The sequence below is a fragment of the Rhineura floridana genome, chromosome 1 (genome assembly GCF_030035675.1).
Source record: "Rhineura floridana isolate rRhiFlo1 chromosome 1, rRhiFlo1.hap2, whole genome shotgun sequence".
Taxonomy (NCBI): Eukaryota; Metazoa; Chordata; class Lepidosauria; order Squamata; family Rhineuridae; genus Rhineura; species Rhineura floridana.
The window spans coordinates 319,024,718-319,242,487 of NC_084480.1; the positions used below are offsets into that span (position 1 = coordinate 319,024,718).

The window sequence follows — 217,770 nt, forward strand, 5'->3', positions numbered from 1 at the left end:
AATTCCAGAGAGAGGTCTGAAGCACAGATCCAAGTGCAAAGAGGCAGGTCCCTGCAGTGTAGTGAACAGGAAATTAGATTTGCTTGAGGAAGCAGGAGTTCTGTGCAGGCATCAATGCTACCAAACCCCTAGAGCAGGAGCAGGGAACCCTTTTCGGCCCAAGAGCCAAACTCCTCTTTTGGCATCCTTCCGTGCACCACATACCACTAGTGGGCGGGGCCAGAGGAAAACGCAGCAGAGCAATTAATGTATGCTTTTACCTTTGTACGGCAGGCTAGTTTCTACGCACACTCAGCCACCACTCTCTGTCCACCATCCAGGCAAGGAAAACTCATTATCAGGACACATTCAAGCCAGGCAAAAACAGATGAGGTGTGAAGCAAGGCCAGCGAGGGATATGGCCTAGAGAGAGGAGGAGTGGCCTGGGGGGAGTTCTGAGAGTCAGACAGAGGAGCGTGGAGGGATGGAGGCCACATTCACACCATCCATTTATTCCACTATTGTTCCACTTTAAACAGTCATGGCTTCCCCCAAAGAATCCTAGGAAGTGTAGTTTGTGAAGGATGCTGAGAGTTGTGAGGAGGCCCTTATTCTCCTCACAGAGCTATAATTTTTACAGAGGTTTAATGGTCAGTCCCTCTTCCCAGAGAACTCTGAGAATTGTAGCTCTGGGAGGGGAATAGGGGTCTCCTAACAACTCCCAGCACCCTTCACAAACTACACTTCCCATGATTCTTTGGGAGAAGCCATGACTGTTTAAAGTGGAATAATAGTTGAATAAATTTATTTATTTATTTATTTGTTATGGATGGTGTGGTTGTGGCCTTTATCAACACAGTAAGCTAGACACTGAATACTCGTGTGTGTGGCCACACTCACAACAGACATTTAATTCCACTTTAAACAGTCATGGCTTCCCCCAAAGAATTATGGGAAGTGTAGTTTGTGAAGAGACCTCTATTCTCACAGAGTTAAAGGTCCTCCTCCATGCCTGAGGACTGGAAAGTGGCAAATGTAACGCCAATCTTCAAAAAGGGATCCAGGGGGGATCCCGGAAATTACAGGCCAGTTAGCTTAACTTCTGTCCCTGGAAAACTGGTAGAAAGTATTATTAAAGCTACATTAACTAAGCACATAGAAGAACAAGCCTTGCTGAAGCAGAGCCAGCATGGCTTCTGCAAGGGAAAGTCCTGTCTCAGTAACCTATTAGAATTCTTTGAGAGTGTCAACAAGCATATAGATAGAGGTGATCCAGTGGACATAGTGTACTTAGACTTTCAAAAAGCGTTTGACAAGGTACCTCACCAAAGACTTCTGAGGAAGCTTAGCAGTCATGGAATAAGAGGAGAGGTCCTCTTGTGGATAAGAAATTGGTTAAGAAGCAGAAAGCAGAGAGTAGGAATAAACGGACAGTTCTCCCAATGGAGGGCTGTAGAAAGTGGAGTCCCTCAAGGATCGGTATTGGGACCTGTACTTTTCAACTTGTTCATTAATGACCTAGAATTAGGAGTGAGCAGTGAAGTGGCCAAGTTTGCTGATGACACTAAATTGTTCAGGGTTGTTAAAACAAAAAGGGATTGCGAAGAGCTCCAAAAAGACCTCTCCAAACTGAGTGAATGGGCGGAAAAATGGCAAATGCAATTCAATATAAACAAGTGTAAAATTATGCATATTGGAGCAAAAAAGCTGAATTTCACATATACGCTCATGGGGTCTGAACTGGCAGTGACCGACCAGGAGAGAGACCTCGGGGTTGTAGTGGACAGCACGATGAAAATGTCGACCCAGTGTGCGGCAGCTGTGAAAAAGGCAAATTCCATGCTAGCAATAATTAGGAAAGGTATTGAAAATAAAACAGCCGATATCATAATGCCGTTGTATAAATCTATGGTGCGGCCGCATTTGGAATACTGTGTACAGTTCTGGTCGCCTCATCTCAAAAAGAATATTATAGAGTTGGAAAAGGTTCAGAAGAGGGCAACCAGAATGATCAAGGGGATGGAGCGACTCCCTTACGAGGAAAGGTTGCAGCATTTGGGGCTTTTTAGTTTAGAGAAAAGGCGGGTCAGAGGAGACATGATAGAAGTGTATAAAATTATGCATGGCATTGAGAAAGTGGATAGAGAAAAGTTCTTCTCCCTCTCTCATAATACTAGAACTCGTGGACATTCAAAGAAGCTGAATGTTGCAAGATTCAGGACAGACAAAAGGAAGTACTTCTTTACTCAGCGCATAGTTAAACTATGGAATTTGCTCCCACAAGATGCAGTAATGGCCACCAGCTTGGATGGCTTTAAAAGATTAGACAAATTCATGGAGGACAGGGCTATCAATGGCTACTAGCCATGATGGCTGTGCTCTGCCACCCTAGTCAGAGGCAGCATGCTTCTGAAAACCAGTTGCCGGAAGCCTCAGGAGGGAAGAGTGTTCTTGCACTCGGGTCCTGCTTGCGGGCTTCCCCCAGGCACCTGGTTGGCCACTGTGAGAACAGGATGCTGGACTAGATGGGCCACTGGCCTGATCCAGCAGGCTCTTCTTATGTTCTTATCTTTATGTTCTTAGTTTCAGTTATCCAGAGTGGTTTAACAGTCATTTCCTCTTCCCAGAAAACTGAGAATTGTAGCTCTGTGAGTGAAGCATGAGTCTTCCAGCAGCTTTCAGTATCCTTCACAAACTACACTGCCCAGGATTCTTTGAGGGAAGCCATGATGGTTTAAAGTGGAATAATAGTGGAATAAATGTCTGGTGTGAATGTGGCCGGATTTAACCCTTGGATCTGAGGTTCCCCACCCAGTTCTTTTTTAATACCTCTAGAAACAAGGAGGTGTCTAGATGACTAGGACTTCTACACAGAGGAGGGCCAGGATCTCTTCTCGATCGTCCCAGAGTGCAGGACATGGAATAATGGACTCAAGATGCAGGAAGCCAGATTTCAGCTGAACATCAAGAAAAACTTCCTAACTGTTAGAGCCATACGACAATGGAACCAAAGAACGAGGGAGAAGGTGGGCTCTCCAACACTGGAGGCATTCGAGAGGCAGCTGGACAGCCACCTGCTGGGGATGCTCTAATTTGGATTCCTGCATTGAGCAGGGGGTTGGACTCGATGCCTTAGAGGCCCCTTCTAACTCTATGATTCTATGACCCCTGCACTAGACACTTGCTGAAGGGGAGAGGCATCTAACTCTAGTTATCTATGGTGCTAGTAGGTATGAGAAATACAGCCCTAGTAATCTAGACCTTGTTTCTGGAGGTATTAAAAAGGCTCTAACAAATCAGTCCATGACTAATGTCTTGGCTAGCAACTCTCTGGATCGTGATGGCTGCAGTTCTATACTCTCCAACATTTCAGAGGTGAATATAGGCATACTTTTTAATTTACAAATAAAAGCATTCAGACAACGTCATTGCTAGCATGACATATTCAAATGTTTTCTGTGTTGTTTTCCAGTCTTTATTTCCTCCTTCTCCTTCCCCCTTAAATTAAATTGCAGCATTTAATTAGAAGCTTCTTGTGAAAGGAATAGCTTCATCTGCCCATGGTTGCCTGTGAGAATGATGGTGCCAAAAAGTCTAGGCCCAGATAGAAGAGAGATGACACAGTATGCATCTACAGACCCAGAGTCATCCTGTGACTTCAGAGTAAGGGGTCTCCCTGAGAGCAAGCAAGAAACACCTTAATTACCAGCAGGGATGGATGAATCTGTCAACTGAAGTTTCTCTCATCTTTTCATTTTTCCAATCTTAAATTCAGTTCTCACATCAGTTTGCAATTTTTTTAAAAAATCAAGCATTTTAGTGCCAATTTCTCCTAATATACACCGTTTGTATTGCAATTTCGCCTAATGTACATATTTTTGCAATTTCCCCATATGTAATGCATTTTTGTACTTTATTGTCACTAATGTGTACATTTTTATGCACACTTTACCCTACTATAGTACAATGAATCAAATTTATCCCCCTGCCTAATCACCAGCAGCTGTCATCAGGGCGTGCCCTAGAAGGCCATAATCTATAAGGCCTTATTGAGCCTACCCGTTGATGCAAACAAGACAGGTCTCTGGCTCATTTCCTTTGTTTCTTTTCCTTGATGCACCGTGTGTTAGTTTCTCCACCCTTTCCTGATTCAATCTAGAACTCTAAAGACCCATCCATACAGATAGGTCTAGAATCATAGAATAGTAGAGTTGGAAGGGGCCTATAAGGCCATCAAGTCCAACCCCCTGCTCAGTGCAGGAATCCAAATCAAAGCATTCCCGACAGATGGCTGTCCAGCTGCCTCTTGAATGCCTCCAGTGTCGGAGAGCCCACTACCTCCCTAGGTCATTGGTTCCATTGCCATATGGCTCTAACAGTTAGGAAGTTTTTCCTGATGTTCAGCCGAAATCTGGCTTCCTGCAACTTGAGCCCGTTATTCCATGTCCTGCACTCTGGGACGATCAAAAAGAGATCCCGGCCCTCCCCTATGTGACATCCTTTCATGTACTTGAAGAGTGCTATCATATCTCCCCTCAGTCTTCTCTTCTGTCAGTGCTTCCCAAAGGTGCTCAGGTTTGGACTTAAAAACTTCGGTTGGAGAGAATTCCATAAAGGGGTGGAGGAAAGCAGCCTTTGAGAAATCCCTCTCTGTTCCCTCACTATCTAACCCTGACTAATGGATGACAGCAGTACGAGGGTGTCCTCTGCTGACTGTAATGGGGCACGTGGGAAGAAACACTATTGATTTAAAAGGCATGTTGATCCTTATCAATTTATAGGCTACATTTTCACAATTCAGTGCACAAAGTGCTAAGCAAGGCAATAAAATAAAAATAAAGTAAAAATATCAAGCAAATATAAAAGCACTTATAAACGACAAAACAATCATAAAGCAGTCATGAAGGAACATATCATAACATCAGTGTCAGAAAAATAAATCAAAGCTGTGTTCAAGTCCAAGTTTATTTATTTGTTATTAGATTTATATCCTTCCCTTCCTCCCAATAGGAGCCCAGGGTGGCAAACAAAAGCGCTAAAACAAAAGTACTAAAAACACTTTAAAACATCATAAAAACTTTAAAACATATTAAAACAACTTTAAAAACATTCATTTTTTAAAAAAAGTTTTAAAACATCTTTTTAAAAAAAAAAGTTTAAAAACATATTAAAAAGCAGTTCCAGCACAGACACAAACTGGGATAAGGTCTCAACTTAAAAGGCTTGTTGAAAGAGGAAGGTCTTCAGCAGGCACCGAAAAGATAATAGAGATGGCGCCTGTCTAATATTTAAGGGGAGGGAATTCCAAAGGGTTGGTGCCACAACACTAAAGGTCCACTTTCTATGTCCTGCGGAAGTTCCCCAAACTACTGACAATACAGCAAGGACTTCACTAACTACTTACATGTAATGAAGTGGCCTGGATACTTTTTATCAGGGGGAAAAAATTCATACCAAAGACAAACACCACAATGAAAGGGGCCAGTCATGGAGCAAAACCTCCTGAGAAGATTGTAATAACTGGGAAAGGAGAGGGCCAGTCCTATCATTAGGCACTTTGAAGCACCTGCATTCAATGGCAGATGCTGGTGGGGGTGGATGGAGTTCCCCCTGAGTCCCCTAAACTTAGCCTGCCCTGCCCCTCCTAAGCTAGGCTGCTGCCCTCAAGAATGGTGGATGTCCCAAGACCAGTGCTGAAAACAAATTAAACTGCCACTGCAGTTGTATTCTGTACATGGAACAGGGCAGTGTCTCCTTGTCGTTTGTCTCAGCAAAATGGGTTGTCCCTGGGAGGGAGTAGGTATGGGGGGACAGGATTCAGTTCTGTCTGCATTTTAATGAGAAACAACCTAATAAGCACTTCTCAAACCGAAATACAATGACATCCTCTGAAATTTGCACTTCTTCAAATTTCGCAATACAATTCTCCAATCAAGTAGTGTGTACAAAAGTGCATATATTAGGAGACCGCGTGCAAAAAAAGGATACGTATGTGGAAATAACATACAAAATGCATTAAGTCAGGGAAAACTGCTTGCAAAAATGTGTGGATTCCTCAAAACTGCATACAAAATAATGTGTGTATCAGGAAATTTTTGCACCAAAACTCCAGCAAATTTCCAGGAGGATTTTTTTTAATTCTCAAAGTGCTGTAGAAATGTAGAGAATGGAGTTTAAGATTAAAAAAGAGAGAGAGAGAGAGAGAAAGTGACATTGATACATTCGTCCTTCCCTAAGAGGGTGGAGGCGTTCCTAGAGATGCTACTCTCAACACAGCAGGCTACGAAAGGCACCTGATCCCGCTTGTCAAAAAGCCTTCCTTGGAAATCTGAACTCCAGCCCTTCGTCAAGGTGTTCTGTTGTCATTCCCCATCCCTCCTTGTAACAAATGTTCCACATCCCTGGGGAATGGAGACCAAAGGCTTCTATTTCCCTTACCTACTTGCCTGACAGTTCCCTGCCAGAGCGTGCGTGCGTGCGTGCGTGCGTGCGTGCGTGCGAGAGAGAGAGAGAGAGAGAGAGAGAGAGAGAGGGTGGTGATTGCTTTATATTGCACATAAGCAAGGAGGACTCCTCTACTTAACAGCATGCAGCTGCTTGGAGGAGATCAGATCTGGTGCTTTGTCTGAGGCTCCAAGAAGGATGAGAAGACTTCAAATATGTTCTAAGTGTTATGGCAGGAAAGGGGGGCATGATCCATTCATAGGGTGGCCAGATGACAAAGTGGACAGATCTCCAGCATTTCAAATACTTACACAGATGCAAGGAAGCTGCCTTATACTGAGATGGGATTTTGGTTCATGTAGCTCAGTAGTGATTGGCACTGGCTCTTCAGGGTCCCAGGCAGGCAGCTGTTCTCAGTCCTATCTGCAGATGCCAGGGATTGAACCTGGTGGTGCAACTGCCTTGTGCCATCTTTGTGCCGGAAATGCCAATTGAGCACTTCTGTTACTTGGGAGAAGCACTAACTTTGCTGGGGGAAAGCAGCCACCTGGAAGCACCCTAATCTTTTTAACCCTAATGGCCATGATTACATGCTGCTGGTTAAGTCTCTGGGGCACATGGCCATTACCAGTGGTAGAGAAAGCCCATGGATGTATACACATGGTTTCAACTCTGTGTTTCTTTAGCTGGGGCAGCATCAGCCAAGAAAGATGTCCAGTTAATTGGTACTTCTGTCTACAACAACAAAAACAACGTCTTGCAAACCAGAAGCATCTCACCACTTCCTTTTTCTTCTCCCAGCTGTCAGTCAATCTTTGCTTGTCTGGAGCATCAAGGCAGCTTTTCAAGATTATTTAATACAAATCTGCAATGCATCCAAATTACTTTAGAAAAAAAAGAAAGCCAAGGCAGGTTTGGAGGGCAAGAGAGAACAGGAAGACTGCTCAACCCTGCTGCCTCCGTCAAGTGAGACAGCCGTAGGCTGCGTACACACCATACATTCGTTATTTCCCCCAAATAATCCTGGTAAAGACACACACACCTATTTATGTAAATTGATCAGCGCAGCTGCCTGAAGTTTTGGGCTCTCCTTGAGATGCGAGTATGTGAGCTGTCATGATGAGGTCCTTTGCATCAAAATTTATCACCAGTACACCACTGGCCATAGCTAAGTGGTTGAATTAATGCTTTCCATGCATAGATATGACCACGGACTCACTACCTGCAACTCCAGCTAAAGGTAACAGTCTGTGTCTGGGTTGGAATTACTTTTTTAGATTTTTTAAAGCTTTTTTAAAAGATATTTTTAAAGATGCTTTGTTTTAATGTGTTTTTAAAGATGCTTTGTTTTAATGTGTTTTAAAGTATTTTGTTTTTAAGATGCTTTAGAGTGGTTTCTAGTGTTTTTGTTTGTTGCCCTGAGCTCCTTCTGGGAGGAAGGGTGGGATATAAATTTAATAAACATACAAACAGCATTGCAAGGAAAAAAAACTGTCTTTTCCAGAGACGTTTGGACGGTGGTCACTGCTAATCAGAGAGGACAATATTACTGACACAGAAGGACCAACAGCTCTACTCCGTTCAAGACAGCTTCATGTGTGCTATTACTTAGAAGTGCAAACCAAACTTGAAAGTAAGGAGGGGGAAACAGCCTAATTAGGACTGAAAATGCTTAGCAACCATGAAATGTTGAGCATCAGTAGGAAAAGAATGGGAAAGTGTATGGAACAAAGTATCTGGAAGTCAGCATGTGTGGCTGGCTGTAACTCTGGACAGGAGCACTCCTGTTAGGATGCACTGCAACATTTTGTTGCAGGTGCCACTTCTAGATCCTTCTTTGTGTCCCTTCATTAGTCACATCCACACCATACAGTATATTTAAAGTGCATTTAAAGGACGTCGCTTCCCCCAAGAATCCTGGGAACCGTAGTTTTCCCCCTCAGAGAGCTATAATTCCCAGCACCCTTAGAAAACTGCAGTTCCCAGGATTCTTGGGGGGAAGCCATGTGCTTTAAACGTTGGTGTGGATGTGACTGGGGCTCTCTCATCTGACCAATGCAAACTCTGCACGGCCTCAGAAGCTCTTCCTTGTGCATCTCCCAACACCTTCCTTTTTTTGCTCCCAACTTAAAGGTGCTCTCCTGTTGTTGGGCTTGCCTCTTTGGAGAGCTCTCTCTCTCTACCACCACCACCCCTGCGAGGCTGAATCAGGCCCTCATGCTCCGGCCTGGTTTTCAATGGCTCTTCATGACAGAGGGGCTGAGGAATGCGGGTGAGCCCTGGAACAGGAGGAGGCTAGCGTCTGAAGCCACCTCCTCACTCCCCTCCTGCACACCAGCCGTCTTTGTCGTGGCAAGAATGGCTTCTTTGACTGCCGGCCGGTCCCTCTCCCTAGGCTCCATTGTATCACAGTAATAAGATGCAGTTCCCAGCTTCTTGGCCTGCCCAGAGAGCTGCCTTGGCCAACATGCTGCCCCGTTGGCTCGGCCAACAAGCTGACCTTTCCAGCTTGAATAATGTTCTTCTTGAAGGACAGAAAGGCCTTTTCTCCTGGCTGCCCGGCAAAGGTCAAGACCCTTTAGAAAGCCAGCTGGGCTTAGGGGTCTCCTTTGAAGGGACTCCTTCCACCAACTCCCCCCAAAAGCACAGGTGTTTCTGACAGAGTTTAGCACAGTGAGAGGAAAAGAAGGCTACTTCTACCTGCCAAACTGGGACCGTAACTGGACACATCATGCCAGCATTCAAAAAGCCAATGCTCAATAGGAAGAGCGTAATATCGTTCAGCACTCTCCACTTTACCAAGCATAGAGAAGTTCCAGGGGTAGACTGTGTAGTTCAGTGGTTAGAGAAGCCTTTCTCTGCTTGGTGCCTTCCAGGTGTTTTGTGCTGGAGTTGTAGTTCAAAACAGCTGGAGGGCACCAGGTTGGGAAAGGCTGAGCTAGAGAGTGTGTCCAGCTAGGACTGGGAGAAACCTGTTTTCAAATCCCTGGTCAGCTATGAACTCCACTGTGCCAGCTACTCTGTATGTGTCTCTCTCTCTCTCTTTCTCTGCCTAACTTCTTTGCAGGGTTGTTGTGAAGCTAGAACAGGGCGAGGGAAAACAACTTGTATGCCTTACCCACTGTAAGGTGGGGGTACGACTACACTTCTTGAATATTGCAAAATGGGAGTGTAAACTAAAACGACGACAGCAAAGTCTTTCTGAACTGTAATGACTGACACATGCATTATGGCACTCACTTTTGTGGGCAACAGTCCACTTCATCAGAAGCAAGGAAGGTTACTGGGTGTTAGAACAAATCAAACCAGAACTATAATTAGAAGCTAAAATGATGAAACTGAGATTATCATATTTTGGAGATGATTCACTAGAAAAGACAATGATGCTGGGGAAAACAGAAGGGAGTAGAAAAAGAGGCCAAACAAGAGATGGATTGATTCCGTAAAGGAAGCCACAGACCTGAACTTACAAGATCTGAACAGGGTGGTTCACAACAGATGCTGTTGGAGGTCCCTGATTCATAGGGTCGCCAAAAGTCATAGTAGACTTGAAGGCACATAACAACAATATTCATGGGTGGGTGAGGGTGTTTGTAAACAGTAGGTCAGAAGGGAGTGTAAATTTAAATGCCGGCTTCTGCTACCACCAGCCAGCCTTTCTCTAGATTACTTACCCACCCCACAGGCAATTTCAGCAGCTCAGCCTGCTCAGTGTTTGGCCAAGAAGGAGTTAATATCTCAGTGCCACAGAGACTCTTTGGCTAGTGACCCTTCCCTGAGCAGGAGTCCTGGCCAGCATGAGCTGTGTGATGAATGGATTCAAGGTCCTCCCTGCAGAGTAATTACCTGCAACGAGAGTCCATCAATACCATTTGCTGCTGCCTGTCAGCTTTATATGCTCAGCCGGTGGGTGAAGTGTTCCCCGTCCCCCACCCTTTGCAGGGCCAAGAGTGCATCACAGCAAATGAAAGTGCATGGATGTTGGACTGGGAATGGCGGGGAATCGGGGAGTAATCAGCGCTCACTGGAATGATAGGACTGGGAAGAGGAGAAAGAAAAGCCACTGGATAGAATTGAGAGGAAAGACAGAACATATAATCGAGCGACAATCCCTCTTTTTATTGTTGACAGTAGCTCTTATGGAACTCATGTCCACAAGGTGCACTAATTGCCCGTGCCTTAGATGGTTTTCTAAAAATTCATGGAGGATAAATGGAAGCTCCATGTTCAGGGCAGTAGTACAGGGGAAAGTGTCTGACTGGTGGAAACAGAGAGCTGAAGTAGGTGGATTTTTTAGCAGAGCTTGGAAAAGTTATTTTTTTGAACTACAACTCCCATCAGCCCTAGGCAACATGGCCACTGGATTAGGCTGATGGGAGCTGTAGTTCAAAAAAGTAACTTTTCCAAGCTCTGTTTTTTAGTCTGATATAGCAAAGCAATTCTTAAGTTAATTATCTGAGTGCATGAAGCTGCCTTATACTGAATCAAACACTTTGTCTAACTAGTCCAGTGTTGTCTGCTCTGACTGGGAGTGGCTCTCCAGGGATAGGCAGACAAATTTAAATAAATAAAAAAAATGTATCTGGTGTAAAGTTCTAGCCTAGTTAATTTTATACTTGGCAGGGAATTCTTTTTATGGTGGACCATCAAGTCATGTAACCCCACCTGAAGGGGTGAGAGGTGGAACCAATAGGGTCAGGGGCCTTAATGACAGCAGTTTGGGTAGGGGGCTTTCAAACAGAGGGCTGTGGTTTCTAGGGTTAAACCCCTAGACCTTTCCTTTCACAAGCTAACCACGGGATGCCTCTGTGCAGAGGAAGAGGGTTTTTGAAAGAATGACTTTTCTCAGCTGACCTCCCACTTTGCTATTGATGATAAATCATTTCCCCTTTTTTCAGTTTTCCGCCAAGAGTAAGGGGTGAAAATCTGAAAATGCCATTTCTGCCCACAACAATGGTGACTCCATTTCTTATCTAGAGATGGGGAGGAGCAAAGAAGAGTCCACCCTAATCTTCCGCCTTTTAAAATATTAGTTTTGGAAGATTTCATAGTGCTTGCTTTTCTTTGCAAAATTCCCACTACAGAAAAAGCCTTGAAACATCTCAAACCCCGCCCCCTGATAATTCCCCTATCACACTTTAATCTCAGATTCAGTGTATGAAAGATGGCTAAATGTAGCCACAATAGAATCTATTCTAATGAGCTCAGATAAGCCCCAACATTGTTGCAGATGAGGGGCTTTTGGTGGGCAAGTCATAGGACAGGCATTCCCTCTCTCTCTCTCATCTTTCCCAGAAGCTTTCGTAAAGGATTATGGCGAAGATATTGTCATGTTGCAAAACAACAAAACAACCCTCTGTCATCTTCTCATGCATGAGGTGCTGTGCCACTCCACCAGCACCTTCTATATGCATTGCATGTTCTCAGAAGTTCAGAACAGAGGTATCAGTTCCAGATTAGAAACTGGGCACAAGGACAGATATCTTGGGAGCTTTAGTTTTAATTTGGGGAGGGGAAAAACGACGAGCTCTCACCATGACTATGAAATCATATTGGCTGGATGTGCTGAAGACTCAGAAGGCCCTAGGAGGGCAGGATATACATTTAATAAATAAAATAAAATAAAACATAAGAGAACTTCCAGGGGTTCCAACAGGTGAGATTTCTATACTTTCCAAGCTCTTGAGCCTATTGATTCAAACATGCAGAAAGAGCATCTACCCATGAATTTTCAAAGAATTCAAACATTAAATTAGCTGATCTTCTAACAAAAATATGCAAGGTGTCCCTCAGATCTGCCTACATACCTGAGGACTGGTACGTGGCCAATGTCACACCAACTTTTAAAAAGAGATCTGGGGGGATCCTGGAAATTATAGGCTGGCTAGTTTAGCTTTATGTCTGTTCTGGGAAAACTGGTGGAAAGTACCGCAAACAATGACATAACCAAGGATATAGTAGAACAAGCCTTGCTGAAGAAAAAGAACCAGCAGAACCAGCATGGCTTCTGCAAGGGTAAGTCCTGACTCACTAACCTGTTGGATCTCCTAAAGTATAGTGATGGCAAAGAAGAGGCAAAGAACGGCACCGGGAAGTCAGAGCTCTTTTTATTGATCCTCCCCCTGCAGCAGCTTTCAGAAAGGATTATGATAAAAGACATCATGTTGAAAGGAATTGCACCAGGGAGATGAACACACATGAATCATACCAGCATAGCAGACACAGCAGCAGGAAGTTCCACTGGTATATCAAAGCAGTTGCAATCGGATGTCATTTGAATTGGTGGTGTATATCACATTCTTCTGGTGTAGATGGACTTTCATCCAACCCTATAGTCCAGCCTTCCCCAATGTGATGCCCTCCAGATAGTTTGGACTACGACATCAGTACCAGCCAGCATGGCCAATAGTCCAAGATGACAATGATGATGTATTTAATTTATTGGTTGCCTAACGCAGAGCACTCTCTAGGCAACTTACAATCAAGTTTAAAAACATACAAAATTGTTTAACAAATTACCATCAAATTGTAACATCAAATCAATACATAAAACACCATCAGCCACTACAGAAAACAAACTAAAAAAATTTCAGAAACCTGAAGAGCCAGGTTTGGCCAGCACATCTTAAGTTCAGGATTGAGCTCTAAAACCTCCTTCCCACCATGCCCCACATTGCAGGGATCTCGTTTGTTTGTTTATTATAGCTAATGCAAAAATAGCCAAGATGAAGGTACTAATGAAGACGGGCCAAAGGATTTGGTGTGGACATAGAAGCTGCTCCTGCTATTCACATTAAGAACACGTGTGTGTGTGTATGTGTCCAGTACTCATATATAGACAGAACTAAGAGAGTTTTTAATGAATGGGGGTATTGATTTCCTCATCTGCCTCCACTGGGATGTGCCCTTCCCCTCTTTCTGTGTGACTTTAATCTTTCTGTATAATTAGAAATAATAATAATCTTGTGTTGGAACCCTCTGGGGTGTCCTGAGCCCTGCCAGACTTTGTTGTCATGTCAAGTGTGGATGTTAAATCTGCATGTGTCACTAGGCTCTCGATGAAACCCCCAGCTGATGGAGATGGCATAACTCAAGGACACATTCCAGCCATGCAAAAGAAGCAGAAAAAGCTGTGGAACAGGGGCGTGGCCTGGAGGAAGGTGTGGCCTTTGGAGAGTCCCAAGGGCCAGGTAGAAAGGCCTCGAGGGCCACATTTGGCCCCAGGTCCTGAAGTCCCCCATGATCACTTTACATCTCTGCAGGTGGAGAAGGTGTGTGCAGACCCAGAACAGAAAGCATTGACCTGTCTCTCAGATTCCAGCTGTCCTGGCTCCCAACCAGAGAAGCAAACTTAGAAATCGGGGACTGGCCTTTTCTGCATAAAGCTTTATTCCAGAAATCAGAACAAGGGATCTGCATCTCATGCTAGGCCTAAACTGGGATTCAAACTGGAACAGGCATCACTAGACGTTGGAAGCCACAGTAGATGAGTTGTTGCAATAGCAAATACAAGCAGTGCTACTACTTATACAGTAGGGCCCCACTCATATGGCGGGTTACGTTCCAGACCCCCGCTGTAAAGCAAAAACTGCTGTAAAGCGGAACCCATTGAATAGAATGGTGTGTGATGCCCGAAAACCGACGTAAAAGTGGAACAAGCGCCATATGAATGGGGTTTTAGTCTAATTGTGTCTAATTGAGACTGCTGTATTAGCGAATCGCTGTAAAGCGAATCACTGTAAAGCAGAACCCTACTGTATACAAAAATAGGGTGGGCACTTGACACAATTAATTCAGGCTCTTTTCAGCATGAGTTGCAAGGCGGGAGCTACAATGGGGGTTGACAAAACAGGGCTACTTGTAACCGTCTCTTCTCTATCCTCTGCAACCTTGGAGACATGCCAGTTTCTGACTCTACTGAGTCGCTTTCATTTTCCTCTGCCCAAGAAGTTCCAATGTTTTTGTTAGCACTTATCTCTTCTACTGTTATGCTTGGCCTTGGCGCCTGCAGAGTCCTCACCAGCTGGCTGAGACAAGGAAAGGCTGTCCAAGCCTTCCTCAGTAACTCCAGCAACCGGCTTTGAGGCTTCTGGAGCATATCCTCTGTAACCCCCTAATTTCCTTCATCAGTGCTGGCAATGCCCCCCCCCCAATGTCAGTAACCACATGTCCATTCTCCCAACTTTGCCAGAGATTCTCCTGGGGACTGATGATACCAGCAAGCACATGACTGGCTGCTTCTTTGAAGCTTCATAGAGAGGAAGGGTAATCTAAGAGCATCAGTGCAGAGCAGATGGAGGCTTCTGTGCCTGTGAGCAGAGGGCAAGAAATGATGCTCAGGGAGGAATGGCTGCTGAGCTCAGGAGTTGGTAGCAAGGGCATCATTTCACTATTTCCCTTTGCTTACCAAAATACTGAAGAGACACACAATTGCTCTTTGTTGTTCAATATGGAGGTTTCGCTTCTGTTTTTTAAAAAAGTGTATGATGTACACGAGCTATGTATAATTGACAAAGCAAAGTTATTATTTGCATCTCTGTAACCTGCTTTCACTCAAATTCAAAGCATCTCTCTGCAAACAAACAATGTGACCCTTCACTTTATGCAAATTAAATCAAAACCTAGCAGCGGCAAAAGCCTAATGAAACTGGATTTTAAAAAAAACCAAACATCCTGTACAGCTGTTTGAAGAGTCCTTTTGATGGGCTTATGCACTGCTATTCCACAAAGGTGAGTCTCCAGTGAGCGAACCCCCTGAAACCGTGCCCCTCTGGTCTTACCTGTAATGACGAAGGAACTTCCAGCTCTCTCCTCCACCCTCCAGTGTTCCTTGTGAGAGGTACTGTCCAGCTGTTCCTGGTATTGTACTGCCCCCTAAAGCTCTGAGAGCCAGTGTGGTGTAGTGGTTAAAGTGTTGGACTACGACCCGGGAGACCAGGGTTCAAATCCCCACACAGCCATGAAGGTCACTGGGTGACCTTGGGCCAGTCACTGCCTCTCAGCTTCAGAGGAAGGCAATGGTGAACCACCTCTGGATACCGCTTACCATGTAAACCCTATTCATAGGGCCACTGTAAGTCGGGATCGACTTGAAAGCAGCCCATTTCCATTTTCAATAATGATTGCACGGGAGTAAATCCCACTGAACTCAATAAGCATGCAAATGATCAAAGCTGCCCTCCCTTCCTCCTCCCTCCCATCACCTCCCTATTGCCCCTTCCCTCCCCCTTCCTTCACCCCTCCCCGTCCCCTTCCAATCCCCTCCTTCCCCCTCCCACTCCTTCTCCCCCTCCCCCTTCTTCCTTCTCCCTACTCTCACCTTCCCCTCCTCCTCCCCCATGGTCAGTTTTACCTATCCTAGGACTACGACCTGGGAGACCAGGGTTCGAATCTCCACACAGCCGTGAAGCTCACTGGGTGACCTTGGGCCAGTCACTGCCTCTCAGCCTCAGAGGAAGTCAATGGTAAATCCCCTCTGAATACCGCTTACCATGAAAACCCTGTTCAGAGGGTTGCCATGAGTCGGGATTGACTTGAAGGCAGCCCATTTTCATTTTTTACTTGTTTAGAATAATGTTATTTAGCTAGGGGTTTGCATGGTACTAGAGAGCCAGCATGGTGTAGTGGTTTGAGTGTTGGACTCCCACAAGACGCAGTAATGGCCACCAGTTTGGATGGCTTTGAAAGATTAGACAGATTCATGGAGGACAGGGCTATCAATGGCTACTAGCCATGATGGCTGTGCTCTGCCACCCTAGTCAGAGACAGCATGCTTCTGAAAACCAGTTGCCGGAAGCCTCAGGAGGGGAGAGTGTTCTTGCACTCGGGTCCTGCTTGCGGGCTTCCCCCAGGCACCTGGTTGGCCACTGTGAGAACAGGATGCTGGACTAGATGGGCCACTGGCCTGATCCAGCAGGCTCTTCTTATGTTCTTATGTTCTTAAGGGAATTCCAAAGCTTAGGGGCAGCCACCGAGAAGGCCCTCTCACACGTCCGCACTAGTCGTACTTGAGAAGATGTGGGTATTGAGAGAAGGGCCTCTCCTGAGGATCTCAGGGCCCGGGCAGGCTCATACAGGGAGATACGGTCTGATAAATAGCCTGGACCAAAGCCGTATAGGGCTTTATAGGTCAACACCAGCACTTTGAATTGTGTCCGGAAACAGACTGGCAACCAGTGGAGCTTTTTTAACAGGGGGGTAGTACGGTCCCTGTAACCAGCCCCAGTTAACATTCTGGCTGCAGCACATTGCACCAACTGAAGTTTCCGAACAGTCTTCAGAGGCAGCCTCACGTAGAGCGTGTTACAGTAATCTAAACAGGATGTAACTAAGGCATGTGTCACCGTGGCCAGATCAGACAGCTCAAGGAACGGGCGCAGTTGGCACACTAATCTTAATTGTGCAAAAGCACTCCTGGCCACTGCAGAAACCTGGGCCTCCAAATTTAATGCTGAGTCCAGGAGCACACCCAAACTGCGAACCTGTGTCTTCAGGGGGAGTGTGACCCCATCCAGCACAGGCTGTATCCCTATTCCCTGATTCACCTTATGACTGACCAGGAGCACCTCTGTCTTGTCTGGATTAAGCTTCAATTTGTTCACCCTCATCCAGTCCACCACTGACGCCAGACACTGGTTTAAAACCGAGACAGCTTCCTTGGAATTAGGTGGAAAGGAGACATAGAGTTGGGTGTCATCAGCATACTGATGGCACCAAACCCCAACCCCCCGGACAACCTCTCCCAGCGGTTTCATGTAGATGTTAAATAGCATAGGGGATAAAACTGAGCCCTGAGGGACCCCACAGGTCAATGGCCAAGGGGTCAAACAGGAATCCCCCAGCACCACTTTCTGGGTTCGTCCCTCCAGGAAGGAATGGAGCCACTGCAAAACAGTGCCCCCAAGTCCCATCCCAGCAAGGCGGCCCAGAAGAATACCATGGTCGATGGTATCAAAAGCCGCTGAGAGGTCCAGCAGAACGAACAGGGATACACTCCCCCTGTCCAGTTCTCTGCGTAGGTCGTCCACCAAGGCGACCAAAGCCATCTCCGTCCCATAACCAGGCCTGAAACCAGATTGAAATGGATCCAGATAATCTGTTTCATCCAAGAATCCCTGGAGCTGGGAGGCCACCACACGCTCTATTACCTTACCCAAAAATGGAATATTGGACACTGGCCGGTAATTATCCATTATGGAGGGGTCCAGGGAGGGCTTTTTTAACAAAGGCCTTACAACTGCCTCCTTTAGGCAACCTGAAACTCTGCCTTGGTGTAAGGAGGCATTAACCACTCCCCCCACCCACTCAGCCAGTCCCTCTCTGGCACTTTTTATAAGCCAGGAAGGGCAAGGGTCAAGCAGACATGTGGTGGCTCTCACCTCTCCAAGGATCTTGTCCACATCCTCGGGCTGTACAAATTGAAAAGAATCCATCATTATTGGACAGACGGGAGCCAAAGTTACATCTCCTGAGACTGTATCAATTATAGGTGTCCCCGCACTTATAGAGCGAGTCGTTTCCGACTCTTAGGGTGACGTCTTGCAATGTTTACTAGGCAGACCGTATATATGGGGTGGGATAGCCAGTTCCTTCCCCGGCCTTTCTTTACCCCCCAGCATATGCCAGGTACTCATTTTACCGACCATGGATGGATGGAAGGCTGAGTGGACCTCGACCCCTTTTACCGGAGATTTGACTTCCTCCTTCCGTTGGAATCGAACTCCGGCCGTGAGCAGAGCTTCGGCTGCGTTACCGCCGCTTACCACTCCACGCCATGGAAGGTCTTCAATTACAACAATTAGGAACATTAAAAACAAGTATACAAATTTAAACCATTCCAAATTAGAACCCATAAAAACCGATAGGCAAGTTAAAACACATGCTGTTCAAAATGCTGTTAAAATGCCTGGGAGAAGAGGAAAGTTTTGACCTGGCGCCGAAAAGATAACAGGCGCCAGGCACACCTCATCAGAGAGATCATTCCATAATTTGGGGGCCGCCACTGATAAGGCCCTCTCCCTTGTTGCCATCCTCCGAGCTTCCCTCAGAGTAGGCACCCGGAGGAGGACCTTAGATGTTGAGCATAGTGAATGGGTGTGTTCATTCCTTAAGGACTATCTGATCCTTTATGCTCCACTTTGATCGCTGAGATCCTCTCAGGGAGTACTGCTGGTGGTTCCCTGTGTCCCTGAGGTTCAGTCGGCCTAGGGACCGAGGCTTTAGTGTGACAAGCCTTGCCCTGTGGAACTCCTAGCCAGTAAAAGCTCAGCAGGAATCACCCCTGCCTACTTTCAGACATCTATCAACAGCTAGGTTGTTCAGACAGGCCTTTGAGAGGTGATTTTATTTTCCTAAACGGAACATATTTACTGATGCCTGATCTTATGGCGATGTTGTCTTCTTATACACACCACCTTAAGAACACAGGAAACTGCCTTATTTTGAATCAGACTATTGGTCCATCTAGCTCAGTATTGTCTACACTGACTGGCAGCATCTCTTCAGGGTTTCAAGCAGGAGTCTCTCCCAGTCCTAACTGGAAATGCCAGAGATTGAAACCGGGGCCTTCTGCATGCAAAGCAGGTGCTCTACCACGGAGCTACGGCCCTTCCCTCTTGCTGTATTTTTAATAAAGTGTAGTCTCTCTATTGAAATAAACAAACAGAACTTACCATTTCCCCCCTAAAATTTAGCCAAAATCTGCTTTTGCTCTCACCATTTCCACCCATTGGCTTCGAGCCCTTTGGAACAAGTCTGATTGAGTGGCTGTATACTATAGCCAGCGGGGATTTTTCACATCCTGCAATGTTAAATTGAAAATACCCCCCATGCCATTCTGATGCTTCCCATAAGCTCATTTCAAAACAAAACCTTACATAACTTATAGTCCTGAACTCAGAAACGCTTGCTTAACAACCCTGTCAATTTTCATGGCGATACACAAAACAGTCAGAGAGAATCGAGAGTTCAAAGTCTGAAAAGAGAGAGAAAAACCTCAGAGCCCTTTTGGACTTTTTTCTCTGTTCTCATAATCTGTTGAAATTCATTAAAAATCAGCCATGTTCACAGAGTACCTGTAATCCTAATACTGACGTTGCCCCATACTCTGACCTTCATCTGCTGCAGTTTAAAAGTTTAAAAAATGCCTCGCTGATTTTTAATTAATTTAAGAAATTTTGGCTGGGACCCAATGATAGCGCAGAGCATGCTCAGTAAGAACCAACTGTCAAGAGTTCTAAAAGCCTCACAACTGCTGGGCTTGGCTAATCAGAGGGCCACACCCACACCAGACTTGATTTCATGTGAGACAGTCATGGCTTCCCTCAAAGAATCCTGGGAAGTGTAGTTTGTGAAGGGTGCTAAGAGACTCCTATTCCCCTGAGAGAATGGTTTAACAGTCAGCCACTCTGATTGAAGGTCTGTGAGAGGAACAGGGCGTCTCCTAGCAACTCTCAGCACCCTTCACTAACTACACTTCCCAGGATTCTTTGAGAGAAGCCATGACTGTCCAAAGTGAAATAAAGGCCTGGTGTGGATGTGGCCAGGGAAAGCTTTGGTTTAAATTTGGGTGGGAGGCTACATCTGTCTGCTGTAGAATAAAAAGGTGGGGGAAAGCCTGAAAAAGAATGATTCTGTTTACAATTTTTTCCTTTTGGAAAGGAAAGGGGCTTCCATTCTGCCCAGTGCCTACCCACCCAATCTCCTCCCCTCCTCCTCCCTGCCCCTTCCCTGGGTCAGTGTTGGACTACGACCTGGGAGACCAGGGTTCGAATCCCCACACAGCCATGAAGCTGACTGGGTGACCTTGGGCCAGTCACTGCCTCTCAGCCTCAGAGGAAGGCAATGATGAAATCACCTCTGAATACCGCTTACCATGAAAACCCTATTCAAAGGGTCGCAATAGGTGGGGATTGACTTGAAGGCAATCCATTTTCATTTTCAAACATGATTGCATAGAAATAAATCCCACTGAACTCAAAAAATATGCACATGATCAAACCCACCCTCTTAAACATGATTGCACGGAAGTAAATACCATTGAACTCTATAAGCATGCAAATGATCAAACCTGCTCTCCCCTCCACCTTCCTTTGCCCCCCTCCAATACGCTCCTTCCCACTCCCCCTCCTCCTCCCCCATGGTCAGTGTTTCCTATCCTAACCAAGATTGCATAGGAGTAAATCCCATTGAAAATAAGCATGCAAATGATCAGACCTGCTTTTCCCCTCTCCTCTCCTCTCCCTTCCTCCTCCCCTGCCCACTACAGCCCTCCCTCCCTCCCTCCCTCTTGATCAGTTTTACCTATCCTAAGCATGATTGCACGGGAGTAAATCCCATTGAACTCAATAAGCATGCAAATGATCCATCCATTCTCAGCAAACTTGGACAGGATCCCATTTCTTACCTCCCGGATTAAAAAGCAGGGAAATTCACTAACAGGCAAAAAACCTTGCAGTTTAAGAACATACCTATAGCCCACAGCTATTCTATCAAACTTTAAAAAGCAGGGAAATTGGGCAGCTATAGTGAATGCACCACGGCAGCAGGAGACCTGAACTCCTCTCTGAGATATTGTACCGCCCTACAAATTGGTCAAAATGCAAACACCATTTGGTTTGGTCTTTCACAGTCCAATCCACTTCCTGTGTAGCTTGGAAGAATTTGGTAACATGTGCCTCTGAGCATATGGTGAGTGGTGGCAACACCTGCAATCAGCCCAAATAATAGAAAGAAGACATGTGCTGTGCTGATCTTGTTTTAGGAGGGAGGAAGCAACATTATTAAGACAGCTGATATAGTTCAGATGGTCACTTTGAATATGTCTGATTTCCTTTGCAATTTTAGTGACGTTTCCTATAGGAAATCATTTTCTTTTGTTTCTATTTCTGTGAATATGTGAAGTACAGCAACTCTGCAAAATTTATACTAAGAAAACTCCAAACATAATTGTGGAATAATGGCACTGACTTCTGCAGAATAGTCTCCAGTGGACCTCAGGAGTGTCTCAATTTGCACAAGATAAAACAGTGGGAGGTGAAATATATTCTAGCAAAATGCTAGGTGTGCTCTATGCTTTTAATTGCCTGTGCCCACCTTGCCTTAAATGAAGTGGTTTAAACATAGCAGGCTGAAAATATGCATCCTCGTTTTTCCAACAGCTAGAGTCATTGCTGAAGTAGCAACATATTGGAATCAGTCTGATTTTTCATCAAACTGCAGGTCCAAATTCCACTGTTAATGCACCCAAAATAGAAATAGAACATAACCTCCAATTTGAAACACAAAAGGCTGTCTTCACCATCATATGACACTGACCAATAAAAAGGCTTTGAAATTAATAAAAATAAATTTGACACAGATTTCTGGGATGAATAATGAGGGAAATAAAATTTTCTAGTGTAGATTCTCTGTAGAAACATTAATAACACAGGAAAGAATCAAAGTAAGAAGAACACCAGCAAACATACAAAAATATAATTCTCTATCTTTGGAGATGGCAAGTGTTGCCACCACTCACCATATGCTCAGAGGCACATGTTACCAATTCTTCCAAGCTACACAGGAAGTGGATTGGACTGTGAAAGACCAACCCAAATGGTGTTTGCATTTTGACCAATTTGTAGGGCAGTCCAATATCTCAGAGAGGAGTTCAGGTCTCCTGCTCCCCTGGTGCATTCACTATAGCTGTCCAGTTTCCGTGCTTTTTAAAGTTTGATAGAATAGCTGTTGACTATAGGTATGTTCTTAAACCGCAAGGTTTTTTTGCATATTAGTGAATATATATATATAATCACTACTTAGCTTCTGCAAATGAAACCCCTCTGAGCATTCCATCCTCAAAGCTCTATAACTGCCACCTTGGTAACAGCATTTGTATGTTAGCAGCTGATGAAGGCGGAAGCTGAAACGTTTTGTTAATACAATAAAAACCTCTGTTTGGTTAATCACAATTACGTTCATATATATATATAATATATATATATAACATCCATGCTGCTGTGTGCAACATCAGTACACAGCGATCCATAGCCCAGGAATAGTGTGGTGATGCTACAAGTGAAAGAACCAATGACCTCATGACACTGACAACGTGGAACCCTGTGCATGTATACTTGAGAGTTTTGTTAAGCTCCCAGCATCCCCTTATAGGGGCTGACAAAGAACTTCAAATAAAATCTGTGGGATTCCAGAACCTTCACAAAAGGCCAGCAGGTTGCAAGTAAGCTGTCTCTATGCTGCCATCTCATGGCACTGTCCTGTTACTGCCACATAACCTGCTCTGTGATAGAGAGTGCATTAAAGTCTTCTCCAGACTGATTATTTTGTTGAAGGAATTCAACCACATACTGGAAATGTAGGTTTATGCAATTGAAGTGGATTAAAATGCAACAAAACCACTTAAAGAAAACTAAGGTAGTATGTCTCTGAATATACTGGTTGCAGGAAACTGCATGGGGGGAGAGCGCTTTTGTGCTCATATCCTGCTTGTGGGCTTTCTAGAAGAGGCATCTGTTTGGCCACTGTGAGACCAGGATGCTGGACTAGATGGGCCACGGGCTTGATCCAACAGCCAGGCTCTTCTTATGTTCTTTTGACTTTTGGCAATTACGGGCCCCTCCAGGCTGGTGTTTGATTGTGGGTGTATTCTGCAACAAGATGCCTTTTAGCTACCAGGCTAAGTTCAAGGTTCTGGTTTTGGTGTATAAAGCCCTACACAGCACGGGACCAGGATACCTGAAAGACCGCCTTATCCCTTATATACCCAGTTGATCACAGCGCTCTGCAGGTGAGGGCTTCCTGCAGATACCATCTTATTAGGAGGTCCGTTCTGCACAACATGGGAAACGGACCCAGGGGTGTCACTACCGGGGTCCGGGGGGTGCGGATCGCACCCGGGTGACACCATGAGGGGGGTGACACCCAGAGCCGCCCTGCCCCACGCTGTTGCCCGGCAAAAGAGCCGAGAAGCGCTCCGGGTCCTCCTCGGAGGCACACAGGAGGGCGGGCGAGACCGGGAGCAGCGTTGGCGGGGCAAGGGAGGCGCGCCGGCATTCCCATGTCTGCTTCTCCGGCGCGCCCTCCCAGGGGCATGGATGGGGGTGGCTGGCCTCGCTCACATGTGCGTGCTCAACACAAGATTTGGGGGCTCACCAAGGGCCCCTGGCACCCGGTCCGATGCATGCCGAAAGCAGGCACCCGCTCGCTGGCGGTGAAGCCTGGACATGCCCTCCACCATTAGCCTGGCGCGCACGCGCGAGACCAGCCACCCCTGTCCATGCCCCTGGGAGGGCGCGCGCCGGAGGTCCTCAACCCCACGCACTCCCACTAGTGATGCCACTGAACGGACCTTTAGTGTGGCAGCACCTAAGCTGTGGAATTCCCTCCCCTTAAATATTAGACAGGCACCATCTCTGTTGTCTTTTCCGTGCCTACTGCAGACCTTCCTCTTTCAACAAACCTTTTAAGTAGAGACCTTATCCCAGTCTGCGTCTGTGCTGGAATGGCTTTTTAAGATGTTTTTAAAGCTTTTTAAAAAATATGTTTTTAAAGATGTTTTGTTTTAATGTATTTTAGTGTCTGTTTTTATTATATTTTAGAGTGTATTTAGTGTTTTTGTTTGCCACCCTGGGCTCCTACTGGATAGATATATTTATTTATTATTTGATTTATACCCCGCCCTTCCTTCCAGCAGGAGCCCAGGGCGGCAAACAGAAACACTACAAACACTTTAAAACATCATAAAAAGACCTTAAAATACATTAAAACAAAACAACATTAAAAACATTAAAAAAACTTTAAAAACGTTAAAAAGGGTTAAAATATTAAAAGACATATTAAAAGCAATTCTAACACAGGTGCAGACTGGGATAGGTCTCAACTTAAAAGGCTTGTTGGAAGAGGAAAGTCTTCAAAAGGCACCAAAAAGATAGCAGAGATGGCGCCTGCCTAATATTCAAGGGGAGGGAATTCCACAGGGTAGGTGCTGCCACACTAAAGGTCCGTTTCCTATGTTGTACAGAACAAACCTCCTGATAAGATGGTATCTGCAGGCGGCCCTCATCTGCAGAGCGCAGTGATTGACTGGGTATATAAACTGTAAGACTGTCTTTCAGGTATCCTGGTCCCGAGCTGTATAGGGCTTTGTACGCCAAAACTAGAACCTTGAACTTGGCCCGGTAGCAAATGGGCAGCCAGTGCAGTTCTTTCAGCAGCGGGGTGACATGTTGGCGATACCCTGCCCCAGTGAGCAGTCTTGCCGCCATATTTTGCACCAGCTGCAGCTTCTGGACCAACCTCAAGGGCAGCCCCACATAGAGCGCATTACAGTAATCCAGCCTAGAGGTTACCAGTGTGTGGACAACAGTGGTCAGGCTATCCCGGTCCAGAAACGACTGCAGCTGTCTCACCAGCTGAAGCTGGTAAAAGGCACTCCTAGCCACTGAGGTCACCTGGGCCTCTGGTGACAAAGATGGATCCAGGAGCACCCCCAGACTATGCTCCTGCGCTTTCAGAGGTAGTACAACCCCATCTAAAGCAGGCAACTGATGAATTATCCAAACTCGGGAACTACTAACCCACAGCGCCTCCGTCTTGCTAGGATTCAGACTCAGCTTATTGGCCCTCATCCAGCCCACCACCGAGTCCAGGCAGCTGTCCAGGGCTTGCACGGCCTCTCCTGATTCAGACTTTTTTCTTCCGGCAGGCCTTTGGAACTGAAGGCTTTAAGGGTAGTGACTGAAGAGGATGCTGTATGTTATTGTTTTACTTGCATGCCCCTAAACTGGGTTGCAGTATTTTAAGAGTAATTGGTTTTAACATCTTAATAGTTTAATCCTGCTTTAATGCTGATTTTATCTGTTTATATGTTTTAAGAACATAAGAACATAAGAAGAGCCTGCTAGGCCAGTGGCCCATCTGGTCCAGCATCCTGTTCTCACCGTGGCCAACCAGGTGCCTGGGGGAAGCCCGCAAGCAGGACCCGAGTGCAAGAACACTCTCCCCTCCTGAGGCTTCCGGCAACTGGTTTTCAGAAGCATGCTGCCTCTGACTAGGGTGGCACAGCACAGCCATCACGGCTAGTAGCCACTGATAGCCCTGTCCTCCATGAATTGGTCTAATCTTCTTTTAAGAACATAAGAACATAAGAACATAAGAAGAGCCTGCTGGATCAGGCCAGTGGCCCATCTAGTCCAGCATCCTGTTCTCACAGTGGCCAACCAGGTGCCTGGGAGAAGCCCGCAAGCAGGACCCGAGTGCAAGAACACTCTCCCCTCCTGAGGCTTCCGGCAACTGGTTTTCAGAAGCATGCTGCCTCTGACTAGGGTGGCAGAGCACAGCCATCATGGCTAGTAGCCATTGATAGCCCTGTCCTCCATGAATTGGTCTAATCTTCTTTTAAGAACATAAGAACATAAGAACATAAGAAGAGCCTGCTGGATCAGGCCAGTGGCCCATCTAGTCCAGCATCCTGTTCTCACAGTGGCCAACCAGGTGCCTGGGGGAAGCCCGCAAGCAGGACCCGAGTGCAAGAACACTCTCCCCTCCTGAGGCTTATATTTTTATAGGTTCTTAATGATATGTACTTATTTTTATCTGGAAGCCGCCTTGAGTTCCAGTTTGGAAAAAGGGCGGAGTATAAATAAAGATAATAAAGATGATAATAATAATAATAATAATAATAATAATAATAATAATAATAATAATAATGTTACGGAGAAATAGAGCTGGGTATCATCAGCGTACAGCTGACACCTCACCCCAAATCTCCTGATGACCGCTCCCAAGGGCTTCATATAGATGTTAAACAGCATGGGGGACAAGATGGTACCCTGCGGCACCCCACAGCACAACTGCCAGGGGGGCAAAATACAATTGCCCAATGCTATTCTTTGAAAATGACCCTGGAGATAGGATCAGAACCACTGTAAAACAATGCCTCCAATACCCATCTTACCAAGTTGACCCAGAAGGATACCATGGTCAATGATATCAAAAGCTGCTGAGAGATCAGGTAAGATAACAGGGTGGCACTCCCCTATCCTCCTTCTGATAAAGGTCATCCATCAGGGTGACCAAGGCTGATTCAGTCCCATAACCAGTCCTGAACCCAGACTGGAATGGGTCAAGATAATCTGTTTCATTCAAGAGTACCTGCAATTACTGCTCCACAACCCTCTCAATCACCTTCCCTAAGAAGAGGGTATTTGTGAGTGGCCATATGTATCAAATCAGGGCTGGTGCCAGGCATACTGGGGCATTTGGGCACCAGCCTGCCCTGGGCCTCGGCGCATGCACACTCCACCTACCTACCTTTCCCTTGGTGAATGCTGCCCGCGTTGTGTGCGCATGCCTGCCATCAACCAAGATGGCGGCTGAGGCTTCCCTAAGGGGCTGATGCCTCCATCGCCATCTTTGTTGATGGCATACATGCAAGTTACACGTGCGCATCCCTGCCATCAACCAAGATGGCAGTAGGGGCATCAGCCCCTTAGGGAAACCTCAGCTGACATCTTAGTTGATGGCAGGCTTGCACCCACAGTGCAACCAGCATTTACATCAAGGGAGAGAGGTAGGTGGGGCATGCAGGTGGGCGTTGCAGACCTGCACAGCAGTATGGGGGGTGCCTGGGAGCTCCTTCTAGTGATCCGTGGCAAGGTCGGGAGCCAACGCTGCTGCAGATCGTGAAAGGGAGCGCTACCCACCCACGCACCCTAAGGAGAGGCCCTTCAGGAGCCCTCACCCAGGGCCCGACCTGGCCGCCCTCTGGTGCTGGCCCTGCATCAAATGTAAAAAGGAAGTCTGGAAGGGCCTAGGAAGTGATGGAGAAATATACTTAAAAGGGTGGGCTAAATGACTGATTAATGGGAAGAGGTATAGCAAGCAAATCAGGCTGAATGCTCATTGTTATATAACATACCTGCAAACATTAGAACAAAGGGTCAATAAAGACCAAATATTGTCTCACCTCTTTACCCTGCCTTAGTGAAGGACAGGTAAGAAATTATTTTTATAGGTTAACAAATCTAGGATAAAAAGGGTTATCCTAGATTTTTAAAAATCTCCATTTAAAAAGCTGTTGAATGAGGAAAGCTTGAACAGATGCCAAAAAAACAACAGAAATGGTGCTTGTCTAATATGCAACTGTTGAATGGTCTGGGATGATGAAAATTTTAGTCCTCCACACCTGAGAGCACCACATTGGCTACCCCAGAGGCAATGAAAACAGAAGGATGAAGGGGACTTCCAGACAGCTGCTGTTTTCACCTAAGATTCAGTCACATGGCGCCAAATTCAGGGTGTGAAATTGAAGTGAATTGGACGCTCTTGCACAAAAAACTTGTTCCCCCCTCCCCTGCTGAAAACCCAAACTTTTTGCGATAAGGAAAGTGACAGGAAAACGCCCCGGGAAGAGTGGCTTAGCCCTTGCTTCACACAACATCGTGTGACCTCCCTGCAAATGAATCAGAATGAATGCTCAATAAATAGCTGGTGTTATCTAACCTCCCTGAAGATTTTATGCAAATAAATCAGCACAAATAATCAATAAACAGGTCATCTGGAAGTGACCTAAGACACTTGAGAGTGGCCTTATTATACAGTCATGAGAGCCAGCATGGATTTTTTGCATTCCGCAATGTTACATTGAAAATACCCCCATGCCATTCTGATGCTTCCCATAAGCTCATTTCAAAACAAAACCTTACAAAACTGATAGTCCTGAACTCAGAAACACTTGCTTAACAACCCTCTAAATTTTCATGGTGATACCCAAAAAAGTCAGAGAGAATTGAGAGTTCAAAATGTAAAAAAGGGGGGGGAGAAACCAGACCCGTTGGACTTTTTTCTGCTAATGTTCTCCCAATTTGTTGAAATTAATTAAAAATCAGCCATGTTCACAGAGTACCTGTAAACCTGTTACTGACCCTACCCCATACTCTGACCTTCATCTGCTGCAGTTTTAAAGTTAAAAAAATGCCTCGCTGATTTTTAATTAAAGAAACTTAGCACTGGAGTCAATGATACGCCCGGACATGCTCAGTAAGAACCAACTGTCAGTGTTCTAAAAGCCAGACTCACAGCTGTTTGGCTAATCAGAGGGCCACACCCACACCAGACCTTTATTTCAATTTATACAGTAATGGCTTCACCCCAAAAAATCCTGGGAAGTGTATGTGAAGGGTGCTGAGAGGAGACTCTTATTCCCCTGAGAAAGCTCCAGTGGCCAGTGGTTTAACAGTCAGCCGCTCTGACTGAAGCTCTGTGAGGGGAACAGGGCATCTCCTAGCAACTCTCAGCACCCTTCCCTAGCTACACTTCCCAGGATTCTGTGAGAGAAGCCATGACTGTCCAAAGTGAAATAAATGCCTGGTGTGGATGTGGCCAGGGACAGCTTTGGTTTAAATTTGGGTGAGAGGCTACATGTGCCTGCTGTAGGCTAAAAAGGTGGGGGGAACCCTGAAAAGCAATAATACTGTTCACAATGTTTTCCTTTTGGAAAGGAAAGGGGCTTTCCCTCTGCCCAGTGCCCATCCACTCAAACTCCTCCCCTCCCCTCCCCCTCCTCCTCCCTCTTGATCAGTTTCACCTATCCTAAACATGATTACAGGGGAGTAAATCCCACTGAACTCAATAAGCATGCAAATGATCAATCCACTCTCAGCAAACTTGCACAGGATCCCATTTCTTACCTCACAGATTAAAAAGCAGAGGAATTAATTAATAGGCAAAAAAACTCTTGTGATTTAAGAACGTACCTATAGCCAACAGATATGTCTATCAAACTTTAAAAAGCAGGGAAATTGGGCAGCTACATTGAATGCACTGGGGGGGAGGGAAGGAGGCCTGACCTCCCTTTCTGAGATATTGTACTGCCCTACACATTTGTCAAAATGCAAACACAATTTGGGTCGGTCTTTCACAGTTGAAATCACTTGCTGTGTAACTTGGAAGAATTTGGTAACGTGCCTCTGAGCATATGGTGAGTGGTGGCAACACCTGCAATCAGCCCAAATAACAGAAACAAGACATGTGCTGTGCTGATCTTGTTTTAGCAGGGAGGAAGCAACAATATTGACAGTTTATATAGTTCAGATAGAAACTTTAAATATATATCATTTACTTTGCAATTTTACTGAAATTTCCTATAGCAAATCATTTTATTTTGCTTCTCTTTCTGTGAATATGTGAAGTACAGCAACACTTTGCAACACTAGAAAAAAGCTCCAAAAACAATTGTGGAATAATGGCACTGACTATTCTGCTAGTTTCCAATGTGCATGAGGAGTGTCTCAGTTTGCAGAAGATAAAACAGTGGAAGGTGGAGTATATTCTAGCAAATTTCTAGGTGTACTCTATGTTTTTAATTGACCATGCCCACCTTTCCTTAAGTGGGGTGGTTTAAGCACATGCATCTTGGGCAGGCAAAGTTTATTTTTTCCAACAGCTAGATTCATTGCTTAAGTAGCAACACATTGTAATCAGTCTGATTTTACATCAAACTGCAGTTTCAGATTCAATTCTGCAGAATAGTCTCCAGTGGACCTCAGGAGTGTCTCAATTTGCACAAGATAAAACAGTGGGAGGTGAAATATATTCTAGCAAAATGCTAGGTGTGCTCTATGCTTTTAATTGCCTGTGCCCACCTTGCCTTAAATGAAGTGGTTTAAACATAGCAGGCTGAAAATATGCATCCTCGTTTTTCCAACAGCTAGAGTCATTGCTGAAGTAGCAACATATTGGAATCAGTCTGATTTTTCATCAAACTGCAGGTCCAAATTCCACTGTTAATGCACCCAAAATAGAAATAGAACATAACTTCCAATTTGAAACACAAAAGGCTGTCTTCACCATCATATGACACTGACCAATAAAAAGGCTTTGGAATTAATAAAAATAAATTTGACACAGATTTCTGGGATGAATAATGAGGGAAATAAAATTTTCTAGTGTAGATTCTCTGTAGAAACTGTAGTAACGCAGGAAAGAAGCAAAGTCAGAACACCAACAAACACACAAAAATGTAATTCTCCATCTTTGGAGATGGCAGGTGTTGCCACCACTCACCATATGCTCAGAGGCAGAGCTTGGAAAAGTTACTTTTTTGAACTACAACTCCCATCAGCCCAATCCAGTGGCCATGGTGGCTGGGGCTGATGGGAGTTGTAGTTCAAAAAAGTAACTTTTCCAAGCTCTGCTCAGAGGCACATGTTACCAAATTCTTCCAAGCTACACAGGAAGTGGATTGGACTGTGAAAGACCAAACCAAATTGTGTTTGCATTTTGACAGATTTGTAAGGCAGTATGAGCTCAGAGAGGAGGTCAGGTCTCCTGCTCCCCTGGTACATTCACTATAGCAGCCCAATTTCCCTGCTTTTTAAAGTTTGATAGAAATATCTGTTGGCTATAGGCACGTTCTTAAACCGCAAGGGTTTTTTTGCCTATTCGTGAATTGTACTGCATGTAAACTGCTCTGAGGACTGGTTGCTGAAAAGAACTATATATACAGCCCTAAGCTGTGTAACCTCAAGGGCTTTTTTAATGGAAGAGGTCCTGGATGCGACTACCCCGACCAGGTTTTTCTGGATGTTTAGAAGGATGGATGTCAAACCTCCTGGACAGGAGGATTTCTTGTCGGATTCTCTGGCATTTTAGCAGGTGGAGGGCTGCCTTGTCAGAACTGCTGCTTTCATGGCTGTCTTTTGTTTTTAACCATGTGTTGTATTTTGTGTTTCATCTGGTTTCATTTTCTTTTAAGGGCTTTAAAATCTAAGATGCTTTGAGGGAAGAGGCTGTAAAGAGGAAGACAAACACAAATAAATAAATAAACGAAACATCCATGAAATGGAAAAGTGCTGCTGGGAGGCGGGGTGGGGATGGCCTTAATTGAGGTGTGCTGCTACATGAGTATCCCTTGAAAAAGCTGGTATGGTGCAGTGCAGCCAGCCTGGTGCCCTCCATGTCTTTTGGACTGCAGCTCCCATCAGCCCCAAGGCTGTTTATTGGTTGTTGCAATTCTGAGTGACATGCGTTTGTGTTTTATTTTCAGTGTTGTGTTTTAAAATGGGTCATGTGCTGGGATTGTTTCTAACAATGAAGAGAGGTGGAACAAATGTTTAAAATAAACAAATCTTGAAAGAGGAGAAGAGGGGTTGGAGAGCCACCCTGGTGGCAGGCCACCGTGCTTTCCCTATTACACAGCCACAAGAGTGGCCGTACACTATCGCCAGCATGGATTTTTCTCATTCTGCAATGTTAAATTGAAAATACCCCCCATGCCATTCTGATGCTTCCCATAAGCTCATTTCAACACAAAACCTTACAAAATGTATAGTCCTGAACTCAGAAATGCTTGCTTAACAACCCTCTATATTTTCATGGCAATACACAAAACAGTCAGAGAGAATCAAGAGTTCAAAGTGTAAAAAGAGAGACAGAAAAAACCCTTTTGGATTTTTTTGGTCAGAATTCTCATAATTTGTTGAAATAAATTAAAAGGTGTTCACAGCGTACCTGTAATCCTATTACTGACCTTGCCCCATGCCCTGATCTTCATCTTCTGCAAGTTAAAAGTTAAAAATATGCCTGGCTGATTTTTAATTAATTTAAGAAATTTTACATTGAACTCAATGATATCAGGCATGCTCAGTAAGAATCGACTGTCAGCGTTCTAAAAGCCAGTCTCCCAGCTGCTGGGCTTGCCTAATGCTCAGAGGCACATGTTACCAAATTTTTCTAAGCTACACAGGAAGTGGATTGGACTGTGAAAGACCAACCCAAATTGTGTTTGCATTTTGACAACTTTGTAGGGCAGTGCAATATCTCAGAGAGTGCCAGTGTAGTGTAGTGGTTACGGTGCTGGACTGCGACCTGCGACCTAACCTTCCACGGGTTAATTTCAGTATCTGTATTTTAACATACTTCCAAAAAAACCCCAAACAAACCTAGTTTTATCATTGGGAAGCAAACGCAACATTTGCAGCGCAGTTAAGCGAAAGGAAAGCAGGTAGGCAGGAAGGAGAGCCGTCCCATCCCGGCGGTAGGCTCCGGCTCCCGGACTCCATTTCCCAGGGAGCCGCCGTGCCGGGGAGGGAGTGCCCAGCCTGGGCAGGGCTGCCGCGTCTGCAGGAAGCGCCGCGCAGGAGTTGGCGGCGGCATTGGTGGCGGCGGCGAGACGCTGGGGCCGTGCCGGATCTGCCTTGCAAAGGTACCTCAACCTCCCCGGGAAGGGAAGGGGGCGCGGGGCGCGCAAGGGAGGCATGGGCGGCCCGGAGGGAGGGCCCTGTGCGGCCCCCTCTTCTCCAGAGAGGTCGCTTTTCTCCTTGGCCGCGCGTGGATCGACGTGTCCTCGCTACCTCCGTCCGCGCGGGCGCCCCAGGTGCGGTGGGTAGGGTAAGGGGTCTTCCTTCCTTGCAACCAAGCCGAAGTGTGGCTCGTCGAAATGAACGCGTCATAATTCCCCTTGGCCCCCGTTTCCGCTGTCCACGTTTAATTGCGCCCTCCTCGGGGCTAGAGACCCAGGCAGCCTAGACACCCGCAGATAAAGCGCATTCTCACCCCCCCCCCCAAATTCCTGCGAACGGCAGCTTACCCTCCCTCTCCCCAGAGCTACAGTTGCCAACCTGCAGTGTCCAGGATTTTGGAGCAGGGAGGAAGATGTGCTTTAAATGTATGGGGTGCCCACCAGTAGCATAGCGGCAAATGCAGAAGTGCAGAGTCCCTTCATGTTAGTCGCAGCCATGCCCCCTCCCCCCCTTTTTTGCTACAGGGTTGAGAATGAGATCTTTAAGAACATAAGAAGAGCCTGCTGGATCAGGCCAGTGGCCCATCTAGTCCAGCATCCTGTTCTCACAGTGGCCAACCAGGTGCCTGGGGGAAGCCCGCAAGCAGGACCCGAGTGCAAGAACACTCTCCCCTCCTGAGGCTTCCGGCAACTGGTTTTCAGAAGCATGCTGCCTCTGACTAGGGTGGCAGAGCACAGCCATCATGGCTAGTAGCCATTGATAGCCCTGTCCTCCATGAATCTGTCTAATCTTCTTTTAAAGCCGTCCAAGCTGGTGGCCATTACTGCATCTGGTGGGAGCAAATTCCATAGTTTAACTATGCACTGAGTAAAGAAGTACTTCCTTTTGTCTGTCCTGAATCTTCCAACATTCAGCTTCTTTGAATGTCCCCGAGTTCTAGTATGATGAGAGAGGGAGAAGAACTTTTCTCTATCCACTTTCTCAATGCCATGCATAATTTTATACACTTCTATCATGTCTCCTCTGACCCGCCTTTTCTCTAAACTAAAAAGCCCCAAATGCTGCATCCTTTCCTCGTAAGGGAGTCGCTCCATCCCCTTGATCATTCTGGTTGCCCTCTTCTGAACCTTTTCCAACTCTATCATATCCTTTTTGAGATGAGGCGACCAGAACTGTACACAGTATTCCAAATGTGGCCGCACCATAGATTTATACAACGGCATTATGATATCGGCTGTTTTATTTTCAATACCTTTCCTAATTATTGCTAGCATGGAATTTGCCTTTTTCACAGCTGCCGCACACTGGGTCGACATTTTCATCGTGCTGTCCACTACAACTCCGAGGTCTCTCTCCTGGTCGGTCACCGCCAGTTCAGACCCCATGTGCGTATATGTGAAATTCAGCTTTTTTGCTCCAATATGCATAATTTTACACTTGTTTATATTGAATTGCATTTGCCATTTTTCCGCCCATTCACTCAGTTTGGAGAGGTCTTTTTGGAGCTCTTCGCAATCCCTTTTTGTTTTAACAACCCTGAACAATTTAGTGTGGTCAGCAAACTTGGCCACTTCACTGCTCACTCCTAATTCTAGGTCATTAATGAACAAGTTGAAAAGTACAGGTCCCAATACCGATCCTTGAGGGACTCCACTTTCTACAGCCCTCCATTGGGAGAACTGTCCGTTTATTCCTACTCTCTGCTTTCTGCTTCTTAACCAATTCCTTATCCACAAGAGGACCTCTCCTCTTATTCCATGACTGCTAAGCTTCCTCAGAAGCCTTTGGTGAGGTACCTTGTCAAACGCTTTTTGAAAGTCTAAGTACACTATGTCCACTGGATCACCTCTATCTATATGCTTGTTGACACTCTCAAAGAATTCTAATAGGTTACTGAGACAGGACTTTCCCTTGCAGAAGCCATGCTGGCTCTGCTTCAGCAAGGCTTGTTCTTCTATGTGCTTAGTTAATGTAGCTTTAATAATACTTTCTACCAGTTTTCCAGGGACAGAAGTTAAGCTAACTGGCCTGTCATTTCCGGGATCCCCTCTGGATCCCTTTTTCAAGATTGGCGTTACATTTGCCACTTTCCAGTCCTCAGGCACGGAGGAGGACCCAAGGGACAAGTTACATATTTTAGTTAGCAGATCAGCAATTTCACCTTTGAGTTCTTTGAGAACTCTCGGGTGGATGCCATCCGGGCCCGGTGATTTGTCAGTTTTTATATTGTCCATTAAGCTTAGAACTTCCTCTCTCGTTACCACTATTTGTCTCAGTTCCTCAGAATCCCTTCCTGCAAATGTTAGTTCAGGTTCAGGGATCTGCCCTATATCTTCCACTTTGTCAATGCCTTCTCCCACAACATCCCTAGGAGCCGATAAGCAGGAAAGATGAGTGTGTTAGCCACTGAGAAGAGTCTTCCCAGCGGTTGACTTACCTCCTTTCACTCCAACTGTCTCCAATCAGCAGGAAAGGGCAAGGAAGCATGTTAGAAGACTCTTCTCAGCGGGTAACACACTCCACTTTCATACTGATTAGCTTGTAGGATGCTGGAGAAATAGGCCACATTCACTCTGTACATTTATTCCACTATTATTCCGCTTTAAACAATCATGGTTCCCCCCAAAGAATCCTGGGAAGTGTAGTTTGTGAAGGGTGCTGAGAGTTGCTGGAGACCCCTATTCTCCTCACAACAGCTACAATTCCCCAAGTAGTTTAACAGTCGGTCCTTATCCCCAGAGAACTCTGGGAATTGCCAGCCTGTGAGGGGACTATGGCTTTCCTAACAACTCTCAGTATCCTTCACAAAGCACACTTCCCAGAATTCTTTGGGGGAAACCATGACGGTTTAAAATGGAATAATAGTGGAATAAATGTACAGTGTGAATGTGGCCCTAGGGACTCTGCTCCTAAAAAAGTAAAGGGTCTAAGACCCCCTGAGCCTCCGGACGACTACATCCCTGGTGACCACAGTCCTAGCCTCTTGAACTCTCTCAAGCACAGCCTTCGCCAACTTGATGCCCTTCTGCTGTTTTGAACTACAGCTCCCATCAGCCCTGGCCTCCGCAGGGATGATGGGAGTTGTAGTTCAAAACAGCTGGAGGGCACCAGGGTGGCGAAGGCTCCTCAAACACCATGCACGTTGAAGGGGGGCGTAGGGGGAAAGTGTATTGGACTAGGAGGACCAGGTGCAAATCCCCTGTTCAGCCATGCAGATCCCTGGGTGACTTTGGGTCAGCCAGTAGCTTTACCTCAAAGGGTTGTTGTGAGAATAAAATGGGGGAAGGGAGGGGAACTGCCTTGGAGGTCGTCCGGGATAAGAATGCAATAAAATATCCTGGTTACCTTTCAAGTTGGACTCTAGAACAACACTGGTCCTCTTGGGCAGAAAAGTTGGTGGGAAGAGTGACCCAAATTCTCTTGCATTCAGGAAGGGAAAGTTGCCTTTGAAAAGGGCACTCTGGCCTACTCTTTCTGCCCAGGAGGACTCATATAATGCGAGAACCAGCAGAGGGGTAACTAGGGTGCTAAAAACTAGAGATGGGTCTTCCTAACAGCCACCTAAAGTACCTGAACTGTCTAGTGGTGAGGCGTGTCCAGGGATGGTCTCAGTGGCACAACAGTAGCAAACCTCTTAGTGTTAACACCCCCAAAAGAGTCTTCTTTGGGGACAGTGATCCCCTTGAATCCCAGTTGAAAATAGCAATGTTCACGGACCACCCAAATTACTTTGGCTCCCTTTTTTCCAATCGGGAATGATAACACAGGCCTACCTTGCAGGACTGTTGTAGGAGTTGTTGAGACAAGGGATGTGAAGTGCTTTTTTAAACACCTGGAAATGTACTATATAAATTTCACATCAAAGGCGAGGAGCCTCTTTCAGCCCAAGGCTCACATTCCTTTCTGGCCAACTCTTTGAGAACCACAAGCCACTGGTGGGTGGGGCCAGAGACAGAAGTGGGTGGAGCAACAAATGCACATTTTGCTGTTGTACATTAGGCTGGTTTCATCATGCACCTCTCTCTATACAGACAAGCAAGAATTGTTATTGAAATTTCAGGAACACATTCCAGCCAGGTACAAACACTCAGGGTGAAGCAGAGACAGGCATAGCCTAGGGAGCATTCTAAGGGCCAGATAGGCAGGCCTGGAGGACCACATTCCACCATCCCGCTGACCTGAGGTTCCCGCCCCCTGTGCTATGTGTTAAGGAAATCTGATTAATGCTTTAACCCACTGTTATTCAACTTAAGTCCCCAGATGTAATTGGACTACAACTCCCATCCAGCCAGCTTAGACAATGACTAAGGATGATGGGAGTTGAAGTCAACAGCATCTTATAAACATAGAGTAGTAGAGGTGGAAGGGGCCTGTAAGGTCATCGAGTCCAGCCCCTTGGTCAGTGCAGGAATCCATCCTAAAGCATCCCTGACAGGTGGCTGTGCAGCTGCCTCTTGAAGGCCTCCAGTGATGGAGAACCCACCACCTCCCTAGGTAATCTGGGGACCCATGGCTGAAGAACAGTGCTTAACCCCCCTTTTCCACATTCTACCCTACAGAACTTGTCGGCATGGCTGAGCCAAGGGGACAAAAGTGCATCTTGGTGACTGGCGGCTCAGGGCTAGTTGGGAAGGCCATTGAGAAGGTGGTAGACGATGGGGAGCGGCGGCCGGATGAGGAGTGGATCTTCGCGTCCTCCAAAGATGCCGACTTAACGTGAGTGAGATCTCCTGCTGGGGCTTAAGTAAACTCTGGTAGCGTTCATGAAAAATGGCCACACACAGGAGAGTCCAGCCAAGTGGACAAGTGCAGAGTTACCCAGTTCAGTCAGTCATTCAGTTTATTAATCCAGTCAAAAGGCCTCATGATAAAATATAAAAATAGAATGTGGAATTATCAAAAATAACCATTAACAGACAGAGCAAACTTCGCCGACCTGGACTCCAAATTCTCATCAGCCCTACCCAGCCCTCCTAACAGTCCCCCCCCCTCCATCTGTGGTAGTGTAGAGAAAGTTGCTGGACAGACATTTGAAGTCTTGAGTGTGCCTTTTTGTCTCTCAATATTTTCTTAAGGCTTACTTCGAAGCTGCCCTGAGGCTGAGCGATTAGGGAGGCCAGGTGCATCTACACAAGGCTTGCTGGACCGCCTGGAGTGGTGTGGTTTGCCTGTGGGAATGATTTGTCCTTCTCCAACTTCAGCTTCTCTCTTTCCTTTTAGGGATGCTGCAGCAACGAGGGCCCTCTTTGAGAAACACCGGCCTACCCATGTCATTCACTTGGCAGCCATGGTGGGTGGCCTCTTCAGGAACATCAAGTATAACTTGGATTTCTGGGTAAGGCTGCTGGAAGATGATGATGATTGTTTATTAGATTAGTTGCTTGATACATGAAGGTCCCCAAGCAACTTACACAACGTTAAAATAAAAACAAATAAAACACACTCTAAAAGAATAACAAAAAGCAACCACAAAACAATAGCAATAGCACCCCCGTGCAGCCACAGGAAGATTTGGCAGCATATTAAAACAAAACATCTCAGTCTATCACATGCCTGGGAGAAAAGGTACATCTTTACCTGGTGCTGAAAAGATGTCAATGAAGGTGCCAGGCAGACCTCACTGGGGAGCATATTCCACGGATGGGGAGCCACAACTGAAAAGGCCCTCTTGCATTGTGTTCTTCCTTGGTAGGTAAAGCAGGGTGGCACATTGTCCTGAGGGAACCAGGTTTCTTCCCCTCAGCCCCAAAATCAGGTCATAGTCATATAACACCTTGTCTTCAGGATTTGCACTGATGTCCAGTCTGCTACTAGACCAAGTTCAATGTTTGGGTGCTAACATATAAAGCCCTACACAGCTGAGAGACTTGAGACCCAGCCTTTTCCTTTATATGCACAGTAGCGTCAATGAGTTCCCCTGGAGAGTTTCTCCTCCAAGTCTCCAAAATATCAGAAGTCCGCTTCAGAGCAACTCAGAGCAGGGCTTTTAGTTGGGAGCCCCTGGTCTGTGGAGCAGCATCCCCGTTGAGATGCGACAGGAGCCCACAATCTGCACTTTCTGGAAACAGCTGAAGACATTTTTGTTTTGACGGGCTTTTCCAACTGGATGAAAAGGTCTCTCCTGCTTTAGGAGGTTCATTTTATATTGTTTTAAAACTTACCTTCGGTTGTTTTTTGTGCTGTTTTAAAAACTATTTTTAGCTGTTTTTATGACATTTTTGTAAATTACATTGCCATATGTTAAAGGCAGTTCATAAATGTATAAATAGTACTAATAATATGCTGTCCTATACAAATCAATACCAAATAATGCAGATTTCAGCTATTCATCTCTTCTGAAACCCACAAAAGTTAGAGGTTTGAGAGTATGTAAGTAAAAATATTTAATGAAGACTCTGTGCAAGGTGGGCCTGTGATACAGGCATGCAGTACAATTCAGACCGTCTGCATGTCTCCCTCTCCTGTATTTATGGGGTTGAATAGGGTCTGCATTATATCCCATATGCTTTTCCCCTAATTTAAATGCTACACCAAGAAAACTGAAATTCTGCATGGAATAAACTGAACAAATCAAGACAGTATGTACAATTCTGCATATTTAGTACGAACATTCTCAAACTGTGTGTTTTAATGTGTCCATAATATTAATTATTATAGAATTTGAATTTTTTAAGATAGAAAAATTGAACTTAAAGAGAGTTCAATTTGAGATCAAAGAGGGGGGTGCTAGAAAAGAAGTCTGGGTAAGTGACCAGGGATGGTATAATATTAGAGCAAAACTGGCTGGCTTACTTTCAAAGGTATCTGCTCTGAGCTGTAATTATTATTATCAATTATTTTAACAATTATTAATAATAAACCTATACCAGTTGCCAGGCTTTGACCATTTCCATGTGCAGTTCTCCTTGTGTGGGTTCATGGTAAATCGTTTGGAAGTTCGTATAGTCTAGAATCGAGACTGTCCCAAGTTAATAGAACAGATTGCCAAAGCACAGCTCCCGTGGCCTGTCAAGAAGTGATGTGAGGCTCTTATTTATTTATTTATATTTGTTAGTCCCTTTTCCTCAAAAAATGACCCAAAGCGACTTACATTGAAACGAGTGAAAACAAAAACAGCCAGCAAGAACAAAAAAATACATCAGTACAGATAAAAGTGAGTCTTACAGATCTCGCCCCACTAAAAGAGGCCACAGATGCCTGAAAACCTGCATGTTAAGGGCCAAAAGCCTGAGTAAAGTGGAAAGTCTTTGCCCTGGGCTTAAAAATAAAGATTTATTTATTTATTTATTTATTATTTCAATTTATATACTGACCTTAGCAGAATAGCTCTCAGGGCGGTGAACAAACAAGATAAAATACAATATATCATAGTAAAAAATCACAAAAACATGTACAAACAAACAACAGAAAGCACAACAAAAACGAAATACAACACAAATTAAGAAGGATACATGTTAAAAGTAGAAAGATTAAGAAAATTAAAAGATTAAAATGCCTGGGAGCATAAAAAGGTCTTTACCTGGCGCCGGAAAGATAGAAGTGTAGGCGCCAGGCGTACCTCTTCGGGGAGGCTGTTCCACAACTCAGGGGCCACCACAGAAAAGGCCCTAGATCTAGTAACCACCCTCCGGGCTTCCCGATGAGCTGGTACCCGGAGGAGGGCCTTAGATTCTGAACGAAGTGAACGGGTAGGTTCATAGCGAGAGAGGCATTCCACAAGGTATTGAGGTCCCACGCCGTGTAAGGCTTTATAGGTCAAAACCAGCATCTTGAATCTCACCCGGAAGCAAATAGGGAGCCAGTGCAGACGTGCCAGAATAGGTGTTATATGCGAAGACCGACTGGTCCTCGTCAATAGTCTGGCAGCCGCGTTCTGCACCAGCTGAAGCTTCCGAACTGTCTTCAAGGGCAGCCCTACGTAGAGCGCATTACAGTAATCCAATCTTGAAGTTACCAGAGCATGAACAACGGAGGCGAGGTCATCCCTGTCCAGATAGGGGCGTAGTTGGGCTACCAGACGAAGATGGTAAAATGCATTCCGTGCCACCAAGGCCACTTGGGCCTCGAGAGACAAGGAAGAATTGAAAAGAACCCCCAAACTACATACCTGTTCTTTCAGGGGGAGTGTAACCCCATCCAGAACAGGGTGAACATCCACCATCTGAGCAGGGAAGGCGTTCACCAGCAGTGTCTCGGTCTTGTCTGGATTGAGTCTCAGTTTATTAGCTCTCATCCAGTCCATTATCGCGGTCAGGCAACGGTTCAGCACATCAACAGACTCACCTGAAGAAGATGAAAAGGAGAAATAGAGCTCCGTGTCATCAGCATATTGATGGCAACGCACTCCAAAACTCCTGATGACCGCACCCAGCGGCTGCATGTAGATGTTGAAAAGCATGGGGGACAAGACCGACCCCTGAGGGACTCCACAATGGAGAGTCCATGGTGTCGAGTGATGTTCCCCAAGCACTACCTTCTGGTGACGGTCCGCGAAGTAGGAGCGGAACCACTGCCAAGCAGTGCCCCCGACACCCAACTCCGCGAGTCTCCCCAGAAGGATACCATGGTCGATGGTATCAAACGCCGCTGAGAGATCAAGGAGAATCAACAGAGTCACACTCCCCCTGTCCCTCTCCCGACAAAGGTCATCATACAGGGCGACCAAGGCTGTTTCGGTGCCGAAACCGGGCCTAAAACCGGATTGAAACGGATCTAGATAATCGGTTTCATCCAAGAGCGCCTGGAGCTGGCCGGCAACCACCCGTTCCAAAACCTTGCCCAAAAAAGGGACATTCGCCACCGGTCTATAGTTGTTCAAGTTATCTGGGTCCAAGGAGGGTTTCTTTAAAAGAGGTCTCACTACTGCCTCCTTGAGGCTACCAGGGACTACTCCCTCCCTCAAGGAGGCATTAACCACTTTCTTGGCCCAACCGGTGGTCCCAGCCCTGCTAGCTTTCACTAGCCAAGATGGGCAAGGATCCAGAACAGACGTGGTTGCCCGAACCATTCCAAGCACCTTGTCCAGTTCCTCGAGCTGCACCAACTGAAACTCATCCAATAATGAAGGACAAGGCCGTGCTCCGGACACTTCAATGGATTCATCTGTTGCAACATCGGAGTCAAGATCCCTGCGGATACATGCGATCTTATCTTGAAAGTGTCCAGCAATTTCGTTGCAGCGGGCTTCCGATGTTTCCGTAGTATCGTGGGGGCCAGAGTGTAAGAGCCCACGCACGACTTTAAAAAGCTCCGCTGGGCGGCATAGGGATGATCTAATAGAGGCAGCAAAATAAAGCTTCTTTGCTGTCCTTACCGCTTTTGTATACAACTTATTGGTGGCACTTACCAAGGCATGACTGTATCCACTGGGAGTTTTCCTCCATCTGCACTCCAGCCTCCTCCTCTCATGTTTCATCGCTCTCAGCTCTGGGGTATACCACGGAGCTGTATGAGCTCTACAGCGGAGTGGGCGCGCGGGAGCGATCGTGTCAATAGCCCGGGTCATTTCCATATTCCACAGTGTGACCAGGGCCTCGACAGGAGCAAGATAGTGCCGGGCACACCTCCTTGCACAGTCTAACTGTGCCATTTGCAACCTCAGATGGGGAAATGTAAACCAGATTTCTGACCACTGAATTGGCTGGAAGTAGAAACAGTGCGGTGTAGTGGTTAAAGTGTTGGGCTGGGATCTGAGAGGCCAGGGTTCAAATCCCCACTTGGCCATGAAGCTCATTGGGTGGCAATGGGTTGCTGTCTCTTAGCCTAACCTATCTCACAGGGTTGTAATGATAAAATGGGGATGGAGAGGACCAAGTCTGCTCTGCTCCCTCCCTGATGGTTTTCCGGAGACTTCTGAAAGCAGTCTTGTTCCGGAGAGCCTTTGAGAGGGATTGAAGGTAGAGTCTGACACTGATTTTATGCCTTCTATGTTAAATTTTACCTTTGTAGTCCCTTTAGAGTATGTGTGTGTGTATGTGTGTGTGTTGTATTTTAGGTATTTTAATTGTATTTTATGTATTTTAAATTTATTGCAGTGTTTTTGTGATTTTACTGTTTACAATTTTATTGTACGTGTTTGATTTTATTTTTGTAAGCCACCCTGACTGCCCTATTATAGGGTAGAAGGGTGGGAGAGAAATATTTTAAATAAATAAATGTGTGCCACCTTGAGTTGTTTGGAGGAAAAGTGGGATATAAGTATAACAGTGAATTAATACATAATACTATTATATATTTATTTATTATTTGATTTATATCCGGCCCTTCCTCCCAGCAGGAGCCCAGTGTGGCAAACAAAAGCACCAAAAACACGTTAAAACGTCATAAAAACAGGCTTTAAAATACATTAAAACAAAACAACTTTAAAAACATACTTTTTTAAAAAAAGCTTTGAAGACATCTTTAAAAAAAAAAGGTTAAAAAACATTTTTTAAAAAAGGTTTAAAAACATATAAAAAAGCAATTCCAACACAGACGCAGACTGGGATAACGTCTCAAATTAAAAGGCTTGTTCAAAGAGGAAGGTCTTCAGTAGGCGCCGAAAAGATAACAGAGATGACCAAGGGGAGGGAATTCCACAGGGTAGGTGCTGCCACACTAAAGGTCCATTTCCTATGTTGAGCAAAATGGACCTCCTGATAAGATGGTATCTGCAGGCGGCCCTCACCTGCAGAGCGCAGTGATCGGCTGGGTATATAAGGGGTAAGACGGTCTTTCAGGTATCCTGGTCTCAAGCTTTGTACACCAAAACTAGAACCCTGAACTTGGCCCGGTAGCAAATGGGCAGCCAGTGCAATTCTTTCAGCAGCGAGGTGACATGTTAGCAATACAATGCAAAAAAAAACAATTGTCAGACCGAGCTGATGCCTTCAGTCAACTGTCTGCTCATGGGTAGATGGCAGGGGGAAGCCAACACAGCGTTAGGAAGTGTTAGGAAACCAGAGATGGAAAATATAACAACAGTTGTCATAAAGCACTGTCTGAAGGTTGTGATGCACTCACTTTTAGGCTGTTGTATGCAATTGTGATTTGAAAAGGTTTTTGTGTTTGCTGTGACATTTATTGTTTTATTACTGTGGTTGTATTATTTTATTATGAAATTGTTTTTATAACTGTTCTTTGCTTTTGTTGTAAGCCATTTCGAGCACACTTTTTTTTTGTAAGTCGCTTTGAGTTCCATTTTGGGGAAAAAGCAACTAATATTAATAATACCATTATGACAAGTATACAGCAAGGCTCGTGAAGCCCCAGAAAAGAGCAGCTAAAATGATGCAGATGGGGACAGCCATTGCACCATCTTTTGGCAATGAGTTTCACATGTCTGTGTGTTGTGTGAATTCCCTTTGGTTTCTCTTTAAACTTGGGGACTTAGCAACTTTAGGGGACAACCATGATGTGTTGCATTTTGAAAATGGGTAGCTAGCAAGTAGAGTCAATGGCAAATCTCTACGGCAGCCTTTGCCAAGCACGTCCCCTCCAGATTTTTGGAGGGCACCAGCTTGGGGAAGGCTGCTTTTAACGAAAGCATGCTCCTTCGCGCCATAAAAGTTCCCCTCTCTTTTCCCCCTCTAGCCACCTTCTTGGCGCAACCCTTAAGCGTTTTTAAAATTATTACTGCTGCGGGAGATTCATTCCTTATTCCTGATGAGGGGTGGCGCCCCATCTGCTTCCTACAGATGCCTCTCCCCCCCCCCCTCTCTCTCTCTCTCAGATACAAAAAAGATTCAGTAGTAGAGAAAGAACACATCATATTTGCTCTTGGAGGAAAGTTTATTTGCAGTGTGTCAAGACAGTGTAAATCTGTGGCCACGTCATTCTTAATCCCAAAGGTCAGCTGCACACAGCAGAGGAAACTACAAATCCCAGCATGCCATGCTCCTCCTCAGGTGACTCCTCAGTATTGTTCAGGGACCTCTCCTTTTTCCTGGCGGTGCTAGTAACAAACCTGCTGCTGGGCATTTGTAAGGCGAGAAGTTGGCAGGCCAGGGTGCAAGATCTTTGTGGCTTGCTGTGCATTGGGAATACAGGAAGCTACCTTATATGGCCCATCTAGCTCAGTTTTATTTTATTTATTATTATTATTATTTATGAAATTTATATCCCACCCTTCCTCCCAGAAAGAGCCCAGGGCAGCAAACAAAAAATATAAAAATGCTCTAAAACGTCATAAAAACAGACTTTGAAATATATTAAAACATCTTTTAAAAACATCTTATTAAAATAAAAAAGCTTTACAAACATCTTAAAAGCAATTCCAACACAGACTGGGATAAGGTCTCTACTAAAAAAGCTTGTTGGAAGAAGAAGGTCTTCAGTAGGCGCCAGTGACCTCCAGTGTTTCAGGCAGAAGCCTCTCCCAACCCTACCTGGAGATGCCTTTGGGGACTGAACCTGGGACCTTCGGCAATCAAAGGAAGGGGATGCTCTTCCCATGTGCTATGGCCTTCTGCCATAACCTTTTAGCAGGCTGCACAGCTTATTTTCTCTCGCCCTTCCCTTCCAGTCCGTCTTTTGTGCAAATTGAGAGTAGCTTTGGCATACTGGTTTTATATAGGTCCGGACAGGCGTTTTGGGAGAAACCCATGCACTATCCCAGACTCAGAGTTGAGTAGGGATCCATTTCATATTGGAAACAGCACAATCCTTTTTACAATAATTTTATTCAAATTTTCATAAAACATACAAAACAAAATCATAAAACATTCAAAGACAAAAAACAAAACAAAACAAAAATAATTAAACAAAATAAAATAAAATATTGACTTCCCATTTGTCACAGATCAAATCAGTTATAGGTCTACAATATATATCAATCCTGTCTCTTAAATCATATTATAAAATCACTTTAAAACAGCACAATCCTGTACATGCCTACTCAGAAGTAAATCCCATAGTTTAGTGGGGCTTTGTTATGTGCCTTCAAGTCGACTACGACTTATGGCGACCCTGTGAATCAGCGACCTCCAAGAGCATCTGTCATGAACCGCCCTGTTCAGATCCTGTAAGTTCAGGTCTGTGGCTTCCTTTAAGGGAATGGATACAGGATTGCAGCTATACATATCTGGCAATAACAAAACATACAGCAAAGAACTTGTTTGGAGGGTGACATATTAATCAGGACTCCCCCCCCCATTTCTGACTTTGTGGGATCACCATCAGGCTCCAGGTGAGTAATTTCCTTTTTTTGAAGCTGTTGTTGTGGACAGCTGTGGGGTGTGTTTGACCGTGACACAGAGCAGTTTTGCAGTGCTTTTGAGTGTACAGAGTGCCTCATGGCTATTGGTGATCCTGTAAGGTAGATCCGCATCATTAAGGGACTTGTGCTGATTAAGGAATACGGTATGTCCTTTTTGATCCACAAGCAATTTTGCAGTAGAATTCTTGCTGTAGAATTCTTGATCATAGAATAGTTCTGTGATCAGAAGAAGCTTAATAATAATTCTTCTTGAAGCAAATTCCATACAGCTCTGAAATGGAAGCCACCCCTCCATTGACAGCTTCTCTCACAATCAGGGGATGATATATTAAGGAATAGGATTTTGCTTCCAAGAACAAAAAAATAGCAACTTGACTAAAAGTGATATCCAATCCTGGGCATAAAGGTGGCTTGTTAGAGAATTTGCTTCGTTTCTGAACAAAGAGTCGTTCCTGCAGAATGGAAATGTAGAAAGCCACCTTGATTTTCCTCAATTTCCTGCTCTTTATTAGTTTTGAATATATGAAGCTCTTTTCCGCTTTCCTTGCTAATGCCACTTTTGGATGTGTAGCTCCGTCTGTTGTCTTGTAATCTCCGTGGCACCTTCTTTTTTATCTTCCTGTATTTTAGTTCCATCGATGTTATTCTAAAGCTCCTTTTGTTTGTTGTTCCTGTTTGTTCAAGAAAGGGACATTGTCCTTGAAATGCAAAATTGTGCCGTTAAAACCCATAAATTCCTTTTTTGGAAAAAGGATAAATAGCTGCAGTGTACTTCGAACAGATCAATGTCGTGTTTGGTGTGTGGTTTCAAACTCGCTATACACTACAGTACCTTTGGCCAAAATGTTTTGTGTACTCTGGGGTCCCCAATGTGGTGCCCGAGGGCACCAGATGGCCCACAAAGACCCCCTACCCATTCCATCTTTTTAAAAAGTACAGGATAGGGTTTTGTTGTTATTTGGGGTAGTTTGCGTGTTTTTGGGGAGGGTTCCTCCTTTTTTGATCATTGTTTTGTGGGGCGTGTAGCCACTTTGCCTGTTTGGTGAGGGGTTTTACACATTAACAGTTTTTCTGTTGTGAAATGGGTATTTTGTTACACCCAAAATATTACTTGTTTGTTTGTTTATTAGATGTATATCCTGCCCTTCCTCCCAGTAGGAGCCCATAGTTATTTAGATTTCCATATGTGCCCCCAGGCCCCAAAATGATGGAGACCCTTAAAACTTCCATCCTTTTCTCTCTGCCCAGCGAAGGAACATGCATATCAACGACAACGTCCTGCACTCGGCGTATGACTCCGGCGTTCAAAAAGTGGTGTCCTGCCTCTCCACTTGCATATTCCCTGACAAGACCACCTACCCTATCGATGAGACCATGGTAGGGGGCTGCTGCTGCCACCTGCACCTTTTGCCATGCTTGAGGTGGGCTCATGCGATTAGGGCAAGCGTCACTGGCCACTTTGTATTGCAGTTTGCTGCACCATTGTAAACTGTTCACAACGTGATTCTCTGCAGGGAAAGTGGCTGAGAACAATCTGGGACCCGTGTTGATCGCTTGCACATCCCATTTGACACGAGGGAACGGCAGCCATAACTTGAGATGGTGGTGGGGAACAGCAAGAGCATTTGGTGATCGTGTGTGCACTAAAAATAAGCGTTAACTTTTATTTAATAGAGCTCATTTGGTGTAGTGGTTAGAATGCTGGGCTGGGCCCTAGGAGATCTGGGTTCAAATCCCTATTAACTATGGAGCAAACAGGGTGGCTTTAAGCTGATCAGTCTCTTAGCCTAGCCTACCTTACAGGGTTGTTGTGAGAATAAAATGGGGACGGAGGAACGCTTCTATGTCACTGTGATGATAAGTAACGATTTTTTAAAAAATTGCTGTGCCACACAAAAAATTCAAAACAAACCTGGATTCTGTGATTTGCAGAAATTAAGGAGATTTTAGCCCTTGTTAAGATGTGACTTTGGGGTGGAACAAATGTGTGTGAAGCAAGGGGGTGTGGCATTGTGGCAGCAGACTCCACCCCTGATCTGTGATTGGGGCGGAGCCTGCTGCTGTGATGCCACTCCCCCTTCCATCACTCACATTCCATCTACCCAATTACAAATCCTTAGAGGGCCTTTGACTTAGCTTGCTAAAGGTCCCTTTTCTCAGCCTTGGAATGCTTTGCATTCCGTTCTCTTTATCTGCACCATCCTTGGTGTTCACTTCTCGCTCCACTTCTTCCCTTGTGAATTTGGTGGGGTGTGTGTAGGGGTCTTTCTGTCCTCCCACCCTAAGTCCTGGGCCTCAGGAATTCCCACAGATGGGCTGGAAGTCAGTAATAGAGCACCTGCTTTGCATGCAGGCCCAATCCTTGGCAACCCTGTCTGAAAACCAAGAGAGCTGCTGCCAGTCAGTGTAGGCAGTACTGAGCTAGATGGACCAATGGTCTGTCTCAGGATAAGGCAGCTTCCTGGGTTCCTTTGGGGAGGGGATGTTGTGTGAGGAGGGGCTTTTTCAGTCCTGATTTTGATTCCGCCATGTTTCCAACTCCCTGATCCAAACTGATGTGTGGCATTCTCTTCCAGATTCACAGTGGTCCACCTCACAACTCCAACTTTGGGTATTCTTATGCAAAGAGGATGATAGATGTCCAGAACAGGTACGTCACCTCTCCTCTTCCCATTGCCCTGCCCTGTATCTTTCCCTGCAAAGCAGTGCCACGCTCTCACCTGCAAAATATTTCCTACTTCAGGCTGTTAACTAACTTCTAAAGAACTTTATTAGTGGGTGAGTTGGTGTTTCTGCGGGATTAGTAGCTTTTCTTCATAGAGTCATAGAACAGCAGAGTAGGAAGGGGCCTGTAAGGCCATCAAGTCCAACCCTCTGCACAATGCAGGAATTGAAGTGAAAGCATCCCTGGCAGGTGCCTGTCCAGCTGCCTCTTGAATGCCTCCAGTGTTGGAGAGCCCACCACCTCCCTAGGTCATTGGTTCCATTGCTGTACCGCTCTAACAGTGAGGAAGTTTTTGTACTTCAAAGATCATTAATTTGCAGGTACAACATGATGTTGTTGTTGTTTATGTGCCTTCAAGTCGATTACAACTTATGGCAACTCTATGAATCAGAGACCTCCAATAGCACCAGTTCTAAACCACCCTGTTCAGATCTTGTAAGATCAGGTCTATGGCTTCCTTTATGGAATCAATCCATCTCTTGTTTGGCCTTCCTCTTTTTCTACTCCCTTCTGTTTTCCCCAGCATTATTGTCTCTTCTAGTGAATCATGTCTTCTCATTATGCGTTCAAAGTATGATAACCTCAGTTTCATCATTTTAGCTCACCTGAATAACAAGAGGGAAATAATCAGCATGCTTAGGGGAAACCTAAGGTTTCAAGATGTATAAAACTATTTTAAAAAAAGAATAGATGCCACCACCATTATCCCGCTTAAAAAGCCAATGAGGATTGAGCGTGCTCCGTAGCTAAAGAATGTGGAGAGTGAGTTGCAAAAGAAAAAGTGGCATATGAGGGGGAGGGCCTGCTTGAGCTGCTTAGAGCAGCCTTCACCAAGGTGGTGCCCTCCAGATGTTGTTGGACTGCTACTCCCATCAGCCCCATCCAGCACTGATCCAACCTGGAGAAGGACGTGGCTGAATGAAACTGTGAAACTGAAGGACTTCTGTCAGCAGGTGAGGATTCACTGCAACATTTTGTTGCAGATCCACCTGCATATGTAATCAGCAAGTCAATGCACCTGGCAGTCAGTGTGCTTGTTCCTTAGACCAGCCTGGCTTGAAAGGAAACTGGCGCTGCTTTGTGCAATGGACATATGAAGCTGTCATCTCCCAGGCCAGGCTATTTTTCCGTCGATCCCAGAACTGCCTCCTCAGACCGGCAGCATCTCCTTAGAATCTCAAGCGCAAAAGGGTATTTTCTAATCGCTGGCTAAGGCCGTAGTCCGGTGGCAGAGCCCCTGCCGTGTGTGCAGAAGGTCCCCAGGTTCAGCCCCCAGCATCTCCAGGGACGGCTGGGAATTGTCCCCTGCCTGAAACCCTGGAAAGCCCCTGCCAGTCAGTGTAGGCAATACTGAGCTAGATGGACCAATGGTCTGACAGTATAGGGCTGCTCCCTGCCTGATTAGCCAGCAGCGCCAGGTATTGAACTCGGGACCTTTTGCATGCAAATCGTGGGCTCATCCAATGAATTAATGGCCCTTTCTCAACGTGGCTAGCAGATAACGCCTCCTTCCCCGCGCTCCTTTCTTTCCTCAGGGGATACTTTGAACAGCACGGGTGCCGCTTCACCGCCGTCATTCCCACCAACGTCTTTGGGCCTCACGACAACTACAGCATCGAGGATGGGCACGTTCTGCCAGGCCTCATCCACAAAGTGTACTTGGCCAAGAGTGAGTGAGTGGGGCCAAGAGGAGCCCGTCATTTGAGCTGGGGCCTGACGTGGGAGAGAGCAGGGCCCAGATTGCAGAGGAAAGAGTGGGCCTGCCTCTCCCCCCACATTTTATTTGCTATTGCATTTATATCCCCACCTTTCCTCCAAGCAGCTCAAGGTGACATGTGGGCCACTCCCCCTCCCTGTTACATTATATCACAACAACCCTAGCAGGTAGGTGGTGGTAAGAGAGAGTTTTGGGTTAGGCTATGAGCTTCAGGGCCAAGTGGCCATTCGAACCCTGGCTTCCCAGATCCTAGTCTGACACACTAACCAATGCACCACACTGCCTCCCCTGCGACAGCACCCTTAGCTACTGCTTTTAGAAAACTGATTTGGCTAAAAGAGGGGCAGTCACTGTGCGGCATCTAGATATCATTGAGGTCTTTCTGACATTTCTGACATTTTGCTCCTTAATTCAAGCGACACACACAGAGAGAATGCTGGGAACTGTAGTTCTGGGAACTGTAGTTTTATGGACAGGCTACAAGTGACACTGATTAATTTCTAACGAAGGCCCAGCTCTTCAGGCCCCAGTCTGGAGAGTTGCTCTTTCTGGTCCAGAATCCCTGCTGTGTCATTCCACATGGGAAGGGGGGGCTCTTGTTATATCGCGATGGGGAACCCCTGGCTGTCCAGATGTTCTGGAGCTCCATCATCTCCAGTCAGCGTGGCCAGTGGTCGGGGACAGTGACGGTATAGACCAGCAACACCTAGAGGCTACAGGCCCCTGCTCTGAACATCCAGAGGCACGTTCTTTTTGAAAACAATTACATGCACGTCGTCCAGGGCTGAGCCCTATCAATCCAAACAGGCTCTTCTGGGGAGCCAAGTTAAGATTTGCCTGAGGATCACTAAACATCAGCCCACAGCACGCTCTTAAAAGTTCATCCTCCCCAGCAACACGGAAGCCACCAGTGGTTAAACCAGTTTCCATTTCTTGTATACCATGTGCAGTCCAGAGCAGGGATGGCAAACCTTTCCACCCCAAGGGCCACATTCCCTCCTGGGCAAGCTTCCGGGGGCCGCATGCTGGTCATGAGTGTGGCTAGAGGCAAAAAGTAGGCAGGGCCAGAAGGAACAAAATGGGTGGAGCCTTTGTACAGTAGGGGCAACATTCTACTGTCCAAAAACACATCCCATCCAAGCAGGAGTACTTGAGGAGGGCATGGAATCACAGAATAGTAGAGTTGGAAGGGGCCTACAAGGCCATCAAGTCCAATCCCCTGCTCAAGGCAGGAATCCAGATCAAAGCATACCCGACAGATGGCTGTCCAGCTGCCTCTTGAATGCCTCCATTGTTGGAGAGCCCACCCCCACCCCCAGGTCATTGGTTCCATTGTCGTATGGCTCTAACAGTTAGGAAGTTTTTTCTGATGTTCAGTCGAAATCTGGCTTCCTGCATCAGTGAACAGTGAAGTGTGTAACCTGGGGACAGTCCTGAGGGCCACATAGACTGGCTTGGAGGACTGCATTGACCCCCTGGGCCTGAGGTCCCCACCCTTGGTCTAGAGCATGCCATGGGAGGTCTTCAGCCCCTGACATAGTGTTGGCACTCTGTAAGCCTATTGTAGAGCATCGTGGCCGTGTGGCAGCTGAACCTGGGCACGAGAAGGGGGTCTGGGAGCGTGGAGCATCAGTTCACCCCTACACAAGAAGTAGCTGGAGCGGAAAAACTGGCCGCTTCTTGTAGGGCAGGGAAGTGAGAATGAAGAGGGGGGCGTTCTCTAATTGTCCATTTTCTACATCCTCCTGTAGGAAATGGCACAGCTCTCACTGTCTGGGGGACGGGAAAACCCAGGAGGCAGTTCATTTACTCTCTGGTAAGCTTGATAGCTAAGATGCGCATGCCACCTTGGAGGAAAAGTGGGACATAAATAAAAGAATAAATATGAAATGACAGCCTCCAGAATTTTGGAGGGGAAGCCTTGCTGGTTCAGGTGGTGTAAAACGACTATCAGCTTTGTAGGATAGATACACCATTGAGTGGGGATGGGACTCTTTGTTCCCTGTGCTGAAGGCTGGTGTGGCATGGAACAGCATCTGCAAGACTGAACTCCAAACGAGGAAGTCCTAAATTCAGATCTCTTCTGTGCTGCAAATTCACAGGATAAATTTGGGCAAATCCTTTCTCTCTCAGCCTCCTTTCTGCAGTGTGGAGACCCACTTTACAGGGTTGTTGTAAGGATTTCAACAAGATGGTGTACATGAAATGCTTTTAAGCATAATAATGATTAACAATAATCTAATATCTATCCTAAATCCAACATCCCATTCGCTGCATTAGAGTGCCTGTTAGACTTTTCTGTTCATGTATCAATAACAAAGAGTCCCATCTCCTGTTTGGCAGCCTAAGTCAGGAAGAGGGGTGGGGAGGGAGACGCAAGGGATTTCCCTGGGTCCAGTTCTGGCCTTGCAGCTGTGCAGGAGTCCTCTGGCAACATTTGTCCTGCAGTGACTGCTGCGCGCCTGCTGCCTTTCCCTGTGCTCTGACCAAAGGGCTGGCCTGAGCGGCTATTCTTTTTGTTTGGATTACAATGCGCTGCTGGGATTTTCACAGAAACTGGCATGTTTGGGTAATGGCTGGGATGGTTAGAAAGCAAAGAAGGAAAAGTGGTAGCGAATTGGGGAGGGTGCTCAACTCAGTGGCAGAGTGCCTGCTTTGGGTGCAGAAGGCGCCACGTTTAGCCTCTGGGATCTCCGGGTAAGCCTGGGAGAGACCCGTTGCGTGAAATCCCAGAGAACTGCTGCCAGTCTGTGCAGACATTAAGCCTGTTTACTTTCCTAGTCTTCAAACACTTGCCTGCAACTTGCATACTTGCCATTGGTCCCACTTGCCGTAAGGTGGTTCCCTGTGAGTTTGCAAGTGTCTGGGGACCAGGAAAGTAAACAGGCTTAATTCTGTGAAAGCCCAAGCAGCATTGTGCGTGGGGCCATGTGGTGGTGGTAGGGGAGCTCCTCCCAAGGTTCAGACAGAGTTGCACCTCTTTGAGGGCAAGAGAGGGCGGCGGGTATCTGCTTTCTTGTAATTGCAGGACTTGGCACGGCTATTCCTCTGGGTCCTGAGGGAGTACGATGAAGTGGAGCCCATCATCTTGTCAGGTAAGGCCCACCCCACACAAAATGGCCCGCTCCCAGAGGTATGATTGCCCCAGCCAGCGCCAGCCCTGTGTGGCGTCGGCTGAGCCTCCTTTCCATCATGGTGTGTCATTGCGCTTTCCTTCTGTTTAGTTGGAGAAGACGACGAAGTCTCCATACGGGAAGCGGCCGAGTGCGTGGTGAGGTCCATGGACTTCAAGGGGGAGCTCCTTGTATCTTTTGGATGGTTTCCCAAGGCACCGCAACATAGATCCAGGGCTCTACAACAGCTGCTTCGTCTTCCTCTGTCGCTGCTCCCTTTTTACACCCCTCTCTCTTCTTATGCAAAACTGCTGGCTGCTGTGGATTCAGATTGTAGATCCTCCAACCACACATACACACACACACACACCCCCGTGCACTGTTTTCCAGACTGAAATGCCTCCTCCCTCCTCCTCTCCCTTAAGGCTGCCTTGTGCTCTGCAGGGGAAAACATAAAGGTATCCATGTGATTCCTGTATTCCTTCTCCCCCATGAGGGAAGTTGCTGCTTCAGAAGGGGCATTTTCATTGGGGAAAGGATGTAGAGGATTGAAAAACTCTTCCTCCAGTCCCAGTCTGAATTAGGAGCTTGCACAGCCACTATCCAGTTTTTCAAAAGCAACTACCGCAGGAGACCGGCTTCATGCCTCCCCCTACATTGAGTGTAGTTCTACCCTTTAGAGCAAGGGGTGGGAAACCGTTTTCTGCCCAAGAGTTACATTCCCGTGTAGGGAGCCCTGCGGGAGCCGTGGGCTGACAGTGGACAGGGCAAGAGCCACGCCCCACACAGACATAACAATCCATTCACACGGCTCATCTGTCCACTCCATTCATCCTCCCATCCAGATGTTTCTTTTATTCATTCATGACGATTTATGCTCATGATGGTATTAGGGCGGTTATACGCGATCCTACTTACAATACTGCTTTGTGCCTGCAAAGGTTTCAGGGCAGACATACTGCTGTGTTTCCAGTCAGTGCATGTCCTGTCGCTTCCGGCTGAAGTCCTCTGCCTTTCCATACCCCAAATGTTCCACTTTGTTTTTGCCCTGCCTTTGTTGCACTATGCTGCAAGAGTGCTCCTCCATGGGGCAATCAGAGAATAGTAGAGTTGGAAGGGGCCTATAAGGCCATCAAGTCCAACCCCCTGCTCAAGGCAGGAATCCAAGTCAAAGCATTCCCGACAGATGGCTGTCCAGCTGCCTCTTGAATGCCTCCAGTGTCGGAGAGCCCACTACCTCTCTAGGTCATTGGTTCCATTGTCGTATGGCTCTAACAGTTGGGAAGTTTTTCCTGATGTCCAGTCAAAATCTGGCTTCCTGCAACTTGAGCCCATGATTCCGTGTCCTGCACTCTGGGACGATCGAGAAGAGATCCCGGCCCTCTTATGTGTGGCAAACTTTCATGTACTTGAAGACTGCTATCATATCTCCCAATAATGCAGCAACATTGGAGAAGGCATTGCAGCATTAATGAAGCAGAATGTGCTGCCAGTCCAGTGTAAATCCATCACTAATGCACTATAATGATATCAATGACATGTTTCAGGATACACCTGCAAAAAAAACAACAACCTTGTCTGGATGGTCCGTTTGCTCTCTTCCTCCCCCCCCCCCCCAAATGCAGTAATTAGGCCAGGCAGGGATAGATTTTAGGCAAGATCAGTTTCTCTCTTTAACTTGGGCACTTTCCTAGTTCGATACAACAAAGTCCGATGGACAGTTCAAGAAAACCGCCAGCAACAGCAAGCTGAAGAGATACCTCCCAGACTTCCAGTTTACACCGTTTGAGCAAGGTGAGAAAAGCAAATCTCACGCTGATCGCAGACGCACCCCCCTTCTTTCTCCAATAAATTTGCAATTAAAAATGAGTTCAAAGAGATGGGAGCAGCTGTGTACGGGGTTAGATCAGTGCTTCATTTATTCTGACCAGTCTCCATGGTTGAGATCTTTTCTAGCCCTGCTACATGTAATGCTTGAACTCAAAAGAGCAAAGAGCTAGGGTGGTGTAAGTGTAGCGCTAAAGAGTTTATTCAGTCAGCACAAGCATTTCTGCTTACCAACAACCGAATGATCTCCCCTTTCCTCCCCCTGTGCATTGTTCTGAGGGTTTTCCCCACCCTCCAGAGCAGATTTGGGGACGGTGCACCAGGGCAGGGGGGAGAATCCTGTTGTGCTAGCAGAAATCCTTGCACTGGCTTCTGCTAGCGCACCCACTTAGTTGTACATGGCTGCTAAAGCCTTGTAGGAACAGCAAGGTGACATCCACGCATGTCCTTCAAGCTGCCCCTTCTTACTGATTACCTCAAGAAATAAACTGCTGGCTAAGACACACTTATTTAACAAGTTTTATAAACTACTGGGTAAAAAAACCCTAAGTGGCTTATATAACATGATATAAAATCCTTGTTAAAAATAGCAATAAAACAATTTAGATATAGTAGATGTATAATTGCCAAAATAGGTGTAAATCAACCGTCTGAAAAGCAAATGTACCTAATAGAATTATAGGGTAGGTTTGCCTAAACAGTTTTTGCAGCCATCAAACAGTACAATGGAGGCACCTGCCTAATATTAACACACGGAGTTCCAGAGCGTAGGTGCTGCAACACTGAAAGATCAGTTTCTCACAAGTGTGGAACAGACATTACGTGCCTTTGTGAAAGCCCCAGTTCTGCCCATCGAATCAGTTGAGTGGGCACATAACCTTCAATTAAACTGATTCACGCCATAACAAATCTAAGGCATTGCCCAGTTATTTAAGAATTTTTATACCACCCTTCCTACAAACCCTAGGGCAGTTTACAAAAGTAAAAATAGACAAGCAAGCAAGTAAAAGCATCCCCCAGTAAACAGACACAGCCTGGATGAATGAATGCATTTTATTTATTTAGGAGATTTATAACCTACTTTTCATGAAAATCAATCCCAGAGCAGGACACAGTTCGGGGGGGGGGATCAAACCCCAACAATAATACACCAGAGCTTCATTGTAGCACCACAAGAACTTTTGGGAAGTGCCTTAGTTGTTCACAAGCTTAGACATCATAAAGCAGATGTGTGCTTCTCTTTTCTCCCCCCCCCCCCACAAAAAAAAATTCTAGATATCATTGGCTCCAGTCACCTTTCCTCTTTTCTTCCTGCAGCTGTGAAGGAAACATGCAACTGGTTCTGCAGCAACTATGCCATTGCCAGGAAATGATTTAATCAAAGGAATCGGAGTGATCAGATACTGCCCAGGGCTGCTCTCTGCAATTTTGCATCAAACTCAGGTTGTCGTTTGCTGGAGTAAAGAATGAGAACCAAAGGGCTGTTTGGGGTGCATTTGGGGGGTGCACTTTTTCCTGAAGCTGTGGTGATGGTTTTAAAAAAAAGTGGATCAGGTTAAATCTTTATGAAGCAATACTCGAAAGTATTGGTATGGGGTGGCAGTGGTGGTGGTGTCTTTCCTGTTTTAAAGAGCTGATTTGAGCACTCTGCCCTACAGAGAAATCTTGGGAGACACTTAGCCTAGCTGGCTCTTTCCAAATGAAAATACTCAGCTTCTCTTAGTTGTCTTGTTTCATAGCATTGGAGTTGTCTTTTGTGGAGCAAAGTGCAACTACTGTACCATTTTTTTACCCATATCACCTTGCATTTTTGGGAAGAGAATGTTTCCTTATAGCAAAAGCTGATGTGGTTGTAGGAAGCTCTTTAATCTAAGTGGTATCCTGAAGGTACAAACCTCAGCCCTCCTTCCCTCACTTTATAATCCAACCCTTAAATACTCAGAGACTCAGGACAGTTTTCAAAATTACTGTTGTGTAGGCTGTTGCACGTGAGGGCACAGAGCTTACACTTTGCATAAAGGTGGCCCCGGGTTCAAGCTCCAACCTGTCCCACTAAAAGGATTGTAGGTTGCAGGGACCAAATGGGCCTGACTAAGCTTCAAAACAGGAGCTTCAGTTGTTCAGTGCCCCACAAGTGTGGGTTTGGGATTTTGTTTTGCTAGATTTGCCACCTTTGAATGTTTTCAAACTGCGTGGCTAGAGGAGCCCTGGCCTACAAGCTTAAGAGGCAAAATTCAGGTTAACCTCTTAAGGTTTTTATTCCAGAAGGCCTTATGGAAAGATACATGGGAGCTAGCCGGTGAACGCTGAGCTAGCAAATGACCCAGGCAGCTGGAGTCCTTAATTTGGTAGCAGTTCCAAAGATTGCTGTAGCTCATTTCACTTTGACCTGCACTACACTTGAGGTAGGCCTGTCTGAAGGAAACACACCGCTGTAATCAAACTCTTCAATAAATCAGTTATTTCTTACGATTGTGGCTCTTCTCCAGCAAGAAAACAACCATCTTTCTTACCCAAAGGTGTTTTAATATTTTCTACCACAGTTCTATCTACACACAACCTAGATGTTTTAAAGTGTTTTTAGTGCTTTTGTTTGTCGCCCTGGGCTCCTGCTGGGAGGAAGGGTGGGATATAAATCAAATAATAAATAAACTTAGCAGGATGCTTCTATTTCTGAAAACAGTCTTTTGGAAACAATTCAACAATGAAGTTCACCTGAACTAAGTTTGCTTGCTCTAAACAGCAGCTGTTTACGCTTTGGCTAGACAGGTAATAGATACAGAAAGAAGACACTGGCTATGACTCAGAACATTTATTAAATGTACATACAAGAAGACGCGCATTCTTAAAAGAAATCAGTGCAAATATTTGGAAAGCCACTGGCATATTTTCATTCATGATCACTGGTGGATAAGGTAGGTCCCTCCTTGTAGAAAGTCATGCAACTGAGGTAGTAGACAAAATTGTTCTTACTGGTTCAGCACAATCACTGTGCCGACAAAAGGCAGCTAGAGGTGGACATCCATTATCAGAGAACTGCCTTTGTGAAGGAATAAAACCAATAGGCTCAGGCTTTGGCTTGGAAATTCTGTGCTTTCAGTTATGCTTGTTAACAGCAGCTGGCAAGGCAGAACAGAAGGTCATGTTCCTAATCTGATGGCTTCAGGTGCCGCTTTTCCCTCAACCAAGATAAGCATCTACATCCATAGGAACCTAGGTTGCCATTTCTTCATTTCGGAAGTATACAAATATAAAACCAAGTGAAATATTTTAAAAATGTCCCCGCCTCAAAAATGAGCACCAGGAACAGTACGCAAGGTCTGAGTCCACAAACATCTTTGCTGTTTCTTAGACCCCTCCACTGAGAATCTTAAAAGCATGTGGCTGATTGGCTTGTGTAGGAGGCCTGACCAGAAGCATGAACATGGCAAAACACGTGGCGTGGGATGGCCTTTTTCCTGCACTGCTGCCCGGTCCTGGTGATTCCTTGGCAGAGTGGCCGTGGAGACATCGAACAACTGGAGCTAATATATATGAGAGAAAGAGAGAGACTTACTATACATAGGGAGTGGGGTGGAATGCAGTTAGAAAAAAATCACATCTTTTGAGGATTAACTGAGGGCCAGTTTCAAGAAATAAGTCATGACAGAGAAGCTTAACTTTGTGCTTCTTCACTAAGTACATAATTATAAGCGACGGGATTCGCTCCCGTATGATATGGTGATGGCTACCAGTGTAGATGGCTCTGAATAGAGGATTAGACTAATTTACGGAGGATAGGACTATCAGTGGTTACTAGCCACAGTGGCTATGTTCTGCCTCCAAACATCATTCGCAGGTGGGGAGGGCGCTGTTGCATTCAAGCTTCTGCTTCCCATTAGGGCATCTGGTTGGTCACTGTGAGAACAGAGTGCTGGACTAGCTGGGCGCCCTTTGGCCAAAACCAGCATGGATCTTCTTGAGTCCTTAAAGCATCCATGAGTTTGCTCATTGCTACTGATTTTCCTTTGCAATGTGCAGTCATGGGGCATTGTGCTGCCTGGAATGTTCTCACTTCAAGTGCAGCCAGGTGTTTGGCCAACAGGCTTGGACAGGGCCCCATGTGCACAGAGTGAGCATCACGGAGCACGCCCCAAGATACACAACAAGTGTCTGTGGCAGATGTTCAGGGGTTCCTTCGGCAGATAAGTTGGTGTGGAAGCAATTCCTTGATGGCAGGATGCTTGGAAACCAATGGTCTTAACATTGTAGACCAGCCCTGAGTTTGCTGTGACTTTGCAAAAGAGAAGGGGCTACATTCAGCATACTCCCTCCCTTCCTACAAAAAAGAATTGCCATGCTGGACTTGACTCAAAAGTCCATCTAGTGCAGCCTATTGTCTCCAGCCCTGGCCAGTCAAATGCCTCTGGGTGGCTCCCATAAGAACACATCAGAAGAGCCTGGCTGCTGGATCAGGCCAAAGAGGCCCCATCCATTCCAGCATCTTGTTCTCACAGGGGCCAAAAAGATGCCTCTTCTGGAAAGCCCGCAAGCGGGACCTGAGCGCAATAGCCCAGCAACTGGTATTCAGCGTGCAGGACATGAATGCAATAGGCACTCATTGCTGCTTGTCCCCCAACATTTTAAATTCAGAGACTGCCTTTGAATATGGAGGATCCATGTAGATGTCATGCCCGAGAAACAGAAGGTATTGCTTGCATTGGTCCACAGAGAGTGCCAAGCTTTATATATTTCATACAGTTTTGTTTTTAAGATGTGTTACAGATGTTGATAGTGTTTTATCACCTATTTGCTGCCCTGAGCCCTGTGGGAGGAAGGCGAGATATAAAGTTAGTAACGGTAGTAGTAGAAGTCATACTTACACATCACTGACCATGGACTCATTTGGGGAACAGGCCCTTAAGTTGGGAAAGGAGTTGAAGGCTGAGCCCACGGGCTGCTGGGCGAATCTCTCCAACGGGGCCTATTGGAAAAGCAGAGGTTAGGGAAGGAGGATGCGTCCTGGCCAAGGAAGAGAGTTGACTGATGCCTGGACAGATCTCAGACACCAAAGCTCCACTTTGTCCGCAGTGCCTTCCCCAGCCTGTCCATAACCCCCTTGTGGGAAGTGCCAAGAGAAAGGGACGGCTGGCATTTGGCTGCCACTGACCGGAGGATCCCAATAACCTGAGTATCTGGAGTGTGTCTGGAGAGAGTGGGAAATGACAGAAGAGAAACCAAGAAGTTGCTTGAGACCAGGTCAGACTGCTCCAGTAGTGCCCCACCAGGGTCTCAGACCAAGATCCTTTTAGATGGAGACAGAAACTTTTCCCCCTCTGTCATAATACTAGATCCAGTGGGGCCATCCAAAGCAGCTGAATGTTGGAGGATTCAGGACAGACAGAAGAAATTTCTTCTTTCAACAGCACATAGTTACACTGTGGAACTCATCCCCACAAGAAGTAGCGACAGCTGCCAACTTAAATGACTTCAGAAGAGGATTAGACAAATCCATAACAGCTGCTAGCCGCAGTGCCTCCGTGTGGCCCATCTCCACTGTCGGAGGCTGGATGCCTCTGAACACCAGTTGCCGGGGAGCACAAGTGGGAGAGGTGCTCTCGCACTCAGATCCTTCTTGTGAGCTTCCCGTGGGAGTCTGGTTGGCCACTGAGCACACAGTGCTAGACTAGATGGGCCACGCGCCTGGTCAAGAAGAGCTCCACTTACGAGACACCTGGGAGTGAACATGGGCCCTTCTGTGTGCAAAGCCTGTGCTCTGCATGGGCTCTCACCTAAAGGGCACTCCTTAGCGTCTTCAAGAATTGGTACCAGCGAGGACAGCTGCAACAACTATGGGCAATAGAAAAAGCAACACCACTCCTCTCCAAACGCTTTCTTCTTTCCAGGGCCGGCCCTCCCATTAGGCAGAGGGAGGCTGTTGCCTCAGGTGGCAAAAGCGGAACGACAGGGAACAGGTGAGGTGCTGAAGGACACAGCTGTGTGTGCCAAGCAGTCTGCTCTGTGCCCCTAGGCTAGCCCGTTGCCCTCATTGCAGTGGGCAATGCTGTCTGATGGCCAGTGTTGAAGGCAAGAGTCACGCGGCAGTCCAGTTGCCTTCTGTATGTAGAAGAGAGTGGAGGTGCCATCTCACCCTTTGCGTGCTGCAACAAAATGCCCTGGCTTCTTGGCTTTTCTTGTCCCCACAAAAAAGTGGAGCAAAATACAGTTTGAAGTGAAGCTCTATACAAGGGCAATGGTCTGAATTCTTCCAACTGAACATGCATGGTTGTTATTATTACCCACTTTCACCCTATGGTCCCAGAGTGTGTCACAACCATTTAAGATACATTAAAAACAGTTTAAAAGCAAGTTACAGACACAAGAATAAGGTAGGCCCTAAAAATATAGATCTCAAGTGCCAAAGGCCAAAGCAAAGAGGTGTAATGGCGAAAGCTGTATAGTGAAGTTGCCAGATGCAGCTTGGTGGGGAGGGAGTTCCACAACTTAGGGGCCACTGCAGAGAATGCCCTGTCCCGGCTTCCCAAAAAATTTCTGAGGGAGGTGGAAAGGGCCCCTTCTGCTGATCTTGGCACCTGAGCGGGTCTGTAGGGAAGGAGATGGTTTCTGAGGTATTTGGAGCCTAAGTCATTTAGGGCAGCTGGTTTTGAAACACTGGCATTTTAATTTTCAAACGCTACACACCCAAGCCAGACTCCTCCCTCTCCGCCAGGACACCTAGCAGTCTCCCCAGTACCTCATGTCTGGTGGAGTGGGTCAAACTGAGGCGGCGAAGGCTCATGCTGTGGACGGAGTAACCTTTCTGAGGCTTCCAACCGGCCAAGAGCTGCATTGGACCGTCCTCCTCTGGAAGGGTGGCCTTACCCTTCACTGGGGATTCTCTTTCCAGGTGAGATGCATCTACAACACAAAATAGCAGTGACTGGTAAAGACTAGGAGTGGGCTGACATAACACCTACCATTTACAACAGAATTCTTAGTGCTAAGGAGCTCATGTCGTCAGCACAAGGATTTATGCCTGCACAATGGAAACATCCCCTCTTTGTAGAACAGATTGAGGGGGTGCATGGGGAAGAGGAGGGATGCATAAATCCTTGCACTGGTGGAGCAAGCAAGTTGGATACCGCCTATATTCTGAAGTTGGGGGAAAAACAGAGCTTCCTGGCAAAGGCCGGCCCCAACCACAACAATGGACTGCTTCAGAGATTATAGTCTCTAGTCTCCATAGATACAGGAAGAAAAGCATCAGACATTTTTGTGCTGCAAGTTAAAAGGCTCAGAAGCCTGAATGCAAATATTAGATCTTCATTTACGATGCTGCTATTCATGTTGACAATGTATGGGGCCTGGAGTTGAATCCCTGCTTAGCCATAAAAAAAAAACCCTCAGTGATTGTGGGCTATAGAAGTCTCACAGCCAAATTCACATCAGAGAGTTTGGACAACAAACAAAGGATACACTCTAAGGCGCCTTCAGCCTTCGCAACAAGCAAAAAAGATATTCTCTGCAAGCCGGTTTCTTTTCTAACCTGTCTCCTGCTCGATACAGTCTGAAGGTGAGCCGCTTCCTGGACCCCCTCTCATCCTTTGTTCGCCCCCATGCTCACCTAGGGTTTGCTCACCTGACATGTAGCTCACCTCTTCCAGCTTCTCCAGCTCCCCGTTCAGGAGGCCAACATTACCTTCTCTGCAGAGATGAAAAGCAGACAGGAAATTGCCTTATCATTCTGACCATTGGTCCATCTAGCTCACTGACTGGCAGGGGCTCTCCAGGGTTTCAGGGAGGGGTCTCATCCAGACCTACCTGGAAATGCCAGGGACTGAGACCGGGACCTTCTGCATGCAAAGCAGGTGTCCTACCACTGAGCCATGGCTGTGCCCCAGAGATGTTGGACCCTGCCCCAGCCCTCCATCACCACCGGAGAATCTACATGTTCCAGAGTTTCACCCCTGCCCATGCTCCGATTTGGCAATGGATCTGTGGGGTCCACTTGGCAGGTTGCATGCAGATTCATAGGAGCCTCTAAAAAAATGCTGCTCTCTCAAGAGATTGCTCTGGGAGACAGGCTGAAGGTTGCAATTTTTAAAGCTACGAGTTTCAGTTGATTTGCATATGAGCCATCTGTTTCGGCAAGCACACTTTGTGTTTAGATGGACATGAGTGTTGTAGCAGCCATCATCTTAGAAGCCACATCCCGCCTTTAAGAGAAGAAAGAATGCCTCTTACAATCCAATACTGCTTGCCAACACTGCTGCTTTATACCGTGTCAGATCCTTGGTCCATCTAGCTTCATACTGTCTGCTCTGACTGGCAGCAGCTCTGCAGGATTTCAGATAGGTCTTTCCCAATCCAACCTGGAGATGCCTGGGACTGAACTTGGAACCTTCTGCATGCAGAGCAGGTGACTCTACCATCGCGCTACAGCCCTTCCCCATCTAGCCCCTGACAGAGATGCTGTACTTTTGAGAACTGAACAGAAGGCGGATTCTGCCAGACCAATTGTGGCTCCTGACACCATGGTGTCTTTGTGTCTTGGGAAGTTTAAGAGGGTCATGAGCAAAAAGAAGCAACTGTCAGCATGTTGACATGAACCAGCCTTTTATTTTATTTTATTGGCTGAAGGCTTCTACAGACAAAGACCGGTTTCTGGATCAGGCCAGCAGCCCACCTAAGTCCAGCCTCCTGTTCTCACAGTGGCCAACCAGATGCCCTGGTGGGAAGTCTGTAAGCAGGACGTGAGCGTAAGAGCAACTCTCTCTCTCCACCTGTGATTCCCAGCAACTGGCATTCAGAGACATACTGTCTCCAACAGTGAAGGCAGATCAGCCATTGTGGCTTGTAGCCATGAATAGCTGCATCCTCCAGGAATTGATCTAAGACCCCTTTAAAGCCATCCAAGCTGGCCATCACTGGCTCTTGTGGGAATGATAGTGCAACTATATGCTGTGCAAAGCAGTACTTTATTTTGTTCTGTCCTGGATCTTCCAACATTCAGCTTCACTGGATAACCTCATTGGGTTGCAGTATTATCAAGAGAGGAAGAAAAATGTCTGATTTTTCCACATTTCCTCTTAAAATAGATTCAAACAGCTCCATGATAAAGGGGGTGGTGGTGTCCATCGGACAAGCTTAAAATAGCATCCCTTGTGAAAAGCAGCATTGGGAGGGGGGATGTGGATGAGTGGTTAACCTTGTTTTAAGGTGCTAGCAATCCAACTACCTTAAGGCAAGGAAGGGCCACAGCTCAGTGGCAGAGCGTCTGCTTGGCACAGAATCATAGCAGAGTTGGAAGTCCAACCCCCTGCTCAAGGCAGGAATCCAAATCAAAGCTTTCCCGACAGATGGCTGTCCAGCTGCCTCTTGAATGCCTCCAGTGTCGGAGAGCCCACTACCTCTCTAGGTGATTGGTTCCATTGTCGTATGGCTCTAACAGGACGTTTTTCCTGATGTTCAGTTGAAATCTGGCTTCCTCCAACTTGAGCCCATTATTCTGTGACCTGCACTCTGGGACGATCGAGAAGAGATCCCGGCCCCCCTCTGTGTGACAACCTTTCATGTCCTTGAAGAGTGCTATCGTATCTCCCCTCAGTCTTCTCTTCTCCAGGCTAAACATGCCCAGTTCTTTCAGTCTGTCCTCATAGGGCTTTGTTTCCATCCTTGATCATCCTTGTTGCCCTCCTCTGAACCCGTTCCAGTTTGTCTGCATCCTTCTTGAAGTGCGGAGACCAGAACTGGACGCAGCATGAGGAAAGTCCCAGGCTCAGTCTCCTCCATGGCATCCCCAGGTAGGGCTGGGAGGCAACTCGGTCTGAAACCATTGCTGCCAGTCAGTGTAGGCAACACTGAGCTAAATGGACCAATGGCCTGACTTGATACAAGGCACCTCCCTATGTCCTTAAGGGCACACGCGGAACACGCCCCTCACCGCTGGATGCACAATATGGTTTTGATATTTCATTAAGAATAATGAGGTTAATGGTTTCAAAGAAACAACTCAAAGAAAGCAACAAGAACATAGCATTTTTTTTTAACAAAGCCAAAGGCACCATCAGCATCGCTTCCCAGCCAAAAGCATCCTACCTGTCAGGAGTGGAGGTGATGCAGCAGCAGCTGGAACCTTTCAGCTCCGCTTCATGAGTGCCTGTTCCTGTCCTCTCCCTTAGAAGCGACGGCGGTAATAAGGCGGGCTTCAGCCTTCTCCCCCTCGGAGCACAGGAGCAGAGGCTCCCCAGGAGGCAATGGCCTAGAGGAAGAAGGGCAAAGGAGGTCACTTGCCACCTTTGAGGGGATTCATTCAGCTAAGTCCTACTCAGAGCAGACCCATTGGAATTAATCAACCTAAGATCCCGACTTATGGCAACCCTCTGAATAGGGATTTCATGGTAAGCAGTATTCAGAGGGGGTTTCCCATTGCCTCCCTCTGAGGCTAGTCCTCCCCAGCTGGCTAGGGCCTGCTCAGCTCGCCACAGCTGCACAAGCCAGCCCCTTCCTTGTCCACAACTGCCAGCTGGGGGGCAATTGGGACTCTGCAGCTTGCCCACGGCTGCACAGGTGGCAGGGCACGTAACCCCTGAGCCACTCACTGTGGGGTGATCTTCAGCTGGCCCTTGACACCCAGGAGACACGAGCGGGGATTGGAACTCACAGACTCTGGACTTCCAGCCAGGCTCTCCTCCCCACTGTGCTATACCAGCTGTCATAACCTAAGTTAGGCGTGTCTATCAACTTCAGTGGGTCTACTCCGAGTAGGACTGGCAGTGAATACCACCCTGCGTTCCCAGCTCATCTCCTCCAGGGGCTCAACACAGGTAAAAATAAAGTATTTCATTTGGCGTACAGCTAAAACCAGATGAAAATAGATGTACTAGAAATTAGCTGGCTGCTTCTGAAAATGCAGAATATATAAATCCGTCTGTAAACTAAACTACACAGATGGGTTTGATCTGCAACAAAATGTTGCAGCATGGAGCGCTCCCTGCTCAGGGTTCCAGCCACTGCAATCTAGCCATCCCCCCCTCCGCACTCCAATCCTTCAGCCAGTCAACTTCCCCTGTCCCACTCACTGGACTGTTTCAGGCCCCCACTAGTTCCCCCCATTTCCTGTTTACCCTTCTGCAAACTTTGGGGGGTCTCCCATGCTCATTCCCCCTGCTTGTGCATGGGTGACATTTTGACGATGTATGCAATTTCACTCACAGCCAGAATTTTAGAAGTGGAGGGAATTATCTGTGTTTTCTGCTTTCATTCATTCCCAGTGTCTTCATTCCCCCCCCCATTCATACATGTTTTTCATTCATCATCTTCATACATGCTTTGGCTATATATGGAACGGCACACAGAGCCTGAACATGAGAAATGGAAAGAATTGTTCTGCTTACAGGAAAGCATTTCTGCTTTCATCTTCTTCCCCCTGCCCCCATAACCTGCATCTCAGCAGAGGGACATATGTTTCAAAGGTATGTGCCGCAAGAGCTACCAGTTCTCCAGGCAATTAGGAAAGTGTCTCTCGCCAGGGGCAATCTACTGGCTTAACAGTCACAAGCAGTGGAGCAGAGAGCTTGATCTAGCTCATCAACTAGAAGGGACACAGTCCATGAATGGATCAAAGAAGCCTGAACTTTTTTCAAAGCAGCACCTGGGAAGAGGTAAGATCTCCAAAACAAAGTGCAAAGCTTAGAATCATAGAATGGTAGAGTTCGAAGGGGCCTATAAGGGCATCGAGTCCAGTGCAGGAATCCAAATCAAAGCAAATGCAATTCAATATAAACAAGTGTAAAATTATGCATATTGGAGCAAAAAATCTGAATTTCACATATACGCTCATGGGGTCTGAACTGGCGGTGACCGACCAGGAGAGAGACCTCAGGGTTGTAGTGGACAGCACGATGAAAATGTCGACCCAGTGTGCGGCAGCTGTGAAAAAGGCAAATTCCATGCTAGCGATAATTAGGAAAGGTATTGAAAATAAAACAGCCGATATCATAATGCCGTTGTATAAATCTCTGGTGCGGCCGCATTTGGAATACTGTGTCCAGTTCTGGTCGCCTCATCTCAGAAAGGGTATTATAGAGTTGGAGAAGGTTCAGAGGAGGGCAACCAGAATGATCAAGGGGATGGAGCGACTCCCTTACGAGGAAAGGTTGCAGCATTTGGGGCTTTTTAGTTTAGAGAAAAGGCGGGTCAGAGGAGACATGATAGAAGTGTATAAAATTATGCATGGCATTGAGAAAGTGGATAGAGAAAAGTTCTTCTCCCTCTCTCATAATACTAGAACTCGTGGACATTCAAAGAAGCTGAATGTTGGAAGATTCAGGACAGACAAAAGGAAGTACTTTACTCAGCGCATAGTTAAACTATGGAATTTTCTCCCACAAGATGCAGTAATGGCCACCAGCTTGGATGGCTTTAAAAGAAGATTAGACAAATTCATGGAGGACAGGGCTATCAATGGCTACTAGCCATGATGGCTGTGCTCTGCCATCCTAGTCAGAGGCAGCATGCTTCTGAAAACCAGTTGCCGGAAGCCTCAGGAAGGGAGAGTGTTCTTGCACTCGGGTCCTGCTTGCGGGCTTCCCCCAGGCACCTGGTTGGCCACTGTGAGAACAGGATGCTGGACTAGATGGGCCACTGGCCTGATCCAGCAGGCTCTTCTTATGTTCTTATGTTCATTTTTGACAGATGGCTGTCCAGCTGCCTCTTGAATGCCTCCAGTGTCGGAGAGCCCACTACCTCTCTAGGTCATTGGTTCCATTGTCGTATGGCTCTAACAGTTAGGAAGTTGTTCCTGATGTCCAGTCGAAATCTGGCTTCCTGCAACTTGAGCCCATTATTCCATGTCCTGCACTCTGGGACGATCGAGAAGAGATCCCGGCGCTCCTCTATGTGACAACCTTTCATGTCCTTGAAGAGTGCTATCATATCTCCCCTCAGTCTTCTCCAGCCTAAACATGCCCAGTTCTTTCAGTCTGTCCTCATAGGGCTTTGTTTCCATCCTTGATCATCCTTGTTGCCCTCCTCTGAACCCGTTCCAGTTTGTCTGCATCCTTTTTGAAGTGCGGAGACCAGAACTGGACGCAGTATTCAAAATGAGGCCTAACCAGTGCTGAATAGAGGGGAACTAGTACTTCATGCAATTTGGAAACTATACTTCTGTTAATGCAGCCTAATATAGCATTTGCCTTTTTTGCAGCCACATCACACTGTTGGCTCATATTCAGCTTGTGATCAACGGCAATTCCAAGATCCTTCTCATATGTCGTACTGCTGAGCCAAGTAACTTATAACTGTGCATCTGGTTTCTTTTTCCTAAGTGTAGAATTTTGCATTTATCCCTGTTGAATTTCATTCTGTTGTTTTCAGCCCAATGCCCCAGCCTATCAAGGTCCCTTTGAATTTAGGCCAGAGTGTGCTTGTGGCCACCACCAGATGAGGCCACGGCACATGGAAATAATGAGCTGTATTCAACATAGCACTAAGCAGATAGTTCCATTGGTGCAAGGCTTTCTCCTTACAGAACAGAATGATCTCCCCCTCCTCCCCCTGTGTGTCCCCTAAATCTGTCTTGGGGTTTCTCCCAACCTTCCAGAGATGTGGGGACTATGCAGGGCCCACATGGGGGGGGGGAGGAAAGGGGGAAATAATCCCTTGCACGAGCGCAACTTTTTAGCTGAATACTGCTCAGTGGTACACAGAGGTGGAAGAAAGCCCGCAGCATACTCGCCTGCAATTGTCAAGATCAGGAGGCAGGTGAGAGACTTAAATCCCAAGGAAACAGCATGGTTTAGCTCAATGAGAGCATTGGCCACAACAAGGACTAGAAGCATGGCACGTGGGAGGCCAGGTATCTGCAGGAAAGTCATGATCAGGGCTGCCAGGAGGAAATAGCTGCCATGGAGCACACAGGTGTAGATGGAGCTCAGGCTGAACCCTGCAAGATAGAGGTGCATATGGCAGAAGCAGAACATCCCAGTATTTTGTTTTTTTGCTAACCTGTTGCATTACAGTGTTCTAATGCTGCCTTGAAAAGCTTTGACCTGCCTGTGCACATCAAGGACTGTCAGGGAACTGATAAAACAGGAATCAAAAGGAGTATCCTTTCCATTTTCCTGGCCTTAGACCTAGGAAAGCCTTCCTCACCATGGTAGGGGCCGTCCACCTGCCAAGCCAAGCCAAGCCAAAGGCCAGACAACTATCAGTGTGAACTACAATTCCTTAATGCAAAGCAAGCATAGAAAGTGTGCTAAGTTAAAAAAAAAGTTTCACGCAATCTAGATGTGCATGCTGCACAAATATGGGAACTGATATTTTAGCATGTCATTGAAAATGGCCTGCCTTCAAGTCGATCCCGACTTACGCCGACCCTATGAATAAGGTTTTCATGGTAAGCAGTATGCAGAGGGAGTTTACCATTGCCTCCCTCTGAGGCTAGTCGTCTCCAGCTGGCTAGGGCCTGCTCAGCTCGCCACAGCTGCACAAGCCAGCCCGTTCCTGTCTGCAACTGCCAGCTGGGGGCAACTGGGCTCCTTGGGACTATGCCGCTTGCCCACGGCTGCACAGGTAGCAGGGCACATAACCCCTGAGCCACTCCCTGTGGGATGATCTTTAGCTGGCCCTTGATACCCAGAAGACACGAGCGGGGATTTGAACTTACAGACTCTGGACTCCCAGCCAGGCTCTCCTCCCCACTGTGCTATACCATCTCTTGCATGTCATTAGCTCCCTTTTATTTAACTGCCCCACTCCAAGTTTCTAGCCCTTATGGGTTGGGAAAAGTCCTCTATAACATTGACAACACAGGCTGTAACCTATACAACAAGAAGAGGGGGAAGGTGAGCAAACCAGCTACATTATCCCCTCCTGCAGTCCTCACCACTGCCATCTAAGGGATGGTTTTAGTTTTCCACAGACACACACAGACACACACAGACACACACAGACACACACACAGACACACGAGAGGAAAGCCATTTGATTGCTGTTAATGCTCCAGCCAATGATAAAACAATTCAGTATGGAACAATTCAGTATGGAGTGAAAGGCAAGGCATCAGGCAAAAAGGTTAAACCAACAACAAAAACAGTTTTTACTAAAGGTTTTTAAAAGCACCAGGTAAAAAACCATTATTGCAATTATTTATTTAATTACATTTCTAGACCGCCCTATAGCAGAAAGCTCTCAGGGCGGTGTACAACAATTATGTATTTCTAGGTAGAGAAACAGAATTAAAAACAATCACCACAGATTTTAAAACAGTTATTGAAGTTAACACACTAGAGTAATTAGGATATGAACACATGGAAAAATATATCCCATCTAAACCTCCTTTAAGTTATCCCTCTGCTTTAGACCGGGAAACAATTTATTTCAGCTCATCCTAGTCCTTTGGAAGTGCAGCTTCCAACTCCTCCCTCTCCCAACTCATTATCATTATTAATGTTTATATCCCACCTTTCTTCCAAGGAGCTCAAGGTGGCTTACATGCCTTCTCTCCCTCTCCATTTTATCCACACAACAACCCTGTGAGGTAGCTTAGGTTGAGATATAGTGACTGGTCCAAGGTCACCCAGTGGGCTTCATGGCGGAGTAAGGATTTGAACTCTGGTCTCCCAGCTCCTAATCCAGCACTCTAGCCACCATGCCAAACTTCTCATGTACATGGAGTTTTGCTAAGTTCCTGGTTTACATCATAACTAGGTTTCCTTCTTGCACCACCCCTCCCAATTTCAATTTTCTGGGCTGATGTTTTGAATCCTCTTGCAAGAACAGCCCCTAAACTGAAAGCAACCATTTTGTAACGGGGGGACGAAAAGTGGCTGAACGATTTTATTGCTTCATTATGAGTGCAGGCAGGTTCTGATGACGTTTTGAGAGCCACCAGGTGGAGGCTGTTTCAGATGTGGAGCTGCCTTGCTGTCCTGTTCCTCCCCTCACCCCATCCTGTGACTAACCATTTTTCTATCCCAGTGGAGGCTGGTGGCTCTGATGTCAGTGGGGCAGTGAACCTGCTCCATGTTTTAGACTGAACTGTTTGGATTAAAACCCAGAGGAGATTCACTACCCCACAGAATAGGAGCCACCACTCTCTCCAGCCCCTGCTTGCCTTAGTCATCCATGCTCTCCCTTTCTGGCATTTCTCCTGGTGAATTTCTTTTTAAAAAAAAATTAATTAAAATGATTTGAACATCTGAACCTTGCAGGCAGAATAAAAAGGTGCAGAAGCTGGGAAGTTGCATGATTTACCCTTCTGACAAAGAATTAGGTTGTTCCAGCACCCATTTTTTAGGGGAAGGGTTGGCCCAGAATACTGACCACTGTTGTCCACGCACTGGAAACCTCCAGGCTGGATTACAGTAATGTCCTCTATGTGGGGCTCCCCTTGAGGTTGGTCCGGAAGCTGCAGCTGGTGCAAAATGCAGCGGCGAGACTGCTCACTGGAGCAGGGTATCACCAACATGTCACCCTACTGCTGAAAGAATTGTACTGGCTGCCCATTTGCTATCGGGCCAAGTTCAAAGTTCTAGTCTTGGTGTACAAAGTCCTATACAGCTCAGGACCAAGATACCTGAAAGACCATCTTACCCCTTATATACCCAGTCGATCAATGCGCTCTGCAGGTGAGGGCCTCTTGCAGATACCATCTTATCAGGAGGTTCGTTCTGCACAACATAGGAAATGGACCTTTAGTGTGGAGGCACCCACCCTGTGGAATTCCCTCCCCTTAAATATTAGGCAGGCGCCATCTCTGCTATCTGTTCGGCACCTTTTGAAGACCTTCCTCTTTCAACAAGCCTTTTAAGGAGAGACCTTATCCCAGTCTGCGTCTGTGTTAGAATTGCTTGTTAATATGCTTTTTTAAATAATGTTTTTAACCCCCTTTTTAAAAGATGTTTTTAAAGCTTTTTTAAAAAATGTTTTTGACATTGTTTTGTTTTGGTGTGTTTTGAGGTCTGTTTTTATGATGTTTTAAAGTGTTTTTAGCACTTCTGTTTGCCGCCCTGGGCTCCTGCTGGGAGGAAGGGCAGGATATAAATCAAATAATAAATAAATAAATACCAGCAACTCCAGCACAAAAGCAGATCAAAGTTCACAACAGTAGTGTTAATACAGATCTATTCTTTATTTCTTTTCTTCCATACAAGCATCTGAATAGTCATTTTTCATGCAATTCAATCTGGCTTTCCTACATGGAAAAAGAGTTTGCAGCCAACCCAAGAGTCCAGGCTGTGCCTACTCTTTGTGTCAAATATTTAGGTAGTTTGTGCAAAATATATCTTGCTCTTACTATATTTTCCTCTGGAATATGTGTCTTAAAAGCTGAGACTTAGTTTCTAGGTAGCTTAGAAATGCTAATTAAATCTTATAGAAATGTCATAAATAAATATATGTTATTTATCCTGCCGTACATCCTAGAATCTCTGGGCAGATCACAATAAAACTATCCAGGCAGCTTTATTATGTCACAAAATGTCCTTGTTCTGTAATTAAGGAGCAAACAAACTGAACTAGTTATGCAAACAGCGGGGGGGGGGGAGGCAACAGGCCAGGCCACTGAGGTTCAGCAATATTTCATGAATTAATCCTCATCATGTTTTGAACAAGGCTTTGCAGTTTCCCCGCGGAAGCCATTTAAAATATGTTAGGAATCCCTATTGCACCCTAATGGGCCTTGCTGGTTCCATTTCCTCGGAAATGTAGGAGCCCTTTCAATCAAACAGGTAGCAAAGATAAACTGCAAAAATGAATTGGATCACGGCATAGCAGAGGTTTTCTGGAAAGGTATCTGCCTTTTCTAAGAGCCTGTGGATTAGCCATCAAAGCCCTTGTGTGAGTGGGATAACAGAGTTTTCCCATCCCCCCAAAAAAATCTGTTCTGGGGTTCTCCTAAGCAGATTTGGGGATCATAGGGGGAAGAGAGGAAAGGGAAGTTCCATTGCACAAGCAGAGTTGTTCCACTTGCACAATGACTTTGCTCGATTCAATCCTATATCCCTGCCTGTGAAATGTAGTATTACCTGCCCAGGTGATGAATCTTTGAATGTGCTGGAGTCGCCCTTCCACACTGCTCTGCATGTGGTCCATTGCATACAGCACCAGTCCAAGACTCTCATTCATCCTGTGCAACTTCGCCATCAGCTCGTCATAATACAAGGCAGTCTGGTTCTGATGGGCCACAAATAAGCCCAAGTTGGTCTCTGGGATGAAGCGTTTGGGGGTGGGGAGAGAGAAAATAACCAGTTCATAACACAAGTGGAGAGGCAGTCTGGCTCAGTGGTTAGAGGCATAGGCAAGTAGGTTTTGATGCTGCTTGGCCACCAACCTATTTTTGAGTAGACTTCTTGAGCTCGCTTCTGGACTTGGGACAGGTCCATAAGGATGGCCTTGTGGCCCTCTTGCAGATCCATATCCTGGTGATCTAGGTGACTGCTAACATTTTCTGCAGGAAGAGGAACACAGGCAGATTTTGAAATTTCTGTTTTGATTCTCACAAGCCACATTTTACATGGAGGTATGACAGGTGGCCACTATCTGCAGTTTCCAGACACAGTTGTTCCAGTAATCTTTCCCAGCTGGACAAATGGGTCTTTGCCATCGGGGTCTACATGGTAATTGCTTTTAAAGTTGTTGGCTGTTATTTTCTGTGTTGCTTTTAACTGGTTTTTATTGCATTTTGTGCATCGCATTGAGGCATGTGTGCAGGAGGTGATTAATTTGTTATATATATATTTAAAGCTCTGCAGGGCTCCATGGCAGATACCACCGTGTGAGCCACGTCTGCCCCATTTGTTTCAGCACTGGAGAAATTGACACTGCATATAGGAGCTTCCTGCACGCAAAAACAGGGGCAGCCGCTGGTTCCTTTGAGCTCAGTAGGCAAACGTTTGCTCTCACAGTCCTTCAATGCCCTTTAAACTCTTGTACCATTCATACAAAAAAAGAGGGGATACAAACGGGAGCGCCTCTTTAAAAGTGAAAATTTGAAGGCGAGGCAGACTGGAATGGAAGAAAGAGCATCTGCATGCACACAAGCGAAACAGCTGGAAGGAAAAGGGGGGGGGGCAACAAGGAAAGTAGACCCCTCCCTCTCCTCAGCTTTTTGTATGAAGATGGTGTGGTCCAGACCTTCTCAGAGGACCTCCATCTGCCACAGAGAGAAAGATGATCTTCCCTCTAGGAAACTTAAATTGAGAAAACTGCTGCAAGGTAAATGGCACATTCATGTGTGGTTATCTTTAAGAATTTAAGAAGCAAGAGGCCTCTGGATCAGACCAAAGTCTTATAGCAGGGGTGAGGAACCCTTTTAAGCCTGAGGGCCACATCCCCTTCTGGGGGCCACAGCCATTGACAGATGGTGCCAGAGACAAAAAGCCTTACATGGCTTGGGACCACAATACCTGATGAAACGCCTCTCCTGACATGAACCCACCCGTACACTACGATCAACATCAAAGGCCCTCCTCCAGGTGCCTCCTCCGTGGGAAGCTGGGAGGATGGCAACAAGGGAGAGGACCTTCTCAGTGGTGGCCCCCAAATTATGGAATGATCTCCTTGACGAGGTGTGCCTGGTGCCAACACTGTTTTCTTTTTGGTGCCAGGTCAAGACTTTCCGCTTCTCCCAGGCATTTTAGCATGTGTTTTTAATGTTTTTAATTGTAAACCGCCCAGAGAGGTTCGGCAGTATACAAATGTAATAAATAATAATAATAATGAAATGGGCTGAGCAACAAGTGCAAATTTTACCTTTTGTACGGGTAAGGTAGCTTCCTCACACTCTCGCATCCCTCCCTGTCCTTCATTCATTCATCCAAGCAAGCAAGTGGCTTTAAACAGAGTTCAAGGCCACATCCTAGCCAGACAAACAAGCTCAAGGAGGATGCAAAGCAGAGGTGGTGAGAGGTGCAGCTCAGAAAGGTGTGTGGTCTGGGGTGACTCCCAAGAGTCAGGCACTAGAGCCCTGGATGGATGCGTTTGGCCCCCAGACCAGAGATCTGCCCCCCAATCCCTGGCTTTCAGTTTCCTGCCAATCAGATGCCTCTTGAGAAGCTCAGGAGTGCGTGAGGTCAGTCCTCCACCCTGACCGAAAAGGCAAGCAGGACTCCGTACGTACAAAAACTAATTTCATCCTCTCAAGCAGAGATGGGGAACCTGCGGACGCAGCTGGGCTATGAATGCCATCATCAGTGGCCCTCGGCCAGGCTGGCTGGGGCTGACGTAGGATGGAGCCCATCCTCTGGAGGGTGCCATGCTCCTCATTACTGGTCTCAAGGCTCCATTGGGCAGGATCCCCCATTTTTCAAGTAGGCCCCATGAGGCTGGGTGCAAACCTGCTTCTCCATGATCCAGAAGGAAGAGACCCTCTCAGGCTGGAGGCTGAGCTCAGAAGCCAAAAGAGCTCTTTTCTGTAGGGTTAAAACACAATTCTAGACGGCTAGTATAGCCCAGTGGGGGAGGAGAGCCTGGCTGGGAGTCCAGCGTCTGTGAGTTCAAATCCCCGCTCATGGCAAGCTGAGCAGGCCCTAGCCAGCTGGGGAGGACTAGCCTCAGAGGGAGGCAATGGAAAAACCCCTCTGAACACCGCTTACCATGAAAACCCTATTCACAGGGTTGCCATAAGTCGGGATCAACTTGGAGGCAGTCCCACTTTCCCAAAACACAATTCCAGACGCAGGCTTTGGCAATCTAAAACCCAGGACCAAGACTTGAGGCAGAGCAACGGGAGTCAGCCTTGCAGGGCTCGAGGCTGTGCCGAGTTTGGGGGTCCATTAAAGAGCCCCACGAACCTTTTCCCTCTCCGCTGCCTTAGCAGCTGTTCCTCTGCTCTGTGCTCACCCATCCTCCTTGTGATGCCCTCGATTAACTGCGCCACCTGCTGATGCCCGCTGGCAATCAGGGCCTTCTCCTTCGCCAGCTGGTCCAGGTTGCCATGAATGGCCTCTTCCATTTGCTCCTGGCTGCCCTGCAACTTCTCCTGCTGGGCCAGCAACTCCTGCTGGCTGTTCACCACTTTCTGCAGGGACTCGGAGGTCAGTTCCTTCAGCTCCTCCTGGCCGTTCTGTTGGGGGGGGGGTAGTCGTAGAATAAAAATATCAGACGCCAAGGGCAGCTACAGCTGAACATTCAAGAGGGAAATAGGAAGCCACCTTATACCAAGTCGAAGCATCGCTCGGTCTTGCTCATGGACAATGCAGCCACTCTCCAGGATTTCAGGCAGGGAGACACTCTCAGCCTTACCTGGAGATGCCGGGGATCGAACCTGGGCCCTTCTGCACGGAAAGCAGATGCCCTGCCACTGAGCTACGGCCCTTCCCCAAGGAGATACTGACTGGAACATGAGAGAAGGGACCAGTACATGCAACATAAACACTGTGGCAGAGAGAATTGAGGACATCAGAGAGCGAGAAAGAGGGAAGAGAAGCAACACAAATCAGAGCTTGGAAAAGTTACTTTTTTGAACTACAACTCCCACAGCCCAATCCAGTGGCCATGGTGGCTGGGGCTGATGGGAGTTGTAGTTCAAAAAAGTAACTTTTCCAAGCTCTGCACAAAATGAAGAGGATTTGTAAAATGAGCAGAGTATCGTTCACAGATCTTGCAGAAAGAAAATCAGGCCGGGGAAGAGAAAAAAGAGGAGAAATATGAGACAGGGGAAATGGAGGTTAACGGGCGTGGGGAAAACAGAAAAGTGCAAGGGTCCAGTGGCCCCTTACAGAGCCCCAAGGGTGCAAACACAAAGCTCAAGGAAGCAGCTTCTATTTAAAAAAAACAGTCTCCGCTGCTTCCTGCAAAGCTCAGGCCATGTTCCTAGCATTATGGCCCACCAACCATCCCTGTTTCTGCCAAAACATTTCCAAATTGCACTGTGCAATGCACCATCTGGACCTAGGACTCCACAAATTAAGCACAGTGGGTCAAATCCCGTTTCATGCAAGCAAAGTAGAGCCCTGCTCACGCAAATGGACTTCCCCTTTCTCTCTTCACCCTGCAGACCCCTGTGCTCCCCCTAAATCTGCTCTGGAGGGTCCCCCCCAGAGCTTGGAAAAGTTATTTTTAAAACTACAACTCCCATCAGGCCCAGCCAGCATGGCCACTGGATTGGGCTGATGGGAGTTGTAGTTCAAAAAAAGTAACTTTTCCAAGCACTGGGTCCCCCACCCTCCTAGGAAGATGTTGGGGAAGCCCTATTGCACTCTGCTTCCTCTCACACGGGCACAGGCCACTCTCTGTACAGTTTGACATAGTTCAGGTTCCTGAAGGAACGTCTTCTCCCACCCTTAATCAACCTCTGCACCAAGATTATCTTCTCAGCTGATGCGGGTGGCAATTCAGCTTTGGCGCTGGAAGCCTTCCCAGTGCTAGAGTCCTCTCTGACCCAGCATGTATTTCACTGCCTTTTATTTGTTTTATTTATTATTTCATTGATATCTCACCCTTCTTCCCAGCAGGAGCCCAAGGTGGCAAACAAAAGCACTAAAAGCTTACTGTAGATTACTGTAACGCGCTCTACGTGGGGCTGCCTTTGAAGACTGTTTGGAAACTTGAACTGGTACAAAGAGCTGCAGCCGGAGTGTTAAATGGGGCTGGTTACAGGGACCATACAACTCCCTTGTTACGACAGCTCCACTGGCTGCCAGTCTGTTTCCGGTCACAATTCAAAGTGCTGTTTTTGACCTATAAAGCCCTATACAGTCTAGGTCCAGGCTATTTGTCACACCGTATCTCCCTATATGAGCTTGCCCGGGCTCTGAGATCTTCAGGAGAGGCCCTTCTCTCAGTCCCAACACCTTCGCAAGCGCGATTGGTGGGGATGCGAGATAGGGCCTTCTCGGTGGCTGCTCCTAGGTTCTGGAACTCCCTTCCTAGGGAGGCACGAATGGCCCCCTCCTTGCCATCCTTCCGTCGGCAAGTAAAGACTTTTTTATTCCGACAGGCTTTTGAGATAGAAGGTGTTTAGGACTGGGCTCTACAAGGTTTGTTTATTGTTTTATGCTGTTATTTGTATTATTTTAAATTGTTTTTTAGTATTTTAAGTGCCTGTTTCATGGTTTTAAGGTTGCGTATAGTTTAATTGTATCTTAATTGTATATTTTTGTATGTTTTTAACTACATGTAGTTTTATTTGTAAGCCGCCCTGAGTTCCAGTTTGGAAAAAGGGCGGGGTAAAAATAAAGTTTCATTCATTCATTAAAACATTATAAAAACAGACTTTAAAATACATTAAAACAAAATATCTTTCAAAACATTTTTTTTAAAAAGCTTTCAAAACATTTTTTTTAAAGGTTAAAAACATTTTTTTAAAAACCAAGAAGGTTTAAAAACATATTAAAAAGCAATTCCAACACAGACACAGACTGGGATAAGGTCTCAGTTTAAAAGCCTTGTTGAAGGAGGAGGTGCCTTTTGATGCCTAGGCAACAAGCAAGGACCTCTGCATTTTCCCAGGCCTTCTCATCTTTTAAACTCCTCCTTTTTAAGATTGAATATATATTTTATGCTGCCTTCCTTGTTGCTTTTATCTCTTCATCGTGTGTGTTTTAAACAATGCCACCCTGTGGTGACAGTGAGATAAACAGATATTAATGCATAAATACTTTAGCACCACTGATAACACAGCCAAGAACTCAAGTCCATATTCCACACTGCATCACAAAACCTACAGTTCCTCATCCATCCATCCAACCCATCCCCCACTGAACAAATCCAAGATATTGGAAGCTCAATATAATGATATAATGCAGTACAAACCTTAAGCATTTCCATCGTTTCCAGTTGGTTGATCGCTGTGGAGACCAAGGCGTTGACTGTCTGTTCAGCCTGGCGCTTGAATTGCATCTGGCGGGTGGCATAACAGACTGCCCGGGCGCGGTTGCTCACTATGTGATAGGCATTCCAGGTGTCTGGATCCATCTCAGCTGTGCATTCTGCTAGAGTCTATGGGACGGATGAAAAGGGAGAGACAGACCAGAGTCGAATAAATCAGTGTAGATATCATACATTTTTGTTTAGGTTAATTAAAATTTTATTTTATTTATTCATTTATGTAATTTATCTATTGCTTCATATTTCAGAGAAAATCTCTAAATGGTTTACAACACCCTAAAAATAGCACAAATAAAAGCCAAATACAAAAAAAGCAAAAAATCCACATTTTAAAGCAGCACAGATAATAATAATGATAACATCAACAACATCTTACATAATAGTAGTTGTATTTATTATGTTTGTCACTTTTTACACCCAAGCATCTCAAACCGCCTTACAGGATAAAAAATAGAAACAAGAAACATTAAAACCAAATATAAAAACAACAGTGAAACAAGACCTAAAGTGCTCATCCAAAAATAAGTATTTGAAAAGAACAAATTCTACCCACCCCGCTCAAAGAAGGAGTGCAAAAATACAGGCCACAGACATTACTAATTAGCCATCAAATTAAGACCCAAAGGCCTGGGCAAACAGAAATATTTTTTCCTGGTGTCTAAAAGCAGACATTGATAGTGCCAAGCATGTGTCTCTAGAAGCAGCATGCCACAAGCAAGGACCCATCACTGAAAAGGCCTGTTCTCATGTCACCACCCTCAGAGAGGGCACACTGAATGCAGTGTCCAGGATGGTTCATGTTTAAGATATTGTCCTAATCATCATCCTCAAGATGAATTAACATTGTATGGGGGCTCCACTCACATTCCACAAGTAACACCATCTAATAATGCCTCAATACACAAGATAAATAAAAAGTCCGAATAGTTTATGTGTTACAGGAAGGTGCGAGCTCAGCTTACTTACGTGTAAGCATTCCCTGCATTTCTTTTTAGGAAGCCATCCTTGCGATCTGCTCTAGTACATTAAACAAGTAAATGCAGTTGACATAGCGCTGTGAACAGATCTATGGCAGCTATCCCTGCCTCCAGCAGTTGTTTCTATAATCAGTTGTCACTCCGTATCACTCCATAACATTCTAGGTACATTCCCAAACCTGAGTACATACCATGTCCGCAGTGCACAGGTAAGTCCTACGCCCTTCAATGCTGGCCTGACAGTTGAACAGGGACACACCCAACTTGGCCAGCTCCTCTTCTGCCAGGTCTGTGCAAGATGACCGCAGCTGCGCAATAACCTAGCAATGAAGAGGAGAGAGGAAAGGGAAATAGCCCTAAATAGCACTTTAGTGCTAAAGGGAATTTAAAGTTGCTATTTGTAACTCAAGGCCACTAGTGGCTTTTATCCTCATTGTTCTGAGAAATGTACAGCTAGATGCAATGGAAAGATCATATTTTATTCTGGGTTTATACATGCTTCATATGACGATGGTATAATGTTATAGAAAAATAGTATGTTTCTGGAACCCTGCCTCTGCCCCCTATGTGGTAATGGAGTGTTTAATCATTTCCAAACCTGGGTGAGCCCTTTGGCAAAAGAAAATGTAAAGATTAAGGGGAGGAGGGTGCTGTTCCCCTTTACCTTCCCAAGCTCCAAATATGTGTCTTGTATGGCTTCCTGCTATGAAGCAATTTAAAGATGTATTAAATAAATAAATAAGTTGCTGAAAGGATTCTGTGTCAGGCTGGCCACAGCTCTAAACAGAAGCACTCCTGTTGGAAACCATGGCTACACTGCAACATTTTGTTGTGAGTCCCCTATTTGTATATTTGTTTGCAACATTTTTAAGGACTGAGTACGAACATCTCTAACCTTTTTTCAAGGGTGCTTCTAATCACCACAGAGAGAATGACTACTATATCCATTCCAGAATGCAGAACTCTGGAACAGCCTTCAATGGTTGCAAACAACATGGTCCTCACTATAAGGGACATACCTCCTCCCCAATTTTATAAACCACGACAAACCTTATGGTGGCAGGAGTCCAGGGGCGACAGATCCAACTGCCGGGCCTCAACCAAGAAGCTCTCATCTGCCGTGGTCATCTCAAAAGGAACATCATGCGAGAGATGCCTTGGGTCTGGAGCAAGTGTTGGGGACTCAGGTTGGCTTTCTGGGGTTCTGCTTTGAGTGAGCCAGCCAAAAAAACCAGAGGAGGGAGCAACAATCAGAACCAAGGGAAGTAAGAGGATGAGGACCCAATGGTCAAGGGGCAGCATCTTCAGAGGGTAGCCTGCAAAAGAGGTACAGTATGGAACATGGAGAAAAAGGTCATTATGGTATATATTTATTTATCTAGATTTATACAAAGCGCTTGAATATAAAAACCTCTAAGCAGTTTATTTGACAGATTATGATCAAGGCTGCTGCTTATCACCAACTGTGTTCTGCTACTGAAGCTTTACTGAGTCTGTTTATGGGTCATTGTAATGATTTTAATGTAATGTATTTATTTTTGTTTTTATGCTATGGCTTTGGTTCTTAATTGTTGTAAATGGCTTAGAAACTTTTGTAGTGAGCAACTAATAAGTCGAATTATCAATATTATCATGGCAGACTTCCCATATTCATTCTAAAATAAATATGATAGTAGGTTTTATTTTTATTACATTGGGCGGTATTCAATGTTAGTCTTAAGAGTAGACCCATTGAAATTAATAGACATGACTAACCTAGGTTCATTAATTTCAATGGGTCTGTTCTGAGTAGGCCTCAATTGAATACAACTCATTATTTTTATTATTGCAGGCCTCTCACATCCATTCTAAAGAGATCACACATGCTACCCTATATGAACATCATCGATCTCTTCCCTTGCACATGAGAAAAGTCAGTTTATCTCATTTTCCAGATATTATACAAATGCACTTCCTGGAAATATATGGTATCTAAAGACAGTCAATTTTGGAAACTGATATCAATAAATATATATTTAGCTCAATCTACTTGACACATTCTCAGTCTCTCACACACCCGCATATTCATCAAAAGTTGAAGCCAACCCTGCTTGCTTAAAACATAATTCAAATATTCAAATTTCAAGTTTTTTCAAAATCTTTGTATATTCAAACATAAATTTAAGAATCTGAGTAAGATATTTTGATCAACTCTGTTAAAATACAGATATTTCATCCAATACACCTGTCTTAGCAACTGTGGAAACTCATGCAATGACTTCTGGATATATTCTTTTAAACCTCACAGAACAATGGCCTCGTCCAAACGTTGCAGTAAACCATAGTTAAAATAAAGTATGGGTTACTATGAAACAGTAGTGTGCTGGTGCATCTTGTTGAAATTGCAGGTGCTTCACTCCTCCCTCACTTCTGCCACATTGCCAGGAAAGAAACCAAACAAACCGTGAGCCCAAGTTTGAACAACACAAACCAAACCATGGGTTGTTTCCTGGCAGCTGTAGGAGCAGAGGAGGACCGAAGCACCTGCAATTTCAGCAGCAGGCATGAGCATGCTGCTCGTTCAGATTAAACCACAGTTTAACTATGATTTAATGTGATTCACAAACCAGGTCAATGTATGATTGGAGAAAAAAAGCCTTTGAGGTCATTAAAACTTTCCATTTGAGGATGCAGAAAACCATCATGTGCTTAAAAAGGCTTCACATCAATTTAGTATTTACTTGAACCTGACATGATTTGCCTCTGTTCACTTACGTGGGGCTAATCCCAACTGAACTCAACAGGGCTTACTTCTGGGTAAACATGCCCAGGATGATGCTATCAACGTTACTAGCAATAAAATAAAGAGCCTACTGGATCAGGCCAACGGCCCATCTAGTCCAGCCTCCTGTTCTCACAGTGGCCAACCAGATGCCACTGGGAAGCCCACAAGCAGGACCTGAGAGCAAGCAGCACTTTTCCAGTTTCCAACAACTGGTATTCGGAAGCATACTGCCTCCGACTGTGGAAGAAGAACATAGCCTTTGTGGCTAATAGCCATTGATAGCCTTATCCTCCATGGGACAAAGAAGGAGGAAGAGACACTGTCTCTCCAGCTGGGTCCTTTGTGCACACTTAGAAGAAAGTGGTGAGGGGAGAATTCACATTCCATATTGCTAAAAAGCCTTTGGGAGAAAGAAGGGGACCCCCCCCCGAGAATTAACAGATCACAGAGAGGATGCACCTAGTCCTCAACTCTAGAGGAGCCAGGGCCTCTTGAGGGGTGAGCCTCCACTTCCCCGCCCCTTGATAACATTACAGCCCTGTTGAAGGCTATTGTTTTCATGAGATTATTCTGTCTGTCTTCACAAAAGACAAGATAGCCCATTGTTTGGGATAAATCCCTGAGCCCTAGCCCTTAAAAGAACATAGGAGTAGCCTTGTTGGATCAGACTCTGTGGCTCATCTAGTCCAGCATCTGGTTTGAAGGAGCAGCCACTTAAAGATCCCCAGAAGGGCCATAGCTCAGTGATAAGAGCATCTATCTTGCAAGCGAAGCTCCCTGGTTCAGTCCCCGGCATGTCTGGGTATAGCGTGAGAGAGCCCCTCTGAAACTCTAGAATCGGTGTAGATGGCAATGCTGAGCCATATGGCAGCTTCATGTGTTCCCTAAGCAAGGCGTGAAAGCAACAGCCCCTCCCCCAGTTGCCCTCCCCAGCAGCTGGCATTCCAAGATAGACTACCTCAGAACATGGAGGTTCCCAACAGCATAAAAGGTACACCAGGCACTTTGACTGCCTTTTTTAGGCAGGTAGCTGAGACGCTTTCAGATAACATTACTAAGGGTAAGAATAAGAAAGAGTGTCACCTTTGCTCCAGAAACGGAGACCACACCACACACTCTTCCTGTTACGGGCAGCCAAAGATGTTACTGGTTGCAGCAAGCGATCCTGGAAAGTTGCAAGTCAAACTCCTTTAAACAGAAATAGGTGGAGGCAGTCTGTAGCTCTGTGGCAGAGGACCTGCCTTGCACACAGGTTCAGTTCCTGGCATCACCAGGTAGGGCTTGCTAAAGACTTTGGCCTGAAACCCTGGCCAGTCAGATGGGCCAGTGGCCTCACTCAGTATAATGCAATTTCTTATACTCCTACACAAGGTTAGGTACCTTCTCATAAAGTCCTTTAGAAAATGAGATACTGGAGACAGCATGTTCATAACAGGCATCTGTGTCCAGGAGTCGTCACCCAGGATCACATGGGGACTTACACCTCTTTTGTTTTTGGAAGCAGGGTTCCTCTATCTCCAGCATCCTACAAGCCAATCCACATGAAAGGAAAGTGTGTTAGCCACTGAGAAGAGTTCTTGTCTGCTGATTGGAGCCAATCAGAGTGGAAGGTGGTGAGTCAGCCACTGAGAAGACTCTTCTCAGTAGTTAACACTCTCCTCTTTCATGCTTATTGGTTTCTAGGGATGTTAGTTACTGCAGGAGAAGATATTAACAAGGCTCTCATTCTCAACCCAGTAATAAAAAAAGGAGGAAAGGGGCATGGCTGTGCTTAACATGAAGGGACCCTGCACTCCTGAATTTGCCACTACACTACTGTCCATTGCAGAAAACACAACGATTAAGGATGGAAACCACCCTCAAAAATGACCCTGAAAGCCACATGTCACTACAAGGAACAGCACTAGGGTATTTTAAGTGTTGTAACCACCTCTGGGATCCCACAGTGAAAGATAGGCAATTATTATTTATTATAATTATTATTACTACTACTACTTTTTTCATTATTGGAGAAATAGTGTTAGCTATAAAACCAAAGGGATTCATTGTACACCAAACAGCTTTAAAACAATGAAGTGAAAATATTTCCTCTACCAGGATCTCCCCCGCATGTAAGTTGAGAAACTAGGAAATGTTGAGAATTCCCAGAAAACCCTTTCCCTTCCCCCCACCTCTCTAAAATCAAGCATTTCCCTACCTGCCTCTCCTGCGCCTCTCGACTCCCATAAACAGGCATTTCAAAAGTTCCCGGGGAAAAATCCTTATAAGAAAACTTCTGCAGGTGACGTCGAAGCCGGCTCAGCCAACCCGCAGCCGTGGGTTTACCCCAAACGCCGGCCAATCAGGGAAGCAGAGGCAAAACATGAATGGCTGCGCTCCGAAAGACAGAAACCGCGCAGCCAATGGGCAGCCCGGACTTGGCCGTCTATGTCGTCCTCCTGCTAGTATTTGCTTCTGTTGTTGGGATAGAAACGGGGTATTGATTGGTTCTCCGGCTCGGGCAGTGGGCGGAGTCTGAGATGGGCTATGTGCGCATGAATGGAGCAACCCAAGAAGGCAAAGAGACTGTCAAACAGCCCGTTACCGGAGATGGAGAGGCTGCGGGAGCTGCGGGTGGGCTTCATCGGTGCGGGGCGCATGGCCAGCGCTGTGGCCCAGGGGATACTGCTGGCAGGTAAAGGGTTAAGAGTCACGGGGCAGGGGGAATTGTTTTGCATGCACAAATTCCCGAAATAGCAGCTGAGTTGGGGCACGGTAGGCTGCAACCCCCCGCACCTTGTCGGAGAAGTCGCGCCATCGCGTTATGAATGCGGGTTGCTTCTGGGTTAAACCTGATCCAGAGGTCAAAGGCAGTGCATGTGTTGTACGTGTGCAAAGTCCCAGGGTCAGCCTCTGGCATCGCCAGTCCGATCTCTGGTCGTAAAGCTGGGAAACCCCACCCCCCATCCCCGCCGCCGCCTGCGCTGACTTTCCAGGAGGCAATTTCGTGTTGGTCGGGAACGGGCGTAATGACAGCAGAGACCTTTCCTTTGAGAAGGTGGCCGGGTGGTGGCGAGACCTCCACGGGAAACTCGTTGTCAGGCTAATAATACTGGGCTAAATGTAAATGTACTGCCTTCAAGTCGATTCCGACGTATGGCGACCCTATGAATAGGGTTTTCCTGAGGCTAAGAGGCAGTGACTGGTCCAAAGTCACCCAGTGTGCTTCATGGCTATTTATTTATTTATTTATTTATTTATTATTTTATTTAATTAAGCTTATATACCGCCCGACTAGCAACAGCTCTCTGGGCGGTGAACATTAAAAATACAATAAAAATAACACAAAACTGTACACAAAACTGTACAGTCTAAAATCAAAATATAATAATTTAGAATTAACAGGAATTAAAATGCCTCAGAGAAGAGAAAGGTTTTAACCTGGCGCCGAAAAGATGATAGTGTCGGCGCCAGGCGCACCTCCTCAGGGGGACCATTCCATAGTTCGGGGGCCACCACTGAGAAGGCCCTAGATCTTGTCACCACTCTCCGGGCTTCCCTATGAGTCGGAACCCGGAGGAGGGCCTTCGTAGTAGACCGTAGTGTACGGGCCGGTTCATATCGGGAGAGGCGTTCCGACAGATATCGTGGTCCCGCGCCGTATAAGGCTTTATAGGTAAGTACCAACACTTTGAATCTGGCCCGGAAGCATATTGGAAGCCAGTGCAAACGGGCTAGCACAGGTGTTATATGCTCAGACCGCTTAGTTCTTGTTAGCAGTCTGGCCGCCGCATTTTGCACTAGCTGTAGCTTCCAAATCGTCTTCAAAGGTAGCCCTACGTAAAGCGCATTGCAGTAGTCCAGACGCGAGGTTACCATAGCATGTACCACTGATGAGAGGTCCTCCTTACTCAGATAGGGACATAGCTGGGCTACCAACCGAAGTTGGTAGAATGCATTCCGGGCCACCGAGGCTACATGAGCCTCAAGTGTGAGGGAAGAGTCTAAGATGACTCCCAGACTACGCACCTGTTCCTTTAGGGGGAGTGTAACCCCATCCAGGACAGGGTATATATCCACCATCCGATCAGAGAAACCATCCACCAACAGCATCTCAGTCTTGTCAGGATTGAGCCTCAGTTTGTTAGCTCTCATCCAGTCCATTGTTGCGGCCAGGCAACGGTTCAACACATCGACTGCCTCACCTGAAGAAGATGAAAAGGAGAAGTAGAGCTGCGTGTCATCCGCATACTGATGACTACACACTCCAAAACTCCTGATGACCTCTCCCAACGGCTTCATGTAGATATTAAAAAGCAGGGGGGACAAAACTGACCCCTGCGGGACCCCATATTGGAGAGCCCGCGGTGTCGAGCAATGTTCCCCAAGCACTACCTTCTGGAGACGGCCCGCCAAGTAGGAGCGGAACCACTGCCAAGTAGTACCTCCAACTCCCAACTCCGCGAGCCTCTCCAGAAGGATACCATGGTCGATGGTATCAAAAGCCGCTGAGAGGTCAAGGAGAATCAACAGAGTTACACTCCCTCTGTCTCTCTCCCGACATAGGTCATCAAACAGGGCGACCAAGGCAGTCTCAGTGCCAAAACCAGGCCTGAACCCCGATTGAAATGGATCTAGATAATCGGTTTCATCCAATAGCGCCTGGAGCTGGTCAGCAACCACACGTTCCAGGATCTTGCCCAGGAACGGAACATTGGCTACTGGTCTGTAGCTGCTGACATCCTCTGGGTCCAAGGAAGGTTTTTTCAGGAGTGGTCTCACTGCCGCCTCTTTCAGACAGCCAGGGACCACTCCCTCTCGTAAAGAGGCATTAATCACTTCCTTGGCCCAGCCAACTGTTCCTTCCTTGCTAGTTTTTATTAGCCAAGAGGGGCAAGGATCCGGTACCGAAGTGGTCGCCTGCACCTGTCCAAGCACCTTGTCCACGTCCTCGAACTGAACCAACTGAAACTCATCCAACAAAACATGACAAGACTGTGCTCCGGACACCTCAGTAGGATTAACTGCTATTAAATAGGAGTCTAAGTCCCGGCAAATGCATGAGATCTTATGCTGGAAGTGTTCAGCAAATTTATTACATTGAGCTACCGATGTATCTGCCGTATCTTGTAGGCCTGGATGAAGTAGGCCATGAACCACTTTAAAAAGCTCCCGTGGGCGTGAGAGAGATGACTGAATAGTGGCGGCGAAATGTTGTTTTTTTGCCGCCCTCACCGCTCCTACATAGAGCTTAGTAGAAGCATGAACCAGCTCATAATTGCATTCGTCGGGAGTTCGTCTCCATCTCCGCTCAAGCCGCCTCCTGTCTTGTTTCATCGCTCTCAGCTCCAGAGTATACCAAGGAGCTGTATGAGCTCTACATAGGAGAGGGCGCGCAGGAGCGATCGTGTCAACAGCCCGGGTCATCTCTGTATTCCACAGATCGACCAGGGCTTCGACAGGAGCGCCAGTCTTATCAGCCGGAAAAACCCCCAGAGCCTTTTGAAAACCTTCAGAATTCATTAGTCTCCGGGGGCGGACCAATTTAATAGGTCCTCCACCCTTGCAGAGGGAAAAGGCTACTGAAAGTCTAAACTTCAGGAAGCAATGATCTGTCCATGACAACGGGAGAGATGTAAAACTCCCCACATCCAGATCACTATCCCCATGTCCAGTAGCAAAGACCAGGTCAAGAGTATGCCCCGATGTATGTGTTGGGCCACTAACATATTGAGACAGCCCCATGGTTGTCATGGCGGCCATGAAGTCCTGAGCTGCCCCAGACAAAGTAGCCTCAGCATGAATGTTGAGATCTCCCAGTACTAATAGTCTGGGGGATCTCAACAGTATCTCTGAGACCACTTCTGTCAGCTCAGTTAGGGAAGCCATTGGGCAGCAAGGTGGGCGGTACACCAAAAGGATTCCCAGTCTGTTCCTCTGGCCCAGCACAAGGTGCAAACACTCCAGACCAGTGATTGCATGGACATGGTGCTTGGTGAGTGAGATGGAACTCTTATAGACCACAGCAACCCCACCTCCCCGACCCTCAGATCTACCATGATGCTGAACCAGATACCCCGGTGGGCAGAGCTGGGAGAGACTAACTCCTCCCTGTTCGCCCACCCAGGTCTCGGTTATACATGCCAGATCGGCCACCTCGTCCACAATCAAATCATGGACGAGGGAGGTTTTATTATGTACCGATCTGGCATTAAAGAGCAGCAACTGGAGATCTGAGAGTTGGCTGATAGGACAACCAACAACCCTGCGGGTATGAGAAGGACCAGAGCGCGGCACAGCCACTACATGTCTGGGCCGCGTTCTCCTTACCTGGCACGTCCCTCTCATATCACCATACCTCCCTCTACCCGTCACTACGGCAATTGGGGCCCCCTCAGGTCTCCCCTCTTGATGATAAAATCTCTTCCCGAGGCACATGATAAACTATAAATACAAAAAACTCATATACATAAAAATACACATTCACTCACAACATACACTCATATAACACCCATTCATCCGCTTCAAACCCACACAGAAGACACAGTCCCGTATTCTGTGCGCCCAAATGCCAGCTCTAAGACCGTTCTTCTTCCCACGTAAAACACCACCTGGGGCCTGGTCCTGCAAGGTGCCCACGTGCAGAGCAGGAGCCCAAAAAGGAGAGAGCAGAGATGTTGGCCAAGCAGCAGCAGCAGCTATGTGGGGATTTGAACCCTAGTCTCCCAGGTCCTAGTCCAACACCTTAACTACTACACCACACTGGCTAGGTGAGCCAAAAGGCTCGCTCTGAGTAAGGCAGATTCATAAGTCTATGTGCCATGGGGCTCCTGGTTGTTTCTGCCCGTAATTGGCTGTTTACAGTCTAGCTTAGCAATAATTGTAGTCCAATATTTATCTATTAAAAGACTGTTTGTTTGGTTTTTTTGTGGGTGGAATATGTTGAGTGCAAAGCTGCAAGCGGCTTTAAATGCCTATATTTCTAGAACACAGTGCGATCCTATATGTGCTTACTCAGAAGTATGTTCCATTTAGAGTAATGGTGCAAGGTAAAATCTACCTACACCTACCATAGCATGCCAGTAACCAATTTCAGTCAAAGGTTTTTCTATAAGGAGCAAGTGGAAGGTTGCTTTTTTAAAAAAGGCCCTCCTTTGTGCTTTGATAGGCCTTCAAAGGGAAGGATTTTCCTAAGGCCGCTTCAGACATGGCAAAATTGCAGTTACCAAAAACAAACAAGCCAAAGACACCTGTGTGTTAGGAAGGGAACCCTTGTAGATATACATAAGTAATGCCATAATTTACTCAATAGTACAAAATAGCTGGCCATAAAGTGCCAGTAATTTAGTTCTCTGGAAAATGTGTTCCATAAAATAGCAGTAATTAAATAGCAGTAATTCAGCAACATCTTTCAGCTACCTAGAACTGGGTTTTTAAGACTCCAAGCTATGCTTACTTTGGAGAAAGTCCCAATTAAATTTTGGGGCTTTCTTCCAAGTAAACAAGGGTTGGGGTGTAGTGTGAATCATGTGCTTAGAATGGGAGGTGGGAGAGAGTTTTGTAACCGAGTGTAACTGAGCTTTTTATGGCTTCACATCCATCATGGAAAATTACTCTGGCTCATGGAAAGATACTCATTTGCCTTTGCTGATTCCTTTCTTTGTGTCTTGTAGCATACAATACTCAATACACAGACACTCATGCAGCCTCAAATGAATCCTGGGAAATTTGTACAAGGAAAACTTGTGTAACAGCACACTGCTAGTGCTGATTTGTCACCTGCTAGGAGCCAGTGGTGGCTGGTGGCAGATATCAGTGGGGCAGTACAATCGGCTCTGAGTGAAAGCACCTTGGACACTCAAACCTGGAGCAGAATCAGAGCTTGGAAAAGTTACTTTTTTTTTTTTTTACAATAATTTTTATTCAAATTTCCATAAAACAAACAAAACAAAATCATAAAACATTCAAAGACAAAAAACAAAACAAAAATGATTAAACAAAAAAATAAAGTGTTGACTTCCCATTTGTCGCAGATCAGTTATAGGTCTACAATATATAACAATCCTGTCTCTTAAATTATATTATAAAATCACTTTCCTCCAGTAGTTATCTTAATTAATCATCAAATCTCATAGACATTACTTTATTCTTTCCACAAAAAGTCAAAGAGAGGTTTCAATTCTTTAAGAAATATATCTATCAATTTTTCTCCAAATAAACATGTCGATTAATCCATCTCGTTAATAATAATAATAATCTTATTGTCATAACCATAGTCCAAATAAACATATTGATTAATCCATCTCATCAAATCTGTTAAGTCCAATAATTTCAATAGCCATTATTCCATTATCCATATTAATTCCATCTTCCATCTTCAGTAGTCCTGTTAAGTCCAGTAATTTCAGTGTCCAATCTTCCATTATCAGTATTCCTTAATAATCTTGCTGTCATAGCCATAGTCATATAATAAGAGTCTGATGGGAATTTCCTCTATCCCAAATATTTTCTTGCCATCGATTCTGAATAAGTTGCTGAAATATTGTTGTAAAGTCATATCTCTGTTCTTCTTTTTTACAAAATGCACTGGCTCATCTCTTGAGAGTTTTTCCATTGTCACATGGCTGCAGTTAATTCCATAGATTTTCTCTATATCAAGCTCCATCACGTCATTCCAGTCCAGAAAATTATCCAAGCCATTGATAACTTTATCTCTAATATCTTCATTAATTTCTTCAGAGATAACGTTAAATTCCAAACAGTAGATTTTATTTCTAATATCCATAAACTCCAGATCTTTTTCCAATTCCACATTTGTTCCAATCTCCAGGGCTTGTATCTTCCCTTTATTTTTTCTTTTCTCATCTCTGATCTCATTCTCCTCTCTCACAGGATCCCCTATTTCTTTAAGCTCCTGCGTCATTTTGCTCAGTTCAATTTTCAGCTCCTTACTGCCCTGTTGCAGGGTTTGTTTCGTTATCTCAATCTCATCCATTATTTTCTGAAACATAATTACTTCCAGATTCTCAGCCACTTTTTTGATTGCCATTTTTAAAACCACGAAAACAAAACAAAACAAAAATAAAGAAGAACCACTTCTTATTTCAGCAACAATTGGGTTAATATTCCAGGCTTGATGACATCACAGTATAAACAGAGCAGCCTGCCTTATCTCTCTATGTTCAAGAATACAAAACAAATTTAGTTCCCAGCATCAAAACAGTTAGTGGCGTCGTGAAGAAGCAGATTCGTCAAAATAAAATAGACCAAAAAGAGAATAGTCCCAGACAATATAATGTTCCAAAGTTCATATTTTTTATTTTTTTCTCCTCGGAATAGAAATCCCTCTTCTGTTTATATCTTTAGAATGCACTTCCAGGACAGCTTTTTGCAATAGAAACAGAGATAAGCTGTTAATTTCGTGAATAACAGAGAAGAGTTATAGCTCACCCAGAAGTTCTTTAAAGCTGATTCATTTGACCAATCTCTTTTTGCTGCAACAATTTAAACCAAGTAAAAAAAATAATAGAAAGAAGGGTGCTTGCCTGTTAGTCCGTTTTCTCTTTGAAGAAAAGATAAACGTATCGCATTAATCAGATAGAGCTTGTTCAGAAGTCCGTCCGGCATTGCTGGCTGGACCTTTTCTCATAAATTAATGAAATCCAGTCCTCCCAACAAAAACAGGGAGAAATTTCATCAGTCAAAAAAAAAAATGTTCTGACTGATTTATATCTGAATAAGCTTCTTCTGAGGCGGGAGCCCGTCTCAAAAGCAGGCACAAGTGAAGTCACCCTTCCCGGAAGTCCGGAAAAGTTACTTTTTTGAACTACAACTCCCATCAGCCCAATCCAGTGGCCATGCTGACTGGGGCTGATGGGAGTTGTAGTTCAAAAAAGTAACTTTTCCAAGCTCTGGAGCAGATTCACTGCCCCACTGATATTGGAGCCACCACTTTTGGGAGCTGTAAATGTGCCAAAATGTTTTCTTCTTTTTTTAGCATAATCTATTCTGAATGCAGAGTTTGGGGCATACGGCATATTTTGACATAGACAAGGAAAATAAAATTGATTTGGAGTGGCAGCAGAGGCATTGGTAATGGAAGTGACATGCACAGGATCCTATGGAAAGATTGCCTCTGCGTTCACAGTTTTTGCTTTGCAACCATGAGGGCTAGAAACATATCTTGAGGGATAACCCCTTTTACCAAGGAACTATTTCTATTTATCTGTTTATGTGAGTACTTGTACCCCACCTTTTTTCTTCCAGAAATTGGTTCAAGGTTTACCTAGCTAGATAGACAACTAGCCCAATTAAAAATACCATCAGCCCCCAAAACACAACATAAATAAAAACAGTAAAGGTAAAGGTGTCCCCGCACTTGTAGTGCGAGTCGTTTCCGACTCTTAGGGTGACGTCTTGTGATGTTTACTAGGCTGACCGTATATATGGGGTGGGGTAGCCAGTTCCTTCCCCGGCCTTTCTTTACCCCTTTTACTAGAGATTCGACTTCCTCCTTCCATTGGAATCGAACTCCGGCCGTGAGCAGAGCTTCGGCCGTGTTACTGCTGCTTACCACTCTGTGCCACAGAGGAGCAGTAAAAACGAAACTTTTAAACTATAAACTAAAGCAGCCTTTTGCAAATAAGCTCACAAAAGTTATTAACCAGCAACAAAAACGTACTAGCCTCCTTCCACCCCTTCTTTGCCAGCTCTTGTTACTAATGAAGAGCAGGCTAGTAAAAAAATGTAGGCAAGAAATCTTCATTCAGATTAATTGGCGATTTAATGTGAATGGGAGATAGATATATAACAGAGATGTCTGCAGGTTGTGTTTCAGTTTAATCCCTGAAGAAGCCCTTTTAGGAAAGAATTGGCCAAAATAAAATTCATTTATATGTATTGTTTAAGCATCTTGAGACATGTTCTTTTTTGTTTTGGGGTACATTTTCGATGCTGTCTGTCTTTTGAAATGTTGCAAGCACAGAGTGCCTCCTCCACCAGCCTGCTTGGTTTCTACACTGGATGTGCAGGGGGAGGTTTTGCATCCTGAGCATCCCACACAGAAACACAGTGGTGTTGCAGGTGATGCTTGAGTGCCCCATCCCTCCTCTGACAACCCCATCACTTGCCTGAAAGCAGTTTCCTTTTGCCTGTGTGGACTAGGCGAGGGGTTAAAAACAAAGATCAACTAAAAAGAGCCAGGGGTAAATGAAAGAGAACCTACATGACAGATAAATTAAAGGCTTGCTGAAAAATAAAACGTTCTCAAGTGGGGACAGACAACTGGATTCCCTATGGCAGGGCATCCGCATGCTGGGCACCATAAGAGAGAGCACCTTCTTTTGCGTCCCCACCAGCCATACTTTAGGAGAAAAGGGGATGTGCAAAAGCGCCTCACCAGATGACCTCAGAGCAGGCAGAGACACAGGACAGAGACGAGCCCTCAGGTAGCAATTGTCTTATATTTATTTATTTATTACATTTGTATACCGCCCCATAGCCAAAGCTCTCTGGGCAGTTTACAACAATTAAAAACATTAAAAACAAATATACAAATTTAAGAACACATTTTTTAAAAAGCAATTTAAAAACGCATGCTAAAATGCCTGGGAGAAGAGGAGAGTCTTGACCTGGTGCTGAAAAGATAACAGTGTTGGCTCCAGGCACACCTCATCAGCAACATCATTCTATAATTTGGGGGCCACCACTGAGAAGGCCCCTCTCCCTTATTGCCAGTCTCCCAGCTTCCCTTGGAGTAGGCACCCAGAGGAGGGCCTTGGATGTTGAGCATAGTGTACGGGTGGGTTCGTGTCGGGAGAGGTGTTCCATCAGGTATTGTGGTCCCAAGCCATGTATATAGAGCTTTCAAGAGGATGCACAGCACAAACTACACAAGAAAATGACCAGCAGCTGGTAGAGCAAGGAAATAGCACGATCCCGAAACGTGTTCTCCGGCCAGCTGGAGTTTCTGACTGGTCTTCAAACTTCAGGAAGAGTTTTTTGTTACTGTAATCCCCTGACCCCAGCTACATGTGACAAATGCATGGGTGACCATGGCTGTATCTGACCATTCCAAGAACTGGCACAATTTGCTCAGTTTTGATTGCTCCAAAACTGCAAACCTGATATTTTGAGGGGAGTGCAACCCTGTCCAGAACAGGTTAGCACCTTATCACTGGGTTGGTTGGTGTCCTGATACGAGCACATCTGAGTTCTAGCTTCTCCGTCCGTATCTCGTCCGTATCTCACTGGCTTTGGGCAATGGTTCAGAATCTCTGCGGCTTCCTTGGACCAAGATGGGAAGGATATCTAGAGCTGCGTGTCATCTGCGTATTGATGGCAACTGCGCCCGTTCCTTGAGCCGTCTGATCTGTCCACGGTGACACATGCCTTAGTTACATCCCGTTTAGATTACTGTAACGTGCTCTACGTGGGGCTGCCTCTGAAGACTGTTCGGAAACTTCAGTTGGTACAACGTGCTGCAGCCAGAATGCTAACTGGGGCTGGTTACAGGGACCATACTACCCCCCTTGTTAAAAAAGCTCCACTGATTGCCAGTCTGTTTCCGGACACAATTCAAACTGCTGGTGATGACCTATAAAGCCCTATACGGCTTAGGTCCAGGCTATTTATCAGACCGTATCTCCCTGTATGAGCCTGCCCGGGCCCTGAGATCCTCAGGAGAGGCCCTTCTCTCAATACCCACATCTTCTCAAGTATGACTAGTGGGGACGTGTGAGAGGGCCTTCTCGGTGGCTGCCCCTAGGCTTTGGAATTCCCTTCCTAGGGAGGTAAGAATGACCCCTCCTTGCAGTCCTTCTGCCGACAAGCAAAGACCTTCCTATTCCAACAAACCTTTGGAATTGAAGGCTAAGGATAGGGCTTGAAGGGTGCTGCATTGCTAATGTCTATTATATTATTTTTAAACTAGTTTGAACTCTTTTAGCTATATGTGTGTATGGTTTTAATATTGGAAATAGTTTAATCTTATTTTAATGTAGATTTTGTATGTTTTTAATTATATGTATTTTTTATCTGGAAGCCGCCATGAGTTCCAGTTTTGGAAAAATGGCGGGGTATAAATAAAGACAATAATAATAATAATTATGGCAGCCAACTCCATATCCCCAGATTCTCCCTCTGAGTGGTTTTGTGTAGATGTTAAATACATAGGGGACAAGATGGAGCCTTGTGGGACACCAAAGGCAAATGTGTCAATAGGAGTTCCCCCAGAACTACCTTCTGGAATCTGCCCTCCAGGAAAGGCCGGCAGTGCTTTATTACGATACCCTGAAGCCACATCCCAGCAAGACAGTCGAGAAGGATATTGTGGTCGGTTGTACCGAAAGTCACCCAGAACTGCATCAGAACAAACAGGGACACATTCCCCTGATTCCAGCATTGATCATCCACCAGGGCGACCAAGGCAGTTTCAGTCCCAAACCCAGGTTGGAAACCAGACTAAAATGGATCAAGATAATCTATCTTACCCAGGAAATCCTGGAGTAGGGTTGCTATCACACACTCGAGCACCATGTTCAGGAGTGGAATACTGGAGACCTGACGGTAATTGCTAATACATAGGGGTCTAGAAAATTTCTTTAGCAGAGGGTGAACTACTGCAGTGTTTTTGCTAGATAGTGTCTCTCTCTTTTACAGACATGCTAATCCTCACCATCTAAACCAGGGATGCGGAACATCTATGGTCCTCTGGATGCTGTTTTACTCCAACTCCCATCCATCCCAGTGGTTAGGGAAGATGGAAGATATAGTCAAGCACGTCTGGAGGACCCCCCTGCCCTAAACCACTTGGAGCCCAAGTTCCTTGAGATTAGAGTAGGAAATTCTTGAGTGGGTTCCTTAATTTTTGTTTTCAAAAAGGGGTGAAGCTGGCAGGGTCTTCTCCATCGTGGCCTCTGGAATCTGCTGATGCCCAAAAGTTGCCTTTGGCTAGCCATGTAAATACTTAGAAAGAAGTGTAGTGTTCTTATTCAGAAAATAGGTTTTTTTGAGCTGCAGATGGTCCATTTTGTATATTACCTAGATTTTTGTGAAGGGTATTGCTGAGTGTACCTTGCCTTTTTTTGTAAGCTACCTGGAAGCGTATAAGTCAAGCATGATATAAAGTTGTAAATAAGATGAGGGATAAGTTCTTTCACCCCCTGCTGAGTCTGTATTTGTTTTGTTGATATAAATTTTAAAGTCTGTTTTTATGATGTTTTAGAGGGTTTTACAGCGTTTGCTGCCCCGGGCTCCTACTGGGAGGAAGGGTGGGATATAAATCAAATAAATAAATGTTTTAAATGCCATATGTTCAGTCAAGCTTTCCTTTTTTCCCCTCCTCCATCTCCTGCAGGAAAAGTCCAGGCAGTGAACATCTTTGCCAGTGCCCCATCCAACAGGAATCTGGACAAGTTTCAGGTAAATGAGGACAAGATGAGCAGAGAACCTGAATCAGAAGGGATGTGAAATGCCAGGGGTCATTGAAGTAGAGATGGCCACTAACTTAGATGGCTTGAAAAGGGGATTAGACAAGTTAGTGCAGGATAAAGCTATTCATGATTGCTAGTCATGAAGACTCTTCTTCATTCCTTGGATGAAAAAGGTGTGAATGAAATGCTGGTGACTTGCCACATGGATGTTCCTGATCATCTCTGATTGCTAGTCATAAAGACTATATACTGCCATCAGAATTGGAGTCAGAATGCCTCTGAATACCAGTTGCAGAGGAAGAGTGTTGTTGCACTCATGCTGTGCTTGTGGGTATGCTGTCTCTGAGCTTGAAGGTAGCATACAGCCATTATGACTAGCAATCAGAGATGATCAGGAACATACTGTTGCAAGTCACCAGCATTTTGCTCACACCTTTTTCAACCAGGGTGTTAACTAATTCTTTGAGCCACAAACCAATATTTAATTGATCTCAGGAGGTAGTCACCTTATCTGCTATTTATGTGCAGAAAAGTGATGTAACAGAGGTATCATTAAGACATTATGGTTCAACATTACATGCCTTGGGATTACACACACACCTTCTGGCATAGCTGCAAGGAGATCAGAAACTTTTGCTTTCATTTTTAACTAACCACGGTTTCTTGTTATATCCAGGCTGTGACTAACTATGGGTAGTTTTAACTATGTCTTAGGGGATAAAGCAAATATCAAACCATGATTTACAATCCTGGCTTGTTTTTCTAAACTGTTATTTAGATTAACTACATTTCCAGAATTGGATGTAACAGTAAACCATAGTTAACAGAAAAAACAAAGTAAACATTTTTTATCTCACAGTTTTAATCTCGCACATTCCCTGGATGAAGATTATAGTTAAATCATGTAGGTCCTAATAAACTATAATTTGGTGTACCAAAGAGGTTCTTTTGCCATTCCTAGATATGGTGCCTTTCTCCAGGTTTACACAGTGACAACAGTGATGTAGGGGTTTTTTTTGAAAATTTTGAATTGGAAAGTTTTTTGAAGAAAATTTCCTATGCCAATTAGGGTAAACATACTAAAATCAGATCACTCTCTAGGCATCAGAAAAGTTTCCAGGTCTAATTAGGGTAATTTACATAGGGTAATTTTTAGTTTGCATTGGAAAATGTTCTGATGCCTAGGGAGCGATCTAGCTTGCATTTAGTAAAGGAAGCTGACAACTTTGAAACTTCCAAAGTTGCCTAAGATTGCATTTACAATTGACATGCATTCATTGTTACTAATGAACTTATAAAATGGAAAAATAAAGCACTAGAAAAGTTTCTGCCCCCTAGGGCTGCAGGCCACAAGTTGGCAAAGGGAGTCTGTGCCTCAGTGCAGACCTATAGCAATACCAGGGATGTAGTCATCTGGGGACTCGGATGGGGGGGTCTTAGACCCTTTACCTTTTTAGGAGCAGGGTCGCTATGTCTCTAGTGTCCTACAAGCCAATGAGCATGAAAGTGAAGTGTGTTAGCCGCTGAGAAGAGTCTTCTAACATGCTTCCTTGTCCTTTCCTGCTGATTGTTGACAATCGGAGTGGAAGGAGGTGAGACAGCCATGGAGAAGACTCTTCTCAGTGGCTAACACTCTCTTTCCTGCTTATTAGCTCCTAGGGATGTCTGTTGTTGTGGGAAATGCATTCACAAAGATCTAATTCCCACCCCTGCAGCAAAAAGGGGGGGGGAGGGGACATGGCTGTGATTAACATGAAGGGACCCTGCACTTCTGAATTTGCCACTGCGCTAACCAAAGTGGGGGGTCAGCCAAGGCATTCCTAGCAGCTGTCAGAAGCAAGATGCTGGGCAGGACAGGCCTTTGTTCTGATCCAGCAGTACTCCTCTTAGGTTCTGATGTTCTTTTCTTGTGATCTCTCTCTTGCTGCAAGAACTTTGACTGCAAGACTACACACTGCAACCTGGAGGTGCTGGAGAACTGTACCTTCGTGTTCCTGGCTACCAAGCCCCACGTGCTGCCTATAGTTCTACGAGAGATTGCTTCTGCTGTCACCAAAAAGCATGTGGTCATATCTATGGCCGCTGGAGTCACACTCCAGGTCCTAGAAGAGGTGAGTTCCCGGACGGGGAATCCCATAGGGCGTGACCCCATAGGCATACTTAGTTTTGGGAAGTGCGGTGTTCACAGGGCCTATGGCTGGTGTGTGCAGGGTGGGGCTATAGCTCACTGGAAGAGCATACATTTTGCATGCCTAACATTGAATCTTTGGCAGCTGTGGTTTAAACGAAGTCTCCAGCTGGCTGTACCAGCTGCTTTGCGTGCAGAACGTCCCCCTTCCGTGGCTTAGAGTTGTATGCAGTGCTAGTCCTCCTCAGAGTAGAATGGGTAAAAACTACTCACTTAGGTTGGTTAATTTCAATGGGTCTGAGTCAAACATAGTTAGCAAGAGCCCTTGGATTCTCTCTAACAAGTGTGGGGGAACCTTTGGCCTTCCTGATGTTGCTGAACTACAGCTCCCATCACCTGTGGCCATTGGCCTTGCTTGCTGGGGCTGATGGGAGTTGTAGTTGAGCAACGTCCGGAGGTCCAAAGGCTCAATAACATCTTGGTAATCTGAGCATCGTCCACTTCGCTTTAAGAATATCTCATAAAATCATGTGTTCTGAGTGCATTGAATCTTAGCAGGATGGTTGTGGCATGAGCTAAATCCTTGTGGGTAGTTCGTGAATGCTCTGTCAAGGGTGCCTGCATGCACATGTAACGTACAGTCTCTTCTGCTCCTCTCTGTGTCTCTGCAGCTGCTTCCTGTTGGGACAAAGGTGCTGCGGATCATGCCTAACCTTCCCTGTGTGGTCCAGTCGGGTGCTATTGTTTTGGCTCGGGGTGCCTGTGCTGAGGAAGAAGATGTGGCCCTGCTGAAGACGCTGCTGTCTCCTTGTGGGCTGTGCGAAGAGGGTCCCGAGTCCTACATCGACATCCACACGGGGCTAAGTGGCAGTGGCGTCGCCTACGTGAGTGCCTTTTCTGAAGAGTGCTCAAGTGGCCTGGTAACGCTCCTCCTAAACAGCAGGCACGATATTTGCTTTGCAAGAATCCCACCTGTTTGTGGCTTTTAAAGAAACGACAGCCTTCTAGGTCTTACAGTTTGAGATGTAAGTGCCCCAACACACTTGGCTTCACTCCTTTTTCTCTAAGCTAGTTACATCCTTTGACAGAAATTTACCTGGAAACCTCTGTTTTAGAAACGTAAGTAGAACATTCTGAATTGGTAGAACTTCTGCGCATTGTAGACATTGACTCTGAGGGCAGAAGCTTTTGAGGGTACCTATGAAGCCGCCTTATGTTTAAGTCAGATCTGTTGATCTGTTTCTGCCTCCTTTAACTGGCATTGGCTGTCCCAAGATCTCATACAGAGGTGCCTGCCAGCCCTGAAACCATTTTTTTTGGAACTGGAGATGTCCAGATAGAACCCCGGACCTTCTGCATGCAAAGCAGGTGCCCTTTCACTCCAGCTATGTTCCTTCCTCGCTTAAAAGCAGTAGTGTAGTGACAAATTCAGAAGTGCAGGGTCCCTTCATGATAGTCGCCCCACACCCCCATAACAACGTCCTCTCATTCACTTGCTTGCTCTCCATTGTCATCTCCACACTTCTCAGTCCTTCTCACATGCACCTTCGTCCAGAACAACAGATGTCCATAGGAATGCAAGAGGTGTGTGTTAGCTACTTAGAAGAGTCTTCTCAGGGGCTTGCTCACCTCCTTTCACCCTTGTTGTTGTTGTTGTTGTTATGTGCCTCCAAGTCGACTATGACTTATGGCGACTTGGAGGCACATAACAACAACAAGAGTGAAAGGAGGTGAGCAAGCCCCTGAGAAGACTCTTCTAAATAGCTAAAACACACCTTTCACTCTAATTGGCTCCAATCAGTAGGAAAGGACAAGGAAGCATGTAGCAAGATTCTTCTCAGTGACTAACACAATCTCTTTGCATGCTGATTGGCTCATAGGATGCTAGAGACATAGGGACCCTGCTCCCAAAAAAGTAAGGGGTCTAAGACCCCCGAGACCCTGGACCACTACACCCCTGCTTAAAAGACTCTTCCGATTTAGTTCCACGTTTTCTTCAGTGTGTGATGCAAGCAGTCCTATCCCTGGAATTTGCATTTAATTTTAAATAAAAAATGATTTACTGGAATATGTGGAGACTTACTACAAACTTTCAGCAGCTTTGGGTGATGTAATAAGCAGGTGGAAGAAGAGGTTCATGTGAGCTGTACTCCCCCTTCCTACCATTTTTAAAAATGTATCTGAACTTTCAGTTGTGTCTCTGCAAAGAAACGTGGTGAGGCAGGGCATGTGAAGGAGACAGCAATGGATGTTCTTGGCAAGTTGAGGAGAAGTGCAACTCCTTTTCTCCACTTGTCCCTTGGAACGCCTCAAGCCACTCTCCTAAAGGCTGCATTCTGCAGCTGTCCCCTTAGCCACCGCCTTCCAGATACCTGGCCTCCCTTGTGGCTCCGTGTGTGTGTTAGCCTTGAGCAAGGGCGGCTAACCTTTGGACCTTCAGCTCTCACTTCAGCTCTTCCACTATCCAGTTATTGGGCATGCCGGCTAGGGCTGATTGGGGTTGGAGTTAAAAAACATCTGGAGAGCCACAGGTTAGCCAGCCCCCGGCCTTGAGGATGCTGACTGAGTTCCAGTTCTTTCTCCCCTTTCTCTCCCTCCACCCCCGCAGGTCTACATGTTTGCTGAAGCGCTGGCAGAAGGCGCTGTGAAGATGGGGATGCCTGGGGCCATGGCCAATAAGATTGCAGCTCAGACACTCTTGGTAAGGCGACGAGATGGTGGCAGCTCTGTGGGTCCTAACAAATGTCCTCCCTCTCACCCACAATCCCATCTCACTGTCTCATTTTCATTACGCCAGGCGTGGGGAACCTCTGGCTCACGGGCCTGACTTGACCCACCAGGCCTACCCGTTTGACCCCCAACTAGGTTTTCACGAAACCATGCCCGCGTGCCCCACACCTGATGATATATGTGACATCAGGTGTGGGGCAGGTAGAGATGTGGTTAAAGCAGGATTGAACACACACACACAAGCTGATGCGTGGAGACTTCAGTCTTGCTCTGTGCAGCAGCTCCCTCTACCCACCTACCCCCTGAGGCCAACTTTGACAGGTGGGCAGGATAATCCACCTGTGAGTCACCTGGCATCAATATGTAATCAACTGGACAGGCACCTGTTGGGTATGCTTTGATTTGGATTCCTGCATTGAGCAGGGAGTTGGACTTGATGGCCTTATAGGCCCCTTCCAACTCTGTGATTCTATGATCAGGTGATGGACATGTGATGTCAAAGTTGGCCCAGACAAGGGGTGTGAGATAAAGATCTGGACTGCTGGGCCAAAAAAGCTCCCCATTTGGCCTTTACAGTCCAAGTTGCGCTATCACAAGCAGTTACTTTAGGTCAGCCCTCCAACCTGCAGCCCTCCAGATCTTTTGGACTACAGAGCACGTCATCCCTGGCCATTGGCTGGGGCTAATGGGAGTTGTAGTCTAAAACATCTAGAGCACACTAGGTTGGGGAAGGCTGCTTTAGACCTGGGTGAGGGGCTGGATCTGGCCAACAGTCTGGATTATCTCTCTGCCCTGTGGTTTGACGGGTGACTAGAGAAGGAATTATTTCTAGGTCTAATTTTGCTGAGGGTGTGATCCCAATTTAATTATAAAATTTGATTGCAGATATTCCTTCTGCTATCACAGTCGAAGTTCATGAGGCCATTTAAACAGAACCGTTGGGACACCAGAAATAGATTAAAGGATTCATTATAAAAAGAATTGCCCCTAATACAGAATTAATAGGCTTCAAGGTTACCAGCACCAGATCAACATATACTTGCACAATCCAGAGCATTTTAGAATGACAGAACCCCATGTGAAGACATTTTCCATCCCTGGAGGTGGGACCTCTTAGATTCCGAAGAGAAGGCCCCAGTTATTTCCCCTGCAGTTCATTAAATATCCTTTCGAGTTGCCTTTGCCAAAGCCACTGTAGCACGACCAACGAGGTGAACGTTTAGTATTCTTATTGCTTCAGCAGAAATACATGTCACCTAGACTTCCCACTGAGAATATCCGTGTGTGTGTCTGTGTGTCTGTGTTTTCATTCCCTGCTGCTGGCCCATGTTTTTTTGCAGGATCTTTAAAAACATACCAGGATGTATACCAAGCCTAGAAGCAGCACTTTCAAATTCAGCTTTTTAAGCAAACATATAGCCATTTGTACACCTGGAATCCCTTGATCAAATGTTATCACACATTAGCCTGACATGAATAATGGGGTTAAAGTCTCCTACACCAGAGCTGTCACAGTGACATCAGGCAACCCATTTTCAGAGAGCGCCATGAAGGTGCTTTGCAAGCTCCAGTGATCAGCTGACCATTGGGGCTTGCAGAGCGCAGCACACAATGCTTTGCACGGGGCTTTGTAGGTGCTGCTGCTTGGCCTTTACCTGCCTCACACCTGAAGCCATCTATGATCTCGGGTGCAGAGGAGGTGGGCATGTCTCAGCCAAAACAGGCTTTCAGACCAAATGTGGTGGCCTGGTGGGCCTGATCATGTCCATTGGTGGGAGATTCCCCCCCACTCCTTTAGGCAGACAAGCGTTTAACAGTCCTAAGCGATGTATACTTGGAAGCAAGTTCCACCAAAATAAATGGGTCTTGGTTCTGAGTAAATGTGGTTAAGGGCTGGGTTGTTAACTTCACTGTGAGAATGAGGCACACTCATGTGCTCTCTAGAACTGCTATTGGAAGAAGGAATATTGGGATCTACTGGCAGATCACAAGATTATCTTGCTTATCTAATGCAAATCAACAATATTGAGAAAAGGCTACCCACCCCTGCCACTCTCTAACCTAGGGACTTTGAATCCTGATCTGTTCCCAGCCATGTTCATATTTAGAGAGTGGTCTGTGATCTGTCTCACTCGATGGATCGTCACCTTGTAGTGGTGAGTGGGCTTACGTGTTCCAGTGAACACTATGAGCGATGCCATCGGGAGTCATGTACTCCCATCAGGGTCACCCATGGCGGTAAGGTCAAGGGAGAGGAACCAGACAAAGAACGATCCAAGAAAGTCCTCAATGGCAGAACAGGTGGAGGATAGCAATGTGCATGTTACAACAGCTGGGAAGGCGGATGAAGGCTGCAGCAGATAAAGGACTTCCAATAGTCGTGGTATCCATGCTATTGGATCAAAACCTTTTTCTGTCAAGATTGTGTGTTGATCGTGGTGTGCCGATCTCCCCACATAAAGCAAATTCACACACAGGCATCTTCCAACCAAATTGTCTTGGAAGACAATCTTACTTGGCCATGAGTGATTGCCAGTGAGTGTGATCTGTGGATCATTCTATGTGTCAAGGGAAAAAGCCATTTTCCAGAGTTCTGATGAAGTTCATAGGACATCTGGCAGGCACATTTTGCTATATTCTTTTCGGTACTTGCTTGAAACATTTCTCTTTAGGCTAAGCCTATCCAGACACATATATGGGTTTTTGATCTCTTTTGTTGTTGTTTCATCTTTATTTGTTTTTATTTATAACTAGGAAGGCTCTGCCCGTTTGCTCTGCTCCAACGCCCTGCTTGCTCCACTCACCACCACCCCACCCCTATTCCCCCCCACCCCTCAGATACTTTTCTCGTCAATACACTTGCTTCGCCTGTTCCTCTACTGCTACCATTCTGGACAAACTATAGTGCAGCACAGTTAGGCTGCAGGCTGGCCTCCCACCCATACTGTTACCTCCCCTGGACCAATGTTGTTGCCATAGAGCACATGGGCTGGTCAGCTGCCCCCCCCTTCCAGCCAGGCTGCTACTGCTGCCTTACCTGCTTGCCAGGGTGAGTGGGTGGGTGGGGGAGGGCGATGCAAGCAGTGTGCAGGTGTGTGTGTGTGGGAAAGCATTTATGCTACAGTTTACAGTGCCGTGCTTACATTTTTTATTTAGATACTTTAATGTTTCTTAAAACCACTTGTAAGAAAACTTCTAATCAAAATGTACATTTTACAGAACATACATTTTACATTAAAAAAATAAACAGGAGTTTGTGGCCTTCTGATGCAAAGCCTACCTCATCTCGAAAGCTGTCGGTTTCTGCACACTGAGGCTTTGTGCCGCTGCTGCTGTTGATTGGATTTTATTGTCTTCTGTTGAGAGCTACTTTGAGCTTCAGGGAAGCAGGGTACTAACAATGATAAATACGTATCTGGACCCCTGTACAGTTTGTGGGAATATTTCCAGAGTAGTGCACTCTCTGCTTCTTGCTCCTGTCCATCTTAGTTGGGATGACTACTTCTTCTCTAGGAATCAAGGTTGCTTCTGTTTAGATATCCAAAGAATGAAGGGAAAGAGAAAACATTGCAGAAGGAAACTCTGAGATATCCTGACATGCCACCTTGGCTTCCCTGAACTGTGGTGGTAGTGGGGAATATACCATTGTACACAAGAGCATGCTAGCAGCAAAGTGGCAAGGTACTACCCTCCAAAATTACCCCTGCAGAAACACTTACGTGTCTTTGTCCATCTCAAAGCAGCACTAGAATCTCTGGCTGCCTGCACTCCCCATGGCTTCCTACATTTATTTATTACATTTATACCCTGCCTTTCTTTTCATGGTAGAAACCCAAGGCGGCTTACATGCGGTCTCCCATCCAAGGCACTGACCACACCTGACCCTGCTTAGCTTCAGCAGGGTGTTGGCCTCATGTGCCTTCAGACCATAGCCTGGGACATTGGCAAACACCAATCAGCAATAACGGACACTGACGGAATGCCCGAACTTGCGTTCCACGTGCCACGTGCGTTGCGAAGCGTCATCTCCTGCAGCGTTTAGAGCGACTCTGAGCGACTCCTTTCTTGTCTGGTCTGCTTCATACTTGTTTTCAGTAAATACTCTTTAAATTGTTTCAATTCTTAACTACAGTACAGTACTGTACTGTGATCGGAGCTCTGCCTGCCCCGTCCTAGGTCGGCGGCGGCAGTGTGTGTGTGGGGGCACCTCATGCTCTTTACAGTACTGTGTAGATCCCCAATTTCATTTTTACCTCTCCATTGTCCCATCTTCCTTTCCTGCTTTAACTGAATACTTTTCTCTCTTTGCCTATCATTAGTTCTGGCTTTTGCCACTGCTGGTTTGTGTGTGTGTGGGGGGTGTGCATTGGTGTGTGGGGTGTGCATTTCCCTTGCCTTCAGTACAGTACAGGTACTGTAGTACAGTACTGTATAGTATTACATACTGTACATAATGGCAGATACAAAGAAAAGTCATAAATCTATCACCTTAGATATGAAGCTTATTTTATTTTATGTTTATTTTAGTTATAAATGCGGTATGTAGATCAGTTATGCCCATATATGACGATTGCAGTGCAGTACATGGATCGATAAGTGAAAAAAAGTGGTGCTTCACTTTAAGTACATTTTCACTTTACATACACGCTCCGGTCCCATTGCATATGTTAATGCGGGGTATTCCTGTACTTTCCTCCATATGCTGAAGATATGCCTCTTTGCCGTGGCATTTGACAGCTAAGATGTTTTCAGGACACGCCCCTATTCCTGTGATCATAACCTCTTTTAAACTTTTTAATATTGAATTTTAAATTATTGTAACCCACCCTGGGACCTGATGGTGAAGGATGGATAATAAATTGAATAAATAAAAATAACTAATTTATCCTCCACTGCATGAGCCACTGTGCTGTGATTGTTTAGCTGTCCTGGCCCAGACCACTCCTGATGTCTTCTCTGATCTTGCATTGTACAAAATGCTTTCAGTTCTAATTTCATTTCCACAACCTTCCGGTAAGGTAGATTAGGCTGACCCAGTGGGCTTCATGGCTGAGCAAGGATCTGAACTTTAGTTATTTGCATTAAAATTCAGCATGCCGCCCCCCACCCTTGAAAAACCAATTTTTGTCTTTTCTTCTCTTTCAGGGAGCAGCAAGAATGATCCTGGAAACAGGGGAGCACCCAGCAGTTCTGAAGAGTGCTGTTTGCACCCCAGGGGGCACAACCATCCATGCCCTGCATGAACTGGAGAAGGGCTGTCTTCGAGCTACTGTCATGAATGCAGTGGAGGCAGCCACCAGCCACGCTCGTGTATTGGGCAAGAGTTAGTGGGGTGGCCTTGGGTAACAAGCCTTGGAAGTGAAAGGATTTATCCTTTTCCCACCAAGGACGATGGAGGCCCTCAAATATTATCCATGGGACTAAGACGGAGAACTCTCAGTTCCTCCTGAAGAAAAGATAGGGAAGACTCCAAGGGCAGGCGCCCTGGCACTTTCAGTCCTATGAGCTTGTAAGATTCATTCTCGGCTGTTTCATTGGAGGATTGGCATGTAATAAATTTCACAGGATGTTGCTAATGGGATCTTCTCTGGTTTTCCTTGGGATGACTCTAACAGCAAGTGAGGAGCCCACCTTAGTGTCTTTCATTCCTCCCCCCCCCATACACTATTAAACACACTGATTATGATTTCTTGTCAAGACTCTGGCTTCTTTTGAGTCCTTACTATGTACCAAAGCTGCTTGAGTGTCCGAAGTGCTAGCAGGAACAAACATTTCCTGCTGTATTAAAAGAAGCTGCAGTTCCAGTACAGAGCATGAAGTTGGCTAAGTAGCACAAGCACCTCTGGCAAAATGATCAAGGACTCCAAATTCAATTGCAGATGAACCAACGGTTTGCTGATTAAGCGCACTGAAGCTCATAATGAATCCAGGAAGCTGTGTTATATGGAATCAGTATATGTTAGGTAGCACCTCTCCAGTGTTTGGAAAGAGGGTTCTGTCTTAGCCTCACCTGGAGATGATGGGGTGAACCTGAAACCTACTGCATGCAAAACATGTGCTCTACCCCTGAGTTATAGCTGTCCTAAGTGGGCCTAACTCTGCATAGGACGGAGCTATAAGTGTCACACAGGGCCTGAAATTGTGTTGCATGTACAATGCAAGGTAGATGGATTTAGAATTCAAACGTTCTCCGCAGGCACGGTCTCCATCAAGTGTGCTTTGTTCAAGGCTCGCCTGTGTGTGGAGGTTTTGGTTTTTACTGTTTTGTGTTATTGGGCCCAGTGTGCAAAAAGAAGGGTAGATATCTATTAAATTAAAATAATATGATCCCACCGACCCTTCTCAAAGCTACATATTAGCTATTTGCCAAATTCCAACTTGAACTAAAGGCTTCTGTTGGTTCTACATTCCAATAAATGCCCTGCCCTAAAATGCAACAGAGCCTGTTTCCTCAAGAATTTACAGAGGTTTGATATATATTATATACTTATAGCTGATCTGTGACAAATCGGAAGTCAAGTTTTTTTTTTTTTATTTGTTTCATTTATAGACCGCCCATAGCGAGTGGCTCTCTGGGCGGTGTACAAAAAGGTTAAAATACAAAATATCAACAATAAAATCAGACAACAAACAATAAACACAAGCAGCAACTAAAGAAAAAAATAAAAAATAAAAAATTTAAATTATAACATTAACGCTTAAAATGCCTGGGAGCATAGCCAGGTCTTAACCTGGTGCCGAAAAGATAGAAGCGTAGGCGCCAGGCGTACTTCTTCGGGGAGGCTGTTCCACAGTTCGGGGGCCACTACAGAAAAGGCCCTAGATGAATCAGGATCTCACAAAGAAACCATGACAGCACTTCTCATCCAAAAAAATCTACTCCGCTGAACTAATATTGCCATCAGCCACAGGTGTTCTATGCTAAGCAGGTTATAACCTGCCCCCTAGTGGTCACTTGGCCAACTTTTACAAAGCAATTTTCAAACAGAACATATGACTCATTCAGTTGATACAGTTGGCTCCCCATGGAAGCATCAGAGAAAGAAAATGCCCCTGCCAACTGTGCGCTACAGCACTGAATTAGGCATGAGGGCATTACTTAAGCAAGTTTAAGAATGAAATGTTGTGTAAGGACCCATGGCCTAGCTCCTCACACTTTCTTTTTCCACCACTGATCAATGTCAGTTGCATTCAAGGCTACAGCCAGATTTCCAGGACCCCTGGGCAAAACATCCCTAGTGTATCCTGTTAATATGGTAAATGCTGGCTCTGTATATGGCCTGTATATGGTCTACGTATGGCAGGCAGGTTAAAAGTGGATGCACAGACTAGTGCAATAGTGAAGCCATGATGAACCAAGACGGATGACACTGTCATGCTGTGTGTGTCACTTTTGGTTTGAAAGCTGCTTGGGTATCTGCAAAGCATTGTCACTTCTGAGAGGACGCTGATACAGAGCTGCCTGATAGACAAAACAATATTTAAGTGAAATAACATGTGTGTGTGAGACAAGATGAAAATATGCCAAAGCACATGGCTTGGAAAACCATGACTTCAGGGGTCAAAGATGTTCTTCTTTGTCTCCCTTCCTGATGGATTATGATAATTCATAGTCTATGATTGGACTATGTATGATGGCAGGTCCACCCATAATTATTAAAATTAATGTAAATTTATTGGATAATTCCAACCTCCTGATCTAGTTTGCTGGTCAGTATAAAATATGTGTCCAGCTTTTGGTGAGTTAGGAGTTATTTTTATTTTTGTTGTATTGTTTTTGTTGTTTGATTTGTTTTATGAAAATTTGAATAATAAAAATTATTATTATAAAAAAAAAAAGAATTTACAGAGGACATTCAGAACAAATTTCTGGTGTTTCAGTTGCATGACAGGAGACAGTTACTAAGAAAAGCTTCCCTTGCAAACATACAAGATGCGAGAACTCAGTCTTTGAAGGAAAGTCAAATTCAAGTCTGTTATAACTTTAAACATTTCACTTTATTAAACTAATTATTTGGCTGGCAGGGTGCATCTCTGCCCACCCCCCAAAGCATCCATCTTAAAGGAACAGCATGAGCCCCTGACTTATACGCCCATTAAAAGCATCCATGGAGGGTTAACACTAGCAATCTGCATATATCACCTATATCTTACTGAATATCTCACAAGTCCTCATCCAGTGCATGTCTGAAGAGATATTTTTGAAAGAAAAAACAGAAGGAGATTCAGTAAGATGCAAATATTTATTTATTATTTGATTTATATCCCGCCCTTCCCAGCGGGACCCAAAGGCAGCAGATATGAAGAGGAATAACAAACAGCCATTTACATAAGTGTGGTATTCTTACAAAAAGAAAAAAAGCTTCCAAATAGTCAGCTTTGACCCTGTAATCGTGGTTCCTTGGCCTATACAGAATTAGGTCAGCACCACACTGCTGGCTATTCTTCTCTCCCTACAGAGTTCTGGAAGTAGAGTTTGCTCCTTTCAGATGCAACTGTGCTTTTTAGGCAGTATTTGAATTTTAAGAGTCCTCTCCTGTACTTCCGTGCATATCATAGAATAGTAGAGTTGGAAGGGGCCTATAAGGCCATCAAGTCCAACCCCCTGCTCATTGCAGAAAATTCTTTTTCTATTAAGGGCATTATTTTGAGCCATCGCCACGGCTCTCTTACACGTCAATCTTTTGTTAAACCACTGCTGAGAGAATTCTCCTCCATCCCCACCACTTTTGTGCAGCGAATATTTCATGTGAACTTATAGTGAGTTTTTCTGCATCTTGGGAGAATTTAGTTTTTCAGCCAAGTTGCAGGACAGGGTCAAGTCTCCTCCAGGCTCTTCTTTGGGCTGTTCCAATCGGGCAATACCGGACGGGGGGGGGGAAGAAAGAAACTACAATGTCTCCTTCCCTCTAAATCCGATTCTACAGAAGTGGTCCTTTTCGAATACCCCTCTTCAAAAGAACCTCAACCTCACGCTGCCGTTAAGCCCCCTTTTGCCTTTTCATTCCCTCCCTCCCTCCCCCTTTCGTCGGGCCGGGCCATTCCGTTGGCGCGGTCTCTGAGGGGGAGGGAGAAAACAAAAAGTAAAGAAGAAATGTATATTCAGTAGATTTACACATCTAAAACCGTGACCTCGACAACAATTGAAAACCAGTCACTGCTTCATTCACTCAGCGCTCCCTCACACCCTTATTCTTTCTTCCTTTCCCCCACTCTCTCCCCCCCAATTCGGGATCTTAGTTGGTTTGTCCCGAGAGGCCGCGTTCCCAGAACCCTCCGCGCAGAGCGCCTGCCTTCTTTCCTCGGGCTGAGGCGCAGCGGCGCAGCTTCTTGTTCCTCCCGCCGGGTTGCCCCCCCAATCGATATCCATCCTCCTTTCGCCTCGCGGTTATTGTGTGAGTAAGGCCCGAGTCTTCTCCGACCGAGGAGCGTGTGTGTGTTCCACGCTCCTGAAGCGGAGCAGAAGGTTGCTAGGCAACGCTGTACGGCGGGGAGGGGAGAGGATAGAATTGAAAAACGGGCTTGACCTGAAACCCACGCAGGTCCCATCGTGCACCGCGGGGGGTCCTTGACCTGCCAGTGGCTGGCTCTGCGCGCGCGCTCTCTCCTTTCACGTCACGTATGGGGGGGCCCGCATCCACCCCAGACTTTTATTCCTCTTTAAACCGCCATGGCTTTCCCCAAAGAATCCTGGGAAGTGTAGTTTGTGAAGAGTTGTGAGAGTTGCTAGGAGAACCCCCCTCAAGGAGCTACAGTTTCTCAGAATGGCCTGACAGACAGTGCTTCTTCCGATGGAACTCCAGAAAAATCTAGCTCTGTAAAGGGAATAAGGATGTCCTAAAAGCTCTCAGAGAACTACCGTTCCCAGGATTCTTTGGGGGATGCCATGATCTTTTAAAGTGGAATAATAGCGGAATGAATGTCTGTTGTGGCTGTGGCTGGGGAGAGTGCGCATTTAGAAAAATAATGTGTTTGGGGGGACTACTTGCTCCTGCCTTGCATCCCTTGTCCCCATAATGGACCTTGGTAGGCATTGTTTTCCTTTGAAGCCCGATATGCGTGGAACTACCTCCCTGCCCAGAATAACTCTGTGTGCAGCCGCCTCCCTCAGTTTTTTTTTAAGACCATCCTTAAAAGTCACCCAGTCTGAAAAGCCTTGGATTAACTCCCTTGTTAGGCCCTCTTTATAACTTAGGCTGCAAGACAGTACTCAGAAGTAAGTTCAATTGTGCTCAGTGGGCCTCTCCCCCCCCCCCCCGGTTAGTGTGTATTGGATGGCAGCCTAAGCCAAAGTTTTTGTCGCAGAAATAAAAACATATTTATTTAATTAAAAACATTTCTAAACTGCTTCATATTTAAAAATCTCTAAGTGGTGCCCTGGTCAGAAGCAGAGTTTTCCCAGGATGATATTAGGCCACGGAGAACCCTGGCTGTCTTGCACCTCAACAGTGGCAGCCTGATGGCCTGTCACCACTCACAAGTTCAATTTTGATGATGCTGAGAAGATGTTTGTTGAAAGGTGCTAATTGGTGGCTCTGTTCAAAACCCTGAACCTCCTGGCACAACAGTATTGGACAAACACCAGATGAAGGCTATGTGACTGCCCTGCCTACTCCTTCAGCACCAGCTCAGTCTGAGGACATTGTGGCTCATACTGCTGTTCCATACTGAGTCTGCCTGATGCTTCTGAACTTCTGAAACGACACTAGCAAAGCTGTCACAGCCCCCTGCTCGGGCTTCAAGTGCATCATAGCCTCACGCTAAGTAGGAAACTCTTGTTCCGGGGTAACATTCTCAATCCTTTTGGACCAGGATAGTGTGGAAGAGTTTGTAAGATGGAAATCTTCTGTGTGCCTTCTTGTATATATATGTGTGCTATTCATTGTAGAAAGATGTTAGATAGGCCATGTTGATTTAGAGTGGAGGGGATGCTTTAAATAATTTGTCCTTCTCTATTGCAAATAGTACTGCTCTGTACTACCTGAGTTTACAGGTTGTTCCCATTATTTTTGCAGAGACTGTTAAATTGCACAAGGTAGGGAAGGCATCTGAAACAGGATGTACTACCTCAGCATTTTTTAGGGGATTAGTACCCTGCTCTTCATGCAACAACCTCCCAGTTAATTTGCATCAGAGGAGTAACTTGCCCGAATACATGCAGAGCGTAAAGAATTTCTATTCAATTCTGCATACTGCATGCTATATCCATTTCTCATATGCCTAATTTGTAGGAGTAACAGAAGCTTGTGATTGGTCTGTGACCACACCACACCCCCAAAAATGGAAAAGGAACTTTTAAAAATCCAAAGATACTGCATCTGATCCATTCTGGCTGTCCCAAAGAGTGACTGTATTAAGCTAACTTAATAGCATTAAGCTAACTATAGACCAAAGTCCACCTTTGCAAAGGGCTGTAGTGAACTGAAGGTGTGTCAAGTGGTGACTATGGCTTGGTTATTTTCGGACTGATCTGGGAAAGATTTGTACATTTATGCAAGTGGATTAAACCAAGCAGATCCCTCTGAAAGGTGCTTTCTTTGTTTGGCTTCTGGTGCTTTCCTCCAGTTTAAGAGTTTTCCCTCAGTAGCGTAATTGCAAATTCTGACGTTTCATGTCAGGTTCTCCCCTTGCCATCTTCACTTAAAATCTTTTATCCTGTGACGCTTTTCTATATTCTCCTGCCTCATAGCAGTAAATATGTAGACTCACCTTGCCATGTAGTGTGCTTCCATTGGCTGTGAGTTCCATTGCCACATGCAAAATTTGCATTTCTGCTTATGAATGCTTCTACTTCCCATCCGGGCACAAATGCAGCGTTGGGAGCATCTTGTGCTTCTCCTTTGCTCCGTGCTGCCAGGCTACTGTGTACCAAAATGAAGGCCTCCACAAAAGGGACAGGAAAGCTGGCATTGTATTGCTCTTCAGTGAAATTCATTCTGGTGCTTATGCATTATGCTGAGCAAGTCTGTGCTACCTTGGTTGGTGGAGGCTGTTTAAAGTGTTTCCACATCACTCCTTATTTGCCTGTAAGAGTAGAAGTGCTACTTAGAGCCACTTAAGCAGAACCATTGTGACAGTATATTCAGGTGTCATATGTTACCCCTAGAGCTGGTGTCACAGCTACCCTCCGGTCTTGGCAAATGAACTCTGCTTTTCTAGGAAGGCAAGAAAGGGTTGTTCCTGAGCATGAGCATCTGAGACAAATTTTTGTCAACTGATGGTTGGAGTGCCTGCCTCAGGGTGTTTACACCGGTTTTTGAAAACAGCACTTGCTTATCTGTAAAAAGCAGGACAGAGCAGGCAGCCAAGTGACTGAGCTATGTATTCCTAATTTATCCTATTTACATAAGCCTTCCCATCTTGGGTGGGGAGGATCAGTGAGTTGTTACTGGATGTGGTCCTGCTGGGAGGAGGGATATCCTGTTTGCCTAACCTGATCCTAGCTATTAAGCTGAAGTATTCCTAGATGTTTATTCAGTCTACTCCTCTTTGCAGAAAAGTGGCAGCTGGCTGGTTCATGCATGAGAAGATTTGGTTTGACAAGTTCAGATACAATGATGCTGAGATACTATGAACAGATGAATGATCCAGCCACTAGTCCTTCCTGCCAGCAGGTAAGATGCCGGTATTCTCCAGTGGCAAGAGAAGCAGGCAACTGACATGTCACGGTGCTTCTGGAGTAGGTAGCAAGACGGTGGAGACTCTTTTCCTATTTATATGCAGCCGTCTCATATCACAATCTCAATATCTTCTGAACACAAGATGAGCTTTGCTGGATCAAACCAAAGGTCCATCTAGCATCCCCAGAGTGGCCAGCCAGAGTCCTCTGGAAAGCCCAAAACAGTTCTGAAGGCAGCAGCCATGGCCTGCTATTCCCTGCCCACCACCTGGCAACTGGTGTACTGGTTTGTCCCTGCAGGGTCTACCAGTTAATACCATAGGAAGAGGGCATCCAGTGTTACTCTTGGAGCTAATTGTTCTTGAAATTGTCTTCCTACCCACCCTGTCCTTGTCAAGTAGTGGGCTTTTGCCTTTGGTTGCAGGACAGTCGTCACCCCACCAGTACCTCCCTCGCCCCCCCCCATGTTACCAGTGGGTTTTAAACATGTTATTTCCCAGTAGGAAACACTGCATTGAGAGGGAGAGATCTCCCTTCCCTGGTGCATGTGCAGAGAAGGGCTCCTCCGCTACTGTACAGGCGGTGTAGTGTGTGTATCACAAGATGTATTGATGGCCAAGCAGATGATTTCCATTGTGGCCACATTCAACGCCACTTGGTCTTAGACCCTTGTGTTGTATACCTTTCTCAACAACTGTCCCCGGGGTTGGTGATCAGGGTAGAACAATGTGCATTAAAATATTTTGAGCTACTTGAATGGGAAAATGAAGGAAAAGTAGCTAAAGTCTGACTGGGCATTATGAGACTGCATGGTGATGTGGGTTGAGCTCACATGTTCTCCTCTTCCCACTTCCTTTGTGTGCAAAGGGAGGAAACTTGAACTTTCCAGTTGTGTTTTGTGACAAGCCAGAGTTTCCCATTTTTTTCTAATATGGGGAACTGGCTTGTACATATAGTTACATATTGGATCTGATTGTGGGTTGATAATCCTAGTTGAATGTTGGCTGCCACCTTCAGCAACTTTGGAAGGAAAGACAGGATATACATTTAATAAAATAATAATAAGTATTGTCCTCTTCCTCTCAACCTCCCCCTCTAGGATGCACACCTTAATGTGGTGAGGGGGTTTAAGAGCATTGAAGAAGCTGAGAGCAATGCTGTGAGGAGTCTAGACCAAGAGGCTAGAATCCCAGCAGGGGCACCCAAGGCGGAATGGTCAAAGCTGAGGCACCAGATGCATCCAGACTCAGAGGAAGGCAATGGTAAACCACCGCTGAATACCTGCTACCATGAAAACCCTATGAACAGAGTACCCAAAATGCAACACGAGATAGTGCTGGAAGATGAGACCCCCAGTTCTGATGGAACTCAGCAAGCTACTGTGGAAGAACAACAGGCAAGCACAAGTAGCACTGTGACTAATGACAGAACTGGGTCAAAGCTGAATGAAAGCCCAGAGGCTGATGCGCACACATGTGAATGGAGAGTCCAGAGTTGTATGAAGCACACAATAGGAACATGGAATGTGAGAAGCATGAACCATAGAAAGTTAGAAATTGTCAAGCAAGAAATGGAACGTATCGACATTGCAATACTTGGCGTGAGTGAATTAAAATGGATGGGAATGGGACATTTTGAGTCGGGTAACTACACAATATTTTATGCAGGATATGAGAAATTAAGAAGAAATGGGGTTGCTTTAATAGTGCGAAGTGATGTAGCAAAAGCGATTAAGAGCTATAATGCAAAGTCTGAGCGAGTGATATCAATGAGATTTAATGGGAGACCTATCAACATAACCATCATCCAAGTCTATGCTCCAATGGCAAACACAGAAGCAGAGGAATTGGAGAGATTTTATGCAGAAGTACAGGAGGAAATTGATCACACACCAAAACAAGATGTGCTGATAATCATGGGAGACTGGAATGCAACAGTAGGGAACAGAGAAGAACTAGGAATTGTGGGAAGGTGGGGCTTAGGATATAGAAATGAAGCAGGAGAAAGACTTGTTCAGTTCTGTGAAGCTAATAATTTGTTTATTGCAAACACATGTTTTCAGCAACCAAAAAGACGACTGTACACATGGACATCACCGAACGGTCAATACAGGAATCAAATTGATTATATAATTGGTAGAAGAAGATGGAAAAGTTCCATACTTTCTGCAAAAACAAGACCAGGATCAGAGTGCGGTACAGATCATAAACTGCTAATATCGGAAATCAAAGTAAAACTAAAAAAGAACGAGAAAGCAATCACAATGCCAAAATACAATTTCAGTAACATCCCAGAGCAATATAAAGGTCAAATCAGGAACAGATTTGAGGCTTTAAACTTAGTTGATGGAGAACCAGAAGAACGATGGAGTGAAGCAAGAGACATTATCAGGGAAGAATGTAAGAAGACAACACCTCTAGGTAAAAGGAGAGAAAGACCTCAATGGATGGATGAAGAAACTCTTAAAAAACGGTTGAAGACAGAAGGAAAGCAAAAGGAGACAAAAACACGGTTAGAACCCTAAATGCAATAATACAGTGACTAGTATGTAGGGACAAAGAGAACTATTATTATTATTATATCCCACCCATCCTCCCAGTACGAGCCCAGTTATTGTATACAATAGTTATTGTATGGAAATAGGACAACGAAAAAGGTAGAACAAGAGCCCTATTCCAAAAGATTAGAGAAATTAAAGGGAAATTTAAACCAAGAGTAGGTATGTTGGAGTACGTGTTCCCCTGTTGATTATTCAACTTGATGGCACATAACACACCCACACCTTTCAACCTAATGCATCTTTTTTTTTCCTGTGGGAGGTCATGTGTACATGAAGAACATTTTTCCTGTTTTTCTGCAAGCTTAGAAAAGTTTAGGAAGGCCTCTCCTTATCGTTACGGGGTGAAAATCTTCAGATTGGTGCAGGTTGAAGCCGTCTTAACAACTCAGCAGCAGCACAAAGATATGCAGGGACTGACCAGTTTCCCACATGAAGCATGCATCTGTGCCAACAGAATTTCTGCCAATTAATTCCTCCTCCTGGTTAGGAAAACCTGTATGTAGTGACTGGGACCCCACAAACAAATGTGTAAAAATGCAAAAGGCTGCTAATGTATGTGTTAAGCTACCCTAAAAGTTGGTTGAAATCTGCAGGACTTTGTTATTTTATTGCCTGAATAGTGTTTGTTGTGCTTGTTCAGCTACATTTGTGCTGCCTTCTGAAGCTATATTCCCAGAAATGTCCTCCTGTGAGCAATTGCTTACATGGTCTTTACTTAGGGGGCAGGCTTTAAGTATAGCAGAGCGCTCTATTTACTGTAGTGAGGGGAAAATCAAGGGAAGTTTGGTCCCTATCTAGAAGGAGTAGCATCAAGGTATTCAGCCTTCTAGGGCTTGTTCTGCAACCTGCTGCTTCATTAAGGAACTTGGAGGAAATGAAATCACCATTAGATCCATCAAGTTCAGAGGAGTCTTTCTTAAATATGCTGATTTTTCTACATCTTGAAAACACACCAGTTTAGAAAAATGTTGGCTTATGCCAGTAAGGATTTTGTTATGTGCCTTCAAGTGGATTACAACTTATGGTGACCCTATGAATCGGTGACCTTCAATAGAAGCTGTTTCAAACCACCCTGTTCAGATCTTGTAAGTTCAGGTTTGTGACTTCCTTAATGGAATCAATCCATCTCTTGTTTGGCCTTCCTCTTTTTCTACTCCCTTCTGTTTTTCCAAGCATTATTGTCTTTTCTAGTGAATAATCTCAGTTTCATCATTTTAGCTTCTAGTGATAGTTCTGGTTTAATTTGTTCTAACACCCAATTATTTTCCGTTTTGCATAAAGCTAAATGTGCAAAGTATGCAGTATTGATTGCAGTTTAATGCAGTAAGCTTTAGTTACTTGCATTAAAATCTAGCATGCCATCCCCCACCCTTGAAAAACCAATTTTTGTCTTGTCTTCTCTTCCAGGGAGCAGCAAGGATGGTCCTGGAAACAGGGGAGCACCTGGAAGTTCTGAAGAGTGCTGTTTGCACCCCAGGGGGCACAACCATCCATGCCCTGCATGAACTGGAGAAGGGTTGTCTTCGAGCTACTGTCATGAATGCAGTGGAGGCAGCCACCAGCCACGCTCGTGTATTGGGCAAGAGTTAGTGGGGGGGCCTTGGGTAACAAGCCTTGGAAGTGAAAGGATTTATCCTTTTCCCACCAAGGACGATGGAGGCCCTCAAATATTATCCATGGGACTAAGATGGAGAACTCTCAGTTCCTCCTGAAAAAAAGATAGGGAAGACTCCAAGGGCAGGCGCCCTGGCACTTTCAGTCCTATGAGCTTGTAAGATTCATTCTCGGCTGTTTCATTGGAGGATTGGCATGTAATAAATTTCACAGGATGTTGCTAATGGGATCTTCTCTGGTTTTCCTTCGAATGACTGGAGAGCAAGTGAGGAGCCCACCTCAGTGACTTTCATTCCTCCCCCCCATACACTATTAAACACACCAATTATGATTTCTTGTCAAGACTCTGGCTTCTTTTGAGTCCTTACTATGTACCAAAGCTGCTTGAGTGTCCAAAGTGCTAGCAGGAACAAACATTTTCCGCTGTGTTAAAAGAAGCTGCATTTCTGGCTAAGTAGCAAACAAACAGCTCTGGCAAAATGATCAAGGACTCCAATTTCAATTGCAGATGAACCAAAGTTTGGCTGATTAGGTGCACTGAAGCTCATAATGAATCCAGGAAGCTGCCTTATATGCAATCAGTATTCATATGTGAGATAGCAGCTCTCCAGTGTTTGCTTAGCCTTACGTAGAGATGATGGGGTGAACCTGAAACCTTCTGCATACAAAACGTGCTGTATCACTGAGTTACAGCTGTCCTAAGTGAGTCTAACTGCATCGGACTGAGCTATAAGTGTCACACAGGGCCTGAAACTGTTGCTTGTACAACGCAAGGTAGATGGATTCCAAAGGTTCTCAGGCACAGCCTCCTTCATCAAGCGTGCTTTGTTCAAGGCTTGCATGTGGAGATTTTGGGTTTTTTTGTTTTGTATTATTGGGACCAGTGTGCAAAAAGTAGAGAGCCAGTGTGGTGTAGGTGTTGGACTGCGACTTGGGAGACCAGGGTTCGAATCCCCACACATCCATAAAGCTCACTTTGTGACCTTGGGCCAGTCACTGCCGCTCAATCTCAGAATGAGGCAATGGTAAACCCCCTCTGAATACCGCTTACCATGAAAACCCTATTCATAGGGTCGCCATAAGTCGGGATCAACTTGAAGGCAGTACATCATCACATCGTGCAAAAAGAAGGGTAGATGTCTATTAAAGTAAGCTACATATTAGCTATTTGCCAAATTCCAACTTGAACGGATTCTGTTGGTTCTATATTCCAATAAATGCCCTGCCCTAAAATGCAACCGAGCTTGTTTCCTCAAGAATTTACAGAGGACATTCAGAACAAATTTCTGGTGTTTCAGTTGCATGACAGGAGACAGTTATATAAAAAAAGCTTCCCTTGCAAACACGAGAAGCGACAACTCAGTCTTTCAGGGAAAGAGAAAACTCCAAGTCTGTTATAACTTTTAAACATTTCACTTTATTAAAGTAATTCTTTGGCTGGCAGGGTCCATCTCCCCCCCCCCCAAGCATCCATCTTAAAGGAACTGCATGAGCCCCTGGCTTACACGTCCATCAAAAGCATCCATGCAGGGTTAACACCAGCAATCTGCATATATCACCTATATCTTACTGAATATTTCTCAAGTCCTCATCCAGTGCATGTCTGAAAAGATATTTTTGAAAGAGCAATCAGAAGGAGATTCTGTAAGAATGAGCAGATACGGAGAGGAATAACAAACAGCCCTTTACATAAGTGTGATATTCTTACAAAAAGAAAAAAAACACTTCCAAATAGTCAGCTTTGACCCAGTAATTGTGGTTCCTTGACCTATACAGAACTTGTAGTGAGTTTTTCTGCACCTTGGGATAACTTAAGTTTTTCAGTCAAGTTGCAGGGCAGGGTCAAGTTTTTAACTTTATTCTGCATAGAGTTCAAAGAAAGACTTCCACCATGCAAAAATTATAGGTAACTGAAGTCCATGTGGTTCCACCATGGGGAACAAACAAAACTGACTTGGGAGCAGAGTCAACCCTCCCGCACATCCATGTCCCTCTGTGCAACTGCAACCCGCTTTATTTTCAACATGGGAATTTAGGAGTAGCTTCTCTAGAGAGTCTGTTTCAAGTGTCCAAGCCATCACTGGATGCTTTTGTTCTCTTCCCTCCCTCACTTGGGGTTTAGTTTATCTTGAGAGTGGCACACATGTAGCCCCCTGGCCCTGTGCAGGAGAGAATTACACCCCATAAAACCGGAGATTAGCACGCACGCCTACATGGGAAACAAAGGCAACAAAGTGCCCTCAAATAATGGTGCTCATTGGAGTAAAGTCAAGCCCCTTTCACAACCTGACCCCAGCACCATGGGGAAGGAATTACCCTGTGCTGCCCTGATTATGTGGCATTAGCACCTCCCAGTGATTATCGGTTCAGAGCATTATCCCCCATTATTGCATAAAAGTAAAACACTTTCACCAATTATGAAAGTGCAAGAATTGACTGCTCTGGTCCTCAAGAGTCAGAGGCAGCTGTCTGCTGCAGCCGTTGGGCCATGCTGATGAAGGACCGAAGCTGTACTAGCTTCAGTGTCCCAACTTCCTGGGGATCCTGGCTCTCTAGCCAGCGCAAGGCTTTCTGCAAGCCTTGTATTGCTTCCTGGCCGGTAGGCACTGGAGGATAGCTGCCTCCCTCGTTCCCGCTACCTCCAACATCTGCCACAACCATCTCTTCCTCCTCATCTCCACAGCCGGAAGACCCCTCATCCCCTTCGCCTTCCTCTTCCTCTGGGACCATGTCATCTAAGTGAAGCCACTCAGCCATCTCTTCTGGAGCAAGGCACTTGCATGCAAGGGCAGCCAGATGTGCAAGGTCATTGAAGACCAAGCTGTCGACAGCAGCAGGGGCCTCTTCCGGCTCTTCCTCTTCTCCAGAGCGGGGTTCATAGGCAGCTCGTAATCTAAGTAGCCAGCATTTCTCAATGCAGCCAGGTGGGATAAGCTCCCAAGAAAGGCCAGTTAGGTACAGCATATCCTTGAGGAGAAAGGAACGAACAAAGTCCACGGAGCCATCCCCACCAGACATCCCTGCACCATCTCCTTTCGCTAAGCATGACACAGCCAACCGCAACAGTTCCTGCTTATACAACTGCTTGAAGGCTGACACCACGCCCTGCTCCAGGGGTGTCGAAATACGGCCTCCCCCTCCCAATGAGCCCCCAGTTGACTTGGAAAGAAGGAGGGCTCGGATGGATCCATCTGGAGTTTGAAGCTGGTGCGGATCCTCGGGGGATGTGGGACAGCTAAGTAGAAGTACAGCTTTCTGCTGGAGGCAGTTACGGTGCAGAAAATGTTTCACACACGGCACAAAAGTGTCAAAGAACCAAATGCGGAGAAGGCTAGACCTGAGCCGGGCCTCAGGACTGTAGTGATAGCAAGCCGGAAGCTTCTCCTGATCATGGTGACGGAGACAGGGTGGGTCCTGCACACCTCCCACCACCAGTGGTTTCAGTTTGTGAGTGCCTGTCAGGTTTGCAGCTAACAGCACTGTGACTCGGTCTTTCACTCCCAACCGACGACACAAGGGAGATTGTGGGGGACAACGGGCTTGGCCTGGCAGTAGCTTCCAATAAAGCCCAGTGATGTTGGCATTATAGATTTGGTCATCGCTATAACCTCCGCCATCTGACAGGGCAGCAGCAGGTGGTGACATCAGCGATGTAGCGGGATCAGAGAAGGCTGAACTGGGGGAACTTGTGTCCATTTCATATTTCAGGGCAGGTGTATCACCTGTGGCACCAAGGCTGCCTCCCTCACCGTAAATGCGCTGACTGGAGATGCCGTGTCTCTTTTGCCACCGCCAGAACCATCCGTGGCTGGCCTTAAAGGTGCACTCAGGCCCATAAATCTGCCTCGCAAAGGCTTCTGCTTGGGCCTGAATGATAGGCCCAGAGAGCGGCACACCGTGTTGGCGCAGGGTGAGGAACCAAGTGTAGACGGCGCGGTCAATCTCCTCCTCATTAGCCAGGCGCATCTTCTTGCGGTGGGTGCCCACCTCGCCCCCCAGCTGGTCCAGGAACCAGCGCAGCTTATTTTCATCTTTAAGCCAGCCCCTAAGGGTGCCCCCGGGCACTCCAAAGTCCCGGCACACGGAGGCCTGCCGCTCGCCTTTCTTCACCCGCTCTATGGCCTGCAGTTTGTCCTTGATGGAGTAGGCCCGACGGAAAGCCATCTTTGACACAGAGAGTGGCGAAGGGGCAATGGCATCAGCGCTGCCACCACGCTGGCACAGGAGAGGGGCACCCGGCAAGGCATCGGCAGGCTCATCTGGTGTTGCTGGTGCCAGCAGTTTTGTAGGTGAGCGTCGGTCCCCCTCAGGGCTGCCTGGGTCCTCAGTCCCTTCCACTGCAGGGAGGAGGGCATCCTGGCCCCCTGCCATGAGGGGACCTCTTCAAAATTAATTCCTTGAAAAGAACTGCAATGCTTGGGAAAGGGCTCCAGAACAGAAAAGGAGGCTTGTGGGCCAAAGCTCCATAAAATGAGGCCCTGGTAAAAGTGGCGCGTTATAACCGGGGAGAGCTGAAAAGAGAGGGAGAGGGGAGGAGGGAGCGGCGGCCTCCTTTTGTCCTTTTTCTCCTTTACGAGCCTTCAGATAGGGCGGGCAGGTCAGGAAGGCGCATGCGCCATGGCACAGCCCCTTTCTTCACCCCCTTCTCTTCATGGAACCTTCCACTCCTCTCCTCTACCTGTCCTTGGCGGCTAGTTGGACTCTTCCACGCTTTCCTTTGGGCTGTTCCAATCGGGCAATACCGGACGCGGGGGGGAAAGAAACTACAGTGTCTCCTTCCCTCTAAATCCGATTCTACATTCTACAGAAGTGGTCCTTTTCGAATACCCCTCTTCAAAAGAACCTCATCCTCACGCTGCCGTTAAGCCCCCTTTTGCCTTTTCATTCCCTCCCTCCCCCTTTCGTCGGGCCGGGCCATTCCGTTGGCGCGGTCTCTGAGGGGGAGGGAGAAAACAAAAAGTAAAGAAGAAATGTATATTCAGTAGATTTACACATCTAAAACCGTGACCTCGACAACAATTGAAAACCAGTCACTGCTTCATTCACTCAGCGCTCCCTCACACCCTTATTCTTTCTTCCTTTCCCCCACTCTCTCCCCCCCAATTCGGGATCTTAGTTGGTTTGTCCCGAGAGGCCGCGTTCCCAGAACCCTCCGCGCAGAGCGCCTGCCTTCTTTCCTCGGGCTGAGGCGCAGCGGCGCAGCTTCTTGTTCCTCCCGCCGGGTTGCCCCCCCAATCGATATCCATCCTCCTTTCGCCTCGCGGTTATTGTGTGAGTAAGGCCCGAGTCTTCTCCGACCGAGGAGCGTGTGTGTGTTCCACGCTCCTGAAGCGGAGCAGAAGGTTGCTAGGCAACGCTGTACGGCGGGGAGGGGAGAGGATAGAATTGAAAAACGGGCTTGACCTGAAACCCACGCAGGTCCCATCGTGCACCGCGGGGGGTTCTTGACCTGCCAGTGGCTGGCTCTGCGCGCGCGCTCACCCCCGTTGGCCCCCCCTTATTGGAGAGTGGGGCCACAAGGGTGCTGGGAGTTGCTAGGAGACCCCTCCTTGTCCCCCTCATAGAGGTACAGTTTCTCAGAATGACCTAACAGTCAATCCTTCCCAGTGAACTCTGGAAAACGCAGCTTTGGTAAAGGGATTAGGGATCTCCTAAAAACTCTCAGCGCCTTTTGCTTCCCAGGATTCTTTGGGTGAAGCCATGACTGTTTAAAGTGGAATAGTAGTGGAATGAATGTCTGGTGTGGCTGTGGGTGGAGGGAGAGCGCATTTAGAAAAACGTGTTGGGGGGACTACTTGCTCCTGCCTTGCACCCATAATACACCTTGGTAGGCATTGTTTTCCTTTGCCACTCCTTATGCCTGGAACTACCTCCCTGCCCAGAATAACCCTGTGTGCAGCCACCTCCCTCAGTTCCTTTTTAAGCCCATCCTTAAAAGTCACCCAGTCTGAAAAGCCTTGGATTAACTCCCTTCTTAGCCCCTCTTTATAATTTAAGATGCAAGTCAGTACTCAGAAGTAAGTTAAGTTGCGTTCAGTGTAACTTACTCCCCCAAGTAAGTATGTATTGGATGGCAGCCTAAGCCAAAATATTTGTTGCAGAAGTAAAAGCATATTTATTTAATTAAAACCTTTTCTAAATTGCTTCATATTTAAAAATCTCTAAGTGGTATACAACATATATAGTCGCACTTACAGGCAACTTGGGGGCTGTTCTGTCACTAGGTTAATTTTGTTTCTGTGTTTTCCATTTCTCCAAAGAGCTCAAGGTGGTGTGCTCCTGCCCACCCCATCTTTTCTTTCCCATCAGTGTTGGGATATTCGTTTGTAACTGGCCTAAAGAACAAAGTTGCGAGGTTGCTGGTCCAAATCTCAGTTGTGGTTCATCAGTATAGGTTGCTTTAGGACAGTGGTCGTTTCTTGGTTTCAAATCCTTATCTGCATCATTGGGATGATAACTGATTTCTTCCATTGGATTGATGTCGGGATTTTTCTAATGTGATGGGTTAGAGCAGTGGTACCCAACCTTTATGAGTTTGGGACCCCTTTATAAGCCCAAAAAATTGGTGAACCCCCCCCCCACGCCAATTGAAATATTAGCCTCTTTTAAGTGAAAAAATGATGTGTGGCAAATCACATCTCCAAATATCCCTTTCCATATAAAAAGCTTCCTGCAGACAGGGAGGTGTTGCTTTCTTTTCTTAATGCAAAGGTTCATCAAATTGGTATCCCCTTCCCCCCCACACACAGTCTGATGATGTGCAGTCCTGTCTCCCAACACCAGTGGGTTATAGTGTTGGATTAAGATCCAGGTTCAAGCCGTCACCCAGCCACAAAGCCCACTGGGTGATCTTGGACCAGACACAGTCTCTTTAACCTGACCTATCTCACAGGATCTGTGTAAGGATAAAATGGAAGGGGGGGGAACCATGTGCACCACCTTGAGCAACTTGGAGGAAAGGTTGGATATAAATGCAATAATAATTAAATCAATAAATAAATTTTAGTTGCAGTGTGTGGAGTTAAGCCTCTCCCAACCTGCTGAATTTTTTAATAATAATAATTAAGAAAGAAGCAGCAGTGTGGTAGTAGTGGGGATGTTGTGAAGACAAAAGGGTGGACAGATTGAGGAGGGGTGTCAGTGATTTTAGGCCTTGGAATGATCATCAGAACTGATGACTTGCTCAGTTGTTCACTTGGGGAATGAGAGCGGAGCAGAAGACAGATCAGCGCATGCACACACACAAACACAGCTGCCCCTCCTGCAAGCACCTGCAGGCGTGTATGAATTTGGGCACGTGGGGGGGGAAGCCCTCAACTGCTGCAGCATCTTGGAGAGAGAGATGGGGGCGGATTGTACGTGGAAGAAAGAGGGGACTCTGGCAGACATACACTTGCCTCTGAGAGGGGGGGCAAGCAAGTCTTGAACTTCCTTACTGCTCCTTGGCTCCATCTGGGCCCAAGGTGAGAGATGGGCAGCCTTGCAAATAAGAATAATTTTTAAAAGGAGGTGGCTGTGAATCAGGAGCCAAGAAACGCAGGCAGGCTGGCTGCCACGAAGGAAGGGGGAAAGCAGCCTTTCCTTGCAGCCTTGCTTCTTTTTGCTTCACGAAAAGACTTCTCCTCTCATTCTGAGTAAGGGTGTTGTCAGCAGCAGCAGTGCAAGGAGACGGGAGTCTAATAGTCATCCTCTCTTCTTCCTGATAGCTCTACCCTCAGCCTCCTTTGATGTCTGCTATGTGTTTTATAGGCAGATGCCTGCCCTCAGCACACCTGAAAGATGCTCTGGCAGTTCAGCAAAAGTCGTCTCCTCTCATTTGAAGCAAGGGGGAGGTGTCGTCTGCAGCGGCAGTGGGGAGCAGACAGCATTCAGGGAGTGAAGAATTTTTTAAAAAAATTAATAAATAATTCATGTCTTTACTCGTTGTGGCCCCCTGTGGATTACTTCGCGGCCCCCAGATTGGGACCCACTGGGCTAGAGTGTCTAATGAAAATAGGGCGGACTCAGGTTCCAATACTCACACAGCCATGAACCTCGCTGGCCGATCTTGTTGGGTGAGCCACAGTCTGTCAGCCTTTCCTATCCCATATTTTACAAATAAAATGCAAGGGAGGAGAGCTGTGTCTGCTGCTTTGTGCTTCTTGGAGGAAGGGTGGGATATGAGTGTAATGTTTGCAATGTTCTTTCTGTCCTTAAAAAGCACTAAGTAAATGCCAAGCGGGAGATCCAGTGTGGTGTAGTGGTTAAGGTGTTGGAGCACGACCTGGGAGACAGGGTTCGAATCCCCGCATAGCCATGGAGCTCACTGGGTGACCTTGGGCCAGTCACTGCCTCTCGGCCTCATGAAAAATCGGGATCGACTTGAAGGCAGCACATTTACATTTAAATGCCAAGCTGTGTGAGTGGCCATCGTGGCTGCTGGTATTTGAACCTGGGCCTCCCCATTCTGAGTCCAACCTTGCAGCTACTGTGCCATCCTGACTGGCTAGTTGACATCCTCTTCTAGGCTGGCCAACAGATTCTGAAGAACTGCTTTGCTGAAATATTACCCAAAGTCTGCCTATTCTGAATTTTCAGAACTGGTCTACTGGATGCCTTTGGAAAGCTTTCAAGCAAGGCATGTAGATGATCACTTCCTTTTGTCTGACTCAGCATTGGGTAGTTGGAGGAGAAGTCATCTTTCAGTTTTAGCTAATAGACTTGTCTTTCATGAACCTGACTAATTCTTCATGTTGTTTCAAAGAAGCTGTGAGGCAAGACCCTATCCCAGTCTCCTTTGAAGAAAGATACTAACTGCGTTTCAAGTAGTTTGTGAATGCATATACAGAGAGCAGACTTTTCTTATGAGGTGGTCTTTTGACACTTATGTGATCCTTTCCCCTACCAAGTGATGTTTTTGTAATGGCATCCGTGAGGATTTGTCAATAGGAAGCTTTACTTTACACAGTGCCCTGCACAGGTTCCCCCCCCCCCCAATAACATAGCTGTTGTGACCTGTTCCTTTAACCAACCTTGTCTAGCCTGGCTTCAGCAAAGAGCTGAAGAAATTTAGATACATTTCCTTTCTAGCGGTGAATGTGAGGGTTTGTGTTAGGACTCACATTTATTACTGTCCTCTCTTTGAAACTTGAGTGGCTGCAACATCATCTGTAGCTATAAAGAACTGCAGCATTCTTGAATGTCACTGCTTATGAAGCTCTGTATTGGCATTCCCTGTCCATTTTTAATTCTATACTGTTAACTAGTGTATGGCAATTTACGTGCATCTCAGTCATACATCATTTTTTCCTGTCCTTCATTAAACGTTTGCTCTTGGATTTTTCTCTCTCTTTCTTGCTTCTTCCCAAAACTTTTAAGTAACCTGTCATTAACTATCTTAAATGACCCTTTAGAACAGAACGCTGGACAAGATTGGTCTTTGCCCTAATCTAGCAGTGCTTTTTTTATGTTCTTAGCCTCGCTATCATGTAAGGACTAGATTTGAATACCACCCAATGTATTTTTCTTGCATCTTCTGTTTGTGCTCTCTGTCTATTTACATAAATTTAAATACATGTGTTAAATTGGGGTAGACAGACTTCTGGAATATACTTCATCATTTACTAGGACCCTGTGATTCACCAAACAGAGTCTAGTGCAAAAGACATCCACTTAGAATGAGACTTTGTGTAACTCTAGTTCTTGGAGGGCAATTCACTGATTCCACGGTATTGGTCACGGATGTCATAAATCTTTGGTGTAGTTTGTGGAAAGACAGCAGCTGGGGTTTTATCTCATGTACACAGAAATCCAGATAAGGGTAAATTGGAAATGGACTGCCTTCAAGTCGATTCCGACTTATGGCAACCCTATGAATGGGGTTTTCATGGTAAGCGGTATTCAGAGGTGGTTTGCCATTGCCTCCCTCTAAGGCTGAGAGGCAGTGACTGGCCCAAGGTCACCCAGGGAGCTTCATGGCTGTGTGGAGATTTGAACCCTGGTCTCCCAGTTCCTAGTCCAACACTCTAACCACTACACCACACTGGCTCTCTCCAGATAAGGGTAGTTAGTGTATATTTAAAGTGACTTCACTCAGAAATATTTTCAGTTTCTCCTTATCTTGAATGAAGCCCTTAGTTCATTGCTTGTACTTCAATGTAAAATATGACATATAGACCGCCCTGGGCTCCTACTGGGAGGAAGGGCAGGATATAAATTTAATAAAATAAATAAATAAGTGGAGTGCCAGTGCAAATGTGCTCTTAAATGAGAACATAGCGCTGCTCCTTTATAATCTTTTATAGGTTTAGAGTACCGTTGAGCGTCTAATGCATTTTGCTTTTATTCATTCAAAAGCAACCTAATGAAAAAGCTTTAATAAAGCTCACTAAAATCTACCTGATAATTATGTTCTTGGTTTGCTAAAGAAAAAGTGCTTACATTGGTGGGCTATTTCTAAATGTTGTTTTACAGAACTTTTCTGATCTGCCAAGTCTTCACCAACGGATGGTGGCTATTTTCGTCATGTTAAATTTATAACAAATGAAATGATCATGCCATGGAGAAATTTGAAGAGTGAAACTTGAGTTTTACGGGGCAGGGCTTCAGAGGATCAGCTAAGGGATCCTGTATCATGATAGCCTCCATGTAGCCCCCCTATGAGGGTGAAGCTTTTACATTGCATAAGGTGGAGAGAGCTACCCTTCTGGAGTAGAGCAGGATGTTCCAAGCGTTTGTTGTTGTGCTGTTTGTCACAGTGTAATAAGCAGCTTCCGTTCGTCTTTTGTACTGTTAAGATCTTGAGGTTTTGCCTTCTGTTCTGATCTCGGATCTCTCACCTCTAAAAACAAAACTTTCTTAACTTTCCCTAATTTTTTCTTTCTTAATGCTGTCCTAGGAACTAAAAAAGTAAGTACTTGCTAGCAATATTCTTGTTCTCGTGCGTACTTTCCTTATTTGTACGAAAAGCGATGCCTACTAAGGCAAGTCTACTAGGCTTTGCTTTTAAAGCACCCAGTAGCAATAGTAATATTAAATATTCATAACATTCTTGTGTCTTTCATTTTGATGCTGGGCTTTTGTGGGTGGGAGGAGTAGATAGCATCTTATTTTAACAAAGGCAAGAGTTATTTTACAGTCTCCTAACAAACAACATCCTCTGTATATTATCAAAGCTGCTGCTGGTACTCTGAGGTGTATTGCCTTTTAGGCAAATGTATATTGATTTTAGTTTCTATTCTGTTCTTTCACAAAAGCCAAATACCAACAATTGGGGGAAAATTGCAGTTAACAATACCCCTTTAAAACTATAACAATAACTCCACATCAACATGACTATGGTTGTTGAAAGCCTTCCCAACCAAGAAAGCCTTTTGATGGTTCTAGAAAGTTTCCAGACTTATAACATCACAGGTCTCTAGTGGGATTGCCACAGTTATGTAGCGCAGGTGTAGGGAACCTTTGACCCTCCAGATGCTGCTGAACTGCAGATCTCATCCACCTTGGCTGTTGGCCATGCTTGCACGTCTGGTGGGCATAGTAGTTCAGCAACATCTGGTGAATCAAAGGTTCCCCACATCTAGGTGGCTGCTGATTAATATACCATTACGTCTCAAACTTGGGCTCTCGGGCAGTGCAGTTCAGAAGACCTTCCTGTCTTAACCTGTAAGATCAGAGGAGAGGGTAGCCTTGAGGATGACCTACACCATTAAACTGTGTAGCCATTAATTTTAGCATTTTGTAAAAACAAATTCACTGTAATCTGGATGATATTCTACAAGATGCCTTTAAATTCTCCTCTTACTGCAGAATCTTGCCTCCTTTTTTATATAAGCAGTTTAGCTTGCTAGCTTGCACTCTTAAAGCAAAATGGAAATGGATTGCCTTCAAGTCGTTCCCGACTCATGGCGACCCTACGAATAGGTGAGCAGTATTCAGAGGGGGTTTACCATTGTCTTCCTCTGAGACCGAGAGGCAGTGACTGGCCCAAGGTCACCCAGTGAGTTTCATGGCTGTGTGGGGATTCGAACCCTGGTCTCCCAGGTCGTAGTCCAACATTCTAACCACTACACCACACTGGCTGTAACTCTTAAAGCAATTAGCCCTAATTCTACCAGTTTCAGAATAACTTGGAGTATTTAGGGGAAAGCGTCCGAGTGCTTTCTAGCCATTTTCTAGCACTCTTTCCATTCTAGCTGTTCTGGCACATGATTTCTCTGTGCAGTAGTTCATGTAGTAATGCAAATCTTTTTGAGATAAACCAAGTCGTAACTGAGCAGGAGATATTGCAAAACCCATATTTACTAGTGCTGAAACCCTTTTTTTTGCTAACAGCTTCTCTTTGAAATACGGCCTGAGCTTGATATTAGGATGGAAGGGTCACAGGCTCAGTTTTGACACTTCAGGTAACAGGAGAATAATAAAATAAAACTCATTTTTTTTTCACTCTACTTACTGTTTCTTCTCAAATTTTGTATCTTTACCCCGAATTTAATTCAAGTAATCGTTGGCTGTGGAAGAATCCTATCCCTTGTGGATCAACTAAATGAAGTTTCATACCACCCACAATTTGGGAACCCCTGCTCTAAACAAATCACAGCATGAGTAAAAGACTTGTTCTTTGCTTCCTGATCATGATTTGTTGGAGTGAAACAAACAACAATCTCTGGTTTGGACAGAACACTAAGCCATGGATCACTGTTGCTCCCACTTGTACTAGGGGAGGAACAAAACTATGGGTTACCATGACACGCAAACACAGCCAATGTCTCATGTAACTTTTGTCACGTACGGGACAAACTGATTCTTTTTCTGTGCAACACTAAAACTACCTTGAAATTCAGATTCTGAGGTTACTCCACATGTGGTACCTGCTTTGTGTAGTGTCCTGGAAATGTGCAATCTACCTGCTGGGACATTCCTTACATACACTGGTGGGGTGGTATTGTGAGGTCATTGCCATTTGCTAGTCACAATTCCCTGGAGAGTTTTCACAAAAGCTCCTCCCATGACCCAGCCCATACAGCTCCCAGCTTTTAAACATGTTGCTCTGAACTTGTTTTCAATGGGGTCAGGGTTGGACTTTTAGCAAGTACATTTTTCCAGATTTGTAAAACGAGCATTCCATCTCAAGTCATCGATAGTAAGTAGGGAAAATATTATTAAAATGCTTAGAAAGTAGGAGACTAGTTTAAAACATGATATTAGTTTTGGAAGATGTCCAATGCTGATGTCTCTTTTTCAGGTTAGTTCCAGTATTTTACTTAAAAAACAACAGTGGCTTCCATAGTGATAGCCCCAAGATTTAATATTGTATCAGGAATATAGATTTTAATTCAGAATGCCGACTTCTTTAATAACATAAATGTGGGCATAGATCACACCAACCACTGCTCTGGACCAAAGTTCAGTGGGGCTTTTGTGGACTGTAGATTGGATTATGCCCATCAGCTGCATGCTGATGTTTTAAATTTGAGATAAGTTACTCTGGAGTTACTGTTAAACAGTTGCTATTTACTAATTTATCCATATTATAGTTACAGTAGGGCCCCGCTTTTTGGCATTCGGCGGCGCCAGTGGGGCGATCAGCTGGAGCCCAGGGAGCTCCAGCCGCTGCTCTCCAGTTGACAGCGATCAGCTGGAGTGCGGGGTGCTCGCTCACTACAGCTGATGGCTGTCGGCTGGAGAGCGGCAGCTGGAGCGCCCCGCACTACAGCTATATTGTCTGGAACACCTGGTGTGTGTTTCTGAGTGGGTATTATATAATACAGTAGGGGCCCACTTTCCGGCGGTTTTCGCTTTTCGGCAGGGGTCTGGAACATAACCCGCCATATGAGTGGGGCCCTACTGCATATGGAACTCCCTCTTGCAAAGGGCATATAGAGTCCCAAACAGTGTATCAGGTACATTTTAATAACTGATGCTGGTTGGATATATACCAACTTGGCTAATCATATAGGTTTAGATAATATACGTTATCATTTGACCCTCATGAATAACAGATCAGCCACAATATGTATGTTAGTCCCTGCCTACAAAAGAGCTACAAGATGGACTAGCTAATTTTGGGAGGCTTGGCCAACATCTGTTAATGTACTAGACCAGCCTTTCCCAACCAGTGTGCCTCCAGATGTTGTTGGACTACAACTCTCATCTTCCTGACCATTGGCAATGCTAGCTGAGGCTGATGGGAGTTGTGGTCCAACAACATCTGGAGGCACACTGGTTGGGAAAGGCTGTACTAGACAGTCTTTGAACTTGAAGGAGCTGTTCATTAGCTCTGGCAGAATTAGCATCATTGCCTAATCCAAGAATTAGGGCTCCTTCTGGGAGCAAGGATGGGATATAAATTTAATAAATAAATAAAATTCCAATCCAAAATACAGCAGTTGCCTGATCTATACCATTGTGTCCGATGGCTTCCTGTACATTCCAGTGAACAGGGTTTTTTTTAAGTCAGAGGATGCAGTCCACATCACCAGAGCATTGCCTTGCTCTGACTGATTGTGGTCTGCATCCCAAGGCACAGAGACAGATTTATTCTGTTGGACAAAATGAATCTGGTTCTTTGCTTCATTGTGTGCCAATAACAAAACTATTATGGTATGTTACGTAGTGATGAAATTTTGGGAGCAGAGTCTTCTAGAGCACCTTGTTTATGAAACCGTAATGCAAGCTGTGCCTAGAACACACACTTGTATGCACTCAAATCCTCACTGGGTCATCTCCAACTAAGCTTTACACAGAGTAGATTCCTTGAAATTAATGGACCCAAGTTAGTCAGGTCCATGAATTTAAATGCATCAACTCTTGAGGATGACTTGCATTGGATGAAGGACATTAATTTTACTAGGGTTCTGCATATGTGTAGCTAATAGAGCCTGAGGTCTTGAAATAACTGGAAGCTACTGCATGCCTTTCGTATATCTTGGTTTTTTGTCTGCAACTATATTACTGTGCTTGTCTCTTAATGGTGCCGCCCATTTGGAAGATGAGGACAAGAAAGCTGCTTTCTCCAGCAGAAAAAGTCTGGGTGGACAAGCCCAAGTATGACGAGGCGGAGAGGCTCCACTATGAGCGGGAAGCAACTTTGGCAGCCTCTGCTGCTGAGAGCTGTCAAGAGGTGGTGGCAGTGAATGGCTTCTGCCCTGAGGAGGAGCTGAAAGGGGACCTGTGGAAGGCAGGATATGGGAAGAAGCAAAAGAAAAGGAAGTGCTCCCCCAAATGCAAGCCTTCAGACAGAAAGGCGGACTTTGTCCTGGCCGGGTTATTAGCTGACCATGTGTGGTTCGACAAGCCTCTCTTTGACCAGGCGGAAGCCGCCTACAGAAAGAAGCTTGCTGAGATGTTGTCCCAGGCATCTTCTGAGACGCTCCTGGCTGCTAAGCAGTCTGCTGCCTTGGTGCCCTGGTCAGAAGCAGAGTTCTCCCAAGGTGATATTAGGCCACGGAGAAACCCGGCTGTCTTGCACTGCAACCATGGCAGCCTGATGGCCTGTCACCACATGGTTCAGGACGCTTGGGTCAACAAGTTCAATTTTGATGATGCTGAGAAGATGTTTGTTGAAAGGTGCCAATTGGTGGCTCTGCCCCAAACCCTGAACCTCCCGCCTGTGCCGTTGCTCAACAGTATTGGACAAACACCAGATGAAGGCTATGTGACTGCCCTGCCTACTCCTTCAGCACCAGCTCAGTCCGAGGACATTGTGGCTCATACTGCTGCTCCGTTTGTCTCCCCGAGTCTGCCTGATGCTTTAGTCCAGACAGTCAATGGCAAGCCTCAGATATCAAGTTTACGGGCCCTGGTCTCAGAGGTGTGGCTGGAGAAACCCATCTATGATGATGCCGAGCGATGCTTTTATACAAACCTGTTTGACGGGCACCCTCCAGGAAAGGTGAGGTTGCAAGAGCGTGGGCGGCCAGAGTCCTCAAAAAGGAGCCGGAAAGACCAAAAGAGCCGCAGCATGGGGAAGCAGGCAGCAGGCAAGAGGGGAAGCGGCTCCACCTCTGCTGCCATCCCTCAAGATTCCGGGCACGCTCCAGCTGCCTGGTATTTCATGCACAAGGACAGTGAGTCTGCGTGGCTGAGCAAGCCCACTTACGATAGTGCTGAAGCACAATATTACATCTCCAAAGCCTCAAAGCTGGCAAGCAGAGAAGACAGCACCAGAGCGTCTGAAACGACACTAGCAAAGCCGCCACAGCCCCCTGCTCGGGCTTCAAGTGCATCAGAGCCTCACGCTAAGTAGGAAACGCTTGTTCCGGGGTAACATTCTCAATCCTTTTGGACCAGGATAGTGTGGAAGAGTTTGTAAGATGGAAATCTTCTGTGTGCCTTCTTGTATATATATGTGTGCTATTCATTGTAGAAAGATGTTAGATAGGCCATGTTGATTTAGAGTGGAGGGGATGCTTTAAATAATTTGTCCTTCTCTATTGCAAATAGTACTGCTCTGTACTACCTGAGTTTACAGGTTGTTCCCATTATTTTTGCAGAGACTGTTAAATTGCACAAGGTAGGGAAGGCATCTGAAACAGGATGTACTACCTCAGCATTTTTTAGGGGATTAGTACCCTGCTCTTCATGCAACAACCTCCCAGTTAATTTGCATCAGAGGAGTAACTTGCCCGAATACATGCAGAGCGTAAAGAATTTCTATTCAATTCTGCATACTGCATGCTATATCCATTTCTCATATGCCTAATTTGTAGGAGTAACAGAAGCTTGTGATTGGTCTGTGACCACACCACACCCCCAAAAATGGAAAAGGAACTTTTAAAAATCCAAAGATACTGCATCTGATCCATTCTGGCTGTCCCAAAGAGTGACTGTATTAAGCTAACTTAATAGCATTAAGCTAACTATAGACCAAAGTCCACCTTTGCAAAGGGCTGTAGTGAACTGAAGGTGTGTCAAGTGGTGACTATGGCTTAGTTATTTTCGGACTGATCTGGGAAAGATTTGTACATTTATGCAAGTGGATTAAACCAAGCAGATCCCTCTGAAAGGTGCTTTCTTTGTTTGGCTTCTGGTGCTTTCCTGCAGTTTAAGAGTTTTCCCTCAGTAGCGTAATTGCAAATTCTGACGTTTCATGTCAGGTTCTCCCCTTGCCATCTTCACTTAAAATCTTTTATCCTGTGACGCTTTTCTATATTCTCCTGCCTCATAGCAGTAAATATGTAGACTCACCTTGCCATGTAGTGTGCTTCCATTGGCTGTGAGTTCCATTGCCACATGCAAAATTTGCATTTCTGCTTATGAATGCTTCTACTTCCCATCCGGGCACAAATGCAGCGTTGGGAGCATCTTGTGCTTCTCCTTTGCTCCGTGCTGCCAGGCTACTGTGTACCAAAATGAAGGCCTCCACAAAAGGGACAGGAAAGCTGGCATTGTATTGCTTTTCAGTGAAATTCATTCTGGTGCTTATGCATTATGCTGAGGAAGTCTGTGCTACCTTGATTGGCGGAGGCTGTTTAAAGTGTTTCCACATCACTCCTTATTTGCCTGTAAGAGTAGAAGTGCTACTTAGAGCCACTTAAGCAGAACCATTGTGACAGTATATTCAGGTGTCATATGTTACCCCTAGAGCTGGTGTCACAGCTACTGTGCCTTCTGAACACAAGATGAGCTTTGCTGGATCAAATGAAAGGTCCATCTAGCATCCCCACAGTGGCCAGGCAGATTCCTCTGGACAGCCCAAAAACAGTTCTGAAGGCAACAGCCACCGCCTGCTATTCCCTGCCCACCTGGCAACTGGTGTACTGGTTTGTCCCTGCAGGGCCTACCAGTTAATACGCTAGGTAGAGGGCATCCAGTGTTACTCTTGGAGCCAATCAGAGTTGTTCTTGAAATTGTCTTCCTACCTATCCTGTCCTTGTCAAGTAGTGGGCTTTTGTCTTTGGCTGCGGGACAGTCGTCACCCCACCTCTACCTCTCCTCCCACACACACACACACATAGTACCAGTGGATTTTTAAAAATATATTTTTATTTCCATTTTCCATTAGCATATATCGAGTTACAAAATAAAAAATGACCTATTAACCCCCTTTCCCCTTAGAATTAATAACTTTTCATTTGTAAGTGCTTCTTAGAGCCACTTAGGCAGAACCATTGTGATAGTATTCAATAATAGACAAATAACCTTGTGGTTTAAGAACATACCTATAGCAAACAGATATTTCTATCAAACTTTAAAAAGCAGGGAAATTGGGCTGCTATAGTGAATGTACCAGGGGAGCAGGAGACCTGACCTCCTCTCTGAGATCATACTGCCCTACAAATTTGTCAAAATGCAAACACAATTTGGGTTTATTTATTTATTGCACTTGTATACTGCCCCATAGCCGAAGATCTCTAGGCGGTTTACAGCAATCAAAAACATTAAAATAAATATACAATTTAAAATACATATTTGATTGTTGATCTTTCATAGTCTAATCCACTTCCTGTGTAGCTTGGAAGAATTTGGTAACATGTGCCTCTGAGCATATGGTGAGTGGTGGCTACTTAAGAAAAGGTGGGCATGGTCAATTAAAAACATAAAGCACACCTAGAATTTTCCTAGAATATAATTCACCTGCCACTGTTCTATCTTGTGCAAACTGAGACACTTCTCATGTCTATTGGAAACTATTGTGCAGAATAATCAGTGCCATTATTCCACAGTTGTTTTTGGAGTTTTTTTAATGTTGCAAAGTGTTGCTATACTTCATATATTCACAGAAAAAGAAGCAAAATAAAATGATTTACTATAGGAAATTTTACTAAAATTGCAAAGTAAATGAAATATATTTAAAGTTTCTATCTGAACTATATAAACTGTTAATATTGTTGCTTCCTCCCTGCTAAAACAAGATCAGCACAGCACATGTCCTGTTTCTGTTATTTGGGCTGATTGCAGGTGTTGCCACCACTCACCATATGCTCAGAGGCACATGTTACCAAATTCTTCCAGGAAGTGGATTGGACTATGAAAGACAAACCCAAATTGTGTTTGGATTTTGACAAATTTGTAGGGCAGTCCAAAAGCTCAGAGAGGAGGTCAGGTCACCTGCTCCCCTGGTGCGTTCACTATAGCTGCCCAATTTCCCTGCTTTTTAAAGTTTGATAGAAACATCTGTTTGCTATAGATACGTTCTTAAACCACAACTTTTTTTTGCTTATTATTGAATTTCTCTGCTTTTTAATCCGGGAGGTAAGAAATAGGATCCTGTGCAAGTTTGCTGAGAATGGATTGATCATTTGCATGCTTATTGAGTTAGGTGGGATTTACTCCCCTGCAATCATTCTTAGGATTGGTGAAAGTGACCACAGGGGATGGGGAGGAAGGGCAGAGGGGAGGGGAGGGATAGGAGCAGGCAGGAGGGGGAGGGGAGAAGGGTAGGTTTAAACATTTACATGTTTATTAAGTTCAGTGGGATTTACTCCCGTGCAATCATGCTTAAGATAGGTACAACTGAGCATGGGGGAGGGGGGAGGAGGAAGGAGGAGATTGGAAGGGGATGGGGAGGGGAAGGTAGGTAGGTACACTTTGAACTCTTGATTCTGTTTTGTGTATCGCCATAAAAATTTAAAGGGTTGTTGAGCAAGCGTTTCTGAGTTCAGGACTATAAGTTTTGTAAGGTTTTCTTTTGAAATGAGCTTATGGGAAGGATCAGAATAGCATGGAGGGTATTTTCAATTTAACATTGCTGAATGCGAAAAATCCACACTAGCTATAGTATACAGCCACTATTGTGGCTGTATAATATTCAGGTGTCACATGTTACCCCTAGAGCTGGTATCACAGCTACCCTCCTGTCTTGGCAAATGAACTCTGCTTTTCTAGGAGCAAGATTTTCTGCTTTTCTTGGAACAAGGGTTGTTTCTGAGCATGAGCATCTGAGACAGATTCTTGTCAACTGATGGTTGGAGTGTATGGATTCTCAAGTTTCTGGTGCCTGCCTCAGGGTGTTTACACTGGTTTTTGAAAAGAGCACTTGCTTATCTTCCTCTCTGATGTAAAAAGCAGGACAGAGCAGGCAGCCAAGTGACTGAGCTATGTATTCCTAATTTATCCTATTTACATAAGCCTTCCCATCGGGTGGGGAGGATCAATGAGTTGTTACTGGATGTGGTCCTGCTGGGAGGAGGGATATCCTAATTGACTAACCTGATCTTAGCTATTAAGCTGAAGTATTCCTAGCTATTTATTTAGTCTACTCCTCTTTGCAGAAAAATGGCAGCCAGCTTCCTCATGCATGAGAAGATTTGGTTTGACAAGTTCAGATATGATGATGCTGAGAAGAGATACTATGAACAGATGAATGGTCCAGCCACTAGTCCTTCCTGCCAGCAGGTAAGATGCCGGTATTCTCCAGTGGCAAGAGAAGCAGGCAACTGACATGTCACGGTGCTTCTGGAGTAGGTAGCAAGACGGTGGAGACTCTTTTCCTATTTATATGCAGCCGTCTCATATCACAATCTCAATATCTTCTGAACACAAGATGAGCTTTGCTGGATCAAACCAAAGGTCCATCTAGCATCCCCAGAGTGGCCAGCCAGAGTCCTCTGGAAAGCCCAAAACAGTTCTGAAGGCAGCAGCCATGGCCTGCTATTCCCTGCCCACCACCTGGCAACTGGTGTACTGGTTTGTCCCTGCAGGGTCTACCAGTTAATACCATAGGAAGAGGGCATCCAGTGTTACTCTTGGAGCTAATTGTTCTTGAAATTGTCTTCCTACCCACCCTGTCCTTGTCAAGTAGTGGGCTTTTGCCTTTGGTTGCAGGACAGTCGTCACCCCACCAGTACCTCCCTCGCCCCCCCCCATGTTACCAGTGGGTTTTAAACATGTTATTTCCCAGTAGGAAACACTGCATTGAGAGGGAGAGATCTCCCTTCCCTGGTGCATGTGCAGAGAAGGGCTCCTCCGCTACTGTACAGGCGGTGTAGTGTGTGTATCACAAGATGTATTGATGGCCAAGCAGATGATTTCCATTGTGGCCACATTCAACGCCACTTGGTCTTAGACCCTTGTGTTGTATACCTTTCTCAACAACTGTCCCCGGGGTTGGTGATCAGGGTAGAACAATGTGCATTAAAATATTTTGAGCTACTTGAATGGGAAAATGAAGGAAAAGTAGCTAAAGTCTGACTGGGCATTATGAGACTGCATGGTGATGTGGGTTGAGCTCACATGTTCTCCTCTTCCCACTTCCTTTGTGTGCAAAGGGAGGAAACTTGAACTTTCCAGTTGTGTTTTGTGACAAGCCAGAGTTTCCCATTTTTTTCTAATATGGGGAACTGGCTTGTACATATAGTTACATATCGGATCTGATAGTGGTTTGATAATCTTAGTTTCTCAGATTTTTGTTACAAACAGCAACAGAACACTTCACATTTTCTCCCTTGCAGCTAAAGGAATGGAAAGGTTTGTTGTGACGCAGTCTCATAATTCTCAACCGGGGTGGGCAATTTTCTTGTCTTGATAGGCCAGATCTTTATCTCCCCCAACCCCTGCAGGCCAACTTCTAATAATATAATATCCAGTGCCTCTCTACCTTCCCCACACCTGACATTACTTATGATGATAGATATGGGGCAGGTGAGTGTGATTCTGGGAAAATGGAGTTGTGTCAAATGTGGAGGGCTGGAAGGCAAGAGATTCCCCACCCCTTTGCCATGCCATGCTTAGTGTTTCATCTGAATGCAGCTACTGAGTTACTGTAGCAGTTGCACAATCATCCAATTTACTGTGGAAGTACTGCAGAGGGTAGGAACAGCACTACCCCCTTGTTATTGAATAATAGAGATTAGACAGCGTGCAAAACAGCTAAATGGCAGGAAACAATGATTTGTTCCCTCCCGGTGACCCTGAGCATGCACCATGGGTTCCAAAGAGGTTACCGTTGGTCCTGTTGCAGAAGGTAGCTTGAAAGGAAAGGAGAAGGTGAAGCAAATTCTTACACACCAGGGTTTTTTTTCTTATGATCCTTTGCTGGCCATGAGCAACAGCATTGAACAAGTTGAATGTTGGCTGCCACCCTGGGCAACTTTGGGAGAAAGGACAGGATATGAATTTAATAAAATAATAATAAGTATTGTCCTCTTCCTCTCAACCTCCCCCTCTAGGATGCACACCTTAACGTGGTGAGGGGGGTTGAGAGCATCAAAGAAGCTGAGAGCAATGCCATTAGGAGTCTAGACCACGAGGCTAGACTCCCGACAGGGTCACCCAAGGTGGAATGGTCAAAACTGAGATTCCAGACGAAGATGCATGCAGACTCAGAGGAAGGCAATGGTAAACCACCGCTGAATACCTCTTACCATACAAACTCTGTGAACAGAGTATCCAAACTGCAACACGAGATACTGCTGGAAGATGAGACTCCCAGGTCAGGTGGCATTCAGCAGGCTACTGGGGAAGAACAACAGTCAAGTACAAGTAGCGCTGTGACTAATGACGCAACTGAGTCAAAGCCAAATGGAAGTCTGGAGGCTGATGCACACAGATGTGAAAGGGAAGTCCAGAGTTTTATGACGTATATAATAGGAACATGGAATGTGAGAAGCATGAACCAGGGAAAGTTAGAAATTGTAAAGCAAGAAATGAAACGTATCAATGTTACAATACTTGGCGTGAGTGAATTAAAATGGACGGAAATGGGACATTTTCAATCGGGCAACTACAAAATATTTTATGCAGGAAATGAGAAATTAAGAAGAAATGGGGTTGCTTTAATAGTGCGAAGTGATGTAGCAAAAGCAATTAGGAGCTATAATGCAAGCTCTGAGTGATTGATATCAGTGAGATTTAATGGGAAACCTATGAACATAACCATCATCCAAGTCTACGCACCAACAGCAAACACAGAAGAGGAATTGGAGAGATTTTACACAGAAGTACAGGAAGAAATTGATCACACACCAAAATGAGATATGTTGATAATCATGGGGGACTGGAATGCAAAAGTAGGGAATAGAGAAGAACTAGGCACTGTTCGAAAATGGGGCTTACGAGATAGAAATAAAGCTGGAGAAAGACTTATTGAATTCTGTGAAGCCAATAATTTGTTTCTTGCAAACACATTTTTTGAGCAACTGAAAAGACGACTATACACGTGGACATCGCCCAATGGTCAATATAGGAATCAAATTGATTATATAATTGGTAGCAGAAAGTGGAGAAGTTCCATACTTTCTGCAAAAACAAGACCAGGAGCAGACTGCGGTACAGATCATAAACTGGTAATATCGGAAATCAGAATAAAGCTAAAGAAAAACAAGAAAGCTATCATAATGCCACCATACAATTTAAATAACATTCCAGACGAGTATAAAGATCAAATAAGGAACAGATGTGAGGCTTTAAACTTAGTTGACAGGGAACCAGAAGAGCTATGGAGTGAAGCAAGAGACATTATCAGGGAAGAATGCAAAAAGACAATACCTCTTGTTAAAAAGAGAGGAAGACCTGAATGGATGACTGAATAAACTCTTAAAACTGTTGGAGAGAGAAGGAAAGGAAAAGGAAACAAAAACATGGTTAGAACCCTAAATGCAATAATACAGCGTCTAGTACATAGGGACAAAGAGAACAGTTATTATTGTTGTTATTACTATTATTATTATTACTATTGTTTGAGTTATATCCCACACTTCCTCCCAGTAGGAGTCCAGTTATAGTATACAATAGTTATTGCATAGAAATAGGACTAAGGTAGAACAAGAGCCCTATTCTAAAAGAAAGAGAGAAATTAAAGGGGAATTTAAACCAAAAGTAGGGATGTTGAATAATCAACAGGGGAACACATAATTGACTTGAAGGCACGTAATATCCACACCTCTCTACCTACTGTATCATCTTGTTTTCCCTGTGGGAGGTCATCTCAAAATTGCTGTGTCTGTACATGCAGGACATTTTTCCTGTTTTTCTGCAAGCTTAGAAAAGTTTAGGAAGGCCTGTCCTTGTCATTATGGGGTGAACAGGTTAGTCCAGGTTGAAATTAAAGACGCCTCAGCAGCAGCACAAAGATCTGCAGCAGTTTCCCACAGGAAGCATGCATCTGTGCCCACAGAATTTCTGCCAACTCCTCCTCAAGGTTAGAAAACTTGTATGTACTGAAGTGACTGGGACCCCACAAACAAATGTGTAAAAATGCAGAAGGCTGCTAATTTATGTGTTAAGCTGCATTGAAAGTTGGTTGAAATCTGCAGGACTTTGTTATTTTATTGCCTGAATAGTGTTTGTTGTGCTTGTTCAGCTATATTTGTGCTGCCTTCTGAAGCTATATTCCCAGAAATGTCCTCCTGTGAGCAATTGCTTACATGGTCTTTACTTAGGGGGCAGGCTTTAAGTATAGCAGAGCGCTCTATTTACTGTAGTGAGGGGAAAATCAAGGGAAGTTTGGCCCCTATCTAGAAGGAGTAGCATCAAGGTATTCAGCCTTCTAGGGCTTGTTCTGCAACCTGCTGCTTCATTAAGGAACTTGGAGGAAATGAAATCACCATTAGATCCATCAAGTTCAGAAGAGAGTCCTTCTTAAATATTCTGATTTTTTTATATTTTGAAAACACACCAGTTTAGAAAAATGTTGGCTTATGCCAGTAAGGATTTTGTTGTTATGTAACTTCAAGTCAATTACAATTTATGGCAGCCCTATGAATCAGTGACCTCAAATAACATCTGTTACAATCCACCCTGTTCAGATCTTGTAAGTTCAAATCTGTGGCTTCTTTTATGCAATCAATCCATCTCTTGTTTGGCCTTCCTCTTTTTCTACTCCCTTCTGTTTTTCCCAGCATTATTGTCTGTTCTGGTGAATCATGTCTTCTCATTATGTATCCAAAGTATGATAATCTCAGTTTCATCATTTTAGCTTCTAGTGATAGTTTTGGTTTAATTTGTTCTAATACCCATTTATTTTACTGTTTCACAGTCCATGGTGTGCGCAAAGCTCTCCTCCAACACCACATTTCAAATGAGTTGATTTAACTCTTACCCGCTTTTTTCACTGACCAACTTTCACATTCATACATAGAGATCAGGAATACCATGGTCTGAATGGTCCTGACTTTAGTGTTCAGTGATACATCTTTGCATTTGAGGACCTTTTCTAGTTCTCTCACAGCTGCCCTCCCCAGTCCTAGCCTTCTTCTGATTTCTTGACTATTGTCTCCATTTTGGTTAATGACTGTGCCGAGGTATTGATAATCCTTGACAAGTTCAATGTCCTCGTTACCAACTTCAAAGTTACATAAATCTTCTGTTGACATTACTTTAGTCTTCTTGACATTCAGCTGTAGTTCTGCTTTTGTGCTTTCCTGTTTTAACTTTCATCAGCATTCTTTTCAAATCATTACTGGTTTCTGCTAGTAGTATGGTATCGTCTGCATATCTTAAATTATGTGATATTTCTCCCTTCAGTTTTCACACCTCCTTCATCTTATCCAATCCCGCTTTCCGTATGATACGTTCTACATAGAGATTAAAGAAATAGGGTGATAAAATACACCCCTGTCTCACACTCTTTCCAATTGGGAACCAGTCAGTTTCTCCATATTCTGTTCTTAGAGTGGTCTCTTGTCCAGAGTATAGGTTGTGTATCAGAACAATCAGATGCTGTGGCACCCCCATTTCTTTTAAAGCATTCCATAGTTTTTCATGGTCTACACAATCAAAGGCTTTGCTGTAATCTATAAAGCACAGGGTGATTTTCTACTGAAATTCCTTGGTCCTTTCCATTATCCAACATATGTGTGTGATATGATCTCTGGTACCTCTTCCCTTTCTGAATCCAACATAGACATCTGGCCTTTCTCGCTCCATATATGGTAAGAGCCTTTGTTGTAGAATCTTGAACATTACTTGGATGGGATATTAAGGCAACAGTTCGATAATTACTGCATTCCCTGGGATCCCCTTTCTTTAGAATTGGGATGCATATTGAACGCTTCCAGTCTGTGGGCCATAGTTTTCCATATTTGTGGACAAATGTTTCTCAAAATTTGGACAGATTCAGTCTCAGTAACTTGTAGCAACTCTACTGGTATGCCATCTGTTCCTGGTGATTTGTTTCTTCTAAGTATTTTAAGAGCAGCTTCCACCTCACATTCTAAAATTTCTGTTTCTTCATCATACGGTTCCTCCATGAATGAATCTGTTATCCTGGCATCTGTTTTATAGAGTTCTTCAGTGTATTGCTTTCATCTTCCTTTTATTTTATCTTGGTCAGTCAGTGTGTTCCCCTGTTGATTGTTCAACATCCCTACTCCTGGTTTAAATTTCCCTTTAATTTCTCTAATATTTTGGAACAGGGCTCTTATTTTACCCTTTTTGTTGTCCTCTTCTATTTGTATACAATAACTGTTGTAATAGTTCACTTTGTCGCTATGTACTAGTCGCTGTATTGTTGCATTTAGGGTTCTGACCATGTTTCTCTTTCCTCTTGCTTTCCTTCTCTCTTTAACCATTTTAAGAGTTTAGTCAGTTATCCATTGAGGTCTTTCTTTTTAACTAGAGGTATTGTCTTTTTGCATTCTTCCCTGATAATGTCTCTGACTTCACTCCATAGTTCTTCTGGTTCTTTGTCAACTGAGTTTAAAGCCTCACATCTGTTCCTTATTTGATCTTTTTATTCTTCTGGAATGTTATTTAAATTTTATTTTGGCATGATGATTGCTTTGTTGTTCTTTAGCTGTACTCTGATTTTCGATATTATCAGTTCATGCTCTGTACCACAGTCTGCTCCTGGTCTTGTTTTCCAGAAAGTATGGAACTTCTCCATCTTCTGCTACCAATTATATAATCAATTTGATTCCTATATTGACCATTTGGTGATGTCCACATATACAGTTGTCTTTTTGGTTGTTCAAAAATGTGTTTGCAAGAAACAAATTATTGGCTTCACAGAATTCATTAAGTCTTTCTCCTGCTTCATTTCTAAGCCCCATTTTCGAACAGTGCCTAGTTCTTCTCTGTTCCCTACTTTTGCATTCCAGTCCCCCATGATTATCAACATATCTCGGTTTGGTGTGTGATCAATTTCTTCCTGTACTTCTGTGTAAAATCTCTCCAATTCCTCTTCTGCATTTGCCGTTGGAACACAGACTTGGGTGATGGTTATGTTTATAGGTTTCCCGTTTAATCTCATTGATATGACTTGCTCAGACGTTGCGTTGTAGCTCGTAATTGCTTTTGCTACATCACTTCTCACTGTTAAAGCAACCCCATTTCATCTTAATTTCTCATTTCCTACATAAAATATTTTGTAGTTGCCTCAGTGGAAATGTCCCATTCCCATCCAGTTTAATTCACTCACGCCAAGTATTGTAATGTTGATATGTTCCATTTCTTGCTTGAAAATTTCTAACTTTCCCTGATTCATGCTTCTCACATTACACATTTCTATTGTGTACATCATACAACTCAGGACTCTCCTTTCGCATCTGTGCACATCAGCCTCCGTGCTTCCATTCGGCTTTGGCCCAGTTGCGTCATTAGTCACAGCGCTATTCGTACTTGTCTGTTGTTCTTCCTCAGTACATAAGAACATAAGAAGAGCCTGCTGGATCAGGCCAGTGGCCCATCTAGTCCAGCATCCTGTTCTCACAGCGGCCAACCAGGTGCCTGGGGGAAGCCCGCAAGCAGGACCCGAGTGCAAGAACACTCTCCCCTCCTGAGGCTTCCGGCAACTGGTTTTCAGAAGCATGCTGCCTCTGACTAGGGTGGCAGAGCACAGCCATCATGGCTAGTAGCCATTGATAGCCCTGTCCTCCATGAATTTGTCTAATCTTCTTTTAAAGCCATCCAAGCTGGTGGCCATTACTGCATCTTGTGGGAGCAAATTCCATAGTTTAACTATGCGCTGAGTAAAGAAGTACTTCCTTTTGTCTGTCCTGAATCTTCCAACATTCAGCTTCTTTGAATGTCCACGAGTTCTAGTATTATGAGAGAGGGAGAAGAACTTTTCTCTATCCACTTTCTCAATGCCATGCATAATTTTATACACTTCTATCATGTCTCCTCTGACCCGCCTTTTCTCTAAACTAAAAAGCCCCAAATGCTGCAACCTTTCCTCGTAAGGGAGTCGCTCCATCCCCTTGATCATTCTGGTTGCCCTCTTCTGAACCTTTTCCAACTCTATCATATCCTTTTTGAGATGAGGCGACCAGAACTGTACACAGTATTCCAAATGCGGCCGCACCATAGATTTATACAACGGCATTATGATATCGGCTGTTTTATTTTCAGTACCTTTCCTAATTATCCCTAGCATGGAATTTGCCTTTTTCACAGCTGCCGCACACTGGGTCGACATTTTCATCGTGCTGTCCACTACAACCCGAGGTCTCTCTCCTGGTCGGTCACCGCCAGTTCAGACCTCATGAGCGTATATGTGAAATTAAGATTTTTTGCTCCAATATGCATAATTTTACACTTGTTTATATTGAATTGCATTTGCCATTTTTCCGCCCATTCACTCAGTTTGGAGAGGTCTTTTTGGAGCTCTTCGCAATCCCTTTTTGTTTTAACAACCCTGAACAATTTAGTGTCGTCAGCAAACTTGGCCACTTCACTGCTCACTCCTAATTCTAGGTCATTAATGAACAAGTTGAAAAGTACAGGTCCCAATACCGATCCTTGAGGGACTCCACTTTCTACAGCCCTCCATTGGGAGAACTGTCCGTTTATTCCTACTCTCTGCTTTCTGCTTCTTAACCAATTCCTTATCCACAAGAGGACCTCTCCTCTTATTCCATGACTGCTAAGCTTCCTCAGAAGCCTTTGGTGAGGTACCTTGTCAAACGCTTTTTGAAAGTCTAAGTACACTATGTCCACTGGATCACCTCTATCTATATGCTTGTTGACACTCTCAAAGAATTCTAATAGGTTACTGAGACAGGACTTTCCCTTGCAGAAGCCATGCTGGCTCTGCTTCAGCAAGGCTTGTTCTTCTATGTGCTTGGTTAATCTAGCTTTAATAATACTTTCTACCAGTTTTCCAGGGACAGAAGTTAAGCTAACTGGCCTGTCATTTCCGGGATCCCCTCTGGATCCCTTTTTGAAGATTGGTGTTACATTTGCCACTTTCCAGTCCTCAGGCACGGAGGAGGACCCGAGGGACAAGTTACATATTTTAGTTAGCAGATCAGCAATTTCACCTTTGAGTTCTTTGAGAACTCTCGGGTGGATGCCATCTGGGCCCGGTGATTTGTCAGTTTTTATATTGTCCATTAAGCTTAGAACTTCCTCTCTCGTTACCACTATTTGTCTTAGTTCCTCAGAATCCCTTCCTGCAAATGTTAGTTCAGGTTCAGGGATCTGCCCTATATCTTCCACTGTGAAGACAGATGCAAAGAATTCATTTAGCTTCTCTGCAATCTCCTTATCGTTCTTTAGTACACCTTTGACTCCCTTATCATCCAAGGGTCCAATCGTCTCCCTAGATGGTCTCCTGCTTTGAATGTATTTATAGTATTTTTTGTTGTTGGTTTTTATGTTCTTAGCAATGTGCTCCTCAAATTCTTTTTTAGCATCCCTTATTGTCTTCTTGCATTTCTTTTGCCAGAGTTTGTGTTCTTTTTTATTTTCTTCATTCGGACAAGACTTCCATTTTCTGAAGGAAGACTTTTTGCCTCTAAGAGCTTCCTTGACTTTGCTTGTTAACCATGCTGGCATCTTCTTGGCCCTGGCGGTACCTTTTCTGATCTGCGGTATGCACTCCAGTTGAGCTTCTAATATAGTGTTTTTAAACAACTTCCAAGCATTTTCGAGTGATGTGACCCTCTGGACTTTGTTTTTCAGCTTTCTTTTTACCAATCCCCTCATTTTTGTGAAGTTTCCTCTTTTGAAGTCAAATGTGACCGTGTTGGATTTTCTTGGCAATTGGCCAGTTACATGTATGTTTAATAGCACTGTGGTCACTGCTCCCAATCGGTTCAACAACACTTACATCTCGCACCAGGTCCCGGTCCCCACTGAGGATTAAGTCCAGGGTTGCCGTCCCTCTGGTCAGTTCCATGACCAACTGATCTAGGGAATAGTCATTTAGAATATCTAGAAACTTTGCTTCTTTGTCATGACTGGAACACATATGCAGCCAGTCTATGTCCGGGTAGTTGAAGTCACCCATTACTACCACATTTCCTAGTTTGGATGCTTCCTCAATTTCATATCTCATCTCAAGGTCTCCCTGAGCATTTTGATCAGGGGGACGATAGATCGTTCCCAGTATTAAGTCCCTCCTGGGGCACGGTATCACCACCCACAACGATTCTGTGGAGGAGTCTGCCTCTTTTGGGGTTTCGAGCTTGCTGGATTCAATGCCTTCTTTCACGTATAGAGCGACTCCGCCACCAATACGTCCTTCCCTGTCCTTCCGATATAGTTTATATCCAGGGATAACCGTATCCCACTGGTTTTCTCCATTCCACCAGGTCTCGGTTATGCTCACTATATCAATGCTCTTCTCTAAGACCAAGCACTCCAGTTCTCCCATCTTGGTTTGGAGGCTCCTAGCATTAGCGTACAGGCACTTGTAAGCAGTGTCTCTCTTCAAGTGTCTTTGGCACTTGTGGTTAGGCCTGTGATAATTTTGCTCTTCTGAATTTATATCCTGTGCCCCTGCTCTCACAATGCCTACTTCTAGCCCTTCTACCCCTTTTAAAATTTCATCAGCTCACTGAGTGCCACCTGACCTGGGAGTCTCATCTTCCAGCACTATGTTGTGTTGCATTTTGGATAGTCTGTTCATAGGGCTTTTATGGTAAGAGGTATTCAGCTGTGGTTTACCATTGCCTTCCTCTGAGTCTGCATGCATATTTGTTTGGTGTTTCAAGTTTGACCATTCCGCTTTGCGTGATCTTGTTGGGAGTGTAACCTCTTGGTCTAGACTCCTGACGGCATTGCTCTCAGCTTCTTTGACACTCTCAAACCCCCTCACATATTAAGGTGTCCTTTCCAGGGCTCGATTTAAAAAAAAAAAGTGGCTGCGCAACAGTGACATGTACATTGAGTGACTGATGTGTTCCTTCAGCATCCACCATTCAGTGGCCCATGGAGCGTGGATGTGCAACATAGGATTGTTCTACCTATCCTCCCACTAATATGGGCAGCAATATCATTCCAGGCACAGGGATTCTTTGATGCAGAGGAATCCTAGAATATCCAACATTGGCCAGAAAGCTACATCCTATCCTGAGCACTAATGGTTTGGTGAAATAGGAGAGTTTGGTATGGGGAAACATTATTGACTTGGCTATCCCCCACTTCTAGAGACCTGACTGAGGAACTGTACTTGTGTTTTTTGGATGCAAGAGTGATGGGTGCCTTCAATTTCAGTAATAAAAAAACCCTGTGCCACAGGCCCCAAACATTTGGGGAGACACTCATCATACAGGATCTGATACATACTACTCTTAGTTCATTGTATATGGAGGGGGTCAAATACATGCCATGGCCAATGTGACTGCCACCATTATGGGTACATAGCTTTCATGATCTAGCACCAGTCATCATGCCAAGAGATACAAGGTTATACCCAGCAGTAGGTCAGCACAAGGAAGCTTATATTCAAGGCTCTGAAGTGTGGAATACAGTAGGGCCCCACTCATACGGTGGGTTACGTTTCAGACTCCCGCCAAAAAGCGGAACTCCATCAATAAAATGGCGCCTGACGCCTGAAAAACACTGTAAAAGCGGAACAAGTGCCGGAAGAGTGGGGCCTTACTCTAATTGAAAACCACTGTATTAGTGGAATGCCAGAAAGTGGGCCGCCAAAAAGCGGGGCCCTACTGTACAGCATCCCACACAGAATTTGGTATCCTGAAAAATCTCACCTAAAAAAGGTTTCTGGTCAGTGATTGAAAGGCACGTTGCAAAACATGGTCAGTAGCTGGAGAGTGACTCAAATGAGAGGGGATGTGGTTTGCCAGGGATTGTGGCATTAATGCTGGGGATGTTCTGTGCCCCTCTCATGGCTTCTTATCCTGACCCTTCTCTCTCTCTCTCTCTCTGTAGCCCAAATAGGCTTGCTGTCTCCAACAGGCTTCCCATGCCTCCCCCAAACCCTTCATATGCTTGGCGGGAAGGGAGAGGCCAAATTTTTGAAAGCCTGGCACTTGAGAGCAGAATCATGTTCAAGGCTAAATACATGCCACTTTCACAGAATGCAAGTCTCATTTCAGGATATGCTGCCGCCCCTGCCAGAAATTTCTTTGACAAATATTTTTATTTGTTGGATTATAACTCCACTATATTTACATTGGTTCAGGGCAGGTATTAACACTGTAGAAACAATTTTGTCAATTCAAAGTTTGCACGTGCACCTTCTATGGCAAATAGTTGTACTGACCAAAGCATGAGAATAGACTTGGGAATGGCTGTGTCATGAATAGCTACACCCGCCTGTCTGGTTCTGTCCTGCAGGCATTCCAGAAAACAGTCTGGATCATAGCTGCTGACAGCATAGTCATTCCGTTCAGTGGACGGAGTTTTGCTCTCACTCCTTTTTTTATGGCTAACTGCTGTACACAGTTAAAACACTTTCCCTCTTTTCATGTGATCCACCCTCAGTAATTTCTCCTGTATCTGTCTGTACCTTTAAAAGAAAATCCACTTGGTTCTTTCTGCACTGTTTGCAGGAGAACGGAGCCAGCACGATCCTACGCGACATTGCCAGAGCCAGGGAGAATATCCAGAAGTCGCTGGCCGGAGTGAGTACCTGGGCGCTCTCTCACCAGCTGGCTAACTGCATTCATTTTTCCTAGCTATGGCATATCTCACAGATACACCCTCACTCCTACTGTGATTGGTTTTTTCCCCCATAGACTCTGCGTGTGTGGCTTTTCTTACCATAAGTCAGAGAGGGTGGATGAGGTGGAATGAACTCGGCCCTGTTAGGGCATCCTGTGTGTGACATCCTGCTTGCTGTAGCCAAATTGGACTTGCAAACTAACCGAAAGTGAAGCCAGTGTGCAGTGTTCTTTTTTCCCTCATTTAGAACCAGAACACACAATTGGAGCAGTTACATGCTGCGGCTTTTGCTGGGATATCATGGCAGATGGTAGACTGCAGGCTCGAATAGACCCCTGTGTTAAACACTCATCTTGGTAGGTACAGCAGTTGTATGTTGGGGGGAAGAGCTTGTAACATATAAGGAGCTTGTAACTTGGGGGGGGGTACTCAAGTATGCAGCAGTCCCACACCTGCCATCTGAACTAGCTGAAACAATAGCATGTGGCTGTCTCTTGCCTCTCTTCTCAGATGTTTCGTTTCATTAACTTCTCCAAACTAATGCAGCACCTCAGGGCAAACTATTGGCCTGTGGTTAGGGGCATACTCGTGAGCTGGACGGCTGTCTTCTCAGTCCAGTTCCCACTAGGCCAGGGGTTCCCAAACTGTGGTCCATGAGCTTCACTTAGGTAGTCGGTGGCATGTCTGTATTAAATATTCATATTGATTTCTAATTGCATTGCTTTTATTTCTTACGTTACAGTTTGAATTGTATGGAATGCAAATTGTATTACAATAAAATACAGTATGAGAAACGAAAGAAGCGATAAAACACAACTAGAAATCATACAGCGTTAAAGTTGCTGTAAAAACTTAAAAATCACACAGTGTGTTGCAGTTGCTACGACGTTGTTAAGTCGTCTGCCAAGACCATCGGCAGTTTTCAAGCTGTCCTTGGGGAAAAGAGTTTGGAAACCTCTGCATTAAGATATGTGCAAAGAGATTGTCTGTTCACATTTGATTTGATTTGTATATTGTATTTTATATTGTTGTAAGTCGCCTAGAGTGTCCGTTAGTTCGGACAGATAGGCGACTAACAAATAAAATTTTATTATTTTATTATTATTCTGCAGGATAGCGGGCTGATTGGGTTCTGCTGTGATTTTTTTACTCTGAGTGTTGTTGCAGTAACTTAGGCTGGGTTCTCATGATCAAAGGCAAATGACTTTCTTCATCCATCTCATTTATACCTTGCTTTTCCCCTTGAGGAGTTTGGAGTGACTTGCATCTGGTTCCCAGGCAATGGTCCTATCAAGGTCCTATCAGGTCCAAGCCAGCCTAGGTTCAGTTGCAGAACGGGTCATGTGCAGCTTGGATCAGGCACTGCTGCAATAGGTTGTTTGGAAGGCAGGCCTTCCCTTGGTGTTTCAGGCAAACCTTACTTGGTATTTTGGATGCAGGAATATATCCTCTGTAGTTTCCCATAAATAACCTTATTCAGCAAAATTGTGAAGTACCCCAGATTTCTCCTCAGTGATGATTTTTAAAGTAATAGTTACTCACATTTTCTCATATATGTTAGGAAGAGTCTCCATTAATGCCCCACCCTTTACCTCTTGAGTGAGGGCATGAAGAAGCTGTTGAACTGGAGTTTCTGTTAGGGTTACTACCACCTGAGTAATGTAGCATAGCTAGAATACATAAAAGGGGTTTAAAATTTTAGAAATTTGGAAAAAAACCATTCCTCCCCCCAAATAGAAAGGGTTTTTATATGCAATAAATATATGCAATACTTACTTTTGTTTCAAACCTAAACCTGTTTTATGCTTGTAAGAACATAAGACGCATCATTTATAACTTAGCATACAATATTGTTCAATTTGACACAGTGGTAAATGTGCATTTCCAAAAAAAATGTTTTCATAGGAGGTTTTTTCCAGTCTTTCCCAAAATTTCCAATCTTTTTGCTGGGGGAACAAGTGCAAAAAAGCCCTTGGAGGTGGGTAGAAAAACTCCCCCCCCCTTTCCCCAATTTTATCTTGTTTTATCTAGGTCTTTACATCCCTCTGCTTTCATGCAGTTGCTGCTTGAATCTGAAAATCTTGTGCCTCCAGTTCCCAATCTTCTGTCCAGCAAGATAACCTTGGTTGATGTATTGAAAAGCCACCAAGAGATGGAGTAGCAGCAGGGCTATACTTGCCCCTCTCTCAAAGCCAACAGAGCGACAACCAAGGTTCTTCAGTCCCAGACCCATGCCTTAAAACCAGACTAAAAAGGGCCATGATAATTGATCTAGCAGTTATTTGGGTCTTGACTGCATATGAGAGAGTTGAATCACCCTTTTAAAATCATCTGGTAATTGTAGATACATTAATCCAAGGCTTTTTTTAAAAGCTGTGTGGTTCTTACGAAAACATTTATTTGGAAGATTCATAGACTGCTAAACATTTGACACAGTTTGTAAAGGGCTTCCCATCTTGCCTCTTTTGCCTTTTTTTGTTATAAACTTTGACCTGTGGCCCTTCACCATTGTCATAATGTGCAGCATCTAACAAAAGTGGGAAGAGTTGTGTGGCATACACAGAGACGGTGTCAGTGGTCAGATCCAAATAAAACTGTAGGAACTGTAAGAATCATATTAGGAATGATTTATATCAGAATTGTATTCTGATATAAACAGGGTGTGAAAGAGGTCGTTCAGAAATGTGGCTACTCCGCTGCTCACCTGACTCCAAATCATCTATGGACAAGTTGTATAGCACCAGTCCCAATGCAGATCCTCTGGGGAACTTCCTGCTCCCCATTCTCCCTCCATTGCAATAACTGGCCATTTCTTCCCATGCTGAGCTTCCTACCAGTTCTCTTATCTCCTGGCTACTAAGTTTACCCAGGAGCATTTAGTAAGGGACTTTGTCAGAAATGGCTACCGAATTGTCTCAAAGAATTCAGGCTGTCGTGGCAGTAAAATTTCTACGGAGCAATACTTGCTGCCAAGCCTAGTGAGATTCTGGTTGCAGTGTCGATAGCTAAGTTGCATTAATAGTTGGGCATAGAACTTTCTCTGCTAAACTAGTTGTGCCATTCCCACATCAGGACAAGTTGACCGTGTGGGTAGTTTGCTTTGATTTAGGAATGGGAAGATTGCAGTCCCTGCTCAGGCAAACCGGCCCAAATCTTTTGTTTTTCCCACCCCCAGTTGAAGAGAACAGCATTTGGGAGCTTAAACTGTTTTTTTTATTGTTTTCCCAGATTACTGCCTTAATCTCAGAACATTCTTTTTGCTTAACTTTCTTCACATAGGCATGTTTTCCTGCATGTGGGTTTGACCACTCTGCTTAGCTGCCCACATCTAAATGAATGATCATCGTAAACAGTGTATTACATTATTTTACAAAAAAATACTCTTGCCCTTTCCAGCTGAAGACAGTTTTGCAAAACCCCCATGAAGCTCCTCCTGTTCGTCGCAAGAAGCAGTCAGGTTGTGCGACTGTAAGTCGCTTGTGTGTAGGGGGGGGGGAATCACAATAACCTGCATGCTTGTCCATCAGGGTCAGCTCAGCGGCATTGTTGCTCATACCTAAGGCCCTTTCTCCTTCTCCCACGCCCCCTCCTGTCATCATGCTGCTTTGCAAATTCTGTGCTTTTATCATTGTCTGCTTATACACAGTTCTGCTTCTGGATTTGCCAAATATTCACACAGTGATGTTCAGCTACCCTTCAGGAGTTGCTTCTCAAAAAAGGAAAAAGAGACCCTTGGCTATATATCCTAATTTCGCAGTTAGTTAAGGTTTTTAGAAACATCTATCTACATAAGCAGCAGAATAACTTGAATTAGCGAATCGTAATCCACTTTTCTTGAACCCTTAGCTGGCATGGTTTTTATTAGATCCCAGCCATTAAGGTTCCATAGTGCAAGGAGCTTGTTTGGGCTTGCCCAGGGGCTTGTTCAAGCCCGCTGTAATTTCTGCTGCATTTTTGTTGTTTCAGCAACCCATATGACACCTTGCTTTTGAAACTCGCCCTGTTTCAAATGCAGCGTGCCATGTAGAGTGGATGTCTGCTCTGTAGAAAAGAACAGCCTCCAGTCCCCTTTGGCTCATGGAACTGTTTGCATGGATCCTTGCCCAATTCTTTTGAGAAGAATTGGAACAGTCTTGTTAAAAATTGGTCACTCTTCCCTTAATAGAAAAGTTACTCAGATCATCTGCCTTACATGATGGTGTGGTCTCAGAGCAGAACGAAGATCATGACTGGAAGGGGTTTTCTTTCTTTTTCTTGAAAGGTGGTGCTGTGTATAAAATTACATACTCCTTCATTTGAGACATACATGAACATGTAATACAAATCTTGTCATATTTAAGTTGCTAGAAGGGATGATTCAGCAGTTACATTTTTGTTTGTATATTTTATAATCTCCCTAAGAACACCTTTTTAAAAGTTGAGGAAACTGATCCTGTGTACAGCAGCTCCATCATGGGGGTCATGGAGAAGAAGGCCGTTTGTTTTTTGTCTTGTACCTTCTGTCTGAACAAGCTTGGCCCCTGTTGCTCTCTGGCAGTCCCCTCGTTCGTTTCTCTTCTGTTGCTGCACCTCTGTTACGATAGAGAGTCTCTCTTGTTCGATCGCTGTCAGCGACTAACAGCCTCACCCTTCTCCGTGTTGTCTGTGTCTCTTGCAGAGTGTGAGCAGCACCTCTTCAGCAGGACCTGCTGGGGACCAAAGTGAACTGGTCACCAGGATTGCACACCTGGAGGCAGAGAATCAAGACCTTCATTGCGGTGAGTGTTTAAAGCTGCCTATCGTTTGCATCTGATGTGCTGATAAAATCTTTCCGTCCTGTTGTTCAAAAGCAGGAGTCTGCGTTTTCGTTGTATTTTGACTTCTGCCAGGTGCTTGATGGTCCTGCTGCAGATTGCTAATACAGTAACTGGAGGGAAGGAAAGCAAACTGCTCCATGTTGTCATATTTTGATGAAATGTATATTGTTTGAGATTTATTGTTCAGTTTATGTTTTATAATGTGATGTAGGGTTTTCTTTTTTTTTGTCTAGATATTTTTATCATTGTTATATTTTGTTTTTGAAGATATGCATGTTGCTTGCAATTTATTGTTCAGTTATGTTTATTTAAAATGTGATATATTCGTTTTCTTTTACTATCAATTGTACCAAATGTGATGGTGTATTGCTTTTATGTTGTAAACCGCCCAGAGAGCTTCGGCTATGGGGCAGTATAAAAGTGTAATAAATAAATAAATAAATCTTTGATCCCATTCATTTAATGCCCCCCTCTCTGCATCTCCAGTGGTTACAGACCTTCAGCTTGCCCTCTCCAGACTGGAATATCGCCTAAGTCTTTTGGAAAAAACATCTACCTCTCATCACCCTTCATCACCACCACCAACACAGGTAAAACAGTTCCTAAAGGTTCCTGCCATCTGTTGTCTATTTCATTTGGCTGTGGATAGGAACGCAGAGATGTTTTAAACTCCTCTGCTGGCCTGGCCTGAGAGATTTAGAAGGTTTGCTGTCTGCGTGAGAGCCTGGCTGCTGGATCAGGCCAATCTAGTACAGCATCCTGTTTTTACAGTGGCCACCTAGATGCTTATGGGAAGCCCAGAAAAGGACCTAACTGCAACAGCACTGTGAGAAGGAAAGCCCAAATCACAGCTCTCTTCCACTTACTACCGTGAAGCACTATCCATTACCGTGTTCCTGTGCATCTCCTATTCATTGCAATGGGTCTCCCTCAGAGCAACATGAAAGATTGTGCCTGACTGGTCAGATTTGTGCCTGCTGCTGGCTGACACCAAAACCCCACCCTCTCACACTTCTCCCTTCACTGTGCCTGTGATCAGAGTTCCTCTGCTCCTAGCAATGACCTCCTCTTCCATTGGGCATTTCCTTTTTGCTTTCCCTTGATGTGAGTTTTTTGTGTTTTTCTCCTTCAAGCATGTCACCCCCATGAAGAAGGTGGAAACCGTGGCCATTTCATCAAGGAAAGTAGAGCTGCCTGCCACTTTGCCTGTGAAGAAAGTAGAACCCTCTGCCACTGCCGCTGCAGGAGAAGAAGACGACGATGACATTGACCTGTTTGGCAGTGACGATGAAGAGGAAGACCAGGAAGCCGCCCGAGTTCGGGAAGAGCGGCTAAAGCAGTATGCAGAGAAGAAGGCCAAGAAGCCTGGCCTGATTGCCAAGTCCTCCATACTCTTAGATGTCAAGCCAGTAAGCCCCCTTTCTTAATCCTTCTGGGAGTGGAACAGTGTCAGGGTGATAACTGCAGGTTTTTCACTTCACTGTACAAGTACATCATAAACAGCTTTCCTCCCCTTGCCCTGAAGCGTTGAGTGTGTGTTGTTCCTATCCTCTGTTGCTCCTCCTCTCCCCGTCCCACAGTCCTCTGGGGTACTGGAACAAGTATGAATGACACTGTGTGGATTCCATGTTTGCAGGAATTAATTCTTGGTGCGGAATTGAGCGTCCTGCGGTTTGGACCTCTCCCTCTCCCTCTCCCCCTCTCTCTCTCTCTCTCTCTCTCTCTCTCTCCCTCTCTCTCTCTCTCTCTCTCTCTCTCTCTCTCTCACACACACACACACACACACACACACACACACACGTGTAACTCTCAAGACTGACATAGGATTACCTGGGTAATCCGTGTTTATCAGAGCTCACTGGCTTTCCTGCAGACTGGCATGATTGTGTAAGCTGGCATGATTGTGCCAGCTTTTCATCTGTTTATAGTCAAAGATTGTAGATCAGTTATATAGTCAGCCTGACGTAGTAATTCCAGTTGCTGTGTGCAGAAATTGAGGTTTTTCAGGTTTATTTTTATTCAGTTTGTTGTTACGTGTCTTCAAGTCGATTATGACGTATGGCGACCCTATGAATCAGCGACCTCCAATAGCATCTGTCGTGAACCACCCTGTTCAGATCTTGTAAGTTCAGGTCTGTGGCTTCTAATATGGAATCAACACGTCTCTTGTTTGGTCTTCCTCTTTTTCTACTCCCTTCTGTTTTTCCCAGCATTATTGTCTTTTCTAGTGAATCGTGTCTTCTCATGATGTGTCCAAAGTATAATAATCTCAGTTTCATCATTTTAGCTTCTAGTGACAGTTCTGGTTTAATTTGTTCTAACACCCAAATTATTGGTCTCTTTTGCAGTTCTTGGTGTGTGCAAAGCTCTCCTCCAACATCACATTTCAATGAGTTGATTTTTCTCATATCTTCTTTTTTTGCTGACCAACTTTCACATCCATACATAGAGATTGGGAATACCATGGTCTGAATGATCCTGACCTCAGTGATACATCTTTGCATTTGAGGACCTTTTCTAGTTCTCTCACAGGTGCCCTCCCCAGTCCTAGCCTTCTTCTGATTCCTTGACTATTGTCTCCATTTTGGTTAATGACTGTGCCAAGCTATTGATAATCCTTGACCGGTTCAATGTCCTTGTTATCAAATTTAAAGTTCCATAAATCTTCTGTTGTCATTACTTTAGTCTTCTTGATGTTCAGCTGTATTCCTGCTTTTGCGCTTTCCTCTTTAACTTTCATCAGCATTCGTTTCAAATAATTCCTGGTTTCTGCTAGTAGTATGGTATCGTTTGCATATCTTAAATTATTGATATTTCTCCCTGCAATTTTCACACCTCCTTCATCTTGGTCCAATCCTGCTTTCTGTATGATACGTTCTGCGAATAGATTAAATAAATAGGGTGATAAAATACACCCCTGTCTCACACCCTTTCCAATGGGGAACCAGTCGGTTTCCCCATATTCTGTACTTACAATAGTCTCTTGTCCAGAGTATAGGTTGCGCATCAGGACAATCAAATGCTGTGGCACCCCCATTACTTCTAAAGCATTCCATAGTTTTTCATGATCATTCTACACAGTCAAAGACTTTGCTGTAATCTGTAAAGCACAGGGTGATTTTCTTCTGAAATTCCTTGGTCCGTTCCATTGTCCAACGTATGTTTGTGATACGATCTCTGGTATCTCTTCCCTTTCTGAATCCAGCTTGGACATCTGGCATTTGTCACTCCATATATGGTAAGAGCCTTTGTTGTAGAATCTTGAGCATTACTTTACTTGCATGGGATATTAAGGCAACAGTTCGATAATTACTGCATTCCCTGGGATCCCCTTTCTTTGGAATTGGGATGTATATTGAACGCTTCCAGTGTGTGGGCCATTGTTTAGTTTTCCATATTTGTGGACAAATTTTTGTCAATTTGGACAGATTCAGTCTCAGTAATAATAATAATAATAATAATAATAAATTTTATTTGTTGGTCGCCTATCTGTCCAGGTTAGTGGACACCCTAGGCGACTCACAATAATAGAGAGCAGTACATAATACAAAATAAAATACAAGCAAACACAATCATAATCCATTTAAAACCAATTTCTATTTAAAACCTTATAAAATGAATCCTCCCCAATCCCATCGGCCCGCCTGAACAGCCAGGTTTTTAAGGCTTGGCTTAGCTTGTAGCAGCTCTGTTGGTACTGTTCCTGGGTTACTTCAGTTTAATAAATTTATATCTGAACTTTTAGATAATTTCTCAAAGGCAGGGAAAAATAATACAGCAATTGAGCATTTAACAATGAGATACAACAAGCCTTTCAAGTAGAGACCTTATCCAGGTCTGCATCTGTGTTGGAATTATTTTCTAAGATGATTTTAAAGATTATCTTTTTAAAGATGTTTTGTTTCTAAGATGTTTTATAGATGTTTTATTGCTTGTTTGTCACCTTGGGCTCCTTCGGGGAGAAAGGGTGGGATATAAATTTAATAAATAAATATTAATAATAAAGTATTCCAATAAAACACAGAAAAGCAGTACAAACATAGATAATAAAAACCAACTACTGATAAAACAAGCAACCAAGCCCAACAGTAGAAAGGAAACCCACCAATTGAAAGCCTGCAGGATTGTGGTGTGTCAGAGCCCAATTGGCAGTGAATCCCAAAGCAGAGGGGCTGTCACACAGAATGGCCTCTGCATCGCATCCACCCGTTTCCCTACTCTTGTGACAGGCAAACAAGAAGGGCCTCTGCTGCTGACCTCAGGAAACAAACAAAGGATTTTTTTGCATCATTTGAGTTTAAACAAGAGTGGCACTCCACTTTTGTTCTCCTACTTCATCAGCAGCAAGGCTTCTAGGGCAGCCATCTTTGTGGCAGTTCTAATACAAATTCACCGTGTGTGTTTGCAATATGAACTCGGTGCTGATGCTGTAATGTCACAAAACCCAGTTCTCATCAATCTGTTTACATATTCTATTGGGTGGTACAGAAGGAAGGTGCTGCCGGTTGAAGAAGGCATGTGTGAGTATCTTCTCTTTTGATCTGGCTCCCTGACTTGCAGCCACAGGCAAGGCCTTCTCTTCTTATGGAAGCATCCACATGCAGATGGACTTCAAATAATACAAATATACTTTGTCAGTTTATTCATTTCATCTAGAGAAGAGGAAGCGAGATCCCATAGCACGGAAATCACACCAGTTGGCCTTCAGGTTACATATTAAAAGCAGCAGGTGGCAAGTTAATAACTGATGTGTTAATGAATTCGTGAAGCAGTCAACAGATAAGAAGCATGATGGTTGTGGAAGAAATCTGAACTGCACTTTGCAGGGCAGCTTGATGTAGTGGAGGAATCCTCATCTCTTTGGTTGAAACGGGAATAGTTTTGTTCGTCACAATAATAACTTCTGCAAACACAGCTGTGGGAATCTCTCCAGCAAGCAGTATCCCCGCTGAAATAATCTCCAGTAACATTGTTAAGCATACAAGGTCTCCTGTCTAACTCCAAATTTGGTATCTTGTAAACATTTTCTGACATGCAGACATACCTTAAGTATGGATCTGGCTTTAGAATCCAGCCATATAATCTTTTGTTTGCCTTTGTAATGCTGGGAACCTACAGGATGGGTAGGTCAGGTGTTCATATATAAAAATACAGAGGAATTGCTAGACAGATACATCTTGATAAGAGATGATTGCACTCTTTAAGTACCTGAAGGGCTGTCACATAGAGGAGGGTACAGATTTTTTCTCTGCTGCCCCAGAGGGTAGGACTAGGTCTAATAGTTTTAAGTTGCAGGAGCGTAGATTCAAATTGGACATTAGAAGGAACTTCTTGACAGTAAGGGCAGTTCGGCAATGGAACAGATTGCCTAGGGAGGTGGTGGGATCCCCTTCGCTGGATGTCTTCAAGCAGAGGCTGGACAGCTATCTGTGGGAGATGCTGTAGCTGTGGATTTCCTGCTGTGAGCAGGGGGTTGGACTCGATGGTGTACAAGGCCCCTTCTGTGAGAGGAAGGTAGTGTGGTGTAGCGGTTATAGGTTACAGGTCAGATCCCCCCTCAGCCACAAAACATACTATGACATTGGGCTACTCGCCATCTCTTAACCTACCTCACATGGAGACAGGAGAGAATAAAAGGAGTGGGTAGAGACTATATACAGTAGGGCCCCGCTTATACGGCGGGTTCCATTCTGGACCCCCGCCGTAAAGCGGAAAACGCCGTAAAGCGGAACCCCATTGACTTTAATGGGCCGCGTTGCATGAAAATGACGTGAAAACAGCGCAAAACGGCACAAAAGGGGGGAAAAACCCTTTAAAATTGAAAATGAAAGGCGCCGCATCAGCGGAACGCCGTAAAGCGGGGCCCTACTGTACATTGCCCTTGGATTCTTGGAGAAAAAGGATCAAATAAGCATTCAATATTTTTACAACTCATTCCATCTGTTTTAGCTGTAGAATACCTCCACAAGTCTGGGACTGTAGAATGTACCAACTCAGGCGGCCAGTTTCTTTCCACGACATAACATACTGAAATGGCAATTGTCTTAATAAAGCTCACTCTGCAAAAATCCTGTGAACTCTGCCAAGCATCCCTAATGCCCAACCACCACAGTGCTCTGCATGTTCGCTCCCTTAGCACTGAATTTGCTTTGGGCTGACTCTTGATTGTGCAATCCAAATTGTTGGACAGATACTTGATTGGCACCTGTTCAAGGAAAGATTTTGGAGTATGTTACATTTGGCATAAAAGAGCTTTATAGAGTTGCTTGAAGACAGGTGGAAGAGCTAAAATTTCATAAAATTGTGAACTAGCTTTTCTCTCTCACCAATGCTGGTCAGCTAATTACAGTCGTATATGGGCTTCTCCATTGCACAGGTTTGATTTACAGGCTAATCTCCATGAACTCTTTTATTCCTGCAAGCAGCCTTGTTCTGCCTTGTGTCACCTTTGCTAGGGCCACATTCACATCATACATTTATTCCACTATTATTCCACTTTAAACAATGCTGGCTTCTCCAAAAGAATCCTGGGAAGTATAGTTTGTGAAGGGTGCTGAGCGTTGTTAGGAGACCTCTATTCCCCTCAGAGAGCTACAATTCCTTAAGTGGTTTAACAATCAATCCCTCTTCCCAGGGAACTGGGAACTGCAGGTCTGTGAGGAAAATTGGGGTCTCCTCATAGCTCTCGGCACCCTTCACAAACTACACTTCCCAGGATTCTTTGAGGGAAGAAGCCATGACCGTTTAAAGAGGAATAATAGTGGAATAAATGCCTCTGCATTTTCTTTACTGCCAGCATTGTTAAAAAAAAATCCACCTTGCTCTCTTTCAGTGGGATGATGAAACGGACATGGCCAAATTGGAGGAATGTGTCAGATCCATTCAGATGGATGGTCTGGTTTGGGGAGTCTCCAAACTAGTCCCGGTGGGTTACGGCATCAAGAAACTCCAGATCCAGTGTGTGGTGGAAGATGACAAAGTTGGGACAGATATACTGGAGGAGGAGATCACCATGTTTGAAGACTACGTAAGTTCCCCAGAAGGGCTGTTATCTGGGCCTTTTTGGCCCAGTTACCCAGACTGCTTTGATGTATTTGCCAGTCTTGGGGTCTTCAGAAGGCTCCTTTTAAGAGTCTGCAGGCCTGGTGATGCCAAAACTCTTCTCATTTTGTTTTTTCTCCCTTTTGTCTTTCAGGTGCAGAGTGTTGACATAGCTGCTTTCAACAAGATCTAACAGCAAACCTTTACACTTTCTAAAGCTAATAAAAGGTCAAGAGTTGGCGAGCAGTGTCATGTGAGGGCCTCTTTCTTTAATCAGTGTGCTGGCTTTTCTGTTGTAGGAACTGGTGCTGATCTGAGAGACAGACTTTGTTTAGTTCGGCTCCCCCAGGGGTGCCTTTCTTATTTGTATGTGGTTGAACTTAAATGCTCATTGCCTGAAGAAAATGGAACTGGCCCTGTGGTGCTTCTTGTGCAAATCCAGTTGAGTTTGGAAGAGCAGCTGTGTTGTGCGCTGCCACCAGCTGGCCACATGCACGCCACCAACCAATAGCTGGCAACTTTGAGGTGGTTTGCATTTCCTTGTTTCATATGGCACAGCTCATGTACTGGAAATACACACACACATTCAAATGCACAGGCATAGGACAGGAAATGTCTGGCATAGCAGTCGAACATGTGAAAAGAATTTTAGGATTGTAGTCTGTTGCAAGCTGATCGTAAGTCAGCATTCTGTGGCTGCAAAAAGGGCCAATGCAGTTCTGGGCTGCATTCATAGAACCAAAATGTCAAGGTCATTCATGAGAAATAATAGTTCCACTTTAACCTGTGCTAGTTGGACCTCATCTGAAGCATAGTTCTGGCCCCTGCAGTTTAAGGAGGATATAGACAAATCTGAACCAGGTCAGAGGAAGGCTGTGAAGATGGTCAGTGGAAAGAATTGTTATCTAATCTTGATGGAGGAGGAGTCCTAACAAGTATGATCATGTGTACTTACTACATAATTTTACTTTTCTTTGGTGTGGGGACTCAAGACGGTGTACATGAGGTTTTCAGATGGTTTCCCATCCAGATACTGACCAGCCTCAGAACTGGTTAGTTTTGAGGTTTCTGCCGTTACATACATTCAGGCCATAGCAGGCTTGGGTCCATCTGTGATGTTTCTTCATAACAGCGTGCAGACTGCATTCTGCTCAAGCCTTGGCTGTAAACACAGGTTAGATCTTCAGCAAAAAGGGACATAAGTGAGAGGAGATGCAGATCTTCCCCTCCTGAATGGTGCATCTCTTATCAGTTAACAGTTCCACAAAATCCTCCTTGGGGGAAGAAACTGGAAAGGAAATGCTGGTCTGTGCATCAAGGCATGCTTTCCCAGTGATTGGGAGAGCTGAACCTGGGATATATTCAGTCAGAGTCCTAGTTCCTATGTCATGCTAAATCATAATTTAGTGCAGTGGCACCCAAAGTTCCCTGCCCCCATGGACCACTTGAAAATAGCCATGAATCTTGGTGGACCGCTTCATGATTTTTCTCCCTGTTGTAGCAGTTTTTTTTTTTCCAATTAATTTTTATTCAAATTTTCAAAATCAAGACAATACAAAAAGAAAAACACAAATTAAAACTAATACAATAAAAAAAAAACTAAAAAAAAACTATTGACTTCCGATTTGTCGTAGTTCAGCTATAGGTCTATAATATATAACAAGCCTGTCTCTTGATAAATTATAAAATCACCTTCCTCCAGCAGTTATCTTAGTTGGTATCAAATCTCATTAACATATCATTTTATTCTTCTACAAAAAGTCAAAGAGAAGTTTCTAATCCTTGAGATATATGTCCATCAATTTTTTTTCTAGATAGACATGTCAATTAATCCAACTCATCAAGTCTACTAAATCCAGTAATTTCAAATCGCTCTTCTTCCATTATCCGTGTTGATTCCATCTTCCATCTTTGCGCACCCAATAATCTTGCTGTCATAGTCATATAATAAGAGTCTGATAGGAATTTCCTTCATCACAAATATTTTCTTGCCATCATTTCCGAACGTATCACTGAAGTATTGTTGCAAAACCGCATCTCTGTTCCTCTTTTTTACAGAATGCACTAGCACATCTCTTGAAGGGTTTTTCATTGTCACAAACCAGGAATTAATTCTGTAAACTTTCTCCATTTCAAATTCCATCAAATCCTTCCAGTCCAAGAATTTTTTCGAACCGATGATATCTTTATCTCCAATCTCTTCACCAATTCCTTCAGGGACAGCGCTGAATTCCAAACAGTAATATTTGTCTCCAGGATCCATCACAGCCAGGAAATCCAAATCTTTTTCCAAGACCATATTTAATCCAATCTCCAGGGCTTGAACCTTCCCTTTAATTTTTCTTTCATCCTTTTTTGATTTTCCAGATTTATCTTTGTTCTCCTTTCTCATAGAATCCTGAATTTCTTTCAGCTCCTGTCTCATTTCACCAAATTCAATTTTCATCACATGTCTATTATTTCTCAGTTCTTGTTTTGTTAGCTTAATCCCATTCATTATTTTCTGAAACATATCTAAAGAGAAAGTCCCTTCTTGTACATCCATGATCTCAACCACCTTCTCGATTGTCATTCTTAAAACCAAAAAAACAAAACCCCTTCAATTTCCAATGTCCCAAGCAAAGAACAGTTTATTTCTTTATCCAGTTACAAAGGAGTTAATCTTTCAAGCCAGCTAACGTCACCTCTAGACAGCACGAACTGCCTTATCTCTTGTATGTCCGCAAGTGCAAAAATAACTTTAATTCACAGCCTCCAAATAATTAGTGGCAGGAAGAATGAGCAGATTCGTCAAAAAAAAAAAAAAGTAAACCGGAAAAAATAGTCCCAGACATATATTACTCAAAAGTCTTATAAATCAAAAAAAATTTTCTCTTTGAATTAGAAACCCCTCATCCGTTTGTAATCTTTATAATGCTGAATTCCATGCCAGCTTTTTGCAATAAAAATAAAGATAAGCTATTTCTATTTTCTTCCCCTTAGTTCCGTGAATAAAAGCGAAAGTTATGACTCACCCAGGGTTTCTTAATTGCTGGTTCTTTGACAAATCTCTTTAGCTATATTGATAACAAAATAATGAGAAAAGACGGGAGAATGCTTGCCTGTTAATCCGTTTTTCTTTGAAGAAAAAAAAAGTCTCACTTAATCAGTTGAGCTGGTTGGAAATCCTAGCTCCGTCCGAGCTGCTGGAAGACCTTCTTTCACAGAAAATTCTAATGAATTCCAGCCTCCAACAAACAACAAAGCTCTGTTGAAAATCTCTACGTTTCTTCCTTATCCGGAAGAAATTTTCCCCAGTCAAAAAGCCCTTCTGACTGGTTTTAAAACTGAAAAAGTTTCATCCAAGACGGGAGCCCGTCTTAGAGGCAGCACAGGCGGAGCGATCCTCCTGGGAAGTCTCCCTGTTGTAGCAGTTGTAATGTGCTGTTCTAGGTGCCATTTGATTTTTAATTGCATTTTTACAGACATACTGTGGGCCACCTGAATGAAGCTTGCTGTCCACAGGCCACAGTTTGGCAACCCCTGGTTCAGTGCAGCTTGCTCAAGTCTTCACACATTACCTGCTCTTCCCATACAGGCAGCAGAAGAACTTATTCAGCATTTAGTTTTGTTTTCACAATCTTGACTTGTGTCGTTTGAACCAGCCAACCCTGGTTTCAGAAAGTGGTCAGTTTCAAAACAAGCCAACTTCAAACCATGGCTTATTAAGTTGACTTGTTTGACTAACCAGAGTTTGTTTTAAATGTGTTCTAGTTCCTCTGCAGTGCTAAGCCCTGGATCTTCTGACAGTGGAACTAAACACTGTAGAAGTCCTCTTTTCAGCAACATGGGGAGGATGAAAGGGAAGGCGGAGCACTTGAGCCCCAAGCCTTGATGCCGCAGCATTCCAGCTTGTACATGTACCGCTAAACCATGGCGCAAACGTGACCTGAATAATCTTTATAGGTGAGCAAGGGTTTCATGTCTATTCCAGTTATCCTAGGAGGTGGCTTAAATGATGAATCGAATAAGTAAGTAAGGCTTTGGGGGGCCACAATAAATGCAGTTCTGTTGTGGTTATGATGTCTGTTCAGATCAGTTTTTCTAATGTCAAGCAGATTTAGAAATGCTGCTTCCCATGCTGAAAGAGTAGCCCCGTTGGCCTTAGCAACAGGAAGATGCATCTTGTTGTGGAATCTGCCCTACATCCCCACCCTAAAGTTCATGTTGCGGTAAGCTAGCTGGTATTAAGCTAAGATGTGCCAAGGCTGCCTTTACTGAGGTGCAGGAGAACTCTCACTCATGAAAGGACATAGTCCACTTATGCATAGAATTTGTTTCATCAGCACGCTTCTCATCTGGGCATTTGCATGGCAACAGTTATACGGTGTCTTAGGGCTGCTGAGTCAGATCCACATGAATAGATTAATCATGTCTGGGAACCAAGGAAGCAGTCGGCATCTGCTTGCATCTCATCAACAAATGCTTTTGGGGCTGCTGTTAGGAAACTTCTAAACTGCTTTTATTTCCAAGCTGCTGCTGCTGCTGTGTTGTGTCTTGCTGTACCACGTTGAAAAGACCAGGTGTTCTCATGGGGTCTCTAAGCCAGACAAGTTTTGTCTTCCTAAATTGTTAATTATCCCAGTAATAAAACTGGCCTAGCCTGATACTCACAGAAGGAACCATGTAATTCCATCTTTCTTCAAAATTTGAGAGAGGAATTAAGGATTTGAACATTTGGTAAGCTCCACGGGCCATGTTGTATTCACTTAATTAAGCAAACGCACCTCAATGTGAGTAAAGAAGTATGTGCAAGACTCAGGTCTGTACTATCAAGGAAGAAAGACACACTACTTCAGTCCTTTTAATGTTGCAGCCAGTGTGGTGTAGTGGTTAAGGTGAGGACTACAACCTGGGAGACCAGGGTTCGAATCCCCACATAGCCATGAAGTTCACTGGGTGACCTTGGGCCAGTCACTGCTTCTCAACCTCATGAAAACCCTCTTCACAGGGTCGCCATAAGTCGGAATCGACTTGAAGGCGGTACATTTCCATTTTCAATGCTGCAGGTCTAGGCTCTTACTCAGGTTCCGTGGCCCATCTAAGCAATAGGTGCCGTTTCTGTAGCCCACTTAGGCTACTAGGATGTGGTGACTCAACAAGGGTTTGTGCATTTGTCTATCTGGGCTCCTAGGCATGTGAATAGTCTAACCTGATTAGAAAGAAGCTATAGAGACAAAGTCCATTTAAAACACTAGCAAAATAAAAATGCCTTAGCTGTCCATGTACAACATGATCAATGATGGGGCAAGTTGAATGTCTTGGGAGACTTCCATGTTCATAGAGTGTTAGTGCTAGCCTCACGTACCTTGGCAGCATATGTTGATAGATATGCTCATGTGCAATGAGGAAAACAGCATTCTGTGTGAAAAGTGAATACCTGAAACATTCTGCACCAAGAGTGGTTTCTGAACACTCTTCAAGGGCTGTCCTGGGCTCTTTCTGGGAGGAAGGGAAGAATATAAATAAATAAATGAAGGTTGCCCCATGTAGTATGTGTTGCAATATAGCCAGGTAGTGACCAAGGAATGCATCACTGGCCAGATCTGGCTTCTCCAGGAAGGGACATCGCTGGAGTACCAGTCAAAACATCTGATGCTGTCTGAGCTAGATAGGCGCACTGCTGCATCCAGGAGCACCCATAAACATAAGAACATAAGAAGAGCCTGCTGGATCAGGCCAGTGGCCCACCTAGTCCAGCATCCTGTTCTCACAGTGGCCAACCAGGTGCCTGGGGGAAGCCCGCAAGCAGGACCCGAGTGCAAGAACACTCTCCCCTCCTGAGGCTTCCGGCAACTGGTTTTCAGAAGCATGCTGCCTCTGACTAGGGTGGCAGAGCACAGCCATCACGGCTAGTAGCCATTGATAGCCCTGTCCTGCATGTATTTGTCTAATCTTCTTTTAAAGCCATCCAAGCTGGTGGCCGTTACTGCATCTTGTGGGAGCAAATTCCATAGTTTAACTATGCGCTGAGTAAAGAAGTACTTCCTTTTGTCTGTCCTGACCTGGTTCTTCAGAGGGAGCACAATCCAATCTATAACAGATGGCATTTCCACTCTGACCAGTTTGCTTGCTGCCTGTCTGTGCCTCTGCTTTGTCTGGGTTATGCCTCAGCTTGCTAGCCCACATCTGTGCTATTATTTTGCCTGGACAATTGTTCAAGAGTCTCAGCGCCCTCTGTGAGTACGAAGGGTTGGTTGTGTCCAACATATTTGAAGTTGTGATAAGCATAGTTCGCAGCTCTGCAATGAGTGAGGATGATAGGGTTACAAGCTGAAGGCTCAGGTGCTGGTATGCTCTCAGCAAGATCCGAAATAGCAGGGAAAGGCTTTGCCCACAAGAGTGCAAGACCTTTCCATGTCCACAGCGTTACGTTTGTCAAAATGTAACCCAGTCATGTGAATTAATTTTTAAAAGCCAGCTTCCAGTTTCTTATGTGACCACAAATTTATAGGGCTATGCAAGTAACAATGTGAAAGTTGGACAGTTGAAAAAAGCGGATAAGAGAAAAATCAACTCATTTGAAATGCAGCGTTGGAGGAGAGCTTTGCAGGTACCACGGACCGTGAAAAAGACAAATATTTGGGTGCCAGAACAAATTAAACCAGAACTATCACTAGAAGTTTAAATGATGAAACTGAGGTTATCTTACTTTGGACACATCATGAGAAGACTGAATTCACTAGAAAAGACAATAATGCTGGGAAAAACAGAAGGGAGTAGGAAAACAGGAAGGCCAAACAAGAGATGGATTGATTCCATCAAGGAAGCCACAGACCTGAACTTACAAGATCTGAACAGGGTAGTTCACGACAGATGCTGTTGGAGGTCACTGATTCAGAGGGTCGCCATAAGTCGTAATTGACTTGAAGGCACATAACAGCAACAAAGGGAACTGCCTTATTCCAGATCAGATCATTGGTCCATCTAGATTAGTATTGTCTACACTGACCGGCAGTGGCTTTCCAGGGTTTCAGGCAGGGGACATTGCCAGCCCTACCTGGAAGCACCAGGAACTGAACCTGGAATATACAATGATACCCAACAGATGCTCTTGGAGGTTGCTGATTCATAGGGTCGCCATAAGTCGTAATCTACTTGAAGGCACATAACAAATGGAGGTAACAGCAAGACTGATTCTCAATGACTTGGGGGGGGGGATGTTTAATCTCCCATTCTGCTGTGGCCCCGTTATTTTTTTGAGACTGAGTGCTGCATTGCCTTGTGGGCAACCTACTGAGGTCCACCTCGCGGGGGTGGAGCGTGCAGACAAAAGTGGGCGGAGCAGCGACTAAATTTTACCAATGAACTCTCGTCTGTTTATGCCCATTGCGTGCTTTACATATGAAGCAAGACGCGCAGCCATTTAAAGCCACTCCCTTAAGTCCAGAGTCGCAAAGGGGATGGGAGAATGCCCTTGCGCTCAGGCTTCCCACTGGGGCGCCTGGTTGGCCACTATCAGAACAGGATGTGTGCCTGATCCACCAACAGGGCTCTTCTTACGTTTTTACGACCTGGATGGAATCCTGCACTGCCCTCTCGGGCTGTAGGCATTTTTCCGGGGTGGGGGCTGGCAAAGTAAAACAGTGAAAGGTGGGAGCAGAGAAAAAGAGGGAGAATAGGCGCATTTGCCCCATACATTGCAAACACTAGAAATTTACTTTAAAAAATATTAATGACAGTGAGGAATCTGGGGGCGGGGTTTGTGTCCATGGGTCGTGAGGCAAGTGCTCCCCCGCCCCCAGGCACACCCGCCTGGATCCTGCAAGACCGAGGAGGCACCAAGTGCAGCCCTTTCGCCGGCTCCTTTCCAAGGCCGCTCTTGGCTCGGCTGAGCAGCTCCAGGGCGCCGCCGCTGGCATACATGTCCCAGGTGCCTTTGGGCGAAGGCGGCACCTCTCCTCCTCCCCGCCCCGGGCTGCCCCCTTTGCACGTGGGGCCCCGAGGAGCCTGGCCCCAGCGTGCCAAGGGGGCGCAGAGAGTGGAGGGCGAGCGCGCGCGCGCCATGGAGGAGCCGGGCGAGGGCGCCAGGCAGCCCCAGGAACAGCAACTGCAGCGGCGGGGCGGCGGCGGCGGCTCCTCTCTGGCGCTGCTCACCGACCTCTACCAGTTCACCATGGCTTACGGCTACTGGCGAGCCGGGCGGCACCGGGAGCCGGCCGCCTTCGAACTCTTCTTCCGCCGCTGCCCGTTCCGGGGCGGCTTCGCCCTCAGCGCCGGCCTGGGCGAGTGCCTCACTTTCCTGCGCGCCTTCCGCTTCTCCCAAGCAGGTGAGCGGGCGCGACGCTTTAGCAAAATCAAATCAACAAGGGGGGGTCGCTCCATCTCAGGCGGCCGGAGAAGAGCAGGCCACTCTGCACATGGCCAGAGGTCCTGCCTTCCCAAGCAGCCGGCCAGCCACGCAGCTGACCTTTGAGCTAGTAGATGGAAAGGAGGAAAACCAGCTTCCAGGGCTCCTTCTTAATATTTATTTATTTATTTGTTACACTTCTATACCGCCCCATAGCCGAAGCTCTCTGGGCGGTTTACGGCAATCAAAAACATTAAAACAAATACACAATTTAAAAACAATTTAAAACACAATTTTAAAATTCAAAACAATTTAAAAACAATTTAAAAACACATGCTAAAATGCCTGGGAGAAGAGGAAAGTCTTGACCTGGCGCTGAAAGGACAACAGTGTTGGCGCCAGGCGCACCTCGTCAAAACAATCATTCCATAATTTGGGGGCCACCACTGAGAAGGCCCTCTCCCTTGTTGCCACCCTCCGAGCTTACCTTGGAGTAGGCACCCGGAGGAGGGCCTTTGATCTTGAACATAGTGTATGGGTGGGTTCGTATCTTGAGACGCGTTCCAATAGTAATAATGCTAATGCTAATTCTTAAATAAGTCGTAGGCTTCTCTGAGTGCAATATTCCAAGCGATCAGAAATAGTTGTATCCTCCTCAGAGGAGAACAACTGAAATGAATGGGCCTGAGTTTGTCATGTCTTTTATTGTTTAGCCCTACTCTTTCATAATAGAAATTTAACTAACACAGCTAAAATTCTGCAAACTGAATTAACTAAGAATAGCCTGACATTAAAAAACAAACAAAAAACTGTTGCAGTGTTAATGGTGTAGACTAAAAATAATGGCATCAGATGTTTTTTGGGATGTGTGGGGCGTGTGGGCCCCCCTCCCTTCCTATTTGCAAGAGGAACACACCAAGTTTCCGGCTTTAGGTGCCATTCAGTTTAGTACGTATTTGAGATATGGTTGCACACATCCCAGTCTCTGAGCAGAGCAGAGGAAGACTCCAGAGGATCCAGCGCTTGCCCGGGTTTGGTTTCCTTGGAACGAAGTCGCTGGAGGCTGTGGTGTCTTTCTTATAAGATGTATGGTTTTTATTTACACATATATGCAACCGTGGGGAAGGTCCATAGCTCATGGATAGAACATCTGCCTTGTATGCAGAAGGTTGCAGGTTCAATCCCTGGCCTCTCCCAAGTGCCTGAAACCCCACAGAGCTGCTGCCAGTCAGTGTTGTCAATACTGACCTACATGGACCAATAGCCTGGCTCAGGGTAAGGCAGGTTCCTATGTTCCTAACCTGAATGTAAGATGGAAGAACCCACAGAATCAACACTCCAACAGCTCTTGCTTCTCCAAGAGGTTTCCAGGGAGGCTTCCCAAAGCCACGGCTTTGGATTCACCACAGAGAGCAAGTCAAACCCTGGAAAACTGGTAGAAAGTATTATTAAAGCTAGATTAACTAAGCACATAGAAGAACAAGCCTTGCTGAAGCAGAGCCAGCATGGCTTCTGCAAGGGAAAGTCCTGTCTCAGTAACCTATTAGAATTCTTTGAGAGTGTCAACAAGCATATAGATAGAGGTGATCCAGTGGACATAGTGTACTTAGACTTTCAAAAAGCGTTTGACAAGGTACCTCACCAAAGGCTTCTGAGGAAGCTTAGCAGTCATGGAATAAGAGGAGAGGTCCTCTTGTGGATAAGAAATTGGTTAAGAAGCAGAAAGCAGAGAGTAGGAATAAACGGACAGTTCTCCCAATGGAGGGCTGTAGAAAGTGGAGTCCCTCAAGGATCGGTATTGGGACCTGTACTTTTCAACTTGTTCATTAATGACCTAGAATTAGGAGTGAGCAGTGAAGTGGCCAAGTTTGCTGATGACACTAAATTGTTCAGGGTTGTTAAAACAAAAAGGGATTGCGAAGAGCTCCAAAAAGACCTCTCCAAACTGAGTGAATGGGCAGAAAAATGGCAAATGCAATTCAATATAAACAAGTGTAAAATTATGCATATTGGAGCAAAAAATCTTAATTTCACATATATGCTCATGGGGTCTGAACTGGCGGTGACCGACCAGGAGAGAGACCTCGGGGTTGTAGTGGACAGCATGATGAAAATGTCGACCCAGTGTGCGGCAGCTGTGAAAAAGGCAAATTCCATGCTAGGGATAATTAGGAAAGGTATTGAAAATAAAACAGCCGATATCATAATGCCGTTGTATAAATCTATGGTGCGGCCGCATTTGGAATACTGTGTACAGTTCTGGTCGCCTCATCTCAAAAAGGATATTATAGAGTTGGAAAAGGTTCAGAAGAGGGCAACCAGAATGATCAAGGGGATGGAGCGACTCCCTTACGAGGAAAGGTTGCAGCATTTGGGGCTTTTTAGTTTAGAGAAAAGGCGGGTCAGAGGAGACATGATAGAAGTGTATAAAATTATGCATGGCATTGAGAAAGTGGATAGAGAAAAGTTCTTCTCCCTCTCATAATACTAGAACTCGTGGACATTCAAAGAAGCTGAATGTTGGAAGATTCAGGACAGACAAAAGGAAGTACTTCTTTACTCAGCGCATAGTTAAACTATGGAATTTGCTCCCACAAGACGCAGTAATGGCCACCAGCTTGGACGGCTTTAAAAGAAGATTAGACAAATTCATGGAGGACAGGGCTATCAATGGCTACTAGCCATGATGGCTGTGCTCTGCCACCCTAGTCAGAGGCAGCATGCTTCTGAAAACCAGTTGCCGGAAGCCTCAGGAGGGGAGAGTGTTCTTGCACTCGGGTCCTGCTTGCGGGCTTCCCCCAGGCACCTGGTTGGCCACTGTGAGAACAGGATGCTGGACTAGATGGGCCACTGGCCTGATCCAGCAGGCTCTTCTTATGTTCTTATGTTCTTAACCTCTGTGTCGTCCCAGCTCCAGGCCAGACTGGCAAAGCCTTATTCCTGGGCTAGTTTTCTGCCTACCAGATGACCTCCAGGCAGGTGATGGGGGGGATACCCCCTCCTGAAAGAGCATCACTGGCCACTTGTTCCTATGGCAACATGGCCAGTTTTTTTAGTCACGCAGACAGGATGCTTCACAGACTAGGCCAGAGCCATTATCTTAACAAAGAGACTGGTTTGACTAGTTCAGTGGCGCCCTCTGCTAAAGATCCCAGCCTTGCAGATGCAGCATTACAGGCTTGGAGGGGACCCAAAGACATCATGCAGACCACCCTCCCAATCCTATAACACTGTTGTACACCCACTTCCTCTCTTGTCTGCCCAGCTTTGGGGTGGAGAGTGGTGCAGAGGAGATAAGAACTGGACTCAATCTTCCTCAGATTCCTGTTGTGTGAGGGATGGTTAGGGTTCCTGACTACCCAGAGGTGCATTTCCTTCTCATAATTTTCAGAGCTCTGTGCTAGCATTGAACGCCAGGCCCTGAATTTGAATTCCTGCTGGCCCCTGCAAAGTCCACTTTTTAACCTTCCTAATTGTGAAGTTCAAAGAAGGTGGTTAAACTGCTTTGAAGAGAGATGAATTTGTGTTTAGTGAACATATGAATGTGCTTCTGGTGTTGGACTATGCAGTCTTCTTGGGTTACACAGAATTGTTCTTCAGAGTGCAAAGGAAGCTAATCCTCAGCTGTGTTGAGCAACCTAGCTATGTCTCCATCTACTCTTCCCATAGCTTGGCCCTCTTTTCAAGTCTTACTTAAAAACCCCATGTAACTCAAAAGGCTACATATTTTCATACCACATACACATACTAGCCATGATGGCTGTGCTCTGCCACCCTAGTCAGAGGCAGCATGCTTCTGAAAACCAGTTGCCGGAAGTCTCAGGAGGGGAGAGTGTTCTTGCACTCGGGTCCTGCTTGTGGGCTTCCCCCAGGCACCTGGTTGGCCACTGTGAGAACAGGATGCTGGACTAGGTGGGCCACTGGCCTGATCCAGCAGGCTCTTATGTTCTTAGGAGCTGATCTTGTAAAAGAGCGCTTGTACCAATTGTTTGTGCCTCTCATTCTGTGGAAGCTTCACTGCAGAGAGTAAATCCATGTAGAATTTAGGGGGGCAAAGTGTGGGTGAAGGTATTTATTTTGATAGCATCATCAGTGTGCATGGTGCTTTGAAGAGTACAAGAGGGTAAGTCCCTGCCCTAAGGAGCATACAATCTAAAATTTGATACAAGGGAAACAACACAGGAATGGGGGGGGGGAAGGTGGAGGGACAGATAAATAAGGAAAGAAATACACACCCGTTATGTGCAGTTAGGCTTACTTGCAGCAGAGCATGACAGTTATGAGGTTGTGCCAAAGGCTGGAAAGTAAGAGAGATGGTATCACATGCAAGTGTTCTGAGAGTCAGTTCCAAGCATAAGGAGCAGCAAAGGCGAAATGGCAGAATTCTTTGAAGGATAATATATTTTAAGTAGAAGAGCCCTGCTGGCTCATCTAGTCCTGTTCTCACAGTGGCCAACCAGGTGCCTCTGGGATGCCCGTAAGCAGGACCTCAGTTCAACAGCACTCTCCTCACTTGTGATTCCCAGCAACGGATATACAGCGGCATGCAACGTTTGTTGAAATTTTATGAGAGTTGCAGCACAATCCTAACCATGTCTTCTCAGAAGTTAGTCATGTTTTATTTATTTATTTATTGCATTTGTATACCACCCCGAAGCTCTCTGGGCTGTTTACAACAATTAAAAACATTAAAAACAAATACACAAATTTAAAAACGCATGCGAAAATGAGAAGAGGAAAGTCTTAACCTGGTGCCGAAAAGGTGACAGTGATGAAGTCAGTGGGGATTGTTCCCAGGTAAGTGGGGTTAGGACTGCAGCCTAAGATTGCAGTCCTATATACACTTAATTCTAAGTACTTACTTGCAGGATTGCCCTGTTCAATTGTTCATTATTCAGCTCACTCACATTTAGGTTGCGATCCTGAGCCTACTTGCATGGGAATAAATTCCATTGAACATAACAGGGTTTACTTCTGAACTAAACATGCTCAGCATTGCACTGTTGTTTGCTTAAAACTAAACGTCATGGGGAAACAATATCACAACATATCTGCTAGGCAGTACCTAAAACTTTACAAATGCACTCAAGGTAAGTCCAAAGAACCCATAATATAATGAGGAAAGGAAGTAGCACTTCAGGAGGTCATTGGGGTATAAGAGATGGTCACCAGGACAAGTGTGCAACACAGGCTTGTAGCAGCATTCTGCCATACAGAGTTATCTTGACTAGGTGCTTGTGTCTACTATTTCCATACAGGGCACTCTTGTAGGTTATACGCTTAAGCCACATTTTACCATGGGCTGTAAATCGCTCAAAACAATTAATGTGGCCTGATGGGATTTGTGTTCGGGAGGAAGGGTGGGATATAAATTCCATAAATAAAAAGAAATGAAACTTTCTTCAGTTACATTTTGGCTTCACATACACAATTGTAAGTGAACGTTATTGTCTTGCCATCCAGACACACCATTTTATTATGTGCTTTCACGTAGATTTCAACTTATGGCGACTCTATGAATCAGCGACCTCCAATAGCATCTGTCATGAACCACCCTGTTCAGATCTTGTAAGTTCAGGTCTGTGGCTTCCTTTATGGAATCAATCCATCTCTTGTTTGGCCTTCCTCTTTTTCTACTCCCTTCTGTTTTTCCCAGCATTATTGTCTTTTGTCAATAATGATATGATAATAATAGAGAAGACTGTAATGCTGCGGAAAACAGAAGGGAGTAGAAAAAGAGGAAGGCCAAACAAGAGATGGGTTGATTCCATAAAGGAAGCCACAGACCTGAACTTACAAGGTCTGAACAGGGTGGTTCATGACAGATGCTATTGGAGGTCGCTGATTCATAGAGTCGCCATAAGTTGAAATCTACTTGAAGGCACATAACAACAACATTGTCTTTTGTAGTGAATCATGTCTTCTCATTATGTGTCCAAACTGTGATAACCTCGGTTTCGTCATTTTAACTTCTAGTGGTAGTTCTGGTTTAATTTGTTCTAACACCCAATTATTTGTCTTTTTCGCAAGCCATGGTATGCGCAAAGCTCTCCTCCAGCACCACATTTCAAATGAGTTGATTTTTCTCTTATCCGCTTTTTTCACTCTCCAACTTTCACATCCATACATAGAGATCGGAAATACCATGATCTGAATGATCCTGACTTTGGTGTTCAGTGATGCATCTTTGCATTTGAGGACCTTTTCTAGTTCTCACATAGCTGCCCTCCCCAGTCCTAGCCTTCCTCTGATTTCTTGGTCTCAAAAACAGCAACCACAAATTGCCTAAAAGCTTTCCTCAAAGTATGGAATGTAATTTTTTTTAAATACTGTGACGGATCATGGCCCAACAATGTCGTCGTGGGCAATAGGAAGCTGCCTTATGTTGAGTCACACCCTTGAGCTATCTAGCTCCATACTGTGTACACAGACAGTCAGTGGCTCCCCAGGATTTCAGGTGTGCCTCTCTAGGTGTGGGTCTCTTCTCCAGGATTCCAGGTGTGGGAACTGAACCAGGGAGCTGTTGCATGCAAAGCATGCACTTTGTACGTCCTCTGTGTCCACTGGCCAGGCCTACTGCAAATCCCTATTATAGGTTTGGTCTGTAAACCTTTTCCGGTCTTGTGCTCTACTCTGGTCAGCTTGTCTACAGTTAGTTCATAGTATAGTAATATTTTTTGCATTACTTAATGCAGTAGTTTTTAATGGGTAGAAACAATAAATAATGTTTGCTGGGTGACCTTGGGCCAGTCACTGTCTCTCAGTCTAACCTGCCTTGCAGGGTTGTTGTAAGGATAAAATCGGGAGGAGAAGAACCATGTTTGTATGCCACCTTGAGCTCCTTACAGGAAAAGTGGAATATAAATACATAATGCTTACAACTTATATAGTGCTTTTAAATGTTCAAAGTGCTTCATATGCATGAAATCCTTACAACACTCCTGTGAGACTTTAAGGTCTCGTGAGATATCATCCCCATATTGCAGGTGGAGGCACTGAGGCTGAGAGAATGTGGCTTGCCCAAGCCTGTCTCGTATGTTTATGGCAGAGGTGAGATTCAAACTGGGGGGCTACCGGATTTATAGCTAAGTCGTCTGACCACTGTGCTGCACCGGCCCCTGGAGGGTGAGAGTGAGAAATGGATATCGTGGTCAGCGGTGGTATTGACAGCTCCGTAGAGCAAGGATGAGTGAGCGCCTGGAGAGGGAAAACACTGCGATGGGTTTTGAAAGTCGCTGTAAATGAAATCAGAGCCACAAAGAAAGTGAATGTTGAGAACTAGACACAGTCGTCTCCGTCTACACCTTGGCGGATTCTGCTCAGGCGTGTCATCTGGCTAAGCTACGCTTGGAATTGCCGAGGGCCTTTAGATCTGGAGTTGTGATGGTACCAGGCTTGACCCTGGTGTCGCCAGTTAGCAGGGAGGTTCTCGGGGCTGGGAAAAGCCCCTTGGGGAACTGTGTTTGTGAGTGGGTAGGGGTCCCCTTGAGGAGGGAGGCGTGGAACAGAGGGTGCAAGAAACGGTACAAGGGACGATAGGATCATGAAATCCACCTCTGCATGACAGCCAAGGCCTGGGTTGGTTGAATGCCCTGTATAATCATTCATTCATTAGGTTTCTTCCTTACCCTCTACCACAGTTTCCAGGATGGGGTACTCGAATATAAAAATACAGTATTAAAATGAATTAAAGCAATTAGCAGAGGATTCAGATAGGCTATTGGGAGGAAGGCAGTGGCGACTGTCCTCCATCTTCCGCATTTGAGATAACTACTTTTCCTTCCCTCTAATGATATTCCCTTGTGAGTGGTTTAGAAAGGGTCAAGATGTTCTGTTCCTCTGCTAATGGATCAATTGGATTAAGAGCCCCAATCTTCACAGGCTGTATATGCACTTGACTGGGTACAGGATTATTTCCATGCTCTGCTGTGGAACAAAATGCCTGGGGCCTAGGTTTTTTTTGCAGAGGGGCGGGTAGAAGATGAAATAAAATCTTATCGGTGAGCATTTTAGGTTGTTTTGTTCTTGCTTTTACACTTGTTCTTAATTTTTTGTTTTTGAAAGTCGCTTTGAGTCTACTTTATGAGAAAATGACTAATAAATATAGACCATAATCATAATAAATTTTTCATAAGACATTTGAGAAAAAAACTACAGGGGATACATACGGGCCTCGATCATGAACCAATGATCTGATCTGGTATGAAGCCATTTCATATAGATGTACAGGCAGGGAATTTCCCCAAGAAACAAAAGGAAATCCAGTCTAGTCCCCTGCCGCCACCCCCCACCCACCCCACCCTCGGATACCCCATCCATGCAACTCTCCCACTCAGTCCAGTCCTGCCACAAGCAGCAGTAAAGGTTTCACGGAAGCAATATGTTGGGCATAGGGGACATTTGTCCCAGAGCTAGTTGCAGATGAGAAGATTCAAACCCATCAAACATGATGCAAGTGGAACATGGAGGAACTGGAGGAGGGGCTTAGGTAGGAGTTCAGAAACTGTTAGGCAGGCCATGTCCACAGCCAGGCAGATGAGAGAGTAATGTGACTGCCATCTCAGAAGCAGGCATCGAGGGACTCTCCTAAGAAGGCACAATTCGAATCGAGAGTTTTATTTGGTTCCTTTCAGAACAAATATCCTGTCCCAGCTGAAATACAGCAATTGCATGCAAAACTAAAACATTTACACAGGGCTAAACAGATGTGTCTAGTTTTATTGTTGAACAGCAGCCATGGGGATGGGTTGGGGATAGTTTAACTCTCCTACAGCTGCAGTCCCCATGAAAATCAGTTCCCCAAAGTTAAGGACATTGGAAGTGCCCTACAGCTGGATCAGGCCATTGGCACCATCCTGGTCTTTTCACAATGGCCACCCAGATGACCCAATGGAAAGCCAAGAGAGAGGATCTGACCTCAAAAGCTCCCTCTCCACCTGCTATTCCCAGCAACTGGTCTTCAGACACAGACTGCCTGCAACGGTGGAGGCAGAATGTAGCCATCGTGGGTAGTAGCAAATGGCAGTCTGACCTAGGAGGGAGGCTACTGTTGGGGTCCTGGGTTCCATAGCAGCTTCAGGATGAGGGGATTTTCACCTGGGCCACAGCATGTGGGAAAGGGTGAACCCCCTTTCGTACAGTTTGTGGTCCTGATCTTCTCTCTCTTTTCCAGTAACAGTCTGACATTTTCTATTTCGCAGATTGCATGCTTGGGTGGAACAGTGCCAGAGTTTGAAGCACTTCCCTGGCCTGTGCAGCTATTTCCTGATGTCTGAATTCTTCCAGGGTTGCTGGCACCTTTCCCTGCTAACCTTTGATCACTGATGTGTGGGGGACGGGGGCACGGAGGGGGGCCATTAGAATCTACCAGATAGATGCTGTCTGTAAGTTTCCACCATGTGAAATACACACGGAGGCCATAAAACTTGGATGGGTGGGGGGGATGCCAAGAGCAAAGGGATAGATCTGTGCTTGATGGAAGTTTAAGGTGTGGGAGACAGGAAGGCTTTCGAGCCGCTGCCATCATTGCAGTCGGCTGCCGAGCTGACGCAGGTGAGTTGTTAGTTTGGTTTGATGTGCTGATCTGTAGGACTGCAGCTGTGATATTGACACTTGCCTCTTTGGTTACTCTCTGGGGAATGCCAACACTGGGTAGTATTCAGCGCTAGTCATACTCAAAGTAGATCTGGAAGTTAATAAACATGACTAACATGGGCTCATTGATTGCAGTGGGTCTACTCTGAGGAAGACTAGGTTTGGATATAACCTAATGTCTCCCACAAAAGAATCAGAAAGGACCTAGTTTCTATTGTGAGCTTTTACGGGTCACGATAGGGACTAGAGTTTCTCTTCCTCTCTATAAGATTTCACACAGCACAGTTAAAATGTTGGAACTGGGTCCCACAACAGGCAGTGAATCCACTGACTTGGACGCTTTTAAAAGTGGAACAGACATAAGGCTATCAAACCAACGGCTTCTAGTCATGATGGCAATACACTAATATCAAGGATTAGAGGCTGCTATACCTGTTGCTGCGGGACACGAGTGGCAGAATGCTGTTGCTCTCAGGTCCTACTTCTGGGCTTCCCATTGGGGCATCTGGTTGGCCACTTGCGAGAACAAAATGCTGGACTAGATGGGCCCCCTTTGGCCTGATCCATCAGCCAGGTGCTTCTGATGTTCTTATTCTGAGTTGAATGCACAGTGCCCAGATCTAAGTCAACCAGGAGAGTGCCTGGCATTGTGAGGAATGGGCAGAATGGATCTGCAGGGCGGGGGTGCCGGTGTGTTCTATACTGTGCACAGACACCCTGAATTGTCAGTACTGCATGGGCTGCTTGCAGAGGAACAAATGAGCGAGTCAGTCCTCACACCGAAGAAATGGCAAGGCTGCGTGCGTCTACACAGCTGCCGAGTTCCTGTGCTTTTACCTCCTGTGACCCTTATCTAATACTGTGTCTTTATTGCAGTGGTAAAATCCTGGCAACCTCTTCCTCTATTAAAGCCATCAAATCACATCTCTTTAAGTTAATCTGGAATACCCCTAAAAATGAAACTGATATGTGTGGCCTCATTTTCCAAACTGTCGGTACCAGTTCAAGAGCACTTGTGCAATTTTGACCCCCCCATTATAATATGCTTTATGCATCTCTGCTATGTGTTTCTCCCCCCCTTTTTTAAAAACCCTCTTTGTATTTCTGTTTGCTGCTTCATCCATCTCTTTATTGTTTCAAGTTCATGTTCAAACTTGGTGCTAGATTCCTTGTATCATCTTGTGGGCTGTCCAGCTTCAGCTCTTGCGTGTGATGCACCCCAATTCGTGTAAGCTAGATTGTGGGTCTTCCATATCAACATGGAGACTCCTTTCTGTTCGCCCTTGATGGTGGTGTTACTTGTTTTATTTTGTCAACTGCAACCACTTTGTGTCCCAGTGGCTCCCTGTACAATGAGATTTCCTTTCTGGGCATATGACTCAGCTGGGATTTGTTCTGCTGCTGGTTGCCTCAGATCTAAGCTTGAGTTTGTGATTTAGGCTGTTGTTGCTAACAAAGGACAGGACTACCATTGAATAAAAATAATGATGGTTAGGTTTTGTGAACAGAACAAATGAAGAAATGTAGACCTAGTGAACCCAGGGCTTCTGCTGGAATTGCTGAAAGTATTGGAGGAGTACGGGGTGGAAGGTTTGTTCTGTATGCGTTTCGGGCATCTGATGGCCCTCATCCTGTTGAACCATTTATTTATTTGTCACTTTTTACAATAAGAGTCTCAAAGTGAATTCACAAGAAATTAAAGATACCATAAATAACAAATAAATCTCATTAGTACAAAAAGTGTTCATTCACAACCAAAATGGAAAATATCCTTCCTCGCCCAACTAAAAGATGAGCGCCAAACCCATAATGGCTAAAGAGCCAAACCATATTAAAGTCCAAATGCCTCAGAGAATAGGAATGTCTTCACTTGTCACCAAGAAGTTGACAATGTTGCCACCAGGTGAACTCCCTGGGGAGAGCACGCTAGAGCCGGGGGGGGGGGGGGAACCACTGAAAAGGACTTTGGAGGTGGCACATGGAGAAGGACCTCCAGTGACAATTGTAGAGTCCAGGTCAGGTCATATGAGGTGAGGTGGTCCTTGAAATATTGGGATCCTAATCCATGTATGGCTTTATAGGCCAAAAGTGACTCTTTGTATTGGGCCCGGAGACCAATTGAAGTGAATGCCGTTTTGCAGAAAAGCTCTGAGGCCTGACACTTGCCTGCTAGAGTTAGGGACAGGTTGAGGTCTGCCATCTTACTTCCTTTCATAAGCATGCCCCCAAAAGAGCTTTAAACTGTCAGGCGGCAGGGGCCTGGGCGTTGTCTTTTTTCCAGTTTAAATGATAACAGAGTGAGAATTAGAGAATGCACACTTTAATTTTGAAAGCAAGCTCTTGATTCACTTCTGGAGCCAACAGCAGGGGACTGCAAGAATTATCTTTGCACTTCTTTATACAACCAAAGCATATGCACAATTTATTTTGTTTACAATAAACTTTTTTTTTAAAAGGGTGCAATTTAGTAGTCATGGCATGCCGGTCCTCTAACGGCTGTCACTTTATTTTATTTATTTATTATTATTATTATTTATTTTATTACATTTTTAGACCGCCCTATAGCAATAAGCTCCCAGGGCGGTGTACAGCATAATAAAACAGGTTAAAATACAAGTGGATGTAAATACAATACACAATAAAACATAATTAAAAATTTTCAATTTTCAATTCAAATTTTAAAATTTTTAAAATGCCTGGGCGAAGAGGTAGGTCTTTAACTGGCGCCGAAAAGATAACAAAGAAGGCGCCAGGCGTATCTCATCAGGGAGGGCGTTCCATAGTTCGGGGGCCACCACTGAGAAGGCCCTAGCTCTAGTTATCATTCTCCGTGCCTCCCTATGCGTTGGGACACGGAGAAGGGCCTTCGACGTCGAGCGCAGCGACCGGGTAGGTACATAGCGGGAGAGGCGTTCCGCCAGGTATTGCGGTCCGATGCCATTAAGGGCTTTATAGGTAAGAACCTTACTTTGAATCTGGCCCGGAATCATTTGGTAGCCAGTGCAGCTGGGCCAGGACAGGTGTTATATGATCAATTTTTTTTGTCCCAGTAAGAACTCTGGCCGCAGCATTCTGCACCAGCTGAAGTTTCCGAACCGTCTTCAGAGGTAACCCTACGTAGAGTGCATTACAGTAGTCCAATCTAGAGGTTACCAGAGCATGGATAACTGTGGCAAGGTTCTCCCTATCCAGATAGGGTCGTAGTTGGGCTACCAGCCAAAGCTGGTAGAACGCATTCCGTGCCACCGAGGCTACTTGAGCCTCCAGTGACAGGAGCGGATCTAATAAGACCCCCAAACTACGGACCTGCTCCTTTAGGGGGAGTGTAACCCCATCTAGGGCAGGTCGGACATCATCCATCTGGGCAGAGAGCCCCCCCACCAACAGCATCTCAGTCTTGTCAGGATTGAGTCTCAGTTTATTAGCTCTCATCCAGTCCATTATCGCGGCCAGGCACTGGTTTAGTACTCACCTGAAGAAGATGAAAAGGAGAAGTAGAGCTGCGTATCATCAGCATATTGCTGGAAACGCACTCCAAATCTCCTAATGACCTCGCTCAGCGGCTTCATATAGATATTAAAGAGCATGGGGGACAGAACTGAACCCTGTGGGACCCCATATTGGAGTATCCAGGGACTTGAGTAATGCTCCCCAAGCACCAACTTCTGGAGACGATTCTCGAGGTAGGAGCACAGCCACCACCAAGCAGTGCCTCCAACTCCTAAGTCCGCAAGATGTCCCAGAAGGATACCATGGTTGATGGTATCAAAAGCCGCTGAGAGATCAAGGAGAACCAACAGAGTTACACTCCCTCTGTCTTTCTCCCGACAGAGGTCATCATACAGGGCGACCAAGGCTGTTTCTGTACCAAACCCCGGCCGAAAGCCCGATTGACATGGATCCAGATAATCAGTTTCATCCAAGAGAGCCTGGAGCTGGTGAGCGACCACACGCTCTAAAACCTTGCCCAGGAACGGAACATTTGCTACCGGTCTATAGTTGTCAAGATTTTCAGGGTCCAAGGAGGGTTTCTTTAGGAGCGGTCTCACCACCGCCTGTTTCAGGCAGGGTGGTACCACTCCCTCTCGTAAAGAGGCATTGATCACCTCCTTGGCCCATCCGGCTGTTCCGTTCCTGCTAGCTTTTATTAGCCATGAGGGGCAAGGATCCAGAGCAGAAGTGGTCGCCCGCACCTGTCCAAGCACCTTGTCCACGTCCTCGAGCTGAACCAACTGAAATTCATCCAATAAAACAGGACAGGACTGTGCTCCGGACACCTCATTAGGCTCAACTGCTACAATATTGGAGTCAAGGTCCCGGCGGATGTTTGTGATCTTATCTTGGAAGTGTCTCGCAAACTCATTACAGCGGGCTATTGATGGTATTATTGCGTTCTGAGGACCAGAGTGTAAAAGTCCCCGAACAACCTTATAAAGTTCCGCTGGGCGGTTAGAAGATGACTGAATGGAGGCAGCAAAGTACTGCTTCTTCGCTGCCCTCACCGCCTTCACATAGAGCTTGGTAGAGATCTTCACAAGTGCAAGACCACAGCCGTCGGGAGTTCGTCTCCATTTGCACTCAAGCCGTCTCCTTTCTTGCTTCATCACTCTTAGCTCCGGGGTAAACCACGGAGCCAATTGAGCTCTGCAGAGGAGAGGGCGCACCGGGGCGATCGTGTCAACTGCCCGGGTCATTTCCGTATTCCACAGATTGACCAGGGTTTTGACAGGAGCGTCAGTTTTATCAGCCGGAAAACTCCCCAGAGCCTTCTGAAAACCTTCAGAATTCATTAGTCTCTGGGGGCGGACCATCTTAATTGGTCCTCCACCCTTGCAGAGGGGGGAAAACATTGTGAGCCTACACCTCAATAGGCGATGATCTGTCCATGACAGAGGAATAGATGTAAAATCCCTCACTCCCAGATCACCATCCCCTGCTCCAGTAGCAAAAATTAAGTCTAGAGTGTGCCCCGAAATATGCGTAGGGCCAGTAACAAATTGAGACAGCCCCATGGCTGTCATGGAGGCCATGAAGTCCTGAGCCGCCCCAGACAAAGCGGTCTCGGCATGAATGTTGAGATCCCCCAATACCAAAAAATTGGGGGATTGCAACACCAAACCCGAGACCACCTCCGTCAGCTCAGTTAGGGAGGCTGTTGGGCAGCAGGGTGGACGGTACACCAACAGTATTCCCAGTCTGTCTCGCTGACCCAACGTAATATGGAGACACTCCAGACCATTAGCTACCTGGATAGGGTGCCTAACGAGAGGGATGGAACTTCTATAGACCACAGCGATTCCCCCTCCCCGACCCTCGGATCTACCCAGATGCTGAACCGAGTACCCAGGTGGGCACAGCTGGGAGAGACTAATGCGTCCCAGATCGCTCACCCAGGTCTCAGTAATAAACGCCAGATCGGCCGCCTCATCCACAATTAAATCATGGATGAGGGAAGCTTTATTATTTACCGATCTGGCATTAAGAAGCAGCAACTGGAGATCCGAGAGTTGGCTGATAGAACTACCAGCAATCCTGTGGATGTGGGGAGGACCGGAACACGGTACAGCCACCAATTGTCTGGGCCGAGTTCCCCTCAACTTTATTTTTAAAGAAGAAGATTGAACTGTGTCTCAGCCAACAACCTCAAGTGTTCCTGGCTTTTGAGTTCAGCTGCTGAGAGCCTTCCCATATTTTACAAAGAGGTTTTATAAACCTTCTTAGAAATATGTGGGAACTGGTGAGTCTCCAAAAAAAGTGCATTCCACCCATGGGGGATTTCAGTGACTAGAAGGTGGAAGGGAAAAGAGATACAGGCGGGTAGATTTAAGATTTGGTGCCTGTAGTGCTGCCTTCACCAACCAGGTTTGAACTAAAACGCCCCACATTCCCAGCATCACACAGCTGGTCTGGCTGGGGCTGATGGAGTTTAGTCCAAAACAGTTGGAGGGCACCAGATTGGCAAAGGCAGCGGTAGAGCATGGGTGACCACCACATTTCCCTGTTGGACTGCAGCCAGGGATGGTGGGAAATTTGCTCAGTTCACATTTACAGTGTATCTACCTAATTTGCATTTTCTGAACCACCACAGAACTGGTCATGCAGCCAACCTTCAAAATTTGCATTTTCCCAAAATTCCAAGTACTGTTCTCAAACCAAACATGTTGTACCAAAAAAAGCATATATTGGTATGCTTTTTATACAAGCATTTGGCTAAATTTCTGCCCCTGCATTTTGATGTTTTTAAGGATTTTATGGATTTGTTTATATATGGTTCTTTGTATGTTTTTGTATTTCACATTTCTGTATGGTTTTCATAGAATCATAGAATCGTAGCGTTGGAAGAGGCCTACAAGGCCATCGAGTCCAACCCCCTGCTCAATGCAGGAATCCAAATCCAAGCATGTATGCTTTGCATTCATGTATGTTTTGCATTTTTAATTCTTTGTAATCCTCCTCGGGATCCGTATTATGGACAAAAAGGCATTCAGGTTCAAAATGCATATTATTTTGACGATCACTGATCATAACATCTATACAGAAATTTAGGTCAATATAGCAGCAAGATGAAGTCAAACCTAACATCTGTTTTGAACATCTGTATACAAAGTGAGTAAAAGGAGATAATTAGGGTGATTATAAATCCTTCAATCAATCTATGATGCGACAATCCAAATACCATTGACCAAAATTGAACAAGCAGCTTTTCCTGTTATAGACTTGGCTTTATTTACTATTTCTCTTTCAACAAGCCTTTTAAGTTAAGACCTATCCCAGTCTGCGTTTGTATTGGAATTGCTTTTAATATGTTTTTTTAAAAACATTTTTTTCTAAACAATATGCTTTTTTAACCCTTTTTATTTAAGATGTTTTTAAAGCTTTTTTAAAGAATGTTTTAAAAGTTGTTTTGTTTTAATGTATTTTAAGGTCTGTTTTTATGATGTTTTAAAGTAATTTTAGTGCTTTTGTTTGCCACCCTGGGCTCCTGCTGGGAGGAAGGGCGGGATATAAATCAAATAATAAATAAATAAATAAAATAGGGTGAATTTGGCAACCCAGAACAGTAGATCAGCAAAAAAAGAAACCAAAAACCCCAGCCCTCCTGTTCCACCTCCCCTTATAAATTAAATCATAAATAAATACATTTCAAAATGGAGTTCAATTTTACTGTTTCAGCGGTTGGTCAGAGCACAGCAACAAAGATATTTATTAACTTCACAAAATTTATATACTGCTTGAATCTAAGAAAACCTCTAAGCAGCTTACAAGAAACCTTAAAATTAAAATTAAAAGCAAGTAATTAAAAACATCATAGCCAATCAGTGAAGTATGATATTGAAATAATGTATTAAAACTCTTAAACTTCTGAGGCTCTGTTGATTACCTGATGGTGCTTGATGAAATCTGCTTGAGAGCCCTGCTAGCACTATTTTTGAGGAAGAGCTAAATGGATGTTTTGTTTAAGTAGCTATGGTTTTTTAAAAATTGTTTTAACTTTTCTGTGCTTGACTCCCTTTCCTCAAATTGTTGCTTGAAAAGTTTCCCTGAGGCTCATGGTTTGTTACTTTGGATCCTTCCTTTTCAGACCTTGAGTATCTCGCATCGGTCCTTCCTGGTACCACAGAGAAAGCTTTCTTTGATTACCTGCGTACTGTGGATGCATCCGAAGTTTCTGTCTCGTCTGCTCCAGAGGGCTCCGTTGTCTTTTCCAGGGTGGGTCTTTTGAGGTGAAATTTCTAGCTATGTGATATTGGTCTGTTGAAGGACTTTGGGAACACTGTGACCTCAGGATCTCTCAAATTGCACATGAAGCTCATGATGCCTTCTTCATACCTAATTATGAAATGCATGCTTACATATTCACTGGCTGGGAGTGGTCGTCTCTGCTGTATTGCTGTATTTCAGACCTGCTAATAGTTGCTGTGGTCCCCACGTATTAGTTTTATTGATGTTTAAGAGGATCTTGTCTCATTAATCCATTTGCTTTAAAAAGTGGAATTTTAATCACATTTATTTGAGATATGTTTATAATGTTGTAAACTGCTTAGAGATTTCTTAGAAGGATGAAGCAATAGATGAATTATCTAATTTACCCCCCTGGACTCATTTGGGAGGAAGGGCAGGATATAAATGGAATAAATAATTGTTGTAAACCGCCCAGAGAGCTTCGGCTATGGGGCGGTATACAAATGTAATAAATAAATAATTGCTAAGGGGGAGAGAGTGTGTTACTGTCCTTTAACTATTTTAACATAAGGTATATGTTCATAGAATCATAGAATAGTAGAGTTGGAAGGGGCCTATAAGGCCATCAAGTCCAACCCCCTGCTCAATGCAGGAATCTAAATCAAAGCATTCCGGACAGATGGCTGTCCAGCTGTTCTGAATTCCACTTTCAGGATTGCTCTGGTTTAAAGCCCAGTCTTGCAGAGGGTGATGGAAGTCCCTAAAATCGTAATAAAAATTACAGGTCCCAATTAGTTGCAAGGGAGTAGTGCCACAGAACTCAGTGTTGTTCTTGCATTTCTTTCTGTAGGTACCGTTGCTTCAAGTGAAGGGCCCTTTGCTAGTGGTACAACTTCTAGAGACCACCCTGCTGTGCTTAGTGAACTACGCCAGGTGAAGATGTGGGCAGTGGCTGAAGGACCTGGATTTCTTTGGGTCTTTGTATTTTGGTTAACATTGGACTACAGGATGTCCCACGCTGGGACTGTAATCCATGCATGTCAACCCATGGACTTTAGACTGCAAGTGGGGTGTAGGGTGGGGAGATTCCATTTGACAGGCTGCCAAATTCCTGCACTGAATTCCTACACTGAAGTCACTTCCCCTGTGCAGAAGACAGTGGAGTCTTCCAGAGCAGATGAGCCAATGCATGATGCTACTGCACATGTTTACATTGCGGTGTGTGCTTGATGTTTGTGGGATTGTCGTGCATTACAGCCTACATACTGGAAATGAATTCCACATAAGGAATTTGTAACCTGTGAAGCAGACTTAAATAAGGTCTAGATGGCAATACCATGACATTTCCTAAAGCTTTTTTTTTTTTAAGTGTAAAGCGGGTTTGAAGGACTGAAAATGTGTGATAATTGGATGCAAATATGTGTTCCACGTAGCTCCCTAGAGCTGGAGAGGATCTTTGTGGAACTGTGTGGAGGAGGGGAGGGCACATTCAAACATTCGTCTGTGTGAACTTTGGGAAAACAGGTTTTCTGGATCTAACACATGGTCTATTCGTACTTCCCTCTGAGAGGTTTTTACCTTCTCCTGTACTTACTGGGTGTTGTTTGTGCCAGCTGCTTGCATTCCTCAGCCATCTAGAAAATGTGGCTTTTAAATTTTTGTTTTTTGTTATGAACCAGCAAAGATAAAAGAGAGCCTAAGTTGTATGTAGGTAGATGGTTTTCTGAAACAAGATGCAATGTTAGAATTATCTTGCAGGCTGCTTTCATTTTCTAGGGCAGGAGAACTTCAGGCCTGGGAGTCAAATGTGGGCCCCTGGCCTCTCTGGCTGGCTGTTGGAACTCTCCCCAGGCCACACCTCCTCCTGAGGCCACACCCCTCATTGACCCTGCTCCACACCCTCTTCCAGTTCTTTTGCTTGCCTGGAATGTCTCCTCGAACTATAAACATGCTTCTTGCTTGTTGGGTGGAGAGATGTCTGTGTAGAAGCCTCTGGCCTTTGTAGGGCCAGACTGTGGCCCACTGTACAAAGATAAGAGTCACATCTGTTACCCTGTCCACCATAGCCATGTGGCCACTAGGGGTTGCATCCCGCGGGCTAAAAAAGATTCCTCCCTGCTGTCTAGGAGCAGGCCTGTATAGTTGCTTCCCAGTCTCTCAGTTTCCGCCCTTGGCTGGAAGGGTGAGAAGTTAGTGAAAACAGCCCCCCCCTGTTTTTATGGGGCTTTAAGGCCATATCCGAACTGTACATTTAAAGCAGTATTCTACCACCTTTAACAGCCCTGGCTTCTCTCAAGGAATCCTGGAAACTGTAGTTTGTTGTATCGTGCTGAGAGTTGTTAGGAGACCCTTATTCCCCTCTTAGCACCTTGGACAGCTCCTTAAAAGTTCAGACTAAAACCCGGAGTGGATTCTACTGCCCCACTGACATGGAGTCACCCGCTGCCATTGCAGAGCTACAGCTCCCATTGTTCTCAGAGAAAAGGGATTGATTGTTAAACAACTCTGGGAATTGTTGTTCTGTGAGGGAATTGGGTTTCCTAACAACTCTCAGCACCCTTAACAAACTGCAGCTCCCGGGATTCAAGCCATGACTATTTAAAGTAGTATGTCAGTCCTTTAAATGTGTCGTGCAGATAAGACCCTGGTCTCTCTGTCGCTTTTCCTTTTTTTGCCTTTTAGGCGAGACTGAGTTTTGGTTGGAACATAGCAGCATGCGTGGATCAGCAGAGGCCAGATGTCTGTCAAATGCTGATTGGACCCAGTTCAAAACTACAAAAAAAACCTTAGCAATGCTTTATGGTGCACCAATTTATAAAAAGAAAAACTTCCAACAAATCCTGATTGTGGCCTCATTTGCCTCCCAGCTATGGAATGGGCGGGTAGTGAAGATAATATAATAAGAGGTTAATGTTCAACCTGGATTTTCCTTCTGCAGCCTTGTGGCTACGAATGCTGCCCGGTTCCGGCTCATAGCAGGCCCAGAGAAGAAGCTCATGGAAATGGGGCTGCGTCGGGCCCAGGGACCAGATGGGGGCCTCTCTGCATCCAAGTATTCGTATGTGGGGGGTAGGTTAAAGACTCAAGAATGGCCCTTTGCAGTCCACTGGACGGCACCATCTCACTTGCCTTTTCCTACTATTACAAGGGCTCTCTTTTTAAAGTCTGAACATGGTGCACTGTCATTGCCCCTACAGAACTGCCAGGCCTCCACATCATGGGGAAAAGAGCCTGTAGGAGAGTCGGCCCTCCGGATGTTATTGGTTATTATGTATTTATTAAATTTACAGCCTGCCCTTCCTCCTAGAAGGAGCCCAGGGCAGCAAACAAAAAACACTAAAAGCACTCTAAAACATCTTAAAAACTGAAGATTTTAAAACATATTAAAAAAACCTTTAAAAATATATTAAAACAGCACATCTTTAAAAACATGAAAAAAACACAGAAACATCTTTTTTGGGGGGGAAAACCCTTAAAAACATCTAAAAAGGTAATTCCAACACAGATGCAGATTGGACCCAGTTCAAAACCACCATGCAGATGCTTTATAGAGCAGGTTTCCCCAGCCTAGGCTCTCAGGCTTATTGAAGGAGAAAGGTCTTCAGTAGGCGCTGAAAAGATAACAGAGATGGCGGCTGTCTAATATTTAAGGGGAGGGGATTCTACAGGGTAGGTGCTGCCACACTAAAGGTCCGTTTCCTGTGTTGTGCAGAATGGACCTCCTGATAAGATGGTATATGCAGGAGGCCCTCACCTGCAGAGTGCAGTGATCGACTGGGTCTATAAGGGGTAAGACGGTATTTCAGGTATCCTGGTCCCGAGCTGTATAGGGCTTTATACACCAAAACTAGAACCTTGAACTTGGCCCGGTAGCAAATTGGCAGCCAGTGCAGTTCTTTCAGCAGCGGGGTGACATGTTGGCAATTCCCTGCCCCAGTGAGCAGTCTCGCCCCCGCATTTTGTACCAGCTGCAGCTTCCGGATCAACCTCAAGGGCAGCCCCACATAGAGCACATTACAGTAATTCATAATTATTATTACTTAAACTTATTATTTGCTTGTTACCTAAAAGTTCTCCAAGCAACTTGCATTTAAAAAATAAACATAAATACATTATACTATAAAGAGAAAAAAATCATATAAAACGTTAACATTTCATACAACATACAAAGAAAGAGCACACACACACTCCACCCCAATAACAACCAAAGGGAAACTTGGGCAACACCCTAACAATAAAACAGAATCAACTCAGTCTGTCAAAGGACTGAGGAAAAAGTTTACCTGGGGTCAAAAATATATCAGCAAAGGTGCCAGTTGGACTTCATTGCAGGGACATGAGACCACCATTGTGGATCTTCCTCAAGGAACCAGCATGCCAGCCAAGAACGAGACAGCCTATGCCTCCGTGCGGAGGATTTATATCAACTGCTGAGGTTCACTTTGATCTGGTTCCTGATGAAGATCTGGTGGAAATGGTCCCTGTGGCTAGCCGTACAGAGCCCATCACTTCTCATGACTCCTTCTGTGTTCCAGGGTTTGATTTCACCAGCAATGTCCTAGCTGGGAAACTCTACGGGATCCCAGTGCGGGGAACTGTTGCACATTCCTACATCTTGTCCTTCACCTCGCTGGCTGAGGTCAACCCACGGGTTAGTATTCTACTTTTATTTTATTTTATTACATTTGCACCCCGCCTTCCTTCCTTCAAGGAACCCAGGGTAGCACGCATGTGGTTCTTAGGTGGTCTCCAATCCAGGCACTGACCAGACCCAGACCTGCTGAGCTTCAGGAAAGTGGTGGCCTCCTGTGCTTTCGGACCACGTTGAGGAGAGCTCTTGCAGAGGGCCCACCTCTTGTTCTCATCCCTCTCTTCCTTTGAAGGATGGCTTTGGTTAAATTGTTTGGGTCTGCTTGTCTCAGCAAGAAAACCCAGGGAATAATTCAAGAACTCCACTGCCTTGCATTTATTATTGTTTAAGTTATTTATTATCCTTCCTTTGCATCCCATCAGCAGGATCCTCCCCGAAAAACCAACATACAAGCTAGGTTGAAAGCAGAAGAGTAACATTTCAACAAAACTCACTAGCACATTACAACATAGAAGCTAAAACTGTGGCTGCGTCTCAAGAGGATTAGACAGATTCATAGGAGGTTGAGTCTGTTAATGGCTACTAGACACACTGGTTATGTGTTACCTCTACTGTCAGAGACAGCACGTCCCTGAATGGCAGCTTTTGGGAATCACGAAGAGCACTGCTGCACTCAGTCACAGAAGAGGCACCTGATGGGCCACTGTGAAAATGGAATGCTGGACTAGATGGGGCCCCCTTGGCCTGATCCAGCCTCAGTGCTCTTCTTATGTTCTTAGGTTAAACTATAATAGAGGGCCTGCCTGAAAAAGAAGAAAAAAGAATAGAAATTAATTTATTCTTTAAGCAGAAAGTGTGTCTGAAGCACACAGTTTCCCCCGGTATCTAAACACCATCAGGGATGGAGCCCAGATGAACCCTTTGGGATAGAAAGTTCCACAGTTTGGGTGCAACTTCTGAGAAGGCCGTGCCCTGGCAGTGGGACCCGGATCCAGCCCTCCCCTAAAGACCTGAGCAAGTGGATAGGGATCATAAGGGAGGAGGTGGGAGTCCTATAAAAATATTCTGTCCCCCCACAGCTCAGTCTTGATGGTAGGGATCTGGTGATACATCTTGTCAGATTGCTGGATGGTAGATCCAGGATCTTACAATGGTGACCAAAGCAACAAAGGCAGTCAAGAACAGATCGAACTGCTCTTGTCTTTCCCCCTGCAGAGGCTGCAGCCCCAGCATGGGATGGACCCTGTGGACTTTCCATCCTTAGTGGAGTCTTGGCTTAGCCGGGTCTGCCAGTTACTCCAAGTCCCGGTGGAGAGGGTGAACTGTGGGGAGCTGGCTGCCTTTGTCTCCTACGCCATCACCTTCCCGCACAACTTCCAAGGGCTGCTGGACACCTTCTGCGTCATGAAGTAAGCTGAAGTTTGAAGTCAGATGTTTGTGGTTTGAGGTTGTCTTGGGTTTTGCTGAAAAGTTTCCAAACGTTTAAAAGCCAAACATTTTGCCAAGTGGGCTCTGCCCCTGAAGGCGGTCGATAAATAATTTTATAAATAAAACTATAAATATATGCTGGGAGATGGATAGATCTGGCCCATGAGGGCAATTTCTCCCTGGGAAGCTCTCCTGCACAAGCCTTCCCACTCATTTGAAGAAAGGTTGTGTAAGAGAACTTCCCAATGGGGTTGTGCTTCATGTAAATCGTTGGGGAAAGTGTGCCATTCCACTTCTGGCATCATCATCATCATCGTGCCTTAGGGCCAAGCTTACATGTGAGTTTTCAAGAGACCATGGAGTTCCTCCGTTTGTCTGTTTGATGGGGAATTTTGTAGTTCGTTGGACTGGGGGTCCTTGGGTAAAATTGAAAAACACAGGCTTGGAGCAAAAAGGTAGGCCTTTATTGGATGACAAGTGTATGCTTGGTCAGTCTCCCTCTGAGTGAGTGGAGAACTGCAACATGGCACTGGTCGCCTGGGGTTTTTATACATTTCAAGACAAAGACTTTAGCATCTACCAATCAGGAGGTTACACATCAGTATGACATAGGCATTACAGTATTACACAGGCATTTGCACAGGTATTGCATAGGCATTGCATAGGTACTGTACTTTCTGCATCATGTTTTGGTGAATTTGGCAATGTTCACTAAACATAAAAGTACATTTTCACGGAGCTAAGCATTCCAGCTAATGCAATCCTTCGTACGTCTTGGAGAGTATAGAGATGTTCAGAGATGTTCAGTGTCTATTCATTGTTATCATAATTGTTTAGAGTTCTAGCTGTTCCATACAAACCAAAACAGTCAAGGAAGACAGCTCCAAAGAAGAAAAGGGTTCTGGCTGGCTACTAAACTTATTAAAGGTTAAACTAAACTATTAAAATGTTACAAACCTTTATAGCTTTATAAAAGAATATATTTTGCTTATTGTTTTTATATAAAGAATTTCCCCAACATGTTCACTGAAAATGATGAACAAGAAGTTTAACATTAAGCTTTAAAAAAAAAAAGACTTTGCTGTGTGTTGGCAAGCCCAGTTGTTCGCCTTTGTCCAGCTCCTCTCTTCCCATATTGGTGTGTGACTGAATTGCTAACTGGTCCTCTGAGCCTGCTTTAATTCCTATTCTGTACACCCTGAAGGAAGCTGTTTGGGGGGCATTTGGCAGTCCGCCTCCCTGCCAAAGGGGGAGGGGGAGAGGGGGGGAGAGGGAGAGGGGGGGAGGGAGAGGGGGGGAGGGAGAGAGAGAGAGAGAGAGAGAGAGAGAGAAAGAAAGAAAGAAAGAAAGAAAGAAAGAAAGAAAGAAAGAAAGAAAGAAAGAAAGAAAGAAAGAAAGAAAGACCAAAGGATATTGCCACCCTGGGCTCCTTCTGAGCAGAAGTGCGGGATATAAATCTAATAATAAATAAATAACTATTTAAACACCACTCTCCTCTAATAGCGAACTCATGTGGGGACTGCTGCCAGGATTGGATATGAAACAGGACCACTAAGGGGAAATTACCAGCATACTTGAGCAGAGACAAGATTTGCAACTATACAATTTTAAAAGGGCCTGAGAAAACAGAACAGCTCAGCGAAGACTAAGTGTGCTGCGTTGCTATGGAGTGTTGGGTGCCAGTTGGAAAAGAAAAATAGAAAATGCAGGGACAGGGAGAGTGAAATGCCCCGCTTGAGCCCCAAACAGCTTCTATCCTGGAGGAGGGATGCAGTTGGCTGGAACCCTGAACAGGGACACTCAAGTTCCGGGGAAGAGGAGGGGATGCTGCACTGCAACATTTTGTTGCAGGTCCCACTTGTGATAGCTAAGCAGAACCTCTATATTCAGGTTAGAGATGGGATCCGTTGGCCGGTGCCAGTTTGAAAGCATTCTATCAACCTAACAGGCTGGCATTGATTCATAGAATTGTAAAGTTGGAAGGGGCCTATAAGGCCATTGAGTCCAACCCCCTAAAGCATACCCAACCAGTGGACGTCCAGCTGCCTCTTGAAGGCGTCCAGACTTGGATAGCCCACCACCTCCCTAAGTCTTTGGTTCCATTGCTGTACCACTCTAACAGTTAGGACTTTTTTCCTGATGTTCAGCCGAAATCTGGCTTCCTGCAACTTGATTTGAGTTCATTCTGTGTCCGCTAGCTGCTGCTTTTACTCAGAAAAAATATTGATATAAATAACAATAAGGAAATATCGATATATTGAAGGATAAAACTGATATTTTTAAAAGGAAATATCAATAAATTGTCATTCTTACAATCTATGCTTTTTTTAAGTCCATTTTCAAAAATAGCTGCAGAAATTCGCTACCTTAAAATGCAATCCTCAGCAGTTAAGAGTAAGTAAATTTATGGAACATTCAGTGCCAAATCCTAACTGGGCACATCCCTAATTCAGGTCTAGCATAACTGGATAGCAAATGCTGGGGCAACCCAGGGATGATTATCCCCTTCATGCCCGATTTCTGAGCTTCCCGAGACCTGCAAGGCTCTCCTCACGGTCCACTGTGGCCCTTTCCCACCTGCAGGAGCGGCATCCCAAACTTCTGTGCCGTCGCCCTTGCGCTGAACGAGCTCGGATACAGAGCCATCGGAGTCCGCCTGGACAGCGGGGACCTGGCCAAGCAGTCGGCAGAGATACGGCGAGCGTTTCGCACCTGCAGCAAGCAGTGAGTCTTGAGATACTGTTTCTCGGGTCACTCCCCACCTGAATTTCCGAGGCGGGGATGGAGGAGGAGAGAGATCATTGCAGAGCTGAGAGTTGGGGCTCATGGCAAGCGTCTGGCTTAACCCCTTCATCCCCATTGTATGTGCAAAAGTCTATCCCTAGAGTTCTTTGCTTCTCTCGTTCCACTCCTCCCTCACTTGTGAATTTCTACGCCCCTATGTGGACAGGGATAACCTGGCTTCAGTTGTCCATGCTCTGGTAACCTCCAAGTTAGATTACTGCAATGCACTCTACATGGGGCTGTCCTTGAAGACGGTTCGGAAACTGCAGCTTGTGCAAAATGCAGTGGCCATATTGGTAACAGGGACCAGACAGTTCGAAGATATAAAACCGATTCTGGCCCACTTGCATTGGCTGCCTGTATGTTTCCGAGCTTGATTCAAAGTGCTTGTTTTAACCTATAAAGCCATACACAGCTTGGGAGCACAATACCTGATGGAACGCTCTCCCGACATGAACCCACCCGTACAATACGCTCAACATCTAAGGCCCTCCTCCAGGTGCCTACTCGGAGGGAAGCTGGGAGTCTGGCAACAAGGGAGAGGGCCTTCTCTGTTGTGGTCCCCAAATTATGGAATGATCTTTCTGACGAGGTGTGCCTGGCGCCAACACTGTTATCTTTTTGGTGCCAGGTCAAGACTTTCCTCTTCTTCCAGGCATTTTAGCATGTGTTTTTAATTTTTTTTTTGAAAAAATGTGTTTTTAAATTTGTATATTTGTATATTTGTTTTTAATAATTTTAATTGTTGTAAACCGCTCAGAGAGCTTCGGCTACGGGGCGGTATACAAATGTAATAAATAAATAAATTTCGTTGGCAATGTTTAGACCGTCTGCCCCAGCCTGCATGGCTAATGGTCAGGAATAACAGGGGTTCTCGTCGAAAAGAGCTGGAGAGCACCATTTGGGGGGACAGCTGGCCTAAGCAGAATTAGGGGAAGAAACCTTGAGTCCAGTCCCATTCCCCACTGCCAGATTCGGGGCTCTTTCCCCTTCTTGGCTCAAAGGGTCCTTTATTGATTTATTGCATTTGTATACCGCCCCATAGCTGAAGCTCTCTGGGTGGTTTACAAGAATTAAAAACAAATATACAAATTTAAAAACACATTTTTTAAATTTTTTTAAAAAACACATGCTAAAATGCCTGGGAGAAGAGGAAAGTCTTGACCTGGCACCGAAAATATAATAGTGATGGTGCCAGGCGCACCTCGTCAAGGAGATCATTCCATAATTAGGGGGCCACCACTGGGAAGGCCCTCTTCCTTGTTGCCAGACTCCCAGCTTCCCTCGGAGTAGGCACCCGGAGGAGGGCCTTGGATGTGGAGCGTAGTGTACGGGTGGGTTCGTATCGGGAGAGGCGTTGCATCAGGTATTGTGGTCTTAAGCCCTAATCCTTTGGGGGTGCAGTTAATGAAGGGCTTCACCTGACCCTAATTAACCCTTTGGAATTCCCTCCTCTTAAATATTAGACAGGTGCTGTCTCTTTTATCATTTCAGCGCCTGCTGAAGACCTTCCTCTTTCAACAAGCCTTTTAAGTTGAAACCTATCCCAGTCTGTGTCTGTGTTGGAATTGCTTTCTAAGATGTTTTTAACCCTTGTTATTGTTTTTTTAAACAAAATGTTTTTATGCCTTGTTTTTAAAGATGTTTTTAAATCTTTTTTTAAAAAAATGTTTTTAAAGATGTTTTGTTTTGATATATTTTAAAGTCTGTTTTTATGATGTTTGAAAGTGTTTTTAGTGCTTTCGTTTGCTGCCCTGGGCTCCTTCTGGGAGGAAGGGTGGGATGTAAATTTAATAAATAAATCAAATAATTAATAAATAAATAAATCCCTCTCCTGAGGACTCTTTTAGGTTTCAAAGACGTCAAATCCCTTAACATCTTGGAGTGGGTTGCAGTTAGAGTCAGGAGATGCCAAATCTGTTATAGCTCAGGTGAGAGAACCTCAGGGCCTGGTCCAAAGGCGGCCCTCCAGGGCTGTGTATCTGGCCCTCAGAACTCTCTCCAGGCCACGCCCTCTCCCCTGCTCACGCTCCTCACTGGCTCTGCTCTGCCTCTTCCACAAGGGCTTTTCGCCTGGGTGGAATGTGTCCTCAAGCTGTGATAATGCCCCTTGCTTGCCTGGGTGGGGGATGGAGAGATGTGTGGCGTGTGCGAATGCATATAGGAACCTCTGGCTTCTGCGTAGCTGCAGTGTCAGCTACTGTAAGAGTCACATTCTTTGCTCCTCCCACTTTTTAATATGGCCCCACCCACCACCAGCACATGGCCCCCAGAAGTCTGCCTACAAGGGGAATACAAGGTTCCCCGGCCCTCTTCATAGTCCTGGGTACTGAACCCACGGCTGTTCTGCATTCAGAGCAAGAGCCCTGCCACTGGGCTGTGGCTCCTCTCCTTGTGAAGACAGCGCAAATTCTGCAGAAGCATAAATGTTGCAGTTGGGATTAGTTACATATTGAAGACCTGCATTGTCGGGTGGCAGACGTAGCTTTGCACGTGGATGGCCCCAGATTCCATCCCTTAGCGCCTCCCATTTTAAAAAAAGACCTTGGGTCGTAGGTCTGGAAAACACTGCACTCTGCTGAGACCTTGGAGTGCTGCTGTCAGTCAGAGCGGATCATACTGGGCTAGGTGGGGTAGACAAACTGAGCAGAGGGCTGCTCCTTCTCCACTGTTGGGGGCACTGTGCCGTGAACGTCAAGGCCATCGGTAGCTACCAGCCACGATGGCTGTGCTCTGCCTCCACTGTCGGAGGCAGGATACCTCTGCTTGACAGATGCTGGGAACTGCAAGCGGAGAGGAGCGCGGTTGTGCTCAAGGCCTGCTTGTGGCTTCCCATGGGCCATCTGGTCGACCACGGTGAGAAAAGAGTGCTGGACTACATGGAGCTTTGGCCTGATCCAGCAAACAGGCTCTTCTTACGACCCTTTTATGCTTCTCCTCCCATCCAGCTTTCAGGTCCCCTGGTTTGAAACAGTCCCCATCGCCGTGAGCAATGATGTGAGCGAACAGTACCTTGAGGATCTTGCTCAGGAGGTGAAGACATGAGTGCACTTGCTCGAGTTTGGTGTGTGGGGTGGAGGTGGCACCCTTATGCTTCTTTTTCCTTTGGAGATTATTAATTATTGTTATTATCATTATCATCATCATTATTATTATTATAGGAGTGCCATGTCACTTTGATCTCCCACCTGGTGTCACCTGCTGGTCACCTGCCTCGTGCATGATTCAAGGCTCCAGGGGGCAGTAAATGTCTCATTGTGGGAGGGGGTAGTCCCAAACTCCTTGAAAGAGGCAATGGTGCACCCCTCTCCTTAAAAGAGGACCTCTCTGGACGCTGATGTGTGTGAGAACTAACATGTAATCACTAATGTCCCCTTTGGGTAAGGCAACTGAGAGGCAGTGGCCATGCCGCTTCAGCCGTGCTTGGAAGAAGCAGATTGTTTCAGCCCATTTCAGTTTGGCTTCAGGCCCCAGTTCTGCACCGAGACAGCTTTGGTCACTGTTGCTGATGACCTGTACCGGGAGAGAGACAGGGGTTGTGCAACCCTGTCGATTGGCCTGGATCTCTTGATGGCTTTTGATCCCGTTGGTGTCCCGCTGGAGTGGCACTGAAGGCATGAAGTGATGGTGGTTCCGCTCCCACCTGCAGGGCTGGTCCCGGCATTTGGTGACTTTTGCTTGGCCCCTTGGCAACTCCCAGGGGTGACAGTGTGGGCGAAGAGGAGAATCTTTTATCCCTGTATCAGAAGGGTGTGTAACTTATTGTTCTCCCTTGCTGTGCTCCTACCAGGGAAATGAAATAGACATGATTGGCATTGGGACTCATCTTGTGACCTGCCCACTTCAGACTTCTCTGGGCTGTGTGTACAAGGTAATTGCTCTTCTCTCTCTCTCTCTCTCTCTCTTCCCCCCCCCATGAGAATCAGGATAGTTGAAAGTGCAACTTTGATCCTATATATCAGATCCACAGAGACATATCTTAAGAGTCATGGAGAGTGATTGTTATGCAGCATTCAGATCTTGTGAAATTTTACCTTTTTATGCCGGTAGCATTAGCTGCCTGCACTTTTTTAATCTTGAGGACCAGAAGGTTATTTTTTTAAAAAAGGCAAAACCTTCCAGGGTTCTGTAACCTGCATTTGCTTCGTAATCTCGCCCTTTACAGCATAAGCACACTCGTGCACAAGCAAGGCCTTTACTGTCACCATTTGACTTCATGATACCTATTCTGGGGAGCCCTACGCCTTAGGGGCTCTTCCATGCCTTTTCCTTCACGCTCCCCAACTTACCAGCCACCTTCCACTCCTCCTTCGTCCCCACCATCCACACCAGGCTGCTTTAATGGTCCAGTAATTGCGAAAAAGTTGATCTAATTATTTAAAAGAGATTTCGTCAGAGCACTGTATTCAATATAGCAATCCATATATGCTCCCCTAATGTATATGCCACCTGTCTGCCATCGTTCCCTCCATCACCATTGCCCTAAACGAGTGGGCTGCTGTCATTAATTGTCTGTCCCCCTTTAGCTGGTGGAAGTGAAGGGCTGTCCAAGGCTGAAGGTGACTGAAGACAAAGAGAAGACGACCCTCCCAGGAAGCAAGCAGGTCTACAGGCTCTGGGATGCGGCTGGTGAGGTTTGAACGCCAGGTCCTGTTGGTGGTGGGCAACCTCAAGCCCAGAGACCAAATGTGGCCCCCTGAGCTTCTCTGTCTGGCCCTTGGGACTCTCACCGTGCCACACCCTCTCTCCCAAGGTCATGCCCCTCGCTGGCCTTTCAAGTATTTTTGCTTGGCTGGAAAACACCCTTGAATTCTGGCAATGCCTTTCGCTTGCCTGGCTGGTGGCTGCGGAGAGGTATGTGTAGAAACTAGCCTGCTGTGCAAAGGCAACATTGACATTCATTGTTTTGCCTGCTTTTGCCTCCCCCACCACTGGCATGTGGCCCCCACAAGGTTGCCCAGAAGGGAATGCAGCTCTCAGGCTAGAAAAGGTTCCCCACCCCAGATCTCGCCAAATTACTGTCTGCCCTGACTGACATCAGCTGTCCTGGGCCTCAAGAGGAGAGCGGTCCTGATATCCGCTACTATCTACTCAGAGCTCCTTGAGTTCAGTTCGAAGGAGCAGCAGTCTAAACACCAATTGTACCAAAAATAGTTTTTCTACTTTCTCTTGCTGTGCGTAAGTCTAAAGAATTATTAATCAATATTTGACTGATTTTTTGTTTTCCTGGGAGACTATTTTGGAAGGATCAAAAAAGGTGCACCAAGAGTGGGGACTTGTGGATGACCTATTCCATCATCCCTGACCATTGGGCATGCTGGCTGGGTGGATAAAGAGCAGGTTGTCTGATCAAAGCAGTTTATATATTGTATTGCCATTAACTCTGATTTCTTAGTTTCTCCATCTACACTAACGTAAAGACGGTCCTCATGGGCATTTGTACTCTTGGATAGCTCACATCCTTTGCAATGTGGTTGTGGAGGATAAATTCCATCAGGCTATGTCTTCCCTGAACAATAGTTCGGTCAGGACTAGCTTAGCCAGTAGCCACGGTGGCTATCTTCTCCCTCCCCTGTCAGAGACAATATGCCTCTGAATACCAGCTGTTGGGAATCACAATTGGGGAAAGCGCCGTTCCACACAGGTCCTGTTGGTTAGTTTCCCATTGGGGCATCTGGTTGGCAACTGGGAGAACTGGATGCTGGACTAGATGGGCTGCCTTTGGCCTGATCCAGCAAGATTCTTCTGGTCTTATGAAGCATTCACACTGCCCCCATCCTGTTTTGGGATTGGGACTTTTTGAGTGTCTCTTTAGAACTGCAGCCACCGGCTGCTTCCTGCTCCTGCGCACACATCTTTTCCTTGCCCTGTCGTGTTCTCCTTTGGCCATGCTTGCATCCTCTCCTGTCGTTTGCAGGATTCCCATGTATGGATCTCATGAGTTTGGAGGAAGAGCCGCCTCCAAGGGCTGGCCGGGAGGTTGAGTTCTGGCTGGTAGGAACAAATGGAAAATCTGGGAAGGTGACTCCCACAGCTGTGGAAATCCTGCACCGTGTCTACCTCAAAGATGGGCAGGTGTGTGTGTGTGTGTGTGTGAGAGAGAGAGAGAGAGAGAGAAATCGTATTTATTTATTCATTTGGACAATTTTGTTGTGATATGCATTCAAGTCGATTACGACTTATGGCGACCCTGTGAATCGTTTTGGATGTATTCATAGGGTTTTCATGGTAAGAGTTATTCAGAGGTGGTTTACCATTGCCTTCCTCTAAGCCTACGGCGCCTGGTATTCCCAGGTGGTCTCCCATCCAAGTACTAACCAGGCCTGACCCTGCTTAGCTTCTAAGATCAGACAAGATCGGACGTGTTCAGGGTAGTATGGCCGTAGGCTTGGACAATTTACATACGGCTTAATCACAGTTGTCTCTAAGTGGTGTACATCAAACTCAACAATACAATAAAAGTGAAATCAGCTGAAAACTATACAATCAGAAATGACTTTCAATGCCCTCTGGAATAAAAAGGTCTTCAGTAGGCACCAGAAATTCAACAGGGAGATGCGGCCTGGGGGGGGGGCATAGGATGGAGTGCACAGCTCCTGGTGGGTATGGGCTGGGCATCCAAGCCATGGGGGATGCCTCATATGTCGTCTCTTGACAAGATTGGTTTCAGGCTGCCAATGGTTTGCCTTTTCGTTAGCCTGTGCTTGCCTTGAGCCTTCTCGATATGGTGGAATAAAAACCCAAATGGGAGATAATGTGTCAGGTTTTGTCAGAAGATCCTAGATTGGGAGCCTGGGCAATGATTGCTTTATGGGACATGCTTCAGTCACATGGTGTGGAGAACAGCAGTAATATTTGGCCATAAGTCTTACACATTAAATGAAAGAAAGCCCTAGTTTCTCACTGGGGTGGTCAGTTTTGTCTGGATTATACTGCTCAGATTTATTGATTTATTGATTTAAATAATTATAAGCCACACTTTTCATAAATGTGTATCAAGGTGGCATTACCATTTACAAAAACATTATTAAAAAACCCCAATAAAACATTATTAAAAAATTAATAAAAGCATCCATAGGTAGTGCATTGGTTGGAAAATAAAAGTCATATTAAAAGGCCTGTTTAAAAAGTTCAGTTTTCAGGAGACGCCTGAAAGAAAGGATGGTTCCTGCCAAACCTCTATTGGCAGGGAGTTCCACACCACATTAAAGGCTCAGTCCCTAGTGGGGGCCAACTGAACCTCTGGGGCCATGTGGGGAACCACTAAGAGTACCCCATCAGTGATCGAGATGGACCGTAGGGAGTCAGCCGGTCCTTAAGATACTTTGGGGCCAAGTTGTTTAGGGCTTTATGAATTATTGCAAGTACCTTGAACCTGGCCAGGTAGCAAATAGGTTTGCTGGGGGATTGCTGCAGGAGGATGGGGCTCAGATGAAGGACTACTCCCTTGTAAAGAAACACGTGGTAAACAAACATGATGGGGACAAGCTAAGCTTTTATGGGTAGGATTTTAAATTTTAAGATACTGATGGGAAGGGCCATAGCTCAGTGGCAGGGCATCTGCTTGGCATGCAGAACGTCCCAGTAGGGCTGGGAAAGACCCCTGTTTCAAACCTTGGAGAACCACTGCCAGTCAGTATAGACAGCCCTGAGTTAGATGGACCACTGGTCTGACTCAGTGTAAGCCACCTTCCTATATCCTATGGCCCCCAGGTTAGATGGCTTTAAAAGGGAATTGGGCAAATTCGTAGAAGACGTGTTTATTACAAAGCCTCAATGACTGCGTATCTACTGTCTCAGAGATGAGTCTGTCATCGTGTGCTGCTTCTGAGATTCTCAGAGATTTCTGGTCAGCCCCTGTCCGGAGCAGGATCCTAGACTAGATATGCCTTTGGTATGATCTTGCTGCTCTGGGCTCCTGCCGGGAGGAAGGGCGGGATAGAATAATCATCATAATAATAGCAGGGCTCTTCGTTCGGGTGTTCATGAGAGCATGAACAAGACCGGGGGTGACTTGGTACAGTCAGGACCGGGGGGGGGGGGAGGATGCTGTGTTTGCTTGGAAAACAAGGCAGCCACTGCGAGTGACAACGTTGCCAACGCCGAGAGGAGGAGAAGCGGCTGAAGCTGGATAGACTTCGAAGGGGAGGCTTGGAGAATCTTTAGCAGCGGTGCAGGTGAATTGCCGTAAGAGGTGGTGGCCACTAGCTTGGAGGGCTTTAAAAGGAGGGCTGGACAAATTCATGGATGTTGAGAGGTCTCTCAGTAGATATTAGCCCTGATGGCTAGATAGAATCTCCAGGTTTAGATGGAGTCTGCCTCTGAACCCTGGTTGGTGGGGGCTGTTGCCTTCATGCTCTGCTAGTGGGCTTCCTAGAGGCAGTCCAGCTGGCAACTGCTGGAGACAGGATGTTTATTTATTTATTTATTTATTTTATTTAATTTATATACCGCCCTAAGCCAAAAAGGCTCTCTGGGCGGTGTACATAAGAGATAAAACAAGCACAATATATAAATACAATAAGTATAACAAAATCAAAGATCAAAACAAACAATAACAAAGAACCAACAACGTCAAAATACAACAATAATGAAAATACTGATAAAATACACTATAAAATACAATTTAAAATACACTTTAAAATGCCTGGGAGTATAAAAAGGTTTTCACCTGGCGCCGAAAGGATAGCAGCGTCGGCGCCAGGCGTGCCTCATTGGGGAGACTATAACACAGTTCGGGGGCCACTACCAAAAAGGCCCTAGTTCTAGTCACAACCCTCCGGGCTTCTCGATGGGATGGCACCCGGAGGAGGGCCTTAGATGTTGAACGCAGTGTACGGGTAGGTTCATATTGGGAGAGGCGTTCCACCAGGTATTGCAGTCCCATGCCGTGTAGGGCTTTATAGGTCAAAACCAGCACTTTGAATTTAGCCCGGAAACAAATAGGAAGCCAGTGCAGACAAGCCAGAACAGGTGTTATATGAGCAGACCTTCTGGTCCGCGTCAGTAATCTGGCCGCTGCATTCTGGACTAGCTGTAGTTTCCGAACTATCTTCAAGGGCAGCCCAACGTAGAGCGCATTGCAGTAGTCCAGCCTAGAAGTTACCAGAGCGTGAACAACTGAGGCGAGGTCGTCACTGTCCAGATAGGGACGTAGCTGGGCTACCAGTCGAAGATGGTAGAAAGCATTCCGTGCCACCGAGGCCACCTGGGTCTCGAGAGACAAGGAAGGATTGAAAAGAACTCCCAAGCTACGAACCTGTTCCTTCATGGGGAGTGTAACCCCATCAAGAACAGGATGAACATCCTCCATCTGAGCAGTGAAGGGACTCACCAACAGCGTCTCGGTCTTGTCAGGATTGAGCTTCAGTTTGTTAGCCCCCATCCAGTCCATTATCGCGGCCAGGCAACGGTTTAGCACGTTAACAGCCTCACCTGAAGAGGATGAAAAGGAAAAATAGAGTTGCGTGTCATCAGCATACTGATGACAACGCACCCCAAAACTCCTGATGACCGCACCCAGTGGCTTCATGTAGATGTTAAAAAGCATGGGGGACAGTACCGATCCCTGCGGGACTCCACAATGGAGAGTCCAGGGTGTCGAGCAATGTTCCCCAAGCACTACTTTCTGGTGACGACCCACCAAGTAGGAGCGGAGCCACTGCCAAGCAGTACCCCCAACTCCCAACTCCGTGAGTCTTCCCAGAAGGATACCATGGTCGATGGTATCAAAAGCAGCTGAGAGATCAAGGAGAATCAACAGAGTCACACTCCCCCGTCCCTCTCCCGACAGAGGTCATCATACAGGACGACCAAGGCTGTTGTGGTGCCAAAACCGGGCCTAAAACCAGATTGAAATGGATCAAGATAATCAGTGTCATCCAAGAGCCCCTGGAGCTGGCCGGCAACCACCCGCTCCAGGATCTTGCCCAGAAACGGAACATTTGCCACAGGTCTATAGTTGTTCAAGTTGTCTGGGTCCAAGGAGGGTTTCTTCAGGAGTGGTCTCACCACCACCTCTTTTAGGCAGTCAGGGACCACTCCCTCTCTTAAAGAGGCATTTATTACCTCCTTGGCCCAGCCGGCGGTTCCGGTCCTGCCAGCTTTCACCAGCCAAGAGGGGCAAGGATCCAGTACAGACGTGGTCGCCCGCACCAGTCCAAGGATCCTGTCAACATCCTCAAGCTGCACAGACTGAAACTCATCCAATAAATGAGGACAAGACCGTGATCTGGATACTTCATTAGGTCCAACTGCTATAATATTGGAGTCTAAGTCCCGGCGAATGCATGCGATCTTATCTTGGAAGTGCTCGGCGAACTCATCACAGCGGGCTACAGATGAATCTATAATATCCCGAGGGCCAGAATGTAAAAGCCCTTGCACAATTTTAAAGAGCTCCGCTGGGCAGGAGAGTGATGACTTGATAGTATCAGCAAAATATCTCTTTTTTGCTGCCCTCACCGCTACTATATACTGCTTAGAACAAGCACTTACCAAGGTGTAATTGCATTCATCGGGAGTTCGCCTCCATCTGCACTCAAGCCTCCTCCTCTCTTGCTTCATCGCTCTCAGCTCCAAGGTATACCATGGAGCTGTATGAGCTCTGTATAGGAGGGGGCGCATGGGAGCGATCGTGTCAACCGCCTGGGTCATTTCCGTATTCCACAGTTCAACCAGGGCTTCGACAGGAGCGCCAGTCTTCTCAGTCGGAAAAACCCCCAGAGCCCTTTGGAAACCCTCAGGATCCATTAGTCTCCGGGGGCGGACCAATTTAATAGGTCCCCCGCCCTTGCAGAGGGAAAGGGCTGCTGTGAGCCTAAACTTCAGCAAACGGTGATCTGTCCGTGACAAAGGAATAGATGATAAGTCCCCAACCTCCAGATCACCATCTCCATGTCCAGTGATGAAGATCAAATCAAGGGTATGTCCCGACACATGCGTTGGGCCAGAAACAAATTGAGACAGCCCCATGGTTGTCATGGAAACCATGAAGTCCTGAGCCGCCCCAGATAAAGCAGTCTTGGCCTGGACGTTGAAGTCCCCCAGTACCAATAGTCTAGGGGACCGCAACAATACCTCCGAGACTACCTCTGTCAGCTCAGTTAGGGAATTTGTTGAGCAGCAGGGCGGGCGGTACACCAACAAAATTCCCAGTCTGTCTCTCTGGCCCAGCACAAGGTGGAGACACTCCAAGCCAGTCGACACCTGGACAGGGTGCTTGGTGAGTGAGAAAGAACTCCTATAGACCACAGCAACCCCGCCTCCCCGTCCTTCGGTTCTACCATAATGCTGAACCATATACCCAGGTGGGCAGATCTGGGAAAGAGCAACTCCTCCCTGATCACCCACCCAGGTCTCGGTTATACACGCCAGGTCTGTTGAACTAGATCAAGGGTGGGCAATCATTAGGCCAGGTGCTGGATCCGGCCCCGTGGGGGCCACGCTAGCAAAGCAGACCCCTGCAAAGAGCAGGAATTACCCCTCCGCTCATCAGCTGGTGAATGGAGAGTTCAGTATTTTGATTCTGATTGTTTTTAATTGTTTTTAATACTGTATTTTAAGGTTGCCGTAACCCACCCTGGGGCCTCTGTGTGAAGGGCGGGCAATAAATGCTAGGCATCATCATCTCATTGGGTGCTGTTTCACCAGGACATTCCCTGTGAGGAACGCACTGGCAAAGCAGAACTTTTCTCTCACCTCTGCAGGTCATCTTTGACAGGTGGGCAGGAGGTGGCTGGCCCCAATCACCTGTCAAAGTTGGGCCACAGGGTGGGAAGAGATGCAAGATCTGCTCTGACAGGCCAAAACGGTTCCCCGTTCCTAGCCTAGCCTTAAACTGTCCTTGGGTGTAACAGAGGATGCTGTGTTAGAGGAAGATATTGATCATGGGCCGCCATCTTGTCCTTCGCCTCAGGCAGCCAAAATGTCATGGGATGGTCCTGGTTTCTTGACAGAAGGCTCCCTACTCCTGAATCAGATGAGATTTTGGTCTGAGCCAGGAAGGGCTCTTACGATTCTGCTCGATTCTAGAATAACATTTTGTTTTTAAATATTTTCCTTCTGCCTTTCCCACCACAAAGGTTTGCCAGCCACTCCCCAGCCTTGTGGAGATCAAGGACCACGCGCAAGCCTCCTTGAACAAGCTCAACCCTGTCCATAAAAGACTGAGGAATCCAGAGGTCTACCAGGTACGGGTTTATGATGTAAATGCAGAATCTCTTGATGTGGATTAATTCTATCCTTTTAAATTCCCTATCTTGCCCAGAATTGGACAAAGTAAAGTGTGGTCAAAAGTTATGAACTATGTTGAAAGGGTGGGGGGAAAAACCAACCTATTGGCATGTGGGCAATACTTTTATTGGGACCAAACCAAAATGTAACAGAAGTGTGGCAAGCTGTTGTGACGTTTTAGTTGGTTCTAATAATGGGATTGCCCTGTGGTGTAGTGGTGTAGTGGACTATGACCTGGGAGTCCAGGGTTCGAATCCCCACACAGCCACAAAGCTCACTGGGTGACCTTGGGCCAGTCACTGCCTCTCAGCCTCAGAGGAAGGCAATGGTAAACCCCCTCTGAATACCGTTTACCATGAAAACCCTATTCCTAGGGCCACCATAAGCTGGAATCTACTGCAAGGCAGTCCATTTCCAACTGTGGATTTTGGAGTTTTTTTCTTTATGCACCAACACAACTATTTTTTGCTTTTTATATGCCTCTTGGCAGATTTTCTCTAATTTGCATTAGGGATTGTAAATAAGAGCCAATTGGGCTAGTTTATTCTAGAGCAGTGATAGCCACTATTGTGCCCTCCAAATGTTGGACTCCATCTCCCATAATTCTTGACCATTGGCCATGCTGGCCAGGGCTGATGGGCGTTGGAGTCCAATGACAAATGAAGGGCACCATGTTGCCCTCCGTTCTGGAATATTTAATCCAGAGTAAGAGTATGTTATCTCGTGTAGGGTGTTGTCGTGTATCAGGTTATATATAATGGTTTTAAATAAATAATAAAAGTCGAATTATGCAAAACAGCTAACTCAAAAAATCTAGAACATGTCATAAAACAATGATCAGAATTTCACTTACATGAGCATAATGATAATACCTGTTACAAACTCATAACATCAGATAATAGAACAACTGCCCACTTTAGTGCAGACATGACTAATAAACTTCAAAAAGGCCCTATGGCTTCAATTTGGTGATGTGCTTCAGAACACCTTTTTTGGTGAAGAACTCCTTGGGCTATTTTCCAGCCACAATGAGCTTGTGAGGTATTTTCCCCAGAAGTTCCATGATTAATGCTGCTCGAAGAAGCTTTTTAGGAACAATAATAAGAATGCTCTTTAAATTCCCTCCAGACACAAGACAACCCCTCATAGCAATTTGGCATGTTCAACATTCTGCCAGACAGGCGGCGCCATGGAATTCTAGTTTGCCTCTTGGTTGCAGTGTTATACTGACTATTAACTGCAGAAAGCCTACAGCAGCCGATGGGATAGTTACCATCATCTGCCGCTTATGAAGCCCTGGGGCGGATCTGTTAGAAGCTCATATCAGGGATGGGGAAACCTGTGGCCCTGCAGATGTTTTCGGACATCATCAGCCTTAGCCATTATGGCCAGTGGTCAGGGATGAGGGGAGTTGTAGTCCAACCACATCTAGAGGCCCACCAGTTCCAACACATCTGTGGCTTAAGATGGACCATGACTCTGATACCCTTTCGCCCTATCCCTTGTTAATATCAAGAAACTATTTTCATATCCATTCTGTTTGTGCAAAGGTAACAATTGAGGATGCACTACATTGGCCCCGCCAACCTCAAGATCCAACAAGAGGAGGCAGGCTGGAGCATGATAGCAACAGTTGTGCAGATATCCATCCCATCCTCAAATTTCTTACAAACCTATTTTGCCAGCACAAACTCTATCCATGGAAAAAAACAAGGGGTCTGCTGGGGTCTGAAAAGGGCAATTCGTTCGTTGCACTGTATGTGTGTTTCTTGCAATAACTTACCCTTCATAAACTTTGGCCGCAGATTGTATGCACAGTAAAATTCAAGATCCAAATTCCTGTTATTATTTCAAGCCTTACAAGTTCATTCATTGTTATTTAGGTTTATATTTAGCTGCTGTGCTCCTACCTAGAGGTAGCTGCAATACAGTGGCAGACTTTGTTACTTGGACATAGGGACAGGGTGAAGAACAGCAGTGGTTGGGTATGTAGGATCTGATTCTGCAGCCCATTTGCATCTTGTTGCCTCTGTGATACAGAGGGCGGGAAGGCAGAAAGTGCAAGGGAGCCTGTGGCTGCCTGATATTGAGTCAGACCATTCTAGAAGCACCAATCCTGTTCTTTCTGATGAGCAGTGGATTTCCAATGTCTCCGCCTGGGAAGTAGAGAGCGTTGGTCTTGCCCAGCTGTCCAAGATCCTTTTACTCGGAATTGGCAGGGATCGAACCTGGGAGCTTTTGCGTGCAAATCACGTGCTGTCCCACTGAGCTACAGCCCTTTCTGTAAGCGTTCCCTCTCTCACTCTGTATTGACTTCCCTTGCTCTCAGGTGGCTGTGACAGAAAAGCTCCATTTGCTCCTCCTCGATCTTCAGAGAAACAGCTCATGAACCGCAAAGCCGTTGTCCGTGCTAGGAGTGGAGGCCAGCTTCCTCTCTGCACCGTGCACTGAATCCTGCCGGCAGCCTACGGATGCACCACGTTGTGTGTGCCTTGAAGAACTGAAATGTCTCTTTTTACATGATGCGCTAAATGGGATCTATGGCTTTGTATTTCACAGGCTGCTGTGCCAACATGGGAATTGGGTGGCTGGTACAGAGCAGAGTCTCTTGTGAATGAAGCGTTGCAGAGCACCTGGGAATAGGCAATGTGTAGACGCCACAGGCTAAATCCAGTTCATTTCAGAGCCTGGCCCATTGCTAAGGGCGCTCCCAGACTCGCTATTTTCAGGTGGGATTCAATCACATACTGGCAAATTCAGGCTGCACAATTATAGTTTATTTGGAGGTCTTGTGCACCAAGCCTACTTCCCCAAGAGATCTGACTTTTTGCGATGAGGAAGTGAGGCAAACAAATCAGGATGAACGCTCCATAAACAGGTTGTCTGGAAGCACTCTAAGACTGCAGCACACACAGATAAGCTGTTGGCACCAGCCACCCAAGTTTGGTCTTAGAGAGATTATGTGATACTAAACAGGAACAGTAAAACTGGGCTAACCTAATGTGGAAGAGCCAGAAGAAAAGTGCCTTGAATGCTACTGATACTGGTTTTTGTACCTGTGTCAGAACAGATCAGATTGCATTTATACTCTAATTTTTTAATTTTTTTGGGTAGCTGATTGATCAAATTGCACATGCTGTTTACAGGACATAGAACTGCAGAGACCAACCATTTTCAGATATGAATATATATTATTGTGCTACTGTACACACAGAAATAAATAGTGCTAATCCTTATTCTATTATTATTTATTTAATTTGTATCCCGCCCTTCCCAGCAGGAGCCCAGGGCGGCAAACAAGGCACTAAAAACTTTAAAACATCATAAAAACAAATCTTAAAATACATTAAGACAAAACAGCGTTAAAAACATTTTAAAAAACTTTTTAAAAAGGGTTAAAAACATTAAAAAACATATTAAGCAGCTCTGATAGACACAGACTGATGTATATATCAGTATCTGTTACAATATGGATTAAAATATGACTACCAGGACTATTAGTTATATCCAAATAAGTTTTGCTAAGCATAAATTCACTGAAACTAATGAACCTAATTTAGTTGTGTCTGTTAAATTTCAGTAGGTCTACTTTTGAGTAGGAGTAACAACCCAATCGCTCTTGCTGGTGGGATGGAAGCAGTTAGTTGGGGATTCAAATCAGTTTGTTCTCCAACTATTGGGAAAGGAGTCAAATCTTTTGTAGGGGATATCTGTTTGCTGGCTCTTTGCCATGGTACTACTTTGGTGTTCAGCAAGGGGTATGGGAGTTCAAATGCAAAGGCTGCCCGTTTCCAGGGTCTGCTCTTGAGAGGCAGTGCTGGGGACTGACCCAAGCAAGTTAATGCAAGGAGTAAACTAAGTTTCAAAACCGTGTGCAAGTGTTCTGTCATTCACCTATCATGTTGCACCTTTTCCAAAAACTAGCCAGTTGCTTCAAGGTTGAAAGGCACAGGCTTGGAGCCCAAAGAGCACAACTCATTTTGTGCCAACAGCACATGCGTGCACTCACCCACCCAGACCAGCACACAGCAATACACTGTTGAGACTGAAGCTGCTTTCTAAAGTTGTCCAATAAGAGGGTGCAGGTAGAAGAGCTCTGTTGCTCCAAAGCAAAACCCCACAGAGGATGCCAAAAGTCTTGAATGCACTGGAAGTAACTCCTTTTGGAAGAGCCCAGAACGCTCAGGGGAGACTTACAGGACGGCAAGGTCTAATCAGATAGGAGTGGCCACGGGCTTTGTCAACAACTGAAGTCTGTACAAGTCCTGCCACGTTATCTGTATTGTTCATTGAAAGAAATCAGGTCTGGGGGCCAAATGTGGCCCTCCAGGCCTCAATATTTGGCCCTTGGGACTATGCTCAGCCGATACCTCCTCCCAGAGGCTACACCCTTTCGAGTGCTTTTGCTTGGATGGAATGTGTTAACTGCAGCAACGCCTCACTTGCCTGGGTGGAGGGGCGTACATGCAGAAACGTGACTCTGGCATGGCTGGAATATAGCCTACTTTGGACAAAGGTAGTGGTTAAGGTTCTGGACTACAACCTGGGAGACCAGGGTTCAAATCCCCACAGCCATGAAGCTCCCTGGGTGACCTTGGGCCAGTCACTGCCTCTCAGCCTCAGAGGGAGGCAATGGTAAACCCCCTCTGAATACTGCTTACCATGAAAACCCTATTCATAGAGTTGCCATAAGTCGGAATTGACTTGAAGGCAGTACATTTGCATTTAAGAGTCCCATACTTTGCCCACTTACCACTGTGTGGTCCCCCCAGGTGGTTTATGCCATCACTGACTGAAGGGTTGGGTGGCCCTAGCCACCTGCCAGAGTTGGCCAGCAGGGAGAGGTAGGGGGAGATGGAAGATGTGGCCCACCACACCAGTGTCCCAGGCATGTTCTACACTGACTGGCAGCCACTTTGTAGTATTCCAAGGTGGGGTCTCTCCCAGCCCCATCTGCAGGGATTGAACCTGGGGTTTTCTGGGCTATGCAAGTATGCTCCCTTAGCCACAGCTTTATGGGGTTGGATGCCTAGTTTTGATCATTTCAAAGGCTTCCTCACATTGAATGGCCTCCCCAGTAATACACACGCATCTCTTGCTACTGGGATTTATTTTGAACGGTTAAAGCTGCATGGAGCCGCCTTCCAACTTGGAAAAGCTTTTTAAAAGTTTCCTAAAGTAGTATTTTTTTAAAAAGAAATTAAAAACCAGATACAAAAAGGTTCCTTTATTGAAATGAGCCAACAAACTTTTACATTCACTTTTTAAAGACAAACGTCAGCAAGAACAAAAATGGTTTTCAACTTTTATTATTAAACGTCAACAGCAACGGCGTCAGAAGGCACGCCAGAGAATCTTTGCACTTTTTCGCGTAGGTCCCTTTATCTTTTAACTGCGCTGAAAATGGACAAAAAGTGGTCTTACAGCAACCAGCCTCAGCGCTCCGCCAAGAGGCGCAAAACATATTCACAACATCCCTGGCGAGTAGGGTAGCAAGAAGCTTCAGCCGGGCTAGCCGGCCAGCTCCCTCTCAGACGGCAGCTCTCTTCTCGGGGGTGGTAGCGGGGGTCGTCTCCTTCCCTGGCGGGAGGCTGGGACCAACCGAGTCGGGCTCCCGGCAGATGGTGATGGGGATGGTCCTCTCCTCGGTGGACTGAAGAGCCAGGCGCGGGGCCTCGATGCGAAGGCGCCCCACTTCGGGGGAAAAATTGCACACCAGCGCTTCGAGGTTGGCGTCGCCCGGCAGGAGGATCTCCTTGCGCACCTCGCGGTACTCGTGGGAGACGCAACCGTCCGCCCCCTCCGTTTTCTTGTCGTGCTTCGCGCTCACCGTCAGCTTCCTCCCTTCTACCTTCACCCCCAGCTCCTCCGGGGCGAAGCCGGCCACGTCCAGGCAGAACCGATAGTTGCTGGTACCGTCATCGTCGTCGTCCTCTTTCCCGTCGAGTTTCCAGCCGCGGGTCTTTCGGCCGCCGCCGCTCCCCCACGAGGAGAGGCACGGGTAGGCGTCCACCAGCACGACGCGCATCTTCTCCATCTCCTCCAGGTGGTTCTGCATGTCGACTACCAGTTGGTCAAGGAGGCTGCGCGGGGGCAGCCCCACCGGAACGTACTCGACGGAATCCCGGCCGTAGCCCCGCGTGGTGGCGCGGCTGGACCGAAAGCGGCTGTCCCGGGAGTAGCCCGCCATGCCTAGCCGTCGAGCAACGCGCGAACGTGCTCGGCACCTTTCTCCGCCCCGGGCACCTTCCTGCACTTTCGGCGCCTTGTTGCGGGATGGTGGGAGGAGCCGCCGCGAAAGACCGAGCAGCTTCTGGCAGCAACCCGGAGCCAGGAGGCGTGGCCCGACCCGGACCTCTCTTGGCTTGCGGCGGCTCTTGCAAGCGCTTCTGCAACGGCGGGTTTGCAAGCGGGGCTGCTGCAGACGCGGCGCGATCTGTGACGGTTAGCCGTCTCCCGTTAAATTCTTCGGGAGTTGAAAAGGGGGCCTTGAGTTTGTTGATGTTTTATTATTTTGTAAGAAGGGGGGGGTTTCGAGCGACCAGGACTGGACGCAAAGACAGCTCATTGTTGCAATTAAAATAAAAGTTGCCCATGCATTATTACCATTTTGCAAAAAGGCATTTTTGCAGTGAAGTTAGAAAGAGGCCAGAGCACGTGCTTGTAGGGTACCTGGAGATTTATTTAAAGTTGCGTGTAGCTTGTTTCAGTTATTTGACTATGGAAGCGATGGTGATTATAATAATAGCAATTGTGGACGGATCTTTTTATGGAAGCAGAGCAGGGTGCAGGATTTGTACCTAAAGAACTGATTATGATTACAGTTGCATAAATGTCTTTGAAATGCGTGGGGGTTTTTTTTTTTCAGTTTAAGGCGCATGCGTTGCTGTACCAAAACAGTTTTCAGTGACTTCAGCATAATAGTCTTCATACTGAATGCAGTGCAAAAGCCACGTTGACGATGTCTCCAGTTCCTATTGGTGGTTTATTTAATGCCACTTTTCCACAGTAAAGAGTGTCCAGAGCGGCTCACAATAAATATGACGAGTACAGTTAATAGGGGCCCGAAGACTTGCACAAGGCCTCTGCTGAAGTGAATGTTGAGCAGTGACTGCCAGCCGTATCAGTGACACTTGCTTTGTGCAGAGACCTCGACTTTCCTGCAAATGTTGAAGCCATCCTGTTCAAAACTTCAGCTTCCCTGGAAGCCACCCTCAGTGGCTGCTGTGCTAAGCTGGGGCAGGGTATTGCCAACATGTCACCCCGCTGCTGAAAGAATTGCACTGGATGACCATTTGCTACTGGGCCAAGTTCAAGGTTCTAGGGCTCATCCAGACGACTGCAAAATGTGTGACACATCCGCTATGTGTGTTCATTATTTTTCGGTCGTCCAAATGATGTCTCACGCTGTTACGCATTTTCGCGGGTTAAATCTCCTTGCAATACCAGCAAAAATGTGATTTGCTCTTTAAAATTGGGAATCATCCGCTGTGCCTTCAGGAGTTAGGATGCAATACCGCGGACTTTACAGCTGATGGGCGGTTGTTTCCCCATGCCCCTTCTCCTCATTCCAGCCAATCATGTATCTGCACTTTTGCGCATGTGCGAGAATAAGCCCGGGAAAATTGAACCAGTCATCGCAATGGTGGGGTGTGTGGGGGGGTCTGCAACTACTGCACAGATGCATTTTATTTTTTGCCAGCCTGCAAACTGGGCTGCCGCTC

At 45.4% G+C, this 217,770-nt stretch overlaps 8 protein-coding genes and 1 non-coding gene across 18 annotated transcripts; 5 read left to right on the forward strand and 4 right to left on the reverse strand.

Annotated features, from left to right (window-relative positions):
- The first annotated feature begins 32,421 nt into the window (after positions 1 to 32,421).
- Positions 32,422 to 57,709, forward strand: GFUS (GDP-L-fucose synthase). Of its 3 annotated transcripts, none has more exons than XM_061607090.1 (12): positions 32,565 to 32,626; positions 33,958 to 34,048; positions 37,223 to 37,379; positions 37,884 to 37,998; positions 47,107 to 47,235; positions 48,435 to 48,508; positions 50,119 to 50,252; positions 52,052 to 52,116; positions 53,329 to 53,395; positions 53,525 to 53,604; positions 55,108 to 55,207; positions 56,558 to 57,709. In XM_061607090.1, exons 3-12 carry the CDS (start codon positions 37,234 to 37,236, stop codon positions 56,611 to 56,613), a joined length of 966 nt encoding a protein of 321 aa, XP_061463074.1. In that variant the 5' UTR covers positions 32,565 to 32,626; positions 33,958 to 34,048; positions 37,223 to 37,233; the 3' UTR covers positions 56,614 to 57,709. The 3 variants fall into 3 exon arrangements, with proteins under 3 accessions (XP_061463076.1, XP_061463074.1, XP_061463075.1); XM_061607091.1 differs by having other exon boundaries at positions 55,123 to 55,207; XM_061607092.1 differs by lacking the exon at positions 33,958 to 34,048 and having other exon boundaries at positions 32,422 to 32,626.
- A 330-nt stretch (positions 57,710 to 58,039) lies between these two features.
- Positions 58,040 to 85,073, reverse strand: LOC133375470 (protein brambleberry-like). Of its 3 annotated transcripts, none has more exons than XM_061607093.1 (14): positions 84,990 to 85,073; positions 83,876 to 83,957; positions 81,079 to 81,344; positions 80,220 to 80,348; positions 78,977 to 79,162; positions 76,064 to 76,286; positions 73,554 to 73,670; positions 73,249 to 73,428; positions 68,958 to 69,164; positions 65,318 to 65,480; positions 62,859 to 62,923; positions 61,974 to 62,137; positions 60,103 to 60,203; positions 58,040 to 58,764 (listed from the first exon to the last, which is right to left on the reverse strand). In XM_061607093.1, exons 1-14 carry the CDS (start codon positions 85,026 to 85,028, stop codon positions 58,611 to 58,613), a joined length of 2,076 nt encoding a protein of 691 aa, XP_061463077.1. In that variant the 5' UTR covers positions 85,029 to 85,073; the 3' UTR covers positions 58,040 to 58,610. The 3 variants fall into 3 exon arrangements, with proteins under 3 accessions (XP_061463077.1, XP_061463078.1, XP_061463079.1); XM_061607094.1 differs by having other exon boundaries at positions 83,876 to 83,980; positions 84,990 to 85,069; XM_061607095.1 differs by lacking the exon at positions 68,958 to 69,164.
- A 208-nt stretch (positions 85,074 to 85,281) lies between these two features.
- Positions 85,282 to 107,637, forward strand: PYCR3 (pyrroline-5-carboxylate reductase 3). Its single transcript, XM_061608128.1, has 6 exons — positions 85,282 to 85,466; positions 97,128 to 97,192; positions 99,135 to 99,314; positions 100,003 to 100,215; positions 101,940 to 102,032; positions 107,207 to 107,637. The coding sequence occupies exons 1-6, from the start codon at positions 85,331 to 85,333 to the stop codon at positions 107,387 to 107,389; spliced, it is 870 nt and encodes a 289-aa protein (XP_061464112.1). The 5' UTR covers positions 85,282 to 85,330; the 3' UTR covers positions 107,390 to 107,637.
- A 3,662-nt stretch (positions 107,638 to 111,299) lies between these two features.
- LOC133375471 (craniofacial development protein 2-like) lies at positions 111,300 to 119,196 on the forward strand. 3 transcript variants are annotated; one of them, XM_061607097.1, is made up of 5 exons: positions 111,301 to 111,456; positions 114,557 to 114,675; positions 115,780 to 116,280; positions 116,743 to 117,191; positions 118,648 to 119,196. In XM_061607097.1, exons 2-5 carry the CDS (start codon positions 114,583 to 114,585, stop codon positions 118,694 to 118,696), a joined length of 1,092 nt encoding a protein of 363 aa, XP_061463081.1. In that variant the 5' UTR covers positions 111,301 to 111,456; positions 114,557 to 114,582; the 3' UTR covers positions 118,697 to 119,196. The 3 variants fall into 3 exon arrangements, 2 of the variants coding, with proteins under 2 accessions (XP_061463080.1, XP_061463081.1); XM_061607096.1 differs by having other exon boundaries at positions 111,300 to 111,456; positions 115,780 to 117,191; XR_009760241.1 differs by lacking the exons at positions 115,780 to 116,280; positions 116,743 to 117,191 and having other exon boundaries at positions 111,323 to 111,456.
- Positions 119,197 to 120,206: 1,010 nt separating this feature from the next.
- Positions 120,207 to 123,756, reverse strand: TIGD5 (tigger transposable element derived 5). The gene has a single exon (XM_061607104.1). It carries the CDS (start codon positions 123,223 to 123,225, stop codon positions 121,303 to 121,305), a length of 1,923 nt encoding a protein of 640 aa, XP_061463088.1. The 5' UTR covers positions 123,226 to 123,756; the 3' UTR covers positions 120,207 to 121,302.
- A 10,066-nt stretch (positions 123,757 to 133,822) lies between these two features.
- EEF1D (eukaryotic translation elongation factor 1 delta) lies at positions 133,823 to 163,649 on the forward strand. Of its 4 annotated transcripts, XM_061607099.1 has the most exons (9): positions 133,823 to 135,075; positions 139,047 to 139,170; positions 151,455 to 151,526; positions 154,963 to 155,034; positions 156,224 to 156,323; positions 156,849 to 156,952; positions 157,496 to 157,771; positions 163,195 to 163,389; positions 163,558 to 163,649. In XM_061607099.1, exons 1-9 carry the CDS (start codon positions 133,823 to 133,825, stop codon positions 163,594 to 163,596), a joined length of 2,235 nt encoding a protein of 744 aa, XP_061463083.1. In that variant the 3' UTR covers positions 163,597 to 163,649. The 4 variants fall into 4 exon arrangements, with proteins under 4 accessions (XP_061463083.1, XP_061463084.1, XP_061463085.1 ...); XM_061607100.1 differs by lacking the exon at positions 154,963 to 155,034; XM_061607101.1 differs by lacking the exon at positions 151,455 to 151,526.
- Positions 163,650 to 170,920: 7,271 nt separating this feature from the next.
- Positions 170,921 to 213,405, forward strand: NAPRT (nicotinate phosphoribosyltransferase). The gene is made up of 13 exons (XM_061607098.1): positions 170,921 to 171,712; positions 188,909 to 189,036; positions 189,860 to 189,942; positions 191,948 to 192,078; positions 193,545 to 193,660; positions 194,816 to 195,009; positions 197,612 to 197,752; positions 200,761 to 200,845; positions 201,603 to 201,683; positions 202,339 to 202,441; positions 203,730 to 203,887; positions 209,896 to 210,003; positions 212,376 to 213,405. The coding sequence occupies exons 1-13, from the start codon at positions 171,118 to 171,120 to the stop codon at positions 212,433 to 212,435; spliced, it is 1,983 nt and encodes a 660-aa protein (XP_061463082.1). The 5' UTR covers positions 170,921 to 171,117; the 3' UTR covers positions 212,436 to 213,405.
- On the reverse strand, positions 204,082 to 204,200 carry LOC133375935 (5S ribosomal RNA). The gene has a single exon (XR_009760346.1). It is a non-coding gene; the product is annotated as a 5S ribosomal RNA (ribosomal RNA).
- Positions 213,406 to 215,258: 1,853 nt separating the features above from the next.
- LOC133376289 (heat shock protein 30C-like) lies at positions 215,259 to 216,354 on the reverse strand. Its single transcript, XM_061608141.1, has one exon. It carries the CDS (start codon positions 216,234 to 216,236, stop codon positions 215,577 to 215,579), a length of 660 nt encoding a protein of 219 aa, XP_061464125.1. The 5' UTR covers positions 216,237 to 216,354; the 3' UTR covers positions 215,259 to 215,576.
- Between the last annotated feature and the right edge of the window lie 1,416 nt (positions 216,355 to 217,770).

What these genes read in the sequence shown, in the direction of transcription:
- TIGD5 (XM_061607104.1), bottom strand. Translation starts at nt 123,225, where the DNA reads ATGGCAGGGGGCCAGGATGCCCTCCTCCCTGCAGTGGAAGGGACTGAG.
- NAPRT (XM_061607098.1), top strand. Translation starts at nt 171,118, where the DNA reads ATGACAGTGAGGAATCTGGGGGCGGGGTTTGTGTCCATGGGTCGTGAG. An exon ending in GACACCTTCTGCGTCATGAA is followed by an intron (nt 195,010 to 197,611) that starts GTAAGCTGAAGT and finishes TCCCACCTGCAG; the next exon opens with GAGCGGCATCCCAAACTTCT. An exon ending in GGAATCCAGAGGTCTACCAG is followed by an intron (nt 210,004 to 212,375) that starts GTACGGGTTTAT and finishes CCTTGCTCTCAG; the next exon opens with GTGGCTGTGACAGAAAAGCT.
- EEF1D (XM_061607099.1), top strand. Translation starts at nt 133,823, where the DNA reads ATGAGGACAAGAAAGCTGCTTTCTCCAGCAGAAAAAGTCTGGGTGGAC. An exon ending in CATCACCACCACCAACACAG is followed by an intron (nt 156,953 to 157,495) that starts GTAAAACAGTTC and finishes TTCTCCTTCAAG; the next exon opens with CATGTCACCCCCATGAAGAA. An exon ending in TCACCATGTTTGAAGACTAC is followed by an intron (nt 163,390 to 163,557) that starts GTAAGTTCCCCA and finishes TTTGTCTTTCAG; the next exon opens with GTGCAGAGTGTTGACATAGC.
- LOC133376289 (XM_061608141.1), bottom strand. Translation starts at nt 216,236, where the DNA reads ATGGCGGGCTACTCCCGGGACAGCCGCTTTCGGTCCAGCCGCGCCACC.
- LOC133375471 (XM_061607096.1), top strand. Translation starts at nt 114,583, where the DNA reads ATGAGAAGATTTGGTTTGACAAGTTCAGATACAATGATGCTGAGATAC. An exon ending in CTAGTCCTTCCTGCCAGCAG is followed by an intron (nt 114,676 to 115,779) that starts GTAAGATGCCGG and finishes CTCCCCCTCTAG; the next exon opens with GATGCACACCTTAATGTGGT. An exon ending in CAAAAGGAGACAAAAACACG is followed by an intron (nt 117,192 to 118,647) that starts GTTAGAACCCTA and finishes CTTCTCTTCCAG; the next exon opens with GGAGCAGCAAGGATGGTCCT.
- LOC133375470 (XM_061607093.1), bottom strand. Translation starts at nt 85,028, where the DNA reads ATGCCTGTTTATGGGAGTCGAGAGGCGCAGGAGAGGCAG. An exon ending in TCTCCGTTTCTGGAGCAAAG is followed by an intron (nt 81,345 to 83,875) that starts GTGACACTCTTT and finishes CCTCTTTTGCAG; the next exon opens with GCTACCCTCTGAAGATGCTG. An exon ending in AAACGATGGAAATGCTTAAG is followed by an intron (nt 76,287 to 78,976) that starts GTTTGTACTGCA and finishes CCCCCCCAACAG; the next exon opens with AACGGCCAGGAGGAGCTGAA.
- PYCR3 (XM_061608128.1), top strand. Translation starts at nt 85,331, where the DNA reads ATGGAGCAACCCAAGAAGGCAAAGAGACTGTCAAACAGCCCGTTACCG. An exon ending in GGAATCTGGACAAGTTTCAG is followed by an intron (nt 97,193 to 99,134) that starts GTAAATGAGGAC and finishes TCTTGCTGCAAG; the next exon opens with AACTTTGACTGCAAGACTAC. An exon ending in TTGCAGCTCAGACACTCTTG is followed by an intron (nt 102,033 to 107,206) that starts GTAAGGCGACGA and finishes CTTCTCTTTCAG; the next exon opens with GGAGCAGCAAGAATGATCCT.
- GFUS (XM_061607092.1), top strand. Translation starts at nt 37,234, where the DNA reads ATGGCTGAGCCAAGGGGACAAAAGTGCATCTTGGTGACTGGCGGCTCA. An exon ending in ACCCTATCGATGAGACCATG is followed by an intron (nt 47,236 to 48,434) that starts GTAGGGGGCTGC and finishes ATTCTCTTCCAG; the next exon opens with ATTCACAGTGGTCCACCTCA. An exon ending in GTTTACACCGTTTGAGCAAG is followed by an intron (nt 55,208 to 56,557) that starts GTGAGAAAAGCA and finishes TTCTTCCTGCAG; the next exon opens with CTGTGAAGGAAACATGCAAC.